This window comes from Meriones unguiculatus, chromosome 20 (genome assembly GCF_030254825.1).
Source record: "Meriones unguiculatus strain TT.TT164.6M chromosome 20, Bangor_MerUng_6.1, whole genome shotgun sequence".
Classification (NCBI taxonomy): Eukaryota; Metazoa; Chordata; class Mammalia; order Rodentia; family Muridae; genus Meriones; species Meriones unguiculatus.
Genome location: NC_083367.1, coordinates 14,284,911 through 14,538,119, shown reverse-complemented (window position 1 = coordinate 14,538,119; position 253,209 = coordinate 14,284,911). Strand labels below are relative to the sequence as shown.

Here is a 253,209-nt window from a genome sequence, read left to right as displayed (position 1 = left end):
CCAGTTTGCTCAGTATGGATGACTTGATAATGTTACTGGCCTCAGTTAACGCCACTTCCCACAGGACTCTCTCAGTCTACCATTACCAAAGCGGTCACTGCAGATGTGAGGGAGCTCAGGCTTGATGCACAGCCAATAACTGCCCGCACTGGATTTCCTCCCCAGCTGCTAAAGTCTCCTAAGCGTGCAGCATTTAGCAAAGTTCCTCCTTGTAGTGGGTAATCGGCACTGCTGAGTTGAAGGCCACTGATAGAATCTGTTCTCCAGCTTTTCTGAGGATCTTTTTATTATAATGTAGGCTTTTAAATCTTTGTTAACATGCAGTAATTTTGTATGCAAACTCAGTAGTATTTCTGTACACACACGGAGGAAGCTCTGATCAAAACCAGCCGTTTACCCACCCTCCCACTCTTGTCAGCTTCTCTTCTGCCTTCAGGAAGTCCCTACATCCACAGGTGAGAGAAAACACTCCAAGGCCTTGTTTTTCTGTATCTGTATCTGTATCAGCACCTAACATGAAAATCTCCAGTTCCCTTTCCATCCATTTCACTGCAAGTAACAAGATGTCATTCTATGGCCAAATAACAGTTTTCTCTATAGATCATATTTTCCTTATCTGTTGTGTGGCATCAAGTCTGATATCTAGGGTAATAGCTGCACAGACTTCTTAGCCTGTGAATTGTGCCACACCAGCTATGGCAGGCAGTTATCTCTTTGGCACAATTTCCCTGCCTTTGGTTGTATGTCCAGAAATGGAATCAATGGATCATCTGGCAGATCCATTTCTAGATTTGTGTGTGCGTTCACATGTGTGGGTACATACACAAATGGCACATTCGTGTTGAGACCAGTTTGACAGTGAATGTCTTCCTTAGGGCCTGTCCTCTTTATTTACTGAGCCTGGATCTTCTGCTGAACCTGGAGCTTGCAAGCTCGGAGAGTCTAGACGGCTTATTCCAGGAGTCCTCCGTCTTGAGCTTCCAAGCAGTGTGATCATGGGGTGCCCGCACGGTGTTTCTTATATGGGTGCTGAGGATCTGAATGGCAGTCCTGCTTGCATAGCAAGCACTTAACCCAGGGCCGTCTCCCAGGCCCCATATGTAGTGTTTTAAGGACCCTCAATAAACTGTTCTGCTAATAGCCCTACTGATTTACTTTCTTAGTCGGCGTTCCAGCACTGTAATAAAACACCTGAGAAATGTCAGCTCACACAAGGAAATACATATGCGGGTCCATGATCATCCAGTCTGTTGCTTCTGAGCCTGTGGTAAGACACAACATCATGTTTGGGAGTGTACAGCTAAACAAAGCTCTGCTGCCAGTAGAAAAACGAACTGCGTGAGGTAAGAAGGAAATGCAGGTAAGATGAGCCTGACACCAACCCAGTTTATTTCAGACATACTTAAGTACAGGACAATTTTGGAAAAACAGTTTTCTGGTAACAATTATTGCAATCCCATGTACACAATTAAAGCTTAAGTCACAACTACATCAAAAGTCTTCTGCAAAGTGCATGAGCCCTCTACCGTAAAGGTGAGTGCTATTGCTTAAATGAGTAGGATCTGGTGTGGTGTCTAATGGAGGTCCACAGGATAGACCTGTGATATCTCCCTAAGGATGGGTTCCATTGATGGAGAAACAAGCTAAAGATAAAGGTCTAGGGAGGGAGAGTCTGGGATAAACATTCTGGGGAAGTCCGGGCCCTACCACTAGCTAAGGTCACCAGGTTATTAACATCCATGCCCAGCCTTCTGGGTGGGAAACAGCTGTACATTTCCTCCATTGGGGAGACAACCCTTTGTGATTAACATTCCTGGCTTCTCCAGTTGCTTATCTGTGAGCACTCGAGCCGTATACAGTTCATCTCCTGGCAGCCAGGATGCAGAGAGGAAGCAGAAGAGGCCAACAGCAAAATAGACCTTCAGCAACATGCTCTCCAGCAACCTGCCTCCTCCAACTAGGTCTCACTTCCTAAACCTTCCACACCTGTCCCAGCTGGCTTTTTGTCAACTTCACATGAGCTACAGTTGTCTGGGAAGAGGGACCACAATTGAGAAAATAGCCCCATCAGATGGCCTGTAGGCACATCTGTGGGGCATTTTCATGATTAATGATTGGTGTGGGAGGGCCCAGCCTGCTGAGGGTGGTGCCACCCTTGGCAGATGATGCTGCAGTGTAAAACAGGCTGAGAAAGCCAAGAGGAGCAAGCCATAAGCAGTGTTCTCTGGTGGCTTCTGCCTTACTTCCTGCCATAGTTCCTGCACTGGCTTCCCCAGAGGGACTAAGATCTGGATATATCAGCCAGGCAAACCCTTTCCTCTCTAAGTTGCTTTTGGTCAAGGTGTTTTATCATAGCAAGAAAAACCTAACTAAGACAAAAAATGGGGACCCAGTTCATGGCATATTGCTGTGACAAACCCAACCATATTTGGGAGAGTACTGTGGAGCTTTGGGTTGGAAAAGCCATTAAGTGTTGAGTTTAATGAGCTGTTATGGAATCTTAGAAGATAATGTTGAGAACAATGAATACAGCATAGGGGTGGCTTATGAAGTTTCAGAGGGAAGCGCAAACTCTACAAGGTCCATTCCAGTGATATTTTGAATTAAAGATCTGTGGGTCTAGTAAGCTGGATTTGAAGAATCAGCCTTGAATGTGGCATTTTTATCACAGCAATAATGTAACTAATTTTAATTTACATATACCCACATACGTCACATACATGTACCCAAGCAGACCTTATTCTGAGCCATACAACAAGTCTCAATACATGTAAAAGGGTTCAATCCATAGAAGTTATGATATCTGATGTCTTACGGTTTTATTGCTGTGAGAGGCACCATGACCAAGGCAACTCCTATAAAGGAAAACATTTAACTGGGGCTGGCTTACAGTTTCAGGGGCTCAGTCCATTATCATTGTGGCAGGAAGCATGGCAGCATGCAGGCAGACATGGTGCTGGAGAGGAGCTGAGAGTTCCACATCTGGATCTGAAGGCAGCAGAAAGAGACTGTGTCCATACTGGGCATAGCCTGAGTATGTATGAGACCTCAAAGCCCGCCTCCACAATGACACACTTCCTCCACCAGGGCCACACCTCCTTATAGTGACCGAGCATTCAAACACATGAGTTTATAGGCACCATTCCTATTCAAACTGCCATATCTGATGACAGAGAAATTCAAGTATAAACCAATTGAATTTCTCAAAAGCCTGGAAATAAGATAGCACTTTTAGAAGGTAAGACATGGGGCTGCAGAGGTGGCGCAGAGTGAAGAGCTCTTGCTCCTTTGCAAAGGACTGCAGTCTGGCTCTCAGCATCCACACAACAGCTCACAATAGCCAGTGCCCTCTTATGGCTTCTATGGGCACCTGTGTGCATGTACACACACACATACACAAACACACATATGAGCAAAAAAAAAATCTTGAAAAAATGAAAGAATTTATAAGTTCTTGTCTTAGAGCAAGGAGAGATAGACTGGAGAAAAGACAGGGAGACATCAGAACATTCTGGAATGATTTTTACTAAGCATGGAGCTCAGTATGCCTGCGATGCTTCCCCACCCTCTAGCTCGTTCTTTATCGATAATAGCTGGCTCCTTCTAGTATTGTCTGCCTGTTCTGACAATGGCTCTCCATCACTTATAGACTATTCCGAATCTTAGCAACATAGTATGGGTTCACCCCTCTAGCCTTGCTTCCCCAGGTCCCGAGCAGACATTTCTTTTATCACTTTATTACACGATTCCTTTACTTGTACATCACCCCAGATATGCTAGGCAACAAGATCTATGCTTTGTGTTTCTGTAGTCTAGTGCCTTGCATGGGTCTAGGCATACGGTACACTTCCAATGAACAGCAGTTGAATGAACATAATAATTGTAATCAACATTTTCTTTTTCTTCTCCAAAAAGAAAACTCTCCTTCAAATTGAGGAAACTCTTTCTTTATGTAATCAGAGACTTCCCCAACCCCAGAAAATCCTCTGCTGAATTTGAGACTACACAAAACCAACCTCTCAAATTTCAAAGATCTTGGGGAGTGATTTTAATCCTTTTGAAATAGTAATCCCCTATCATTTTCTGGTTTGCATTTGTACCTCACTATCTCATCTCTTGCTGAAATGTTCTTTTAAAATTAATTAATGAATTGATAAATTACTAAGCATATTTCATCAAGCCCATTAGAGACAATGGAGGTATTCATCTGTGGAGTGTGGACTTGAAGAAATCTGATCCAGTATTTAGAAAATTGTTCCTGAACTCAGTGTTGGCTCAAACTGGCACCTTCTGGCATTTGCTTGTGGGTGGGGAATGTGGAATGCTTTGAAAGCCGAATGGGTTTGTCAAGTCTTAAAATTCCCTCATGGCTAAAAGAAAACAACATTCATTGTTTAAAAACACCAGTGTTTGTTTTTTCCCCTTTTCTATTCTTTGGAGCCTGAATCTGCGAAAAAACAGCATTTTGCTTCTTGCACCTCTCCTAAGATTTTTCTAGAGACAAAGTGGAGTAGACACCTTCGTGATGTGCTTCTTCAGAATGCCAGAACAAATAGGAGAAAATCATTTTTGACGTTCAAACTGAGAAGTGTTTGTCATGCTCGGCAAATAGAATTGTTGAGTGTAGGAGGTCCTTGAAATGAAACTTTCAAGTTTCTCTGCTTCTGCAGGGAATGCCCTTACCCAAGGTGCTTAAACAATTTGTGATATGTCCTATTCTATCCTGTACCAATAAGACTAGAGTCCACACCATAGGGTTGCTTGAAGATTAAGAGGTATAATGCATGCAGAATGCCTGAAGGCCACTGGTGCAGAGAGTGCATGCACTCTAAAATTGTCAACATCATCATTATCACCGTTAAGCAATTAATATGGAGTTCTTATGCCTGATAATAAAGTCATAGCGATTCTTTCCCCTTGGTTCTACAGGGTACATTCACCCACGGTAGTAAGATTATTCTGCTAGCCTGATCCCATCGCAGCCTCACTGAGTATTTCCTTAGGCAAAAATCATTAGCAGAAAGAGTGAATGTGTGTTGGGTTGTATCCTGAGACCTCCTGTTTCTCAGATACGTCTGCAGAATTCTGTTGTGGGAGTGTCTGCAAATGCAACTGACGGAAGAGTAACGTGAAGTAGGGAGGAAATCCAGTTCAGCACGACTCAGTTGCTAGTGTTGATTTAAACTTCTAGAGTCTGAAATCGGGCCATTTTTTTTACTCATATTTAAAATACAGTACAATTTGGAAAAAGATTTCCCAGTGACAATTAACTCAATCCCATGTGCACAACAAAGCTTAAGGCATGACTATATCAAAACTCTTTTCAAAGTACATGTGACCTCTTCCATGAAGATGGGTTCTATTGATTGACTACATGTGTTATCGTAAGGACCGAAGGGATGACCTAGTGTGATCTCATACAGATAGCAAAGAGGTCGTCCAGGCTATCAGCCACCTCCGGTCCTGCTTATGGAAGCCCCGGGCTGTACGGAAAGCACAGAGGTCACCTAGATTATCAAGTACCTCATGTCCTGCTTGTGGTAGCCTAGGGCAGCCCCTGGCCATACAGATAGCACAAGGATCACCGAAGCTATGAGCCACCACCATTCCTGGACTTCTGTGTAGAAAGCAGGTAATGTAGCTCTTTCTTGAAGAGACAATTCTGCGTGCTTTACATGAATCCTTATCTGTGAGTGCAGGACTTCTGAGCTCCCGACACTCCATCTCTCCTGCCCAGAGCTGGGTTCCCTGTCATTTTTCATTCTGAATAACTTGGCAGTTTTCTTCCTTTCGCTCATCCTTAATTTCACCTCCCCATCTCTCTTGTCCAATCCATAATTTGTTTATTTTTCCACATAAGGCAAGGTGACCTTTTTAACAACTACTACTGCTGATACTGATACTGATACTGTGTGTATTTGTGTGTGTGTATGTGTGTGCAAGAGAGAGAGACAGAGACAAAGAGACAGAATCAGAAGACCATTTTTATGAGTTCGTTGTCTCTATCCACCTTATTGAGACAGGGGAGCCATTTCTTCTTTTTGCTAGGCTGTGGGCTGCATGCTCCAGGTTAGCTCACTCAAGAGATTCCAGATAATATCTGTGTCTCTGCCTCAGTGATTACAGGTGCAATTGCATCTGGCTTTTTTTTTTTTTTTTTTTTTTCTAGTATGGGTTCTGAGTCTTAAATTTAGGCGATCAGTCTTGCAAGGCAAGCACTTTACCCACAGAACCATCCCTCAGGATTTAGGATAATCTTTCTAATAGAAAGCACTGATCCCTTCACTCACTTGGTTTAAGAGAAAAAAAAATCCCCCAGTGACAAACTTTGACCCAGATAAAGCCCACAATCCATGAGCATGTGCCTTTGTGATCTAAGCCAGTGGAACCCTGATAACTATCTGTAGCTTTTCCCCCAGCTCTCTTTGCCCTGTCACTAAACCTGTTCCCATGCTGCTGTTCCTACCTGGAGGATCACCCCCTTCACCGACATTCTAATCTTGCTAAGGTCCGGGGCCAACAACATGGTCAGGCAGGTAAAAATGCTTGCAGCCGAGCCTAACAGCCTGAGTTATACCCCGGGGCTCACAGGATGGAAAGAGAGAAGTGACGCAGGCAAGTCGTGCTGTGTATCCATCCCATCCCTATACAGGAATAACTGTACACTACAAAAGTCAGTTATCAGGTTCAGGTATGTATCCTGCTCTCACAGATATCAGAGTTCAGCCAGCATCCGGGGTTCACAGATGCCTGTAAGGCCAGCTCAAGATGGGTCTGACATTTCTGCTTCATCAGGCAGGGCACTCATGTGCAAACACACACACACAGGGAGAAAGAAAGAGAGAGAGTTAAAAAAACAATAGAAATAAATTGTTTAAGTTTCTATGTAAAAATCAGTTGTTAAGTACTTGTAAGGTAGTTGGATGAGTCATTTCAGGCCTTTGGCTCCAAGGTTTGTGCCTTTGCTTCCTGTCGGCTCTAAGGTGCCAGTTAGCTAGTCTTAGGTAGTCTCAGGTGCTCCATCGGAATGAATCTCCAACTGGGCTTCCTCCTGTGCTCATCTACTGGAGCAGCTTGAGATGCATTTGCACACTTCTGGGAGTGTCAAAATCAAGCCATTGTGATCAGCGTCCTGTAGTGTCTTCTCCCAGCATTGGGGGCAGAGGTTTTCTTGTTCAGTGCTAAGAACCTTTGATCTACATCAACAAGACTTTTTCTCTAATAGACTCGGGATTTTTGTTTGTTTGTTTTGTTTTGTTTTTGTTTGCTTGTTTTTGTTTTTCCTAGACACACAAAAAGGAGTCTAGATCTTCTCTAGGGAGTTAAGAAAAAAAAAATCGTAAAAATAACTTGACCAAATGAATTCATCTGGCAAAAATAACCTCACTACATAAAATAAACTTGGAGGTTTTGCAATAGCAGTTCTGGAGAATGTAAACAACCCCAGGGCGGACATGAGCTGAAACCACTTGCCGAACACCAAAAGTCCCTGGCCCCAGTTCTGCAAAATTAATGAACCCCTTCTAAAAAAAGGAGGGGGAGGTCAATCTCTGGGGAACAGTGAGGGGACAGGCATCAACACCAGGACAGAAAATCTTATTATTACACTCTGAAAATGCTTTGCCAACCTAGTGCAAGGCTGGAGGGGGCTGGAAGTAGGCACGGTAGCATGTGCCTCAGTCCTCAGCCTTCCCTAGGGAAAGCCAGAGTGTGGGCACTCTCAGGGAGACACAGGAAGCCGCTGCAGGTCTCACCATGTGTTCTGTTAACAAGATAATGGTTCCATTGAAACTGTAATAACATGCTTGGCCAGCAGAGCCCACACTGTTATAATAACCGCATGCTCAGGCCTAGTTTTTCAAGCACTGTGACAGGATTATGTTCTTTCTAGTGAAGCCCACACCGTTCTAGTACTTACAGGGATCTTAGGTACTAGAATAATACTTGCTATATATAAGAAGTACAGTCATAATTTCTATTTGTAAAGCTCTCCTTCAAAGTGTTTTCTCATTCTTCAGTGTACTCAGCTCCCTTTAATGTGGGGAGCACTCTGCCAGTTCCATGTTTTAGGACGAACAAATTTGGGGGAGATTGAGAGAAAAAGAAAAGGGACAGTTGTTGAAGTCTCTGAAGGACTGGCAATATTTCATAACTGTTGGAAAGATTGGGGTGAATCTTGGCAGTGTATTTCAGGTGTGAAAAAAATCATAGTCAATTTAACAAAATGTACATGATTCATGTGTTGAATAATGGTCATGTGCCAAGTCTTTTACAGACTTTTTTTTTTTAATTTAACCTTCATAACAGCCTTGTTCTAAGTGTCTATACCGAGGGTACCCAGAACACTGGAGCATAGGTTAAACAGCTACACAGACTTCCAAAAACATTCTATACACTTCCAAAAACACTCATTATGGTAAGTTGAATCAGAATGACCCTTACAGGCTCATATATTTGGATGCTTAGTCATCAGTGAGTGGTACTATTTGAGAAGGCATGGCCTTGTTGGAGTATGTGTGGCCTTGTTGGAGGAAGTGTGTCACAGAGGGTGGACTTTGAGATTTCATAAGTCCAAGTAAGGCCCAGTGTCACTTTCTCTTCCTGCTGTCTGTGGATCAAGATATAGAACTCTCAGCTGCTTTTCCAGCACCACATCTGCCTTCATACCACCATGAAAATAATGAACTAAACCCTTGGAACTGTAAGCAAGCCCCAATTAAATGCCCTCTTTCATAAGAGTTGCCATGGCCATGGTGTTTCTTTCCAGCAATTCAGCAAACTAAGTCATTCAGCTCTTCGTTTCTCAACTTGGAAGTTGGATTGCAGTAGAACTCATCTTGATGTGACTCTGGCCAATGTAACATGAACAGTGCATATCACTTTTAGATGGGGGGGCTCAGAGCGAGTTGGAGAGTGTGAGTACTGCCTCTTTCTTACTGTTCCATGGTAAGCGTCACAGGATAAATCCTGTATAGGAGCTGCTGGAGCAGAGCCTGTTCCCATTCCCACCAAGATACTAAGATGTGCATGCCACAAGGTTTGCACTTTAAAGCCACTGAGTTGGGGAAATAAGTCATAGCTCTGCACAGAAGAGTCAATAAGAGATAAGCTTTAGGGCTAGAGAGTGGCTTGGAGGCTAAGATCATTGGCTGTTCTTCCAAAGGTCCTGAGTGTAATTTCGAGCAACCACATGGTGGCTCATAACCATCTATAATGAGATCTGATGCCCTCTTCTGGCCTACAGGTAGAACACTGTATACTAATAAATAAATGAATGTTTAAAAAGAGAGAGAGAGAATCTCTAGATAGCTTTAGAGACAGGATTATTGTGGGAATTATAGAAATTGAGGCACATGTTTCCAGGGGCTGAGTAATTCAATCTGCTATTTTCAAGCTAGAGATGGAGGAAAGACCATTATGTATTTCAGCCTAATGGCTGCTGATGGATGTGTGTTTGGTAGGAATGGAGATGCAGTCAGTATGAAATCCACAGTACATGCTCCTAAGAACCCAATGCTCCAATGTACAAGGACAGCTGAAGTGGGGCATCCCAGCACCAGAAGAAAGAGCAAACTTCTCCATGGACCCTCTTTATCTCTCCATCATTATGTCCTCACACACATGGATTAGACACTGATTCAAGTGCTCACCTCTTCCTGAAGTATTTTCATAGACACATGCAGAGTTAATGTTTAGCTAGCTACCTGAGTGATACCTAACTCAAGCTTATCACAAAATCAACCATTGTAAGAGGTCATTGTTTCTGTTACAAAAACTGACTAGCAAACAGTCACCCAGATGATTACAAAACATTATTCCATTATATTAAACTGGGTTCTCCAGAAGAACAGAACCAATAGAATCTATGTTATAAAAGGGGAGTTATTGGATTGGATAATAAGGGCTGGGTAATCCAATAATTTCCTAATATCGTGCTAGAGAAGCAGAGAATGCTAGATACTTCAACCATCTGAGTCCACTTCCACTAATGGCCAGGGAACTCCCTGGAGAGTTGCTGGTATTGGACCTTGAAAGGGGAAAGAAACTGGAGTATGATGGCAGCAGACATACACTCTCAGACTCAGAAAGGATCATGCTTGCAATTCACATGCAGCTCACTTCCCCCGACTTCCATCGAGGCCGCCAGCCCCCTGGAAAATGCCATCCACATGAAAAGCACTTTCCTACGTATCAACCCTCCCTAGAAATATCCACACAGGCACATAGAGATGCATTTCACTGGTACCAAGTTCTTTCTTTGTACAGTCAAGTTGACCTCCAAGAGCAGCTATCACAATTGTGCTGGCCATGCCACAAACTACCGTGCTGTGCTTCCTTCTGGGTGGAGAATGATAGCTAACTGTCTTCTTCACGAGGAGCATAGTCCTTATTTGTAGTGACAGGAACGAAGGTTCCTTGAGGGGCTAGCCAAGACTGTTGTGTAACATAAACGAAAAGGATGGGGCATCTTCCACTGAAGGTTCACTCAGGAGAGGAAAAGCAGTCAACACTGCTCTACTTCCTTCCAGCATGCTTAATCCACCCTCAGAGTATTTTCTCAAAGGAAGTTCTGTGAAGGGAGAATTTCTTAGGAGAGTCCCCAGCTTGCAACTGACCTCTCTTCCAGGGCCTGTCCTCTCTGGGCCCGGGCTTGTTTCTTGCTAGGCCCCACATCAACAGCCTTTTCCTCCTGAGTCAGAGCACAGATGCTATTTATTTCCAAGAGGCCTAAGATTGCTGATTTGGTGATCCGCCACCAATCAACCTGAACGGTGATGATTACAGTGCAAGTAGCTTATCTGAGAAGCAATTCTAGGAGCTGGGAGTGAGAGATCAGGCCAACTGGAACATAGAGGGAAAACCCAGGGTTTTGCCTGAATAAATTTGTCTTGAATGAATTTGGTCATCGGCTACTTCATGCAAGTGAAGCTAATTTGCTGTGGTCTTGAAGAAACGTGAAGATCCTTGTTCACTTCCTGACTCTGATTTCCGCTTGGTTGTCCCTGGGGGTGTTAGCCTCCCTCTGTGAGGCAGACACTGTGCTGGCCCCTGCACTGAACAAGCTCCTGCAGCTGTGGAAACAGTCTTGTAACAGTGAGAGGATATCCAATGTGCACTTGAGATCTTGGAAGCCGGCCATTTCATAAACGCGCTGGAATCAGAAATGTGTTCGGAGCTGTGAGCAGAGCACTGGAGATGTTTGCTCCACAAAGCCCGGCTTCCCGACCACTCACAGCATTTTTATAGGGCTGGTGGATGTGAAAAGACACAAAGTCCTGACTACCAGCACCAAAGAACTACAGGGTAGACCTTGAGCAGATTTCCCAAACTCCAAAAAGCAGGTAATGTACCTACGATCCAAGAACACTGGGAAGATTAGACTGTACAAGACAATGCCCAGCACAGGCCTTGGCACATAGGAGATGCTCAGGAAGCATTGGTTTTCTACCCTCTATCAAGGAAGCCTTTCCAACTACAATAGACGTAGAGGGAGATGCCTGGGGGAGGGTTGTCTTTCCATCTCTTAATGGCTCTAAGATTTCTCATACAGGTTAAGTATATTAGAACACTCCCTGTAGCGAGTTACAGGCAGCCTTCTCAAAGTACATTGAAACCCACAGGACGCTTGATGTGTGTTTCTGCTCCCAGGTGCTATTGGATACAGGAACTCCAACAATGTCATCAGTACTTTCTCTTGGTGTCCACTCAGTGGCTCCTCTTACTCTTGTCTTTTCCCGTAGTGGTGGGTGGTTTCCTTTATTTGAGGATGGTGAGAAAGCTCCAGCGTGCATCACTCTCGGTTAGAGAGCTCAATGGGTGAGGTATAAATTCCCAGGAGGGAAGGCCTCTTCAGCCTGTCCCAACTAGATTATGACAGACAGAAAGTGGGGAAGGAGGTCTGAAGTCACTGCAGCTAGCTGGTCTGGGGCAGCATAGTCCTGCCAGGAGAGGATATAGGAGAGGAATATAAAAGGAACTTTTATTTGCTTGCTTCAATTGTTGTCTGGAAGGCTTACTACCTCCTTCTGCTAACCCAAGCCCGGTCCTGGAAGCTTCTAGCCTCTGTACAATCTAACCCATGTACAATCTAGCATGCTTTCAGCCTCTGAGAGTTACTGCTTAAGAAACTCACCCTTGCTTGTTCTTACTGAGGTCTGGGCTGAGTCATTTCCATTCTCTGGCCTGTTCTGTCTTTTTATTCTCTCATTCAACCTGTCTCTGTATATCTGTCCTGGTTTTAAAACTGCCTCCTCTCTCTCTCTCTTTCTCTCTCTCTTTCTCTGTCTCTCTCTCTGCATTGTCCCTTAAGTAGGTTCCCTTTCCTCTCTCTTCTCGTGAGAGTTGGGCACTTCCTATTCCGTCAAATCTTTCTCTGATTCATCACTTTTTCTGCCATTCAACTAACTATCACTTTCAAACATGGGTGTTTTCTTTTAACTTTGCCTTCATTGTTTGGGTTAAAGACATGTACCACCATGCCTGGGCCTAAGCTTTTCTTTGCCTGTTATTTGCTCTATACCAGGCTGACCTTAAACTCAGATCTGCTCGCCTCTGTCTCCTGGATTAAAGGTGTGTCTTTATTCCATCCAGGTCACACAGACCTAGGTCTTTGGATGTGATCTCTTGCCAGAGCAGCCATGTTCTGAATTAAAATTCCTCTACAGTAGGGTTACTAGCAAACATCAATCACTAAGACAACACGAGAGGTAGGACTTAAGTGGGACCCCTGGTCAATAGGAGTGTCTCCTGGCTAGACCACTGTGCTGGTTTTATATCATCTTGATACAAAGCTAGAGTTATTTTGGAAGAAGGAAACTTAACTGAAAAAAATGCCCCCACCAGTTTGGCTTTGTGGCCAAGGCTACAGTACATTTTCTTGACTGATGGTGTGGGAAGGCCCAGCTCTCTATTGACAGTATCACTTCTGAGCTGGTGGCCCTGGGTGCTATAAGAAAGCAGGCTGAGCAAATCATGAGAAGCAAGCCAATAAACAGCACCCCTCCATGGTGTCTGCTTCAGGTCCAGCCTCAGGTTCCCGCCCTGCCTGAGTTCCTGCCCTAACTTCCCCAGTGGTAGAAGGTTACCTGCAAGTGTAATCCAAATAAACTTCCTTCTCCAAGTGGCTGGTGTGTTGGCAGAGCAATAGAAACACTGAGACAGCCCCTGCGGTCATGCCACTCTGGAGAGGCGAGATTCCTTTGCAGCCCCTGCAGCGCCAGCAGAATCACAGATTTCCACCCGGGCGCCGAGCATAGCCTGCTCTGAGCTTCAGAACAGTGCTGTCTGGGAACAATGGAAGGACTCAGCACATTCATTTGGTAGCAAACAAAGCCTGGTTGTGTCACCCTCTTACCGGGTGCCCGAATCAGAGAAGTAACCAGGGCTGTAGGAAAAGAAACCAGAAATGTCACATCAGGGTGGCTCACGCTAGGTGTTTTAGAGCAATAAAAAAGATTTCACATAGACTTTAAAATTAATTATTAAAAAAACATAATCAGAAACTTTCAAAACTTTTAACTGCATTTATTTACTGTGTGCGCACGTGCGTATACTGACACCTACACACGTGCACAAACACAAGCATGCATGCTATGTTACACTTGTGGAGATCAAAGGACAAGTTGCAGGACTTGGTTCTCTTACCAGGAGGCTTCCAGACCATCAGATCTGGTGGCCATTATCTACTGAACATCTCACTGACCCTAATATTCACCTAATTACTTACTTAGGTAAATAAGTAAAAGAAAAAATTATCTATTTTCATCTCCTGAAAAAAGGAAATGAACTTTTATCAATATGATGTATGTACTTTTTTTTTAGGTAGTAGCATTTTTAAATATCAGAACTGGGGTCCTACAGAACATGCTGTCCAATAACATGCTTTCCTCTCTGACGTATGATGTAGAACAGAAAAACACACAAAGCCCCAGCCATCAGCTCACTAGATTTTCATTCATTTTTTGTTTATTTGTTTTTGGTTTTGAGTATTTTGTAGTTTTATTTTAATTATTGTTTGGTGTGTGGTGTGTGTATGTGGTGTGTGGTGTGTGGTGTGTATGTGTGTGTGTGATGTGTGTGGTGTATGGTGTGTGTGCGGTGTATGTGTATGATGTGTGTGTGGTGTGTGTGTATGTGTGTGACGTGTGGTTGGTGCCCACCGAAGCCAGATCCCCCTGGAACGACAGCTACGAGCAGTTGTGAGTTGAGCAGGGAACCTGTGTCAGTGCAAGAACAGCAACTACTCCTAACTGCTGAGGCAGTCCTCCAGCCTCTTGCGGTTTTGTTTGTTTTTTAATCAATTAATCAATCGATGTTTTCATTTTAATGGATTAGTTACTTAATTTTACACAGGGCCTGCCTTAGTTACTTTTAGCCACTGTGCCCAAAATACCTGAGTGCGGAGCGGTTGGTTTGGGCTGAGAAGGCATGGTCACTGTGTAAGAAGAGTGTGCTGGGAAGGCTCTGCAGAGCTCGTGACCCAGCCCTAGGGAGCTCCTCCTGCAAACTAGGCCCCATGTCTTAGAGATTCCACACCTCCCCCAAGGCACCACCACCTGGGGACTAAGTGTTCAAGCACCTGAGCCCAAGGGGACATTGCAGACTCCAGCCATCCCTGAATCTCACCTTATTACATGGGCTGGTCTCCAATTCCTGGGTCAAGTGCTTCTCCTACCACAGGTGTGTGCCCCATTCGTGAGCAGTCACAATTTCTAACAGCTGCTTAGTGTTCCACTGGCAAGCTGCCCCGGGTACATTTAATCAAACCTCTGGTGGCAGATACCAAGTTTTCTGCCAGTTAAGTCTAGTCCGGCAAACATTTATTGGGTGTTTCTTAAGAGAAAGGCATCAAACAAATAACAGAATTTACTAGCTAAGCCAGAACCAGCGTTTTACTAAAGAAATGAGCTAATCCACTTAGATATTATTGCTCAAGAGTTGTTGGGTCAGCTGAATAATCCTGTTAATAGGGCTCAACACAGTTTAGCTAAACTACTTGTGACGTAAGAGGGGAAAGTAAAGGAAGAGAGTATCAGGGTGTTCTTTCAAAAATAAACTAAGGAATGGGGAAATTGAAGGTAGTGTGAAAGAAGGGTGGTTGGCAAACAAACCTCTCAAAGGAAGGAATTTTTAAAGGAAGATTACACCATACTCCCATGTCATTAAGAAGACTGGATGAACTGTTGCCTTGAGGGGAGGGGAGGGAAGGGAGGAGGAAATGGAGTAGGAATTGCGAGGAAGATATGCAGGAGACTGCCATGATTACTGGCTAACAGTGACATAGAAAGCCCACTCACAGACCAAGAAAGGTGCCTGGATTAGAAGCCAGATCTGGGTCCAGTGTCACCAGCAAGCTGTGAGAGCCCTGCTGGTGGCTGCTAGTGTCATAGTGTCCATTTCCTTGAGTGCTTGAGGCTAAAGATCCTTTCCATGCCTCGGACTCTCACACAGCAAGTATGCTTGCCTTTGGGCTTCCGGCACTGATAGTCTGAGCAACAGTGCTGATCAGCTTTAAACAAAAAGCTGAGTGGCATTTGCTGGAAAACAGAATACAGGGAGAGAAAAAAAGAGGGTGGGGTGAAGATGCAAAAAAAAAAAAAAAAAAAAACAGAATTAAAATGTTGGTGAATTACACAGTTGTAAAAAAAAAATCTCATAGGAATAAGAAAGCAAGAGCAGGAAGAGGAAGGAGAGAGAAGGGAGAGGAAAGAGAAAGGGAGAGAGAGAGAAGGTCAGAAATTATCTTTACAGAAATTACTGAGTATTAGGTAGCAAGAACTAGAAAAAAATCAATTGAAACTTTAACAAGAATACTTTCTAGAAGATTTTCTCCCTCAGATGGTATTTGAGAACCATTAATACCCACAGCAAATCTCTCTTGTTACTAGACACAGAACACTATCCACTTAGAAATCCCCGCCCTGTGATTCAACCCAATGGGCTTTCCCCGTGGTGAGGCAGCTTCTTATGAGGAAACTGGTATTGAACAGTGGATCCAACATAATTGGAATCTTGAGAAAATATGGGGCTTAGCAGATGGAACAGCTGGAGGAAAAAGAAGATTAGGATAATGCTAGCCTACTTCCATCTCTTGCCTTCATCATGATGTGAAAGAGAAAAGCTTGTTTATTTTTTTATGCCAGGCCCTCAGAGGATGTTTTAGAGAAGTTCCCAGTTCATCAAAAAACACCTTCCTTTGACAGTGGAGAGGGTTCCTTCCTTCCTTCCTTCCTTCCTTCCTTCCTTCCTATAGGCCGTGGCCCTCAGGAGAGCTAAGGAGAGAGAGAGGCAAGAGTTTTCTGTTTGCTGTCCATGATAGCCTGGGTGACAATGGCTGAGTTGTTGTTGGTGGTGGTGGGCACTGGCCGCAGCAGGACGGCTGTGCTTATCACTGAGAAAGCACATTTGAGACCCTCATTATTTGCCTACGTGGAGGATAAAGAACCATTCTGTTAAGTTAGACGTTTCCACCACACAATAGCTGCTTTTCTTTCTCCCTGTTTTTCTGTATTAATTGCTTCCCAAATCCATTGAGCATACAGTGGTCTGATTGTTCCTTTTGTGAAAGGTGGTAATACCGTACTCTAGAAATGAATTTGGGGGACAAGGCTAGGCTGTCTTTAATTGTGCCTAGTTCTCCTGGAAAGTATCTGGCCTTGGATTTTTATCTAAGTCAATATGCTTCTTTTCAAGTAAATTCCTCTCCATTACTCTAGGCACTGAGGCAGACCACCAGAGTACCACTGAGAAAAGCATCAGGCTTTTATCCTTAGTCACTCGCTAAAGATTCAAATTCCTTAAGAAAGAAAAACAAGGGCCTACTAGGGAGACATGAAGCAGCATGGAATCACCAGCAATGGTCCAGCAAATTCTATGAGCACAAGACAAAGTCTTTTTTCAACGAAATTACTTAAAACGTAGCTTTGGGAAAGTCTCCACGCTGTCCTGTAGGATGGAAGGGGTGTAACTGCCCACGGTGATTCCATCTTTGCAGCTGTCTCTGCTGTGGGTACCACAGCTTTTCCTTGCTCCCAACTCTGACCTCTCTCTGGCTGATGATACTTCTGGGCATGTGATTGGTGTAATTAAGATTTTAGAGAAAATTGCTGCAGGCATCTAGAGTCATCATTCAGTGTTAACAATAGTGCTGGCAGAAAAAAATGCTTTAGGCAATATACAATAGATCCTTTAAAGCCATTTCAAACCATGACAATGATCATACATTCCGTTGGGTCTGAATTGCCATCACTGCAGTGTTCAGGAGGAGCCATGCACACTTACTTCTCTGACCCAGAGTTCATTACCATAAATTCTGTCCTCACAGATGCTCCCATAAACAGAGATTAATCTCTTGAGCTTTGTGATTAGTCAAGGGTCTTGAAAATAGAGTGAAAGAAGACAAGAAGCAAGTGTGGCCTTGTTGTTGAATACGTGCTAGCTGATCACCTAGAACTGTGAACTCTCTTCGCTTGAGCTAAAAATTCTTGGGAAGCCCTGTTGTTTGTTATTTACTACCTGGAACAATTATATTTAGTGTACTCGGAACACGGCCACAGTGGATAACCAAATTCTAAGCTAACATATAGATAATAAACACAGCTACTCAAGCAGTTTGACTGTGGATCCATTCCAGATGAAATAAGCTTGCTCTTTACTTTTACTGTGCTATCTGACTGTTAGAAGGTTGCCATGGTGACACTTTCCCAATTCCTTTTGCTCTTTGAGGGGAAGCGAAACGGAAGTGGTTTGGTAACAGACTCTTTTGAAGTGTTACCAGGCTGTCATTCCTCTCATTATAAAATGTGTAAGTTGGAAATGTGCTGCCTGGGACCAGGCAACTGAAGTTTATTTAACCTGCATCAAAATACTTGAAAATGCTCCCCATTTGTTGTCAGTTGCAAAAAATGGCATCCCAAGAGACAGGGAAGCTTCTGGATTTAGGTCCCCTGGAACATACCCTAGAGGGAGGCACTACAGGCAGAGGTTTGAGAACTGTGCTTCTCAGAGCATCTGGTGGCCTGTCTTGAGCACCTATCAGGTGACACACAGTTGCTGAGCATGTTGTGTGCTTCTCTGTTAAAGCCACACAGATACCTATACTGTTGTTACAGTTTGTAACCTCAGGCCACTGAGCCTCAGCCAGGTTTGACTCTGGGTCTCTGACTGTGGAAGCTGACCCCTCAGTTGCCACCTTGTCTCTCTGGAGTCATTCAGATGAGGTGAGCTGCTCCCTCTCCTTCCCATGGAAGAGCTTACAGCTAAGGTTTATGAGTCCTCGCCCTGTATCAAATTTCTTAGTTATATTCCACAAAAACCTGGAGAGGACTCTCCGAAACAGCCTGGAATCTGGCCAGGTTGTACATTTAGACAAATATGCATTTGTGGCCTCTTCACATGTCAAGACCCGTGGAGCAATTAAGAACATAAGGGTAGGACATAAGGGTAGGGCGTAAGAGTGTTCCAGTCTTAGCAGTTGTGCGAGTTACTTCCTCTGGGAAAGGGAAATGATAGAACGCACGCTTGTTATTCTAACTGGCCTTCTGTTGCTGCAGTAAACACTATGACCACAGTCAACCAGGAGAGGGAAGGGCTTAACTTCTCCTTGCACTCACAGAGCAGTCCATCGCTGAAGGAAGTCCAGGCAGGATCAAGCAGGGCACATAGTAATGAACAGATAGACAAAATTCCCTATTTATATTTCTTCTATCAGAAAAAAGTACATTAGCATTTATGGACACAGTGGTGTCCCACAATTACATAGTGTATATTTATAACCTGTGGCTATATTGTATTACGTAGCAAAGGGGAATTCAGTTGCAGATAAGACTGAGTTTGTGAAACAGCTGACCATCACATGCAGGGAGAAACCTGGCTGGACCGTGTGTTATCATATAATATATATATTTTAAAGATTTATTATGAATGTTTATGTATGTGTCCCTGCACAGGTTAGAAGGGCGTCTGATCTGCTGAAACTGGAGTTATGGGTGATTGTGAGTTGCTGGTAGTGGGTGCTGGGAACCAAATTTGGGTCCTCTGGAAGAGCAATAGGTACTCTGAGTTTTTTGTATTGTTTTGTTGTTTTTGGTTTCTTTGGTTTTTTTGTTTGTTTGTTTTGTTTTGTTTTCCAAGACATGGTTTCTCTGTGTAGCCTTGGCTGTCTTGGATTTGTTTTGTAGACCAGGCTGACCTCAAACTCACAGTCATCTACCTGCCTCTGCCTTCCCGAGGCAGCCTGTTCATATTGTTTTTTAGCTTTATAGTTCTGCGCTTTTTTTCCCCCCACAGAAAACTAATGTGGGGAGTGAACCAAGTCTAGTATTTAGTAGTCTGTGGCAAAACTGAAGCAGAGCATCTGGTAGGGAATACTACCAAGGGAGTAGACGGGGCTGAAAGGGAAGGGCTTCAAGTACTAGAAGAAAAAGGTAGTTTCTGAGCCATGACATGACTGAGCAGTTCAGAAGACTACCCCAGGCTGTGCCGCAGCAAGTGCTACTACCTTGCTGTGGCAGGAGTTTTCCTAGCATTTGGCGGAGCCAAGAAGGGCATCACACATAGCAAGACAGTTTCGATGGAAAGGCTAGTGGGGGTGGGGCATGGAAACTATTAGATTCCACCTAATTTATTTCCATCCCTTCAGATGTATAGTGGACATTATGGAATGCAATAACTACCCAATGAGTATGCATTAACATATTATGTAGACAAATCCACTTCATTTTTTTTCTCAGAAAGTCAACTCATGTTTGAAGATTGCTACCAACAACTAAGAATACTTTTCGTAATTGGTTTACTCTTAATCACCCTGCAAAGTAGGTATGACTTCCAAGCATTTTTTTTTCATGATTTAATCCTACTTTCTAAGGTGTGTCACGCAGCCTAAGGCATTTTACAACAGTAATAAACTCTTAAAGAAGGTTAAGTCCTTTGGCCCTTTCTGAGTGCCTTGGAGAAAGCTTTTGTGGACTTTAGTCAGGGTTTCCACTGCTGTGATAAAAAAAAAAAAAAAAAAATAGCATGACCGAAAGTAGCTTGGGGAGAAAAGGGTTTATGTGGTTTACACATTCTGATCACAGTCCATCTTAGAGGGAAGGCAGGGCAGAAACTCAAGACTGGAACCTGGAGGCCGGAACTGAAGCAGAAACCATGGACGGATGCTGCTCGCCGCTTTACTTCTCGTGGCCTGCTCCGCCTTCTTTCTTACACATCCCAGGACCACCTGCCTAAAATTGGCACCGCCCACAGCGGCCTGGCCCTCCCACACCAATCATTAATCAAGAAGATGCTAGATAGACTTATCAGTAGGGTATCGAATGAAGGTATTTTCTCATTAAAGATTCCCTCTTCCTAGGATGGTCCCAGGCTGTGTCAGATTGACAAAGACCAGGCAGTACAGCACCCTTTCTAGTCTGACATATTTTTAGCCAGCCAAACTGGCCAGTGGATCAAAGCACGTTGTCCCAGGCTCAGGTTAGAGGATCCTAAAGGCAACGCGGCTCCTCCTGCCCCCACGTAGCTGCCTTTCCAGAGAAGACCGCCAGGGGACTCCGCTCTGAGCCGGCGAGCTGCAGTGGCGCCCGGGCGTGCTGCGCGGCGCGCTGGGTGCATGTGGGGGCCGCAGCAGAGCCGCGGCGGCTGCATCTGGAGTCGCGCGTGCCGGCCAGAAAGCCCTCGCGTGGATCTGCAAGCCTCGCTGCTCCGGCCGAGAGAACTCTCTCTTCTCCTCCGGCTCCAGAAGCTGCTGCCCGCGCGGAGGAAGCCAGCAGGGCCCTAGGCGGGAGGTTAAAACCCCACGGTAAGAAAGCCCTTCCGAGCGCGGCGCGGCGCGGCGGCGCGGTCCCGCAGCTTCCCGCTCCGGACTGTCCAGGAGGGCCGAGGTGCGGGCACACTTAGGGCGGGTCAACCGCGCCGACCCCAGGCGCCCTTGCTCGCCGCGAGCTTCCGGGGTCGGAGTCTGGCTTGGACCGGAGCTGGCTCCTAGGCTTCTCCTTGCCTCCCGGTACGCACTTCCCGGGCTGGAACTCGAGGCCAGTTCCCACCCAGGGGTCGGTGGCTTTGATTTGAAATACGCCCCCTTCGGGGTGCAGATCTCGCCCAGAACCATTCTGAATCGCGGGAGGGTGCGCTTGGCCTGAGGCGGCGGGAAGAGAAACTTTTATACAAGTGCATCTGTGCGCCCGGACGCTCCCGGGCTCCTGGACCCCAGAGCAGGCTCGGCTGCGTGGGGCTACGGCTCACCGGCTCGGCTTGTCCCCGGGCTACCGCTGCCTCGTGAAGGGAACGTCTTAAGAAAAAATAAGTCTTGCTCAACTTTTGGACCAACAACTGTCAAACCTCTGGAATCGCAGCCCCTCCCTTTCCTGCACCAGAGAAGGTGAAAAACTAAAACTTTGCCTTCATTTCTTCCTCCTCTCCCACCTCTGGACCCCCCAGGGCTGGGTGGTTAGTGATAAAGAGCGGCCCCGCCTCCAGGAGCGTGGCGGAGGCTCCAGACCGCTCAGGATCCCTCCCAACCCCCCTTCTGACCCCTCTGTAAGTCTTCCCGGCGGGGACCAGGCGAGAGCGCCGATCTCCTTTAACCGGGTGAATGGCCTTTTGTTTCTGCGCGGTTCCACTATTGTTGCGCCTCTCACATCTGGTGGGGCTCCGGCGGAGAGAGAAACCCCTTTCGCCCCTCGCGGGGCCTTCCACGCTGGCCTCTGCGCGGGCTCAGGTCAGGGATCCCCGCCGGGGAAGAAGGGGGATCGGGACTGGGCTAGGCCGCCCCACCCGGGACTTGCGGTTAGAGGGCGGAGGGAAAGTTGTTCCGGCCCCGCCTCCTGGTCTGCTTGTGGCCCAGGGCGCATTTCTCAGATCTTATCCGCAGCGATTCTGAGACGGGTGTCGGGTGTGGATTGAGGGAGTGGAAGCGAAGGAGATCAGGGAGGGCTCCAAAGGACTTCCAGTGGCTAGCCAGACGCGTGTGGATGTCCCACAGCCCGGGCGACGGGCGGGGCATCTCATCTCGACCTAGAGTTCAGGGGATTCTCCAGGGCTGCGGGGCAGGCTGTTGACCACAAGATAACCTGGGAAGGCTGCAGAGCTTGCCTGGAAATAGTGGTGTCGTGACAAGCTGTGAAATGGGCTTCTGACTTCACCTAAGACCCCAAGTTTAAGTCCCAGGGTCCTCCCAGCGATGTAGAAGAAGCAGGCCACGAGTACTCACTGCAGATGGCAGAGGAGGCCAGAGCACTGGTTTTCAGTTGCTTGAGAACAGGTGGTTTGGGGTAGGCCCTGCTTCTCCAGAGGGAGGCGCCCGTTAGACTACAGAGGTCGGGTTTCCCAGAACAAATTAGGCGCTCAGACCTAGAGCAGTTAGCGAGTGTGGGTTATTTATTAAGAAGTCTTGGCAAGAGCAAAGCCGCCTCCCAAAGCCGGCAGGGACCGGAACGTCCAGAGAATTGGCCAGAGGAGGTTTGATCTTGTACTGTTGGGGCTGGTGCTGCCGATGTCTTTTTTCTTTCCTGTAGAATTCCCAATCTTAGTCCTTCTAGGAGATGCAGAAACATTCTTTTCCGCTTCTCGGTTTTGATACCCTCTCCCACCCAGTGGAGGAAGGGAGGCTTATGTTTGGGGCTACCTGTGACCTATGTACCTCTCCTCCACCCTTGCTGGCGTGTTAAGCAAACGGCCTTACTCTCCAGGCTTCATTCAGACATTCTGGGCTCTGAGCAGGTCTGCTTTGCTCTTTACTAACTTAAAGGTACTCTGAGAGACTGTTAACGTAAAAGAGGGTATCTGGAGAAACCCGCGATTTCTACGTGTTGCCGGTGGGGCGTGAAAAGAGTAACAGCAAGTTCTCTGAAGTACTCAACACACTCATGATAGGGGCCGCGGCAAAATCGGATTTCTTTGAAATTTGACAGTAGCAACAAAGTAACAAACAGGACCTGCTGATGAAGAGCTGCTTAGGTTCTGTTTGCTCAGGGAATACCAGAAGGCATCATTAAAACTAAATTCAGGGCTTGGCCCAGCCTGCCAGGAGGGAAACAATCATTATAGAGGAAAGTAAGTGTGTTCAATTTCTTTAATCTTAGAACTAAAAGACTTATCCAAAAAAAAAAAAAAAAAAAACGTAGGAAAAATAGAAAATTTGTAGGTGAAAAGTTAAAAACTATATATGCCACGCTCCGGTGAAGAGCAGTCTTACCCACTTATTTCTTTGAAATCCATCTCTGGAGACATGGTGGGATTGATACACTTTTTAGGCTACTGAAGCCTGCAGTATTGCCCACAATAAGCACATGCCAGTTTGTTCTCTTTCCCGTAATGTGAGAGCCTACACTGTACCCTCTCTCAGTGTTATCGCTGCTTTTCCATTTTGGTCGTGGTAATGGGAGAGGAATATTTTATTGCTACCTTATTTAGCACTTTTATAAAACTTGGAAGTGAGGGAAAACATTTTTATATGATACATTAACATTTCTTTATGTTGTTATGTCTTTTTGGTAGGATTGGTCTCTGATTTTTTTTTTTTCCAATTCTTTCTCCTCTCTCCTCGAAGTTTTGGGGATCGGTTTCAGGGCCCTTTCACTGTTCATCTGCTCGTCCACTGAATTGCATGCCACTTAGCTAGTTCTCTTCCCTTGCACAGAGCAGACACAGGATGGGGAGGGCAGCAGCTCTAACTGACTAAAGTCACTTGCTGGAGGCCAGGCAAAGGTGACAGGGAAACGAATGTGTTTGTCTGCGGCTTTGCAGTTGTATGTCTGTCCAGCCTCCTTCCCCACTGCCCTGATCCTAATCTAAACCGATGTGATTGTGTTTTTACCAAATAGATTATATTAACTCATTTTATTGTCTGATTCTTTTGCCAGTGACCTAAATGCCACAATCCACAACTTGCTTTGTTTTAACGTTTCTTCTAACTTTTTCACTGAACTTTTTCTTTTGCTTGCTGCAGACTTTCTTTGACTACACTGTCTTGAATGGTGTACTCGGAGTGTCTTGACTCTGAAGAGGTTAGCCACATGCTGGTAATAGCCTTAGCATAACATGTCCTGGAGGGCATTTGAACAGTCATAACCTTTATCTAAGTTCTTGCGTGAAGATGGAGGATTCTGAAATATGTAGAGGGGAAAAGGAGGAGAAAATTCACTTAGTTAGGTGGTAAGTCAAAACAGAAGAGTTAAGCAATCTGGATACAAACAGACTTCAAAAAGGTAAGTGATTTAGATACCAGATATTACTAGAATACCCAGTTTACCTAACTGATAGCACATAGCTTTCCAACTGGAAAAGTCGAACACGAATGTAAAATCCTCCCATTATATGACTCCATACATTTACTTTAGGTGCGTACACAAAGGAAACCACCCACTCTGAGAGACTATTACTGATTCCTCTGGCATTTTCTATGCTTTTCCCTAACTCCCACTGCAGATCTCAGGATCCAGTCAATCCATCATATCGTGCCTTATGCATGATAGACAAGTACTACCTATAACTGGGCTACATCCCGCAGCTTTTTCCACCCTTTTAGGTTTAGAAACTAAATAACATGCTCCAGGTGTAGTACATAAGCACATTAGACAGGCTCTCAGGTCTCCAGGGGCTTACTGGCCAGCTGATTCAACATCTATCCAAATTTCACAACAGAGCTTGACTTTTAAAGCAACAACTTTAAACTGCATCATTTCAAAGAATCGAACTGACAAATGATCTTAACATTTTTTTCCCTCTCTAGAAAGGAGGTGGTAAAAAATGAAAAGTTTAGATCAGGCGTGGTGGCACATGCCTGTAATCTCAGCTCTCCAGGAGGCAGAAGTAGGTAGATCTCTGTGAGTTTGAGGCCAGCCTGGTCTTCAAAGTACAGGATGGCCAAAGTTACACAGAGAAACCCTGTCTCAAAAACCCAATAAAGAAATAAAATAAATAAATAAAAGGGAAAAAAAAGGAAAGAAAATGGTCAAAAGACAAGAGAGAAGATGGAAAGGAAACCTCACTCCTTTTAAACACTCTCTAGTACTTCCTAAGAAAATTCCTGGGGTCACCTGGGCACTGATAACGGGGCCAGCATTGCCTCTTCTTAAAGAGATGGGTATGGTTGATATACCAAGGTCGAGCCTTGGAGAGCCCAGACATTACAGGAAGGACACTGAGGATACTGCCACGTCACATACAGCACCACCACGCTTAAGACAAAGGAGGGAACTATAGGAGAGCTGTAATTCTGAAAATATACCTCAGTGCATTTTGAGTAGTTTCTTGAAGTTGTAGAATATCATGAAACATCTCCTCATTTCTGCTCCCACAATCATCCAGGCACAGAAACTGTAGTTCTTCTCCCTCAGGAACTTTTTGATTCTGGTGAAATACTTGTTCAGTTCCAGGTAGACCCTCTGGAGGTCCTTTGGTGAAGTATGTTGCGGCTTCCTGTCCCCCTCTGTGTTCTCTTTCTCTTCATCCATAAAGCAGTCTTGAGCTTGCTGCACTTGCTCAAAAAGTCTCATTCTGATACGTTGCAGGCGTTCCTTTGTCACAGGGGAGATGGAGCCGTTGTGACTGAAAATATTTAGTGCCTCAATAGATAGACGATAGAAGGCCTCCTTCATGTCCCCTTTCACATTCTGGATGTATGACAGAATTTCTTTAGGAAACTCAAAATCCTTGATTTCTTTTAGACATTTCAGGGGAGAGCTGCTGCTGATGCTGCCCAGAAGTTTCACACTTTCCAAGATGGCATTATCCAGATGAACACAGTTCAGAGACTGGATGGGCAAAATGAATAGAGCCACAAGGACCACCAGCCATAAATGCTTCGGGGTCATCGTGGCCTTGGTGCTCAATATTAAAAAAACAAAAACAAAAACAGAAACAAAAAAACAACAACAAATCTACAACATCCAGGATTAGCAGTGATGTTTTCGCTTCTCTTTCATGGTCTTATATACCATCAGCAGGAGGAGTTTTCTCCCGTAGATTTCACAGTCCTTTGCCTGCCTGCAGGCATACTTTTTCTTTTTAAGTGAGTAAGGCATTACTTTAGGTTCCCAGGTGACCCATCCCCGCACTGAGGAAGACTCATCATAATAAAACTGACACACAGGGGTTGGCCGTGTAGCTTAGCTGTAGAATGTTGGTCAAGCACATGCGACGCCCCCAAGTTCAGTTCCCAACACTGGAAAAAAAGTCACTAAACTCATATCAAAGGCATAATGATCCTTCTGGGAAATATACTTTTGAATCTACTCCTATAGTCAAATTTCTGTTTTAATTAAATTAGTCATTAACCAAATGACTGTGATTACCGATGACTAAAGATCACTAGCAATAACATAATTTAGTTTCCCCCAATCTTGACAAATTAAGCTTCTGTATTTAGAATTTTTTCTTTTCTTTTCTTCTCTTTTTATTTTTTCCTTTTTAATTTTTATTTTTTTCTTAATTTTTCTGGATCTCAAAAAAGATGATGAGCCATAGTTGTCAACACAGCTCTAAAAAATGCAGGGTGACGTTGGCTTAGTTTCTGTTGACACTGGAGATGAATCTTCATAGCCACCCCTTCCTTTCATTGTATTCATCTCTGGGTTGCATGTCATATACCTAATCTTAGCAGTCTTCTGGTGGGTTGGATATTGAGAATATTTTTTTCTGCTTCTTTGTTTCTCTGTTGTAGCGTCATGAAGTTTCTTTCTTGTACACTTTGGATACAGATTTAGAGGAGATAGAGTGCTTAAAAACTCTTACTTCATCATCTTTCCTTCTTACTTGTTGGTTCTGGAATCTGTGGAGTATTTCATTTGTTCTGGTTGTTTTTCACCCATAAGGCATCTAGGTAGAAGGTCACCACTTCAGCCAGCTAACTCATATCCAGTCTGCTATGACTACGCTATGATGCCTGTCTGCCATCGGTGCTGTTTGCTGTGTTTGGCCAAATAATCTTTTTTGGATTATGGTCTTATCAAATGGATTCCTGTCTTTAAGAAAGTAAAATAGGATGACTTTAAAAGACTTAGCTTATGTTATTTTTTGTTTAAAACAAGGAAATTAATGGATTTTCAGTGGCATTCTCTTGAAATGGGAAGTAACTAGAGTTCAACAATAGCAGACAGTGACTGAAAATTTGGCCTAAAATTTCTTCTTAAGCATTTGGTTGCAGCAGAAGCTAGTTGTGGATGACTTTCTTGAACTCTTGGTTATTATGGACTGGCTTCTTCAAAACAGGAAATGTTGCTTATATTCTTCTTTATGTAAATTCTAATTTCATAGATAGTTTCTCTGCATGGCTGATTGTTAAAAACAAAATCAGGAAAAGAGTTTTTTTTTATATGAGATTATACATTGATTTCAATCATTTGACTGTCATAGGGGACAAAATGGTGACATTGATCAAAATCATTTATAGTTTGCATATGCATTGTCTTTGACTCAGTAATTCCTTCTCTGAGAGTTTCTTCATCCTCTTGCCCGAAGAATGATGCTGTCATCAAAGACTTGGAAAACAAGGTAATAGACACTTGGTTAGGTAAAAACATCCATAGACAATTTCTGCACAAGCACTAAAAGGTATGTCTGGAAATATATTTGGCCACTTGGCTGACTCTATTTTCTTTTTTAAAAAAACCTTTCTTGGTAGGATGGAGTCTAGTTGCATTCTTGTTAAGTGTGGGTATTTGCATACTTGGACAGAAAAGAACCTTGAGATATATATCCCAAAAGTTTTGAGTCTTATCACTGGATTGGAAAAATTAGTGATTTTTATTCTTTTACTTTTATTTGCCTATTAAGTTTTCTGTGGTCAGCAAGTGTATTCTTACTTAAAAAGCAAATGTTTTTAAGAGAAGGTATAGTTAACAAAGAAAGATGTTGTATATGTGACACAGAATCAATAAACTTAAACCTATCTACTTAAAAAGAAAATGTAAATTCCCCTAAGTCTTGGCTCTAGTTGAGTTGCTGTTAACAACGTAGAATTATATGAAAGCCGAGGGTACTGATCTCATAGCTTTTTATACAGAAACACTTCTATGCATATCTATACACATTGTGATCACACACATACACACAGTGTCCATAAGGGGCAAGCACCCCGAAGGCTGTGCTTTCTTACATAGCTCGTGTAATTTCTACCTAAACCATCTAGGTCAAGCAGTTCCAGGTAGAGCTGCCTATCATTTGGGGCTTTTGCCTGCCTTGCCTTCTTTAATTATACGTTTCGAAGTAAATTTAAAACATGCCTCTCCAAGCACCCCAGTTCACTCTGCTGCTTACTATACTTTGTACCTGTTTTAGACAGTTCAATGACGTGCAGTTGTCTTGCTTCAAAACCTCTCTGTAAGTGTTTGGCACATGTGACTCATGACCCGGGTCCTGCAGAAGGAAGAATACAGTGTTCTACCTGGTGTCAAGAAACTCACAATTACAGACATGGAATTGTGGATGGACCACATTCTCCAGGCGCTGTAAATATTAATGTGGGCTAGTACTGCCAGTATTCGTGACAAAGAAAAAAAAGGTAGTTGGCCTGCATGCTCGCTTCTGTCTGGCCGTTAGGATTGCCTGACTCAGTAAGAAAATCCATAGAATAAGCCTGCAGTGTTTCAGATATGCCTGCACTAAAAGAAAACCCTGTCTCCCGTTGAACTCAGATCCAAATTTATCTTGCTGTCTCTATTTTATCTGGCATCCTCACTGACCATGAAAGCTCCCACTGATCTCTGAGGGAGCTCAAAGAAGACACTCCCTCCAGAAGCCTTTTCTCTCCATCTCCTGAGAGCTTCATGTCACTTCATTTCTTAATGTTGACATCACTATGGACCGACACAAATGTCAGCGCATGCTCCAAAGGGGGCGAGTGTGTACACACATGAGCACGCTCATACGTAGTTGCTAATTGCTCTAATTGGGAACATGACTGTATCATCAGTGACTTGCTCAGGCCATCTGAATGTACCACAGAATTTGGAGACTGAAAAGACTAGTGAGGAAACGTTTTCTTTTTCATATACACATTTGTCACAGCTGTTCACACTGCCATTAGCAGGACCATGCCAACTCTGTGCCCTTGATACCTGCCTTTGTTTCCTAGCGTGCTCTGAGGGAACACAATTAACCAGATGAGCTGTGTGTGCAGTCCTGCGGAGTATAAGGCCAACGCTGATGAGCAAGACACTTTTTTTTTTTGACAAAATGGACATTGGACATTTCATTGGACATTTCAGGGGAGACAGACCAGTTTGGGTTTGCCTGGGTGGCCCGTGGTGTCTGGTGAGATTTATTGCTCTCTCTGAAAGGACAGGTTTCCAGTCTGGTAACGTGTTCACCATCTTTGTTACTCAGTAGCTCAGTGTGGGTCATTCCAGCTGTCCCGTGTTGGCGGTAGTCGAGCCCAAAGGCAGTACGCTTCTGTTAGGTGGGGCCTGGCTGCGCAGCGTGTTTATGCCAGAGCAGCTCGTGGGCTCTGCCAGATCATCCTCCTGCCCCCCTTGCCTGGTTAGCTCCTCACAGGGTCATTGGTCCCTTCCTTGATTGTGGATCCCTTGCACCCAGTGTAAGGGATCGATGACTGTACCAGCCACAATACCGGCACATTGTGACGATTCAGTCCCTTCAGGGAAAGCAAGGCCAGAAAGGGAAGGAAGGTTACCTCTCAGCTTTCCCCAATCCCCTTCCCCATCGTACAGGTAGTTCTCAGGCTGGCAGGTGGCCTTGTTTCCGTCTTTCTCCTGTCTAAGCCCAGGTCCGGGATGGCAGATGCAGCAGCTGGTTTGTGGGTTGCTACCTTTCAAATGTCCTATACAAACCACAGAAACTGAGAGATCTGGATCTCGACAGATGCGGATAGGAGCCCTTGGATTTCTTAAATCCTGAAAACAAGGTTATCAAAACTGTGATGGCTTTGACACTTCACCCTGGAAGTGTGCCTCTGGAACTGTATGCTATCATCTGCATGTAGTGGTTTTAAAATACAGATTGGAAGTTCTTTATGAAGATGAGCCCAGGACAGATAGTTCACCAGGTCTGGCCCATGACTGACCTAGGTACCTTGTATAGCGCCTGGCGCATGGTAAGTGCCCAATATTTGTTGAGTGACTAAATAAAAATAGCAAAGCCATGTTTTGATGATGGGGTGTTAGACATTGGCTTCCTTTTTGTTTAGGGAGGAGGAGGACAAGTTGTTGTTGTGGGTAACTGAGGAATTCACAGAATGATAGACGGCAACTGAAGCGGCCATCACTATTTGTGGCACTTCTTTGAACTGCTCAAGGCTAGTTATGTCATAAACAGTTTTGTAACTTCAGCGATATCTTGGGTTCATGTTTTTGGGTTGATTCATGTCTTCTTCTCCAGACTAGAAATGTGACTTACACAGTTTTGCAATCAGAACACCAGCTGTTTGTTGAACAAAAATAGCTGTGGGATTTCCTATGTTTCTCAAGTCTGCTTGTATATCACCTTGTATGGGCAAAGTGTGAAAGATGCTGACTTCACTGACCAAGGCTTTGTATTAGTGTTTGCAGCAGCTATCATTCATCATATCACTTGAGAGAGGCCCTTTAGACTTACCAACACCAGTTCTCTTCTGCAACCGTTCTAAAGGCTGTGCATTATTACAGCTTCCTGCACAAGAATGATCAGAACGTTAGAAACTGAGCCCTGACCAAAGAAATGTGTGATGGTGGAGTACGTGTGTAAGGAAATAAATGTGCAGCGTTAATGAAGACCATGTTGACCTGGGGGGTGTGAGACTAGCTTCCACCTGCTTCCTTGTTCTCCTGTCTGGGGCATTTTGCCCTGGGGTGGCAGTAAGACTTTCAGAGGATAGTGGTAAACTATGTCACCCACCAGGACCATCTTTATCTCTCTGCAGCGGGTCCCGGTGGACGAGGGTGTCCATCTGGTAGTGGAGGAGAAACGCTGATTGTGGGCTGAGCAATGGGACAGGATGGTTCATTTCTTGGTCCATGGAAGAGGCCCCGTCCTCTCCTAATCACTGTTGGCTTGTTTGTGGTCGTGTTTCTTGTCATTAATGAAGAGCAGGCAGCTTTGTAGAAAAACTCAAGGGAGCTTTCTTTAGATCGGCAGAATGCTGACTCATCCAATGCAAATCATAGACCTTAGCAATGGTGGCAGTGGGAGTAGGGTCTTGGGATAATTTGGTTCCAGCAGGAGGGGAGAAGGGGGTCTTTTCTTGTCTGCTCTCCTGACCTGAGGCAGCACTGAAGCACAGGCTCTTAATCATGGAGTATATAAACCTTGAGGAGAGAGGGGTGAAGTGACTGACTAAAGGTCACTGTGCTATTTAGGGCAAATGGGGCTGGGCCAGGGAGTCCTCACCTGACTTTATCAGCCTAAGTTTCCCATTGTTGTGTGACGATCTCCGTTCCTTCTGTCTCTGCACATGGGGCCTCCCTCATGCTAAAAGAACGGGCGTTGTAGAGACTCCAGGTTATCTCTGTGGCCACCCAAGCTTCTTCAGCTGTCAAAGGGTTTCTCAGTTCTGGGAGGGATTCTTGATAACGGAAGCTGAACTAGGCCTGAGACTCCCAATACTCTCTAATCTTACTTTGAATTGTACGAATTAAAACTTAGTTTCTCAGTCTCCAGGACCTGATGATATCATATTTACAAGAAACAACACAAGTATCAGTTTAGCCCCAAAGTCATGTGCTGGGAGAAGTAGCTTAGAAAGGGTGGCCTGAGAGACGCCAAACTTTCTTCCCTATATGAAATTCATTTATTTGCTCATTTTCTTTTTTCCTTATTGTCTCAAAGTATATCATCGGATACATCAAATTATGCATAAAATTGTTTCATTAAACTTACCTTATACATTGAGCACATAGCGTGCATAAACATTTAAAGAATGAATAAATATATTGTAGTATGTTAACCCGCATATACTTTCCATTTCAGATCATTTTAATAACTAAGCTTTCATTAGACCTGTGTGACTATGAGTACATCTCTAGAACTGTTTGTGCTTTGCAACTAGGGAGCGGTTAGCATTTGCTAGAGGAAACGCTCACTAGTGGCAGCGCTCACAATCTGATAACATGACCAGATAGGTTATCTTGCAGAGTCATCTGTACAGGTGTCAACAGTAATAAAGGCTTCTAGTAAGTTAGCGAACGCTAAGCCCTAGCGTTTTACTGGTTTTCGCTGTTGTTGTTGTTTTTGTTTGTTTTCTGTTTTAGTTGGTGGCAGTACTGGGAACCTAACCCGAGGCCTTGTGCATGCTAGGCACGTACTCAACCACCGCTGAGCTATATATTATATATATATAATAATATATATATAATGCTCTTCATTAATATATATATATATTCCCAGCTCTTTACCTGAGTTTTTAAAAATTCCCGTAGCCATCATACAACTAAGAATCATTGTCCTCAATTTAAAAGGAAGGAAATGGAAGATTTGAAGTGCTGAGCAACTTACCAAGGTAACAGGAGCAGAGATCCACCATAACTATCTTCAGTACTTGTACGGCCACGTAGTCTCTTTAGAGGCCAGGGTTGGAACGAGTTTAAAGTTCACTGTACTTATGCATTAACAGACTCCTGAAAGCATGTGAAGCTGCTTAAAGGAATACATACTGCGAGGGAGAAAGTAATTAAAGGGGGCTGGAGAGAAGGCTCAGCAGTTAAGAGCTCTGTCTGCTCTTCAGAGGACCTGGGTTCAATTCCCAGCACCCACGTAGTGGCTCACAATTGTCTGTTAATCCAGTTCCAGGGGGTCCGGCACCCTCACACAGACACACACGCACACAAAACACCAGTGCACATAATAAAAAAAAAAGTCACTAAGAAAAATAATTAAAAAAATCAAATTTGAGGGAAAATAAGAGGAAGTCAGGGATCTAACCAGGATGTATGAATGCCGTAATGTGCAATGCCATTACTGCAGACAGTTTTAAATGTGTCTCTGGGCTTTCCACCAACACTGAGAAAAGATAATATAATCTGTTAAAATGTTCACAGTATGTCAAATGAAGAGGCGAGCAAGGCTAAGTGTTCAGTAGAAGCCAAACCCCTCCCTGGTGCTGTTTTTCTGGCAGAAATGTTCTCTAAGGGCCTTCCAGAGAGAGCTCTGGAGGCAGCCTAAGCCAAGATCCCCTCCCTTTACCTCCTTACAGGAATGTCACCCCCAAGAACTTTGCTGAGCTGGTTCTTGAAACTGCTCTGGGCAAGCTGCTGTCACTGCCAGCTCCTTGGCAGGCCATGTGTGGAGCTCAGTGGTTTCTCTCCTGTTCAGCTGCAGGAGAGAGTCCAGCAGTTCGCTGGGCTGGGGAAGCATTTCTCTGTCTTCCGAAGCAAGGAAAACTGCGCTCACACGCTGGCATTCTCAGGGGCACTTGATGTGGAGAGACTGCCCTTATGTTTCCAGAGTCTGGTCCAAGCCTGTGTTTCCCATTAGCGGCACCAGCGATTTTGGAGGAAATAATTTGTAGGCACCAGTCTCTACCATTTAGTCAGACCTGGAAAACGGGCTACCCTGTCACAATGACCCGGTAGCCGTTAACAAACAGAGCTGAAAGTCATGCTGGACTTCTATGTCATTCCTGGATTTGATGGGAATACTGCAATACATATTTTCAACTTCCAAGGATGTTCCTATGTGCAACAATCTTTCTTTCTCTCTCCGAGTTTCTTTACAAGTTGGATGATGTAAAGTTCAAAGCCAGGACAGCTTCATGTCTCCAATTACAACAGCTACTTAAATTTTGACACGCATTTTGCAATTACCAGTTTTCTACTTCTGTTGTTAAGAGTAAAACTCAGTGTGAAAGGGACTATATGAATGGCCTCAGACAGTTTTGTATTCCCAGGTGACAAGCCATTTAGTTTGCACCCTTGGGCTCTCCCTGTAAAGCAGGACAGGACAGTAACAGTCATTGCCAAATTGATAATCTAGTTTTTCCTGGATGGTCCCCATTGCTAGGTCATCTAAGTTGAAAATATGTGTTGCTGGCACATTTCATCTGTTCAGCTATCCTTCTTTGAGGGTATGATGTTTGATCAAGGTATTAAAATGGGAAAGGGTGATGGCTGAAGGTTCATAGCATCACAAACAACCAGGATTTCAGACTAAAAATAAAATTACAGGATTTTATACATTTTATGAATAAAACAAGCAGGGCAAGAGGATAACTGGGTAAAGGGATAGGTAATCTCACACTCGAGGAGAAACATGTTCGCCATGTAAAGAGCTGAAAAGAAAGTATTTGGGTCTAAAAGGACAGGAAGCTTAAATGTGGCGGGGCAATAAAGTTGAGGTGTTTAAACACAGGAGAGTAGATGGCAGGAAGGAAGGAAACAGAGCAGGTACCAGAGTGGTTGGTGTTGCACGAGGCACAGCAGGCCAAACACAGTTCATGTTCTACTGTAAGACCAGTGAAACTACATGGAAGGAGTTTTGAGCAGGAGAGCTACGGTATCCTGTGACATGTGGTTTTGAGAAATAATTTGCGGGGCTGTATGAGCAGACATGGAAGTAAGGAGTCCAAACCTAACGATGTTTCACTGGGCCTGATGAGCTCCTACAGATAAAGATAGAAGCAGAGGTGGAGAGAGGAAGACATGAAGCACGTTCTTATTAGTTGCCTCTGATGGATTAGGTCCACGCTAACTTCTGTGATCTTCAAGGAGGGTCTCCTTTGATGATAAATTAGCATGATTGCTTTGTAATAGTCAGAACATAATCTCTCATAGCATTTCATCTTTAGCTGGATGATCTTAAGTTAGGTTTGGTGCCTAACATCTAAGGCAGTACTATAAATAATTTACTTAATTGATCTTAGGCAGGGCTTGGGACTTGGATTTCTCATGTTTCCTTATAGGCTTGAGCTCCTGAGAATATGCCCTTGGAGTAGTTCTTAGGTATAGACAAAATAATAATAATAATAATAGTCATATCCTTGTATATTTTAATATTTAAATAGGATGTTTCATGTGTACTGGACAGCCAATGACAGCATTCTTTAGTCAAATCATATAAATCAAATCTTTGTAACTTTATTTCCAGGAGATGCATTGCCCTCTTCGGACCTCCTCAGACACCAGGCATATATGTCGAGGACAGACATAAATGCAGGCAAACATCCATACAGATTAAGTAAAAGTCTTAAAAGAAAAGAAAATGATCTTTATTTGTTATTAAATATAAGTGAGTATATCTAACAACATAAATTTCCTCCAATTTGATTATGAAGGAAAACCCCAGAAATATTTTTAAATCATCTAACTCAGTCTACACTCCCATGAAACACTGCTGCTCGGGGGTTGGGCTGGGACGGGACCTCCGTTTACTTGAAGTTAAGCTGTGGCTGCTTTCCTTGAATCAGAGATGTCAACTGAAATGAAAATTTCATATTTTTAAGCAAGCTTTCATTGTTCTCCTAAATTTTTGGCATATTGTGTGGATTAACTGTAGCAGAATCTAGTCTATGGGGCCTGAAGAGATGGCTTAGTGGAAAAATTCTTGTTCTTTTTTTTTTTTTTTTAAGATTTATTTATTTTTTTATGTATATGAGTGTTCTATCTGCATTTACATCTGCCAGAAGAAGGAATCAGTTCACATTATAGATGGTTGTGAGCCACCATGTGGTTGCTGGGAATTGAACTCATGACCATTGGAAGAGCAGACAGTGCTCTTAACCACTGAGCCATCTCTCCAGCCCCAAATTCTTGTTCTTACAGAGGACCCCCATTCCGTTCCCAGCACTCACATGATCTACAAAGTGAGTCCTGACAGTCGAGGCTACACAGAGAAACACACATCTCCCCCTGCCCTCCCCAAGAAGGAAAAGTACTACCATTTGCTTTCTTTATACCTTGCTGTGCGTGTGTATGTACGTGTATATAGTATATGTTTGGGCTATAAATGATAAAAACCTACTTTATTTTGTCAATTTAAAAATAATCATGAGATTGCTAACAAGGAAGGAAAGAAAGAAAAAAGAAAGGAAGGAAAGAAGGAAGGAAGGAAGGAAGGAAGGAAGGAAGGAAGGAAGGAAGGAAGGAGGGAGGATGTGGTAGACCTCATGGCCATGTACCTCATGCACAAGGCTTGATGCCCAGCACCACAGTCAGAAAGAGAGGTAAGGGTGGTGTACTGGCTGATTTTATGTCACCTTGACACAAGCTATAGTCATTGGGAGGAGGGGACCTCAACTGAGAAAATGTCCCCCTAAAATTAGGCTGTACAAAAGCCTGTAGAGCATTTTCTGAATTAATGGTCGATGGGGAAGAGCCCAGTCTATTGTGTGTGGTGCCATCCCTGGGCAGATGGTTCTGGGTCTGTAAGAAAGGCTGAGCAAGACATGGGGAAAAAGCCAGTAGGCAGCACCCCTCCATGACCTCTGCATCAGCTCCTGCCCCTAGGTTCCTGCCCTGCCTCAGTTCCTGTCTTGACTTCTTCATGATAAACAGTGCTGTGGACTTCTAAGCAGAATAAACCCTTTCCTCCCCAAGTCAAATTTCATCGTGGTGTTTCATCACAGCCATAGTTACCCTGACTAAGACAGGTGGGCAGGGACTGAGCGTGGCCATCACTAACATTCTTCTTAGCACTCTGGCACTCAGGCACAACACTGCATTATTATAACAGAAAATTCTGCACGATGGATATTTTAATAGTTGAAGAACCACAGCTGACAAGGATTGCATAACTTGGCAAAAGTCACACAAAACTAGTCTGTGTGGTTTTCTGTCAAGCTGTTATTATTTAAGTAAAAAATGTCTTGAATGTGTCATGATGCTTTGTTTTTTCTTAATAAAAAAATTGTCCCCTAATAGCAGGGACACCCCTCGCCTGCCAAAAATAATATTTTTGTAAGCAAGAATTTTATAGGCTTCCTGGCAGAGATCCCCTTCTCTCTCCTTGCAGTGCAGGGCCTTTCTTCAGGGGCGCTCAGGAAGACGCTGGGACCTGTGTGAGAAACCCAGCCTCGTGCAGGTGGGACCTCTATCTCACACATGCTCCAGGGAGTGGTGGGATTCACTTCTGTCCCCTGTGGCCAGTGTAACAGGGGCTGCTGCCCATTGAGAGAGAAGGGCCAGAATCTGTCACATTCTTTGCACTATTCAGGCATCTCATCCTACGGTGGAGCTAAGTTGTGGGCAGGCCCAGAAGCCTCATGTAATTAAAATGAAACCTATGGTTTTTCTCTTTCCGGCTCACCCCCTCTCCCCTCCATCCTTCCCTTCCTGCCTCCCCCTTCCTTCCTCCCTCCCTTCATTTTCATTCTTTCTTTGTATATTGGGTTTCCATAATGCATTTTCATGCGTATCTTGTTTTTGTTGGTGCTCCTCCCCCACTCCCTTCCCTCAAATCCCTGCCTCTCCCTGTTTGTCCCCTTCCTGCTCAAAGTAGCCCCAGCTCCACTTCTGTGTCACACCTGTTCTGTTACTCACCCTCTCTGCTCTCCTCACTTACTGTAAGATCTCCTTTTTCCCCTATTATGGCCTATTCCGTACCCACACAAACACATACACAAGAAAGTTAAACTCTGGAGTCTGCCGTGATAGAAAACATGTGGTCTTTGACTTTCTTGAATCTGGAACACCTTCCTTAATACAATAATTTTTAATTCCACCACTTTCCAGCAAGTGTCATAATTTCATTTTTCTTTACGGCTGAATAAACTTTCGTTGTACGTGTTTTCACTCTCCGCTCAGCTGTTGATGGCCAGTAAGCTGCTTCCATTTCCTACATGTTTGAACAGTGCAGCAGTAAACACAGATGTTTGAGTGTGTCCGCGGTAGAGCTTTGAATTTGTGCCCAAAAGCTAAGTCATATGGTAGTTGTGTTTTCTTCTTAGAGACTGCCTCCCATAATGGATATACAGCTTGCATTCCAGTCTCCCAGTTTCCCAACATTTGTTGTCATTTATTTTCTTTCTCACTTTTATTTTATTTTTAAAAATTGTGTGACTTGTGGAGGGGTCAGCCATTGGAGTCCAAACCCATGGGAATCATGGGCAGTTGTGGCATGCCCCTATTAGTGCTGGGAACTGAACTGAGGTCTTTGGACAGGCAGTGTACACTCTGACCACTGAGCCATCTCTCCAGTCTCCTTGCTATCTTAATGACACCCGCTCTAACTCAGGTAAGGTAGAATGGTAAGAGAGCTTTTCGCTTGCAGTTCCCTCTTAGCTAAGATGTTAAAAAATATTCCGTAACTATTTGTGTTTCTTCTTTTGAGAACTATCTGCTCATTTCACTGACCCTCTTATTGACTTGAAAATTTAGGTGCTTTAATTTTGTGTTTAATTTTGGCAGTTCTTCTAGATAGTAATGTTCCATTTGAAATAAAACAGGCAAAGATTCTTTTTCCTGTTCTGTAGGCTATCTTCTCAGCATGCCAATTGCTTCCTTTGCTATGAAGAAATTTTTTAATTTCATAAAATCTCATTTGTCACTTTTTGAGGTTATTTGCTATGCAACTGAAGTTTTGTTCACAAAGTTCTTACCTATGCCTGAAAGCATTTTCCTCTAGTAGTTTTAGTGTTTATATTAAGGTCTTTGATCCATTTTTAATTTTTTTGTAAGGAGAGAGATATAATTTTATTTTTCTTCTGCATATGGATGTCTAGTTTCACCAGGACCATTTGTCCAAGAGGCAGTTGTTTTTCCAGTGTGTATACTTGACCTGTTTGTCAGAAGTAGCTATTAGGATTATTTCTGGGATTATTTCTGGGTCTTCTGTTCTGTTTGTTGCTCTGCATGTTTTTTTGTACCAGAACTATGCCACTTTTGTCATTATGATTCTTTAGCATAATTTGTTTTGTTTTCCAGACAGGGTTTTCCATTTGTGGCTATGACTGTCCTGGAACTCTGTGCCACCATGGCCTGGCTTCTTCAGTATAATTTGAGGTCAGATATTCTACTGCCTTCAGCAGCACTGTTTCTTGGGTTGTCTTGGTTGTTTGGGGCTGTTTGTTTTTCCACGTCAATCTTATTAGTTTTGTCTGTATAGTTTGTGAAGAGCATCACTGGAATTGTAATAGGGATTGCTTAGAATGTATACATTATTTTTGGTAATGTAGCCATTTTCATGACATTAATTCTACGGATCTAAGAACATAGGAAGTCGTTCTACTTTCTAATGTCTCTTTAAATTCTGATTTCCATTATCTTAATGTTTTCATTGTAAATCCTTTTACCCCTTTGGTTAGGTCTACTCCTATGCTTTTTGTTGTTGGTGATGTTGTTTGTTTGTTTTTTTGCTTGATTTGTTGTTTGTTTTTTGAAGCTACTGTGAATAGGATTTCTTTCTCTCTCTCTCTTTCTTTCTTTCTTTCTCTTCTTCTTCTTCTTCTTCTTCTTCTTCTTCTTCTTCTTCTTCTTCTTCTTCTTCTTCTTCTTCTTCTTCTTCTTCTTCTTCTTCTTCCTCCTCCTCCTCTTCTTCCATTTCTTTCTCAGCATGTTTATTTTTGGTTTACAGAGAAGCCGCTGATTCTTTCCTTGATGTTGATTTTGCATCTTTGCTGAAGGTATTTATTATCTGATCTAAAACAGAAGCTGTTACCAGGGAGTGAGCTGCTCTGACAGGCCTGAGCCTGCTGTATTTTGGAGGAATATGGATGTCTCTGGGATTTTGGACTAGAAAAAATGGTTGGCTGTTGTGAGTGGGCTTAATAGGCTATCACAGCAGGAACTGGGAGCAATGTAGAAACTGGCTCAAGAGTTTTCAGTGGGAAACTTTTAGCAACTGGCCTAGAGACTCTTCTGGCAAGATTTTGGCAAAGAATGTGGCTGACTTTTACCAGTGTCCTAAGAATCTAGCTGAGGCTAAATTATAAAGTAATGAACTAATTTTATTTAGAGTAGATTTCCAGACAGCCTACTATTTTCTGTGTCATGTGGTCATTAGTAATCATTCTTATGAGTTTCTACAATGAAAAAGTGCAAGGGAGGGGCAAAGAGAAATACAAAATGAACAGTTCGAGAAGAAAAGCAGCACCAGGAATTGAATGCTGGAGACAAGGCTTGAGCTGAAAGAGATGAGAAGATTGTTTTTTTTTTTGTTTTGTTTTGTTTTTTTTTTAAGGCCTGATCCAAAATGGAATAAAGGGAATGGTACCCTCAGGGAAAGACCCCATTCAGCTAAGTTTGCTGCTTGTGAAAATGAAAGGCCTGATGTATTTTTCTGCTCCCCAAAAGCACAAAAGAGTAAAGGTTTGGTAGAATCTTCCTCCGAGGTTAAGGAGATCCTCTGAGGCCAGGATAGTGGCTGGGGGTCCCTCCATGGAGTCCTGTGAAAACAGATGCCAAAATATTACAGGTGCCAGAGGCATGGGGTGCCTGCCAAGGAGAGCTGCATAGGGGGGCATAGAACCATCCCAAGAGAAGTAAGTCTGCTGCAGTCACAGAATTAGAGGGGCAGAGCCATTTAAGCCCTCTGACCGCAGACGTGGAGTTGCAGGATTTGGAGTTTGCCCTGCTGGGTTTCATTCTTGTGAAACTGTGTGTGTGTGTGTGTGTGTGTGTGTGTCTGAGACAAGGTCTCATTATGTAGTTTTGGCTGTCCTGGACCTCACTATGTAGACTAGCCTCACCCCGAACTTACAGAGATCTGCTTGTCTCTGCATCACAAGGACTGAGATTAAAGGCATGCACCATTACACCTGACTAAGAAACAGCATTTTTCTTTCCTTCCTTCCTTCTGTCCTTCCTTCCGTCCTTCCTTCTGTCCTTCCTTCCTTCCTTCCTTCCTTCCTTCCTTCCTTCCTTCCTTCCTTCCTTCCTTCCTTCCTTCCTTCCCTTCCTCTCTCCGTCCTCCCTCCTCCCTCCCTCCTTCTTTCCTTCCTTCCTTCCTTCCTTCCTTCCTTCCTTCCTTCCTTCCCTTCCTCTCTCCCTCTTCCCTCCCTCCTTCTTTCCTTCTTCCTTCCTTCCTTCCTTCCTTCCTTCCTTCCTTCCTTCCTTTCTTTCTTCTTTTTTTTGAGACAGGGTTTCTCTGTGTAGCCTTAGCTGTCTTGGACTCGATTTGTAGACCAGGGTGCTGCCAACTCACAGAGATCCACCTGCCTCTATTTCCCTGAGTACTGGGATTACAGACATGTAGCACTGCACCCGGCAAAACCAGTATTTCTTAATATATGAATCTGTTTGTATTTTTAGTGGATGAATAAATGTATCTTACGTGAATAATGAGCAGCAGGAAAACCAGAGTCTAAGTTGATTTGTCACTTGACAACTGTGCTGGCTTTCCCCTCGTCTGGGACGTAGGTGGTGTGACACAGTCTGTGGTGGCGGACCTGTAGCACATGTGCCTCCTTCTTGCCATCACACAGGCACACGTGGTGCTATTCCTGCTAATCTAATCAAGTGAGAGCTTGTTCACGTTACAGGCGGGCATCCTGAATCCCGTGGGACTGGAGCTCATTGCGTTTGCTGGAGTGACGGAAAGATTAGAATTTTAGGAGGCCTGGAGGCTGTTTCAGTGAGATGTCTAGCCTTAATAAGCAGCAATATTGGCCCACTTCTTTTTTCATTTATTTTGGCGTGATTTTCTGTATTGTGTTAAGTTTCTACACGGATGTTGCTTTTCTGCCTACCGGAACGGTCTTAGAGGAAAACATAAGCTTAGTACCATTTTCAGCCTGTCTAGCTGGAATTCCACTGGATTTTGTTTGCATTTATTGGAGGCCTCCAATCCCCATCCTCCTCATGTTTTCTGCATGAGTTAATAATTTAACACACCTTTAATATTGTCATTTATTTTTAGAGAAAGGGCCTTCAAGATGGAAGAATAAACATCTTGATTTTGTTTTATTGTTGTTGTTTTTTGAGACAGGGTTTCTCTGTGTAGCCCTGGCTGTCCTGGACTTGCTTTATAGGCTGGGCTGGCCTCGAACTCATCCAGATCTGAGTGTCTCTGTCTCCCTGAGTGCTGGGATCACAGGTGTGTGCCACCGCACCTGGCTGACGTCTTGATTTCTTACATCTGATGACACAGCCTCTTGAGTCTTTTTAGAGCAACGCTTCTTAAACTTTTCCCACTTGTGACCTTGTTTGACTATGAAATTTTTACACAGCTGTGGATATATAGAAATATAAAGTAGGCATGCAATTGAAATCTTTATATATAGTATTATAGTTATTAAAGACGGAGGCAAATCTGCGCTGATGAGATGGATGTGTTCATTTTTATGTAAAGAATTGAATCTTGGGCAAATATTTGATTCTCTAATATGAAGAACACCTTGAGCTGATGCCAGTTTAAAGAAATTCACAGCACAAAATGGCTGAAGTACATGTAAGGCCATTTCAGAAATTGTTGGCCATTCTATGCTCATCTCAAGCCAGAATTTCTCTAACAAGTTTTTAATGAAACTCAAGTCAGCAACTCAAGTAACATCGTGAAAATCAAATCCAGGAGAATCCAGTCCAGAGATTTACCCCTTAAAACCCTTGCAGGGAGAGGAGTGGGGCAACAGAGTGCAGCCGCGGCTGTCTCCTCCCCTTAAGCCACTGTGCTTCTGTAAAAGCGGGGGTCTCTGTAGCACACCTGATGCCCTGCACTCCCCACCATGTGGTGTTCTGGAGTCCGAGGTGCTGGCGTCCTGCGGCGGGACAGCTTGCCCAGTGCCACGGGGATCCCTCTGTGTACTCAGAGCCAGGCTGCAGTGAAGTCATGAAGCAAGACTGAGTGCCACCAGCATGTCACACTCATTGTGTATTTGATTCAGGGTTAAATTTTGGTCATTGTGTGTTCAGAAACCTTTCATTGTTGCCAGATTTTCCCATTTCCCACCCCTTCACGCTCCCCGATATCCTGCCAGGGATCCTCGGGCAGTCCCTGTGTTTTGATTGCTCAGCACCTGAGCCTCCTGATCCAGTTTCCAGATTGCTAGGATTACAGTCATCTACAACTGACTGGACATGACTTATTTAAAAAATTTTAAAACGTTTTATTGGTTCTTTGTGAATTTCACATCATGCACCCCAATTCCATTCATCTCCCTGTCCCTTGTATTCGCCCTCTGCCCTTGCACCCTCCCCCTCAAAATAAAATAAAATAAGATAGAGTAAAAAACAGAAGCAAGCAAGCAAGCAAACAAACAAAAACCCCATCTTTTCATAGGAGCTGTAACTGTGTCACAGTGTGTCACACAGGACACCCTTTTGTCTACACATCTGTACTTGTGAATGTTCATTGCAGTGAGACATTGGTTTGGTTTGAGGCCTCTGGTTTCTGCTACAGTGTCAATACTGTATCCTCATGAAGACTCATATTGGATATCCTGTTGTTGCCCTGTGTCATGGAGACCCTGTAGCTTTGGACCTGCAGGACTGGCCCCTTCACGTGTTCCAGCAGATCCTAGAAGGGGGAGATGTTGGGTGGGCCAACTCAAGGCCCTGGCTTGGGACCTGGGTGGTAGCAGCATTGGTCAGCCCGTCAGCTCTCTTGTACCCTTGCCACCAGGGCCAGCTCTCCAGCACTGCCCCGGCCAGCTCACCCAGTGCTGCAGCTGGTAAGGGGTAGGGTCAGCTTTCCCTCTCTCTTGCCCTCAGGCTGGCTCACCTCTACCTCTGCCACCAGGGCCAGCTCTACCGTGCTGCCTAGGCCAGGTTTATGACCCACTCCCCCGAGTGCTACAGCCAGTGAGGGGTGGGGCCAGCTCTCCCTCTCAGGGCCAGCGAGCACCTTGCTGCAGACAGCAAGGGGCAAGGGGGCAGGGCATCTCTTCCTCACCCATACCACTGCAGGGTGGCCAGGCTTTTCTGTGTGTGGTGGCCGGCTATGGGCAGGGCCAAGTCAGCACACTGCCTTACGTTGCAGTCCAGACCAGGGACATCTGCATGGCCTTTGGGGGTTACTCAGGCCATAGGAATACACACCCAGACATGGTCCCTGACAATAGCGTGGGCCTGGATGTCCCCATGGCCACAAGGGGCATTGTAGGCTGCTCAGATCAGCATGTACCCACCTTGGCAGCATGGTCCTCAGATATCTCTGGTGTTTTTTTGAGACAGGGTTTCTCTGTGTAGTCTTATCTGTCTTGGACTCGATTTGTAGACCAGGCTGCCGCCAACTCACAGAGATCCACCTGCCTCTGCCTCCCTGAGTGCTGGAATTACAAGCGTGTGCCACCACGCCTAGCAGAAGCATTATTTCTTAATATATGAAGAATTTGTATTTTTAGTGCATGAATAAATGTATCTTATGTGAATAATGAGCAGAAGGAAAACCAGACTCTAAGTTGATTTGTCACTTGACAACTGTGCTGGTTTTCCCCTAGTCTAACACAGAGCCCAGCTGCAGCATGACTGTGGACCCAGACATGGCCTTGGTGGCAGCTGGGACCATGCCTCCTCATATCTGCCTGTTCCTCCTGACAGTTCCACCTTTCTCCACAGTGTATAAACCGCTTGGCATCGCTTTCTCTTCCATCTCTTCACCACGTTCTCCATCTTCCCTGTCTCCATCATGTATGTACCCACAGTGGCACTGCTGCCAGGTGCTTGGGTATCTTCTGCCTGCCCCAGGCTGTTATGGCCTTCAGAATTTTTTTCATTTTTAAAATACTATTTTAATACAGTTTTTCAAAATTAGTTACACTTTATTCACTTTGTATCCCTCCATAAGCCCCTCCCTCCTCCCCTCCCAATCCCACCCTCCCTCCCCTTTCTGCACGCATGCCCCTCCCCAAGTCCACTGATAGGGGAGGTCCTTCTCTCCTTTCTGATCTTAGTCTATCAGATCTCAACATTTTTAATTTGATAAGTATGAGTGCTTTGCCTACATGTTTGTCTGTGTACCATGTGTGTGCCCGGTGCCCTCAGAAGGACATGACTTTTAAAAAACATCTTTCTTTTTTTTTTTATTGTTCGAGGATTTCATTCCATATATTCATGTAGTGTGTGTTGATTAAACCTATTCCTCCACTGCCTCCTCTCCAATTCCTCCCCTTCTTCCTACAACCACTTTGTCCTCCCAACCTCATGTGCTCTTTGTTTTTGTTCAGTTAGTCTGTGTGTGAGAGTGGACCATCCACTGGAGCCTGGGTGTCAGGGGCTGGATCCCTGTCTTAGTTACTTTTCTATTGCTGTGATAACACACCATGGCCAAGGTAACTTATGAAAGAAAGGGTTTGCTTTAGGGCTATATATTCCAGGGGGTGGAGTCCAGGGCCATCATGGCAGGGAGTATGGCAGCAGGAAGGCAGGCATGGAGCTTGAGCAGAAAGTGAGAGTTCACATCCTCATCTTCAGGCAGGAGGCAGAGAATTGTGTGAACTTTTAAAGCCTCAAAGCTGGCAGCTGGTGGCATACGTCCTCCAGCAAGGGCTCGACTCCTAATGTTTTCCCAGCGCTTCTGCCAACTGGAGACCAAATATTCAAGGACAGAAGCCTCTGAGGGCCTTTCTCATTCAAACCACCACAATCCCATAGGGAAACTGACTCTCCACGATCCCTCCCCTGCAACCATAACTACCACTAGCTTCTCAGCTAGGAAAGGGCATGCCTTTTTAACTGACCATCATTCAGAAGATAATTTTTCATCATCTGCTGTGTTCTGGACACTTTCCTGGGTTTCGGACCTAAAACTGTGACTGATAGAGGTGTTTTCCAAGCTTGACCTCACTCTAGATCAGAAAGGACCAAAACCAGCAGTCACTGTCTCCTATGGCAGCTTCTAGTCAAATATCTGCAAAACAAACTATCAGTTTAACCCACTGTATCGGAAGGTATTCTAGAGTTGCTTCTACAAATAAGCAACTGAGACCTGGGAACGCTCCATCAAACACAGGTTTTTCAGCTGAGCTTGGTGGCACACACCTTTAATCATAGAACTGGAGAGGCAGAAGCAGGTGGATTTCTGCTTTCAGGACCAGCTTGATCTACAGGGGGAGTTCTGACTTACCGTGGCTACACAGAGAGACCCAGCCTCAAAACAAAGTAGATTTTTGTACTTGTTCCGGTTGACATAAGATTTGTTCTAGACGAGTTTGCATTTACAGAACAAATGTTTCGGGCAACGTACTTAAGGGATACATAGGATAAGAGATTACAACCTCTGTCCAGAATGTGACAAGTGGCCAGAGAAGGTGATAAAACAAATATTCTGTGAATTCAGGGCTGCTCAGAGACACTGGGAGCCAGAGGGAGTCTACTGGCTGGAAACAAAGCAAAGAGGAGTAAGTGACAGATGAGTAGAAGGTGCCTCAGTGTTCGGGTCCCAGCCCTGCCAGCTATGAGCTGTGTGACCACGGCAAGATGCCTTACCACGTGGAAGCCTCTGATTCATCTCAAGGAGAGGGACAGCAGGTAGCTGGAGACGTGACGGTAAAAGTGTCAGGTGCCGAGTACAGGGATGTGTGGCCCAGTGAATACAGTAAAGTTCAGTAAGTGGCCGTTTGCCTATAAAGCAGCAGTTCTGTGGGTCTGCAGGCAAGCACAAATAAGATGACATAATTACACAGCTTGGAAGAGTGCTTGCCACATGGGATATGGATGCACACAATAAATATTTACTATTGTTATGATGAGAACTCTAGACAGATGAGAGGAGAAATCGAGGGAGGAAACACATCGCCTGCACTGGGCCCTGCAAGTCCCCTGGTCCCTAGGGGCAGATGATGTTTATAAAATATGCAAAACTCAAACTAAGAGCTTTTAAATTAGGTGCGCTGAAGGAAGGGGCCAGGATTATAAGAGAAAGTTAAGTGAGCGGTTTCTGAGTTTCTTTTTGACTCAGATTCTGTTCTTCCAGCGTTTCTAACAATGCTTAAGAACGACCAGATGAACCCCCGATTCCCATTTCAGTAGAGACCCCAGCTGCAGCCTGGACTGCGCCGGCACAGCAATGCCTTCTTCTCTGTTTTGACAATAGCAATCCATTTTCTAAAAGAAGAAAACATTTTTTTGTCAGTTTCACTTGGCAATATGCCCAAGTATTTGAGTTGATGGATAAGTGGTGGTGAAAGCTTATGGATATTTTTAGTGACATATTATTTCCTGTTTGACTTTTTAAATTAGCTTTGGGGAGCCAGATTCAAGGAGAAGGGGGTTGGGTGGGGACGGGACTGCAGTCTTTTCAGGAAATTATCTCCAGGCAGTGCTGAGGTACCGAAGACCAGGACTTCACATACTTTGCTCAGTATGCGGGCTCCTGGTCTGCTGCTCAGGGCTGGTGAGAGAGGCCAGTCTAACAGGGTGATATGGAGCGGTGGGAAACTTAGTGCCATTGACTTTCCAGAGGCCTGAGGTCTGCAGTCTTTCCATAGAGCTGTTTTCATGACACTGTCCAGACTTGGACTGTAACCCAGTGCAGCGTTCCCTGTAAGAAAGCACACTTAGAAAACCCGGAACTCAGTATGTTTGTATGAATTGTGAGTGTCCAAGAGAAAGACGATGAATCCAGCATCCCTGGTACTCTGGAAATGGAATTTTCCAGTGCAGAGTGAAACCAGGGATTGAGATAGCCTTCCTGGAAAAGTCAACCAGAGAACACCAGGGCAAGTCATTCTTTTGCTGCTACCTGTTCTCAGCGAGTACAGAGACAGACAGATATTGGCAAACACTGTGTCTTTCCTGCAGTTAAATTCTGAACATTGTCCAGAGAGCATCAGCTGTCTGTGGAAAGCTGATAGGGTGTGGAGGGCAGAACAGTGCTCCCTCTGCCAAAGGTGTCCATTCTAGCCTGTCAAGCCTGAGTCTATGCAACTTGCATGTCAAAGTGGATTTTGCCTATGTAATCATGTAAAGATCCAGAAGGGGGTGATTACCTGGGTTTATCAAGGTGGGCCCACCGAAATCACTGTGTTTTTGTAAACAGGAGGTCATCAGATAAGAGTCAGCGTTGTGACAGAATCAGAGGTTAGTGTGATGCAAAGGCCACGATGCAAGGATGCTCATAGCCTTTGTTGGCAAGAGGGAGAGCAAATGGATTCTTCTCTCAGCTTCCAAGAGAAGTACAGTCCTATTGTAAGGTCCTGAACTCCAGTGTATAAAGTGTAAAGAAAAGTGTTGTCTAAGCTTATGGAAGTTTGTTATGGAATCAATAAAAAGCAAGCATATGTGGATTTCTACTGGTCCCTGCTGTTCCTGTGGTGGGGGAAAGAACTCACTCCAAGAACCTTCTTTATGTAATTCCACAAAACTCAGGGGTAGCACCAATCCAGTAACAAAGTGCTTTGAAAGAAGTAACAAGATCGGCCGCTGGCTGCGGCGTGCCATACAGTGAGTAGGTTGTACTTCATTCATTTACTAGCCCTGTGGTCACTATATGCACATCAGAGCTGTGGACAATGAGGCCAGCATGGACAAAGACCCAGCAGAACCACTGTGGAATGGGGCAGGTGAACAACCTGGCCATGCTTTCACGTGTTCCCTTGAGTCTAAGCATGGCTGATAAAAATGTTGGAGGTCTCAGTAAACTGCACAAGTTTATAGTCGAACCTTGTTTCTGGTGATCATACTTCAGTTCTAGAGGAACCCTGAGGTTTGTGTGGAGGTTTACAAAGGACAGCACCCAGCAACAAGGCCTAGTAGGTAATGAGAGCCTCGAAATTGGGCAAGGGAGAGACCGAGGGAAGCGCTTGGTGCTCTGAGGCTCATAGAGCCGAGAGGAGTTGTTCAGCGTTAGGGGCCTGGTCTTTACGTCCCTCTGCCAGCTAGCCTCTGTGTGGAGGTGGCCTGTATCCCCACAGTCTTGCCGGCTCCTTCAAGTCATCTTTCTCTCCGCTGAGAGCTTTCAACTTCCAGCTTTCAGCCTCCACTTTGATTTCCATTTATTACAGTTTGTTATATGTAGTTACTGCTCATGCATCTTGACCAAGACCACTTAAAGAAGCAAGAGTTTATTTGGTCTTACAGCACCAAAGGGATCTAGCCCAGCAGGGAGGATGGCAGAGGACAAAGCCAGAAGCAGAGTGCCTGCTTATCTCAAATTCCACCTCCTGTGACATACTTCCTTCAGGAAGGTCAGACCTGCTAAAGCTCTCCAGACCTTGCCACCAACTGGAGCCAAGAGTTCAGATGTCTGAGCCTGTGGGAGCCGGTTGCTTTCCCCTTTTGGTTCTTAGATCCCTATATGCATCTTGTTCTGTACATCTTGTTCTCCCTCAGCTCTTTATCCACAGACAGTGCTTGGCGTTTGACTGCTGCTTCTCTGCCCTGGGGGTCAGCCCTTTTGATGGCTGGTGTGACTGATCAGCTCCCATGTCTGTAGGAAGCGCTTGCACTCAGAAAGAGTCAGGGCCGTCTCTGAGGGTGGTATTGCTAAGAGGAGACTGCAGCAATAATAGGAGACTGCCACAGATTTCTGACAGCTTGTTTTAATAGGTCCACATTGTAACACTTGGGCTAAACAGTAGCTAAGAAGAGATTTGCTTGTGCTGCTGCTGTCCTTAGAAGGCTGTAGATGGTCCTGTCTGTGATTTCATTTAGTTTTAACATACTGGTATTTGGAGAGTTTGGAGGCCTTGTGACAAACCAAGTTAGACCCATCAGTAATGGCAGCCTACAGAGGTTGTATTGAGAAGGATTTTGAAGTCCAAAAAAGCTGCTGTCTGATTGGGAGCTGTTAGGCTGCCCTGGATGTATACCCGGAGAGGGATGGGACGCTGAACTTGAATGTACCCGAGTGCCTGTCACTGGACTAGAATCAACACAGTGGCCTATGACTGACCTCAGGGTCCTTTATTTTTAAAACTATATCCAATGTGTACTTTATTTTTTTAAAGATTTATTTATTTATTATTTATACATCATTCTGCGTGCACACCAGAACTCACTATAGATGGATGGTTATGAGCCATCATGTGGTTGCTGGGAATTGAACTCAGGACCTTTGGAAGGGCGGTCAGTGTTCTTAATCTCTGAGCCATCTCTCCAGCCCCCCCCCATGTGTACTTTCAATATAGTGTGGGAAATACTGGAATTTTTGACTTGTTCAGAAGTAAAACAATGAATGAATGTAGAGTGATGGTTGAATAGTTAGTTGTCTGATTCCTGGACTCTGGGAGAGACTAGAGAATAAACTAAATCTGAAAATATATATGACAAGGGAAGAGATGGAAGGAGAGTGATTTGTGTCTGGGTTTGGACAGTGTTTTAGGACACAGATCTATGGCTACACTAAGATCATTCTAGATCCTAGGAAACTGAACCTGCTGCTACAGGGAGAGAGAAGAGAGGCTTAGAAAGAGAGACAAAAGAGCAAGTGAAGAAAGAGAGAAGAGAACCAAATGTCTGGATTATATAGTAAAGAGGAGGGGGGAGGGAGGGGAAGCCCCATGTCTGGGCTGGAAAGTTCAGGGTAGAGGACAGGGTGTGCCAGCCAGGCCCTGCAACAGGCCAGGTCCTCTCTGATGTGGTCTGAAACCCCACAGTCATAGGTAAGGAAATAGGGTATTCCCCCACAGTCTCACAGATCTGATCGCTATGATGTCACATGAAAGCAGCACTTGCTGGGGCTGCTATGAAGGCATCTTGGTTACATGAGGCTGCGTCATGGGCCTGCAGGGCTTTCTTGTTGAGTCATGAGACTGTCCCTCTGGTTTAATCATGATGTGTCTTTGTTCCTTAGCCTTCTCACACATGAAAGATAAGCCAGTAATAACTGAGCTGCAGAAGTAAACGCATTTGCCTTTTAAGTCCTTGGGTAATATGTTTAAAATATAAGCCCTAGTACATCATTATTATTTCAATAAAAGGAAGAAAACACCTAAAGTGAATGTAAGGAACTTGATTAAGGTAAATTTTTAAAAGATTTATTGATGTGTATCAGCGCTCTGTCTTCCCGTACATCTGCATGGCAGAAGAGGGCAGCAGATCCTGTTATAAATGTTTGTGGGACACCATGTGTTTGCTGGGAACTGAACTCATGACCTCTGGAAGAGCAGCCAGTGCTCTTTTAACATTGAGCCATCTCTCCAGCCCCCTTGATTAAGGTAAACTGACCAGGCAATTTTGAATTAAAATTCATGATCCATTTCTAGTTCTCAGTCTACATATTGAATGATGACTTAGCACACGCGGTGAGTTTGGTGTTCTTTATAAAATCATATACATATATGATTTTATGGAGGAGGAGTCTTCTAGAGGAATGGCTCAGTGCGCAAGAGTGATTGATGGCTTCTTCCATTTGAGGACCTGCATAGGAAGCAAACGATGGCTGCACATACACTGCTCCACTGTATGTTTGGGCTTGCTGGCTGCCAGCCTAGTGAGAGACAATGTCTCAAAGGCATGAGATGGAGAGCGACAGTGTAGGCCTGCCGACATCTCCTGGGACCTCTGCACACACGTGCACACACATCACACACATATACATAGGTGCACACTCACACACAAAATGAAACAGTCCCATGCGAAGGCCTTGCTTCTTTTGAATCCACGGGGCTATTCTGAGATTTTTGTTTCCTCACAGGAGGTGTTGGGTTTTACCTCTTTGTCATCCCGTAACCCAGAGTCACAGCGAAATACGGAGGTATCCTGGAGAAGCTAGATGCAGCCACATTGGAACGTTAGCTGCACACGGCCCCACTTGAGCGTGCTTGTGCTCACACCCCATGGTGCTCACCCACCTGGCAGCTAAGTGCATCTGAGTTCAGATTCCCCATCTGTAGTAGGGCTCAAGGCTTGCTCCTTTGGGCCTAGATAAGAAATTCTGAATTGAAAATAAACACTTTAAGTGTCATCAAATCTAATTAATATGTAAAGACACTAAGATTGTCAGCAAATACTTGGGTTACTCTATCCTTGAATTTTTCATTTACTATAAGTGGATTCTTTTAAGTTTGTTCAAAGGTGAATTTGCAGTTTACCAGGACCAGTCTGCCCCTCCCTAACGCAAGTATCACACAATCCAGCAGCTCCTCTAATTAAAGGTCTCACAGGCACCTAAGATTCCCAGAGCCAATTAAAAAATGCCCACCCTTGTACCTCCCAGTAGATTGGGAAGCTGCTTGGCATTTGCTGTGATTGATATGAAAAGTAGTAACGTATTTTTAAGCACACTTTAGCACTGTTGCTACTCTCTGGGGACCAAGCTTTCAACACAGCAGCCTTTTATCCTCCGCACTTTTGGAGTGTGAGAATACCATGAAGGCTGCTGCTTGCATTGTAGCATTCCTCTGGGCTGGCAATCAAGGCCCTGCGGAGGGGGTGGGCAGCTGCAGCCGGCAGCTGTCTCGTCTGAATAGCATTTGCCTCCTCTGCTATTATCCTGCCCAAGGCGCCCTCCATTCATATTCATGGCTTCAGTGCTGTGGAGCATCCAGGCCAGCTCCCTTTGCACCTTTCACTCCTTGTCTTTCTAGGAGTTTCTTGTTGATTTATAGGGAAGCATTGGACCGATTCAGAAAACTTAGAGCTAGTGAGGAGACACTCTACTGGGAAGAATTTATTTAAATGCAGTAAGTTATAGCCCAATCTGTATAACTTTATATTCACTGTTGTTATTTAATTCCATTAATTTCCCACTAATTAATGATTAATTGGTTCTACTTGTATGGAAACTACTTTCATGCTGACAAGAGAACCCCTTCCCCAGAAAAGCATTTATATTCTAATTAGGGAGCTGTACATATTCAGTGCAAAAAAATGTAAAAATACCGCATTTAAATAACGTACAAAGAAGGAATTTAAAAAACACTCTCATTAGCAGTAAGCAGCAATTGCTATTGAGTCCCAGGGAAATGCATATGTATATATTTTAGGAAGCCAGGAGCATTTTAGGCATACTGTCGGGAGCATGCTATTCCAAAAACACAGACGACAACATAAAAATGAAACAGAATAATGTAGGGTAAGGCATAGCCTTTTCTACATCATCATGTACTTGTTTGTGTGCAATACTAAATCATAAATATTTCCATATCAAAGCATGTCATTGGAAATTTTGTCTACACAGAAATTCACTATTTGGGTATTCTGTGATTTTTGGAAAGTTTGTGTTTTCCAAATTTGTAAAACAAATTTTAGCAAGTTGGATCATAAAGTTCTGCAAATAGGCTTTGTGGAAACACATGGTCTTTCCTGAGAAAAGCTTCTCAGAAGGATTTGTGAGTCAGAAGGGTATTTGAACTTCAAAGTGACCTCCATGGAGCTCCATGACACTGTAAGGCCCCAAACTGGAAGGCTGTGCAAGAGCCTTTCCCAAACCTGCTCTCCTCCAGGTGCTTTCACCACAGGAAGAAGAGCAACCACTTCCCAGTGTTTCTTGGACAACAGGAAAAAGAAAGCAGAGTGTGGCCTGCTAAGGGTATTGGGAGAGTGCAAACAGTGGGGGCCATGCCAACCACCACTTGAATTAGCATTTGTTTTCTCTCCTGTGTTGATGCACGACAGAATGGGTAATTCTGCAAGAAAACAGAAATAACTGCTGGGGAGCATCTATTTGCTATGAGAACCCTTGGGATCAAGAAAATAAGTACTTCATAACAACGGCGTAATGAGGCCACTGGGGTGCTGAAGGCATTAATTAATGAATGATTTTAAAGTTCCCCAGTAGCTTAGCGAGAGAGTTCAGAGTGGATGGATTCCTTTACTCGCAAAGACTGGCCTGGCTTGTTTAAAACACACGTAATTCGCCATCTCCTGTTATGAATGAGATGCACTATCATGTTCTCTGAAGTCATGGTACCTGCTGGGATGAGTCACAGTTACTTTCCAACATTCATCTTGTAAATCTAAATTTTTGCGCATAACTGGAGGGGTTGAGAAGTCCATACCATACTGTTTAGATGTCCCAGTTTTGAAAACAAGAGTTATGGGAAGACGGGCTGTGGACTTGCCGGTAGCTAGACCTTCAAGCTCTTAGCCATGCTCTACAGCTGGATCAGCTATGACAACTGCTATGAAACTCAGCTTTTTCATTGATGATGCATCTGAGATTTTGGGGTATGGTCTGGGGGGTTGAGCTGAGGTCACGGTTATGTAGACTCACTGTGTAGAACAGGCTGGCCTCAGACTCATAGAAACCCACCCGTCTCTGCCTTCTGAATAGTGGGTTCATAGGTGTGCCCCACCATGCCTGCCGTGGTTTTGGTGTTGTCCACAGATCAGCAGGCATTCCTGGTTCCTGTAAACCTCCAAGAAGATTCCTGATTAGAGGGACATGTGATAATCCTTGCTGAGGGTTCCCCTGATTTATTTCAGGTGGGGCTGACTTTATGGGTTTATTATTTAGGGAGTGAGACATAGGGGAAGAAGTCAAAACGCAAACAGGCAGAAACAGATTGGCTAGAGTGAAGAGGCAGGTAACCTGCCCATCTGGCACAAGAGTGCATGGAGCTACTTCAGTAATTGAAAAATATGAAGTGGGAACTGAAAAACACAAAGCGGGAACTCCTTCATATTTTTATGCAAAAGCCAACCACTGTTTTCTGAGGCTTCATTCCTCACTCCTTCATTTATTTATTGACCTGTATCCTTCATGGAGTGTTTTCCCTTAGGGCAGCAGCCCCTTGGCCAGGGAAGAAGGGGCTCCCAGTGCTGTGGACCTCTAGAGTTCTAAGTCAGTGGGGTCGGTGGGTGAATTCTGTGCTGAATCCAACCAATGGATGGAACTGACCAGCCCTGCCTCACACCCCTTCCCGGAGTCACCCATTTAAGACTGTTTCTGCTGCTTTCTGCTGCAGCCTCAGCTCTCAGGCTTGGCCAGAGAGTTCAGAACAGCTCTTAGTTAGAAGTGTAACCTCCTGGGCCTTAGAGCTAGCTGGCTCAGCCTTTAGATCACTTGTTGCTCTTCCAGAGGACTTGGATTCAAGTCCGAGCACCCATATGGTAACTCATAATCGGTTAACTTCAGTTCCAGGGGATCTGATGTCCCCTTCACCCCAGGAATGTGGGTTTGCTTGGTTCCATTGCATTGTTGTTTCCCATGTGCTGTGCACACAGACTCCCTAATTTTGGAGCCACTGTCATGCAGGCTTGCTTTGCAGCGAGTTCCCTTTCATCTGTCAGTTGCACGATGGAAATTCAGTGAATTAAACCCAAACAGCTCTGAAACTGGAGTTAATTACCTTCTGCTCTGATACAAATTGCTAGCTGTTCTCTTCTGGCTGGTGTGATGCCTGGCAGCTGTTGGCTCCTACATGCAGTTCCAGTAAATGGTTGAGTCTATTTGTCTGCTAATTTGTAATGCTAAATGTTAATTGTTTTTCCGAAAATCTTCAGGTACACTTCATTTGGGGCCATTGGAAGGGATTCCCTATTAGGTATTTGGCCTGGACCTGTTTCTTTGCTAGGAAACAAGTTTTGCTCAGGGAATTCTTGATGATCGATTAAAAGAAAAACATTTCTCAGAGATGTGTATGTACAAGTTTACAGTCCTACAGAATCTTATGAAGTCAGGGACCTCCCCTCCCTCTGCTTTCAAATCTCATTTACAAAAGTCTCTTTTCTTCCTTAAAAGGATTTTCAACTTTTCGGTGTCTCAAATTGGAGTTTAAGATGTCCCTTACGGGTGTCAAATAAAGGGCGTTCCTAACATAGGAAATGCCCATGGTCATCTTTAAGGCATTATCTTTCTAATCTAGAATATGGAAAGGAGTGATCAGTACAGGTGTTTGTTCTTTCTTCCACGCTCCACTGTAAAGCAGTTTGTTTGACCATTTGGGAAGAGAAAAATACCCTTATTTAGGCACACCTTCCCGAGCTGTCTTGTAGAACTTCAAGGTTTCCTGTGATTTGTAAAAAAAACATTTTTTTCTCTTTAATAAGCAGCACAATTTGCCTCAATCTCTGTTTCTATAATCTCTGGAACTGGTCCCACACCCTCATCACGAAGGTATTTAATTTGTGTTTTGACATCTATGATAGCCTCACATGAAGCTATAATGTTACTTGTTCCCTGTGGTTATTTTGTCCACACTGAATAATTATCTTATTTTTATAGAGAAGTACTATGTCCTGTATGAGCAAGGATTTTGAAGTGAATCCTGTACTAAGGGCATATGCAGAATTGTTATTCCTATCTTCCTCTCCCTGGTATGTGTCAGTTTCTGAATTTAAAAAAAAAATCATCATATACCATGCTGTTTGGGGCTTTGGCTAAAAAAAATATTTTGGTTGCTTATTTTAATCTTTCTTGAAAGATTTTTTTTAGTGTGTGTGTGTGTGTGTGTGTGTGTGTGTGTGCTCACCACCTGTATACAGTGCCCAAAGAGGCCAGAGGGTGTAAGATTCCCTGGAACTGAGGTTGCAGGATTGTGAGCCCTATGTGGCTGCTGGGAACCAAACCTAGGTGCTCTGTAAAGGCAGCCAGTGTTCTTAACCACCAAGCCATCTCTCCCGCTTACACCCTCCCTTCTCATTTGCTTTTGTAGGCTTACATCTGGCCTCCCTTTGACCTTCCAACTGTGCCCACAACATTTGATGGCATTTATTAAAAATGGTTGGTATTTCACATGTCTGCATGCTATGAGCAATGAAGGCATGTGAATCAGACCTGAAATGTCCTGGTTGGAAACATTGACCTGTAGAATTGTGAAGGCAACTCATGGAAGCTGCCCAGACCTCCTCTGCCACTGCTCAGCCCCTGACAGACTCAGCGTGTGCACGTGTTGTTTCCTCTGACTTTGTGTCCTTCCTTGTCTCCTACCAAATCCCTGCTTCCCTTTAATCACCAATTTCAAATCTCATCTCCCATTTTAAGTATGAGCCTCTCTCTTACACGCTGTTATTTGCTGCCTCCTCTGTGAGCAATCTCATAATTCTGCAGGCAGGAATGATGTTTTCAGTATTTCATTATTGAGGATGTTAGGGTGGGGTGGGAATGTATAAAGATGGTCCCCTGTGTCTCTATCAGGAAGATCTGTACCTTGCTCTTCTTTGCTTTCCCAGGGCCCTAGTGCACTGTAAGTGTTTGTTCACTAAAGGCACTGACCTCAGCTCCCTTAGAGGTAGGAATCTGGTTAATATACAATAAGAGGACTGAGCCAGATGTTGTTAAAACACTGTGTGAAATTTTGTTTGGACAAAGGCCTTGAATAAGAGGACTTGAGTATGTGGTGAGCCCTGCTTGCCTGTGCACACAGAGGGAAAGCATGCTAGTGCAGTGAGAAGCTTGTCTGCCAGGCCACTTTACCCTGGTGGACAGAGAAACATGTTAGTTTGTTCTAATGTGTTTATCAAATGTTAGATTATTCTTTGCCCAGTGTGCTGGATGGGTTTTTATGTCAGCTTGACACACGCCAGAGTCATTTGGGAAGAGAGAACTTCAGTTTAGAAAATGGCCCCCAATAGATCAGCCTGGGGGAAGTCTGGAAGGCATTTTCTTAATGGGTGGTGCCCATTGTGGGTGGTGCCACCTCCTAACCCCCTGCCCTCTAGGCAGGCAGTTCTGGGATGTTTAGGAAAGTAGGCTAAGCAAGCCAGTGAGCAGTACTCCTCCATGGCCTATGCTTTAGTTCCTGCCTTCCGGTTCCTGCCTGCAGTTCTTGCCTGACTTCCTGGGGGATGGCCTACAGTCTATGAGATGAAATAAACCCTTTCCTCCCCACACTGCATTCTGTGTTGTTTGATCACATCATAAAAATTCTAACAAAGACAACACAACTTGTCTTGAATCATCTTTCTTCCTTTGTGGCTATTTTAAGTTGGCCTGCTGAGTTTGATTAGCCATATTAAGGGATCATAAACTTGTTGAAAGGTTTCTAGTAAAGCTTTTATGGTCATCAGAAGATAAATAGACTATGGTGCCTCTTGACACGGAACTAGAAGTGACTAGGAAACCTGGTTAATTCCACTTCTAGATCCACTCATTTATCCATAGGCTCATCCTACGCATGAACAGATGTTTCACCAGAGGTTCTCTGGGTGCCAGGCATTATGCTATGTACCATGCAAGCAGACAACAACAAAGCACAGCCCCTCTGACACAGATCTCACTCTCTTTTAGGAAAAGGGAAGACCGGAAAGCTGGCCTTCATCTTGACAAAAGTTATGACAGGGTGCATAAGTACAGAGGGGGATGCCTCAGCCGTATCCAGGGAGGCAAGAACAGCTTTCCAGAAACTCCTCTAATCTCTGATCTAAAGAATGAGCAATAGAGAGCCATAGGCAGGGTTGGCAGGGTCCAGAGGAGAACAATACACAGGCCAGGAATAAAACACACAAGGGCCTGGAGGCAGAGAAGATGGCCTTAGGGGATGCCGGGAGTCTCTGGCTGAAGAAATGAATGTAAAGAGAAATGACTGGATAGATCAAGAGAGGTCCCTATGGCTATGGCCAGGTGCTTTAACTGTGCTGTGAGGGCTGCAGAGCATCTGGAGGGTGCTGGGCTTTGATCATATTTGTGCTTTAGAGGGACCACTCTGGCTGCTCAGTGTGGAAGATGGATGCGGTCAGTTTTTGAAAGCAGACGTGCGCTGGGTCTTCTTCCGCCCTCTAATACATTTCAGTAAAAGTAATTTTATGATATTTTCTGTCAGGCTCATCAGCCAGAGCTTAAAGGAAGGGGTGTGACCTGGAGAATCCCCTCTACCATCCCATTCTCAGACCCTAACTGTTTACAGCATGAAATGTCCCAGGTACACAGACATAGAAAATCGTATAGGATGAATATGCAGCACTCTGATCTGACAGAGGTAAATACTTTTCCATATATGATTAGGTTAGTCTCTTCTCTCTCATTCTCCCCACCATTCTTTTTTCAGTTTCTTTGTCCAACATTAACATCTACCTTGTAGTTAGTTAGCATTTATCTATTAGGTAGATGATAGGTTTTGTTTTGTTTTGAATTTTAATTTTAATTTTTATATTAATTACAGTTTATTCACTTTGTATCCCAGCTGTAGCCCCCTTTCTCATTCCCTCCCAATCCCACCCTCCCTCCCTCATCTCTTCCCATGCCCCTCTCCAAGTCCACTGATAGGGGAGGTCCTCCTCTCCTTCCATCTGGCCCTAGCCTATCAGGTCTCATCAGGAGTGGCTGCATCGTCCTCCTCTGTGGCCTGGTAAGGCTGCTCCCACCTCTTGGGGGAATTCATGTCAGAGACAGTCCCTGTTCCCCTTACTAGGGATTCCAGTTGAATACTGAGCTGCCATGGGCTTGTTTTGATTTTTTTGAGACAAGTTTTCTCTGTGTAGCCTTGGCTGTCCTGAACTCACTTTGTAGACCGGGCTTGAACTCACAGCAATCCGTCTGCCTCTGTTTCCAGCACGCTAGGATCAAAGGTGTGCACCACCATGCCCAGCTTAGATGATGAAATTTAAGTAGCCCGGGCTAACCTTGAACTCCCAATCCTCCTGCCTCATCCTCTCAAACAGATAGAATTACAAACATGTGCTGCTGTTCTTGGCTTCCATGTACATATATATTTTTTTAGATTTTTTAAACATTTTATGTGTATGAGTGTTTTGCCTACATGTGTGTATGCATATCACATGTGTGCCTGGTGCTAATGGAGGTGAGAAGGGGGTGTTACAGGAGCTGGAGTTACAGGTGGCTGTGAGCCAATATGTTGGTGCTAGGAACTGGGCTTGGGCTTTCTGGAAGAACAGTTAGTTCTTTGTTCTCCTGACTTTTCATCTGCAGTGAAGGTGGCAAGAACATAGTTTGTTCTTCCACAGGTTGTACCTCACAGGATGATACTGAGCCTTAGCTGCTGGCTGAGCAAAACAGGACATAAGTTCTTTCCATTTTGTGGTGTGATGTTTTCCTTTCCAGGGCCTTACCTCAAGCTAGGACGTAGGCTTCAGCGTGTATGTCCCTCCAGCAAGCCACCCCAAGGCCATTCCACTCACCTAGAGGGCCACTCTACGCACAGAGAACCTTCACAGTTGGCCGCTTTTCTCCTAATTAGGAAAGCCCTTGCCTTGCCGCCTCCAGCTTGGGTTGTATTCTATACTGGTGGTACAGCTTCTCTTCCCCATGGAGAAATGAGATTCATGTGAATGAGAGGAAACTCAAGGCAAGCGTGACTTTAGTTCAAGAGGACCGGCAGTAACTCCTACGAGCCCTAAGCCCATTTCGTGCTTTTGACAGTGAGAGCCCCGGATTAGGCACCACTGGGTATGCAGCTGAATCTAAGAGAAAGAAGCCTTTGCTTAGGGGACCTGCCGCCTTCAGAACTGCCTGAGAGTGAGGGAGTGCCACACAGAAAAGGCTTTTCTGTTGGATTTCTATGCATAGCTGAAAAAAAAAGCTTAATGACAGGGGAAGAAAACCACAATGTGAAAGAGGAGAATGGAGAGGAAAAGTAAAATGAGATGCAGTCAACACACCCACTTTTACCTCCCATGGATGCCACATATTATGATGCCACCAGGATATAAGAAAGCTTGCAGACTTCCAGCTTCAGGGCATCATAGGCCAAGTGTGAGGTTGAGATGGCGGATGGGTGGTCCTCAGGATGGTGGCCAGCCTCCATGTTTGTTAGGTCTCCGGATTGATCTGGCTTGCAGACCTCTCTCTACTCAGGCTAGCTGCTACACTAGGCTGCTTCACTTGAACTCTGATCTAGAAGTAAAAATTATTTATCAGCCATAGAAGGACAAAGCCAAGTGGTGGGAAGGCAAAAGCCCTAATATTTTAAAAGAATCAAGAGGCAGAGGAAACTCAGTAGCCTTAGGGTGAGAAAGTTTACAAAGAAACTGGCACCCTTCGGGGTCATTCAGATGCAGACACAAAAGCTTTGATTTCTGAGGGTCAGTGGTTTAACAGCCCTGACATAGCAGCGTTCAGTGGGAAGCCGCTGGACCACAAGTCACAAAACAGGGAAAACAGACCCATTTATTCAGTCCATGACTCAGAGGACAGCACAAAGGACATGCTTGCTTCAGCCCACCCATACCCCCTACATCTCAGGGGCCTGATGTGGGCCCAAGTGAGTTCTGTGCACACAGGGCTCTGTTTTACAGCTGAACCCCATGAGACAGGGAAATCCCTGTCTTCGAAGAGGTCTCACACATCTTCACTTCCATTATCTTTGTTGCCCTGGAATGTGAAAAGTCTCTGGGTAGATGATGCCTCTCTCTTCACTGTGATGATGGGGAAATCTGTGCACTCTCTGATCTGCAGGCACACAGCAGCTCTAGCTCTCCAGGCTATTTGCTGCGCTAATACCGCAGAAAGGATAACCTGGCACAGATTCATAGAAACATCACTGAGAATTGTGGTCCAGCACTAAGAACTCTTTAGCTGCCTCGTCACTTCCTACTCTACACATAGCCAAGCCCCGTTTCTCATCTTTTGGACTAATGAGAAATCCATATGTTCTTTCTTGCATTACATTCTTAAAAGTACTACTGTTAGTCACACTGTCCTGGGTATTTTTCTTCTTTTTGCTTCTAGAAAACTTAACATAGAGCAAGAAATTAGGTAGCCCTCAGAATTCTGAATGCTAGGTAAAGTATTTAAATAAATATGAAATTCTAAAATTTGGGATGTCTTGGGACTAGTTCAGCTATGTCTGACTCCCTCAGTGTCCATGCGGAGTGGGACTGACTCATCACAGCATCCTTTCTGTAGTCTACCTCCATGTGCCATCAATGAAGCCTCAGATTTAAACGAGTCAGAAGTAACCCACTTTATTTCTTAGAGTTAGAACTGCCAGACTGCCTTGTTCCAGATCTCTTTTATAAAGGCTTGATCCATTTAATTAAATGAAACTTTGATGCTTATGAAAGAAAATGTTGGGCTGGAGAGATGGATCAGAGGTTAAGAGCACTGGTTGCTTTTCTAAGGTCCTGAGTTTAATTCCCAGCAACCACATGGTGGCTTGCAACCATTTATAATGGGATCTGGTGCCCTTTTCTGGAGCACAGTGATACATGCTGGCAGAACACTGTATAAATAATAAATTTAAAAAAGAAAAAAGAAAGAAAGACAATGTTGGGCTCTCTTATTTATACACAACCAATAAATGTAAATGCGATTGAAGCTGCCAGCACTTGTGCTTATGTATTCTCTCTCTCCCTCTCCCTTTTTCCCTCCCTCATATAGATATATATATATTTCATTCATATATATGAATATATACACATATATTTCATTTCTATATGTACATATATATGAATAAAATTGGGGCAAAGAGTTCTGAGAATATAATTCAGTGGTACAGCCTTTGCCAAGTGTGCACAATCTCTGGGAACTAAAACAAGGTAGGTCATAAGTTGGTTACGTCACCTTTTAAAGTCCTACCAAATTAAAGTATTGGCCATAGTCATTTGTCACAGGCTTTTTCACCTATCTGAGTTATTTTTAATAGTGGCAATTAAGTCCTTCAGTGCATACATATGATGTGACAAAATACCTCAGGGAAGCAGTTTAAAGGAATAAAGATTTCTCCCCTTTCCCCTTTGGCCTATAGTTTCAATTCAAGGTCACTGACTCTATTATTTCTGGGCTGTGGTCAAAAGGGTGGACAGGGTTGCCTACGCTATGCAAGTCCGGAAGCAAGGAGAGCAAACAAGGCCAGACACAAGATAACCCTTCAAACGCATACCTCTAGCAACCCGTTTCTTCTAGTAAGGTCCCATCTTCTATAGTTGTTACCACCTGCCAAGTTCTTAATATACCTGGATATTACTCCACTTCCTCCATCAGACCTCTAAAGATCCAATCGTGGCTTGCTAGCTTAGCTCCCACCGGCTGGTGACCAAGCCTTCATCATGTGAGTGCTTTGAAAGGATGCTTCATAGCAAAGCTGTAGCACATGGCGGGTATTAAGGACATAAGAAGATGGACATGTGACAGAAGACACTAAAAGTTCTAGACTGTGAGGAACAATGCTGAGATTATAGACTTCTGCATTTGACAGATTTTAGAAGAGTTCAGGGGACCTGTCCCCAGATATTTCACTTTTCAGATGGCCATGGGAAATCACTTCCAGTCTATGTCTTACCGGGCGGGGTGTTTTCCTGAAACCCTGTAGTTAGGAGGCAAAGCTCTCCTTTCAAAGACACACTTTTAGGGGCCTGGACAGCATGTCCTGCTCTTGCTGAGGACCCAAGTTCAATTCCTAGCTCCTCCATCAGATGGCTCACAACTGCCTGGATTCTAGTTCTGGGGGGCCTGACACCTCTGAACTCTACAGGCATCCATCCATACATGCACAGACTGACAAACAGACATAGAAACACAAAACTAAAAGTAACTTAAAAGTTTAAAGACACATTTCTATGACCACCATCTAAACCAGTTTCTGTCTCCTCTGCCAATAGTGCTTTCTCTTGTCACCTTTAGCACATGGCATAATTTGTAACCATAAATCATGTGTGCCTGTGTGTATGTAAGCAACCCCCCCCCCAAAATTAACTATAGACTCCATTAAGAAACGAGTTCTGCCTGTTTTATCTCTCACAACAAACCTATCCTGATCCAATAGGTCACAAATGTTGACTGGACAAGTTCATTGTCGATTTTTGACTCTTCATGTAAAAAAAAAAAAAAAAGTCTTTCTATCAACTCAGTGAGTTTGCGCTTAAGTGCTTTGCATTTTTATAGACAGAGTAGTTACATTATCAGATGGTGTCTTAATGCTTTTTTTCTATCACTGAATCAATATATTCACAATGCCTCCAACTCAATAAACACCAAGTGAGAACAAGGAGAAAAAAAAAATCACAGCAGCTTTGCTCTTCCCATCCCGTAGAGAGTTAGGGTAAGGCAGGAGCTCTGGGGTACAGAGAAGGAGCAGGATCCAGAGGCCAACGCACTGAGCCATGCCACCCGTGGGAAATGAGGAGCCTGGGACTGCTGGAGGCCGAGCTTAGGGCTGTGTGACTGGGGGGGGGGGGCGACGTGGCCCTTGGCTGGGCGAGTAGCTTGGGGGCGTCCCTTTTCATCTGGGAAGGAAGTGGGTAATGGAGACCACAGGGGAAGGGGAAGGTTGGCCAGGGAGTCTCCTAACCTAAGCCCCTCTCCCTTCTCCTGGTACTTGTGAGGGCCAAGCAGTGTAAGCAATGGCAGATGTTTGAAACTAGGAATTGTTGCTGTTGGAGGAGGAAAGGGCAGTGGCCTTGTGGGAGGAGGTGCTTGCGTTTGCTGCATAGGGGCTGTGCTGTGGGCTGATGGTGCTGGAGTCCAATTCTGCTGCTTTTCAGTGGTCTTGGCCAGATTAGGTAACTGTTCTCAGTTTCCTTATGTGAAACCTGGGAATAATAATAATAACAACAACAATACCTCATGGGTATTATGAGGATTACATCAACTAATTTTATGCAGTAAGAGATATGTGCAAATAAATGATTTGCCATGGTCCTTATTGTTCCTGACAATTTATCACCTTGTGAGACTGAATATCTTTGAGACACCAGCTGAAACTGCCCACCTAGCAATAGAAACCACCAGCCCGGGGCTTGGATGAGCGGACTGTCTGAAAACCTGTGGCAGGACTGACTTTCTGGGATGACTCATGTGCTGACAAGGTTAAAAGCTAGCTGTCACATTCCATTTACTAAGGTTTAAAGGTCTCTGTTATTGTATTCCCCAAGGCGAGTCCACATCCAGGGCAGGTACCTCAACCTGACTGTATGCATGGAATTCATTTAGAGAGCCCCTGCCTGGAAATGAGATACCTACAGAAAAAGTCTGAGGACGCCTTGGATACTGAGGTTTCAGGGTGGAGGTGTGGAGAGAGGCAGGAGGAGGAAGGAGAGGAAGAGGAGGAGAGTGAGATAGCACACACTAGCTGGCAGGCAAGTGGGGCAGAGTTGTTGATGTGTTCTGGTATTGGGTCCCCAGAGTAAGCGCAGACCCAGGAGCCTGAAAAGCAACAGGGATGGGAGAAGCAATGTCAAGGGAATGGTCCTGGGATCACTGCCCAGGGAGGCTTCTCCATAGCCCTTAATGTGGGAAGGTGAGGGGGACTCCAAGATTAGATTACGGCATTTGCTTTCCAGGTTCTTTGGGGCTTTTGTTTGTTTGTTGTTTGTTATTGTTGTTGTGACAAGTGAAACTAGAGCTGATGGACTTTCCTGTGCTTTCCACTGGCTGTATCTCACTAGTCATTTGTGCAAACAGAGAAATGCCCACTTCCAATGTCTTTCTGCTTCTACAGTTTTATTTTTATTTCAGAGTAAGTCTTTGTTTTGTGAGACAGTGTTTCTCTGTGTAGCCTTGGCTGTCCTGCACTTGCTTTGTAGACCAGGCTGGCCTTGAACTCACAAAGGTTCAACTGCCTCTGCCTCCCAAGATCTGGGATTGAAGGCCTGTGCCCCCACCAACTGGCCTTAGAGTAGTCTTAAGGAAGCTAACTGGAAGAAACTGGCTAGGAGGCTTGTTGGGTCAATGTTACAATGACTGAACTCTCCTAGCCTTAATGCCCCTTTTCTCCACATTAAATGCAAGTATACATAAAAGACTCATCATCTGATTTCAGCCCACTCCCTAGACAGCCCTGAGAGGTGGTGTCTTTGCAAAAGAAGGTTGCTTAGGAACCTCAGGTAACACTTCTCTCTTGAGGCATCTTCTGCTTCCCACTAGCTCAGGTGGAACTTGACCCTTAGCCTTTGGAGCTCAGCGTGCCTGTACCCTGATCTCCTTTGTTCTCCTCTTGCCCCTAAATGAATCAGGCCCCTCCTTCCACCAGAATTTGGATTGGACTGAAAGCCATGTCCTTTCTTCAGCCCTGTGAGAAATCTAGTGGATTCTCATTGCCTTTCCTCCGATTTGTAACTTTTCTGGAGACTTCCTGGAGGGTGGGGAGCTGAGCATGGGCCCCTCCACTTAGGCTGGCGTTGCTGTACTTTCTCCAGCACCTCCAAACCATAGAGGGGACCAGATCTTTGAGACCTTCTGAAACCCTAGGTCCCCTTCTACCCACGCACATTCCGAACACGTCAGCATCTACTCACACCCCACATTAACTGTAGTTTTTGCCTCCTGCCACGAAAAGCTTGTTTATAATTTGCTTTTTGAAATCTTTTGACTTGTAAGTATCTCATTCAACTTAGGATTGGCTCATATTTCTCAGGAGTTATACACTTGAGAGCTCTTAAAAATAAAATTATCCTATGGATTATTTTCATGTAAAATAACATTTTTGAATAATAGATTTAGCAAAGGGGTGACTATCATACATTTGTAGACATTTACTTCAATCTTGAGTAATTTCCTGGTATTTTTTTCTTGCGCTGTGGAGACCATGGTCTCTTTCAGACCATCAAATCTTAACGTACAACACGGAGAAAAGGTTCAGCTGGAGGTGCCACGGAGCCTGACAGCTAGCGTTCAATGCCTCAGACCCACATGGTGGAAGTAGAAACATGGCTGCTGTAAGGTGCCCTCTGACCTTCACACAAGTGGCCTAGTGTGCACAGCAGCCTGCATGCGCACATGCATATACAAAAAATGAGATTTTTAATGTAATAAGGATGAAGAAAAAGACTTGTGAGGAAGAGCTGCCCCAACGTAGGAAGGTGGAAAGTGGTTGGTTGCTCCCGTCACATTCTTTGTTGTCCCAGTGTGTCTCGTAGACAGGGGGTCATTGTTGTAGGCCTCAGAGTTTGTAGCTGGGTGATACTGGCGATTACTCTTCCCCCGTGGTAGCCTGCTGACTGCCTCCAGCACCATGAACTAGTAGAGGTGAAGCTTCTAGTTGGGTGTAGGGCACCAGCTCCATTTCTCCATGTTGGTGGTGGTTGTTTTTGCTGTTTATTTGTTTTGTCTTGTTTTTTGTTTGTCTGTTTTGGCTTTTCAAGACAGGGTTTCTCTGTGTAGCCCTGGCTGTTCTGGATCTCTGTCTATAGACCAGGCTGTCCTTAAACTTACAGAGATTCCTCTGCCTCTGCCTTCTGAGTGCTGGGATTAAAAGCGTGCCCCACCATGAATTATCCATGTTTAATGGTTTAACTAAGTTGTGTCTTTGGCGATCTGGCTGGACCATAGGTTATGGCTGGACTTAAAGCTCACGAGAGGGAACCCACATCTGAAGTGCCCAAGAACCCGAGACTAGATAGAGCATGGACCCTAAGGAAAACCTATTATTGTTATTATTCTGCTAATGGAACTTAGCAACAAAATGATTCCTAATGACATACTGCTGTACCCACAGATTAGTGCCTTGCTCAGTCCTCATCAGAGAAGCTTCTTCTCGCAATAGATGGTGATGAACACAAAGGCTCGCAACCGGACAGGGTGCAGAGAGTGAGAGACTTAGCACTAGGGGCCTAACAGGGAGGTCTCTATCAACCCCCTCCCTTATGGCTCAGGAATCTGTGGAGAGGAAAAGAAAGCCAGAGGTGCTGGATAGATGACTCCAAGGAAAAGTGTCATCCTGTACAGTAAAACATGGGTACGTGACACATATGTGACATTTTGTATAAGACCTGAACAGATTGAAGTCAGACAAAGGCCCAGTACTGAGAAGGGAAGTGGATACAAAGTCCCACCCTTAATTAAGAAGATATTTGCAATTGATACTTGTTGGGAAAGGGTAAATGTTTTCTGTTTTTGGTGTGTGTGTATGTATGTATATGTGCATGCGTGCGTGTGTGTGAGCATGCTTGTGCCCACTCTCATGCACTGTTTGATTTGGTTTTTAGTTTTTTTGTTTTGTTTGTGTTTTCTGAAAGAGAGATGGGGAGACAGAGAGAACATGCAGTTGGGTAGATGCAGGGAATGATCTGGAAGGAGTTGGAGGAGGGGAAAGAAAAATGATCCAAATGTATGAAAAAAATTACATTTAAAGAACAAAGAATACAGAAAGGTATGATACTGAAATAAAAGAAAAAGTGAGACAGAATGAAGTAAAAAATAGTTAAATGAACAGGTGCATTAACTTTATAAGAGGGCCTTGTATGATTCTAACAATGTGTAGGCCAAAAAGTCATGAGGAGTTAGGATCAGAATTTGAGGCACACATCTGAAGGCCGTGATTCCAAGGAAAAGAGAGGTATCGATCACTTTAGAATTTAGTGAGTGAAAGACAACTGTTGTAACTACTAACCGAGTAACAGTGACCTAACTTTCAGAGAGGCTGTGAAGGAAAGCAGATGGGAAGCTCAAGTACTTATAAGAAAACAGAAGAGGAACTCATCAAGCGTGACGCAAATGTGAGGCGTAAAAGGCCGCCACAGATGTGAACTGAGAAATAGAGGCAATTACAGCAAAGACAGATCAACTCAGTTCTCCAGTGGAAGGTCAGCCCCAAACTGAACAGCAGAGGGGACCATCAGTCATTGGTCAAGGCAGGCCCTCCTACAGTCAAGGCAGCCTCTGCACCTCAAAGGGTCCATGTGCCAGCACTAGCCTCCATCAAGCCTGAGGAAAAGAAAAAAAAAAAATGAGTATCTTCTCCCTGATGTTTGAGCCAGCCCCTGCCCTCTCAGATCTTCTCCTGGGCTAAGAAGCTTCTTTTTTCTTTTCCTCTCTCTTCCTTCACTTCCCCGGCCTTCCCAGCATGGCAGGTACCTTTAACAACATGCCTTTTCTTAGAGCCTAGAAATCCAGGTGTCCAGGAAGGGCCAGAGGAGACTTGGTGTAAGCAGAACTGGCAGAGCAAACCTCCAGACTTTATTTTAGGTTTGGAATGACCACGGGGGCTGTGTGTGTTTTACGTTGGAATTATCCAGCATTTTTCCTACCTGGTAATATTAGGTCTCTTAGCCAAATGATAAGGTTGAGCAGGGTGGAAATTGCAGGGCGAGGCTGCCAGCCTAAGCTTCGGCAGAAGGCATGGCTTCCACTCACAGAGCAAGGTTTGCAGGGCTGGTCTTTCCATTTGACCTTTTCGGTTTTCATCTTGATACTTTACTTGCTTTGCATTTTCTCATGTGTTTATTCTGCTTTATCCCCTTACATCTGTGTACTGAATTGTAACAATTTTTCTATTTTCCTGCGCTCTCTTGTCCCCTACATGTGTGCATGTGTTCTGTGCATGCACACACGTGTGTTTCAAAATATACTATCAAAATCAGATTTTCTGTTTGTGAATTTGAGCTTTGTCTAAAAGCTGACTAATCTGACACCGCCTTGTTCCCTCCTGGGTCTTGCTGCAGTCCTGCAACCTCACTGTTTCACCCACCCCCAGCCCTGTTGCTCTGGACTGAGGACACCAGCACCATTTCCTTGAGCTGATGCCTCTCTTTCCTAACTGCTGACTCGTTGGTGTGGTCGCCTCGGCCCACGAAAGCATCTCAGTTTGGAGCTGTCCTTAGGCTGTAGCACTGAGTTGATCTGTGTTTGTTATCCTTACGGCTATTTTGCAGTTTATGTCTGTGAGGGACTTTTCCATCTCATATTTGCAGCACAATTCCGGAGTCTCTTCTCTCCTGTTTTCTTTATTTCTTTTTAATTTTTATTTATTTATTTATTTTTATTTTATGTGCATTAGCATAGTTGTCAAATCCCTTGGAACTGGAGTTACAGTTGTGAGCTGCCATGTGGGTGCTGAGGATTGAACCCGGGTCTTTAGGAAGAGCGGCTAGTGCTCTTAACCACTGAGCCATCTCTCGAGGCCATCTCCTGTTTTGTTATAGCTTCTTGGGCTGGTCATCAGCTTTCCTTCAGAGCCTCTCTGGAAGTCACGCCACCTATTCCTCTTTTAGGAGTTGCAGTGTGCCCCTTTCACTCGCTAAGCTCTAAAGTGATTGTTACCTTTACCGTCCTTGCACGGCCTTCAAATGTGTGCCTCCAATTCTAATCCTAACTCCTCACGACTTCGGCCTACTTGTCTTTAGAACCCCACACGACCTTTATAAAGTTAATGCACGTATTCACGTAACTACACATTCTGTCTTAATCCTTTTTATATCTCACTATCATAACTTTCCACATTCCTGCGGCTCTTCTTTACACATACTTTTATTATAAAACCTCTGCTTTTGTGCATGTATGTGCACAGGAAGGCAGGTGTGTACGGTAAGACACTTGTGTGGAGGTCAGAGGACAAGTCATAGGAGTCATTTCTTTCCTTTCACCGTGTAGGTCCAAAGAGTTGAGTGCAAACTGTGGGGCGTGGTTGGCAAGCACTTGACCTGTGGAGCCATCTTGCTGGGCCGTCAGGAAGGTTTTTAGATCCCCCAGCTCATGGCTTTTCTCTAACCACTCCCCTCCCCACCCCAGTTCTTGGGATGCAGTTTGTTCGGCTTGCTGTGGACATGGCTCTTCTTCTCTGGCTCGTTCAGGCCTTTGTCTGATTTGTTCAGTAGGGATGGTTTATCTGGAGTGTTGATGAATATGAATAATTACTATTCAGTCATATAATTAGTAAAACTTTATTTATTCATTAATCAGTAACTTCCCCCAGAGACCCACACATTGAGACTACGGTTCTCTCAAAATTTAGCACAGAGGAGAACATAATCATCCCACTATCAACGTTATCTTCCTCCCTACCATGGTCCCAAAATACTTACTAATGTTCTCCGTTTCCTCTATCCACGCTGATCTGGCCATGTGCTCCTTTCCCGTGCAGGTCGGGTTCCTTCAAGCCTCTTCTCCTGTCCTTGTGGTCCCTCGACTCAGCTTTTGAACCCCAAACTCCACCTCCCTTTCTTCTGTCAAATCCCAGACTTCAGCATTTTTTATCAACCAGCTTTAAATTAGGTGGAGCAAGGTTTACACAACAAGGACAGGAATGTCTTCCCTCTGGACAGGGACCAGATCTTGGGGGCCAGTAATTAATATTAAAATACATAGCACCAGGCCAAACCCCAACACCAGGAGAGAGCTTGGTGAACCTTGAGCTATGAAAAAGAAAAGTCTTCCTACTGCGCAATCTGAGTTTGTTTCCGCGAAGGTTTTATGGTGGTACATTGGTTCAGGATTCTTGTACAGTGTAAGCAGTGTAAATCTTGGTGACGTGCTTGTTCAAGGCATTGCCTTGGTGCTTGGTAGAGGAGCTCCTTTGGATGTGCTTTTTATTTAAACATGATACTGTAAGCAACACACAGTACAGACTTGCCTGCAACACACAAAACAGACGTGGGGTACAGTGGTGGTTTTTATAGCTCTATTTCCATGTACATGGAGTATTTCCAGAATTCTGATGTTGTAGTCTTGTCATTCTGGCTTGTCTTCCTCACTTGGGCATTTTAATCTCCTTGTAGGGCTTAAAGTAGCTGTATCCAGATTCAGCCCTGGCTCTTTGGCCTCCTGCTTTGGTTTTGTGTTCACTGTTCCATTGTGGACTATATTAAATAGAGCATTGTGCTTTCTAAGTTTATGAGGTATGTTCTGAAGATGGGGTTATATTTTATATGTTTGAAATTGAGGGGGAACTCAGTCTGACATTTCTTTATAAAATAAACATATTCACAAATTATTAATTAACTACCTAGTATGTTCCTGACTTTGCTGTAATCGTTAGGGTGTAAAAATGGACAACTCAAAGTCTTTGGTCCCCTAAAAAATGATGCAAGAGGAATAATAAGTAAAAAAATGCAATAAAATCAGATGAAGTTATAGAAATGAAACAAGAAGGACCAGGTTGGATGAGAGTATTTTATTTTGGATGGAAAAGTACCATTGGTCAGAGATGAAGCATCATGCTGATATTTGGGATATTAGCTCAGGTTCTCCAAGAAGCAGGCCCCAAGATGGGATTAACAATGCGAGAGAGTTTTTAAAATTACTTTTCTCAATGCTATGACAAAAATACCTGGCTAGAAGCAACTCAAGAGGAGAAGGTTCATTCTGGCTTACAGCTCAAAGGCTCATAGTTCGTCCCGATGTAGCCAGGAAGCACAAAGTACACAGGAAGTGAGGCTGGACTCTACAACCTCCACCTCCTCAAGGATCCAGTTTTCCCAAGCAGAGCCATCAGCTCAGGACCAGGCATTGAAACACTTGAGCCTATGGGGAATTTTTCATGTTAGAGCCTGGGTAAGATCTAAGGCCAGTGCAAAAGGAAAATGTTGATTCCCCATATTAAAAATTATCTTCAAAATTTTACCATGACTCTTAAAAGAGCATGCAACCAAGTGCAAAGTTCTCTGGATTGTGCTGCCTGACTGTGAGAGGAAAGAGGGAAGTAGCTCTTGGGACACCGGGGAATTCATCAGACTGCAATAAGAGGAGGGGGAAGTTGAGTGGGAGCATCCTTGGACTGTGCTACTCAGGGATTTTGGCAAGGCTTTTGGAGCCGAAGCCACCTGTTGGGCTGGTTTTCATCTCCCGGAAGCAGCTTTGCTTTGGTGTCATCGCCATGCTAAGTCATCCACTAGCAGTGGTCCCTGGGAAGCACAGCCCTGATACAAACGCAGAGAAGGATTTCTAAGCACACAGCTGTCCCTGGCAGTTGCAAGTTAGAAGTCCATAAGGCACATTCCTGCGGCAGCCACACTGCAGTGTCCTTTCAGGGAGAGGGAGCGGTGGGTGACTGCAGAGGGTCTTATTATTGGCCGAGTTGTGGTCCCCACCTGAAATTCACGTGTTGACATCCTAACCTGTGGCACTTCTGAATACAACTCTATTTGGAAATAGGAGTGAAGCCCACTGGAGTAGAATGGGCCTCCAATCTCAAATGACAGCTGCCTGACTAAGAAGTGATGTTTGAAGATACGTGTGCTCACAAGAACACCAGGTGAAGATGAGAGTAGGGACTGGGGCGAGGAGCCTTCAAGGCCAGGAACACTGGGGAGTGCCAGCAAACCACACAAGCAAGGAGAGAGGCACAGGCCAGATGTTCCCTGGCCCCACCCGAGAGAGCATGGTCCTGCCAACACATGGATTTCAGATTTCCGTAAATGAGACAACACATTTCCATTTTAAAAGCCAGCTACTTTTCGGTGCCCTGTTATAGCAGCCCTAGCAGACTACCAGAGGCCTAAACTAAGAGCAGCATTTTCGTGCTGTGGAAACATGAAAGAGGGCTGAGAAGATGGAGCAGGTAAAGGAAGAACTGCAGAGGCAAGAGAAGGGTCCGGGGTCAGGTCTGTGTACCTGGTTTCATGGATTAACATACAGACTCTGGCTTTTATTCTGGGTATGATGGGAGAGGGCGTGGCTTGATTTCACCCCATTCTGGAAATAAATCATCGTGGAAAAACAGAAGCAGAAAAGCCCGGCCTGTGGAATCAGTAAAGAAAGGAGAGTGGTGGTCTGCATGAGAGCAGCTCCTGGGTAGGTGGCATGAACTATGAGCTGTGTTGTCACTTAGAAGGCAGACTATAGAATTTATGGAAGGACTGGATAAGCAGTGTGGAAGAAAAGAGTCAGGAATCAATATATGTGTGTGCTTCTACACACACAGATATGCATTAGTACAGAAGAACTAGAATCTTCTTGAGCCTGGAACTAGGTATGGAGCTTGTCTGGCATGCACAGGAATGGAATGTTTTAGAAGTAGTGTGTTGTTTTTTACACCCGTGTGCAGATACACACACAACCAGTGTCCACTGGCTCTGTTCAGTATCACTGCAGATATGCAAACCTCATTTTCTGAGGGCTAGCCAACATTCTGAATGGTTGCACCACTCTGGAACTAGCTCCCTCTGGATCATCAGCAGGATCCCTCGAGGATCACCAGCAGGATGCAGCTCACTGGATTGTTGGTCTAAGGACCTCCATTCCTCACTGCCCATTAACTCTAAGCAGGCACAGGACCCGGGATCAGATTTCCAGCAGTGTGCACCTGTAACACCGGCTCTGGGGAACCAAGACAGGCAGGTCTCAGAAGCCCCAGGCCAGTTGGTCTAGCAGAAATAGTGAGTTCCAAGTCTGTTGAGAGACCCTCTCTCAACAAATAAGGTGGAGAAACAACTGAGGACACCCCATTGTTTTCTGGCTGCCACACACACCTGGATGTATGCACACACACACATTTTAAGATTGCATCTGGATGCCATGGTAGCCCATGTTTGTAACTGGGTACTGGAAACTGGAGGCAAGAAGATCAGAAGTTCAAGGTCATTGGTGGCACACGCCTGTAATGCCAGTACTCGGGAGGCAGTGAGAGGCTGTGAATTCGAGGCCAGCCTGGTCTACAAAGTGAGTCCAGGACAGCTAAGGCTATACAGAGAAACCTTGTCTCCCAAAACCAAAAGCGGGGGGAACTACAAAGCAAGTTTGAGTTGACCCTGAGATCCATGAGACCCTATGTCTTAAGAGAAAGATCTCCTATATATTAGCTTTTCTTTCTTCTTCTTTTTTTTTTTTTTTAAATAAAGAAAAGCTTCATTCCAGGTTTCTAGTTCGTTTTGATTGGATTTTTTTCCCCTGCTATTTCCTCCTCTGAGATGGAGAGATCTTGAAAGAGCCTTTGACAGATTTCATACAATTTTCTTGACTTCCTGGCTTCCTTTTTCTCACCCTTTCAAAATGCCCTAGAGCAGGAAATAGCTGTGTGTCTTATGATACAAAGGTATCAGCCAGTACATGCCATTCCTGTCAACCTGGTACCTAGTCTGGGTTATGATGACCTGGCTATGCCATTATAAAAAAAAAAAACGCATTGTCTTTACTTGTTTTTGGCCTTGGGTTAGATTTATTCTGCCAGCCTGGAGGAGAGGGATTAAAAATCCACGACCTGAACAGAGCATCAGGTGGGCCCGTGACATCAAGGGAAGCACCATTTGGATCATCTCTTGTGTATCCTCAGTGCTCATGAACTTCCAGGAGTAGGTGGAGTGGAAAGTACTGTTTGTTTCCTCAGAAGTCACAAGACTTAATTTTCATAAAAGGACCCTGTTCTGCTTACTCCAAGATGGCTGGCGGAAATACAAATGATGTAAGATTCTGTTATCTTCTTCCCACACAACTTGAGGTAGCTTTATAAAGCTAAACACATCCTAATCCCAGACTTTAGAAAAGGGGGAATTAGCATCCCACATGTCTGCAGATCTTGGTTCAGTCTGCTGTGGCTAAGTACCATAAGCCAGATGACTTATAAACAACAGAAATTTAATTCTCACAGTTCTGAGACGAGGATGTCGTTCATTTTTGGGCAGTTTTAGGGGTAACAGGGCTCTCTGGCATCCCTTTTATAAAGGAATCGGTGGTAGATCCCTTATCATATGATCACTTCCCAGATGCCCTCTCTCCAAATACTACCACATTGAGGGTTAGGATTCTAGTATGTAAAATTACTGTAGCCAATAGATTATCTGCCCCAAATGAGGGCTTGCTTAGTCCACCTTAGAAGCCTCCTAAATGCATGGCAAGCTGCCTTTTATGAGTTGTGGAGTCGGGGGATTTAATGGTTTCTGATCAGGCTGAGGGCCTGTCTTCATGGAGGCATCAACAGTGATCCCTCTGAAAGGGTAATATTAAGTGGAGAAGGAGCTACAGTTAGCCGCACGCTCTGTCTTTACTTTCCACTTTGCAGTCCCGGCATTGCCACCCAAAAGGCCATGTGGCTTTTTGAAAAGGCTGAGTTTAAGGACTTAGGTCTCAAGGTATCTGTTTCATCTCTGCTGGTGACTGCTTAGAAAGCTACTCCTGTTGGCTATGTCAGCACACACCTTTAATCTCACTACTTAGGCAAAGGCAGGTGGATCTCTGTGAGTTCAAGGCTAGCCTAGTCTACATTGCAAGTTCCAGGCCAGCCTAAACTACACATAGTGAAACCTCATTAAAAGAAGAAAGAGAGAGACAGGGAGAAAGACAGGAAAGAGAGAAAGAAAGAAAGAAAGAAAGAAAGAAAGAAAGAAGGAAAGAAGGAAAGAAAAGAGAAGAGAAGAGAAGAGAAGAGAAGAGAAGAGAAGAGAAGAGAAGAGAAGAGAAGAGAAGAGAAGAGAAGAGAAGAAAAGAAAGAAACTCTTCTGGGTGCCCTGAAAACTAGGACCTTGCCCCTTCCCTGTCAGTGCTCTTTAAGCTGTGCCCGAGAACCAAGCTTTCTAAACCCTTCGTGTCCCAGCATGACCTTACCCTCCCCCTCCCCTTTGCCTCTCTCTCAGACTCCAGGGCAGGTTGTCCTTACATTTCATAAGGTTGCACTGCTAAATGAGAAAAACGTGCGCTTTATTCAGACAGCAAGCTGAGTCGTGTGGACTGCATGCCCCAAAGAAGTGAAAAGCCAAGTGCAGAAACCCTTCAAAGCTGAAATAAATCAGGGCTCTTTCGCTGTGCTGCCCTGCTCTGTCAGGGTTTGTTTTTTTTCTGGCACCTGCTCTGGTGTAGGGTCTGTTGGAAGGGATCAAATGGGGAGCCGCTCTTTGTACATTCACTTAGAATCTGAAAATCTGTAGCCTCTGGGGCTGGCTATGTGATTTGAAATACAAATGTTTGCAAGTGGCTTGTATTTTGTTTGGTTCTGTGAAGTCTGCATGTGAGATGTGCTAAAGAGCCTTTTAGATACCTCTTCTTTTTCTAATGCTAGTCTGATAGTCTCCTTCTTTGTGGCATACTGCAGTCGTCAACTCTTGCCTATATTGGGTCACTGAGTTTATTTATTTATTTATTTTATTGACTGAAATTCCTATAGAAATTTCTTGGGCCTTCAGAATTTTTATGGAGGGAAGAGGTGGGAGGGTGGGATCAGGAAGAGAGGAGGGAGGGGACTGCAATAGGGATGTAAAATAAATAAATAAACAAACACAATTTTTAAAAAAGAATTTTTATGGAAATCTATGTCTTTTCAGTTTTTTGTTTTTTGTTTTTTTTTAGAATAAAGTGCCATTTAAGAAAATAGGAGGTCAGGTGTGGTGGCACATAGGTCTAACCCCAGACCGTGGGAGGCAGAGGCAGGCAGGCAGACAGATCACTGTTCAGTTCCAGACCAGCCTGAGCTACATAGCAAGTTCTAGGCCAGGGCTGCATTTTGAACTCTGGAGAGAGAAAGAGAGATGGGGTTAGGGAAGGAGAGAAGAGAAAAGGAGCAAAGGGGAGGGCAAGGGAAGGGAGGAGAAAGAGGAGGGGACAGGAGGGGAGCAGAGGAGAGGGAGTAAGAACTGTTATGTAACCCATGCCTTTCTTAGGGCTTGTGTCTCTCACCTCCTTTCTGAGAACACACAGAGGAGTAAGCTACTGCAGATGCCTTCACTCTCACATATTGGTAAACATAGAATTTAGGTGGAAAAGAAGCCAGTGCATATGGCTTGCTGGACTTGCTTGGACCCAAAATAAAGCAAGTCCTCGCTGCAAGGTTTGGCTGAGCCTGGCGCCTCCAGAGGCTGTTGTTTTCCGTGTCCCTTGAAGCAGACAGAGCTCCCCTTGGCAAAGTTCCTTCAGCCTCTGGAGACTTGTGAGGACTTTTTTTCTCCTCACCCATAGCCTTTATTGTTTTTGTTTGTTTGTTTGTTTTCAGAAGAGTGGTGGCACCCTGACTCATCACTAAAAAGTAGTGTGGGAAAAACAAATGGAACACCCAGAGAATAGAGAAGAAAACCAATAAACAATCCCCCTTGACAACGAAAAGCCTCACACCCGTCTCGATTTTGTGAGGCAGCTGTTTCTATGCCAGTCGGTGCAGAAAACTGTGGGGCACATTCCTCTTCGATTTTGGTCCTATTTTTAACATTCTTTGGCAAGTCTACACATCGTAGTTACGTAAGAAAATCAGAACTAAGATCTCCTGCGTTTTAAAAGCACGCCTTGACCCAGGATGAGTTAATAAAAAGCACAAGTGTCTGCTAAGCACACACTCTCTGGCAGCTTCCCAGCCTGTGCTCCGGCTCCGCTGGTCGGCTGGTTGACTGTGGCAGAAGGGGGGTGCCATCCCGTTAGGCCTAACAGGAGAATGGCTGTTCCTCCTCCCAGTTGGGGAACAAGGTGGCTAGCCCGCCCTCTTCTGCTGTCACTGAGGGTCCCTGGGTGCCTATGCTGCGTCACACCAGCTGCAGATGGTTTCACTTAACCATCGTGACCGAGCAACACTGAAATCCTGGAGTTAGTATAACCGCCCCGAGTGTTATATGAGAAAGAGAAGAGTTAGGTATGAGAGAGCAAAGGAAAGCCTCACATAACATAGGGAGATGGGTAACTTCATTATCTCCGTTTTGAGGAGGAGGAGGAAAGCAAGGATTAATGAGCCAGCAGCTGTGGGAATCAAATCTCTCGGGTGCACAATATAGCATCCAGTCTGTAGGAACTGAGGACCAGCAGAGGCTGAGCTGCCCCCTCCGTGGGTGGTGTAGCTTGATGTACCGGAAGTGGGGAAGCCATGCTCCCTTCTTAATCTGGTGCAGGTTAGTCCTCCTGCTCTCCAAGGACTTTGGCTGTCATTCTTTTTCCTGAAGTTTCAGATCCTCAGATGACATTTCTATGCTACCTGTCCTCCTGAGTATCTGAGTGTTGGCTCAGGCCTGGTGTATCAGACCCCCTGACTCAGAGTTCTTACTTACTAGAAGGATTCCAGTCAGTGCATTCAGAAAAGAGAGGCGAGGACCTAAGATGAATGTACTTCAGGCCTGTACCTCAGGTGATCTCTGTGTTTTTGGTAGTTCTGAGGGTCCAGAGAAGAGACCCAAGGGAATGTGTTTGTTAGTAGAGAACTGGTGAGTAGAACTGGTTAGTAGAGACTGCGGTGAGTCGGGATTACATATTTTCAATTCAGCAGCTGTCCTTTCCACCAGAGTCCTCAGGGAGAAAAGTGAAAGAGTAAGAGGAGAAACAGGAGGCAGGGCTTAGGGAAAAGTACAACTCCAGAGCAGAGTCAAAATTCAAGTTGTAAATATTTACAGGAGCAGAGGTGAAAAAATAGCAATGAGAAGGTGAACAGGAACAATGCCAGAAGGGTCGGGAGAGAAGGGAAGGATGAGGCAGGGTGTGGGCTGAGACTGCGCTGATGGGTAGGAGCTGACGGGTGCCGGTGAGCTCCGATAGCTGGACCTTACAGTGAGGAGTTAGGCATGAGGAGACTGGTTTGAACTGTTTGGTATGGAGAAAAGGCAACACATGCAGTGCTTTGCTGGGCAAAGGCCAGCCGAGAACTGTTGCCTCATGGTGCAGTGAAGACCAGTCATTTGTAGGAGGGGAAACTCCCCAAGCCTTGGAGGCTGGGCTTTGAAGGGCCTTGTGGGTTATCTAAGTGACAAAGTCAAACCTTCTGGTTCTTGAAGATCTGAGCTGGGAGGGGCTGGACTCTCTGTGCTTCTATTCTCCGAGAGGAGAATTTCCATGTTTTTATATCATGGATGTCCTCTATATGACTTCATTTGAATAGGAAAAAAAAAAATCTATGTTGCTTTAAAAGGCTTGAAGATCAGCAGAGGTTAAATTTATGTGTGTGTGTGTGTGTCTCTCTCTTTCTCTCTCTCTCTGTGTGAATCTATCAGTCAGCCAGGGTTTAAGAGGCCCATATGTATAGCAATAACACAGAAGTAGAGGTTACAATCTTGGCCCTAGCACTGTCGTAACTGCTGGCCTTCTAAATTGTCGTTTTTCTGGGTATTAGTGTTTGTTTTTATTTTAGAGGTTAGACTGTATCAAACAAGTTTTCAAGTGTCCTTCATGCTGCAAAATATTGTCAGTAACAATTTTACGGTCGTGCTTGTGGGAGTGGGTGGCAGGATCAGAGCTGGAGGAAAACTAGTATCAGGATTCTGCTTGGTGGCACAGATGCCATGGGGGTAGGACAGGAAGGTAACAGAAGCGATTGTGCTCTATCTCCTTCTCATATTAGGAGAAAAGCGCTCCAAGCTTACTGGTGCACGTCTTTGACTACACTTGTACGCTAAGGGTTTGGTGGTGGTACTGCTGGTGGTGTGTATGTGTGTGTGAGAGAGAGAGATGCATGGATTGAGGCACACATGGGCAAAGAGGTGTGAAGGGCTCTATGACTATCTTGTTCTCACTCTCACCGTGTTTCCTTGAGACGGGGCCTCTTTTTGAACTTGGAGAAGCCCCCCATTGTTTGCTGTCTTGTATGTTTCCACAGGCTAGCTGGTCACTGAGCCCCAGTGTGTTTGCATGGGTTTGCGGAATCCAGACTCAGGCCCTCATACTTGTACAGCAAGTGTTCTTACCAACAGAGCCAACCCCCAGCCCTGGTCCTGTATCTGTCAAGTCTTACAGCTGAGCATTAGCACAGAGGAGATGCCTTCTTACCGAATGTCAAATCACGAAAATACATCTGCTGTTTACAGTGACCTGGCAAACAGCAGAGCCCTGGTGATCTTTGTAAGAGGTGTCTGTTTTCTGAAAGGATTTCTTTTGTAGGTTGTGACTTGCGATTGTGGGACCCACTGTAGTGTGGACGGGAGAAAGAACTGCTTGGTGTTTGGTCAGCGATCATTCAGATGAACAGTCTAACCATGAGGGTCCCTGAGTTCTCTTTGTGCTGTCCTGTGTCACGTGTTTGTTCTGTAGTCACCTAAGGAATGACTGGCCACAGGAAGTGAGGAGCGCAGTAGAGTGAGTGGGTCAGAGAGGTGCAGGCCAGATCTGTGTAGCATGCACCAGCCACCTCTTTCTCTGCCTCCTTCCTACCTTACTGATAACTAGAGCCAAAACAGAGAGAGCATTGGGAAAATTGAGGCCAAGTGACAGAGCAGCTTTACCTGGACGGCTGGAAGGTGTTCCCAGTCCCCGTGGAGACCGCTTCCCTTCTGGTATCAGGTTGCTGAGTGGAGGCCACCTGAAACAGCATGTGCATGTGAGACCTGGAGTTGACTCACAGATGGGATGTTCTGTGTTCTGTGTATCCCCGCCCACTGTGCTAGGGGCCGGGCAGCGTCTGGGATAAGTGCAGTCTGTGACCAGGTCTTCTCTCATCAAAGAAAACTCATGAGAAAACCGTGCTTCCTGATGTGTGGTGAGCTTCCACAGATGAGTGAGTTGTGTCACTCACAGATGAGTGAGTTTTGTCACCAGTCTCCGCTGAAAGTCTCTCCCAACACAGCTAACTTGTGGGGGCAAGCCAGCCTGCGTGGCTCTCTGCTAGCTTTGAGGAAGCTGGTAAGAAAAGCAGATGTCCGATTGTCTTAAACTACAGCAAAAGCAGACCTTCCCAGCTTTATAAAGTAATCTGGGAGATGGAGGGGAGGTGCTGCAGAGATGGCTCATTGATTAAAAACACTGGTTGCTCTTCCAGAGGTCCCGAGTTCGATTCCCAGCAACCACCTGGTGGCTCATAACCATCTATAATGGGATCCAATGCTCTCTTCTGGTGTGCAGATGTCCATACAGACAGAGCACTGATACACATAAAAAAACTAATCAATGGGCCCTAACAACAACTAAAAAGCTCAAATACATCCATTTTCTTTTCTTTTTTCTTTTCTTTTCTTTCCTTTTCTTTTCTCTTTTCTTCAAACAGGGTCTCACTATGTAGCCCAAGCTGACCTTGGACTTCTCAATCACTCAGCCTCAGCCACCTCAGTGCTTGGATTACAGGTGTGCACCAACACACTTGGCCCCAACTTTATTGCTTATGGTAGTGCCACACCTGCAAAGAAGGAGCTTCCACGAGGAGCTGCCTCCTTCAGAGCAGTGGGGGAGGGGGCATCCCTTAAAAGCTTGTCACTGTGGGCGGTGCCAACCCTGGGCCTGTGGTCCTGCCTGCAGAAGGCAAGCAGCTGTGTGAGCCAGAGAAAGCAAGCCAGTGAGCAGCAGCCCTCCATTCCCCACTGCCTGCCTCGGCTTGTCCCTTGGCTGCTTTGGTGATGGACGGTAACTGTAAGCCAAGTAAACCCTTTCTTGGTCATGGTGGCCGTGTTTATCACTACAACAGAATAAAACTGGAGCGAGAAGTCAGTGGAAAGTACAGCCCAGGTCTGTAGCTGACAGGCCTGTAAACTCCAGTCCCAAATGTACCTAGATTTCTCTTTGCAGTGGCAGTGAAAGTGACCTCTTCCATTCAAATGTCCCAGCAATTGGGCAGCAGGAAATAGCACAGTTCCTGAAGGTAGATGCTTCTCAAGAGGAAGAAAGTAAGACTGTGTGAGCTGAGTGTTGTCAGTTTATTGTTCTCATAATTAGCAACTAAGTGATGCCTTCTTTCCCAGAGGCAACGCTAGGACAGGCAGTCTATTGGTGGGCTTAAAGGAAAAGCTTCATAAATGATACCCCCACAACACAGTCCATGGCTTTGTGTATTTGAAGCTGAGATGCTGAAATATGACAGAGGACAAGTCAAAGAACAGAGCAGATGTAGTCAGCCTGAAATGTGGGAATGTGAAGAATCTGGGTCAATAAATGTAACATTGCCGCTTGCCTATCTTTACTTACATTACCTCCTCTGTTCCCGGAACACACTGTGATACGGAATTGATAGCTCATGTAACGAATTCACTCAGAAGGGTGGCCCACAGACCGAGCACGGATGCCAGCGCACATCTTTGCGCCTCTGAGAGTGGGGGTGGTCCTCCCACCCCGGCTTTCCGTGGTTGTCACAGGCTTGGCAGAGGCATGCTGGGCTCAGTTTTCTTTCAAACGTCTTGTCTTGCTTGTTACGGACCTGTTCAGGAGGCTAGAGCAGCTAGCATATTAATTATTTGTCTCCTTTCTTTTTCTCGAAGGCTTATCTGCCCCTACCTGCTGGCATCTAAGAGACTGCAGTGCTGGCCAGTCTGTTCTCTCCTATTTCCAAGGCTGTGACCTTCTTCCTCCAACAGAGGCTCTTTCCTGATAACAGGGAAACTTTGTAGACGGTGTAGGGAGTTGTCCCTGATAAAACAGGAGATTGTTGTGCTCGGGCGATATGTACAGTGTAGGTAACATTAAAGTTCAGGGTGTGCAAAGACTGAACTCTGAAAAGTGTTTTCAAGGATTAGTGGGAGGGCATGAGATGTATGATTTGCCCCGCTGTACCCAAACTCACGAAATCAACCATGTGCGCTACATTTTATTACAGACAGAAAGTACTGAAATGCTCTCTCAATAACAGCATAAATATGCATGTTTTACATTTATGTGCATGCCTGTGTGCCTATGTGAGTTATGTGCAGCAAGGGTACCCCAGTAGGCCAGAGCATGTCAGATTCCTCTCCACCCCCCACCCTCCATCCCCGCACTGGAGTTACAGGTCGTTGTGAGCCACCTAGTTTAGGTGTTAACAGCTGAACCCAAGTCCTCTGTAAGAGCAGTGTGGGCTCTTAACTACTGAGCCACATTCCCAGCCCCATAAATGTGTTTTAAATGTCAGAGGAGAATATTGAGGTTATATTGCTGAGGTTAATATTATTTTCTTTGAGCTGATAATTAAAAGCCCACCCGAATCAAGTGAGAAGGAATCCATCTGATTTCTTTCTTATCCTTTCCAGGTCCCTGTTGCCGCCCTGCCCTCTCCTACCTTGCTCACAGAGCACACCTGCATTGCCCCGAAGCAGCTTCCGTGACTTCTGTCATTCCCAGGTCTTAGGTCTACAGTTGTATCTCCCATTAATAGCAGGTTTTGTGCCTGCCATAGTTAAGTGTCCACAGACAGAAGCTCTTACTGTTCACAGCATCTTGAAGGAGATCCCTCATTCTCTTTAAAGAAGGCAAAAACAGAGGCTTATACAATACATCTTGTCTAGAGATGTAGCCACACTCAGGACCAATAATGTTCAGGACCAGCTTTACCTGGAGCAGCTTTACCTGGACAATCTGTGCATCATAGGATGGTGCATGGGGCTCCACCCAATTCTCCTCCTTCCTTCCTGGACTCCAGTGTGCGTGAGCTTACTCTGGTCTCTTTGTTCTTGAACATTGATCCGTTTTGTTGAACAAAGATAGGTGGCTTGTTGTTAGTGCTGTTTTTTGTTGTTGTTGTTGTTTTGTTTGTTTGTTTGTTTGTTTGTTTGTTTTAAGACACCGTTTCAGTAGGTGGCCCTGGCCAGCCTGGGACTTTCTATGTTGAACCAGTTGCACTCACAGAGATCTGTCTGTCTCTGCCTCCCAAGGGCTGGAACTAAAGGCGTGTTAGTTACTATACCTGGCTTGTACAACAAAGTTTGTATATTATGTCTTCCCGTCCTCTTCAGGACTGATAATAATACCTATGCATTGGGTTGTGACAATTACAATAACCAGTAAGTCCTCAGTCAATGCTGCCTGAGACTGCTACCTTCCATTAATTCGGTAATTCGGTAGAGGAGAATTTTCAGTATCCTAAGATAGGCCCCTGGGTCTCTTTGATTCCTTAAGAACCAGACTTTCTATTAAAATGTGCATCATGATGTGAATCAAATAATGTCAAGATAATAGTAACCACTTTAACAAAGTACCTACTCTGTGCTAAGTCCACTATGAGGAGTGTTAATCCTCTCGTTACAGTGGCTCATCATTGTCATCTATGTGTTAGGCTGTTACTTCTGTGTCAGAATGCATGTGTCCTGTGGACCACAGGTTGGATACCCCTGAACACACCTTGAGGTCTCCCACCAACCTGCAGGAGCTGGGGCCTTGACCACCTTAAAACCCTGCCTGTGAACGCTCTTGGTTCTAACCCTCCCCTGCCCCTCTGAACTGAAAACTGTGCTCCTTTGAAAATGAGAACTGCATTTTCCGATTTCCAGTCTTCAGCCCAGCTTGGCTCCTCTACTCGCCTTCAAAGACCTCTTGCAGTAGTTCCAGATGTCACCCATCAGTCCCGTCAAGCCAGGAATAACTTTCCCAGCCTCTGAGACTCAAATTCAGTTAGAATGGCTAAGGGTAAATATGTCTGTTGACAGTTACAGGAACAGACTTCCTCAAGTATGAACATTTTTGCTTTAAAGTAATACTTCTCCAAGAAATGGTTGTCTTTCCCTGTGTCAAAGACAGAGAGAAATGAAAGTTGACAATGACCTCCATCTCCTTATCTGCGGGAGCTTCTTAGTAGTCATACCACCTACTTTATACCGATAACTTAAAATGTAAAAGTACTTACATAGTTTACCTGCCTTAATTTTTTTTATTTCAGCCATCATTATATTACCTTCATCTTTCATGCCATTCTCATCTACCTTCCTCCTACTTTGCCTAACATGGATATTGTATTTTAAAAACATGCTTCTTGTAAAGCCACAAAATGAGTATTTTTCTGAGAACTGAAAAATATGGAAATAAAATAACAGGTTTTTGTTTTGTTTTGTTTTGTTTTTTACCAACTTGAAACTTTTGTCTTTTCCTCTTTTCTTTAAGATTTCAATAAAATCATCAGGGCCAGAGAGATGGCTCAGCAGTTAAGAGCATTAGCTGCTCTTCCAGAGGTCCTGAGTTTAATTCCCAGCAACCGCATGGCTCACAACCATCAAGACCTGTAGTCCAGTGGGATTTGAGGGCATCTTCTGGTGTGTAGACACATATGCAAAGAACACCCATATACTTAATTAATTATTAAAGAGAAATAAATAAATCTATCAGTACTGGGCTGGTGGAACACAACTTTAATCCCAGCACTTGGGAGGAAGAGGCAGGTGGATCTCTGAGTTCAAGGTCAGCCAGAGCTACATAGTGAGACCCTGTCTCAACAACAACAACAACCACAAAATATAAACATAAAATAAAATCATCAGAATATCTTTTATAAAATCCAGTCGGCCAGATGAGCTTTTGCAGTGATTTTCCTTCACTACTTTTTTTTTTTTTTTCCCCCAGACAGGGTTTATCTGTGCAGCCCTAGCTGTCCTGGACTCACTCTGTAGACCAGGATGGCCTCTAACTCACAGAGATCTGCCTGCCTCTGTCTCACTGAGAGCTGGGATTACAGGCATGCACCATGCCTGGCTCACTACTTATTCTTAAAAGTAGGCTAGGTTGGATCAAGCCTATCTGAGGTTGAGCGAAAGATTTCCCCATCTGCCTCATTGCTGGGAATCCTGATGACCCCATTCTGGCATCCTCAAGGCCTTTATTTAAGATGTTTCTGTGTTTCTTCTGTGAACTGTGATACGTAGTGTGTTCAGCCTATTCTCTTTACTCTCATTCCTGCTCTTTCTGAGCACCAGGTCCTCTTAAGAAGAGTGCTGTTTCTGAGTCTGGGATGGGCTATATCTGAGCTCATCTGCACTGGTCCACTCCTGCAGTGGCTACAGCATCCAGAGCAATAGGTGATGCTTTCACTGTTGAGATGTTCAAACTTTCAATGCTAGAGTAGCTACTGGTGGCCAAATAAGTCAACAGACAAAATGTCAAGGAGTAAGACTGGCCACTGAAGGGCTACGGATGATGGGCAGTGGGGTACCCAGGAGAGGTTTACACAAGGCTGCCCTGCTCTTACTGACCTCATCTGTGTTTAGAAATGCCGGCTTCTGAAGCCATGCATGCGTTTGAAGATTATAGTGTTTCTCTCACCTAATCTAACAAATTGCATGGATGAAGCAGCTCTGAGTGGAGGGCGGCGGGGGGGGGGGGTAGAGGTAGCAAAGCTACTTCTCAGACAGCAATCTCCAATTTGCTGGGGTTGTGTGAAGAATACAGGAGTGCAAGGATGCACAAAGGTTAGGAGAAAGGAGTCAATGAGCACCTCCTTTAAGGAGCCTACAAACTCAGATGACGTCGGTGTGATAGGTACATAGGGCTGGGACATGGCTCAGGAAATAGGATTACTTGCAAGTATAAGGACCCCAGTTCAAATCCCCAGAACCTATTGTGGCAGTTTGAATGAGTGGCCACTATATACTCTTGTTTGGGCCCAGTTTTTAGAACTGTTTAAGAAAGATTAGAGGGTGTGGCCTTGATGGATCAGGAGTGTCACTGAGGGCAGGCTTCAGAGTTTCAAAAGACATCTGCCATTCCCCACCCACCTCTGTCTTGTGGTTGTTGTGTCTTAGGATGTGAGATCTCAGCCACTCTTCCAGTGCCATGCCTGCCTGCCTCCTGCCATAGACCCTCTGAAGCCATAAGCCTCAAATAAATATTTGCTTTTACAAGTTGCCTTGGCTATGGTGCCTTATCACAGAAATAGAGAAACAAATCAAAATACAGGTTTGGTTGTATGGGATCCTTGTAGCTCCAGTGCTTTGAGGCCTTGGAGGCAGGGAACTCCGAGGATTGCTGGTTGATGGCTTCATTCCAGGTTCAGTGAAAAACGCTCTCAAACAAGAAGGACCGTGATAAAGCTGGACATTAGACATCCTGCTCAGGCCTCTAGTTACACAGGCACACACACACACACACACACACACACACACACACACACACACACAGCAACTCTTCAGTATTGACAGTGTAAGGAAAGTTCTGCAGACCATTCCAGCCATAGTGAGAAGATATACTAGTAGGAAGATAACTAAAGATATTTGTTCTTCAGTTCTGAGACTAAAAGTTTTGATAGCACCAAGGAAGGGGGGGGGGTTAGAAAGGAAGGCGAACCTTGTCCCTGAAGGAGATTGGCATGTCACTACAGAGCATCCCTAAGTAACTGGTATAATCAGATTCAGTCACTGGCTTTGAGTATACCAAGGCTGACTGACGTTGAATCCCCAAATTAGAAGCTGCAATTTGGTTTAACCTTTGTGGTTCTGGTTTAGTGCAAAATGTTTTTCATTCATGTCATTTACCCATGTGTCCAACAAATCTTCAGCGAGGTCAGCTCTGCGTCCGTCACCATCCTAGCTTCTCGGAACCCAGCAAAGGCCATGACCGGACTGTACCTCCTCGTGTGTGTGGGGTGTTGGGGGGGTATTTTTCTTGTGGCTTTTCCATAGTGAATCGCCCTGTCCAGCTGTCCTCTGCCACCACGTGCTCCCAGTTGTTGACATTAATCAGTTTTGTTCCTCTTCCTGTCACTGTCAGCCCTCCGCCCCACCAAGATGGCCTCTAAGATGCGGTCACTGCCAGAGAAGCTGCGTTCCTCAGGAGTCACTGAGAGAGTTGTTTCATTTCTTCCTTTATCCCTGGCAAGGACTCTGGTTTTTCAACTAATGAGGCAGAAGACATCAATAGGAAAAGAGGAATAAGAGCTTCCCTTGCCGTTCCCTTGCCAGGGTTGCTTAGTTACCTTGCTAACACTCCTTCGCAGCCCAGCAGAGTTCTCTCTGCGGATTTTCTCTGTGCATTTGTTTTATTGCTAAAGTTGATCTGTTAAGCGGAAAACATGGAGAACACACGGAGCTGCTGTCAGCTTTACGCCGTTTATTTGGATTTCCGTTTTTCTCTTTCCAAAGGCCTTGGTGCCGTTTTCATTCCCAACTCCAGTCACACACTGTAGGAATGAGACCGTGTCCACATCAGTGTGTTGGGCTTTGGGGCATGAAAAGCAAAAGTTCAGACTAACCACAAATGGAACAGCAAATTGTGAAGTCTTCAGAGATCAAGGCCAAATTTTAATTAATTATGCATTCTAATCCTGTGGTTGTTGAATAAATAGGCCTTAGTAAATGTTTTTTTTTGTTTTTTTTTTTTGTTTTTTTTTTAATTAAATGAGCAGTTGGTTTCAACTGTTTTTTGAGAACCAGCATCATAATGGGTGCTGTTCATAACAGAATTTTCTCAGTGTTTCTATCCAGGGCCCAGAGCTTATGACTTGCTCTTTTCTTTCCAGACACTGGACAAAGACAGGGAATAACAACTATGCCATTACTAGCCTGAGAAACTTCTGGTGTGTGGCTGCAAGGCAGTAGCCGTTCCCCGTGTACCATCACACAGTGGTTTCCCTGAGGCCTGGAGGTGCTGTCCAGGGCCATCCAGATCAGAGCTCCCACCCAGCCACCCTACGCCCCACTCCACCCCCAACCCCTACCCTCCTGTCACCACCTAGCACGGGGCAACTCAAGCAGAGCAGCTGAGTTGGAAGCTGTGAGGCTCTTGTCATTCTTCCCCGAGAAACACATTCAACTTCAGACTCTGTTTACTGTTGACAGAAATCACAAGAACAAATTTATGTCTTCATCCCTTTGGTTGTCCAGCCTGTCATCCTCCTACCTAGGGCTTCAAGCGTTTCCTTCTGAGAGGTAGTTAAAGTGCAGATTTAGACAGTGTCTGGGGTAAAGCCGGAGATTCTTCAGGTTTGATGCAGCGAATCACCTGTTTTTGGATCATCAGAGCTGACATCATTTGGAGCTTGTCTGCAGTGCAGACCTGAAGCTGCTACCAGTGTTTAAACCTGACCTCGGGCAGGTGTGTTCACATGTGGTAAGCACCATGCTAGCGTTCTCTGGTTTTTGTAGCAGATTGAGAATTGAACCCAGGACTTTGCACATGCTGGGAAAGTGCCCTGCCACTGAGCTACGTCTCCAGCCTTCTATTTGTTTTGTTTTGTTTGTTTGTTTGTTTGTTTGTTTTTAAACAGGCACTTGCTAAGTGATGCAGGCTGGCTTTTGGTCCTTGGGCTCAGCTTCCCAAATATGTGAGATCAGAACCCTGGCTAGCTACAGCCACTGAGTGGGATGGAAGACTACGCTGTGGGCAGCATCTCAGTTAGACATGGGTTGGAAGGGAAGGCCAGCTGCATCAGCCATGCCTGTCTGCTTTTACCTTAAAACTCTTTCACCAAGCTCTGACACCTGGAAAAATACATAGAAGGATGCCCTCATTTAGCATTCAGAGGATACTAATTCAGAGGATCTTTTTTTGTCCATCCCAATTGCCCCTGTCTCTGTATCTAGGGCACTCACCCTGCAAAAAGGCACTCTCCTCGGAATAACTCTATTATAGACGAAAAGTCACACCAGCAGAGGCATCCCCATGTCTTGACCATGTCAGCACGTGTGATAGTGTGCCTCAGGTGCCAGGAGACCGTCTCTCCTGTCAACACAACCAACACTATCATGTGCCCTGGACTCCCTTTGACCCTTGGGGTGAGGTGCTTAAAGTGTACCTGAGGATGTCCGTGGGACGGTATCAGAGCTGCAGAGGAAAACATCAGGTACATCTCAGGGGCAGAGAAATAGGGGTTCAAATCCCTGCCTGTCAACTTTATGCCTTCTGGGGAATTGTTTAACCTCGCTAGCACTCAGTCTCTTTGTTATGACTTGCGCAGAAGATGCATGGAGAGTGAGCAAGGAGAGTAGAGGCTTTATCCGTTGGATAGAGCAGACTGGAGTTTTATCGCACAGGGCAGACAGAGCGTGCTTAGAGAACACTCTTATCCGGTGACCCGCCTCCCCAGCCCTGAGATGGTGATTTTAAACCTGGTTAATGTTTGGGATAAATGATCTTCAACTCTGGGATCCCGAAATCTGTTACTTAAGTGTCATAGGAATAAGCAGAGGGAAAAAAAAAAGCCCCAAATTCTAGCAAGTTTTGGTTACTTTTTGACATGTTTGTGCCAATCGCTTGAAACTTTAGGGGATTTGATGAGAGGGACGTCAGATAGCTCTGTTGGTGGTGGCCATGAGAGCAGACACACAAGCAGCAGAATCAGAGATGCTCAGGGTCGAGGAACTGGGGAGAGAGGACGGTTCTAAGGACCATGGTTGTTGATGGGACCCCATCATCAGAACGGGGGCAGCCAGTCTTCTTCGCTAAAGGGTGGGAGCCACCTGTCACTCCTGTGCTGCCAAGAGGGACTGCTGCTGACTTAGTGAGGGAAAAGAAGGAAGAAGTCTCACCATTCCTTCTCCCTCATTCCAACTTCCCACTCATGCATTTTGTTTGGGAAATGACCATTTAAAGTTTCAAGGTTCTTCAGGCTCTTATCGGGCAAACTAAGTCTTAAAGGAGTTCGCCTTCCATATCCCCCTCCCCCGCCTTTTCTGTGGCACTGAGGTTGAATCTACATGCTCTCTGAGAAAATGCCCCACAATGGAGCCCCAAGATGGTCTTCATTTGTAAAGAGACTGCACGTGTCCACAGCCTAGAGTTTGCAACTTGTTGCTCTCCATGCAGCTGATAGTTAAGAGTGTCCTGGAGTATGACCTCATGAAAGGTCTCGGGCAGGGCCTTTTCCACATGGATCTTTTTGTGGGAGCGGGGAGAATTTGCTTAATACCTCATGAGAAGATGTTCCCCAGCACTCCAGGGGAAAGCCATTAGGAAAAGGAAGAAGAGAGGGATGGAGTAGCAGGCTATGGCAGAGGCAGGAAGAGGCACCCGCTAGCAGGACCATGGCTTTGCTGAGCCAAGAGCGCAGTCTGTAGAGGGAATCATATCTCAGGAAAAATGAACAGAAACTAATGTTGTTTGAAAATGCCATGATGAAATCTACCACTGTGCCTGCTAATTTAGAAAACTGAAAATGCATCTTTGAGAACACAGTCCAGTCTTAATGTCCTAACCAAACCATGTTCACCTGTAGGGGTGGCAGAACCCCCTCTGGGTGTGAATAAAGCAGTTTAGAGAGCTCATAGTCCAGTCCTCTGCAGCAGATTCTGTGGTGGCTGTTCAAAGGCTGTCCTCAGCTCTGGGCTCACTTGGCTCCTGTTTGGCCTGAGTGGACTTGTTACCACCTCTCTGTCAAGGTCACAGGACAGCCTTCACCTCAGCCTGCTTTTTCTTGGTAGCCTTTGGGGGAATGTGTGTATAAAATGGAACAGGGACAGAGCTCTGGGTAGTGGGCTTCATGAATGAGCAGGAATGAAAAGATGAGTGACATCACAGTTCAGAGCATATGGCCATGTGGAAAGTGCCTTTACAAGGGGTTAGCAAACCAAACTTGGTGCCAGCTGTGCCTCCTGCTTAACAGGATGTTGTTAAGCCAGTAAGTGTATCACCTAGAGATCCAGGAAGAAGGATACTTGCTGTGACTTTACTACACTCTGTGAATCAGTAAATCTTGCCGGAACTCCTCCTCCTCCTCTTCCTCTTCCTCCTCCTCTTCTTCTTCTTCCTCTTCTTCTTCTCTTTCCTCTTCTTCTTCTCCTTCTTCATCTTCTTTTTTGTCTTCTTCTTCTCCTCCTCCTTCTCCTACCTTCTCCTCCTTCCTTTCCTTGAGGCAGGGTTTCTCTGTGTAGCCTTGGCTGTCCTGGACCCACTTTGTAGACCAGAATGGCCTGGACTCACAGACATCTGCCTGCCTTTTCCTCCCAGAGTGCTCGGATTACAGCACACGCCACCAGGCCTGGCTTTTGCCCTGCCTTCTTGTTCCTTCCACACCCCCCTCTTCTCTCAGCTCTATACTCCAGCTTTCTCAACTTCACATACACACTCACATGACCCATACACAGCTTGAGCTGACCACTGTCACCACTTCTTACAGATCCAACAGATACAGACTCCTGGTTGTTTTTAGCCAGCTTGGTGTGGTAGGCACCCAGTCCCATCATTTTCATCTGGGAAGACAGAGACCATGTATGCTTACTCATTTGTCTTTAAGAATCAGTAGTTATGCAATAGGACTGAATCACTTACCTACACCTTAGTACCTTGGAAAACCTCTTTGCTGATAATCTCACAAGAGCCAGCAAAGATGTGACAGCCACCACCAAGAAAAAGAGGGTAGCATCTTTTCTTCCTTAGTCGTTTTCATAATTCACAGTACCAGTTTGTTCCACAGGGCAATAGCTTACCCTCCACATTCATATGCTTAGACCCACAGCCAGTAACGTCAGGTGGAAATTAAACATAAGCCTTTGTTAGTAAATGCAAACTGAGGACTCACATGCTCTTGTTCCTTTTCTGTCTTTAGGAAGGAACATGAGGTTTCCCCCGGAGGTTGTTCAAGAGGACGATGGAAGGAGCCATTTAAAATAGAGTAAAGACTACCAGGCTGCAAGACTGGGGCCTGAGGGCTGGCAGTGGAAAACTCTGTTGGGCTGTGATCTCTCACTGAAAAGTCCCAAGTGCCTTTTTGCTTCCTGCAAAAGGAAGGAAGACAAGAAGGAGACCATGTCTATAGCCCTGAAGCAGGTGTTCAACAAGGACAAGACATTCAGGCCCAAGAGGAAGTTTGAACCGGGCACGCAGAGGTTTGAGCTACATAAACGAGCTCAGGCATCCCTCAACTCAGGCGTGGACCTGAGGGCAGCTGTGCAGTTGCCCAGCGGGGAGGACCAGAACGACTGGGTGGCGGTGCACGTGGTGGACTTCTTCAATCGCATCAACCTCATCTACGGCACCATCTGTGAGTTCTGCACGGAGCGGACCTGCCCTGTGATGTCAGGGGGCCCCAAATATGAGTATCGGTGGCAGGACGACCTCAAGTATAAGAAACCAACTGCACTGCCAGCTCCCCAGTACATGAACCTGCTCATGGATTGGATTGAAGTCCAGATCAACAATGAGGACATATTTCCAACGTGTGTTGGTGAGTGCACGGCAGCCTTCCAAGTCTGATTGTGTGGTTTTTTTTTTTTTTTTACTGTTTTGCCCCATTCCTCCCTGAGCTGAGGAAGTTTTCACAATGTGAGCCTTACACTGACTTCAAATATCAGATAGCACTCATGCCTGTGTTTTCCTAAATTCTATCAGCTATACATCTGAAATGTATATTGTATGTATATACATTTATATACATACATATATATTTAAGAACCCAATTATATTCTATATATATGTATGTATAAATATATATAATATATTATACATATAATATATTATATATGTGTATATATAATTATATATAAATATATATATACATATATATATATGCCAGTTTAAGAACATGATTGAAATAGGGGTCATTTATGGTCTATTTGTGGTTTTGTGGACCCTAGTGGTATACATTCCACCTGCTTGGGAACACTGGAAAGTGTTAGTTAGGATCTTCTTGGCCGTCTTACAGCCAGACTCCAAATCCACTGGACCTGGTAAGATTTTTGATTTTTGGTGAACTGACATACAAGACTGCATTGATTGTGGTTGCTGTTAGTATTAACCTTTCATGATTAGGAATCACCGTATGGGAATCATAGATTATTTGGGGGCACGAGCACACAGGAGTCTATGTCCTGAGGAAACAAGGATCCGGGCATTTGCCTTTCTTCTAATCACAGGATTTGTAGTTGTAGGTTATATTTTTCTGTTAACTGCTAGATGGGCTGGAGCATTTGAAATACAGATATTTCTGCTTGTTTTGTGCTTTCAGCCTTTCCTACCTCTTTGATTTGCTAGCTGTTGGATTCCCGGGTACGAACAGGGTGGAAATGGAACGCCTTGCTTTATATCCGAAGCTGAGTAGGATTGAGAGAGCCCTTGTTTCTGCTGTGCTGTCCCCAGTGCTTAGCACAGTGCCAGAACCTGCGTGGGCACCTCGAAGCATTTGTAAGATGAGAGAATGGTGTGCTGTTGGGATAGCTGAGTTAGGCACACATGTATGTGAGGCATATGATGCGTGCGCATGAGAAACACGCACGGAGTCTGTTGGAATTATTGCCGCTGGCAGGTGCCCTCAGGTCGAGAAGGGATGTGTGGAAGCCATCGGGCTTATACAGGAAGAAAGCACATGAACTGATTGCCGCAGTAAGGTGCGTCTTGAGGTGGTCGGCACATAAGCCAGTTTGTCACCGTACTGATGCCGACTTTGCCTTTTCCGGTCTAGTCCCCTCGTGCCTCTCTCTCCTATCCCCTATGAAAGGAGGTGAGGCATCCGGTATAGCCTAGGAGTTTCCCAGAAACTCCCTTGGGCAGGTGTTCCGCATCTCCAAAAAGTGGGAAACCCTTTACTTTTATCTTCTTGTTTTTATTTTATTTAATCACTTTACACCCTGAAACCAGCTCTCCCCCTCTCCTCCCAGTCCCACCTTCATGACCCCTCTTCACCCATTTCCCCTCTCTCCTTCTTCTCAGAGAAGTGGGGCCCTATGGGGTACCAACCCATCCTGGCACCTCCCGTCACAGCAGGACTAAGTGCATCCTCTCCCACTGGGGCCTGACAAGGCAGCCCAGCTAGGGAAAAGGGATCCAGTGGCAGGCCACAGAGTCAGAGATAGCCCTGCTACAATTATTAAGAGACTCATATGATGACCAAGCTGCACATCTACTACATATGTGTAGGGGGTCTAGGTCCAGCCAGTGCATGCTCTTTGGTTGGTGGTAAAGTCTCTGTGTGCCCCTGTGGGCCCAGGTTTGCTTACTCTGTGGGTCTTCTTGTTGTCTCCCTGACCCCTCTGGTTCACTCCTTTCACTTACATTTCACTCTTAAGAGTCTGCTTGTGCTGGTCGAAATTTTCTTTTTGAGAAGTCTTATAAGCAGCTAATCATGTACAGAACATATAATAGCAGTCATGATATGGCATCACCATTCTGGTGCTGCCTCCTGGATGCTTTGAACTCTGGGCACTCCTGCCTGCTGGCAGTTACAGCTGCCATGTTGAGCTGCTGGCCAAATATCCCAGTACAGCACCCTTGCGTTACTGGAGAGGAAGGCAACTCCTGGATATCTGGTTTGGGAACACAGCATCATGGGTAATTTTAGACTTTGTTCTGGGCAGTAGCAGATGCCTCCATGTTTGCCATGGAAAAGAATTTTCCTTTCGTTTCATCATTCTGTACACAAACTGCGTTCTCTGTTTCTTTGCTCCACAGCACTGATGTTTTAGGGCATCTTAGTGGGATTCCTCCTGAGAAAAAATACGTTTAAGAAATTCTAAGGAAGCTGATTTTTTTTTTTTTTTAGTGCAGGTTTAATTGTATGTCAATATGTATTTTACAAATTTCCAACAAGAGTACTTTAAAATGTTTTTTTAAACATGTGTTTATTTTGTGTGTCTGTATATGTATAGGTATACATTCCAGGGTGTATGTGTGTGTGGAGATCAAACGATTTGCACAGTCTGGTTCTCTCCTTCAGCCTATATGTCCTGGGATAGAAACAGGTTATCCAGCTTATGGGAAAGTAGCTTTACCTGTAGGCCCCAAGAAACCACTTTTCAGTCTCTGTGTTTCCAAGTTTGATGTAGCACTTCCTTTTGTTAACCAATACAATCCATTAGCATTTACCATGCTGTTTGTTTAGACAGCGTCTCTCTAAGTAGCTCTGGCTGTTTGGCACTTGTTAGTAGGCCAGGCTGGCCTCCAACTCACAGAGGTCTACCTGCTCTATTCCTGAGTGTTGGATTTAAATACTAGAGCCACCACATTCAGTTAGCACTTTTAATTTTAAGGAAATACTAACCTACATAGATTAAAGTTGTCAAAATCACCTGGGCCTTCTATTCAAAATGCAGACTCCCTGATCTTAAATGAGGGCTTAGAGTTCAGCGGAGGAATGTTTGCTTAGCACGTCCTGGGTTTGGTCCTCTATGCTTGCCAAAAAATAATAATAAAAAGGAGAAAGGATTTCTTAGATGAGACTTGAGACCCTGTAACTTAATAACAGACAACAAAAAGTATACCTATTACATTGTATAATCGTTCTTTAGAACTTCTTCCATTTTTAGCTGAAATTTTGTATCCTTGGGACAAAATCTCTCACTAGTCCCTGGTAACTTCCATTCTACTCTAGTCTTAGCTTTTTTTAAGTTCCACATATGAGATAATATGATATCTGCCTTTGTGTGCCCAACTCAATTCATATATGATTCATACATTTCATATGCATTGTTGCAAATGATGGGGGCGGGGGAGAGACAAGTTTCCATGTGTAGGCCAGGTTGGCTTGGAACTCATTATAAAGGCCAAGTCAGTCCCACTTCATCCTTCCAAGTGATGAGATCATCGATGTCTGACGCCACAGTTAGCTAAGATGGTCTTTTAAGACTTGTTTTTATTTATGTGTATGTGTGTGAGCCTGCATGACTCACATGTGTGCAGGAGTCTGCAGAGCCCAGAAGAAGATGTCAGACTCCCTGGAGCTGGAGTTACGGGTGTTTGTGAGCTGCCACGTAGATGCTTGCTAACAAAATCCGAGTCTTCTGCAAGAGCAGTAAGTGCTCTTAACCACTGAGCCATCTCTCCAGCCCCAATTTTCTTCTTTTTAAAGACTAAAAAAAATATTCCATTGTATACAAATGCCACATTTTCCTTATTCAGCCATCTATTTGGATATTGATTGACTGAAATATAAATATAATATCTATCCTATTTTTTCATATGCCTGTTGGTCATTTGCATCTCTTCTATTGAGAAATGCCCACTCTGTTGGGTAGTTTTGTCAAGTTGACACAAACTAGAGTCACCTGAGAGAAAAGTACATCCACTGAGAAACTGCCTCCATTAGATCAGCTGTTGACAAGCCTGTAGGGCGTCTTCATGTGAGAGGGAAGGGCCCAGCCCATTTCAGGTGGGGCCACCCCTGGGCTGGTGGTCCTGGGTTTCATAAGAAAACAGACTAATAAGCAAGCCAGTAAGCATCACCTCTTCATGGCCTCTGCATTCGCTCCGGGCTCCAGGTTCCTCTTCAGTTTAAGCTCCTGTCCTGACTTCTTTCCGTGATGAGCAGTAATGTGGTAGTGTAAGCCAAGAAACCCTTTTCTCCCCAAGGTGCTTTGGTCCTGGTGGCGCATCACAGCAATAGTAACTCTAACTAGGGCAGATGTTGGTACAAGGATAGTGGGGTTTGTTTAGACGCTGTCTAAACAAACAGCATGGTGAATGCTAGTCAGGTAACAGACCTGACTATCTTGTTTGGGGGAGAATTGTGGAAGGATTTTGGAACCTCGGGCTAGAAAAGCCATTGAGTGTTGAGCTCAGTGAGCTGTTCTGTAGGAGCCTGGAAGGTAAGAATGTTGAGAGCAATGCAGATGTGAAGGCCTGGCTTGTGAAGTTTCAAAGGGAAGCAAAGATGATAGTGTGTGAAAGATATGTAGTGTTTGGTCAGTAAGAGTTGAAGAATCAGCTGTGATTAACAAGAGTCCTGAACCACTAAAGTAAAACCTTCATTTTGCCGGGACAATGGATGCTTCCCTGTTGGGGATTGAAGCATCAGCTCCAAATAAGAAGATACCAGTATCAGTGAGGTAAAGTTTTCTGGGAAGTGTGTCCTCAGGGTCAACGCACAACTGTGCTTCACAGGTGGCCAGGGTTGTCCCTTTTGCTGGCTCTAACACCAAACTTGGCAGTAGAGGAGTCACTGAGGTGGTGCTGGTTTTGAAGGCATGAAGGGGCCCTGGAGAGCAGCTGAGGCTTGGCACTGAGTGGCAGGGCTGGAGTCCCGGAAGAGACCTCAGGAGAGGCTACTGGTGAATGTGCAGCCCAGCTGCAGCAGAAGAGTACAGTGCTTTTAGAGACTCTAGTGCCAGAGGACAACCACAGACCAGGTGTGAATTAGAGCCTGGAGAATCTGTATGCATTGCAGAGGTCAGGGCCCTTTGGAGGAGCTCAGAAGAATGTGAGTGGATCCAAGACGTTGGACACTGAGTTATTTACACAGTTGGAGTTTGGTTTTGCTTTGTTCAGATTGTGACTGTGCCCTGATTCTCCCCTCTTGAAGTAAGGAAGTATTTAGTTTTTCATTTTACAGGAACCCACAGTTTGACAGACTTTAAACTTGTAAAGAGATTTTGGAGTTTTATAGGCATTGGGTTTTAAAAGAGTATGGATGTTTTAAAGTTAAAGACTGTAGGACTTTTAAAGCTTGGAATATTTTATATTGTGATGTTCGTATTAATGTGTGATTGGGAGGGGTGATCTAGAAAAGAAAGGTTGTTTGTATGTCAAATTGACAATTATGCCAGATAGCTTTATAGAGTCATCAGAAAGCAGGGAGCCTCAATTGAGAACATGCCACCATAAGGTTTGGCTGTAAGGCATTTTCTTGCTGATCAGTAGGAGAGGGCTCAGCCCACTGTGTGTGATGCTGGCTTCTATGAGAAAGCAGGTTGAGCAAGCCATAGGAGCAAGCCAGTAAGCAGCACCCCTCCATGGCCTCTGCATCAGCTCCTACCTCCAGGTTCCTGCCCTGCCTTCCTTCAGTGGCAGAGTACAGTGTGGAAGTATAAACCAAACACTTTTCCTTCCTTAACTTTCTTAAGGTCATGGTGTTTTGTCCATTGTTTGAGTTGCCTTTTTACCAATGAATTGCTTAAATTCCTTATGAAACTTTAGTTTTAAAAGTCTTTTTATTGTAACCATTCACAATGATTTTTCTTCCTGAGAAACAATCTACTTCTCACTACAGTATAGTTACCCACACTCTCCTCCCCCAGTGATTTTTGTTTCCTTTGAGGTCTTCCTTTCTTTGAGCATGTTTCCATTCACTGTGGTATAACCTCACTAAAGCTACAGAATGTGCCCTAGTTGAGCATCTCAGTAGTAAGAGTAATAAGGGAGTTCTAAGGCCTCACGATGTGGGATGGATTAGTAACTAGACAGTCATCTTTATAAAGTTTTCTCTTGTGTATGTCTGCATGTGTGATTGTGTGTGTGTGTGTGTGTGTGTGCACATGTTGCAAGACAACTTGCCATGTCACTCCCCAGCTGCTGTTCACCTTTGTTTAATGCAGGATCCCTCTTGACCTGGAATTCAGCAGGTAAGCCAGGCTGGGTAGACCAATGAGCTCCAAGTACTCACCCATCTCCACCTCCCCAGCACTGGGATTATAAGTATGTGCCACCAATCAGTTCTGTTTGTTTGTTTGGTTTGGTTTTGCTTTATTTTTATGTGTATTCTTGAGATCAAAATCAGTCCCCACGCTTGTAAGGAAAGGTTTTTCTAGCTTGGCTTCATTTGGTCTAGCTTTTCTAACATGTCATGTTAGAAGTCAATGAAAAGCTCCAACATCCACCATCACTGTGAAAGTGTTCACCAGCATTCTGCTTATCTGGGGTTCATTCTCTGGTGTTATTGGTGCTTTTTTTTTTTTTTTTTTAGAAGATCCTACTTTAGGAAAACTTTCTCCAGTGCACTACGCTTTTAACCTTCATCCTTCCCTTGTGTCCATCGTGCTTTCTTCCTTCCCCTTTTGATCTCTGTGCTGTCCTGGGTCATTCTCAGAGAAATGATCAAAATGTGTCAGGATAAAATAAAAGAAGAACTTTAGGCAAACACCAGATCCTAGGAGGATGAGAAACAGGGAAATCTGCTTAGAATTAGAACCTGGGCCTGTGTCAATGTGCCTGCCTGGGAACTGAGTGGGGTTCAGACTTAACCTCCTCCCCACTGTGATCCAAGGAAATAGAACTGGGAAGTCCTGACAGATGTGAAGGCTTCACCCTTAGTTAGGTAGTAAAGGACATAAACAGCTGTTGATCTCCACCGCTGAGACGTGGCAGAAAGCAAGCCTTTCATCTGTTGCTAGATTCCAGTTTAAGCAGGAGACTGTGCTGTGCCAGAAGTCAGGCTTTTTTCAGATGGGTGAACACAAACAGATGTGGCCCCTCGTAAGCCACAGTCCCCTCCTCTCTCCCTTGAACTCTTCTCTGGCCTCCTCTGGTAGAAACCCAGCCAATGTCTCTGTTGAACAGCAGTAACTGCAGAAGCAAAGACTACCTCCCCTTTGATTCTACCTTTTTTAAAAATTTAAAAAGTACAAGCAAAACAGAAAACAGAAAGCCACAGACTTAAAAAAAAAAAAAAAACAAAAAAAACCCAACTATTGTCTAATTACAAAAATGTCTTCTCTGTTCTGGTTCCGACTTCCCTGCTTTTCTGTTATATAACAGTATTGAACAATGTAGATCTGGTCCTCAAAAAATAGAGAGAAGACTTGAAGACTTAGAACCCTTCTGACTCATGTGCTTTGAAACAGTCTTTGTAAAAGAGGAAAAAGAGTATGTAAGACACAATTATATGCTCTCACCTACATCTACGGTTACAGAATAAATGGGAGTCAGCAAGGAAGATTCGTGAAAGTTAGGGAAAAAGCAAAGTCATGTCTGCAGAGCCTGCTAAGTGCTTGCACCGCCACTGCTAATCTTACTTAGTTCTCGCAACAGCTCAATGGAGTGACCATTGTGTTTTAGCAGCTAGGAGCCTAAGGCTTTGTCTGGACTGCACAGCCAATACATAATTTAGGAGTCAATGTGAGCAATAGTGGCCAAGAGTCTATATACACTTTTCTCTACAATATCACTCAGAAAATGTATCACTAGTTCAATAGCTCTTAGGAGGATTTGGATGAAGAAAATGTCATGTCTATTTTTTTTTTTTTTAATTTAAAAATGATTAGCTTTGTTTGACTTTTGTACCTTTGGGGAAAAAAATCAGTACTGAAATGTCTGGAACATACATTCAGGTTCTGCAGGTGCCCTCTGCTCAATCCTGAGACTGGACACAGACCAACTCATCCTCTGGTCCACAATGGGCTGTGACTGCCAAATGGTCATTTACCATTTGTTCATCCATTCAGTGAGTGTTTAGTGTGTGTGTGCTTGTGACCAGGTCCTGTTTCAGTTACCCAGAGAGCGAAGCAGGCAGAGTCCCTACCCTTGATCCATTTACATGATGTCTAGTTATTTAAATTATTCTGCATATTTTATTAAGTGCATTGTGGAAATAGTCGTATCCCTTTGAGCGCCCTTTTCATGAGGCTAAAGCGTATTAGACGAGTATTCTACCAATGGGCTGCATTCCCCACCTCCATATTTTTTTTAAAAAAAGCCTCACTATGTAGGTCAGGCTAGTGTTGAACTTATTTCAAAGCTCAGGCTGGCCTGAAACTCATGATCTTATGAGTGCCTTCAGTGAGTGCTGAGATCAGAGGCGGCTACCACCAAGCTACCACCATGGTCAGGTTCAGTTTCTACATCTGATTTCATCATCTCCCAAACTACTAAAACATACGTACGTACGTACATACATATATAGAAACATTCCCATATAGAAACATTCACGGGAAAGAGCATCTCAGACTCAGAATTTGAGAAGTTAAATTTATGATTAACATTAAATTTTCAACCTTTTGTTTTCTGCTTCTGCATTGTGTGTCTCACTTGTATCTTCAAGGTTAGATGCATGAAACCAGCAGGCTATGCATGGACATGATGTTTCTGCAGAATGGAGAGGGCACTGCTTGAGCTTATTCAGCTAGCGCCGCTGCTTCCAAGCTGCTGTGTGGTGTCATTTCTGAATTACCAATTCTCTGTTTGTAAACCAAGGTTATAAGTCTGACGACATGAGGCTGTTTAGGATCAAATGAGGCAGTATATGTATGTATGTGTGTGTGTGGGGGGGGGGTCACATTAGAATCTGGGGCATAAAAGATCCTGAAGATGTGAAGGTACTCGTCGGCTCTCCTCCCCTCTTTTCTTTTCCTCCGATCTTTCATCCTCTAATCTTCTCTCCCTTTCCTCCTCTCTCCCATCCCTACACCCCAACCATCAACCATATTCATGGAAATTACTAGACAATTTGTAAAAATATCTTCAGGGTAATAATACAGGTTTATAGGCTCAGCAAGATTTACGGATACTGTTGGTCTTTGTTCTCTGACTTCAGGGCATCTCTTAAAGGCTTTGGAAAACTATAGGTGTCAGAGCGACTCCCACTTCAGGGAAGAGCACCTAAATCGTTAGAGAAGCTACCACTAGCCAGGGTCTCCCACCTGATTTCCAAAAAACACGAGCATGAACTCTGCACATGTTCAATGTCATATTAGTTGACGTCAGCAGGAGAGCTCAGGTTAGGTAGACAAGCAGGGACAGAGCCCAGTGGTTTCACCCAGGACAGTGCACTCTTCAAAGCCGGTGCTAAGCAAGGCAGCTTGGTCCGCATCTCTGAAGGAGGGATAAGTGCTGTCAAAGCACCTCTGTGGATGTTGGCTTTGTTTCTGCCAACAGCAAAATCCCCCTCTCCCTCAAAGAGCCTCGCCAATGCGCAAGCGCGTCCGGAGCTTTGGCAACATGACTTACCTTTGGGAGCTGGTAAACTGTTTGACTTTCTAAGAACTTACTATTTGAGGGGGTGTGACATGAAAGGAGCTGTTTTCTGAATATGTGTTGTGACTGTTGTACACCATTGTTAATGTGGAAAACTACATAAGGTCTAGAGTATGACTGCCATTTCTCACGTGACTCGAAAGCATTAAGTTACAGTATTTCATAAAAGCACCTTCGAACCCTGTGGTCCGGAGGTAGCCCAACTATGTAGTGTCCCTTCCTGAGAATCCACAACATTCTTGGCTTACTCAGGACTGTTGTGAGTTCTTCTTTGGATGTCCAGAGCCAGAATCACCAGTCACTGGGAGAGACTTGAAGACAGCCGAGCCGATGTGTCTGACATAGATTATACTGAGCACTTTAACAGAGAAATTTTAAGATCCTGTTCCCTTAAAAAAAAAAAAAAATGTCTCCTGTGGATTCTGTTGCCACCCAAGTTTGTTCAGTTGTTTGCAGAGACAGCTGAATCCACTGTGCTACAACTGGCCACCAGCCATTAGAGAACTGATGGTCTGTTATGGAGAGTTACAAGTCTCTTCCTCCATATGGAGAACCCAATACGGCAACTTGGTGGCTGAGTTAATGAGGACAGTGTTAAATAACCCCCTCCTTCCCTCCCGCTCAACAGATCCCAAGAGATACCTCAGAAAAGGGCCCCTGGTGCGCCAAGAGGCTGAAAGGAAGAGGCATAGAGAGAGGAGGGAGCCCTGGAAGCCTGGAGATGCCCTGCAAACCGAGGCTAATTATTGGAGTGCCTAGCTCTCTCCATTACCTGTGCTATGTAATTTTAATGGGTGTGTCTCAGGTGACACACTGTCACAGCTCAGCACCAGCTGGGAAGGGAAACGGGATATGTGCGGCTTAGAGGACGCCAGATCTTTAAAACTCAGGCCGTCACTGAGTGGGTGTGTACACATCTGTTGCTTCGCCCCATTGTTTATTAGCTGGTTAGAGCCGCGGCATGAATGAAGCTGTGTTGTGGGGAAGCTGTGTTGTGGGGAAGCTGCGTTGTGGGGCCAGTGGTCTATGGAGGGGCAGCCTGAAGTTTGAAGGAGCAGCTCAGCAGGGCCCTAACTCCAGAGGCCTCATCAGCAGTGTTCCGAACCCTGGCCTTTACATACTACACAGAGACTTAGATGAGGCTGTTATTATGAAAGAAGTCTAATTGTTAACCTGTGGCAAGCGGTTCACAGCTTTGTGTTCAGAACACCTGTGTATATGCAGGGACCTATGATCTTTGAGGGCCTCTGCAGGTTAGGCTTTGCCAGCGCCTTAGCTTTAAGAACTCGTGTTAATTTCCCAGTCTAAGTGATCTCTGATAAAACATGATCGGGTTTTCCTTAAGTCTTCTAATAAAATGATGCTGCAGGAAGATGATCTAGTTTGAGACTGAGCCGTCTGAATCTTAGTTAGCAACCTTTACTAGCCAAATGTTAAGTCTCTCTGAGGCTGCTTCCTTGTTTACAAAATACTCATAAAAGTACCTACTTCACAGAGTTGTTGGGGGTATTCAGTCACAGGCTGCCTGTTAAACAGCTGGCCCAAAGTTGGGACACAGAAAAGATGCCCTTGAAAGTTAGTTTCCTGGATACCACACAGTCTCAGTGATCAAATAGACTCATGGGGTGAACTGGGGTGACAGAGCATAGGGTGAGAGTGTTCTGAGACTCCTCAGGTCTCTCATGCTTTTGGCCACACAGGTGGTCATCCATCTTTTGCTCTGTTCTAAGAAACCAGTAGAAGGTAAACATTTATGAGACTGGATGACTCTACTTGGCTTCCATAGCTTGAAGCAGGACTGTCTATAACTGAACTGCACAAGGCATTTCACAGCTGTCCTTCCCCCATTCTTGTTCCAGGAGGCAGCAGCCAACACAACACAACACATAAAACAGCCCAAAAATGAAAGAATTATTCCCATGAAATTGGTAATAAAACTGTGAGGACCTGGCACCTATCTTGTGATGTGGCTAATATTTTGTGTGGCACAGTGTATCTGTGGAGGTTAGAGGTCAACTGGTCTGCCTACTTCCACCATGTGGGTTTCTGGGATCAAACTCAGTGGCCAGGCTTGGTAGCATTTACTACCTGAGCCATCTTCATTTCTAAGTTTAATATTGAAAGAAAAGTCGCTCAGGCATTCTTCCAGTACATGAATTCCTTTTAGTAATATGTTTATTTGACCCTCAGTTCATGCATTTAGAAATAAGAACGTGTATCTTCAACTAGAGACAAACTGAAGTTGTTAATTCTGAAGAAACACAGGCATTTCTCACCATCCAGCCCAGGTAACCAGCAGTGGATAACAGTGAGGAATTATGGGAGAAGTGCCTGCCACAGTCAGTTACTTTTGTTTCCCATTTCCTGTGTCCTGTAGATCTTCTAGGCAGCAGCTGGTTCTCCCTGGCTTCTGGTCTCACTGAAGTGATAGAACCTTGAAAGACATAGGAAGAGAGACCCATGCACCATGATTCTGGAGGGTGACTTCCTCCCGTATCACCTCAATTGCCAAGCTCACCCAGCCACCAGGAGATGAGGGAGGAACTAGGAACCATGGTTAGTTACCCAGTGTTTACCTGTTATGGCCTTCAGATGCACCACTCATTACTGGCTTTCTCAATGGAAACAAAGAAAGGCCTACCCTAAGGGCAGCTGCCTTTGCATGTCTCTGGGGAGAAATACGAACAAATATTTCACCAACAGATACCAGCTCCCTAGGAAACCAGCTGCAGGCTGGAACTGTCAAAGTACAGGGTGTGCTGGCGTTGCTTTTGTTTTTCAGACATGATGTACAGGTTAGGGGCTGGCCGTTCATCCCAGCATCTCTGTTCCTCGTGTGTTCTGAGACATCGGCTTCTCTGAGCCTGGCTTTTCGTCTGGGGAGGCAGCAATATGGTCTCTATAACGTTTTAAGACAGGGTGCACATTAAACCTTTAGTGTGAGAGAGTTAAATGTTGAATAAATTTTACCTTCATTTCCTTCTCCGAGTGACATTAAACCATAAGACTCCTGATTTACTGTAGTTTATGCTGCTTAATTATTAAGGAAAATTTTGCCTAAATTTTTCTTTTCTGTCATAATTACAGTAATCTGAGAGGGGAAAAACCTTTCACATCCATTAAGATGACACTTAATCAAGGCCAGTATCAGATGAATGTAGTAGAATCCATTTTTAAGTAAGGCAGGAATTTCAAAATTTAAAATAGAGTAATAATTACATTAATTTGAATTTACTCCCAGTCTGGGTTCATTGGTGTGCTAAGCCTTTCATTATTATTTTTTTTTTCTTTCTAATCCTCCAAGCAGCCCTGGTTAACTATTATTCTTGGCCCCATTTCAAATGAAGAAACATAAATAAGTTTCCTTCCAAAGTTGCCTTTGTAGTAATTGGTTGACCCAGGCTTAAAATCCAGACTTGCCCAACTGCAATGCTTCTGGTTATACTGCAGTCAATGACATTATAGAGTTGCCCCCGAAAAAAAAAAAGTGGCTTAGAAACAAGTGGGATCAAAGCAATGTCTGTTTCCTCCTGCCTTCTGAAAACGATAAAGATGAAGGGGAAGGCATTTCTCTTCTAGCTGGGAATTTTAGGTCCATTTTCCCGTGTATATCTTTAAACTTGTGGAAATACCTTCATGATTACCTTGAAGACATTCATCTTCCCTCGATGAAGAGGTTGGAGAAATCACATGACTCTAGGGTGATTTATGCTTTCTTTCCTCTCACTACCCCCAAAGATGAGAACAGTAAAAAGCAGACGTTTTCATTCACTAGAAATTAGACCCAGGCTTACGAGGGGTGTGAGGCATCATGGAGGCTTTGTTCTCTTAGAGTGCTGTTATGTGCCTTTCTGACCTGAGACTGGGGCAAATTCTACCACTGACTAGCAATATCTAGAAACACATACAGTTCCTGCTTTTAAAGGACGATCATTGACAACTCAGGAAAAAACCCAAGTATATATATATTGATTGGTACCCACAAAGTCCAGCCTACTGCTATGGCATGAACAGGAAGTATATACTAACGCCAAACTGAAAGGTCATTTTCTTATCAAAAACCCAGATGGTAAGTCTTGAAATCTTAGTGCCCAGTCCTTGAGGCAACTGAGGAAATATATATTAGAATAGATTATCCAGAGAATGGACAGTGGGGATGGAGGGCACATGGCTGGGCTACCTTGACCTACTTAGTAAGAGGTCAAAAGTTTACAAGACAAATGCAGCTGGGTCAGACTGTTGATCTCACCCTAATAAATTCTGCTACAGCCGATTATGGCACATCTTTAAAGCTTGAGAAGGTTCAGTGTGAGAGGAGCAAAAGAAGGGAGTACTTGGAATCAAGAACTTACAAGCCACAAGAGAAGACTGGCCAAATGATGGGGTACTCATGTGGACTCTGGTCTCAGGCTGATTTGTATGTGGCCATTTTTAGGGCAGGTTTCCTCACTGCTGAGCTTGTATCAAATACTCTTCAGCTGTAAGGCGCAGTGGAAAGAAGGGACGTAGGGTGGGCCCTGGTGCCTGCCAGTTACACCATCTAGCACAGGAGTCCTCAGCAGGATTCCAGGACCAGCAGCGTCAGCTTTGCCTCTGAACTTGTGAGAAATGCAAGCTATGCCCCACCCTAGATTTCTCAAATCAGAAAAGTTTGGAGGTAATCCGGAAGTCTGTGTTGTGAAGGTTTCCAGGTAATTGTGAGTCAGGGTTGAGTCTGAGACCCACTTCTGTGGGACAAGTTAATTCTCCCTGAGCCTCAGTTTCAGATATGTCTGATAATGACAGTAATATCTGTCCAGCCATAGGGGTGCTAGTTTTCTGTTTGAAGTGAATTACAGGCAGGGAAATTCCCTGTTTAGTCAGGGTTCTTTAGAGAAACTAATTTATAGAATTAATCTCTCTCTTTCTCTCTCTGTTTCTCTGTCTCCTCCCTCTCTCTCGTTAGTGCTTCATACTAGCAATCTAAGCCAATTAAAAAGCACTGCTCTTGAACATACATTGCATGGTGCTTGCTCAGCAGTACTGATAGCTTTTCACCTCCATAATCATGCTGTCACCCTACCACAGTCTTTTTCAGACCACCAAAAGAAAGAAAGATGCTAATTACCCTCCGAAAAAGTAGGACTTTTATAATTTCCTTTATAACATGTCCACACTAACCTAATGAGCCATGAAGTCCAGAGTAGGCACCAATTACTGGTACTTGATGTCCATGTTGGAAGCATATTAAAATTTAAATGGCTTTACTGGGATGTAATTATTGTACTACACATTAGCAAGTACTTTAGAGACCACCACTGTTATTCATCTTGCAAATTTTATGCAGTAAGTATTTACATTCAGGTTAGCTTTCTGTCTGGGTCAGTGAGGTTAAAACACTCCCATCATGAAGCAAGACATATTCTTGTAGAATGTCAAACACCAAGCCAAGATCAGGGCAACCCTGTACAGTAGTTATTATGGGAAGAAAGAAAAGAAAAGAAAAGGACTTAGCAAGTACAGCATTTTCCTTAAGGGGTTACCTGTGACCTTGCCCTTCCAATCAGCACAGGTAATTGAATTCAGTGTTAACCAGGCTCTATGAACAGCAGACACCATCAGCATTAGACAAACATGGCTGCAATGCTTTATACGGCAGATGGGCAGATAGGAATTTCCCTCTGAACAGACCTTTCTTAATGGGATGTACATACAGTACATCTTCTGTGGACTAAATGTGCTGATTTTATTGTTAGAGGCCTATCCTACACATAGGTTGCCAAGACGATTATGTCACATCTATATGATCCCTTGACCGTATATTATGGGTTATATGTTGACAGTGTTCACTTATTTTTTTCCCCAACAGTTTTACAAAAATAGATTTTTGCCTATTTTCCAACTGAGAGCAGCACTGAGGTTCAGGAGATTATAAAAGTCTAAAGCAGATTTTTCAGACTCCTCTTGGGATTTTTGTTGTCATTTGGTAGGTTGGTTGGATTTTGTTTCATCACTTTTATTTTTGAGACAGAGTCTCACCATGTACCCCAGACTGGATGTGCGTGAACTTGCTACATAGTGCAGGCTGGCCTTGTATATCATCTCCCTGTCAGCCTCATGAATGTTGGAATTCCAGGCATGGGTCACAATGCCCAACTCTCTTACTGTTTTTCCAGTCTCAAAGGAACATCCAGGATATGAATATTCTTGATTCATACTTGCATGATTTTGTATAACACTTGAACATTAATATATACAAGGACTATGTTGGGGGGGACTTCAGCATAAGCAGTGTAAGAGGAAAGAATAATTTGAAAAGTAGATGGTTATCACACTGAACATAAGGCCCTTGAACAAGAAACTTTGCATGGTTAAGGTAAGAAATTTCTTGTCATGACTTTGCATTCTTGCTTTTCTTTAATACATGGGATTTTCTGTGTGTGGGGGGGGTGGGTAGGTGGGGGGGGGTGGGTGTGAGGTGAGACAGGGTTTCTCCATGTAACAGAGTCATGGAAGTCCTGGACTTGCTTTGTAGACCAAGCTGGAATACATGGATTTCTACTCAGGATCTGATGAGAGTAGGAGGCCTCTGCAATGGGTATAACCTCCCACTAATAAGGCTGGACAAGTGGTTCAGTAGCTGTGTATGTGCTAAGGTTGATTGTGTGTGGAGTATTGTCTTTTAAAGATAAAAAAAAAAAATCTTACTGGCTAGGAAGAAAGGGAGGAAAATAACCTTAGAAATAATGAGGATGTTCCAACTAGCTACAAATTGTGCTGGTGGCCTCACAGTTAACTTTTGAGAGAACTGGTAAAATTCAAATCCTCTGACTTTTAGTATCAGCCTGATGTCTGGAATCTCAGTCTGCCTTCATTTAGACTATTCAGTCTGTCAACCTTGTCTTTTCTTGTTGTTGTTCCTGTTCTTTTTATTGTTATTATAATTAATTTATTCTCTCACATATCACATCCCGACCTCAGTTTCCCCTCCTTCCTCCCTCCATCCTACCCTCATCCACTCCACTTCCTTTCCCTTAGAAAGAGGCAGGTCTTCCAGGGATATCAACTGAATACAATATAAAGAGATGCAAAGCAACTAGGCACAAAGGCTCCTCTCAAGGCTGGATGGGGCAACCCAATACAAGGCAAGGGCTCCCCAAGGCAGGCAAGAGTCAGGGACGGCCCTGCCCCCACTGGTAGGAGTCCCACAAGAAGATCACGCCACACAACCATAACACATATGCAGGAGAGCCTCCGTCAGGCCCATGCTAAGAACACAGGCATATCCACCATTCCTAGGGTGTGGTACTGGGATCCAACCTGGAGTTTCCTACACGTTAGGCAACTCGCTACCAATTCAGTCAGATCTCCAGGCCTGGCTGCTGCTGCTTACTTCCAGTGCCAACCTCAGCCAACTTGTTCTTCCTTGGAGAACACTTCTTTTACTGTCTAGACTAATGTGACAGAGCAGCCAAATTTCCTTTTTTGTTTTTTGTTTTTAATTTGGTTTGGGGGGGAAAATGAGACTCTGTGTAGCTCTGGTTAGCTAGTCTGGAATTTACTATGTAGCCTAGGCTGGCCTCGGATTCTTGAAAATCCTCCCATTTCAGCCACCTGAGTACTGGAATTACAGTCATGAGCCATAGCACTACAGCTTCTTTTTTTCCTGTATTTTCTGTTGCTAGAGAATGAACTTGGTGTCTTGCACATGAACTCAGTGTCTTGCATATGAGAGCAATCATTCTCCTGCTGAGCTACACTTATAGCTCCTAATTTTTCTTAATATTTTTCACAATGAAATTATTTGTCTTGAATATTGTTTAATTTATTACAACAGACAAGATAAGCAGTAACTCTTTAGTAAAATTCAAACAATAAAATTAAATTTATCAGGGGCTGAGGAGAAAGCTCAGTTGTTATAGTGCTTGCCATGCAAGCATGTGGACCCAAGATCCCAAGAATTCACATGTAAAAGCCGGGGATGAGCCTATAATCCAGTACTTAGAGGTTAGGACAGGGGGTCCCCTGGGTTTGCTGGTCAGCTAAGCCAGCTAAACTGGTGAATCCTAGGTTCCGTGAGATACTTTCTGTCAAAAAATAAGGAAGGGGCTGGAAAAGCTGCTCAGTGGTGAAGAGCACTGGCTGCTTTTCCAAGAGGACTTGGGTTTGATTCCCAGCACCAACATGGCTATCTACAGTAGTCTGTAACTCCAGTCCCAGGGGACTGGAACTCTCCTCTGGCTTCCAGGGGTACTGCACACACAAGGTACAGATACACTCACAATCGTACTTGTGTGTGTGCGCACACACACACACACACAAATACTGGAGAGGGACCCCTCAGACGTGATGTTTAAGGTAAAACAGGAGGACAAGTGGTATTCACAATGGTAGAGGGGTTGGAGAGCAGGGCTGGGCACATCAAGAGAGCCACTTGGCAAAGGCCCTGAAGTGAGAAAAGTGTAGCATCTTTGAAACACAAGGCAATTGTGAAAACCGCATGAAAGAGACAGAAATGGTATAAAGAGTCCAGAGAGGTGGCAGGGCCTTGGTGTCCATGCAGGACTGGCTATACTCACAGGAGCCAGGGGTATGGCGAGAGAAGACTTGGTATTGAATGGATTGTTCTCTCCACAGACTGGGAGAAGGAGGGACGTGGACACCAAGACAGGAGAGATAAAAACAAACATTTTATAGTTTTTAATGAGAACTCCCTGTAAGAAAAGCCAGATTAACAAGAGCAAATCAAACTAAGTTTGTTATCGAGTGTGCCTCATACTACACAAGGGAGAAATGGATAAATTCTCCCAGAAAAGAAATCCTTCAGATTTTAGTGCTGTCACGTGCTAATACAAAGATTAAAAACTCTAGGAGCAAAAACAAACAGACCAACAAAAAACTGCAAAAGCCATGAAGAGCAAGACAAGTGGGAACAAGGATTCTTTCTACAAGTCTCAACGCAAGCTGTGTCAGCTTCGACTTCCTGGTGTAGAGAGACTTCCTCATAAGTCAGTCATTGTGGCAGATGTCATTTTTCTCTTACAGAGAGTAACTCTGGGGTGTTGTTCCAATATCTGCAGTCTTTTTCCAAACAGCCATCTCCAAAAGGCATATATGGGTAGGTATTCTGGACTCTTCCAGTCATGGTTTGGAATGGTGTCTGAGTCCTAATGCTAAGTCCATTGCAGTGCTCCATATAAGATGGAGAAGAAAGCTGGTCTCCAGTGTGGAAAGACTCATGTGGATGGAATGAGGCAGGATGAGGAGGCTAAGTTAGGGATGGAGGATGGATGGGTGGATGGATAGACAGATGGATGGATGGATGGATGGATGGTTGGATGGATGGATGATGAATATTCGGATCACAGAAGGAATGGAGGTAACTCCTGGTTTTCCAGCTTGAGCAGCTGCTTTCTTATCTAATTGCTGAGAATTTGGAAGGAGGGTTTGTTTGTTTTTTTTGGGGGGGGCAGTAGGCAGAGTAACTAGTTGTGGTGAGTTGAGTTGGAGGTACTTCTGAGGCATCCAAGAAGGAAGGTTGACACACAAGGCTGGCACTCAACACAGGTCTTGCCTGGTGTTCAGTGTCAATCACAAGAATGGCTGAGATCACTGAAGAAATTCAGTGAATAAAAAGAGTGTGTACATCACAGAAAACCACAATGGCTTTCAATGCAGAGATCAATGGATTGTGGGAAGCCCAGAGTCAGTAGATCCATCCCAGCTTTTATGGCTCAGGAAACACTGTAGGAGAGGGGAAGGAAAGACTGTAGAGCCAGAATGCCCAGGAGTCTGCTGTGAAACAGTCTCTTCTTAGAAATAGCTGTACAAACAAGACTAGAATAATGGCAACACTAGTAGACTACATGGAAAGAAGAAATTTTTATGGGGTTACACCCCTAGGTAGAGAACCAGAGGCAACTAATGACTGCTGGGAGAAGGAGACTTGGCCTCCTGTAGGGATGAGCCCCCTTATTGGTTGTCCAATGCAGAATGGCCATCCCTGAAGCCATATATACTAAATAGGCTCAGCAAATTATATGTGTGTGCATGACATATATATGTATTATATACATATTATTATATACATACATATTATTATATGTAACAATAATAAAAATAAGCTATCAATTTTGGATGTGAGGCATGGACATGGTAAGAGGGAGGGGAGCTGGGAAGGGTTGGAAGGAGAATAGGGAGGGGGAAAGGGATATAATTCTATTTAGTTAAAATACATTTTTAAAAAGAGAGGGTCTGGAACAGAGCTCTCAGGGACTACACATTTAACGGTGGAGTAGAGAAAGGGGAGTCATAGGTAAGGGGTCTGGATTGAGTTGAAGACGTAGTAAGAAACCAAAAAAAGAGTGGTGTCATAAGAGCCAAAGGAAGAGGATGCTGAAGACTCTACCGTGTGAAATAAGGTAGTGATAGACCAGTCCAGACAGTAGGACAAAACACTGAAAAGGGCACAAAACTGTGTGTGGAGGGGGAGGGGGAGAAGGAGGGAGAGGGAGCATTTTTTTCTCTCAGAGATAGTCTGGTCCAACACAGTCTAGCCAGGGTATCTCACTCTACTTCCGGAGCAGGAAAGTCAGTTTGCAGAAAAAGGTAACAAGGGGCTATGAGCCATCTTCAAAGAAGGCAAACTTTGACCCTGAGCTTTGGCTTTTGCATGGTTTCCCCCAGTCCTGGAGTTGTAGTCCTGCTCTTGTGTATTTCTAACATCTATATTAGTTTGTTTGTTCATGTAGCTTTCTCTATCCTTCAGTGGGAGGAGCCTGCTGTCAGTGGGGAGCTGTGGCCTGCTGAAAAATGTCTGCTTGACCTCCTCAGACAGCACAAAGGCCAGCCTGGCAGTGATTGGGTAGCTTAGCAGGTTTACTGCCACCGCCTGCGACCCTGAAGCCATAAATTACAACGCCCATGTCCCTTCAATGTGCACAGAAAGGCTTCCTTCTCATCGATAAATCACAGCAGCTCTAAAGGTCTTGACGATTCAGTGTTATCTCGCTTAGCTGTTTGCTTCTGGGAATTTTTTATGGCTTGATTGGCTTGAAGGGTTGGGATAGAGCTCTGTTCCAGACCCTCTCTTTTTAAAAATGTGTTTTAACTGTAGGCTCACATGTGCCATGAAGGATGGAGGGAAATGAGCCTCATTTAAGGTAGAGGTAGAGCTGTGGGACTAGCCTATCACAGAGAGGCTTGTCTCTGATTTATTTATATTTTAACTTTTTTCACGTCTTTGTGTGTGTGCGTGTAGTATATGCTCAGTGAATAAAAGTGGAGCCCAGAGGAGGGTGCCCTGCTCCCTCACTCTCTTTTATTGCCTCCCACCGAACCTGGAGTTAGGCTGCCAGCAAGCAAGCTCTGGCCATCCCCCTGCCTCCGGTCTTCTCGCCCTCACCCTGGCACTGAGGTTGTAGACACTTTTTGCCTGGCCTGACTCTCTACATGAGTGCTGGAGATTAACACGCAAGCACTCTGTTCTGCTGTGTCCCCTGGCCCTCGCATCCCTGATGTCTGTGGAGCTCTTCGCCACACTCTGTGCCTCTTCACTTTTGACTATGGCTCATTTTAAAATCATCCTTCAGCTTAAGATAATGAAGGCCGTAGCTATGGCTCAGATGTGACATAGGTAGAAAATGTGTTTGGAGCTAGAAGAGAGAGATGGGGACAAACGATTTCTGACTGAAAATTTGGGAAAATGACTGAAAAATGAGCATTTAATTTAAAATATTTTAAAAGGAAAACGCTAATTTTTCTAAAGGAAAGATAATATTCTTAAAGAGTAAAAAAAACATTTTTTCCCTTCTGAAAAAAAAAAAAAAAGAGTAAAAAAAAAAAATTTCTAAATCTGTTCTCTGGCGTCTTTCTCTGTGTCCCACATGGATTGAGAAAGTAATGTAATTGGGAAGTAATTCTTGTTTTTAGTAGAGTTGGGAAAATAGCTTGGTTTTCCTATTCCTGTTTTACTTCATTCTTGGAGTCATAAGTTCCCCCCCCCCACACACACACACTTTTACACCTTTTGTGAAAACTCAAAAGAGCACTGGATCTCCTCCAGGGAGACTGGATAACTGTGTCTTGAATCTTGCATGAATCTTCTTTTCCCAAACTGTGTTTTGGAGGGAAAGGGAAGAGAGTAGAACTGTAGAATCTACACAGTTCTGGCATTCTACCGCAGGCAAAGACTGTCGGGGACAGCACTTACTGAGCATGAGGCATGAGCGGAACCCTGGCTGAGACTCAGGTTAGATTCAACAGGCATACTGGTTGTTACCTTGCAGTAACACAGGAGGAAGCCCTGATCCTCATGAGCACTGCACTCTCAAAACGGGGCAAGCTTGGGCAAGCAAGGTAGTTCAGTGGTTGCTGACTGACCATGAGTTCAATCTCTAGGATCTATACAGGAGAAGAAAAGAAGCAACCCTTGACAGTTATCCTCTTCCTTCTACACACTCGTGCACACACACAACAAACAAGTAAATAAACTACTTAATCAAGAGTTTTACCGTTATGGCAATACGGATTAGAGTTTTAATTTTATAGGTTATTCTCATATGTCATAGGACGGTAACTCTTCAAAGGAGTTGTAACTGTTTCTACTATACAGAAAAGAAAGAAACTCAGTGAGAGAGAGGGTGGGAGGGGAAGAGGAAAACAAGGAGAAGAAAGGGAGTGAAAAGAGGATAGCAGAGGAAGTGAAGGGAGGAAGAGGCAGGGCAGGTTATATAATTATAAGAAAGTGCTTACCTTGTTTTGTTTTGTTTTGTTTTGTTTTGTTTTTTGAGAAAGGGTTTCTCTGTTTAGCCTTGGTTGTCCTGGACTTGCTTTGTAGACCAGGCTGGCCTCGAATTCACAGAGATCCACCCACCCCGCCTCTCAAAGTGCTGGGATTACAAGCGTGTGCCACCCTGTGAGAGAGCCTGTCTTTTAATGACCAGAAGTGAAACCTTGGATTGCTAATGCTTTGACCTTGTTAATTATAGGTTGCCTTCTACTCTTTAATTAATTTCTCTCTTTGTTCCACTCCTGCCTTAGTTCTCTGACAGTAGTGGTTGGTTGTCCGAGCTGTTTGCTTTTCTGCGGCACACTCCTAATGGATAGTAAACTATTCCCTTTGTTCCCAAGCTTTGTTTTCCCCACCCTCCAAAGTGCATTTGGCAGGATCCGACCTGGCACTGCACTGTGATGCCCACACTGTAGTCTCATCTGCTGTGAGTGTGCTGCAGCAGCCTGGTGCTCTGGCAAGCTGGGGGGGGGGGGCAGCGAACAAGCCTGCTAGCTCTCGGTGCATGGGATTGTGTCTGTCTCTCATGTTGACTGGTTGTATACAGCTTTTAATGGGAAAAGCACGACTTCACTGACCTTTCCTGAATGAATAAATTTAGTTACGTCTGGTTGGTGTCATTTAGGAAAGAATGTTCTCTTCTCCCTCTGGGGCCATCTCTAGAGCTTTGCATTTCAGAATCCCTAGATTCCCAGCTTCACACCTCCCCAGGAAGCAGACCCCATGACTTTAAAAGCAGACGATGGCAGGGTGAGGAGGGGCATTCCCCACCTGTTTTGCTCAGTGAGACAGATTTATAGATAGCCTGGACTTCTCTCTAGTAGTTAGCTCTTGTTGCTGCAACTTGGGGGTCAGGCTGGCCTTCCCAAGGGAGGCCTTGATTTTCTAGAAGGTACTTAGGCTCTCCTCTTGATGGGCTGGATCCCCTCTTACACCTGTGAAACCCAAAAGGATTCATCTGTCCGATTTTCTTTCTCACTGTCCTTTCAACTTCGGCGGTCACGCCTGGTGCAGACTGGGAAGGAGGTTGGGAGTGTGGTTTAACACCAAAATAAGCCCACATGTCATGTCTCTAGTTCAGTGAGACAAGTAATGCTTGTTTAACCTTTTTGATTCTTTGTATGTGAGTCATGGATTTGTTTGTGTATTTTTAAATTTTAGGGTGAACTAGAATCACTACCCTGGAGAATAGATAGAGAATGGACTCCCAAGGGGAGGAGAGAGAGAGAGACATTCTTTTTAAATAAAAAGTGTCTCTCTTTAAAGAAAAAATAAAGGTAGAATTTTTCCTAGTCCAAGAAGACAATTTTTCTACCACCTTTCAAAATCTGAGCCCTTCCTGACTGGAGAAGCCTTTTTAAGGAATGGCTAAATTAGCCCCAGCCAAATTGTCGGGGCTTAAGAGGATCTGGTGAAAGCTGAGCCATTACTGGGAAGTTCTTTCTTTACTGGCAGTCTAAGGGAGTTTAGCAAACACCAACAGAACTTGCCTGATTAATGGCATGGAGGAAAGAGTTCAGAAGGTTAGCGTTGCCATAGTAAGAACCAGGAGCTAGCCCTCGTTCACAGAAAATACTTGACAACCACAACAATACTCTGCAGGCGACAAAAGTGGCTCAGCAAGCTTTCGTGTTTCACAATGACCACTCTGGAATTTTCCATCTCCTTTGACTCCCACCTGGACATAGTCTGCCTTGGCTTCAACCACAACTCTTCAGTAATTTTTTCACCTCCCTCGATCCTAACTCTCCAGTGCCAAGCCCAGATTCTTGTTGCTACTAATGAAGTGCCACAGCAAACCAAGAAAATGAATGTTGGTTTAGTTTCTAAGAACTGACTCTGTTTAATGATTTTTAGGATGGAGTTTAGCAGCTCCCCAGTGTGAACTGCTCTGTGATTAGAATATTTAGGACAGTCTGCCTTCATTCTGATGCCCCCCTGTACTGTCAGATTTCAGCTGACGTCTGCTGTGAGATCATCTTCCTCCACAGACCTATTTCTATGCAAGGCTAGTGGGGTGGCTTTTATTAATATTTTGACTGTCTTAATTTAATTGGACTTTTCAAGTAATTTGTCTTGAGTTGTCTTGAGAGTTGTAAACCACACCAAGTGTTGAGGTTTTATCTACTTTGGTGTGGTGGTGGTGGAGTGTGTGTCTGTGTGTGTGGAGAGAGAGACTATGAATGCGTGTGAATACAGCATATGTGTTTTATTCACACATGTGTCTGCGGGTATATGTATCTGTGCAAAGGCCGGAGGGGCACATGATGTGCTGTTACTGACTTTATTATTCCCTTGACACGTGGTCTGTCACTGAACTTGGAGCTAAGCAAGCAGCCAGCAAGCCTCATGATCCACAGTGCTGGGGTTACGGACACCTGCGTGCCCATAACAGCCTTCTCACATGGGTGCGGGGATCCAAACTTAGGTCCTCGTGCCTGTGTACTAGACACGCTAGCCCACTGAGCAAGCTCTCCACCTTTGGCTTTGAGACAGGATCTCAGTCTTTGAGACAGGATCTCACCGTGTAGCTCAGTCTGGCTTGAAACTCCTTGTGGAGCCAATGGTAGTGTGGATTCCACAATCCTCCTCCCTCAGCTTCCTGAGGACCAGGATTACAGTCAAGCATTGCCAAGCCTGCCTGCCATTTCTGGGCCTTTCCCTGTATGTCATGGCATCTGTAACAGATTTAATGCTGGTGTCTTTGCCTCCTGAAGACCGTGGCGGCCCTATACAGCTTCATCACTTTGAATTCCTGATACATGTGTGAATTAAGAACGAAAACCAGAATATGAACAGAATACGGTCCATTCCTTCATGTAATACACTTGAATTTAACTATACTGCTCTACTCCATAAAGGGACAGGGCCCGCCCCGACATTCCTAAGACTTGTTGCTGTTTCCCAGTGCAGCAAAGCTTCCAGGGCTAGCTTGGTGTCAGAGTGCAAAGCAGCCCACACAGTTCTTTATCTGCCCTCACTACCACCGTCCTAGCTTGCACCATTGCCTGAGTTTACTGTATTGAGCTAATGGAGGAGGGGGTGGGCACAGGATCCTTGGACATTACTGAGAACCCTGGTACCTGCTACCCAGCTGCAGCCATTGCCTCTAATAACTTGTCATCCTCCCTGGCCATAAATCATCATAAAATGCTTCCTTCAGTTCAGGTTTAAATGGAAATAATTTCCTTTGTTTATCTTTTGCCTCTGCTACCATCCCTGCCTCCCACAGATTAATCCTTCAGTTCTGACCAACTCCTTTGGCTCTCAGCTGGTTTTCCGGGGCCAACCTTAAGGTGCCTGTGTGGCCATGCCCCCCTCTGCCTACCTGCCCGTGCACTTTCCTACCTACTTTCTGCTTCAAGTGTGTCTGCACTGGGATCAGCTGGAAGACTGTTAAAAATGTGAAGTCAAGCCCCCACATCAGATTATTTACAATACTTCTTTAGAGCCCCATGCACATTAAACGTTAAGAAGTGATGACTTGCTAGAGCAGCAGTTTCTTAAAGACAAGGACTTTGGTTTGTCCTTCTTGGTTTGTGGTAGCTCCTCAGTAAATACTGCATGTATAAATGAGACTGTAATCATATAAACAAATATTCACTCGGCAGTGGCTGTATCAGAAGAGGAATTGTACCTACTGTCATCTACATGGCAGTAAACTGGGCCAAACCACAGAGGAAAATATGGTGGAAAACATTTAGTGGACCTAGACCTACCGGGCTGGGCTCTGGCCAGGTCCAAGGATGTAACAACCGGTATTAACAGACAATGTGGAGCCACGTGGGCTGAGCTGGAATGCCTGATGAGAGCAGGACCTGTATCCAGGGCAGCAAAGACCGAACCAAAAGAGCAAGGGAGTGGGTGTGTCAGCCTCTGTGAGACTTTCTCCCTGAATGGTTAGGAATAAATTGGGACAGGTAGATTGTCATCCCAAAGATGGCTATTTCCTACCTGTAACGGTTTCCTTCCTGACAAGTTCTAGAACTACCTAAGAGACAAGCTGCTGGGCACATCTGTGAGGGTGTTGTTTTGAGACACTGCTTCTGGGAAGAATGGGAACAAATGTCTACTCCTCTCAGGTAGGGAGTCCAGCTGGGTGGACCAAGGAGTTTTCTTTGGCTTACTTATAGGAATATGGGTGAGGAGTTACTTACAGAACCAGAAATGACTCAAATAGCTGCATTGCCAAAGTCCACTACAGCGTGGTTGACAGCTCACCAAAGCCGGAGACTTGGAGCACACTGCCCAGGCTGTGGGCAGCTCAAGAAGTCAGAGTTGCCTTTCCAGGTGGCTCAGTTGGTCTGAGCGTCTTTCACACAGCTTGGCTTCTTAGTTGCTTCTGGCAGTTCTGCCAGTTTCTGCTTTTTTCAGGTTGAGAATGTTTAAGATTTTTCACTGCTTATGTACTATTGGGAAAAGGGGGGGGGATTAGAAAATCTGGTCAGTTTCAGGGACTTCCTGAAGTAGTTTTCAGTTGTTACTTTCTGTCTTAACTAGTTTTCAAGGTCTAACAAGATTCCCTGCAGGACAGAGTGTTTCATTCTCCTCTTAGAATATATTATTGTTTCATCTGTGTGAAAATAAGCATTCGAATGTCCTGCTTTTAAACCTCCTTTCTGTATTCTGTATCTTAAACTCCAAGATGGGAGATTTTAACTTAAGAAGGAAAATGCTCTACAACAGGTGTTTTCAGAAAAGTTTAAGTGAAGAGGGGAGACCCACCTTAAAATATAGCTTCATTCTACAAGCTGGAGTCTTGTACTGGATTTAAAAAATGAGGTGGGGGAACTGAGCCCCAGCGTTCACAGCAGCCTGACTGGGGGTGCAATGCGACTGCCAGCCTTGCCATCTGTTGCCTCTGCCTGATGGACTGGACTCTTGAACTGTGAGCCAAGACAGCCTTCCTTCCTGAAGATGCTTCTGTCCAGTATTTTGTTGCAGCAGTGATGAGAGTGGCTAACACACTTCCCATTCCTGAGATACAAACCCAGACTAGATCAAAGACAAGGTGAAAAAGTAGTTGAACCATTATTATTCTGTACATCCCTCGAATTCATTTGACCTGCGGACAGGTAGAGAAGAGTCAAAACAATGAATTACATCCATGGCTCTAGTTTGTTAGGAAATCTGGCTTTTATACACTTATTTGTCAAAAGAAGAGACAACTTGGAGTGACCTTAAGGCACTGTTAGAGTAACTAAGCTATGAAGTGGCTAGCTATAAAAAGAGCCTGCTTGTCTGTGCAGACATCTCTCTTCAGACTGGTCACCATGAAGGAATGTTTGACACTACTCACAGGGGACTTGTGTGCAGTGCCTCTATGCTGACACTTCCTTTTCCCTCAGCTTTAGCCAGATGCCCCTTGGAGATGATTGCATACTGGGGTCATATCAGGTACTGAACATTTTCCTCCTATTGAATTTTAGCTGTCTTCTGCCTGAGATACTGGACTCCTGGTAGAAGGAGCACACGGAACTAGCACCATCTTGAGATAGCCTGGAAGGGCCCTAACCTCTTCTGAGCAGTAGTGAGAGGTCCAGCCCTGGGGCTTCCTGCACTCCCTGCCCTGGAATGCTGTGTTCTGCCCTCAGGGAAGCCTGTTGCCTCACTCTGTCTTTGCTCCTGGCAAACTTAGTCCAGTGTCCTCTTGCAAATTCCATCTTGCCTGCACAAGCATGGGGCTGTAGTAAAAGTAAGCAAAAATCAAGTGCCCTGGTTATTCCATTACCCTTCCAACCTTTCTTTTAATGACTTCACCTTATGTACACACACACACACACGCACACACATACGCACGCACGCACGCACACACAGAGGTTTTTTTTTTTTTTTTTTTGGTTAGAGATAAATATTAGTAGAAGAATGCTAGGAAGCAAAAAGGCAAGGAAGGAAAAGGAGTCCCAGTCAACCTGGACAGCCTCCCATTCCCTTGTGAGACAGAGGAGATGGCTGTGTATGTTCTCAGCTCAGCAGCTGGGTCTAGACTCTGGAGAGGCAGCATTAGCTGCCTGGATGTGAACTGGATGCCATGACAAGCCATGGCAGTGAGTGACTTTATATTCTCAAACTGGTTTCAGAAGTCCCCAACAGCAGCTTGCTCACCTGCCCCAACCTCTGTGTGAATAAGCTTTGCTAACCTATGTGGTATCTCAATGGATGTCGGCTTGAAAAACTGTATTCTACCCTGAAACAACTCTGCATCTTAAAGTACATACCTACTTACCCTGCTAATGCCAAGCAAGAATGTAAACAGAACAACCAAATGTATAGATTTCTTTCCTTCCTATGTGGTACTTGTTGACACTGAGAAAAATGAGTAATACTCAGGGTAGGTAGCTTTACACTGAATTTAAACGGTTTCCAACTGTGGGCTGTAGTATCAACCTAGATTGAAATCCTAGTTCTGCCACTGGCCTTAATGAGTCTCTGTGTTTCCACAGAAACATGAAGATGTCCCTGTGAGTTACTAGAAGGATGAGGTGAGACCCAATATTGAAAGGCTGAGTGCCCTGCTTTGCCGTGGTAAACAGGGTGTAAATATTGCTACCCACTGGAATCCAAGCTCCTTGCCTTCCTCCTTTTCTTGGATGAACTGAGCTATGCTGTCTAATGTTTAATGGACACTCAGTTTACAGCTACCCTTTCTTCTTACCTAATGTGGTGATTTGAATGAAAATGGACCCCATAGGTTCCTAGGGAGTGGTATTATTTGAAAGGATTAGAACTTGTGTAAAAGTAGGTGTGTCCTTGTTGGAGGAAGTGTATCACTGGAAGGTGAGTTTTGAAGTTTCAGAAGCTCAAGTTAGGTTCGGTGGCTCTTGCTGTCTTCCTGCTGTTTGCTGACCCCGGGATAGAGCTCTCTGCTCCTTCTCCAGCCCGTGTCCGCCTTCGTGTTGCCATGCTTCCAGCCGAGGCAATAATGGACTGTAAGCCAGCCCCAGTTAAATCCTTTCCTTTATAAAAGTTGCTGTGCTCATGGTAATTCTTCATAGCAACAGAAACCCTAACTGAAACTTACGATTTCCCAGGCGAATGTTTTGGGCAATGTTTTGGGCTTCGGTGATTTGGTTGATGAACAGATGACAAAATATGTGGAAGAAATACATTTGGAAAGACCTTAAGGAAGAAGCACTGGGAAAAGAGAAGTGAACTGAGGAGAGGGCAATAAAGTCACAGGCTTTCTTTTGGGGTGGGGAAAAGGTTGCAACACAGTTTCGCTATATAGCCCTGCCTGTCCCAGAACTTACTTTGTGCACTAGGCTGGCCTTGAACTTGAACTACCTCTGCCTTTTGCATTTGGATTAAAGGCGTGTTACCACCACAGGCAGCCAACTTTCTGATGAACTCACGGGGCCCTGTCTTCCATTCCACCTTAACCCCTTTCCAGATTTATGAAGTCTACTCTATTAGACTTTGGGTTATAAATTTGGCTGTACAGTCTACTGTTAACTCTTTTGAAGTGAAGAAAAGGTCTGAAAAATCACAAGTTTCTTTACCTGGCACAAGGCTAATCTACTGTCTGTGTTCAGCAGAGTATAATACACTTATGTTTCCCTACAAGGGCACTAATGTATTTGGTCCCAGTTCTGAACAACACTGAGTACTGAAACTAAGCCTGCCTCCATGGCTTTGAGGTGGGACATTTCTGTCACAATGACTAACTTAAGCAAACCAGTGTGGTCAACAATCATCATATCAATAATCGAAGGCATATTTCAAAACCCCTAGGAAAAAAAATGCAGCCGATTTTAGAAGGGTCTAGAGGTAGCCTTTGGGGACCTAGGATCCACATTCTAGAGCTCTAGTTTATCTTAGTCAGCTTTCTGTGATTGTAACAAAACACCCAGGATGAAGAGCTTATAAAAAGATCATTCTGGCTCACAGCATTGAGGTTCTACTTTCTGAGCTACCAGATCCATGGCTTTTGAGTGTGTGATAGAACAACACATCTTGATAAGAACAAATTACAGCAAAACTCCTTACAACCATGAGCCAAGGAACAAAAGCACACAAAGGAAAGGGGCTCAGATCCCTAGGTACCATTTCATGGCCGTGCCTTCAGAGACCCGAGGACTTCTTTCTAGGCCTCTTATCTCCTAATGGTTCTACCGTCTCCCACTAAGACCACCCTGGAGACTAAGCTTTTAACACATGGGGGGTAATGGAGATCTGACAGGCAAGTGGTAGGGTTAACAGGAAGATGTTGATCAGCAGGTGGACTTTCTGGTCTTGAATATTATTGATTTTCTGACCACTTCAAATTGCACCAGAAGGCATCTTTTGTGGTATTTCTTTGTTGTGGTCTCCAGAGCATCACAGTGGACGTACACATGGTTTGTGACCTTGTCCCCATGGTTCCTTCACTGCAGTCAGCATAGTAGAAATCACTGAGAGTTGATCATCCTCCACACTTTTGGGTTTTGATCTTTTTTTTTTTAATGTGAGGAATAGAAAACAACAAAAAGCAGTTGATTTGAACTGAATCTCTCCCTGTGGACCTGTTCTATCCTCCTACAGTTTGAGCTCAACCACATCCATCCTCTACCACGTCCTGGATTTATTCATTTCTGACTGTTGGTATGTTCGAGATAAACCTCTAAATCAACACACTCTTTTCACTTCTAGGTGTGTTGTCTTTTGGTCTTAGTATGTAAGTAACCACAGAAATATTTCATTCCCTCATTTTTTTTCTTCACTAATCTAGTACTTAACACATAAGCCACAGGGACGTCTGGAGGCTAACCCAACTGTCAGGAAGCTGGAAACTTGTACTTTTGAGATGCCCTGCCTGACTCTGTGTTAGAGTTCCATCATATGCTGTTTCACCTTGAGACAGTCACGCGACCTCTCTGTGCCTTCAGTCCTTCACCTCAGACTGCACATACTACCATAGCCTCTACATAACTGTAATGAGTGCTAAATGCACTAAAATCCACAAAACACCTAGAAAGCACTTGGCTTATAGTATTCTAGCTAGATGTTTGATATATTCATCTGGTATATTCATCTGAGCTCAGACTCAGTATCTTACCTACTCCATTAAAGAAGTTCTTTTTAAATGTTTTGTCTGCCGTGGGAAGGCAGCGTGTTGCATGCGAGATGAGTGCTGTGACGGAGCTCTAAAGCGAAAGGCAGAGTTAAATAATCATAAATCCAGTCTCATTGTCTTTTCTCTTTCAATTCTCCACCTTAAGCACCCCATGCATTTCCCAAAAATCAGGGACAAAAAGGAAAGGGTGACTTGGAACAGTGGTCCTATCATTAGTTGCTTGCTTGGGGAAAGAAGTAACTTAAATCTTGGGTAAGTTTTAAAAGAAAAAGGAGCAATCCATAGTTCTTACAGTGTGTGTGTTGGGGGGGGCTCAAAGCTGTTTATGGAACAGATGAAATTAGCATATTCGCTTGCAATGATTAATCATAACAGATGACTCAAAACACTTAGCAGTGTCTTCTTTCCTCCTGATGAGCATAGCTATGATGTCAGCAGAACAGGGTTTTCCCTTAATCTGTAGATAAAGACACCGATCCAGACCCTGAGCCACCAGGAAGTCTGGTTCCAGACACAAATAACCCTGGTGCTGTTTGTTGGATGGGCCAGTTTGTGAGGCTCCTGACTCTCACATACCCAGTGTTCTCGTTCTGGTTCTCTGCATAGAATGCACACCAAACCTCAGAGGTGTAGGAATTTCACATTTCATGCACTTTGTTATGGGGGTGATTTGCCTAGTATCCAACATCTTTCTAAATAACATTAACTAACCCTTATTTTCTAAACTTACAGATATAGAGAGGCACTTTTAAAACAATTTTAAAAGGCAATGGTGGTGCAAACCTCCAGCACTCAGGAGGCAGAGGCAGACAGATCTCTGAATTTGAGGCCAGCCTGGTCTACAAAGTGAGTTACAAGACAGCCAGGGCTACATAGAAACCCTGTCTAGAAAAAACAAAAAGAAAAAAGAAAAACAAATTAGATTCAAGACAAAGAAAACTGGTTTCCGGGATTGATCATTTAAGGTTTTAATTGCATTACATTGCTTTGGGGATAATTATTTTTGTAACTGGAATAGTGATCGATGCATGTCAACCATACTTTTCAGAGTACCTCATTAATATTATCAGAATTCATCATTAATATCCATTCCTGTCACAAAGATTGTCATACAAGAAAAGCACAAATGGCATAGCACCCTGGAAATACTTGGCAAGATACAAAAGTATATATTTAAAGTGCCTGAAAACAGATAAAAATCCATCCTTAGCGGCACTGTCTCCGTAGCACACTTTGCATAGTGCGTCTCTTCTAATCAAGTCACTGCATCAACAGAATTTGAGAAGTGGCACCAAGTTAGGCGTTGGACACATTGTGCCCTTCCAAAAATGCCTATGTTGCAAAAGTTTCCTCAGAAAGTAAGGCATGGGGCTGAACTGAGCATATTGAATGCACTTTATGCGTGAAAGATGGGTGGCTGGTTTATTTGGATGTAGAGGAGACGAAATGGATCAGCGCAGGAAGAAAGAGGGAAGAGTACAGATGTAGACACTGTTCAGGTGGCTCGGTAGTTGAGAGCGCTTACTGTTCTTCCAGAGGATCTGAGCTCCGTTCCTAACACCCGTATCAGGCAGCTCACAACTGCGGCTAACTCCAGTTCTGGTGCCCTGGCTGCACTCACGTGATACTCGTTCACACCAACCCAAAACTAAAAACATTTGAAGGTCCCTTAGAAATTATCCATTTTTATATGAATGGTTATTTTGCCTGCATTTACATCTGAGCACTACATGTGTGTAGTGTCGTTGGAGGCCAGAAGAGAGTGTTGGATTTCCCTGGAACTAGACTTAGATATCTGTGAGCTATTCTGGGTACCGGGAATTGAACCAGGGTCCTCTGCAAGAACAGCCAGTACTATCACTTTGGCCCAAAATCTTTTTTTTTTTTTTTAAAGAAGGAAGGGAGGAGCAAGAGAGATGGTCCGGAGGTTAAGAGCATGTAGCTGTTTTCCAGAGGATCCGGGTTTGGTGCCCAGCAGGTGGCTGTCACAGTGACCTGTAATCACAGCTCCAAAGATGCTGTGGTACCTCTGGCCTCACATGCACATACTCCACACAAATAATTTTTAAAAGACTAATAAATAAATCTTAAAAAAAAAAAAAAAGAGGAAAGCAACAGAATCACTGCTATTTGCAAGCTGGATTGGATATTTGTTCTTCACTGCTTTTCATTTGTAGCTTATTAATATATTCATTAATTTACTTCTCAACTGTTGACAGAGCCCCTGCCAGGTTCCTGAACTTTCTAGGAACAGCAAAACTAATAGAGATTACATCCTTCTCTCTTTGTGTTTACAGCTGAGTCGGGGGCTGGAGGAAAAGGTCATAATCAAAGGTAGAAGTAGATGGGGATTCGAGGCAAAGGCCTGACGTCGGGGGGGGGGGGGGGGGGGCGGGCAGCGTTAGCTGCGCTGAAACACCTGCAGAGAAACAGCTCCAGAGAAGTGCCCGGAAGAGTCCTGAGAAGCACCTGAAAGTCGTTAATACCCTGGGAACCACCCACCCACCTCCCAGGGCAGAGGTAGTTTAGCTTTTCCCTCCGGTGGCCACCAAGTGGGAAGATGTCTGAGGAACTTCAAGGAAGCCCAGCATCTGCAGTTCAGAAGTGGGGAAGGCTGGAGGAAGTCGCGTCTCGAAAGGCCTAGGGAAAAGCTTTCAGGTTTTATTTTGAAGTTGAGTAGGGAACTTGAGTAGGAAGGCCGAGCAGATTTTCTGCTGAAAGTTGAAGTCATTTCTACATCTCTCAGTGGCACAGGGCTGTAATCCTAGCACTTGGGGAGGCAGAGGCATGTGGATCCCTGTGGGTTCGAGGCCAGCCTGGTCTACAAAGCAAATCCAGGCCAGCCACGGCTACACAGAGAAACCTTGTCAAAACAAAAAAAGAAGAAAGAAAGAAAGAAAGAAGCGAGGGAGGGAGGGAGGGAGAGGAAGGAAGGAAGGAAGGAAGGAAGGAAGGAAGGAAGGAAGGCCAGCCACGGCTACATAGAGAAACCTTGTCAAAACAAAAAAAGAAGAAAGAAAGAAAGAAAGAAAGAAAGAAAGAAAGAAAGAAAGAAAGAAAGAAAGAAAGAAAGAAAGGGAAGAAGGAAGGAAGGAAAGAAGCAAGGAAGGTAGGGAGAGAGAGAAAGAAAGAAGCAAGGAAGGGAGGGAGAGAGAGGAAGGAAGGAAGGAAGGAAGGAAGGAAGGAAGGAAGGAAGGAAGGAAGAAGCATGTCTTGATAAAGGGCTCATGCTTAGGTTTCCATCCTTGCTGGCCTCTGGGTCAGGGATGGGTTGCTGACCTTCCATTTTTCTCACCTCCAAGGTTGTCATCAGGATACTGTGAGAGCACACTCAGATGGGAAAAGCCCCACTAGGCGCTCAACCTGGACTCATTTGTCATCTACCTCCCCTGTGCTTCCTTCTTCCCTGGACTCCAGCAGGAGAACCTTACATAGTTTTTTTTTTAGCATCATTCTAGTGAAGAGAATCACTTATTTCTGGAGCCTCGGGAGTAGGCAGCTCTGAGCAACTTCAATCAGATCACTCAAAATAACTGTTCCACTTAGAGCAGGCTGTCATTTCATTCCAGCCATTTATGTTTAAAACTTCATCCTATGTCTCCTTAACAACGCCTTAAGGGATACTGGTGCCTAAAGTCTTAATAAAAGTCTCTTCCCTCCCACCCCCTCCTGCTTTCAATCCACCCAGAACAGAAGGGCACAGCGTGGTGTGCACCCTCCTTGAGGCTTTCACTCTGTCGTTGTCCAACACGATTGTGGTGGTGGCTGTCATTTGTTTTATAGAAGAGAAAAATGACTTCAGAAGTTTCTCAGAATCCTTCACGGTATGTCTAATTTGTTAATAATATAGTTTGTAGGCAGGCTGCTTTTAGCTTTATTAGATTCTCCAGAGTGTGGCCTCCCTGCCACACCCAGAAACTGAGCAGGAGGCATTTTAAACTTGTAGGGAAAAATCCAAAAGCACGAGGATGAGACTAGATGCTCCCGAGGTCACTGTGTTACTGCTGGTTTGCCAGAGTTGCCTATATTCAAATCCAACAGAGGCCTTTGCTAGGCCGTGTGCTGCATAGTTGTGCTATCCGATCCCCAAGAAGAAATCTGTGGGGCCTTCAGGATCATGAAAGGAAGCCGGAAGTGAAATGGTTCGTTAATTGTACACACGTAGTTCACTGAATCCTAATCATTTAGAATTCAGGGCTCCCTGTATATGCCCATGCAGGATTGTCTTGTGTACGTGTATATCATCTGTGCATGTGTGTGCAGGTGTGAGCATATGTGTGGAGTTGTCCCGGTCTAGCACTGCCCTCTGAGACAGGCTCTCTCGATGAACCCGGAGCTACACAGACAAGCAGCAAGCCCCAACAGTCCTCCCATACCCACATACCCCAGCTGGCGTACAGGTGTGAGTATGGCTACAGCTGGCTATTTGCATGAGTGCTGGGGGATCCAAACTCAGATCGTCATGTTTGCACATGAGTGTTCTTACTCACGGCGACATCTCCCCAGCCTGGGTTTGTGAGGTAGTCTTTCTAGGTAGCGCAGACTGGCCATGACTGGGAATCCGCCCACCCCTGCCTCCTGCGTGCTGGGATGGACTGTCTGTGTGAGCATTTAGCTGTAGAGTGTTTTTATCAGCTGGATTATCATCTTCACCCCAAATTTAGTTTGGGGCCCGTAAGGGCCTGTGAGAAGTATTGCCAGTTATAACACCAACAAGATTTAAATGCTTCTCCCTTTAGGGTTATCTATGGCTCATCCAGGGGCGGCAGCAAAAAATAAAACAATTTTCTGTTACTGCATGAATTAGCTAAATTCTTAATGCCCCAAACTCTGTATTAAAAATGTATGAGTTCATCTGGCAATTTAGAACAAAACATGATGAAATTGTGTTTTACGAAGGAAGGTGGCTCTTCATTGAGTAGACGGATTTAGCTGGTTATTCCCAAAACATGCAAGTTTTCAGATCTAAAACCTTTTCCATTTGGAATTGAGAATTGATCTTTTTCATACAGTTAATGGTATTCTTCTGGCATGTTGGAGACACTTACTGTGATGTTTGAGCTGCTATAAAATGCAGTGTTTTTCTTGTGTTTTTTTTTAAAAATAAGTCTATCCAAAATTAATCACGTTCATTTTTCTTTCATGAACAAAAGACTGTTTCAGAGATGAATAATAGGAGCAAAAGCTCAGAGACTGCAGAACCAGCTCCTAATTTTTAAAAATTGTATTTTAGAACCTGTGGTAACTTTAGAAAATTGGCGTTTATTAATTCATAAATTCTCATGATTTCTCCAGAAGGGAACAAGCCTCTTTGCTAGCGCCCACTAGAGGAAAACCTGGCATTACGTGTTTAGAAATTGCAACAAAGAAACAGTCCCCAACCTTCCCCTCATTCTAGTCTCTTTTAAACCCACAGTTGAAACAGCCAAACTCTCACAGCGGACTTTGTCCTTTTTTTGGATAAGCATTTTGAAGACCTGAATGGCAGATAAGCAGCTGCTTGGAAGACCTCTGACCTCTGACCGCCTCTCCAAATATTTGTGTTGCTGATTTAAATAGAGAGGCAGCACTTTGAAAGACAGCGTGTGTAACTGGCTCCTTATCACCAAATCTGGGGCATGGGGCATATAGCTTCAAGAGGAGGAGCCAAGAAATTTGCCTTTGGTGCAAGACTCTGACATCTTGAACCAAATCCTCCTGTTACTTTGGCTGAGGTGAGATGTGGGTCTTCGCTGGGAGTCCCCGACTCCTCCTGCTGACCAGCCCTGGGTGTGTGGGTGTCCACACCCCACCCACCACGCACCCCGGTTCCCAGCTACCTTTTGGCTTTAGACAGTTGTTTCTGCTCTGATCACTGAGAAATGCATGCAGTTTCTCTACTTGTTGCCAAGCATGATGGTTTTTCAGTCCTACCCCTGGGTCTTCTGAAGCCACTTAGTGGTACTTGTCAAAGTTGGCATCTGCTGACAAGAGTAGACAAGGCACTCAGCTTGGAAAAAGGCAAGGCTTTTCTTCAGGAAACAGCAGTGAGAAAGATCACACGTATTTCTCCTCTAGAGCTGGCCCAGCCTGAAGAGCTAGGCACAGTATGAGGATATTATGCAAGACTTTGTTGTTCCTAAACTCAGCAAAAGCTCAGCTCTAGCCAACACTGAGTTCAGTCTTTAAAATACATCTCAGACTCTTGCATTTGGCTTCTGTTCATTGAGACATCTCAGAGCAACCAAAGCTGTTTGGAGCTATCTTAAAATAACCTCAGGAACTGGCTAAAGCTCGGATTTATTACAAGCCAACCCCCTCCCTAGTTATGCCAGGCTTACTTCTGCAAAAGGGCTTTCCAGACACAGCTCTGAGACCTTCTGCCTGGTTCCTGGGTGGAAACCTGGAGACGACTTTGATATCTCTTAAACCACTCCACTTTCCGTCTGCCTTCAAATCCTGTTGCTCGTGCTTGCTAACCACCAGGAGCTAGACTCCTCCCTTCACTTCCATGCCATTGCTGAAATCATCTGTTGGAATACTGTGGACCTTTACACAACTGCTTTCAAGGTCGCTCATGCCTTCTCTAATCTGCTCTCTCTTCAAAACAAACCAGTAAGCCGTTAAACCAGATCCAGCAGTGTAACGAAACTAGTTTCTTCACTGAACCGACCCAAATGCAATTTCATTCTTACTGTCCTACTATCCTTTAGTTGACTTACTCTTTTTGTACTTAACATTCTGAAGGCCTTTCTAATTACCCTGGGGAAACAGCGTCCCTTGAAGGCACACAGAGTCCCAACTGAGCAGGAAAGGGTCCAGCTCTAGAAATGGATGACATTCCAAAGAGCCCTCACCCAATCCCCGCTCCTGGCTCCCTACTTCTCTCCTGGGCCAGGATTTACCTTTGAGCACCTTGCCTCTAGGGAAGTTCTCTGCTCCTCCTCCAGGATTTCCTTCTACCACCTCTGGCTGCCACTTGGGCCATTGCGTGGGTTGCAGTGTAGAAGTAGAGATGACAGAGGCTAGAAATGCTGTCTCGTGGTTGGATGGCTTTGTCTGGTTCTGAAGATGCTTAACTCATTTTTAAGCTACTGTTTCATTTTTATTAACTGTTTAAGCTTGCATGCAAAATAATGGATTTAAAGACCTTTTTCAACATTGAACTTTGCTTTTTACACTGAACTCCCCGCTCTGAAGAGTGAAGCTCCCTCACCTTGGCCATGCTTCGATCAGCTGTCCCCCTCGAGGGGCGATTGTGCAGAGGTTGTGCAAAAGGGCATGTCCTGTCTTTGAATGGGTTGTGAGAAGTCTAGCTGTAGGCTGGAGTGACAGGGTGTGATCAGGAACAGGATTTCTGTTTAAGGCAGGATAGGTTTCTGCCTTCTGTTCTTCTCCACCTGAGGTGATTGGACATAGGACCTCAGCAACGACAGTCCGCATTCTTTCCTGAGAGAGAGCTAAAGGTCTTTGCTTCATGTTTGATGAGAAGCTATAAATCTAGCTGTCTTGCTTTAAGTTTCAAAACAAGCAAGGGACGCTGGAAGGGAAGAAGAAAGAAAAACAGAAGGAAGACAATTCAAAAGACAAAAGGGCTAGTGAGGTGGCTCAGTGGTTAAGAGCACTGGCTGCTTGCTCTTCCAGAGGTCCTGAGTTCAATTCCCAGCAACCACATGGTGGCTCACAACCATCTAAAAAGGGATCTGATGCCCTCTTCTGGCATGCAGGTATACATGCAGACAGAACACTCATACAGCAAAAGACAAAGAAAAAGGGTAAGTTGCATAAGTACAGAAGCCAAAAGGAAATTGGCTTCTGGTGTGGCGTTTCCTGACATGACGTGTAAGGGGAATGGTAGGAATGGGTCACTGTGTGACTGCTGCCTCTTGAAATCTGGGAAAACCAGCAGTCATAACGGGATTCCTGCACCCATTGTGAGAAGCCAGCCAGGAAGTTTTAAGATGATAGCTCTGTTGCCAACAGGTAAGGAGAGAGATCTGCCCAAGAAGCCTGTCTCTGCCTGTAGCCTGTACACTGGGTGGTTATGCTGTCCTGCCTTTGCAATTATTTTCTTGTGTTTTTGAGATGGGATCTCTCTATATGTATCCCTGGCTCACAATGAAACTCACTATGTAGATCAGACTGGCCTTGAAATCACAGAGAGACACCTGCCTCTGCAGTTTCCTGTGTGGTGGTATTAAAGGCATGTGCCGCCACACCTAGCTCCCGTTTGTTGTCTGTCTGTCTGTCTGTCTGTCTATTTATCTATCTATCTCTATATCTATTTTTTATTCACTCTATATCCTGGTTGTGGCCCCATCCCTCCTTGACTCCCAGTCCCACCTTCCTTCCCAATGCCAAAGCATCCTCCTCAGCTCATCAAGTCACATCAGGACTGATCAGGTCCTCTTCACCTGTGGCCCAACGAGGCAGTCCCATCAGTGGGAAGTGATCAAAAAGCTGGCAAGAGAGTCCCTGTCAGATGCAGTGCCCGCCAGACAGGACTGGCTTTTTTAGAAAACTAATCATTGTACTCCATATTATCTTACCACACACTGTGTGAATTGTATTGTTCAGTTTGTTGAGACAGCGTAAAATGCCACTAGGAATAAATGATCTGGAAATTATGGGCATTTCCCCTTTCTTATTCAATTAACAGATTCTTTGTAGAGAAGTTTTAAGTCTTTAGAAAAGGAAGTGAGTAGTGAAGAGTTTTCCTATGCCTCTCCCACACATCATTTCCTGTTAGAAATGTGTTGCCCTGGCGTGCTATGTGTGTTACAATTACTGGAGAAAACTTGACTTGTCATGTTTACTAGTAGTGTCTGTGGTTTACAATAGAACTCATTCTTCTTGTTGTGTGGGTCTGAATTTGGGAGCATGTAAATGGCTTGTATCTACCAGCACAGCATTAGACAAAAATAATTTTACTTCTCAAAACACACACACAATTCTATTCATCTCCTTTTTTTTTACTGTTTGTATTTTTTATTGTTTCTGTGATGAGCAAGAGCCCTCCCATTGGTACACTCTATATTCCTTCCAATGTTTGAAAACCTCTGCCAAATCCTTAGGAAAAGCAACAAGGAAACACAGACGATTTGGAAGTCTAAAAATAGCTTCTATGTGTCTTCTGCTGTTGCTGTCTTTCACCTCCAGACTCCCTCCCCTGTGTGCAGCTTCACACTGGCTTCTGATTGGCATGCTGTAATCCCCAGGGGTTGGTACAGATCCAAAAGCATCTAATGGAGGATGCTGATTTTCATGAGATTTCTTCTTCTCAGGAATTTTTAATCTTCTGTGGGACTTAGACAAAGAGTGATAGAGTTGACTACATCTCCCGTCTCAGGCTCAGCTCTAGATTACAGACTGAGAGAGCAGTGTGCTTTTTCTCTAATAGGCACACTGAGCAGGAAAGAGGCCACCAGTTCCCAGAAACCCCTGCCTACAAGTTCAAGGTTGATCCATGCCTTAATCAATAATCATAGCAAACCCTATATTAAGCATAATATCCATATAAAAAGAATCCAGCCATGCACAGTGGTAAACGCCTACAATCCTAGCACATGGGGAGGCAGAGGCAGGTGGATCTCTATGAGTTCGTGGTCAGCCTGGTCTACGGAGTGAGTGCAGAACAGCCAAGGCTACAGAGAGAAACACTGTCTCAAAACCAAAAAGAAGAAGAGGAGGAGGAAGAGGAAAAAAAGAAGAGGTAGAAGAGGTAGAAGAAGAAAAAGAAAAAGAAGAATTCCATGCATTTAGCACAAGAGGATCATTTCCTAACACATTTTCTTCAATTGTGTTTCTACCTGGCTTTTCTTTGTCATTCATAGTGCTAATTCACACAATATCTATATGTTACAGTCAGAGTCACCCTAATATTTTTGCAGACTATTGTAAAATATGGAGTATTAGTTGAGCTGACCATAAAGAATTTTTTTGTTTCCATATTTCCCAAATTTTCTACAGGGAACATTATTACTTTTATAATAAGAAAAGGCAACTTTTTAAAACTCAAGTATAAATAAATAAACAAACAAACAAATAAATAAGCAAGCGAGCCTGGTGCGGTGGTGCACACCTGTGATCTCAGCACTTAAGGAGGCAGACAGGCGGATCTCTGTGAGTTTGAGGCCAGCCTGATTTTCAAAGCGAGTCCAGGACAGCCAAGGCGACAAAGAGAAATCCTGTCTCAAAAAAACAAAAAATAAACAAACAACTAAAAAAAAAAATAGTGTTCTGTCTGGTGATGATTTCTGGGAGATAACACTTGGTCTGAGACCTGCTAGACATCCTCCTTTACCTTTGTAAGTCCATGTGAGCATCAGAGAGATGCAAAGCCCTGGTCAAATTGTTGACCTGGAGTCATCACTTCCCTGTGTTAACTCTAAGAAGATAGGAAGCATACATCCATCTCAAAAGTAACTGCAAATGTGTGTGTGTATGTATGTCTCTGTGTGAGTATTGGTGTGTATGTGTATCTGTGTATGAATGTGTGTGAGAGTGTCCGTAAGCATGCATATGCTTAAGCCAGAGGTGAACACAAGATTCTTGGATTGCTCTCCACATTAGTTTTTGAGACAGAGCATCCCACTTGAACCTGAAGTTACCCATTAGGTTAGTCTGGCTGACCGGAGTCTCGGGGATCTCCCTGTCACTGCAGCAATGGGATTAGAGGCTCTGAACAAAACTTGACTCATCGTGGTAGCTAGTGTCTGTGGTTTCCAATAGTGTTCATTCTTCATGCTGTATGAGTTGGAGTTTTGAAGAATGTATATGGTCATGTATCTGCCAGTACTGCTTTATACAAAAATCATTTCAGTTCCTTAAAACACATACACGCACGTGCATACACACACACTTCTTCTGTTCATGTTCATCTCCTTATTATTTGTTTACTTTTTTTTGTGGGTGCAATGAACTTTATTGATGTTATTTAATAGAGTAGGGTTCCCTGGGACCCTCCTGCTATTCTGGGGGTCTGGGATGGAAACTGTGAGGGAGATGCGCAGTGTCAGGGGCTGAGTTGGGACAAGGACTCCTCAGCAGCTGAGGGCCTCTCTCTTGCTCTCATGTCCCTGCTGGGGTGGGTGGTTCAGTGCTTCTTACTTCTTGGAGCCCCGCAGGCCATGAGGTCCACCAGCCTGTTGCTGTAGCTGAATTCATTGTCATAACAGGAAATGAGCTCTGCAAAGTTGTCATTGAGGGCAATGCCAGCCCTAACATCAAGGGTGGAAGAGTGGGAGTCACTGTTGAAGTCACAGAAGACAACCTGGTCCTCAGCATGCCCTTTAGTGGATCAGATGCCTGCTTCACCACCTTCTTGATGTCATCATACTTGGCAGCTTTCTCCAATTGGCATGTCAGACCCATGACAGACACGTTGGGGTAGGAACACAGAAGGCCATGCCAGTGAGCTTCCCATTCAGCTCTGGAGTGACCTTGCCCACGGCCTTGGCAGCACCAGTGGATGTAGGGATGATGGTCTAGGCAGCCCCACACCCATCATGCCACAGCTTTCCAGAGGGGCCATCCACAGTCTTCTAGCAGTGAGGTGTGGACTATGGTCATGAGTCCTTCTACAATGCCAAAGTTGTCACGGGTACTTGAGTAATTCCACATGTAGGCAATTGTGGGTAAATCTGTGTTGAATATTTGATATGCAAATATGTTTTCATGTTCCCCCCTTGCAATTATTTGAGTTTATACCTAAAGGTGGAATTACTGGAACATACAATTCTTTTGTATTTGGGGTTTTTTTTTTTTTTTTTTTGATGAGCTGCCAAGATATTTTTCATATGTTACACCTTTATACATACCATGAATATTTTTGCCCGAAGTCATTATCTATTTCTTTATTTAGCTATCCTAATAAGTATGAACTGGTAAACTTTTTTCTCTTTATCTTTGCGAGGCATGTCCGTGTGTGTGCATGTGTGGGTGTGCATGTGTTGAAAATATGGGCATGCACTTGCCATAGTACATGAAGGTTGGCGGGAAGCCTCAGGTACTGGGCCTCGCTTTTCCTGCTGCAGTCTGCAGGGATTCTCCCGTCTCCACTATCCATCTGGCTTTACATGGGTTCAAGAAACCTGCATATTTGCATAATGCGTGTGCTTTATCTGTTGAGCCATCTTCTCGGCCCCCAGATTTTCAAACAGTGAAGCATTTCTTTCTGTGTGGTCGTGGCCATCTCTGATCTGAGCAGTGCAGTGTGATGTTTGTGGAAACAGCTCTGAGATCAAGCAGCTTTGGGTTTAAGCCCCAGTGGGGAGTCAGCTCTATGTGGGAACACATTTTACGCTATGCTCTTCATGAATGTTTCCTGACTGACTATAGTAAAGAGTTAGAGTCTGTTGAGTGCATGAACAGAGCACTCCCTGCCTATGTAAGCTGACTTGAGTTGTAAGTTGACCTCAGTTTAGCATAGAAAGAACAGATGTGCTGTCTGCCAGGCTCCTATGAGGATTCCATGTGCAATACCACGCAGAGTTACATGTGGCTACGTAGGTCTGCGGCATGGCAGAGAGTTCTGTGAGACAGTCAGCATACTGGTTCAGGAGTCTGGGGGAGGGGAGTCATGCTAAGCTAGGGCTTCGTAGCAGGAAGGAAGGGGAAATGCTAGAAAAACCCATTAAGCCAAGAGCATCCTGGAGCCAGTGAGCTCTCTGGCAGCAGTTCTGCAGGAAGTGCAGAGTGGGGAGTCAGGAAACCTGTTCTCAGCCTGGAAGTCGCCCCAGCCAGCTGGCTCCTAACCAGAGTAGGCACGGTCAGGTACTGAATGAAGGAACCATTAGTGAGTGACTGGTGCCTGATGGTGGGCCTATGAGTACAGCTACCTCCTTCTTGGTGGGAAAAATAGCTTCATATAACCTTAAATGTAATGCTCTGGGTATGAAACAAAGATAACTTCAAGAAGGCGAGGTTCTGGTGTCCCTTCTGCTCGGGTAGTGACAGGAAATCCATCTATCCAGGTATAGAAATGTAGATTCTGGGCTATTCAGTTCCAACCAAGACTAAGTCCTGATTTGATCTACTGTGTATCTAGGGGCTGATGTTGGATGGTCTGGAAAACATTTCTTTGAGAAGGCAGATAGTTCTTTTACACCCAGTCTCTCTGCCTCATCAACTTGGCAGAACATGCGGTGTCATTTCAGAAACCATATAGGTGTTATTCCACAGCCTGGGTCATCTGTATTGTATTGTATTTTCTGTGACATTTTCATGGGACAGACACAAGTCCAGAAGACTGTCCTCCCCACTCACTGTGTTCTTTCAGAAGTACCATGTTTGCTGTGAACTCTCGGAGTTGTCCCATGTACCAGAATCAGTGTCCAACAACTTCTAGAGATGAAAATGGCTGTAAGTCCTCAGTGAGGGTACCAAAGAGGGAAAGGGGGCCAGGGCTGGGACTCAGGTCCTAAATTCCAGACAGGAAATAGTTATCAAGGAATGTAGTGTATAAGTTTCAGGGTTATACCCCAGATGGGAAGGTGGGGAGGAAGAAGTAACAAGGCTGGGCGGAAACAATGTTGATCCATAAACAGACACTGGAAGGATCCCAAGTGCTGCCAGAAATGCCAACATTTCAATGCCAACAAGATGGCCTCTTTTTGAGGTCCTGAGAACTCTGGTTTCATGCTTTGAAGATAGGGGAAACCTATCATGTTCCTTGGAGCAGGTGGAGGTCTGTGTGGATGGAAGGACTGACCCAGTGAGCACTCAAGACTTGTTTTCTCCCCAGACCCTTACTTCTCCAAGAAAAGTGGGAAGAAGATGAGAACTTCAAGTCCTCAAACTCTCTATGCCTGAGTCTTTTGCTGCCACTACAGGCTACTAGACTTCCATTAACCAGCAAGCATAGAAGGTTCAGAGTATGCCAAGTACCTTGTTTCCTTTTCCTTTGATGGAAGACTCAGACCCTTTGTAACCGAGCAATTGTAACCCCATAATTATAATCCTGCGGTAATGCTTCTGTAAACAGTAGCTTGAGTTGAAAAGAACAGCTCCAGTGCAATGAGAAATCACAAAAACCCTCTGTCGGTCCGATTCCCTGATGCTCAGATGGCAAAGTCTTTCCCTGCCCTGTTAGACACCACAGTGGTTAAGCATTGAGCAGGTAACGTCACTGGCTGAGTGTGGGCTTCAGTAAAGTAAATGCTTCTTTCTCAAATGAATTGCTTTTTCACCTTGTTCTTTTCCTCATGGGTTGTCAGAACTAGACAGAACGTGCCCATCCTTTAAATCAGACTTTATTCTAAAACAGAGCCCAGTCATTACTTGAAATGTCAAAGTTTCATACAGAAAGGCTAAATCTTCCCTTTTCACTGTAATTCTGTCATTATTTTTCTGTCTTCTTGCTTAATCCATGTTCCTGAGCCTCTTAGTTCACTGGTAGCCTTACATAGGCTCTTTTAATTATTTTTATTTTTAGGACCATTCTCCCTCCTTGAATGCTTGGTGCGAGACTCAGGGAGTCAGCCTCGAAAGTCCTCAGGACAAAGCATGATAAATAAGTACCACAGCCACACACAGCACCTTAGGAGAGTCCTCCTTTTCAAAGGCTCTTGCACGGTTGCAGCTGTTGGCTGTTCCTGGGCAGACTGTAGTGAGCAGGTGCTTGGATCTCCACACTACAACCTGTTACTGTTCTGGCTGTCACATGTCTTTCAATTTCCTGGAGGGTCCATGGGACTGAAGGAATTCTTGCTTTCACCTAATGCCAAACAGCCTTCTAGAACGCTCATTGAAGGCCAGCCGTTGGTGGCGATAGACAAAAAACAGGCTCAAAACTAGGTGGTGGCAGCACACACCTTTAATTCCAGCATCCAGGAGGTAGAGGCAGATGGCTCTCTGAGTTTGAGGTCAGACTGGTCTACAGAGCAAATTCCAGGCCAGCCAGGACTACACAGAGAAATCCTGTCTTGAAAAAAGCAAAAACAAACAAATAGAAGTTTTCATTGACTTGGTAATTTCTTTGGACTTCCTTTAAATGGGCTGAAAAATTCAATTACTTATCCATTCCTCTAAGACATTAATTATCTGATAACATATACCAGATAATGAGGTAAAGGACTATATTGTCAGCAATGATCCCCAGATGTGTCTCCATCATCACCACCACCACCATCACCACCAGTTTTCTCATAGTACAATGTTCATTCATTCATTCATTCATTCAGCAAGTATAGTAAAACACCTACTATCTGTGGGAAGTGAAACAAGCAGAGTCTGTGCTGTCAAAGAGCTCACTCTTTATTCGGAAAAGCACATAAAAATATGGCAATAATAAAAATGATGATTTAGCTGATAGGGGAAGGAGGTATACTATTAGTTTGACCTACCAAAATATCAACAACCTCCTGTGATTCAACCTGGTAGTTCCTGTTTATTGAGAACCCCCATATCCCAGACTCAGGGATATATGCTTTATAAGTTCACCAATAATGTTCTCAAGAACCCCGCAGAGTTCTACCATTTCCACTCTGTAGATGAGGAAGCTGGCACAGAATTTGGGGGCGCTTTTGCTGGTCATGTGTATAAGGCGGCAGACGCCATTCTCTTCACGGTCCAGCAGCACCTGCACCTTGTGAACCAGGCTGTTGGAAGGGAGCAGGCGAAGCCGGAAGAGCGCAGTGCCCACCTGTCCTGTGATGTCACTGGTGAAGTCTGCCTCCCAGCAGTATTGCATTGCTCATATTTCAAAGTCTGCTGTCACATAGGCACTAGGTTGTACGCTCACCCCGTTGGCTTACCCATATGCTTGCCTTCGTGTCCCTCGCTTTGAAGTTCCTTTAATGGTTTTAATTTCCCATTACTGTATAAAGGGGATTTAATTCTTGGCATCCGGATGTGCTGTGTTTGGCCCTTGTATGCTAGCAGGGTGGAAAGCTGGGAGAGCTGCCAGGGGTGAGGGGTGAGGGAAACTTGTGCGTGGCAGGCTTCCCCACTAGGGAGAAGGGGCATACTCTTATTAGAGAGACTTGGACCATTCACCGGCAGTGGTTCCTGCCAGATCCTCTGCTTGTCTGTGCTCACAGGCCTACCTAACAGGACATTGGTCCCCAAGACCCCACCCAACTGACCTGAGGCAGGTCCACCAGTAGGCTGGCTTGTGCCATGTGACTTACGTGCTACCCAACAAAAGAGCCGGGTCCTCTTTTGGAAGTGGAAGTGATTGAGTCCAGGCTGAGATTGCCATTTGGGGGCCTGCCTCCATGTCCTATGAAAAGGGACTGTAGCCCCAAAGCATGAGAAAGAAAAGATGATCTCCAGAGACCGGGATAGACCTCATAAGTGAGGTCACATGGCCTGTGGGAAGAAAAGGGCACTCGGTTCCCACCTGTCAGCTACCACTGCCTCATCCAGGTTGCCATGCTTTGTTGCAGAAAATGCCACCGTGACTTATCCAGCATGCACAGGTCTCTACACAGGTTTCCAAGCAGGTGGTGAATTTGCAACAATAAGCAAAAGGAAGCAGGTGAGAGGAGTACCTGTAGAGAGTAATGCCACACTTCCTGGAGCACTGCGACCATTGTCTCTCCACCCTACCTGGCCGTATCTTTCACCCACCGTGACAGCCATTCTCAGCGTAGGCTCATGCCACAGATAGCCTGATGACGTGGGTACCACATCTGCTGCTGGGAAGGCAGGTAAACACATGAGTCACCCTGAAATCTGGGAGTGACAAAGTCAGGAGGTATGATTTCATTCCAGGACGGGACAAATTTGATATGCTTAGGATATGGAGACAGAGAAGATCTGTTGGTAGTTGGGTAAGGAAGCCTGGGGCATGGGAAATGGATAAGATCGAATCTATAAATGTGGGAGAGTTTATCCTGTCCTTCTGATTGGCAGGTGGCTTTAAAAAGGCACACAAGGTGGTTTCCAAAATTAGTATTTCCAATGGGTTCTCAAGGTCACGTCAGTTGGAGGTACAGTTGTCAAATCCAATACTCTGGAACAGCCCTTCAGTGATTTGCCTCCCAGCTAAGTTCCCAGGAGTGTAACTTGTATCCCCAGTCCTTTCTCTGCCCTAACAGGAAAGCTAAGTGGGAGGGAGCTGGGTAACGCATTGTGCCGAGCTGCAATGACTTGGCTGCATTTCCACCTGCTACTCTGTGCTGCGTGGCCTGCTCTCTTGTCTCGCTCAGCATGACGCGCACAGCCAGTCTCATTGAATAGCTTATTAGCAGATGAGGTGTGCCTTCTCCCTAGGATTAATTCAGAGTCCTGCTGGGAATTGAGATAAAGCGCCTGCCTCTTTGGCTGAAGGGTCTTTTGGGAGTTCTATAAATTGGCATCTTGGGTTTATGAAGAAAAGATGAGGGAGGATGAAATTTTTGCAAATTATCATAACTGATCTCCTTTGGACTTTCAGTTTCAGCTTTCCTTGCAGTTTTCCTCCCACAGTTAAGATTAAATTATTTGACCTCTATTGAAGAATTTTAAATATTTTAAAGAGTCGGTTTCGTCCCCTAAATTTGGATAGAACTCTAAGAAACTATTTCCCAAGGGTGCATTTGTGGACATGTGTGTGTTTTCACATGCACACACACACACACACACACACACACACACCAAGCCAAACAACAAACAAAAGCAGTTGACTCTCAGCAATATCATGTTGTTCTCTTTACAAAGAGCTAAGGATGGGGTCCATGAGGTGAACATCGGAGACTTTCTGCATGCTTTGAACCCACCACTACGTTCCCAAGTATCTTAACTGAGGTCACTCACACATAACTTTGAAAAGGCACGACAGTGGTTAATGGTCGTTCATTCTGTATTCGGGGCGTTACATATTTACCAAGTGGCTCTCTTCTTCCTCTGACCAGCTGTTCTCTGTTCTCCCACTGCCGAGGCGATATAAGCAGCTTCCTCCCTCCGCAACTCCTCTTAACCTTTTCTTCTTTTTTTAAAGTCTGCATCTTCACTGTGTAGCCCTGGCTGGCCTGGAATTTGGTATCTAGAGCAGGCTAGCCTCCAACTGAGTGAGAATCAACCTGAGCATCGTGTAAAGGTTCGCTCTCAGGAAGAGTGCCCTGAGCACCTAATGGATGAATACGACAAACCACCCTGAGCGCTGACAATTGTCTGCCCCACGTGTGCCCTGGCTGTGGTGAAGAGGCCCAGTCTACAGGGTGCTTGCAAGCTGATTTGATAAGCTTCCAAGTATGTTGGGAGGACACAGTGTTATGTGCATCTATTCGTAGAATTATGAAATATCTAATCACAGTGTGATCCGTAGAGGCGGTTTATCATGAGAGTCTTTGGGGGTTCTGGAAGCTACGACAGGAAAGTCCTTTATGGAAGAAGTGCCGTGTCACCCTGCAGATTCCACTGATTGGAGCAGAGAGAGGAGGTAACCACTCGGTGGTTCTGAAAAGTGAAATCAGTCAAGGCACTACTGGTTCGTTCCTTTTAACGTGTGTGCTTTGCACGGTGACCGCAGCAGCTATTGAGCTATTGCGTCACATCCACTTGTATAGTCTTCTGAAGTGTGTATTAACTCTAGCCCAAGAGTTGACAGAAGAAAGCGAAATCCTTAAGTTAGGAGGGAATTGCTAACAGGACAGTCTTGGCCCCTCCTGTCCGCTTCCATGAGCCTCAGCCTACCGTGACTGAGAACGAATGGAGCAGAAAGGGTCTCAGCTCTGCAAGGGAGATAGTGTCAGACATTTTCCCAGAATTTTCTGCCTCCTTCGTGAATTGCTTCCCTCTCTAAGTTTCTTTTACTTTGGAGAATCTTTAGACCCTTTATTAAGAGACTGTTTTGTAGAAATCACTGTCCTTTTCTGCTCCATAGAGAAAATCTGCTTATTTATGAGCTCCTTATGAAGGTGACGGTGGTGCCTTACCGAGGGTCAGGAGAGTCTAACCTGACCCTTACTGGCAGTTCAGCCTCACACGATCCTTCAAGACTTTTCTCCTTTTTCCTCACTCTAAGAGAGTATGATACGGGTGGTAGCTGCTTCCTGTGCATTCATGCATTACAGCTGTGGTGGCCGGGTCTTCAGGGCTTAGGGAGCTCACACGAACGTGCCGCTCAGAAAAAAGTTAGGCTACCTTGAGTTTAACTGAATTTCATGGAGACACTGTGCTGCTTAGAAGGACAGCTGAACCTAGCAAAAAGAGAGTTGATGTCCTCATTCAGAATGGAACGAAGTCAACCATGTTTGGTGGAGAGGGGGGCTGGGTTTGCTAGAAAGTGGCCAGTGAGTTAGACAGAAGCCTCCCATGAAACAGAGCTCAAACATGACTAGAGGAAGTTAAAAGAAGATTCCTGTCAGCTAGGAGCCTGGGGGAGCCAGAAGCAGTGATTGCCCTCCTGAAGAGGAAGAATGTGCATCAGTTAAAGAGTGATTTTAAGTGTGAAAACCAGAGTCTGTTCAGGTGAGTGGGAATAAAATGGATGAGCTTACTGGAACTCCCGTGACACAAGGAATAAAAACTAGGGAGAGGGGAAGAGAGGTGTGCTGAATACCAAAAAATATACAAGGAATAAATGTTTCCTGAACAAATGATAGAATTGGCTCCTCCCATAACATAACCGTTTGAAGTATGAGAACACATAGTTTACCATTTTGGAGAAAGAAAAAAAAAATCAGGAAAATGAAATAAATTCAACTAAATTTATTACTGTCCCCTTGGGGCTCCAGTAACGTTGTCCTCTGGATCTGAAATGCTCTGCCTGTCCTCAGGCACTCAGACCAACAGCACAAAGGCTGTGAACACCTGACTGCTGAAAGTGCCTGTCTCCCTTAGACCTTCCTGTATCCCTTCTCAGCATTGGAAGATGCAGTCAGAAAAACAACAGAAGGGACCCAGAGGGAGGAAGCTGGCAGAGCTGAACAGATCCTAAACTTTTCTTTATTTCTCTTTTTGTGACTGAGGATTGAACCCAGGGCTGGGCATGCTGGGTACAGACTCTGCCACTGAGCTCTATTCCCAGCTTCAGGCCTAGGCTCTTTTATTCCTCTACTATCTTATTCACAGATAGGGGAGGTGAAAGAAAAGAGGAATGCAAAATGGAAGGCGCAGCTCTGCCCTGTGGCATCTCCAGTTATTGACCAAATCCCAGCACATGCTGAGTCACATTTACTCCCTACTGAAGCCTGAAATAAATTTCAAAAGATGACCACGCACCTTGTGCCCCAAGACAGTATAGAACCTGCCCCACTCTGTCTGGAACAGTGACCTCTTTTTTAAATTAGTTATTGATCAACAAGTAAAAATGATTTATTTTGAGTCATACATGGGATGCTTAAATCTACCTAAAATATATGTCACCTTCATACTTACTATTTTTGTAGCAAGATTATTGAAACCGCTGTAGTAAATAAAATGAGTGTTGGACTATATAATGTTTGTTATTACCTGTATAATTATTGTGGTGGTATTATTTGACCCGCTATCACAAATAATAAGACACAGACACCTGTTAGATTTTATAATTGCCTTATTACCTTGCACCAGGTAGATATTTCTACCTATTGAGATATTTCTATCACAATAACCTCACCATCTGCCCCCAGCCCCCATTCAATGTCATCTGCCTTAATCATCCTCATCTGGACTATCTTTCATCCATAGTCCCGAGATACTTGCTTGTACTCTTCACCTGGGCCTTTTCACAACATTATTGGAGTCCTTCCTCCCAGCCCATATAGCTTCTTCTCCACACCAATCCATTGTGGCATCCTCCTTCCTCCTCTCTTCCCATCTGTTTCCCATGATTCTCTTGAACCCAAAGCCCCAGAACCTTAGCCGTGCCTACCTCATTTTGCCCTGCCCAGGTATAGGCTTTTAATCAACCAACCAGGTATAATGTCTTAGGCAGGTTTATCCAGCAAGGCTAGGTGTATCCATGGAGTAACCTGATCTTGAGGACCAGCAACCAGCATCAAACTTGCCCCCAACAAAACTCTGTTAGGAATTTCAAGTGTACTGTCCATGATCATTGGCCACCCGCTGTGCAGCAGGTCTGTGGAATTTATTCCTCTTGTCTAACTGAAGCTTTGCATCCTTTGCTATCATGTCCCCACTCAGGGGTCCTTCCATTTCTGAAGACCTTGCAATTCTCAGATGACTTCATTACCCCCAAAACAAACCACGGACTTAAGTCTCAAAATTTATCCTAATACAGGATTTTTTAAAAAAATGGTGTATATCTTTTGTTCTGAGCTCTCTGGACAGCAGTGGATGGAAATCTCAATGATTATCAGTATTTCCAACCCAGAGGAACCAGTGGCTCACAATCTCCTGTTCTGAGATGTCCAGATGTTAAAGTATGACTCCTGACACAAGAAATAAACAGTGAGCATGTCACCATATGCCAGCTTTAACATAATGTGACTGTCTTCTCCTTTCTGTGGTTTTCTACTTTTAAAAATTAAACAGTGGAGCTGCAGAGATGAGTCCTCAGCAATTAAGAGCCCTGGTTCCTTTTCCAGAGGACCCAGGTTCAACTCCCAACACCCTCGTGGTGGCTCACAACTGTTGGTAACTCGAGTCCCAGTGGACCCAACATCCTCTTCTGGCATCCTCGGGCACTGGAATCACATGGTGCACAGACATACATGCAGCAAACACCCATACACACGTAAAACAAAACAAAAAAAAATTAAACTGTGTATTTACCTTTATAACATAGAAGGTTGTATGCTAATAAGAATGCCTGATACAGTGTGGTTGATCTGCAATTAATCACTTATGTCACACATACTCTTGCTTGTACAGGAGTCTGTTGTAAGCCGTGAGGTATAAGTAGATATAACTGCTATTAATAGTTGCCTTCCAACCACTTGTAAATAAGCAAGACAAACACAGCTCTCGGCATCACTAGATTCAGCCAATCATGGAGGGAATGTGGTTAGATCAATGTAGTTTCACCTGTGTGAACATGCACAGGCATTTCCCCTAAACAACACAGCTATTTACATAACTTTTGCATTATATTAGGTATTAAATGTGATATAGTGGTGACTTGTAGCGCACGGAAGATGTTTATGGGATACAGGCACAGCTGATGCCATTCCATGAGATGCTTGAACAGCATCAGCCTTTGGGATCTGCACAGGTCTGGAAGATAGTCCCTAGAATACTGAAGGATGACCTAGGATGTCCTGCTTTCCCTGCCCACTGTCCTCATTGCCACACTGAGGTGTTCAGAGCTTTTCTTCATGACTTCTCTGGATTGGGTTCATTCAATGGCTGCCCTGGGGTGAATCTGTCAGCCCTTACAGCCCATTTGCGATCACTACTCTGTGTTTTGAAATCCTAGCTCTCTGCTTTTGTTTTCTTTTCTTTTAAAAAGTCATTGAAGTCCGGAGTGTTGGCAGTGACCTTTGGAAATGTTTTTACAGCTCACGGAGACTTCCTGACATGTTTTATTAGCTCTTGGTGGTAACTAATGAAGTGAGCTTAACAAAGCCGCTTCCAGGAGAACCACTTCTTGTGAAGGAGGCCTGATGACAGGCTACGGGGCTACTGCTCTCTGACTAGTTCAGCCGGCAGGCTGAAGAGGGAGGGCATCCCTTCAGTGAATACCACAACCAGTGCATCTGAGAGCATGGTGTAGGGTAGGGATGCCATTTCTAGAGGGATCAGTGAACCAAGTATTCAGGAAGCTTTCATTTTCTCCCCTCACAGAAGTAAATGATGAACCTGGATTAGCCAACTGCAGTTCACACGGAAGGAAAGTAGCAATCACAGCCCACTCGAACAGCTGGAGTCTTAATCAAGCTTTTCCTTCTACTTCCCCACCCACCCACCCCCGGTGCAGAGCGGCCAAGCATAGTGGTATAGAGTTCAGACTATGGATTTCCAGAGACTTTCCAGTTCTGCCTGTGCGTCCACAGGCTTGGCGACCTTGAGCAGATGTCTGCCCAAGACTTGGTATCCCCTTGTGGAAAGTGGGGTGTTGATAGTACTGTTGTTGGGAAGGCTAATCTGTGACAGTTTAAAACAGTCCCTGAAAGCAAAACACTTAATGCAAACAAAACATCATTTCACCAGACTCCTTGGACAGCCGTGCAGGGGTCTGTTTTCGGGGTGCTATTTATCTGCATGTCTCCCGCGGCCCAGCTACTTTGCACAGTTTCTTGGAGCATGGTTAACACTGGTTCATGAGACAAGGTGTGACTCCAGTGTTCTCCCTCCTGCCCTTCATACAGCAAACACATTACTCCCCTCTGGTCTAGCCTGTGTTGACTTTGAGCAAGTTCAGCTACACATACCAAAAGATCAGAGAGACCTGAGCAGTGGAAACAGGTATGCCAAGTACTCACTTGAACCCTGCACATGTTGTGATAAACTAAGCGGGACTTCTATTCCAAACACAGGTTCACAGAGACCAAGACCCTCTCTAATGAGACAAATGCCCTCGGAATCTTAAGAGAGGAGGTACAATAAAACACTGGAGGCGACCAGCTCAGTGGCCTCTGGTCCTTCTTAAGCAACTCTATCTTTCAGTCCAATAAGGCTCTTGGTAGACCGTAGATCCACACAAAAGTAATCCAGAGGAAGCATTCTCATCCCCTCCATGAAGCCACTCAACACTACAGTGGTGATGACCATCCTCTTTTTCTAGGGAAAAAATATGAAGACAAATCAATTATAAAAAAGAGATGCCCAACTTGCTCAGGCAGCAAGAGACAGAGCTTAGAAGAGACTGTAAGTCTTTTTAAAGTGTTGACTTCTTCCATCATCCCCTCAGAGCTTGTCATGGTTCCTGCTGGGTGTATTCCTCGTTTTTCTTTTAAATTGGCCATTTTGGCAAAGTTGACAATTTGATAACACTTCATGGAAGGGCAGGCACTCTTCTGCCGCTGGCCTGGGGGTGGAATTCTCCAGGACTCTCCAATAAAATGCATCTGATCTGATAATCAGGGACTTCCCTGTGAGAAATCCTCTGTTCTTCCCATAGGGCATGGCGTCAGGCCAAGCTGGATTGTATAGATTGCGTAAGGTTTCTGCATCCATTTTGCATTGAGATGTTGGAGCAGAACCAACTGATTTGTGCTAAGCACACCTGCCCAAGTCAACTCAAGTAGGAGTCATCTTGGAGATTTCCCTTCCATTTGGAGCTAGGCAGTCCCTCAGTTGGCAACGTGCTTTTTATGCAAACTTGAAATCTGAGTCTCCATAGCCATCATCCACTTAAAAGGTGGGGCATGGCGGCACACGCCTGTAACCTCAGTCCTGGAACGGAATGAGACAAGACAGCTAGAGCAACCATGTCAGTGACAGACATCTCAAAACACTATGCTGGAAGGTGACTGAAGAAATTCTTAATGATGACCTTTGGCCTCCATATACATGCACACATACAAGCATATACAAAGCACACACACACTTCCCGTACATTTTAAGTTTACTGTGTCTGTGGAGATCTTACTTGCAGAAGCCAGAGGACAGCTTGCAGGGCTGAGCCCTCTCCTCCCAGCTTGTGGGTCCTGGGGCTAGAACTGGGTTGTCTGACTTGGTGGCAAGCGCCTTCACACCATGAGCCATCCCACTGGCCTCTAAATCACTTTCATGCTTCACTGAGCATTTTCCTCCCAGCTGAATCACCAGCCCCCCGGGGAAGTCCCAGTCATCGGCTAGACATCTCTTGGTTGCCATGGAGGTGAACGTGTGCCTGCATATTCCACCTCATACGGACATTCTGTGTCAACACACCTCAGAGTGATTGCTCCTTTAAAAAATAATTTAATGATTTTTTTTTTAATGTGCATTAGTATTTTGATTGCATGTATGTCTGTGCGAAAGTATCAGATCCCCTGGAACTGGAGTTACAGACAGCTGTGAGCTGCCATGTGGGGTGCTGGGAATTGAACCCAGGTCCTCTGGAAGAGCAACCAGTGCTTTTAACCTCTGAGCCATCTCTCCAGCCCCTGGTTGCTACTTTTTAATCCTAAAGAGGATATTTAGTATAAGCACTTCCATTAAATTAGATTAGTAACTATGTCTGTACCTTCCAAATCTTTTCTCTCACCACTTTTTTTCAGGGCAGAGCGGTCTTCCAAAGTTAGTGCCACTTACTTCAGAAATGGATTCTTGACCTAGAAAATATGCACTGGTTTATCCAGGACATTACTTGAAAGCTTGCTGCATTCCCTGCAGACGCTTTAAGCCCTGCCTACCATGCCGTATTTGCTTATGCAAATAAGCTGCTGAGAACCAATGCCCTGCCAACAACATTCACAAAGAACCTCATTGAGCATGTAAAGGTGGCTCTGGGGAGATAGCTCAATTGGTAAAGTGCTCACTCTGCCAGCAAGAGGACCTGAGTTCAGTTCCTAGAATCCATGAAGGAAAATCCAGGCATGTCACACACTGGTCATCCCAGGGCTAGGAAGGCAGAGGCCAGAGAAGCTCTGACTCTGCCAGGCCTCATCAGTGAGTTCTGGGCCACCAAGAGCCCTTGTCTCAAAACAAGCTGGCTGTATCCTGGGAAACACCTACAGTCGACCTCTGCTTCTATGTGTGTGTGTGTACATGAGTATATGCTCATGAATATGATCAAACGGGCAAGTGTTTGTGCGTACACACACACGCACACACGAGAGAGGGAGGGAGTGAGGAAGAGAAGGAAGGAGAGAGAATCACTAAAAGACAGATAGCAGCATCACTTCTGTTTTGTTTCAGTTCGTTGTTTTTGATTATTTGTTTGAGACAGGGTCTCACTCTATAGATCAGCCTAACCTCAGACTCAAAGAGATCCACCCACCTCTGGCTCCACTGGAATAGACAGCCACCCAGCAACATCCCAAACTTCTGAATAAAATATTTTCAGCCAACCGTCATCCTGTAAATATATACAGTTTACTGAAGCTCTTTCCAGTGAAGACCAGTGTTTTGAGACAAGCGTGTGTATGCCTGTGCTTCACCATGTTTCCACCTGACTAAATTTAAAAGCATGGGAAGTTGGGGACCCTCTGACTTACCCATCTGCCTGTGACAACAAGTCCCATAGGCAGGGTGGCTTAATAACACGGTTTGTTTTTCACTGTTCCGGAGACTAGAACACCACGATCAGATACCAAAGTCAATCTTACAAGCTGCAGGTTGCCTTCTGCCTGTATGTTCTCGTGGTGAGAGCAAGGTGGGTGTTCTCCTCGTAAAGGGCCATTATTCCGTTCACGAGGGCTCCCCCTTCATGAGCCAATGACTGCTCTCAAAAGTTCCCCCAACCTACCAAAATCCTAGGGGTTACACTTTCAAGACAGTAATTCAGCGGACACATACTCACACCATAATATCTGCTGACAGCTGACCGTGAGTGACATACACTATTCTATGTCTAACTGCTGGTTTATAGTCTAGATTCCCTCACCAACAACTCTTGTGTGGGAAGGAATGGTTGGGAAGCATTAGCAGTGTCTGTCAAAGAACTAAAATTAGCAATCAGAATTTGAAATCCTTATTACTACCCCTTCCATTTCTATTCCAACTCACTTATTTGCTGTTATTCTCTCTGTTCTTTTCTTTCTTTTTTTCTGTTCTCTTCTCCTTTCTTCTCTTTTCAGTGCCTGAAAACTGAAGCTGTCTCCAAACTTAAGGGAGAGAGCCTGTGTAGATTTGGAGTCAGAGCACAAACCCTGCATTTTCTCTTTCTGTTCTTTATTGATAACTAGTCTATGGCAAGCATTGTGGTAGCATTGTATGTACATTATGGAACCAACGTTAACCAGTTAACATTGTATGTACATTATGGAACCAACGTTAACCTGTTAACATTGTATGTACATTAGGGAACCAATGTTAGCCTGTTAACCCCTACAGGCAGCTTGAGAGTTCTCAGAATAACAAGTAAGCTAGAAAACAAACATAGCAGCCATCTCATGCTGGGGAGTTAGGAGAAAAGCATCTGGTTATAAGCACTGAGAAGTGGAGGAGATAGAACACTTTACTCCCAGGAGTAGTCACAGCTATCACAGCCTTCGAAGACCTGACAGGGGATCATGGATCATACCAAGAACTAGAAAGAAGTCTGTTTGCCTGGGGAGTAATGAGCAGGAACAATAAGGATAGCACATGAGCATAGAGGGAAGACAGAGGGGAGGCCCAGCAAGCTTTGGTTCTCAAGCTCCAGCTTGTGTCAGCAACACTGAAGTTGGAGCTGACTGCTGTCCCACCAGAGCCTCGGATCCAGAAAGTGCCAGGTCCTCAGACTGCTTTGGGTGCCATCTTTTAGAACCCTAACACAAGGCTTTGGAGGGCATGGTAAGGGATTTGAAGTTCATTTGAAACAACAGCGGGGTGGGGGGACACTGGGTCACATGCATAGTAGAGAGCAAGGGAAAGAAATCAGATGGTTCAGGGCCTGGTATGGATGTATGCTTCAGTGGGTGAATTAAAAACACTGTTGGCAGCTGAGATTTATATGGGTGTTTGAGGTCTATGGCAGGTCTTCAGTCTGCTAAGAACATACTGTAATAAAACCCTCTACTCCAGAAGTAGCATCCTGCACAAACCATTTCAGAAGTAGGTGAGGTGCTTTTGGAAGCCAGATTAGCCCCTAAAGTGAGATTTCCTATGGGCACATGGTTCGTGTGGGGCCATGGTGGTGTCTTTGTTTTTTTGTTTTGAGATTATGTATGTCTTAGTTAAGGTTTTCTACTACGATAGTAAAAACACCATGACTGAGAGCAGCTCTGGGAGGGAAGGTTTATTTCAGCTTAATCCTTGGATCTTAACCACCTTAGTCATCTTCCAGGGAATCAAGGCAGGAACCTGTTGGCAGGAACATGAGCAGTAGGCGTGGAGGAGTGCTGCTTACTGCCTTGCTCCTCATGGCTTGCTCAGCCTGACTTCTTAAGCACCCAGGACCACCAGCTCAGGAGTGTCATCACCTCCTGTGTGTGGAGTGGGCTCTCCTTCATCAATCATCAATAAAGAAAATGTACCACAAGCATCTTCACAGGCTGATCTCCTGAGCTTGAGGTTCCCTTTTCAAAATGACTCTAGCGTGTATCAAGCTGACATAAAACTAGCCAGCAGAATTTGTTTGCTTCTGTTTGTTTGTTCATTTATTTATTTTACATGTATGTATATCTGTGTCTATATGTATATGGGTTCCTGCAGAGGCCAGTAGAAGGTGTCAGAGCTGAAGTAATAGGTGGCCATGAGCTGCTAGGCACAGATCTCTTGATCCTCCGAAAGAATAGTATATGCTTTTAATCACTGAGCCATCTCCCAGACCCCCATGATGGGCTTTAATCAAAGACTAACACAAGATTTTGTGGCAGGAGGGGTGCAGTCCTGTGCATTGTGGGTTGTTTAGAGTCGTCTGTAGCTCTACTTCCCAGATGCTATGACATCTCCTTTCCTGGCTATGTCCAGACTTTACAAACATTCCCTGGGGGCATCACCTGCAGCTGAGCTGCACATACTGCAGAGGCCCAATAGCATGGTGGCCCTAGACTCCCATCCTCATTTATTGCTGTCGTTTGGCCTCTCAGAGTGGACTTCCAAGGAGGATTTCAAGCCACTGAAAACGTTAATCCAGGTCAGCAGTGAACCCCATAACAACCTTGCTTCTGGTGGCAACATCTCTGCGTTGAAATGTTTCCATTAACATTGCTGATGTCAGAATTTGAACGAATCCTGCAGAAGGAAGATGATAACAGGAGAATCTGGTGAGAGGTCATGGTAACAGTAAGAGTTGAAGCACTGTGTGTGTGTGTGTGTGTGTGTGTGTGTGTGTGTACTTATATGCATGTATGTGCAGTTATGAATGTGATATGCGCTCACATGAAACCATGTGAGTGTCTCAAAATAGGAACTCTTTTAGTCCTCACTGTGACATTGGAACTGCCACCATCACATTCTGCAGGTGGGATTGCTGAGGTACAGTGAGTTAAGTGGCAGAAATACTTCAGGTCCAGGCTCCTAACTCTCCCGTGTTTCCAGGGGACGGGTAGACATCTGGTGAGAGGGAGTATGGGGTGGGGCCATGACAGCCTACCAAAATGCATCCTTAAACATCCTTAAGGATTTCTAATATCCTTCAAAACAAAATTCCTCCAGTGGAATTTTCCCATAGCATGCTGGGTGTGGTGGCACACACCTTTACCTAGCACTTGGAAGATGGACGTAAGAGGATCACAAGTTCCAGGTTTAGCCTCAACTGCATAGTGAGTTTGAAACCACCCTGGCTACATAAGAACTAGGGGAAGAAGGAGCAAGAGAAGAAAGAAAAAGAAGAAAGAAGAGGAGGAGGAAGAAGAAGAAGAAGAAAAGAAGAAGGTGCCATAGAATTTTACAAATAGTGGTACCCATTGATAAAAAATACTTCAAATGAAGGATTATTCTTTTTTTCTCATTCACTTTTCTTTCATTGTGTTTAATGGTGGCATCCGAGTTCAGTTTTCCATTAAGTGACAGTGATTCATTTTCCCAGGCTTATAATTGTGTTTTTGATACCAAGAAGCAACTGTGTCACATTTTGCTGCCACTTCCAGGCTGTGGAGAAAGAAGCCAGCACAGGCATCTGTCCTGCTGTGGCTGCTGCAGGCAGCTGGAAAACTGCAGGTGTGTTAAATTTACTGGGCTGCATAGGGATGAGGGTGGCCCCCCGGCCCGTGACTCCCCAGGAGTGAGATTGTAGAGGAGTGTGCTCAGACAAGGCTTGGAACAATCGTTGTGAGACTTTGTTTGCTCCCTTGGCCCCTGGAAAAGATAAGCTGGTGTCTCCCTTCAAAACGTTATTCCTGTAGGTAATAAAGTATCCGTGGAATTCAGGCTGACTGAGCCTTCAGGGCCATCACGAAGGTGATGACAGCCAGTTCAGGGCTGCATGTGACCCTGGTGTGCTCTGTGCAGATTTTGAAATTCCTCTGAAAAGAGCTACCATGTGGTGAATCTCTCCGAGGGTAGAACGTTCTGGCATTTATACATTATAGCATCTGAAAAGAGGTAAATTCTTCACGCTGCTTTTGAGAAGGACGGAAGCGCTGTGGGTGAAGTCCCTCTTTCTCTGTTTCAGCTCCCAGTTTGACATCCAGACCTGCAGCCCACATGGGGAACTGTTGTTATCAAACGTTCCCTCTGCCCTCCTTGAATTGCTCTTCTCTAACGTGTCGAGAAGAATGGCAAGATTACCAAAAATAGCTAAATGAATCTGGTACTTATCACAGCAACACTACTGAAAAGGACGGAAAATGACTTAAAAAGTGTGCCAGGTAGTTGCCATAACAAAGTGACTTAAGAAGTGACTGGATGTCACTTAAGAAGTGACTGGATGCACACCTCTCCTTTCCCTTCTGAACTTCGCCTGGTCGAAACAGGGAGTGTCACCACTTTGCAGTTGAAGATACATAAATGAAAAGAGCACCTGCCCAGTGTCACAAGTGATGTGGTGATAGGCAAGCACTCCAGCCTTGTATTCGTTCTTGAATGCCACCATGCTGTGACCATATGCACGCGTGAGGAAAGGCAGCAGCGTGGATGAGGCATGAGCTTCCTGCACATGTTTGGGAAGGCTTGCAGATGGCCGCAGCTCACCGTATTCAAACCTCCCCAGACTGTGTCTGAGAACCTTCTTCCTTTGCCATTCGAAGGCCACAGGGTATCCTTCTCTGAGATGTTTGGTGGGTAGAACCCCGGCCCTGGCCCCCCGCTGAGAGTGTTAGGCTTTTATCCCAGCAGCTGCAAGTAGGTGCTTGAGGAAGTGCCAGGCCTGGCCAGCTCTTGTGCTCTCTCAAAGGGGTGCAGACAGTAATTACCTCTGAGCGTGTTTCCTGTGCCAGAACCCATTAGGACAATCAATAGTGGCATCTGTCTTTGCATGCTTAATAAGAGCCCTGTTCCTGGGCCTGTCCTGAAGAAAATGCCTTCAGAAATGCCCAAGGGCTTTGCAGACAGCAATAAATGAAGTGCCCTAGCAGCACTCCACACAAGCTAACACAGAGGCCTGGGCTGCTGTAGTCAAGGAGAGGTAGCTTGAGAGAGCAGGTGGACAGGTAAGGGACCCCACACTTTCAACACGTCACCACCCCCCACCCCTTAATGAGACCCCTTAAGCACTGTTGTCAAACCTGCAGAAAACAGTTTTAAAACCACTGACAAATCCTTGCTCACCTTCTTTGTTTGATTGTGACTGTAGTTCATGGTGGCTAGCGCTGGGCCTGACCCCTCAGCTGCCATGCTGGAGAGCCATCACTCACTACAGTTTGACATTTTTCAAGTTGACATTATCCTGACAACTTGGGTAAAGCAAGGTCCAGGGAACTCTCTGTCTTGTCTCTTCTTAGCTCAGGTAGGAGGAGCCAAGAAGCTGTCAGTCTAAGTCAGCATAAAGGAACCCATAACATGCATTGATTTATTAGGTGTTTTTTGCCTGCCTTAAGCTATGGGAGTGGAGGGGAGATGAGGCAGGGCTTGGCCCACATCTCCTGAAAACTGTCTATCCTTCTTCGCTTCTGGAAGAAGCAGCGAATCAGGGCTCTAGGAATGACTAACTAAAGCACACTCTGTATTGTGAGGCACCCGGGGCGTTAGTCAGAGAAGTGGAGAAAGAACTGGCCTAAAACCTGAGGCCAGTGTCGTTTTACTTTTGTTGTTTCTTACTCATCGTATTTAAAGCAACCCAGGGACAATCCAGGAATTGACCTGGTCCTCAGCAGCAGCGACAATAACAAGCAATAGCATGTGCAGAGCCAGAGGGACTCAGAAAGCTGCCATCGTGTGCAAGAGGCTCCACAGCTACAACAAGGCTGACAGAATTATAAGCACAAGGCTTGGTGTGTGTACGTGTGCCTGTGTGTGTTTACGTGTGTGTGCACATGTGCATGTGTTTGTACACGTGTGTACATACACATGTGTATACAGGGTGACTGGGTATGCATGCATGTGGAGGACAGAGGTCCAGTCTGGTGTCTTCCTCAATCACACTCCATGTTTGTTTTGCTTTGTTTTCTGAGAAAGGGTCTCTGATAACCTGGCACTTAGGAATCTGGCTCAATGTCCTTGCCTGTCTTCACTTTCCTAGCACTCGGATCTCACACACACACACACACACACACACACACACACACACACACGTTTTGGGGTTTTTGTTGTTGTTTGTTTGTTTGTTTGTTTTTAATGTGGTTTTTGGAGATTGAGCTCAAGTCCTCCTGCTTGTGTAAGAAACACTTACTAACTGAGCTATCTCCCTCAGGCCCAAGAACGCGGAGCTCTTTGACTCCAAGGCTTCAGATTATGGAAATACAAAACCTGCCCTCACAGCTGAATATTATCTTTCAGAGCCGTGAACATTCAGGGCCAGGACTTGGCAGTCAAGCCTGTTTAATACTGTTATAAATCAGGCATGGATGTGAGGGACCCAGGTCTACCCAGACCTCCTCCATCCACCTCTGGCAAGTCTCAGAAAGCACTTGGCAGAATTTCAGGTTCTCAGTGAGCCCTTGTCAGATCCCGGCATGAGCAGGAAATGCAGACAGCTTCTCATATTGACAGAGCTAGAGGTTAGCCCGAGGATTTTAGACCCAGAGAGGACCCTAGTCCTAGGGAAGATGGTTAGTAATCCTTGGGTGGGCGTGGGCTGTGTGGTAATATTGGGAGGCCGAAGCTTTCCACATAAGTTCTAGGGTCATAAAATGATAGGTCCTTTTGTAGCCTAGACAGGTCTATTCATAGACCAAGAGGTTGCAAAGTTAACCTTGTCAACTACAGCATTGATTGTTGACAGAGGGGAGAAAAAAAGAGGATACCCCCCCTCCGCCTCCCACTGCTTCAGCAGCATCCTGGTGCTATAATAGAGGGTTCAAAGCACATTGATCCCAGCCACAGCTCTGGTCTGGCAGCTGAAGACCCAGAAGGTAACTGAGTTTGGTGAATGCTCACCAGACTACTAGCCTAGAAGACCTAGCAACTGGGCTTTCTCCCTTAACATCTAGTGGTGAGCAGGTGATTCTAGCTATGTCTTACTCGTAGGCTAAATTTAACTCTGTCAGACTGTGCAAAAAAATGAAGGTGGCTTTTGTAACTAGTTTATCTCTTCCGGGCTTTGTCAATTGAGGGTGGGAGGAAAAATAGAGTGGGGGGAGGAGGAGGAGAGGGGGGAGAGGAATAGGAGGAGAAAGGGGGAAGGGGAAATCCAGAAGGATTGCAGTTTTCCAACCACTTTCCTCTACTTCCTTAACAGCCTTAGTGTTTTGGGCATTTGACCCAGAAGTCCCCTTTGACTTCACGATAAAGAAATCTCATCTCTTTGTTTGTGCTCGGCTCGCCCACATGCAACCTTGAGACTGGCCCCAGTTGAGGAAGCAAGGACATATTTGATTGAAAAGGGCTGTGCACTAAAGTGTCACTCCTACTGAGGCCTCTTACCGACACAGTGGGTAAGAATTTGAACACAAAAACGAAAGGTACGGGGATTGACCTTGCTTCCCCCACCACACTCAAAAGGCCTGGTGGGTTCTATTGAATCAGCACATTGGGAGTTTAGCTGGAGTTAATGTTTTAGCCATTATGTCAATACACTTAAGGACATTTTGTTTAAATATTGAATGACAGAATAAAACTAATTTTAACAAGGAAGTTTGGTTTTTAAATGAAGGAACAACATTAAGAATTACCGTGGCGCTGCCGGGCACAGTGGCGTATGCCTGTAAGCCCAGCACTCAGGGAGGCAGAAACAGGCAAATCTCTGTGAGTTCGAGGCCAGCCTGGTCTACAAAGCAAGTCTAGGACAGCCAAGGCTACACAAAAAAACAACCCTGTGCACTTTGGACTCTGCTGAAAAGTTTAAATTGTGTGTACATGTACATAGAAAACACACACACATGCACACACACCCCAGAAAACAAAACAAAATAAAACATCAAAAACCAACAAAGAAATGCTTTGGGAGTTCTCACACTCTTCCAGTTGTTCCAGGCCCAAGGGGAGAATGACTGTGGCAGTTTCTACTCACAGTGTGTCCTGGGTATGGTACGTCTGGGCAGCCTGTACTGGCGCTGTCTTACTGTAGAGTTGGTAGGAAAGACCTACAGACAGGCAGTTGGCCCCTCAGCCTCGCACCTTTGGTACTTGGGGTATAACCTCGGACAGGGAAACTTGCCTCCTCTCTTGTTTTGTCCTCTGTGAAATGGAAGCCCTAATAGTGCCTTCCCAGAGCAGGGTCCTTGTGAGGAATTTGTAATTTGCTGGTTCTCATTCACAGTCAGTACTGAGTAGATACTGTTTTCACCAACAGGACAATGTAGAGCCATAGCGTTCTGGAGTTGAAAGAGACCCAAACATTTCCTAATGACATACTTTAAGGTGCTTAAAAAAAAAAAGTTGTGAATCCCAACCTGCATCTAAGACCCAGTGGCTCCAAGGTGTGGAATTCTAGCCTGTTCCAGTCTTCCTCCGACACCTTCTGGCCCGGGGAGAACATGCTCACCCAAGGAAACCCGTCCCATTTGGACACCTGCAGCAACACAAAGTCTATCTTTGTGTTGGCCAAAGAAGAGACAAGTGGTCAGCCGTAGGAGGCAGAGTAGCTCAGTGTACCTCAGAAAATACCTCGCACTATTTTGTTCTGTTTATTTCCATTCAATTCTCACAACCACCCACTGAAGCAGATACTGTTAATATCTGTGTCCTGCATAGGACAGCTGAGCCTGAATGGTTTTCCCAGGGTCATAGCACCAGTGAACAACAGATGAGGGATTTGAACTCAAATCCATGTGACAGCAGACTGTATGACTCACCAGCCAACCTTCTTGCTTGATTGTACAGGCTGTCTCTTTGGGCCACACGGGAGCAAGGCACATTCTACACATGCGCGTTGTTCACTGTAGGGTAGAGACATGTTAAAACACAAGTCTGCAGAATGTCTGATGCAATGCTGCTAGGTCAGGCCTGAGAACCCTCAGTTCCGACATGTCCTTAGATCTTGTTAGTGTTGCTGGCCTGGGAGCCATGCTTGAAAAATCAGTGCTCTGGGCTAGTGTTTCTGAACCAGGCTGCACACCAGACGGGGGCTTCAGCCTCCGCTGCCATAGTGTGGCCACTGTCATTCAGTCTAGGCTGCTCTTTCGTTTCCTTGATGGTTTGAATGCACAGTTAGCATTGAGACCTGCTGACCGACCGAAGGAAATTCTGTGAGCAGCCTCAGTTTCCCAAGCCCTTCTCATTCTCACTATTTCATCTGAATGTGAACACCAGCGGGGACTTCAGTGTTAGGAAGGGAGTATCAGCGAAGATAAAGCAAAGATTCTAATATTGTCTGTAAAACAAACAGATCTATCTACCATGAAGCACAGTGCAAAATGTGCCTGAGTTGTTTTATAAATTGTAGATTTTGTGCAACCTTTTGAGCCTCCTGGAGGAAAATTGTCAGGAGACATAAAGAAGTACAAGGGTCATCTAACCAGTCTGTCTAAGTAATTGTTAAAGCTGAGCGGTGGGTTTGCATTGACTTATCTTTCAAAGAATATTTAATGCTCATAATACAGTGAATGTTAAATATAGAAAGATACAAACTAAATATATGAGTTTAATCCTCTTGAAAAACTGCACACGTAGGTGTGTATACACATGCATACTACAAAGAGATCAAGAGGAAAATAGCTGCTTCCTGCTGGGATTATGGGTAGTAAGGAAATTTATGCTTGATATCATTTTCTAATGTTTTAATAATATTATTGTTGTATTTAGAATAAAGAAATAATTCTGGTGAAGCACGGTGGCACATGCCATTAATCCCAGCACTTGTGAGGGTTATATAGTCTAAAACTGATAATAATAATATATAATAATAATAATAATGATAATAAATTTATCTTATTAATTATTTATTATTATTTAGGCAGTTACCTGCTTTTATGAGTATGTATTCTGCAAAAACATATCTGTAAGGCAAATTATAGATTTGTAAGTTGAGAAATTTCTCAGAGAACAAGAAACATTTTAAAATTACTAATTATGGTCTCAAAGGATGGATGCTTTGCCTTCGGACTCAGAAGTGTGGGAAACCCAGCAGGTAGTATAGAGCAAGGGGACTTTGACTTTGGTGAGGAGACAGTAGGATGTGTGGGGTGGGGTGGCTAGCAGTGTTTCTGAGACATCACAGAACATCATTGTCGTTGATAGATCATTTACCAGGTGCACCATTGTTAGCAGAGAGCCAGATGCCCCGAGCAGATGGGCAGGTGGTGAGAAAGTTTAGCCTGTGTAACTGGAGGATGACCTATACAGACGAAAGGGAAGGCTTAAGCAGCGATTCCTGTGCCGAAAAGCACCAAGCCCGTTTACTTCTTCGGCCTTACGAGCATGCCCAGGGTCTTCAGAGTTCCTCCAGAAATCAGGCAAATGGCAGATACAGCGTGAGAAAAATGGGACCGTCCCCTAAAACCTAAGTGGCGCTTCAAAAAAGTGAAAGCATAAAGTACATGGCGGCACTGTGCCTGGGGTAATGATTTTCCAGCACGGTCAATAAACGTTTTCTATGCAGCCAAGCCTTGCCTGGCTGAATAAAAGAAAACAGAAAGGGTATTGATCCGGGTTCAGAAATAGTGAGCTTGATGGACTAGCCTAAAGGAGCAGGTGGGAAGCCAGTGGGCACTGTCCTGGCATGGCCTCGAATAGAGACCCTCCTTACCTGAGTGTCTCCAGAAAGGGCCCGCCACCTGCCACCATCGATTTGCAGCCATGGGCACTGTTCCCTTTAAAGACTTCAGGCTACAGCCTCGTAGCTCAGTGCTGGACCGCTTGCCTGCCATGTGCCACACCCTGGGCTGAACACCTTAGAACCATAAGAAAAAGAAAATCGAGAGATGATGGCTCAGCAGTTAGGAGGGCTTCCCGTTCTTCCAAAGGGCCTGAGTTTAGTTCACTTACACAGGGCACCTAACAGCAGCCTGTCATCACTCTAGATCCAGCACTCGTGTGTGTGTGTGTGTGTGTGTGTGTGTGTGTGGAGAGAGAGGGGGAGAAGCACGTGCACTCGGTGTTGGAGGGTGTATTACTTTCAGAGGACCTAATTTGAAGCTCAGCATTCACATCACATGGCTTACATCCGCCTGCCACTCCAGATCCAGATCCAGTGCCCTCTCTGGCCTTTACTGACACCCGTTCACATGTGCACATACCCACAAAGTCATACACAAGATTTTTAAACAAAAACATTATATAAGTAAAAGAGAGGGAAAAAAAGCCAAGGTGGCAGAATGAATGCATGAAATGAACAGGGCTGCTCAGATGGACACAGCATCTCTGTGTGTAGCGACAGGCCTGGATACGCTGCCGTCGTGTGGCTGAGTCAGTTCCCAGTTGTTCCTGGTCTTCTGAAGGCAGCCAGCATTCTTGACCTTTCTATTGAGGCTCTCTTTTCCTTTAGCGTTGGAAACAACATTATGTGGTCTGATGTGAGCACACCTGCTGGCTAACCTTGGCCGGCTGACTTCAACATCTTACCTCTGTGTTCTTTTAGTATTCCATCCGAAGGAGCAAGTGTTTTGGCCACCTGCCTCCTCTTGTATCTCCTCACATCCCTGTTCCACCAAATTCCAAAAGATAACTTTCCAGAACTCTGAGACTTTCCTCAAAGTCACATGTCGTGGGGACACTTAAAATTGGCATAACAAAGTATTTCAATTGCGATTTTTAAGAACGATTGACAGATACTTAAATTTTTTCTTTGTTTTGTTTGTTTGTTTGTTTTGTTCTTTGAGACAGGGTTTCTCTGTGTAGCCTTGGCTGGCCTGGATTCACTTTGTAGACCAGGCTGGCCTCAAACTCGCAGCAATCCATCTGCCTCTACTTCCCTGAGTGCTGAGAGCACAGGTGTGTGTCACCATGCCCAGCTGACAGATACTTTATTGATGAAATAAATTCTAACGTGTTGCTTTAGGTTTTGAGAGGTAGAGGGTGAACAATGGGCGCACATCTGGAGTGGGTGTTGTGGAAGGGGCCAGCTCTGGATTGAACTTCCAGTTCAGTTCAGTACCAGGGTCTCTGAGCAGGTGACATAATCTCTCTGTTCAAAACATTATGAAGTCGGAGACAAGCTAACTTACTGCTCCACTCAGAAGGGGCCTGTTCTTAGTTTTAATATTCTGCTGTTATCAACTTGAAACCCTGGGTCAGTGGTTCTCGACCTATCTAATGCTGTGACCCTTTCATACAGTTCCTCATGTGTGCTAACCCCAACCATAACATCATTTCATTGCTGCCTCACAACTATAATTTTGCTGCTGTGATGAATCATACTATAACATATCTGATATGTAAAATATCTAATATGTGGCCTCACAGGTTGAGAACCACTGTTCTGGGTAATTATTGAATAAAAGGCTTGCCAAATTGGTTCCTGATTATATACATATACATATAACAATTCAGAACTGTGGAAAGTGCCAGTGTCTCCGGGCAGGTACACACATACATCCCATACATCTTGTACTGGGTTTTCCGTATTGTAGCATCTTCCATGAATTCATCTCACGGTTCTCACAGCTGAAGACCCAATTCTCTCTGTTTTTCGACTTGTCCCTGACACCCCTTTCCTGCTCCTGGATTCTATCCAGTTACCCATTACATTTCTCATCCCGTCTCCTTAGACTCCTTTGATGTGTGTGTGTGCGTGTCAAAGGAGAACCACCAGGAGTTGGCTCTCTCTCCATCATGGGTCTGGGAATCAAGCTCAGGTTGGCAGGTGCCCTCAGTGCCCTCAGCCACTGAGCTGTCTCTCTATTCATCCATGTGTTTTTATTGAGCACCACCTTTCTCTCTGGTGCTTTGAAGTATCCTGGGTCACCTTTTATATCCTATCCCATTCTGTTTCTCCATGGAGTCTGGGCATGCATATGCTGTATACATACATGTAGGCAAATACTTATATGTATAAGCAAAAGTATTTGTCTTTACTAAACAAAAAAGCCCCCAAACCAAAACTCTGGTATGTGGCAAGAAATCTAACTAAGCCCCGGAGTTGGAAGCAAACTGGAGAATCTTAGCTCCAAATGGCTTCAGTGTAGCCTGCCAACTGTATGCTCTCAAGATAGAGCTAGAGCTAGAAAGGTACATGTGTGAAAGCATCGTAAGAGCCTTGGTTTTTACCTTGGAGGCAGGAAGCTAGTTGTCCTGGAGTTTTATACAGACTTGGTTAGACTTGCACCATAGGTTTCCCACTCTCCAGGAGGAGAAGAGGAGAGCCGCAGTAATAAAATAAGGGAGCTGCACGCTCCTTGTAGGCAGTGTTACAGGAAGTGGGATCGGTGGCCTGAGCTGCAGGAGAAGCCTGTGGCTAAAGAGTGGTAGAGATGAGAAACAGCCCAGACAAGATGTGAAGCTAATGACCTTCAACAGAATGGAAGAGAGACTCTAGGAATGGATAAAGGGTGTTTTTATTTGTTAGGATACTCAAAATATCACATCCAAGAAAAGGGGTTTTGATCCTTTTTGAGTACTGGGATTATACACATAAACTACCACTCCTGGCCTGCTTGCCTGCCTTCCTCCCTCCCCTCCTTCCTTCCCTTTTCCTTCCTTTCTTCCTTCCTTCCTTCCTTCCTTCTAATTGCTTTTACTGTCCACCCATAAGGAATACTGTACTGTAAATTCCTTGGTTCTTCTTTGGTCTGCTTCCACTTCTGTGTCTGTACTATGACATCTGAGAAATGAGGCGGCCTATCCTGGAATGTGGGTGAGAGGCAGCCTGTGGTAGCCGGGTAGCGGTGTTGGAGAAGCAGAAGAACGCCAAGCACGTGTAGTGTATCTACAGTTGCTGCTTTGTGAGGCTGAAACAGTACTTTCTATGCCTGGAAAATGGCATGTCTGTGCGCATTAATAATCTGTTTAGAACATATAATCACATGTTAGTCTTTTCCTTTCTTTTGCTCCAACCACCGGGAGAGGCTCAGAGGGCAACACAAAGGGACTGGGGAACGGAGGAGGAAGGGAGGTGAAGAGGAGAGGGGTAGCCAGTTTATTTCTAACCATTTGCAGCTGTCAGCTTGTTTGGGGACGTTTTTCTTTTTCGGCAGAGGAACAAAGTCCTGCTACACGCAGTTGTTTTCTTTGGCATAGTGAACAGACACTTTCTTGAGGCGCATATCAGGATAATACAAAACATCTGCTGAAAGAAAGCTGTTCTCTGCAGCTGACTGTGCCTCGGCAGCGAAGGACAGCAAGGGAGAAGAAGGGGCTTCTGCAGATTGGAGCACAGCTTTCAGGAGGCAGGGCGATGCGGCTGGGTAGGAAGAGCAAGAGAGTAAACAAACAGGAGGGGATGTATACTTCTAAGAAAACATCTGTGTCTGTTTTCTCCCTTTGTGAGCCAACTGCATTCTGTCTTGCAAGAATTCTGGAAATAGAATGTTCTCAGCCCTGTTTGCCAGAGTCTGTTTTCTTTTCTCACGTGTGTGGGATATTGTTTTGATTCATGAGCTATTGAGAATGAGTGATTTTTATGACTTAGAGGGATTTTCACATGCACACTCCTATTTCTGGACTTGGAAGACAAAGAGGGCAGCACAAATGCCCTCAAATCTGCACGATGGTTAAAGGAGAAAGGTGGGTGTTCCCAGTTGTTTTTGATTGGCACATGGTCGGAGCCCCTGAAGGATCTTTTGTCATGTCAATCTCCTTGGACAGTTCTTGTGGTGTCTGCCCCCACTACCACCTTTCCGTTTTCTTCCAAATCAGGTTTTCAGAGTATTTGTCTTCTGAGGAAAGGGCAGTGTCTCTTGTCTTGCTTTGTCTCCCTTGACATGTCTCAGCTGTGACAAAGAAAAGCTGTCATTATAACAGGAGGAATAGCCAACCCTGTCCACCATGCCTTCTGTCTGTCTGCCTGCACGGAACTTTAGCATCACCCGTCCTCAGCTAAGGATGCTGGCTGAGCCTCCTGGGAGTCATCATAGCAACCTGTCTCAGGGTGGGCAGCACGGAGCTTCCACAGCTGGAATCTGAGGCAGGTATGATCCACGCCACTGCCAGATGTTTAACCAGTGCCCTTAGCCCTGGCACTTAGGTTTGGAGAAATAAAAGCCAAACTACCCTTTTCCACCTTCATCTGCTAAACAAGTTGGTTTTGATGATCCTGCCAATTGGATGGAGTAAAAGGAGCCATGAGAACTCTGTAAAGCTTCCCAGCAGGGTGGGAAGAGACAAGTCTGTAGAATTTGCAGACTTGAATCCAGACCCTTACAGGCCCTAGAAGCTCTGTAAGCCCTGAGTTTGTCCCTTTCTGCACTTAGATGTCAGTGTCAGCTGCTGACAGAAGAGCTCCGCCCTAGCCAAGATAATCTAAACAGGTATTTGGTAACCTTCCTGCCAAGGCTCTATGCCGAAGTGCGGAGTCATCTGTAAGGCGGGGCTGACAGAGCGCCTGTCCATATGGGCAGGGCCTAATCACAAAGCTGGATTCTTAGTAGCTAACCAGAGCCCAGGTTTCAGGTCGGCACTGATCACAGACCAGAGTCTCATCGCCAAGCGTTGGCCTTTCTCACCTGGAAAAGAATGGACAGCTCGGAGCTCAGAAAGCACTCTTTAGGGCTAGTCCAGCTTGGGAGCCTTTGTTAGCCTTCTTCTGTCTTCTCTGGAGCTCTCTTGCTCTCTCTCCCTCTCTTCCTCCCTCCTTCCCTTTCTTGTCTATATAACAAGATAAGAGGAATCACACAAGCCACACAGACAAGTTGTTTTTCTCAAGACGTGTCTGAAAAGGAAATATACATGGGCATTTGAGGGCCTACTGGAAGGGAGAAAAAAAGGAAAGAAAAACAAGGGGTTAAAGCTCAGAAATTACTGGAATTTTTATTTAATTTTCTTTGGGAGAAAGGAGATTTACTAAGTCAGAGATGAAAGGCAGATCCGCACAGTTCTATTCTGTGCTAGGTTTAGCTCTCACTGAATGTGGCCTGGAAATCAGAACGCTGTGGTTAGACAATTCATAAACTCAGTAGGGCTTCTGTCAGATGCTGGCTCTTGACAGAGTACCAAGACCTCTGGAGCAGCAGCCAGGGCTGAGAGCTGTCTCCTCAGCACCCTGCCCGCAGGCTCAGGTCACCCTTACCCTAGTTCCCTGGCTGCCCTCCTTCCCAGCCAGGCACAAATCTCTGCCAGAACCTCTTGAGTGAGTGCCTGGCATTCTGACCCCTGTACAGGCACGTTCGGATCTGAGCGCATCTTAGTCCTACTTTGTGTTCCCCGATTCTGTTTCAGTACTGACCCAAATGTGAATACCAAGCCACACCACATGACCCAAGGGCATCGAAGCCCTGGGTTTTCTGTCTCTTATTCATTGTAGATCAATCGCTCATCTAAATACATTTTCTTCTTGGAATCTTACAATTTCCCAGCTTTAATCTGAGAACCACAGGATGGGAGACAGTCTGGGTAGGATAGAGTAAAGGCATACTGTTGAGACTCAGTTATCAACTGTAAATCAGTTAAAACTGCTGGTCAAAAGGGTTTCTACTTCAGTTCTCATCTGCCCGTCCAGTTGTTGTCTTGCATTTGTGTGACCTATTATAAAACTAGGCATTGATTAACTGCAAACAGCTAAGACATGCAGTGAGCAGCAGGGAGCACTGTGGTTACTGCAGTGAGCAGCAGGGAGCACTGTGGTTACTGCTGTGGTTACTGCAGTGAGCAGCAGGGAGGGCTGTGGTTACTGCTGTGGTTACTGCAGTGTGAAGCAGTGAATCGCTGGTTAATACTGGAGTGCAGAACTCTCTGATGGAGTGCAGTGACTGAAGCTTATCTTTAACAACGTGGAAACCTAACTGAAAGAACAACAGATTTATTGATGAAGGAAAAGGAGTTTCAGAGTCTTTCCTCCTACCCTGCAGGCTAAATAAACCTGTTCTTCATTACAGAGTTCTCCTCCCTTCTAATAGCAGCAGGCAGCATCCCATGTCGAGAAGATACGAGGACTGTCAAAAGCTCTCGCTTCTGCTGGGGGCTTTCCCTCTCTCCCAGGCATGTGCTGGCTTCCCACATTACTGAAACAAGACTACCGTCCTTCCTCAATCAGTTTTGATTGATGATGTGTTCCCTTCCTCACTTGTCTCAGATACTTTTTGAAAGTAGAACTAAAGTATGAATGGTTGCCTCTGTTCAGAGAACTAACCTCAGTGCAAGGCATACACTAAAACACTTATGGGAAATATGTGAGGCATGCTGTAATGCAGCGGTTAGCTCGGTTCTTCCAAGTTAAGCACCATCTATGTTGGTACCATAATGGCCTTCCTGAAAATAAACATGCAATAAGAATTCAGTCTCAGGTACATCACAAAGTGCAAACAGTTTGTTACACGGAAACGTTTCACAATATAGTGCTTGCTGTCTACAAGACAGCAATGGAAATTTCCATATGCATTTGCATTTAATCCTCCAACTGTGTCTTAAATGGAAGATAGTATTAACATATCCTTGTGTTTCCGGATGAGGTGGCTGAAGTTTAAAGCAGGTAGGCCATTTGTATATGGCAATCATGTTGTTAGTGGCAATACAGAAATGACACCTGGAAGTTCTGCTGACAACTATAGGCAGTAAGAGTGGGTACATAAGGAAAGGGGCTTCCAGAGTCTCACAGACTTTTTGCCACATGTATTCTTAGATCTTCACTATGCTTAGACATATTGTAAGCCTATGAAAACAGCACTTTTAGCAAATATAATTAACTTCATAAGCTTCTTTTCTGCTAAGAATCTCCTAGGATTGGTGGTTTCAGAAATATATCTGGAGAAATCCTAAAACACAGGGACCATGTGTCTTATATATACAAGAGATGTCTAAGACTCAAAAGGAGTAGGTTGGCCTGGTCCTAATGAAGGAATAGTGAGGCCCTTGCAGACCATGTGGACTATTCTCTGTCAAACCCAGCCACACTCAGTCCCCTTGTATGTAGGCTGACATCGTTGCTAGATGGCATCCATTTGATAATCTGGTAACCTTTCATTCTTCCTGCTGCTGGAATGAAAATAAAGAAAAAGAAAAGAAGAGAGAGAGAGAGAGAGAGAGAGAGAGAGAGAGAGAGAGAGAGAGAGAAAGGAAAGAAGAAAAGAAAGACAGGAAGAAAGATAGGAAGAAAGAAAGGGTAAAAATCTGGCCTGACTTTGCAGCCAAAACTAAAAGATTCTGAGCCTGGGTCCTACCTGCTGGACCTAGATTAGCATCTTTGAGGATGGTGTAGAACTAGACTTTACCTCCTCTGAAGCTAGCATGTGGAGGATGGGGACTGAGCTGTAAGAATAACAGAATGTGACAGCTAGAATCCACCATGTCCCCTGACAGCTGATGATGACCTTCCTCCAGACTAGATCCAGAGGTATGAAAGGTGAAGATGCTGGAGAGAGTCCCCTCCTCAGAAGAGACAGAACGAGCTGCTGGAGGGCTGCAGACTGCCCTACCTCCGCATTGCAGGGCTTCGGCATGCTGGATGCACTTAGCTTTAGAATCAGACGAGTGAGGTCTAAATCCTTCTTCTGTTTGTCAACTCGTTATGTGGATAGCTACGTACTTACAGTTATTTATTCATCTTTGAAATAAAAACAGTTCGGTAAGGGCCACTCCACAAATTCAGTCAGCTGGTCCACGTAAAGCCTTGTCTCTGAAATACGGTAAGTGCTCAGCTCTCACCCTTCATCCCAGCTCGGCTCTCACCCTTCATCCCAGGTCTGCGGGCCTGGGCACGAAAAGTGCTTTTCTCCCCATTGGCAGCTGAGTACCAGGTAGCTGACCTCTTCCTGGGGATGCATCTGATCTTGTGGACTTGTTTCTTTCTGCCCGTCTCTCTCCATCACCCTCCACTTGCTTGTTTTTGCCCCTGTGCCATTGAAGAGTAAATTTCAGTTGAGTGGTGGCTCTAACCCAGGCCCAAAGGTGAGTCAAACCGCAAAGGTACACTGGTACTGTAGGTTATAGAATTTGGCTTATTTATTTGAAATCCCGGCTCGTAACTGCTGTGTAAAACTCTGAAGCCCATGCTTCAGAGCTTCTGTGTTCCTCATCTGTGAAATGGGAATAACAAGACTACTTCACAGCCGAGCTGTAAGATTCAGCCTTCTGCAGCTCACCTCACTTGTCTTAGAGGGAGTTCAGGCAAGATGTGTAGGACTCTCAGGCTTCTTGGAGGAGAGTCTGGGCCCTCCCTCAACATTCAGTGGTGGTTCATTGGCTCTTTTACCAGAGAAAGCCCAAAAGAACTTTAGTGGCTGCCCCCACTGTGTCTTCCCGCTGTTTTCCCTCACCCCTAGATCCCAGCACCCGTTCCCCATCGTTCAGCCATCACTGTGCTGCACTCTGGGTTTGTTCACTGTGTTGGCTTTAACTCTTAAGAAAAGCTGGTGTTCATGCAAGGCCCTGGAGAGGCAAATCCCATCACAGCCGACTTGCAGACATATTCCATCTCTCCTCTTCTGCCCTGGAGGGGAAAGGATACCAGGAGGTTCCCCTGACAGAACAGCTCACAGCAGATAACTGCCCCAGGTCCCTGCAGAGCTAGGAGCCGCAAGCTTCTGAGGACCTGGCACACGCCCACGACCACTACTGTCCAGTGCGGTGAAAGACGGTGCTTACACACGTCTTTTCTGGATAAGGAAGTTTTCCTCTTCACAGTGGCCACATGTTTCTGACTAAACAGTGCAGAGAGATGGTACCAGCCCTGAGTGTGAGCTCCTGCTGCATTCTAGGCACCATAAGAGGATCTAACACGTTGTCATACCCTCCCCACCCTGCAGAGAAAGCCTTGCGCTGACCCCTCCTTTCCAGGTGAGAGACCAAACGTTAAATAACTGGTCCTGGTCATACAGCTGGGACAGGGGCAGAGCAGGAATTCAAGCAAAGTCTGTTTAACTTTGAAATCCATTACAGCTGGCTTCCTATTAAAGCCGGGTAAGTATGGAGAGTTTAAGTAGCTTTTCAGAGGCAGAGAGGGGCCATGGGCTTGCCATTCTGCTGCTTGATGCTTGGACCCAGCTGGGAATTGTGACCATCAGACAGGAAATCCAGGTGACTCTCCCAGCCGCCTGCCCTTTCCCAGTCATGAAAACACACCCCCTCAACACCTACCTGTCTCAAAGAGATGGAACAAAATGAGTGGGGCGAATGGAGTCTAATTTGCCCACCTTGGAGACAACACTGTGGGAAATGCTTTCAATCAAAATTTGCAAGTGGGTAGCTTTGTGGGCTAAGTCTAATGTAGAGAGGTGTTTTGTTTTAGCAGCAGGAATTTTTCAAAACTTCAAATTAATTGTTAACCTTTCTTTTTCTTTTGGGGGTTTTGTTTTGTTTCAAGACAGATTTACTCTGTGTAGTCCTGGCTGTCCAGGACTCGCATTGTAGACCAGGCTGGCCTGGAACTCACAGCGATCTGCCTGCCTCGGCCGTCCTGAAGCTGGGATTAAAGGAGTACGCCTTAACTGTTAACCCCTTTCAAGGCAGCAGGTTTACACAATTCTCCAGATATCTGAAGTTACCTGGAGAAATCCAAAATTGTGCTGACCCTGAGCCTCCATGGCCCGCTGCCCACTGGTGGCTGGTGCCTTGGACCCGGAAGTGGGACGGTGTTTTTTCGTGTGTGAGAAGGAGTACCAGGTCCCCACCCCCACCGCAGCATCCTCCTGCCGTTTATTCTTAGAAGAGGAAAAGACCCTTCTCAGTGGCTTCATACTGTTCTTTTTGCTCCTCCAGGTGTTCCCTTCCCAAAGAACTTCCTTCAGATCTGCAAGAAGATCCTTTGCCGCCTTTTCCGGGTCTTCGTCCACGTCTACATCCACCACTTTGACCGCGTCATCGTGATGGGTGCAGAGGCTCACGTCAACACCTGCTACAAGCACTTTTACTACTTCGTCACGGAGATGAACCTCATAGACCGGAAGGAGCTGGAGCCCTTGGTAAGCGGCTCGGCGGTGTCTCCGGACACTGCGGGCGCCTCGGAAAGCGCCCTCTAGCCGTCGGGAGGGAACTGCAGCAACGGTGCAGTGCAGTGGTCAGCGAAGGGCCAGGGTGCGGCCAAATGTCCACCGCCACCAGATCAGGGTCTTAGTTGCTCTCAGGAGGTGACATGACATGGTGACATGATTCCTCTGTGATGGTTTGGGCTAGGGAAGCTCGACTCTGAGGTCATTTACTCAGTTTCTTAGAGACACTTCTGATCTATCACCATTAGTCCGTGATGGTGAGAAACATTTATCCCCGTAGTCAACAGACGCGCTCTTAGCACTCATTGTAAGTCGGCTGCTAGGCACACAAAGTCAAGTGAAGCTTCCTCTGGCGCAGAGAGAAGCCCTAAGGAAGAGCTTGGTGTCTTGGGCACTGTGCTCTTTATACCGAATCCCCTGGGGTGAAGCCATTGTGAGTGTAGCAGAGTCCAGAACGCTTGAGAATAAGCCCTACCTTTCTATACAGGGCAATGGCGTCTGCTTTCTCTCTGTTGTTTTAAAAAGAGATTATTTATCTTTATTTTATGCGTGTGTGTGTGTGTGTTGCCTGCACATATGTTTGTGTACCATCTGCATGTGGAGGCCAGAAGAGGGTCTCAAATGCCCTAGGACTGGAGTTACAGATGCTTGTAAGCTGCCATGCAGGGCTGGGCATGGAACCGGAGTCCTCCAAAAATAAAAGCAGGTGCTCTTAGCCACTGTGCTCCCCCTCCATCCCCTGCGTCTATTTGCTTTATAAGTCCCTGTTGGCTTTAGTATGTGCTTGAGAAGCCAAGGACCCACAAGACGGTTCTAACAGGTTCCCCTTAATGTGGGTGCTTGCCTTGCAGCTGTCCCCAGTGCCGCTGAGTACCTGTCTGCCCGTTCGGCACACTGCTTTCTATTAAAATCAGCCTTTTTCTCTGGAAAGAGTTAAAGTGTAGTTTTTCGAAATAGAATTGACAAAGTAAGTTTCATCCCAAGTCTTTTTGAATAGTTACCAAAATACAGAGGCAGGGTGTCTTCTCTGCTCTCACCTGTCTTTCTTTGACTGCACGTTTGAAATCATGTTTTGTTATTATTCGGGGACCTGAGGTCAACAGCTCACATGACTACCACTGACAAAATACTGTGTCCTATTCACATATCCCCACAACAAGAGCTGAGCCCAGCTGTGTGGAGAAACAACCGATTGGGGAGGAACTAGAGGGGGCAGAGAAATGGGCATTGGGTGGACTCACTTAGGGACTCAGCAGGCTTGAGGCACTCAGGCTGCTCTAGCCATCCCTTACCTTATCCCACGGTCTTTGTCTGACAGCCTAATGGGGAAGGTGGTTGGCCGTGGGCTCTGGACTGCCTGGCTTATATTGGCTGTGTACAAACACAGTTTGCCATATCAAGTATTAACTCGCTGCCTTGGGGTGGGGGTTGGGGACATTTTGCTCCCAGGGTCAGCAAGTTCCCGGCTGTTAAGGAAGCAAAATGAATAAATATAAATAAAAGATGTATTAGCTACACAGATACTGTGCCGTATCATTAAACGAGATGTTGTTGAATCTTATGTTACCTTTAGGAGTTTAATTCATGGTCTACAATTGCACCCTGGAATACACAGCAGTTTCCTTTGCACACAGGTGAAAAGTCTCTCACGTCACTGGGTAAAGAACAGGTGCTCTTCTTCATTTTCTTCCACACTGGGTTCCTAGAAAGCTGCTGGGGGCTGCCACCAAGTTATCGCTGAGCCTCAGTACAGACTCCTGTGGAAAGCAACTAAAAGTCATAAACGGTGGGTTTGTTGCTGCTCAGCGTAAAGACTGCTGAGCGTAAATAACCATGGCAAGAGAAAAAGGCTGTACAAAAAACTCCAGAGTTAAACCCTGGACACAGCTGATAAAGCTAATCTCAGAAAATGTCAAGGACAGTAGAAAGAGAGGGGCCTTGCTGCGAAGAGATAGGAAAGACTGCTGCTGGGCCTTGGGGTTCAGTTCCTATGGGGAGCCACATCCACGTAGACGGGACCAGGGTCCCCAGAGGCCACCAAAAGAGCTCCACCAGACACACTTTCAGTTTTGCATAAACAAGATGGATAGGGCTGCCTGTCAAGTTCTTCTTTGTGCACAGAAGCATGAGGGCTATTGTAGGGTAAAGCTGGGGCAAACCAGCAAGGAGAGAAAGCCTTGCTTCGCTATCAAAAACCTCTCAGTTGTGCTGTTAGTGTGCTGAAGGAGTTGGAGCACCTGGTAGTACCAGGAGCTGCCTTGCAGTCCTGGCCTCTCAGCCAGGCCCTGAACAAGCCAGTATTCTACAATGAACTTCTGTAGGGGCTGGGGGAGGAGGGAGACATGATTATCCTAACCAGGGATTGTTAACACTGGAAATGACAGGAGAAGCATTGGGCTCCCCACCCCAAGGTTTGTGCTTCTTTAACTCGTACTTAAATTGTTTTCTTCACACATTTACATTTTATTAAGAATGGTGACAGGAAAATTAATCGTAATAAGTAGTAGTAGGAACAAGTAGTCATTGTAACAAGTAGTTTTAAAATAATTACGTGAAATTATGTGTTTGCTTGTTTACACAGACTCAAACCTGTACATCACAGGATTAGATAATGTGAAGGTTTCTGAGTTTAATGGTTACATGATGACCAAGTATGGCGACACATGCCTATAATCCCAACGCTCTGGGAGGCAAACTCAGGAGGATTGGTGCAATTCTGAGTCTAGCCTGATCTACCTGGACAGTTCCAGGCCAGTCAGAGCTTCACAGAGAGAGCCAGAGAGCCCTGTCTCAAGAACAGGGGTTGGCGAGATGAACAGTTGAACAGCTCCTCAGTGCACTGCCCGCTCTTCCAGAGGCCCACACCTTGATTCTCAGCGCCTTCCTGGCAGCTCACAGCTGTCTGTAACTCCAGTTCCAGGAAATTCAACAACCTCTTCTGGCTTTTGTCAGCACTAGATATGCACATGGTGCGCAGACTTATCTGCAGGGAAAACCTCCATACACATAGGATAAGGCACTTTTAAAAACCCACAGCAGTTACATGGTGCCAGGCTCAGATGCTTGGTGTGTCCAGAGTCGCTACACTGTTACACTTGTGGATTGGCACTGATGACATTGTGTCAATGTTGCTAGAATATCTAACTCTCCGCCTAATGTTGCAACGTACGCATTGCAATCAGAGCTAGCATCACAAACGAATACATCTAAGTTTGTAAAGTATTTTCTTACTTTGGGCCATCTCCTTGGCCCACAATGGATGTATTTTTACTTTGTATATTCCAGCTGAATATTCCACTGCTCAAAGCAAATTGTTCAGCTATCACCTAAGAAAGATAAGTTTAAAGGAAACTTACAACACAGTCTAGAAAATATGCAATAATAGATATGTTACTTTGTCCCTAGAGGATGAATTTGCCTTCAGATTCTGGTCTTGGGTTCTTCATTGTGTCATGTGACTGGAGGCCAAAGGGCAGAGATTGTTCAGCTAGTTTCCTCTGAAACAGCAGCCTGCCCCTCGCCATGGGTGGGGCATTCCTGGAGTCCTGCTTGGAATTCTACCGTGTGGAGTGTGGAGCCTCACCTGGCCCCCTCCGTGCCTCTGCTGTGTCCAGCCGCAGTCTTCTGTGTGCAGGCTCATCTGGTTGCGCTGGAGTAGTGCCGACTGAGCATTTGGCGGGTGGGTTATCAGGAGGCTCCCACCAGGGTAGGCTGTATCACACACAGCCAGCATAAGACTCAACCCCAGGGTTCAAACCCCAGAACTTCACTTACTGAGTGGCAACCATGAAAAGATACATCATTTTTCAAACCACCACTTTCCTCATCCTGTGGAGTAAAACATAATGGAATTGCAAAAATTAAATAGATTAGGTGCATAGTATGTACTTAAGAAGTGTTAGCTAATAAGTCCGCTAATGAATTTACAGGGGTTAGCACTCAGTAAATGACCCTACTTTCTCCTTCCCTGGCTCTCAGGGCCTTTCATCCACCTCATGATTCCTTGGGTAGCCTCAGAGCAAACGTAGTTATTTTTGTATTTGTACCTGTCTATCCCTCAGGGCCGTAAGTTCTGTAAGGGCTGGAAGTAAATAAGATGTATGCCAATTGTCCATGGTGCTTGGTACATGATAAATACTTGAATTTTCTTTTTTTTAATTGGGAAGAATAATTTAAGGATGATGTACACTGTTCAAAAGGATTATATATAGCCAACCATTCCTCCTTGGCATCACCCTTATCTCAGCCGATGTCACAGAATACAGCTTTATCCTGACTGCTTTATGATAGAGATTAAAAGGAAATTAAGATGCATACCAGTGAAGGGATGTGTTTAAACATTACACCTGACAGTGTAACACAGAGCTACAATGCCTCTGCCCCAGATTACAGACTGATTCACCCAGGAAATATTGAACCCTGTGGTACCGCCTCAGGGTCCTACTGCAGCAGACACAAGGTAACCAGCCCTGTCCATCTTAGAGCCTGTGTTGGGGGGTGGGAAGGGCTTAGTCTCCAGGGAATTTGGACAATTGTTCATCCTGTCTGGCCTCTGGGTAGGAAATCAATTTGGAATTCAGACACTGTCAGGAGGTCACCCTGGGCAGCCGAGTGAAGGCCAACAGGACTGTCAGCCTGCAGAGCTTGCCTTAAAGCCCCAGTGAGCCCCAATACTCACCTCTGAAGCCCAACCTGCAGCCTGGAAACCCAGAGAGACACATGCACATCATTCTGCTTGCTCTCCAGCGGGTAGAGAGAGGCAGGCAGGATGGCAAAGTAATCCATGTTTTCATGTGAGTGCAACCACTGAAGATGACCAAATTCAAGCAGCTTTGCAGCTGGGGGAAAGAAAGCCCAAGTGATGCTGGTAATCGGGAAATGGAGCAGGCCCTCATCGAATAAGCAAGTTGCTGTTGGCCCTGGCAGCCTGGGAGTCAGCTGCCGGATTTGATCTAATCAGAATTATGGTTAGCAGGCGCAAACAGCAAGTGCCGCGTTTGATGGCCTTTTGCTAAATACAAAAGCAAACTCAAAGAGGGCTGTTAGCGCTGCACTAGCTGTGAATGAAGAGCTGGTGGGGCTCCTTTAAGAAAGAGGCTGGTGGGAGGAGGGAACTAGTTCACCCTAAAGTGCCTGCTGACCCCTGAGTGGCCTGACCCCAGGCCTTCCCAGTCTCTCCCCAGGGCTCCGTTTCCTTATCTCTAGCAGTAAAGACGCATCCTGGAGGTGCAGCCTATACATGAGCCCGATCCTGGCTACATGAATTACAGTTGTTGAAAGTAGAACATAGTTCCAATCTGTCTCTATCTGCGACTCCACTGTGTAGAGTCTTGCTAAGACACAAATTCTGATTCGGTGGGTCTGACAGGATGGGAGCCGGGCTGGAGAGGGCCCATGTGGAAGTCACAGGACAGCTTGGTGGAAATTGGTTTTCTCCCTCCATGACATGGGGTCCAGAGATCAAACTCAGCATGTCAGCTTGGTGGCAAGCACCTTTACCTGCTGAGCCATCTCGCTGGCCCCTCTACGAAGCGCTTAACATATACTATTTCATCCTGTCATCCTTGTCGCTGGTCCTCAACAAGGAGAACATATGATCCACATCCCTCACCATCTCTCATTGCTAATGTTTTGTTGCCCCAAAGTACCCCTCTCAGTCCGTCCCTAGTAGGTAGGCGTCTGCTGCCTCATGTTCATGGTTCTCTGCACCAAAACTATCACATTAACATGGGAGCTTTGAAAACCAATGTGAGGACCAGGGTTGGAGAGTACGTTGTCTCGTGGAAGCCTAACCTTTAGTCATTTGGGCACAAGCATGGACTGACCTTGCATCCCCCTAGGAGGTGGCCAAGCCAGGCCTGCCCTTTTCTGGGAGAAGCCCGAGGGAGTCCAGTGGCCTGGCCTGCCACACAAGATCAGGTCAGCACTATGAAAAGAAGCAGAGCCTTTTGCATGAGCCAAGCTTCTCCCTGAATAGCTAGCAGTGAAGAGCCATTGTGGGGCTCTTGAAAGGATCTTTTCTTTCCGAGCATCATCTGGATAGAAGCCTCGAGACAGCCGCTTGTCAGGCGGGCTCTGTGACTTTCAGCCAAGTGGCTCGGCCTTGGGCACCGCCACTGGAGAAGAAAGGGCTGCAGCCTGAGATCTGGCCTGCATAATCACATCTCATGTTACCACATTACTTGTCTGACCCTGGATGAGGCTTGTAATGCATCTGGGTCTCAGTTTCCCCATTTTCTAAGGACATCAGCTCTAGAGTTGCCCAGGCTTGATGGACCGAGACTCTGATCTTCGGCATTGTAAATCACCAGGCTTGTCATCTTTTGTCCAATATGACCTTCCATCTTTGTTTAGGGGTCCTCCTGGCTGGAGGCCAGTCGGAGCAGCAGAGAGATGGACTCGGCTCATAGAAAAGCTTAGTCTGTGTTCATTCATGAGACTCACTCTGCTAATTCAGGTGATCCACGTGTGTATGTGTGCATGAATTCATGCAGAACAGGGACTGTGTGTGTGTGTGTGTGTGTGTGTGTGTGTGTATACATCAGCTGGTGCCTGTTCACAGCAACCCAAATGCCAAGAGAAGAGCCAGAGTCCTGCCAGGGATCCTTTTAGGAGCTTTCGGCGGACTTATGCAAGTGTGCTTTTGAAAAATAGCAAGGTGTTGCCTTCAGCTCACCGCACTGTGGGACATCAGGCACGCATCTTTAACCTGATTATTCTTCCCTATTGCTGGCCAGCGAGTGTTAGGTTCTGTTTGTAGGATGGCAGGTGGCTGGTTTCTTTTGGGAGGTGGGCACTGTCACATTATTTTGTTTTTAATCGAGTCAAGAATGAGATGTGAGTCTGATTCAATTCACGCCCTGAATTATTTTCTTAGAGGTAAGATGATGTGAGCTGAAGAGTTGTCAGCATGTAATATTCAGTAATAAAAGCAAGATTTGAAACTGTATTCCAGAATCACTAAAAATCATATGACCATAAAGGAAGAGGAAATACATCAAAAAGTACCAACAGCGATCCTCTCGCTATTTGTTCTGAAAGATTTGAGTTTGGTTTTGAAGGAGAATTTTGTTTTTGAGACAGGTTCTTACTTTGTAGCCCAGGCTGGCCTCGAACTCATGGTCTTCCTGCCCCGCCCTGTCATGTACTTAAACAATTAGTGTAGCCCACCAGCTGAAAAACTGTGGTCTTCTTTTAATGGAGTTACTGAAAATGCTACTTTTTTTATGCATAACTCCTTGGGTTTTTCAGGCTTTCTATCACAAACATGAATCATTTATGTAATCAGAAAAAAAAATCAAGCTTTATGCCATAAAAGGCCTTACCACCAAAGACTGAAGCTCACACAGCCTCTGTGCTGGGACCAAGAACAGAGTTGGCCTCTCTCCTAGCTGGCCACTAACATTAATTAAAATTACATGAAAATAAAAGGTTCAGGTTCCTCCACTTGCTCTGAAAAGACCTCTGTTGTTGTTTCCAACTTCAAGTTTTAAAGAGAACAAAAGGGATTTGTTGAAAACGATTCATCTAAATCATCGAATGACCCCTACAAATGTAACTTATCAAATTTAAACCTAAGTGTATGTACAATAACTATAAAAAACTTTGCTGAAATTATTCTTTATTGCTGTTAAACTTTATCTCTCTTCACTAAGATATTAACAAAACACAAAGCCAGACGTAACTAACCGTGCTGTCCCTACCCCAGTGACAACCTGGTTTTTATCATTTTCCGTTTCCTACCTGCAGGGGCCATTGCCAGCCTGATTCACAGTATACCACATCTCTGAGTGGCCCATCCTTTAGATGGACGATGATACTCCAGTCACAACAGATTCTAAGTACTTAACCTTTCAGCTTAAAATATAAAAGTCTTTTTAAACACTAATACATTCCTGTAGCTGTTCTCATTTTAGCTTGTGATTTCATCTGCTTCTCAGCTGCTGGTGGTCTTCCAGCTCTGTTGACCCACCCAGTCCATGATGGCAAGTGTGTCAAGTTGACCAGGACAAGCTAGAAGCTCGTGGCTTTAAAGACAGTGTTCTTTAATCCATTGCTTAAGATGCCATCAGGAACACAGCAGGCACCAGCCACTGGTGACTTTAGGTAAAGCCAGAGGAAAGATTAAAAATAGATCCTTAATCGAAACACCTAGAGCACAAGGGCTCAGAGGTCACGTGTGACTGGTGGTTCTTGCCATGTCACGGCAATGAAAGAGGCTCTCAGGCATCACTGACTCTGAGCTTCTGTCCTCGGGACTAACCTCCTAACACTGTGAATACCCTCTCCCTACACAGTGGCTCTCTGATGTGCCCAAAACTGTCCCGATGCTGCCCCAGTGAGTGTCTTTCCATTTAGTTCCTCAGGCTCCTAATACAGTCTATTTGTTTTTGCTAAGCCGCTTCTCTCCTCGTTTGTAGATAAAACTCAAAACTATGTGCTCAGCACTTCTCCTTGGGCTTTCCATCAGATCTTCCATGTCAGGGAAGCACAAATATTAGCACAAAATATTAGGAGTCCATTAGTTTCTGGAATATCAAATAATTTTTCCTTTTTTTTTTTTTTTGTTACTGTGTTCTTTGGTGCTGGGAATTGCCGCAGATGTCAGTCACTGCAGGGATTAATTCATCATCTTCAACGTTTATATGAAAATGGGATAGGCAGTGTGGCTTGACGCCCATACACAAGCCTGCCAAGCGCTGGCTGCCTTGTGTGATCCAGACTAGCTCGAATTTCCCAGCCAGATAAGATGAGATTCTTTGGCTCAAAAAGTGTCAAGTGAGTATCAGCTTTGGACTTGAATGAAGAAAGATTTTACTTGTGGAAATACAGCGTGGGATCTTCACTCATCACTCCTCCACCCACTGCACCAAAACCACGGAGAAAACACTACAGATTGTCTCTAACATAGGGACTTCCGGGGGGCTACTTGTGCAATCTGAGGACCTCTTCCCACGAAGTGATGGCACACGTAAAGGCCAGATATACAGTTAACCATCACATCGACTGGGAATTGGGACTAGCTGACATTAACCTGCCTCATTAGTAAGAATGGATTCCTAGTCTACAGTGACTGCGTGTAACTGGAAAATAAATAAAGATGTGCAGTTAGATTTGGATGAAGAAAGAGATGTGCAATCACTCTAAAGGGGATTTCCCGGAGTCCTCTGAATGGGCCTCAGACTTTCACCTGTGGGTTGTTATACAGGCAAGTACCTAGTCGCCCACGCCCTCCCAAGTCCTGTTCATCCTTCGGGTCTTGGTTTAATTGTCACTTCCCTGAGGGTGACTGTTCTTCCCTTTAATAGAGCAACCAAGACAGACGCCACCCTGGGTTCGTGTTGGAGATGAGAAAGCGGCCTTTGCACCCTTTGCTACTTCTCAGCAGTGAGTTATTAAACCCAGCTCACGTCTAAGCTCCAGCACTTGAAGAGAGGAATATGGGGATGTTCTCTTAAACAGTCATAGATGTTAAAAACGTTTAAGCCGGTGATGTCTGCCTTTGACTCCTACCTTTCCTCCCCTTTCCTCATTAAGCACGTTTCTTCAGAAGTCCTCTGGCTCGCTGAGAACTCCCATTACCTCACGATGGTCTCAGCACACTGCCTTTGTGGAAAAAAGCCCCTGTCTCGCTTCCCATTCAGTGCGCAGTAACCTGCCTTGCACTGCAGAGTGCTGCTCGTCTTTCTGAAGCAGGGTCCTGCAGGCCTGCGTACTGACTGGGATGCGCACGAGGCAATGGATGTTAAGAAAAGCCGCTGCTAACTCATGCTTATCAGTAGATCTTTAAAAACATTGTGCCAAGCAAAAGAAACCCGACACCAAAAGTACATGCAGTTTGAGTCTATTTACATCAGACTCCAGAACAGCCTAATGCAGGCTGATCAGTGGTTGGCTGGGGCCACCGCTGGGGCCAGGGGATTGCCTGCAAAGACATAACAGAATGTTGGAGAATGATGGATATGTTTTAATTGTGTCATGGTTACATGTTTATAGGAAGCAAACATCTGTCAAAACTCATCAAACTGTTCATTTAAATAGAAGCATTTTACTGTGCCTGGATCAATTTTATTTTAAGAATATACTTGGTAAATGCATCCAACATATTTTTTAAGACTTCAGTCTTCATAAGGACAATGTTTTGACAGGCCTCTGCTCAGAGATTTTGACTCCCTTGCCTCCTGGGTGGTTAACAAGACTAACAGAAGAGTAAAAAGTTATCTCTAAGGGACAATTAGAATACCTTTTTTTTTTTTTTTTATAATAACAAAAATGGTTCATGTGTTAGACAAACACAAGAGGAACCCTCTGGTAATGAAGTTTCTAGTGCTGTTTAGTTTCAGGCTCTTACATATGTGCATATTTAGAGCTAAAAACAGACACGAAGGAAAGGTCCTATAGCCACTGGCAGGAAAGGCCTCTGGGCAGTTTCTGAAGCTGCTCAACTCTGGCCAAAGTTCTCATCACCTCAGCTGTCTTCCCAGCCCCACTGCATGCCATACGTGAGAATTATATCCCCAAGACCTGGCTCCTAAGTTCTCCCCTACCACAGCTGTACAGCCCCCACCCCACCCCACCCCCGTGCCTCTGGCAATAGTTGTGAGTAGCTGTAAACCTCGCTACTGCCCATCACCTGGGAATACCTCTGACATGTTAGGTCACAATCTCTAAGGGCTCAGACAAAGCAGAGCTCTCTCAGTGGCTCTCACGGAGTGTCAAGGGTGAGCACCAGGGAGCCTGAGTGTGGTGGTTCACAAACATTTCCTGTGTCAGAGCATCTGAGGAGCTTATGAAGGATAGGTGTGTGTGGCCCACTATTAAAAATTCCAGTGCAAAGGCCAGATATGCAGCTCACAGTGCTGCCTTCCTGGGTGGTTTTGGTTTTTGAGGCAGGATCTCACGCAGCCTATGTAGTTGGCCTTAGACATCTTGTGTAGCTGAGGGTTATTTTAGGTCTGAGTGCGGAGGAGGACAGTGTGCGCGCCTGTGTGCAGGTACACTTGTATGTGGGATTAAGCAGCTTCCTCTATCGCTTTCCCTAACCTGGAGCTTACCAGTTTGTCTAGACCGGCCAGCCGGTCACTGCCTGTTAGTGTGCAGTTACAATAACTGCCCCCGACCCGTCTCCTGGCTCCTCACTGCCCGCCCAGCTTATATTATGCTTATATATCAAGCACCCTACCGGGAACAACCCTGAACTTACGATCCTCCTGCCTCCACCTCCTAAGTGCTGGGATTTCAGTCCTGTGCTAATCATGCCCGAGTTACTCCATGCTGGGCACTGAGCCCAGGGGCTCATGCATGCCACACAAGCACTCTACCAACTGATCCACAGTGCTAGTCACGATTCCACATTTTCAGCAGCCCCTAGGTGCTTGCAATGCAGGCAATCCCCGCACCTCACTACGAAAGTAATAGTAATAGCAGCTATTTTCCAAATTGAGTAGAATTGAGGTCAACAAGCTCACCGAGCCTGAAGATAGCCCCTTCACTTCGTAGAAGAGGATATCTGGTCCCACTTCTCTTCTTTCAAGCTCAGATGTACTTTTCTTTTCTCTATCTTTTCCCTCAGAATCACCACCACACCCAATACCTTGTCTAGGCCCCCTGGTGTTTGGCCCCTTCTGCCCACAGAAGGGGACAATGGCACATCCTCAGGCTCTGAAGCTTCTGGGACCTCCCTCACTTGTGCTAGACACCCACTCCCTCATACACGCCTAGGAAGTAATGGAGCCCTCAGGGCTAGGCTTGAACCTTCTCACTGTGTCTACATAGGAATGGTCCTGCCTTATCTTCTGGCGAGATAATAGGACAGCAGAGAATACACAAGAGCTGAAAGATAGGTTGAAAGGCTGTGGATTGCCATCTTTAGACTTGTTACAACCATTGTCATCACTAACTCACAATAACTGTAGTTACCTGAACTGGGCCCACACAAGACCAGCCCTATTAACAATCAGTCAAGGAAGGGCTCACCGGGCCTACCCTTAACCTCTGAACCATTAACTACTGATAGATTCTGGAGAGGGGGAATCACTGTCTTCCACTGTGTACTTATGGCTGAGCCCACCAGGCTACAACAGATAGCTCCAAAGCCATGGTCAAACGGATGGCCCCCGCTACCCTCAGTGGGTCACAAACAAAGACATGAACATAAGAGAGAGATTTGGGAGGAGGTGGTAAAAGTGGTTTTATGTGTTGTATACATGTCTGAAACTATATAATTAAAATATTTTTAAATGTCTTAGTTAATTTTCTGTTGCTGTGATGAAAACGCCATGACCAAAGCAATTTATAAATAAAAAGATTTAATCAGGCTTCCGGTTTTAGAGAGCTAGCGTTAGGTGGATTGAAGAAACAGCTAAGAGCTCACATATTAATCTACAACCATGAGGCAAAGAGAGAGGCATGAGAAATGGGTCTTTTTAAACCTCAAAGCCCAGTCCCATCACATATCTCCTCCAACGAGGCCACACCTCCTAATGCTTCCCAAATAGTTCCACCGACTGGGGACCAAGTACTGAAGCACAGACACCTGTAGGTACTATTCTCATTCAAGCTGCCATGTCAGACATAGTCAGGATGAGCCAAACAATGGTCCTTGGGTCACCAATTCTTGTGACTACACTGTGTGAAGCCTGAGTCCAGTGTTGGGCCCCTCCTTCTCTTCTGTTAGAGCTGACACATCTCTGTATGGACTCTGTGTAGAGTCATGTAAGGAGAAATGGTTCCCGTTTCTGAAAGTTTATAAATCAATAGATTGGGGAGAGGAGCTCTAGCTTCCCTCTGGCTCCAGCTCCACAGTGACACAGCTAGTTACTGCCTTTCAGTGTACTCTGCTTCCATTGCAACACCCGCTAGAGCTTCATCGTGGACACAGAGGCCCTTTGTTTCCAAACCAAAGGAAACCGAGACTGCATCGGTTTATGTGAATGCTTCAGAATTTTAGATAAGAAACTCATTAAAGGAGTCGTCCTAATTTTAAATTTTAAACTGAATCTTCTTCTAGGAATGACAGTTTGCTTAGGAGCCATCCGTTTGCACACTTGCTGGGGTTGACACGTTCTGTCCTGTTAAACTTGGCAATGTGTACCTGGCACGTGTGCTTTATGAGGTTTATCTTGAAAATCCATAAGTTCTGAGACTACCATGTGTGTGTGTGTGTGTGTGTGTGTGTGTGTGTGTGTGTGTGTGTGTAAGGTCCATGGTGACTGGGTACACAGGCTTTAGATGAACTAGCCCAGCAATGGCTATTTGATTGAGTTGCGTCTACTGCAAACCATGCTGTTTCATACTGGCTCTCCATGCTGGTCTGCAGTGACTGCATTGCTGCCGACAGCGGAGGACAAGGAGCATGCTGTTCCCTTGTCCCCAGCTTCACTTAAGCCCAGCGTTGTCGCTGATTGGCATGTAGAGCGTTGACCCCATCACTGCCAGGCTCCGCCATAAGCAGCTGCCGTTGCTGCAGATATTCCAAACAGGAGAGCCTCAGGAGCCGCGCTCCGCCCTGCCCCGAGGAGGCAACTCAAAGCACATGCTGTGGGAGTTTCTCTTCCTAGCTTTTGGAAAACATTAGCATATGGAATTAGAGAAAGCTGTCTAGTCATATCCACACTTGAATTTTACGGCATCTATTGCAGAGGAAAACTTTCCATGTCTGCTTGGGTCCCCTTTCCATTTCAGGCCTGGGTTTCTGTTGTGGTTTTGACTTTTAGTACATACTCTTTCCCTCCGGGTTGCAGCAGCCTTTGCCTGAGCACAGTGAGGACTTTTAATAGATGCTCAGGACTGCAGGTATCCTCTTCCGGTATCACAGATGTGAGCTATTGGAGTTATAACAGGTTCTCAGACATAATTATTTTGGTTTCCTTTGAGGCTGCAGAAGTCCTTGGTGTTCTGCCTTCTAAGTGTCAGAATTCTTTAAAACATTTCTGAGACTGAAAGCAATAGAGAGGATTGAATTGGTGGAGCATGGGTATTTTCTTGAAAATATGCATATACACAAACATACATATACATATTACCACACACTCACATACACAAACACACATTCACACACACAAACACACAAGCTTATCTTTAACAACAAAGCTTCATATCTTTAAAAGCTCCTTCTCTGGGGATTTTTCTTGTTTTGTTTTGTGTAAAAAGCTTTTTTTAACAGACATGGTGATGCACACCTGTAATCCCAGAACTCAGGGAGGCAGAGGCAGGCAGATTTCTGTAAGTTCGAGGCCAGCCTGGTCTACAGAGTGAGTTCTAGGACGGCCAGGGATACACAGAGAAACCCTGTCACAAAAAAAAAAAAAAAACCTTTAGAATTGAGTTTTTTCAAATGACTCTCTACTGTAATTGTTTTATGGTAAAATGTGCATTAGATGTTTGGCTCCCTCACTACTCTAAAGTGTAGAGTTCAGTGGAATCAATTAAACCCATTGTTTGCTCAGACTCACTGTTAAGTACCCTTCATCTCCACACCCGTTTCTTTGTGTGTTTGTGTGTGCATGTGTGCTATGGATATAGTCATCTGGGTGTGTGCACATGTGTATGAGGGCATGTGTGTGTGCATGTGGAAGGTAGACATTAGTATTGGTGTCTTCCTTATCTCTTCATTTTGCTTTTGTAATTACTTCATGCAGATAAGTATTTTGCCGATATGTATGTGCACCAACCTGTGTCTGGTGCCTGCAGAGGCTAGAAGAGGGCATCACACCACCCAGCACTGGGGTGGAAGATGGTTGTGAACCGCCAGGCAGATGCTGAGGATTGAACCCAGTTCCTCTGGAAGAGCAGCCAGTGTTCTCAACCCTGAGCCACTGTCTCCAGCCCCAGCCTCGGTCCCACCACTAACCCTGAACAGCAGGTTCTCGTTGCTTCTGCTGGGCTGCCTGGCCCAGGGAGCTGCGTGGATTATCCCCTATCTGTCCCCATCCCTTCCAAATCTGGGCTCACCAAAGTGCCCTTGCCAACTCAGATTTTCACATGGGTGCTGGAGATCCGAACTCACGTCTTTGTGCTTCCGCAGTGGGGACTTTACCGACTGAACCATCTCCCCAGCCCCCCAGGACCTAAGCTAGTGCACGCTCAATCCTAGCACTTGGGAGACAGAGGCCTAAGATCAAACAGTCAAGGTCAGCCTGACCTATATAGAAAGACCCCGTCTTAAAACACGAAAACAAAAGACCAGTGATTTGTATCTTTATTGCTGTTGGGGGAGAGGAGAAATGTGCAGGGGTGAGGAGGAGTGTCTTTCCTTTCTCTCTTGGACTGAAGCTTTTAGTGCTGCCAGCTTCCTCTCTTTTTTAGGGAGTCAAACAAGGTGACCTCATTACCACACACTGCCCCTTGTCACCAGCAAATCTAAGCTTCTAGGCCCTGTAATGTCACAAAAATCAAAAAAGAACAAAGCCACAAGTAAAAATTGCTTAACACTTTAAAGCACATTTCCTTCATGAACACTTGGTTTCACTTTCGTAGTTCATTAATTCTGAGTCTGAGAATGGGGCCTTTCCCATACTCTGCAAAACATGGGTGCCTACATACCACAAACATGTGGCTAAGTCATCCCGTTCCTGCTTCAGGTGTGTGTTCCGACAGGGTAACTTCACTGGTCTCTGCAGCCAGAGAACTATTTGGATGTCCATTGCCAGGCTAATTTTGAAAAGGCAAGTTGAGTACCTACTTACAACTGTGTGGACTTTGGAACCACACAGTCTCCCCGGGGATGCTGACGGGGTCTGGGAGTTTGGGCAGTGAGCAACTTCCGGGGTGTTCTGCTCGCTGAAATGCTACGGCTCTCGGGCTGTTGGTCCCACGGGCCGTGTGGTCGCTGCCACCACTTCACGCTGCTGTTGTGGTGTGGATGCAGGCGCACACCGCACGCAATGCCTGAGTGTGGCGGGTTCCCATGAAACCTGGTTCGTGAACGTTAAAACTTGAGTTTCGGGGGCTGGGGAGATGGCTCAGCAGCTGACAGTTCCTGCTGCTCTCTGAGAGGATTTGAGTTCAGCTCCAGTAGACATAGGGCATCTCCTAACTCCTGTTCCAGGGCCTCCATGGACACACACTGTATGCATTTACATGAATGTAGACAAATACCTATACACACAAAACATAAATCTTTCAAAACTTTGACTTTTATATAATAGTCACGTGAAAAATTGTTTAATTTTTTTTTCACTATTTAAAAAAATAAACTCCATTATTAGATTATAGGCCAAATGAAAGCAGGCCACACGCTGTTCTTTTGGTTTTTGTTTGTTTGTTTGTTTGCCCCATTATAGAGGGAAAACAGGTTTCCAGCAACTCTCCACAATATCTCAATGATCTGGGTTTAACTTCTTGCTCTGCCAAGTGTTAACCATGTAACTTCAGACATGTCACTGACCTCTCCGAGCTCAGCAGCCACCCACAGAGAAGAGAGTCGGTGCCCAAACAGGCTAAATGATGCCTGGCTCCAAAGGCTCCAGGGCTGAGTGTTCCGTGGTTAAAGCACTTGCCGTTCAAGTGGGAAGACCACGGTTCAGATCCTGTACCCACATAAAGCAGGGGTGAACATGGCCGCCAGCTGTAATCCCAGCACACGGGAGGCGAAGGTAGAAACGGGATCCACAGAGCAGGCTGGCTATCCACTCTAGCCAAAACCACAGGCTCTGGATCAGCTTCAGTATACACTGTGGAGAATGAGGAAACCTCAGGCATGCACACACATGCAAAATATGCATGCATACATGTTTTTGCATAAACATACACAAAAGGCCCCCAAAATAAACCAAAAGATGCAGTTCTGTGGGAGCTTAAAATGTCACAATTGCTGCTGGTTAAACCAGCACACAGGGAGTCCCTGATGGGCGGTGATTCGACTTGGAATTTTCGTGACTTCATGGTAAAAACCATACTTTTTGGTCTTCTTCTGGGCTGGTAATATGATATTCTCTTTTGAGGCCACCCTCAGCTTTTCACAAGTGTGTGTGTGTGTGTGTGTGTGCGTGCGCGTAACAGTGCACAGATCACTTCCACTGTAATACTCTGTGTTGCTAACCCAGGTGTTCAGTAGGTCAGGTGTGTGAAGTGTATTTTCACCCAGATTAGGATGGGTTTAGTGGAGATACTCCCATTGCAAATTGAACAGTGTCTGAAGGCCTTATTCTGTTAAATGAAAGTTGTCTGTTTGGGGCTCTTTGTTCCTAACAAAGGGATGGGCCTGCTAAGAAACTGCAAATCACAAGCTCACCAAGGAAGAAACCCCTCCTCCTCCCTTCACCAGGCACACAATGCAGGACTTTCTAAGTGATGAGCAGGAACAAGGTAGAAATCGGTTTCACCCCTCAAGGAGTAGGGGCATCTTGAACATCTGCAATAGCCCATCCAGCTGTGCTGGATGCAGGGGGTGGGAGGAGAAATCTAGATAATCCTGACCTAATCTAGATAACTTGTCACAGGCAGTGTCCAGAGGCTTGTTTGATTCTAAGACCTGTTTTGATGGTGTAGCAGCCGTCGCCCTGGGACGCACACTCCCCTCCCAGGAGGCACACAGCCATGTGCTCACCACTCTGTGGTTCAAAAGTCCGCAGCTCGCTCTTCCTGTGAATCAGTGTAAACTGAGGGCTGTGTTTACATTAAGTGACTTCTTTTGAATGTTTGCCGGGCTTGGGGAAAGAAAAGCAGTTCAGTTCTTGTATCAGCTATGAGTAACTCCTCTCGGTGGGTGGCGGGAATGTGTTTATCTCTCCATACTTATGAGGGCCTGCACGTATGTATCCGTGCTCCTACCCACCCGTGCAGAGAGGAAACACCCTCTGTCTCAGTAATGTGGGCAGCGAGGAGCAGAATTAATCAAGTAAATATTGTTCTTTCTGGTCAGGGAGCCCTGGCCTGCTACATTGCTATTTTTACTGTGCTTGGCTCATTCGCCACCCACGTCTCTAAAAGGCACCAGACAGGACATTTTTAATCCTTCTGCGCTGGCTGGATCTCATCTATACTCGTGAGGGGTTTCGGTCTTTTGTTTTGTTTTGTTTAATTTTTATAGTCAGACTGTTCTCCTGCCTTAACAGTCTCAGACTGTGCGTTGCTTCTGGGGGAGGTGTCAGCCCTGGCTTTGGGGCTCCTGGGAGTGATCCCACCCTGTGGCTAGTGCAGATGTGGTGTGGCCACTGAAAGTGTGTGCTGACTGGTAATACGGAAGGCATGATGCCGGGGGACATAGGCAATGGACCCCATAGAAGACAGACCTAGAGGTCGCAGACTTCCTGTCCTGGTGACTGTAGGTGACTGCCAAGATGCTGGCCCTCAGTTCCCTCTGCAGAGTGAGGAGACCACACAGCGTGACATCACTGCAGATGCTCTACAGTGCAGACAGTGTCTGGCATGCAGGGGAAGACAAGTGTGCCTGGTGAGGACACAGATGCTTGCTGGCTTGCTGTGTCGTATCATCAGCCTCATCTTTCTTACACTGCTTTGGTCATCATCCATCTGTCTGCCAAGGGATATCTGTATAGATGTATATATGGAGAGTGACTGGTGTCAGCTTGCTCCTAGAGTCCCCCAGGACCCCCACTCCACCCCCACCTCACCCCACCCCCACCTTCACCCCACCCCCACTTCCAAGTTCTTGCTAAATGGGTACAGCTGCGTTATAAGAAATAGTCACATGCGAAATATTTAGGTCCCATAATCTGGCATTACCTGCTGGTTAGTTTTACCACAACTGAACAAGCTTCCTGCCAGAAAGCCTGCCTGCTTGGGGGCTAGAATGAAGACCTCAGAGCTCAAAGGAGGGAAGGACATAAAGAGTCACCCTGGTGGCTCTCAGAGTCTCTGAAACAGCCAGGCATGCCTCACCCTGTACAGTGAATGAGGAAGTCCCATCTGGTGAGTGGGAAGAGTGTGGCTTCTGGAATTGCTGTGGGTATTTGTCCAAGGCCCGATGTTATTTCCCCTGGTCACGCAGCTATTTGGATTCTAGAAAGTGAGAAGAGAAACCCTCAGCACAGGAAAGGAAAGCAAACCTCATCTGGACAGCTGTGGTCCCACCAAGCCCTGGCTGGGAGCTGACTTCACTCCTCATCTTTAGCATCAAGCTTTTCAGAACGGAGCTGGCTAGGGAACTGCTGAGGAGATTCTGCATTTTGCTCGCCTACTTTACTTAACTTCTTTTCTTCTTCCTTTTTCTGGAGATGTTACATAGCCAGCAGCCTGACCTGGCTCTCCCTTGACACCGTCCTCCTCACCTGAGGGAGAATCAATCCAGGTCACATAGTTAGCAACCAGCCTCTGAGAGCCCTTCTTGCTCACCGTGGGGTCCTCTTTCCTTTCTTGGGAGTTGCTCTGCCTCCCATCTATGTGGCTTAGAAGCTTTGAAGACACTTAAGCAGGGCATGGAAGGATGGAGTATTCTGGCTATTCCAGTGCTGAAGGAACAAATGCAGAAACCAGGCCTGTGCCGGGCTGCTATGATGGAAGGGATGTAGACCCTGAGGTCCTTCAGGTTTCCTAGTACATCACAGGAAAGAGACAGAGGATGTGGGCACCACTCTTACATCTCCTGGAGCCTTAACAGTGTGTGCCTTGTCGATGCTGCTGGAGAAACCAGCAAGAGCTGAGGAGAGATCCATGCTCTTTACTCGTGGGGGCACACTGGAATGGAGCAAGGACTCCTGAGTCTTCTGAGCGAAAAGAAAGGCTGTTCTGATTTTATAGCACTCAAAGCCACATCTGCCTGTTCTCTGCGGTGCTTTAGCACCAGTGTCCCCATTGTCATCTGTCATATAGTCAGGTGCACCCTTAGCTCTGTTTGCAGTCAGGAATGATCTCCCACTGCCTCATGTGGATGAGCTAGGCACTGTTTCCAGCCCCAGATCTTCTCACACTGCTGACACATCTGCACCCATTTGCACCTGCCTTCCATTCAGCTCTCTCTGCCCCTTCTCTTCCTTCATTGTTGTTGGTTTTGTTGGGGTTTTTTTTGTTGTTGTTTCCTAAGATTATTTATTTATTTATTTTATGTATGAGTAATCTATCTGCATGTACACATGCATGCCAGAAGAGGACATCAGATTCCAGTCTAGATGGTTGTGAGCCACCATGTGGCTGCTGGGAATTGACTCAGGATCTCTGGAAGAGCAGCCTCATCCACTTAATCCATTCAGCCATCTCTCCAGCACCCCCCGCCAGCTGTTTTTATTGTTGATATTTCCTCCTCCCTCATCCTCCTCACAGTTAGCAGAATGTTGCAGAATTAAAAGAAAGTGTGGGTTTAAGATTATGTTGTGTCCGTGGAGCATTTGGAACACCTCTGAAGTCATAATCTTCATCTCCCCCTTGTGGAATAATGGACACAGCATGGGGTTTGCTTGCTTACTTTTTGAATCAACTCAATCTGGACTGAAAGCCACTCAGAAGCTGTGTGAACTTGGGCAAGTGGCTTCAGTTCAGAGTCATTCTAATCTAGGTTAAGTTTTGGATGAGGTAAATGGTTCAAGAACACACTGAGACTGGCTACTGAGGACTACAGAGTCTATTAGAAGAGTTATTATAACTGTGGACAGGCAGGCAGAGTGGCAACTGCATGGCAGGGCCTCCAAAGAAAGTTGAGGCCCCACACCAGAGATGGAAAGCAGAGTGGGGGCAGGGGTCACTAGAGAAAATCAGAGGAGGCAGCCAGAGCCCTTTCTTACACTTCTTGGGGTGGTGGTTCACAGCAGGGGCCTGCAGCCAGGATCAGTGGTTTCGAGACAGGAGACAGGGAAGGGTGACAGGATGGGGGTACTCCTTTCATGTAAACTCATTTTCAGGGTGAGACTTCTGCTAACTTGGCACTCATGACATCCAGACAATTTCGAGACCAATGAAATGATGACGATGGTAGTGGTGGTGGTGGTGGTGGTGATATTTAAATCATAGAACTCATAGAAATGTGAGATGGATGTCCAAATATCTCACAGTACTGTCAAACAGGCCACTTTCAGTTTTATTTATTTATTTTTTTCAATGCAGTTTATTCAGGAACCTTGAACCTGACCCTGGGGAAAGCCAGCCCACAGCTTAAATCGCCTCTGGGTAGCCAACCCCAGCACTTTCAGTTTTAAAAGCTAAAATCAGAAAACATGTAGCTTTTGCCTGATCGTGTGACTTATGTAAAGCTTAGGCTGTTTTCTCCACCCCCACTCTCCCTATAAAAACCTGGCAAAAGCTGTTGAAGCTTTGTTTCTAAAATTAAGTGTGACTTCTATTGGGTGTTTTGTTGTTTCCCCTTTCATTGCTTTTTAAGTTACTAGAGCTTTTTTTTTTAAAGCAAGAAATAATATGAGTATTAAAAGTATCAAAAAATTCAGAGACTATGCCAAGAACAAAAATATCAGAAATTGAAAACAAGCATAATTTCATTTACCAGCTATAAACTCATATTAGACATAAATTGTATTTAACTGCCTCAAACCATATATACTGTGTAAGACTTGAGAAAAAAATATCCTTCATCACACAACAGTATACACTAAGGTGTAGTTCAGATTGAGGCTAATCATGTAATGAATTTCTGATGCTAGCAGAAAGCCAGGCAATGGGGACCCAGAATGCAGCGAATAATGCTTTCAGGGGGCCATGTAAACTGTGAGAATCTGCCAGGCATAGAGGAACGGAGCACATTTACTGGGTAGAGCAAACAGCCTGTGAGAAACCCCAAGGCATTGTGGAGACCTGGGGGAGCTGGTTGGCCTGGCCTGGCAATTTGTCTGGTGAAAAGCAGCCTTTCGCTGAAGCTGCTGAGACCCGCCTTGACCAGCTTCCTCTGCACTGCCAAAGAATGTGGAAGTTGGTTGTTGGCTGTGGAGAATGAGGCTGCTGGGAGTGACAGATCAAAGCCTGGCTTTATTTCTACCACAAGAGTACATTTAAGATATATGTTAATGTTCTAAATGAGCATTATTACAAAATTGTTAGTAGATTCCCCCTTACATCTCCCAGCTTCCTTGCCGCTCCAGCTCCTCACTTGTAACCTCTCTCCCCATCGCCATTCCTGTGTGGCCTTTTGCCCACCCATAACCCTCCTGATCAACTACCCACCCTTGGTGTGTCCTTTCCAGCCTTTTAGACTTTGTGTGTATACACATACACACACACACACACACACACACACACACACACACTTGTATACTACAGGCTAAGATCTGCCTATAAGAAGAAAGGTAGCTTTTGCCTTTCTGACATCTTGCATAATTGCTTCCCAGATCCATCCATTTTCCTACAAATTTCATAACGCCATTTTTCTTTAGAGTCGAATAAAATTCCATTGTGTATATGATGTGCCCCTTCATCTGTTAAGGGCCATCTAGGCTGGTTCTGTTTCCATCTAGGCTGTTGTGAATAGAGCAGCAATGGGCACAGGTGTACATGAATCTCTGGTAAAATATGTGTTTATGCCTACAGTCGTTTAAAAAAAAAACTACAACTGTTACAGGTTTTTGTTTGTTTGTTTGTTTGTTTGTTTTTGTTTTTTCATAAACAAGCCAAGGACAGTTTCTGGTCAGAGACGTCTCAGAAAGCTCTCGCCTGCAGAAACCACCCTAAACATGAGTCCAGTTTGGCCTTAGACATAGGTGGTCTTTTTTTTTTTTAAGCTTTTAGGAACTTTATTTTCCTTCCACCTTTTTCCCCTTTGCTCGGGTGCCTCAGTGGTGGCTCCAACCCACTCGGTGGCTGGTGCTGTGGGAGCTGCTGACCAGTCCAGCTGGCTGGGCACTCCAGTCTTAAAGGAGCCCTGCAGGGAAAATACTGAGCTGGCGCCCCTGGAGGAAGGAATGAAGGAATGTCTTAGGCCCTGCTAGATTAGCCTAGGAGGAGGGCTCTTCAAGGAAAGCCGTGTTTATGCTTTATTTCTTTAAACGGTTTGATGGCACCACCACGTGGAAATGTAGTAGAATACAGCTTTGGAACCTACACTTTTTTTTAACTCTCTCATAGGTCACTCCCTATCGCAATGTTCCCTCCCTCCTCCCCTCCCAGTACCACCCCCACCTCCTCTCTCCCCTGGGTCCACTCCTCTCCCCTGGGTCCAGGCCTCCCAAGAATGTCCACCACACATGGCACGGTCAAATTGCAATAAGACGAGGTGCATCCTCTCATTAAGGCTGGACAAGGCAACCCAGTAGGGGGAAAAGGGGAGCCTGTGCTTTTGAAAATCAGGTGTGAGGATATGGCACGCATGGGGTCAGAGACAACTTGAGAGAGTTGGCTCTCTCCTACCAGCGTGAGTCTAGGACTCCCATTTTCAGGTGTGGTAGCAATTGTTTACCTGCTGAGCCATCTTCCTGGCCCTGGCCTATGTATTTTCAAAGGGTAGATCCCAGGACAATGTCCTTCCTTTAAACCATGCTTCCCCGTAGGAATGTGAGCGGCATCTCAGAAACAGCTTTTCTTCTTCCTGTTGGGGCACACACTGAAGAAAGCTCCAGGACAGACTCTTCACAAGGGCCTTGGATCTCGTCACCCTTCCTTCACTTTCATCCTCTGTATTTTTAGCATCCATACTGTAGGAAACTTAATCATCTTGACGATTTTTCTATTGCAACTACTAATTCAAATTGAGATCAGTCTAGCTGAAGAAAAAGTACCTCTAGCATTTCGAAAATTCAGAAATGACCTGCCACCATCTACAATTAGTATATGAGTCAATTAATTTCCAAGTTATCACGCAAATGCATATTTATTTCTGGCTCAGGGGCTTTCAGCTAAAGCCCTGTGCTGTGTGGAAGGCCTGGCCTTCACGTTGGCATGGGCCGGGTGGCTCTGGTAAGTCGCCCTCCTCTCTCAGACTCTTGTGTGCACATGCGTCTGGAGGCTTCAGGGTTGCAGGGTGCACCTGCAGAGCCACAGGTGTGAGCAGAACCCTCAGCCTTTTAGGGCCCGTCCCTGCTTAGGCTGCAGTTCCCACACGACGACCCAGGCTCCCCAAAGCACAGAGCGCCTCGTGGGCTCTTATCAAAAGCGCTTTCCTTCCTTTCTCGGAGCACTGACCCACTGCAAATAGCGCTAGCTATAAAACTGAAGTCATGTCTACCCTGGGAATCACTCTCTTCCTCTTAAATATACAATCTGTTGTCAAACTTTAACTCAAAATACAAGAGCCTTTGGTCTTGTTTTTTTGTTTCCTTGTTTGTTTATACCCCAGGCTAGCCTCAAACTCACAGTCCTGCCTCGGCTCCAGTATGGTAACACCAGACCCCTGAGCCGATCTACTTCTCTGCTGCAAGTGGTCTATCTCCTCTGCCTCTAAACTGCAGATCACGTCAGGGTGGGTATTCCTATGTGGGTATTCCTATGTCTCCTGCCCGCCAGGAGACACTGAGGTCATGCTTGTGCTTCTGACCACAGCTCTATACGGCGGGATCAAAGACGGCGATGATCACGTATTGAGTCCCTGCGTGTGTTAATGCATTTATTCTTCCCTTGATCTGCTCACTAGCACACCATATTTTGCGAGTGAAGAGACTGAGGACCCGTTCATTACTTGATTAAGCAAATACTCATTTTACCTGGGTTATCAGGCACTGGGGATGCAAGGGCAAACAGCAGGAGGCCTGCTCTCTTGGAGTCTGTGGGGTCTTGCCCTGGACCATCCAAGGGGCAGAAATGAAGCGATAGGCTGGTCCACCAGTGAAGAAGGATGCTATATGACTGGGAAAGGGTAGGGTGGAGGAGAGGAACTGTCCTGTGTTGGAGTTAGCGCAGATGTCTCCTGAAACAAACCTGTCACCTAAGACATGCTGAGCTTAGAATTCACGTGGGGGCAGCAGGGGCCACAAGTGAGACTGCAGTGCGTGATGTCTGTGCAAACCTGGTTTCCATACACTCCGTGGCTTTGCTGGAAAATACTTGCAGCGATACTTCAGCCCACCACGTCCCTTCTTCCCAGAAGACTGTGGGTGCTGGAGAACATCAGCGCCATCTCCTGGTATGTGGTTCAAGCAGTAAGCACTAGGAAGTGATCGTGAGGAGTTCAGGATATGAATTCGTGTGCTGACCACAGTGCAGTGTGAAATTGCCCGTGTTTAATAAGGAAAGCTTTTGGTCTTGTGTACGTAGATTACACACTGTGCTATTTCTCTAACCCTCACGGTCTGTATGGTTTTTAAACAGCGTTCTGGGTACCAGGGCACTCCCACACTAAATCCTTCAACTCAGATGTTTGCTGTGTGGCTGCCTGGGATGATTCCGGTCGGCATTCAGGAGACAGAGCGGCTGTGGTCAGTTCTGCAAGTGGAACTCAGACACATCTTACTCATCTAATTCAAAGTTCTTAGTCTTCCTTCCTCAAATGATAATGTTCAAGGCTCTTTTCCAGCCTTCAGCCCACACTGTTCTCAGAGATCAAAGAAAGAACTCCCTTGCATCAGTACTGTGGGAAATAAAATAGTGGGAATACAAAGACAAAAGCTCCTGGGGTGATGGTCAGTCTAGTGGGAACACCTCTTTCAACCACCCCACGTGTCTTAACCCTTCCCAAATAGTGCCACCAACTGGGACAAAGTATTTGGGCATACTAGCCTATGGGAGTCGTTACCATTGAAACTACCACTCAGAGCCAGCATACTCTATACAAAAGTCAGGGTGTGCAAAGGCGAAAGGCGTGGTCACCTCCAAAGACGGAGATGAAGGCTTCCAGTCAAATGGATGCCATCATGTCTGAACTGGAAATGGCGTTAGCCAGGTAAAGAGGGTAGAGATGGGATGGGGTATGAAGAGGCCAGTCTGTGCAGGGTCTCAAAGGAAGACAAAGGATGGCACATTTGGGATCCACAATTTCCAAAAAAAAAAAAACAGGAAAGTAACGTGCAAAGATAGTGTGCAGGCCAGAGTGTGGTGTTTCCTCTTCCTTGCTTTTCTTGACTTGTGCACAGTTACATTCATTTCCCTGACCTCAGTGTCACCTCACGGGCAGGAAGCGGCCTGGGAATACCCACCCTGACATGATCTGCCGTTTAGAGGTGGAGGAGATTGACCACTCGCAGCACAGAAGTAGATCGGCTCAGAGCTCTGGTGTTACCGTCTTCCATTTGACTAAGTTCTCAATCAAAGACGGGAAAATGAAAGACGCTTCTATTCTAGAAATAGTAACCCAAACCTATTATCATACCAGTTGGCAACTGATTCTTGGCTGCCCTTGGACAGACAACTGGAAGGGGTGGGGGTGAACATTGAAGGCCATTCTCCATCCAGAGGGGAGGGCTGTTATTCAATTCCAAGGGCTCCGTGGCTCCAGATCTTGCTCCTCTCCCCTGCCCCCAGAGAAATCAAGTAGTTTAGATTCTTGGCAAAAAAGTAAAATATTTTAAACATTTTAATTCTCTTGAATTAAAAATGAGAGGAAAGGGGAAGGAAAGGAGAGAGAGAAAGGGAGGAAGAGAGAGAGAGAACACTCAAGAGCCAATGACTAAATGAAAGAATGTGTTCTCATGGTCCAGCCTTGCAACTTTGGTTTAAAAGTTCCAGGTAAATGCACCTGGAATATATCTCCATCATTGATCTGCTTACTGTCCCCTAACAGCCGTTCTCTCCTTGCTTTCCAGAAAGAGATGACAACCAGGATGTGTCACTAACACCCCACCTCATCTTCCAGAAGAGAGGAACCCTGTTTCTCCCAAGAGTCCCCACGGGACAGGAAGTGGTCCTCCCTGGCTGACATGATCCCTACTTCCAGGAGCAGGAACGCCGAAGCCCCGCCAGGACTTCTGAAAGACATCTCCTACCCATTCCATGTGCTCTTACCCTTTAAGTGCTGCTAGCCAGAGCCTGTGGGCCATGCAGACCACAGCACGAAGGACCAGCCTTAACCCCTTCGGCTGAGGACAGTGCAGGAGAGGCCACTGCCCTTCGCCCGTGGCACACTTCTGCCTGGGAGCTGCCCCCTAGGCTGTACTGGAATTCAGGTTTTAAGACTGAGAGGCTTGTTGCGGTGGTTCTTGTTAGGCTTTTGACTCACTTCTCTGTCACTTATTTGTCTAAGTACCAAGCAAATTTGGAGAACGTTTAGGCGGTACATTTTCCTATGCCGTCTCTCCACAATTTCCCTAAGCCATTGAGCCCTGGCTTTGGGGCTTAGGGGACTGGTAGCTAGGAAAGGCCTGCAGTTCTGGAACCATCTACCATTTCCCTTGTAGGTGGCTTCACCAGGGGCCAGTTAATGGCTACATGATGTATGCCCCAGGCAGGCATTCACAGGCTAACAACGGGAAGAATCTGGTTGCCCTAGTCAGAAGGTATTCTTCATAGCCACAGCCATTTCTAGACTCTTCCATTAGAGATAAGCTTTCCCATTTCCCAGAAGAGAAAGATAAAGTTAAAAATGACCTCTAGGATCCTTGAGCCAGATTAGTGCAGTGTTTGCTAAGGGGTAGTGAGTCCTAGCTGTCCCTACACAGTGTAATACTAGGGTCTCAGTGACAAGAGAAAAATACAGTTGTTATTTGGTACATGTAGATTAACTACTCAACTTGTGGCCTTTCCAACTTGACCCCAGAGATTCTTCTCCTCCCCATTTTCCTTTTCTCTCCTCCCCATTTTCCCTCCCTATTCTCCTTATTCTCACTCCATTTCTTCCTCATTCTCTCCTTATTTCTCCCCAGTCATCCCACCAGACGATGACACAGAGTTAATTTCTGTTGAGTGCTACGGTCACCAAGGTCTTCCTGTTATCCATTCAAGTTTATCCCTTCCAGCAGTCAGAATAACCATTCTGTGCTCTCTCTTGCCTTTAGGTTTAGTAAATGAAATGTTGCCTTCTCTGATTCATTGACAAAACTGTGGTTCTAACAGCTTGACTAAGAAGTACCCTACTTCCCATGATATTGATTTCAGTGAAGTGTCAGTTGGTGAAGGGAAGTAGATATGAATGTGTTCTTGTAGTTAAAGTAATAACAAAGGATGACTAAGTTAATCTGATGTTACTTAGTATACATAATATGTTAAAGCCATCTGTGGCCACCACAAAGGCCTAGAAAGCATGACATCTTTGTCTAAATGATGAAAAGGCCGACTGTATGGACTGAGTGACATTGTGCACGATGGAACTGTGCAGAACAACCCTTCCTTCCTGTCTCGTGGATGTCTTGTGAAGCCATCGTTACCACTTTGATGGTACTGGCTTGCTCCAACCTACAGCAACTTTGTTTCTTTTCTCCCTAAGTAATGTTTAGAGGCCAAGATAAGCAATGCTTTTTTGGTTTGGGTTTGGGTTTTTTGTTTGTTTGTTTGTTTTGGGGGGGTGTTTGGTTTTGGTTTTTGTCAGTATCACTTTGGGCTAAAAGTATTATCTAAGGGCCCAGATATAATAACACACCACATGGGATGCAGGATAGTGGCCCTGAGAAATGGCAGGTCATTCCACAAGGCCTTGGGGAGTGTGTGTAGCTATGTGCCTTTAACAACTGAAGGACTTACTCCCCTTTGTGCCTATATTTTAGTAATGCTTAGTCCCAGGAGAAGCCCGACTTTGAAGATATTTGTCATTTCTTTCTAAAGTTATTTCCTACCAATTATTTGTGTATATGAAATTTCCATTTAGCTTAAGACATCCAATTATTTTTAATTCTTGGAACAATCTTCTCTGGCTTGTATTGCTAATTGCACTAATCAGCTCTTAAGGTCTAGCCAGCTGCTCTGCTTTTTTAAAGTACAGGGTGTTCATCTTTCTACAGAACTTTGTTTAGCAAATTCTGAAGAAAAAAATCCTCACGAGTTGCTTTTAAGCCTTCGGCCTGACCCTATCTTCCATACATCTGTATTGTGAATGGGATATCCTTGCAACCTCTAGGACAGCTCCAGGCCTGTTTCTGTCTCCTAACCTTATTCTTTCTCCTTTTCTGCATTTATTTTAATTTTGGGAAAATTCAAAGTTGAAAGATTATAAATGTTCTTGAGTGTACCAAGCATTAGCATATCACCTCATTTTCTTTCTCACTATAAATGCAGTCATTACAGAACCATCAAAAACAAAAAACAAATTCCGGTCATCATAAAGTTTTAAAATATTTTATCATTCATACCCCTCCTCATCTTCAATGTCATCAACTACAGAGCCAGAACATTAATGCTGTGCATGTTTGATAGACAACCCATGGTTCAAATTCTGCCTCAAAAAATTCCTTGTAGTTGATTTTTCTTAAAAAAAAATCTAGATATAATCAAAAACTACACTTTGCATTTAATTGCCATTATTTTCATTTCCATTAATGGATTATCACCCTCCCTCCTACCCCCGCTGCATACATGCGCGCTCGCGTGTGTGTGTGTGTGTGTGTGTGTGTGTGTGTGTGTGTGTGTATTTGTGTGGGCTGTCTTTTATGACTGGATTTACTAAACAAATGCAAGCTGGTTTTAATATGGCAGTGTGCCCACATTCCGAAGGAATACTTTCTGCTTATTTCCTCATAGTGAGAGTTAGGTTAAACATGTCAAGGTTAAGAGTGTTCACAGTGTTGATGTATCGTCCTTGCAACATGAGAGAAAATGTTAATGTCTGATTGAAGATTAATCAGTGGGTTCAAGGGTTATCTGCCTCTGAGCCAATCAAGTTCCATAATTCATTGTTAAGCTCTGAAATTCAATACACACACCATGTCTATAATATGAAGTTCAATGTGTATACTTCACATCTTAATGTTATCAGAGACCATGATTCCTGATATTAAATCCTTTGCTGTGGATGGTACAGCAGTGTGACAAGCGTGAGACCTTTCCACTTAAGATGAAAAGGAAGCAGGAATATTTCATTTGCAAAGAATACAGAAGAATGTTGGCTTATGAATGTGTATGATCCTACAGCCAGAGGTGAAGTGTGTGTGTGTGTGTGTGTGTGTGTGTGTGTGTGTGCATTGTTTCTCTTTCCCTTAGTGACTTCCCATTCAGCCCATGGTTTACTCATTGAGCTCAGCTCATATATTATGAGACACCACTCTTACATCGCCCTTGGCATGCTGAAACTCACTATGTAGACAAGGCTGGCTGTGAACTCATTTGCCTCTGCTTCCTGAGTGTTGAGATTAAAGGCGCCCACCACCATATTCAACTGCCCATGTATTCTAATAGAGGGTGACTACTAATTATTTTTGAAAACATATTAACTTTCACAGTTTGTCGTCTCTCTCCAAAAGAGGTAATTGGGAATGGAGGTTTGTTTGTTTGTTTGTTTTTGTTTTAGATTTTTATGAACTTGGGCACAGTCTAAGAGGCCATACATTTTTATATCAACCATATTAATAAGATATTTCCAATCTGTCCTCTGGGGTTAAGATCTGAACTTGGGATACACTGTGGAAACATTAATCCTTCCACTTCTGTTCCCCAAGACAGCCCACAAGCCCCTCATCCAGGCCCCCTTACCTCTAGGCTTCTTTTGGGTCCAGCCAATGGAAATAATGGAAAGTATAGATTAAATTACTGATCTAGATTATTTTTCTGCTTCTTAGGCTGTTGAACATCTCTTCCCTGAATGTTCTATTTCTTTTCTTGGAACTAGGGTGAATGGAAGGAACCTCAGAGCTTCCTGATTTATTCTTCCTATCATACAATCATTCCAGCAACATTCCAGGTAGAACACGTTCTGCTTTTACAGATGGTCAGGCACAGAACTACAGAATCCTCTGTAGAACCAACTGAAACTTGACAGCCTTTGAAACCTTCCTTCCAACCCAAGCCAAATAGTCCTTTTGAGCTCCAGCCTTTGTCTCATGCCCTCTACCTAGAAAGGTCCAGAGACTAGTCAGTGGTAGCAAATGGTTAATAACAGCTTTACTCGCACACTAGTGAAAAACATGAAGACTTCCTTCAGAAGTCTCCCAATGGAGGCACCCCCTCAGAAGTTTGCCATTAAGCATTTCTATGGTTGAGCTATAAACTCAAAAGCTCTCCCTGTGTCTGTGTCACAGACATTACACACTGTGAACTGATAAATTATATCTTCTCCAGACCCTTCCTTTTTTTTTAATAGTCCTGGCTATAAGAAATCTTTGGATGTTTTTATTTCAGTTGACTCTATGGAAATCTTTAAGTTATCTTAACCGTTCTAAGTTTCCTTTCTTCCTACGTGTAACATCTTTCATCATAACACAACTGTTCGGGTTTGGTTTAAATTTTCCTTAGCTGAAAAAAATTAAGGAATTCAGTTTCTGCCAGTCCACCATTTACCCAGCCCATTGTCACTGACGGAAGCATGTCACTTCCAATAGTCCCTTAGCCTAAAGGATACCATGCTAAGAAAAAGAAACAGCGTGTCTTCAAGAAATGCCAGAGGCATCATTTGGATAGTATTGTCATTCTAGCTCTGATATTTTGGCTTTAAAGAAACTAGTGATTCCTGTCTAAAATTAGCCAAACAAAGTATATTTTAGAGGTAATGATTTTTTTCCTGGTTTTTAAAATGTTTATTAAAAAAAAAAAACTCCTTTATAGCAATCTATTTTCCTCTGGGCAGGTATTAAATATGGGTAAAATATTTTCAATGATATATAAAGATTTGTGTAACAAAGGGTGATTCATTTTCTAATGAAGCAAGCTGTTTACTAGCTTCTAGTGATCTGCCTTCAAACTTTTCCTGTCTCTTTTTTAAGTACATCTGAAAAATGTTAACTATTTTTGTTCCACTTGTGATTCAGTTAAGTTTGTCAGAAAGTAGACTAACATAATTAAATCAATTAAAAGAGCTAGATAAATCTAAAGAATATTTATGAAATAAATTTCTGTGTGAGCTTAAGAATTCGAATGTCATGAATAAAAGCTAAATAACCATCTTCTAGTCTGTCTTCTTTACACACCTAATTTAAAAGATAGTATGGCACCTTGCGGTGTTCCAGATGGTGTCAGTACAAGGAAACTGGCTAATTTTACAAAAGCTGCAAATTTGTTTGAAAGCACACATGAACACATTCACGTTTTAACTGGTCCTTCAGGTCACTTGCAGCTCAGGGGTCTCTGGGCCCTCATTCTGAAGTACATGTTGTCTTCAGCAACAGGAATGTAATGTCACGGGGGGGGGGGACAGCCTAGTGCTATAGCAATAGGCCGTATATTTTGGAAGTTTCTTGGACAGCCCTCGCCAACAACTCAAGAGGGCTTGCCAGGCCCAGTATCAGGTTTTGTCAGGTAGTCTTTGGCTCTTGAAGGGAACACCGTCTGCCTAGATGAGAAAACCTTAAACTCTATATGTGCCTTCATTCAAAGAACTGTGTGTACTGTCAAAGTAAACACATATTTAATAATAATATGGTTCCTTGCTGCTTTTTCAAACATTTTTTTTTGCCTTCCTCCTTCTTCTTCATTTACTTCCCTTCCACTCACTGCCTTTTTCCCCAGATAAGATCACTGCTATTCCCCTTCTTTATTACACCTCAACTCCATCATCCAGCAGTGGCCCTGTTTTACTTTACTAGTTTCTCGTCCTATAGAACTTATTCAAGACCAACTTGAGATAGACAAGACCTTATCAATAAAGAAAAAAAGAAAGGAAGGTGTAAGAAATGGATTGTTGCGGTCCATTTTTGATGTGATGGGTTCTTAAGTTGCACCTGCCTGTCTCAGGACTCTGAGATTTAGAAAGGTCTATGTGACTGAGCCCAGGAAAAGGGGGATGGCAACCTTAAGTGCTAAATTACTCAATGGGTGGGGCTTTGTGTCCTAGGCCAACAAGATATGAGGAGTTAGGGGAGGATGCAACTTCTGGCCTGTAGGAGAAGAGAACAGAAACTTCCCCCAGTCGTAGGATTTTAAATTTACTGTCTGGCTCTAGATCAGTACCCCACAGGTCATTTTTTACTTTTTCTCTATACCAGTGACCCTTTCCCTGGAATTATATAACAAAACCTGCTTCATTTTTACTGTCTTGTGAGTTTGTTATTACCTTATTTCCAACAGAAGAAAGAATAAAGGAAGGAAGAAAAGATGAAGACATGTCTCTTGGGACATTTATAATGATTTCTGTGGTGGCTTAAAAGAAAATAGTCCCCATCAGCTCACAGGGGGGGTGGCATTCTTAGGAAGTGTGGCCTTGTTGGAGTAGGTGTGGTCTTGGAGGAAGCATCAGTAGAGGAAGGTTTAGAGGTCTTAGAAGTTCAAGCCAGACCTAGTGGGCCTAATGACTCTTCCTGCTGCCTTTGGATCAAGATGTAGAACTCTCAACTCCTTCTTCAGCACCATGTCGGCCTGCATGCCGCCATGAGGATAAGACTAAACCTTAAGCCTCTGGGCTGTAACCCAGCTCCAGTTAAATGCTTTCCTTTGTAAGAGTTTCTGTGGACACAGTGTCTCTTCACAGCAATAGAAAACATAACTAAGACAGTTCCCATAGTTCATCTGGAAGAGCAAAAGAGAAGAGACAATGAGAATTTTAAAAATTTATGAAGAATAGATTCCAGAATCAGCTAGGTGTTCTTCATTCTCCCTCATGTCCTCCAATTCCAGTGCCCCCAGTCTTATCCCCAACTTCACAGCAGACCATCTGCTGTGACCTCTCCTTCCTCTCTGCCCCACACCCAGGGGACTGGCAGATAGTCTCCTTCAGCATCCCTCCCCTTTGTCTCAGCTGACAACACCAGAAAGCACTCCCTGGAAACCTGCCCCACCCATGCTCACCATGGAATCCGGTAGGCATCTTCCCTCTCCCTCCTGTCCTCCAATTCTAACCGCACCAAGCCTTACCCCTACCTTTTTGTAGACCACCTGCTGCAGCCTCTCCTTCCTCTCTACCACCATTCCCAGGGGACTACCCTCAGCATCTTGTTATACCCAGATTTTCGCCTTCCTGTGGACCCTTTTCACCAACACCAGCCTTATTAGCTCATCCATATTCGTTCTGCAGTTTCCAAGACCTAGAAACACTTTCTATCTGGAACCTCCAATGACCACGCCCAGCAAGGGCTCAGCATCATTCCCTACCAGGCAACCCACAGCCACCACACTCTCTTAAGATCCAGAGAACAACAGAAGCCAAGAACAGAAAACCCACTCAACAAAGACAAGATCAGGTACCAACACCTACAATCACCATCATCTTAAATGCAGATGCCAACACACCAGTGTTAAAACAAAATCAATGACAGCAGGACTATATGCTGCCACCAGGGCCCAGGAACCCTACTGGTAGGCCCTGAGAAACACAACAGAGCTGAAGCATAGCACAAGAACTCCAAATAGCTATTAGGAATATATTCAAGGACCTTAAAGAGGCTATGAGGGAATCCAATAATATATAAAAACAGAAGCAATGGAATGAAATGAAGAAGACTGTTTAAGACAAGACGTGAAACTGGGAATAGAATCACTAAAAAATAAAACCAAAACTGATAAAATCAGAAATAGAAAATTTAGGAACTTGAACAGGAACTCAGAAACAAGTCTAACAAGTGAACAGAATATAAGGGATGAAAAGGAGCATCTCAGGCACTAAAGACAAGATAAAAGAAACAGATACTTATTCAAAGAAAATGCTAAATCTAAAAAAACAATCCAAGCACAAAACACTCAGAAAAATCTGGGAAACTATGAAAATACCAAGTCTATGAATAATAGGAATAAAAGAACAAGAAACCATAGTAAAATTTTCAACAAAATCATAGAAGCAAATTTCTTTAGCCAGGTGGTGGTAGCACACACCTTTAGTCCCACCACTTGGAAGGCAGAGGCAGGAGGATCTCTGTGAGTTTAAAGCCAGTCTGGTCTGCAGTGTGACAGTCAAGGCTACACAGAGAAACCCTGTCTCAAAAAAAGAAAAAAAGAAAAATTTCCTTAACCTAAATAAGGAGGTGTTATCAAGGTACAAGAACCATACAGATCACCCAATATACTAGACCAGAAAAGAAATTCTCCATGACACATAACAATCAAAACACTAAGTGAACAGAACAAAGAATATTAATAGCTACATGAGAAAAGGACCAAATAACATATAATGGCTGACCCACTAAAATAACACTTAGCTTCTCAATAAAGACTCTAAAAGCCAGAAAGTCCTGGACAGATGTGCTATAAAATATGAGAAGACTAAAAATACCAGCCAGTTCAGACCAGCCAGTTCTGCAAAACTTTCAATCACAATAGATGAAGAAAGGAAAACATTCCATGATAAAACTAAATTTAAGCAGTCTCTGTCTACAAATCGAGCACTACAGAAGACACTAGAAGAAAAAGTCAAACTGAAGAGTTTAGCCACCATCAAGAAAACACAAGGAATAAATAATCTCAGCCCAGTAAATCAAAGTGGGGAGGGGTGCCTACACCTCAATAAAATAATGGGAACCAGCAAATACTAGTCATTGATAAGTCTCAATATCAATAGTCTCAATTACCGAATAAATAGATACAGACTAAAAGATTGGATAAGAACAAAAGATACATTCTTCTGCTGCATCCAAGAAACACACCTGAACAGTAAGGATAAACACCACCTCAAACTAAAAAGATGTAAAAAGTATTCCGAGTAAAAGGACTGAAGAGCAAGCTGGTGTCGCCATTTTAATATTTTACAAAACAACCCTCAAACAAAAAACTAGTCAAGAGAGATAAGGAAAGACACACTATCCTCAGCAAAGGAAACCTCCACCAAGAAGATATTGCAACCCTAAACACTTATGCACCAAACACAAGGGCACCCAAATTCAGAAAAGAAATGCTACTGCAACTAAAATCACATACTGACCCTCCAACAGTCATAGTGGGTGGCTTCAGTACCCCATTCTTGCCAATAGACAGGTCGTGCAGACAAAAACTAGGCAGAAATGCTGCAGCTGACTGACATAAAAAACCAATTGACCTAACAGCTATTTATGGTGTACTTCACCTGTCTTTGTCACTGTTCTGTTGCTGTGAAGAGACACCATGATCATGGCACCTCTGACAGAAGAAAGCATTTAATTAGGGCTTGCTTTCAGTTTCAGAGGTTTAGTTCATTATCATCGTTGCAGGAAGCATGGGTGGAGATGCTGCTGCAGAAATAGCTGAGAGCTACATCCTGATCCATAGGCAAAATGTAGGGGGAGTTGCTTTGTATCAAAACCCACCCTCAGTGACACTCTTTCTCCAACAAGGCCACACCACCAAATCCTTCTAATCCTTTCAAACAGTTCTACTCCCTGGTAATTAAGCATTCAAATACATAAACTACTGGGAAGCATCCTTGTCTAAACTACCACAACACCCAAACACAAAAGAATATACCTTTTTCTCAACACCTTATGGAACTTTCTCCAAAATTGACCATATACTTAGACATAAATCAAGCCTCAACAGATACAAGAAAATTTAAATAACACCCCATGTTCTATCTGAAAACCAGAAATTAAAGCTAAATATCAACAGTAACAGAAACAACTGAAAGCTTACAGACTCATGGAAATTTAAAAAAAAAAAAATCACTACTATATTTAAAAAAAGTCAAGAAATAAATTACAAGAGAAATTAAAGACTTCTTAGAATTGAATGAGAATAAATATACAATACCCAAACTTATGGTACACAATGAAGGCAGTTCTAGGAGGCAAATTCATAGCACTAACTGCCTGCATTAAAGAAAAAAACAAAAAACCCTAGCTACCTCACATTAGTGAATAGTGGGGCACCTGAAAACACTAGAACAAAAAGAGGTAATAACACTCAAAAGGAGTAGATGACAAGAAATCATCAAACTTGGGGCTGAAATCAATGAAAAAAAAAAAAAAAACAAGAAGAAGCAAATAACAACCCCCTCCAAAAAAAATACAAATAGTTGATGAAACAACTAGTTGGTTCATTGAGAAAATCAATAAGATTGACAAGTAAAAGGCAGAAGGAGAAGATCCAACTTAACAAAATTAAGGACCAGGAGAGGGTCATAACAATAGACATAGAGGAAATCCAGAGAATTATCTTGATGTGCTTTAAAACCTGAACTCTAACAAACTAGAAACTCCAAAGGAATTGGATTCTTTCCTAGTATGTACCACCTAACAATGTTAAATCAAGATCAGACATGCAGCTTAAGCAGACCTATAAGCCCTACGTAAATACAAGCACTAATTAAGTCTCCCAACCAAAACCAGCCCAAGATGAGATGGTTTCAGGGCAGAAATCAACCAGACTTTTAAAGACTTAATGTCAATACTTGTCAAATTATCCCACAAAATAGAAACAGGGGAAACTTTGTACAATTCTTTTTACAAAGCCACAGTTTTCCTGATACCTAAACCACATAAAGACCCAACAAAGAAAGAGCTGTACAGACCAATTTCCCTTTTTATAACAGAGATGCAAAATTTCCCAATCAAATATTTGCAAACAAAATAAAAACTTTTTTTTAAATCTGCCATTATCAAGTAGGCTTCATCTCAGAGATTCAAGAATAGTTCAACATATGTAAATTGATAGATGTAATCCACAATATAAAAATGCTAAAAAGAACAAACATCTTATGATCCTCTCATAAGATGCAGAAAAGGCCCAACACCCTTTTCTGATAAAAGTCCTGGAGTATCTTCAACAGATGGCCTTACTGGACACATGCATGGAAGAGTGCCGATAGAGTGTACTTATTACCGTGCACAAAGGACCTCAACATAAGGCTAGATACACTGAACCTGGCAGAAGAGAAAGAGGAGGACTTTTCAAATCACTTGGGCACAGAAAAGGACTTTTTTTTTTTTCTTTTTTTTTTTTTTTTTTTTTTTTTTAGTTTATCAAGACAGGGTTTTTCTGTGTGGCTCTGGCTGTCTTGGAACTCACTTTGTAGGCCAGGTTGACCTCAAACTCAGATTCTGCCTCCCGAATGCTGGGATTAAGAGCATATGTGCTACTGCCACCCAGCAGAAAGAACTTTTTGAACAGAACACTGACAGCACAGGACTAAGAACAACAATTAATAAATGAGAGTTCATGAAACTGAAAAGCTTCTGTATGGCACAAGACACCATCATTGGGACAAAGAAAACAGTCACAGAATGGGAAAACCTTTTTACAAACCACAAATCCAAAGAGGGCTAGCGTTCAAAATATAAAGAACTAAAAACAAAAACAAACAAAAAAACCCTGAACATCAAGAAAACAAATAACCCAATTTAAAAACGGGGTACATGTCTAAACAGATTTTTGTTTTGTTTTGTTTTTCAAAACAAAGTTTCTCTGTGGAACAGAGCTCTGGCTTTCCTGGACTCTCTTTGTAGACCAGGCTAACCTCAAACTCACAGAGATCCACTTGCTTCTGCCTCCTGAATGCTGGGATTACAGGCGTGTGCCACCACACCCAGCTAACCAGAATTCTTAAAAAAAAAGGGGGGGGGACACAAATGGCTCATGAACACTTAAAGAAATGTTCACCATCCTCAGTTATTGGGGAACTGTAAATCAAAACTACTTTGAGATTCCATCTTATAGCAGTCAGAATGGCCAAGATCAATAATAAAACAATAACAAAGGACAGCTCACGATGATGAGAATGCAGGGTAAGGGACACACTCACCGTTGCTAGGAGTACAAACTTGCACAGCCACTACAGAAATCAGTGTGGAAGTTCCTCAGAAGCTGGGAATCAATTATTACCTCAAGATCCAAATGTACCCAAAGGCACAGACTCTACTACAGAGACGTTTGCTCAGCCATGTTCATTGGTGCTCTACCCCTCACAGACAGAACTTAGAAACATGCTAGGTGTCCACTGATGAATGAATGTAGAAAATGTGGTGCATTTATGCAGATATTACTCAGCTGCTAAAACATCCCGTGAAACTGTGAAATTTGCAAGTAAATGGATGAAGCTAGAAAAAGACCCAGCCCCCCAAGACAAATCAGTATTATTCTCTCATATTTGTATGTTAGATGATAACCACAGTTTTTTATAACTGCGGAGATTATGCACAGATATAGGACTGAGGGGGACGATGGGTCTCCGTAGGCACAAGAAATAGATAGATGTATACACACAAGCATAAACACACAGATGAACATATAAAATACAAACATACAAAAAACACAGACACACACACAAATATAGACATGTAAATACATATAAACATGTACACATATAAACATACACATTTGCACACACATAAACATTAAAATATGCATACAGGAATATATGTATGTACTTGTGTAAGTATTCACACGCACATACATGCGAATATACTTAAATATCCAAAAACTAACAAATATATAAAAATATACAAGTACACAGACATAAATATACATAGATATACACATGTACTCATAAAATACACATGTACACACATGAATATTCACATGAACACATACACTAACATATACATGTACACACATAAATATGTGCATGTACACACATGTGTAACAAACATGTAGATACACATAATTATTCACATTTACACCTACATAAATACATGCATGTACACACAGGGAAATATACATATGCACACATTTACACACAAAAATATATATCTACGTGCACACATGCATGCACCTAAATATACATATGTCCACACGCATCCTCACATTAACATTCACATGTAGACATAGATACATAAAAATGTGCACAAACATACATACACATATACATACAAGGAAACATACATACACATAAATATGCACATGTTCACACACACAAAGATACACACACACGGAACATACACACAATATTAAACACACACATGTACACACGCAACATACTTATGTATGCACATAAATAAACACATGCAAAAATAAATTATGCAAAGGTACGCATTAGTCCCAGCACTGCCGAGGCAGAGGCAGGCGGCGCTCTAAGCTGGAGGCCAGCCTGGTGTACGGGGGTTCGAGGCCAGCCAGGGCTGCGGAGACACCGTGGTTTTGCTTCCTTTTTCACTGGCACTTTATTATCCGTTCGGAGCACACAGACCAAGCGCGGGATGGAACGGGCGTCTGAGGGGCCGCGCGCTCACTTTGGGTTCCCCGTTAGTTTGGCTAGCTTCTCCTGATGCCGCTCGATTTGGTTCTTCAGACGCTCAATCTCCGTCTTGTAGTGGACAATCTCCTCCTCGTGGTGCTTCCTCAGGGCAGCCAGCTGTATTTTCGTCATCTCGCGGACGTACCGGTCCTCTTCAGCCTTCTCCCTCCTCCCGAAGGCCCCGCCGGCTTCGCGGATGGAGCCCGCGCCCGATTCCACGCTTTCGAGCACGTCTGAACGGAAGCCTCGGCCTCGCAGGACCCTCACTCCCCAGGCACAGAGCCGAGCCCGAGCAGCCAACCCCGGGCCTGCCATGGTTTCCTGCTGCTCCGTGGGCCACGAAACCCTGTCCTGAAAAACCAAACCGAACCACAGACACATGTTTAATTACACGTGTACACATGTAAGATTAATGTATAGTTGTACACACATAAATACATGCATTCACACATTAGCATATGCATGTACATACATATAGACATGTACAGAAAAATGACTACATTCATGGACACACATAAATACTCATGTACACATGTACACACGTACATGTTCAAACACGTACAGAAATATATGCAGGAACATGGATGCACACAAGTAAACACAAACACACGTGTACATTGTATACACGTTAATTTACATATATTCAAATGTACATAAGTGAACACATACACACACGTTGGCGTTATTAACATTTATCATTGATGTATCTTTTAGTTAAACAGTGGTTATTCCTAAACCAGCTGTATACCCAAATCACCACACAGAGACTGAGATTTCTTTAATTAACCTCGAGGACAAGGCTGGGCAATAGTTACTCCATCCTAAACCTCCAAGCCCACATAGTTTCCTACCCTCCAGATTTCCCACTTTACACATGCTTTTAGTCATATCTTAGGTCCCGTTCATCCCTCCTCACGGTTCCGAGTCCTCTCCTGCAGATTCTCTCCTCTTCCCTCCTGCTTCCTCTCTCTCCCCTCCCGACCCTATCCACTCCATTGCACAGTATTGGGGCTGTTGTTTAATTGACAATATAGAGAACAAATGGTGGCATGTTTACATAAACTTGAGACAGGTGATGCTTAGAATAAGCATCACATTGCAATGTCCGGATTGAAACCAGATAGTGGGGGAGAGAAATCAGCATTTGAATGAACAAGGGTAAATTATATACATTCCAAAAGAACACTATACCAACATTTCCCCCTTTAAGTCTAATAAAAGGCTCATTTTCTTTCAATACAACAATAATTATAAAATTATGAAAACTATTAGGTAAAATTTACATGTGCAATGGCCAGTCCATGGGAATTTGGCAACTTAGAAGAAAGTATTTGATTATCTATCCTATCTTGACAAGCTTAGAGTTCTATACCTAAATTAACTTTTATCCTTATTGGTATTACCTATATGAAAACATTTTCTTAAATTCCAAACAACTTAAGCTTAATTGTGGAATTATAACTATGTGGTCTTCAACCCCACCAGAGAAGGAATAAAATTAGTTACTAGAGTAAATAGGAAGTGCATGTTAGCAGCTTCCAAAAAAAAATTTTGACAGGGACAGTTTGTTGCCTGAACAGTCCCCCAAAACTCTCTATAATGTTGGAGCATCGTCTTCAGCCTTCTGGCTCAGAATATTTGACAGACATAAATGTGAAGCAGGAACTATTTAGGACTTGCTCACCCTGTCTTGGCAGAGTTCAGCAGTCGACTTGTCCTGCACTTAAACTTGCCCATTTTTGGCAGAATTTGTCTGTCGTGAAATGAGGGTATTTTCTTTACCCAAGTGGCTCATTTGCCACATTTGAAGTCATCTTTATATGGAGGTTCTTCGATGCTTATCATCCTCTTTGAGGTAGGCAGGGTGCTGCCAGGAGATGACCTTTCTCATTGTCAAAGAATCTTTAAAGTAGTAAAGACATTTTAAAATGCCATATTCTGTAGGTCTCTGAAGTTTTTGAAGACTACCTATCTTTATGTAATGAGTCTGCGACAAAATCATATCTATCTGTTAAACCTTGAATGTATACTCCTGTGATAAATTAGACTAATGTCTGACATGACTATGAGATGATTAACTAGCATTACCTAATATCCTAAACAGTTTTAATAACAGTTTAAAAGTATTGGAAGTAACCTTGAATTTGTATCAATATACTAAAACTTATACCAATGTATCAAAAATATTTTTTTTTGCATATACAAAATTCTATACCAGAGTTAAAATTAACCTTATTTGAGAATAACAAATAAAACCCTAAATTGAGTAGACTCAATAATCTACCTTTTGTCTTATTATTCTTTCTTTTCAATCCCCTTTCTCCTTATCTAAGAAAGAAAGAGAAAGAAAAAGGAAAATAGAGAAATTTTCTATTTATAACTATTTCCCAGTGACAGTAAACATTCATAGCCACAGAAAACAACCAAAAATCTACCCAACCCCCCTTAAGGAAAATTGGACGTCATTCTCATGGATTTCTTCTGGCTGACATTTTGAACATGCAGAACACTTGTTAGGGAGCCCAAAGAAAATTGAGGGAAAAATGGTTAATTAAGCAAGCAATAACATTTGTAGTCCAGTCTTTGAATGTTGAGAAATTTCAGGCTTAATAGAAGTCTTTTTTAGAACAGCTTAAAATGCTGGACCAATTGAGATTAGAAGCTTTCTACAAAGCTCTCTTGGGAGCGGGCTTTGATGAGAATCAGCAACTGAAGCAGTTGAGGCAGGAACAAGCAGAATGCTGGAACATGCAAGATGCTGGAATAGATGTGTCAATGTCTCAGCGTGCTAGAAGGAGGATTCTGTCAGGTTTGATCCAGCATCTTTCAGTGTCTGCTCCTTTTGTTCTGCAAACATAATTTCTCACAAGCATTATACAGTTCTAAAATTATAAATGTATGAGATGTTCAGGATGGAACTAAACTGTAAACCAATTTTATCTATGCCAATTAAAAGAATGCCATAATAAATTTTGAGGATATTATAGCCAAGGATTTATTGGCCATGTATTGTTGGATTCTGGCTGGAAATATATTTTGTTTCAGTCAGTTTTAGAGTTGTTCCTATGTGAAGGGATTATCAATTTATGTTACCTGTTCTGTTTGGTCTTCTTGATTTCTCTCTTCTTGTGTTGTGGCCTACAGGTGGTCTTCCTCTGTCATATCTGATTTTTATTAGTTTTGAAGGAACCCATAATTTCTCTTCTACTGAATGAATATACACAAAACCTCTTCCCCAGCATAAGACATTCCCTGCTCTCCATTGTGAAGTTAGGGTATCTTTGAAATATATAGGCTGAAATAATTTGGCAGTTTTTTTTATAACCCACTGTCTCTCTGCAGCCGTTGTTTGTTGTTCATTAACATTTAAAAAATTTAAGGTCGTCTCCCCTATCAGTGGACTTGGAAAGGGGTATGGAGAAGATGAGGGAGGGAGGGGTTGGGAGGGAATCAGGGAGCGAGATATGGCTGGGAAACAAAGTTAATAAACTGTAACTAATATTAAAAAATAAAAAGATAGATGTACAATAAATATCTTGCAAGTTGATATCTATATCAATTCTATAAAATCATTATTTCAGAAAAAATAATGGTTGTTTGAGCTATGATTAGCAGAAAATAAAAGTATTGAAAGAATATAGTTCACTCTGAATTGCTATGTTCTTGCTACTATGATATCAACTTATTTCAAAGAAAATATTCATGTTCTGTAGTAAATTTTATTATAAGTGTCAATGTTTTCTTAAAACTGTTAATTTTAATAAATTGTTATTTTTTGTTTTTCAAAAAAGAAAGAAATTTAAGGTCAATAGCATTATGTAATCTATCTCTGGGGGTCTTTGATACCCCTCTCTGTTACGCATGTTCCTAAAGTACAATTGGATCTTTCAATGACGCTTGACCAGTAGGATTGTGAGGTATACCTGTGACATGCTTCATCTTATAATATGTAAAAAATCCTTCCATTTTATTAGAGACATATGCTGTAGCATTATCAACCTTAATTTGTTTAAAATACCCATAACTGCCATCACACATCTAATAAATATGTAATAACTGAATCAGCCTTTTCAGAGCTTAAGGCTGTTGCCCGTTGAAACCCTGAATATGTGTCTATAGTATGGTGCACATATTTCAGTTTACCAAACTCTGTAAAATAAAAGATGTCCAGTTGCCAAATTTCATTTCTTTGGTTACCTTTAGGGTTACTTCCTGCAGGTAGTGGAGTTTGGCTATATAAAGAACAAGTGGGACATTTTTTCACAGTTTCTTTGGCTTGTTGCCAAGTGATAGAAAACTCTCTTTTAATACCTTTGCTGTTAACATGGTGTTTTTTTATGAAATTCTGAGGCCTCTAACATGCTTCCTATAAATAGCTGATCAATTTCATCATTGCCTTGTTCTAGAGGGCCTGGTAGACCCGTGTGAGATGTGACATGTGTTATATACAATGGATTATTTATATTTCTGATTACTTGTTGTAACTGAAGGAACAGTAAAGTTAAGTCCGAATTATCCTGAATTAGATCAGCAGTTTCTATATGCAGAACTCTTTCTGCATGTTGACAGTCAGTGACTATATTAAGAGATTCTTGAAAATCTGATAGCACCAAAAGGATTGCATGTCATTCTGATTTTTTAACTGAATCATTAGGACTATCCACCACTTTACTCACATTTTCTAACTTATAACCTGCCCTTTTTGATTTATTGGCATTCGTATAAAATGTGGGCGCTCCAGAAATTGGAGTTCCTTTTATTATACGAGGGAAAATCCAATTGGTTCTTTTTATAAACTGAAGTTGCTTGCTTTTGGGGTATCTGTTGTTTTCTCCCAAAAGCTCACAGCAAGCTCTTTGCCAATATTCGCTGTCTGTGCATAATGATACAACCTCAGCATTGGTAAAGGGCACCACAATTTCAGCTGGATCTATCTATTCCAGCCAATTGACTAAATCTCATTTTTCCTTTTAGGATCAATTCAGAAACCTTTTCTATATAGGTTATTAGTTTTTTATTTTGTTTGTGTGCCAAAAATATACATTCTAAGACATAGTCCTCCCTCTGCATAAGAAATCCTGTAGGATAATGAGTGGAAAGCAAGATAACCAAAATACAGGCTGTCTTTGGATCAATATGGTCTATATATGCATCTTGTAATTTCCTTTCTACCAGAGCCAATTCCTTTTCAGTTTCAGTTGATAAAGTTCTTGGACTATTGAAGTCCTTATCACCCTGTAAGGTTTGAAATCAGTTACTTAGCTCTTGAGTTGCTAACCCAATGGTAGGCTGTAGCCAGGTAATATCTCCCAGCAATTTTTGAAAATCATTAAGACTTCTTAACTGGTTTCTTCTAATTTGTACTTTTTGTGGCCAAATTTTCTGTAGACCTATTTTGTATCCTAGGTAATTAATATAATATCCTCTTTGTATTTTTTCGGGAGCAATCTGTAATCCCCAACAAGGCAAAGTTCTATTTATTTCATCAAAATTTTTTTTCTAATGTTTTCGTATCTGAATCAGCTAATAAGATATCATCCATAGAGTGGTAAATTATGGATTGAAACTGCTTACGAATTACCTCCACCGGTTGTTGTACAAAATATTGGCACAAAGCAGGACTGGTTAACATCTCCTGCGGTAAGACCCTCCAGTGATATCTCTTTATTGAACAGCTTCTATTCACAGTGGGCACTGAGAAAGCAAACCTTTCCCTATCATGTTCATGTAAAGGAATTGTGAAAAAGCAGTCCTTTAAATCAATCACTATAATAGGCCATTCCTTAGGTAACAAGGAAGGCGATGGAATTCTGGATTGTAATGATCCCATTGGCTGAATAATTTTGTTAATTGCTCTGAAATCTGATAACATCCTCCATTTGCCAGATTTCTTTTTGATGACAAATACAGGAGAATTCCAAGGGCTGTTGGATTCCTTTGTACGCTGAGCCTCCATTTGTTCCAGGACTAGCTGTTTCAGCACCAGTAATTTTCTTTACTCATAGACTATTGTTCAATCCAAATAGGTTGTTTAGCCAACCACCTTAGTGGTAAGGCTCTGGAGGTTTTATTAGCAGTGGCTTCCCAACTTGAAGTTGAAAAGATGGCCTCTGCTGTATTTTATTTATAGATAGCCTGGATGGTCTGTAACTGTTTTTGATGAGATTTTTTAAATAATTTTAGCTTCTTTATCAGGAGTATTGCCTGGTTTTTGGCTTGCCTCTGAAATGGGGGGGGGGATGTTAATCTAGGTTTTCCATTGTTGTAATAAATCTCTTCTCCATAAGTTTATGGCTATCTCAGCCACATATGGCCTTAATTTTCCTATCTGACCTACTGGTCCTGTACATTTAAGCCGCCTGACACTTTGTTTTACTTTAGATAAAGTTCCAACTCCTTGGAATTGGATATCCATCTCTTGAAGTGGCCAATTTGGGGGCCAGATGTTAGGAGTGATAATTGTGACATCAACCCCAGTATCCACCATGTCTTCAATTTCAATATTATTTAAAATTATCTTTAACTTTGGCCTTTGATAATTTATAGAGGTTTGCCAATATATTTGTTTTTTAGTCCCTTCCTGGTTTTTTTATTATCTATAGAACTTGCTCTGGCCTCGCTGTCTAATTTGTTAACGTTTATTCCCAGAGCAGTGGTGTTTAACTTTCTTGTGGAGGAGTATCCCTGTCCTGTTCTGGGGCCTGCGAGAGACCCCTGTGGGCATTTTTTGATAAAGGATTACCCCGTTTATTTGTGACTGCTCTACATTCACTAGGCCAGTGTCAACCATTGCCACATCTTCTGCATATTCTAGGAAGCCTAGGCTCTCCTTTTGAATTATTTTGGTTTTCCTTGTACTCCCTTTTTAGCAACCTTGCCCATCACAATTAAGACATTTCCCAAGGTCTTTAGGGGTAGCTTCTCCTATCAAGGTCACATTGGGTGAGTGAGGCCTGATGTCAATCGTATTTCTAATCCATTCGTCAATTGGTGCAGATCTTGCTCTTACTGGCCTTACGCCTCTTTGCATTCAGTATTAGCATTTTCAAAAGCTAAAGATTCTATCAGTGCTTTTCTAGCTGGTGGATCTGACATACTTCTATCCACAACTGAGGTCAATCTTTGCAAAAGGTCAGTGCATGTTTCACTTGGACCTCGTATGACCTGAGAGAATGGCTCAAGCCTTTTTCCTGATTCCTCAACCTTGTCCCAGGCATTTAAGGCTGCTAGGCGACGTAATGCGAAGGTTTCTTCATTATATACAGCTTGTATCTCTGTGTCAGCATATTGGCCATCACCAAGCAGCTGTTCCTTAGAAACACCAACACCTCTGGTTCTATTTTTGTGCGCTATCCCTCTAGCGTCTTCTCTCCACCATGATAACCACTGTAAATATGCACCAGGTTATAATATTGCCTTTGCCATATCCTCCCAGTCCTTTGGGATTACTCTACTTCTGATTGACCAGGAAGTCAGCATTTGTTTTACAAATGGTGAATGCATTCCAAAATTAGTGACACTTTCCTTAAATTTCCTCAGATTTTCACAGGGCGCCATTCAGCTTCATTGATAACCCTGTGGATGGTCATCATCTGCTGGTCTCTGCTGTATACTGACTGGATAAGCTAATGTTTTTTTTTGTTTTTTTTTTTCTAACCACCTTTAGTTGGCTTTCTTTATTTTTATCTTTTGCCTCTGCCTGAGTATTTTCTTTACTTAGTATTCTAAACTCTTCTCTTAAAGTCTGTATCCATATTTCACACCTATCTCTCTGTTGTTTGTTTTGTTCAATAATCTTTTGAATCTCTTGTTTTATGCTTCGCTTGCAACTTTTTTTTCTTTATAATGTTCTAGTTGTTCTTTGTGCTGTTCCAGTATCTTTTCTGAAACCTCTGCCCTATCTTCCTGTTTGTTTATTCTGTTCTGTAAGTTTTTGTATCTCTTCTTTGATGTCCTATTTCCAACCTTTATTTTTTTCTTTATATTGTTTTACTTGTTCTTTGTTGTTCTAGTATCTTTGCTAAAGCCTTTGCCTTTGAGAAGACATAAAAGGCTAATCCAATGATTAAAGTTAAATTGAGAACTCTGAATGTAACCATCGTCATAATTTCTAAAATTCCCTTTATTTCTGTCTTAAAGCCTTAGAAGAGATATCAGCCAAGCTCCAAGAAGTCTGTTTTACTGTTTCTCCCACCCTGTTAGACTGTAGTGGCAGCTAGTTTTGTTATCTTAAGTCTTAGGTCTGCCCACAGGCGGCTGTCTTTTGCTCCTAAGCCTGTTTAAGAGTCTCTCTTAAAGAGACAGTAATTTACCTGAGTTTTTAGGTTTTAAGTTTGGATTGTATCACTGAGAGCTTACTATCCCCACCAAATTATGATAAAGTATGGTTTAAAGGGTGTGGATGTTTAGATTAGTTGGGTGCCATTTGTTGGCATTATTAATATTGATTATTGATATATAGTTTAGGTAATCAGCAGTTATTCCTGAACCAGCTGTATATCCAAATCACCACACAAAAACTACGATTTATTTAATTAACCTAGAGCACAATGCTGGGCAATAGTTACTCCATCCCAAACCTCCAAGCCCACATAGTTTCCTACCATTCACATTGCACCCGTTATACTTGCTTTTAGTCATATCTTAGGTGCGGTTCATCCCTCCTCAAGGTTCCAAGTCCTCTCCTGCAGATTCTCTTCTCTTCCCTCCTGCTTTCTCTCTCCACCCCCTTCCCCTGACCAGGATGCCCCACCCTATCCACTCCATTGCACAGCTGGGGCTGTTGTTTAATTGACAATATAGAGAACAAATGGTGGCATGTTTACATAAACTTGAGACAGGTGATGCTTAGAAAAAACATCACAGTGCAATGTCTAGATTGAAACCAGATAGTGGGGAAGAGAAATCAGCATTTGAATGAACAAAGGTAAAATATATACATTCCAGAAGAACATTATACCAACATACACATAAGTATACAAATGCATACATGAATATACACATGTATCTACATAAATATATAAAAATCTATACAGCTAACCATGCACATGTATAGGTATAGTTATACATAAAAATACAATATTGCTGAAGTCAATGCCTACACAACTCATTGACAATGAAAAATTCAAGTTGGTGCCTACCTAAAGCCTTCACCCCTACATGATGAATGTTCATGTTACTAGAAGTTACTCTGCATGGTACTAAAGGAGAAAGGTAAACACCAACCGAGCTACAAACCCTCTGATCTACAATAGTGACCTGCCTGCAAGACGAGCTAACGCAATGCTGGCACATCGCTTTTGGGAGTAACCAACCAATATCCAATTGAATTTAAGGTCTGCTCCATGAGATGGAACCCATCTCCAACACTGCTCAGCTGGCCAACAACCTGAGACTGGATAGGCCGGGGACCTAGGGGTAAGCCAAATACTACTATCTCCTCAAGAAGGTAGCAATAAACTCCTAATGACATCCCACTGTACTCATGGATCAGTGCCTTGCCCAGCCGTCATCAGGGGACTCTGCAGAAGAGGAGGCAGGAAGATTGTAAGAGTCACCAAGGAAACAAGACCTTCAGAACAGGCAGGACCGATGTATCTATGAACTCCCAAAGCTCAGGACCTGGACAGGTTTGTGGCCAGATGGGGTCCTGTTGCTGAGAGAGGAAGAGGATACAAGCCACCACCACTAACCCAGAAACTATCTCCAATTGGTAACTGCCAACAAATGAAAAACTAATTTTTTTCCAAAAGTCTCTGTGAATATAGAAAATACTCTTAAAGCCAGGCCCCATACCTAGCAGTAGGTAGTTTGAAAATAGTCAATGGCATTTTTGGAGGTTCTTTGACTCATAATGCTACGTAAGGACTTTTTTTTTTTTTTAACTTTATAGGTCTTTTTCTTGCATAGTATGGTCTTTGGGCTTGTGTTTTATGGAATTTATGTGTGTGATTTTATATCTATAATTGTTTTAAGCTTTTTCTTTGGCTATTTGTTGTTTTTTTCTGTCCTTGTCTGTTTTTATTTTATCTTACCTTCTTTTATTATTATTTTTAGATGCATTTTTGTATTCTTACAATAGAGTAGGGAAGGGTGTAGATTTAAGCAGGGGTTGAAGGGTGGAAGATTTAGGATGAATTGGGAGAAAGGTACTATAATTAAAATATATTGTATGAAAAAACTATTTGCAATATATTTTAAAAAATAAAGATTTAAAACAAAAAAAAAACCTGTACATAATCACTTGTGTGTAATCTAAAAGTTGATCTCTTAGAAATTTAGAGTAGATTAATAGTTTTTGGGTACTGGAAAGGCTGGGGAAAGAGAAGGCTGATATTCTATAACTATGTTATTCTCAGGTAGGAAAATTTAATTGGCAGTTGATATTGATAATATATAATATACTCTGTAAAAAGAGTAGAAGAAATTTGATTTTTTTTTGTCACAGAGAAATGATAATCTGAGAAAATAAATGGTTACCCTAATTTGAACATTACACAATGGATCAAAACATCAAGATACACTCTATGAATATGTATACCTTTCACAGTCTAATATAATACATTTAACAAAGTTTCTCAACCTAATGGATAGATCTACAGCAACTGAAAGTGCCAGAGGAGCAGTCATTCTGCTGAGATCGTGTCTTCCATATATGACAGGAAAGCTGCGTCCATGAAATCTCAACAGTATACCCATACTTGAGTATAAGCTTTGCCAGGATCCTTGCTAGTCTTGGAACATCCGGGCTACCACTGATGTCACTCCACAGTCTCTGCCCTTATATCACTAGTAAAATAGCCACTTCTTCGTGTTAAGATGGGTTCAACCTTTCTGGTGTAGTGTGTGTGGCCTAGGTCACACTTGAGGTCAACTTGTTGTCCTTGATCTGTGGCTGTCCAAAAAAGACCTGGGCATAGAGTATTCCTGGGCATGACCCACACACCTCTGATCCTAAGATATGCCCATGTTATTTGATATTCAAATATGACCCATGCTACATGAAGTCTGTGATGTAGTCTTAACTACTCTGACTTCATATTGTTGCCTGACTTGCATGAAAGGTGGGTGACCCCCAAAACATCTTGAAGGTAATATGTGAAGTTTCATCAGAGCGCCAACCTTGAGTTAGTGCAGTGAGTCTATCCTTGATGAAGGATTTGGTGTTGGCTAACTCACACTTGAGATGAACTTGTCCTAAATTTTGTGAACTGCGGATAGAATGTGGCCAATCATGACTAGAGAGTGCCACCCTCAGGCCCTGCATTCCAAAGTCATCCCAGATTGTGGGCATACTTGTGGCCCAGACACCATGACGGACATGTTTTGGTCCTGTGTTCTCTGAACAGAGGATGTGGCCTGGGTTGGGTGAGGAGAGGGTGTGGCCCTGCATCTTTGTAGTCAAGGAGCCGCCAGCTTACGCATCTACTACTTGATGGACAGCCACCAAGTTAAGAAACCTTGTAAATGATTTCCATGATTTTTGTTAAATGGAGTCTAGTTTGGGAAAAATGCCTCCTGAAGTCAAGTTAAGTCCAGGTATGGTTGAGCTATTCTTCGTATGTCTACATATGTCCATTTTGTTTGGTCATTAATGTGAAACATTGGCTCTGTCAAGGCCATCGTGTGGGCCTATCACCCTTGTAGAGAGTATTGTCCTGGGATATATGAAGAAAGAGTACAGACTCTTGAAATTAAGTTGGCCCTGGGGTTTTTGCCAGTCAGGGAGCTTCCAGAGAGCCACTGATGTCACATTATAACCTTTTCCCTCAGGTGACTCATCAGACAAGCACCCTTGGAGTTAGTGATGGTCCAGTATTCCTAGAGATGTGGCCTAAGCCATAGCTGAGGTGAACTTTTATACTCAATTGCTGGGGATCCAGATAAGAGCTGGGCACAGATAGTTTCTGGGTGTGGCCCACACACCCTTGATTCCAAGTTGTGCTCATGTTATTTGATGTGTATGTGTAGCCCAAACTACACCAAAGCCATGCTGTTATCCTGACACACCTGGCATGGCAATGCTGGAAGAATGAAGGGAGGAGACTACAGACCCTTGCTTTTAAGGAAGTAAATATTCCTCATCAAATTTCCAATTCTTGTTTGCATAGTGGTCTCAGCCTTGTTAGAGTGTTTGGTGGTGGCTAACTCACACTTGGAGTAAACTTGTCCAAACTGACCAAGGACCTGGGCATGGACAATTACTGGGTGAGGCCTACACATCCCTCATGCCTGAGGTTTCCAGATTATTTGATGGTCACGTCTGGCCTGGATCCCATGAAAGCCAAGGTGATGTCCTGGTCCCACAGTGGTGAGGATATGTCCTTGGTTGGAAAAAAGAGAGTATTGCCCACCCATCCTTATAATTTAAATGATCTCAGGTTACTTGGCAGTCAAGGATCTGTGAGATTAGCATTGGTGGGAGTTTGTGGCCTGTGATCTGATATGGATTATCATTACAGAAATGGTTATGGGTGAGCTAAAGAGTCTTGGTACACTGTATGCCTGGGTCACAGGTGAGGATTTGGTTTGTCCAACAAAATAAATGGAAGATAATGTCTCCTGTCAGAAAAGATCATGGTCATGGGTATGTCCATTTCCTTTGGTCATTAAGATGAAGTCTGGTCCCTTTAAGGCCTGGCTCATTTATGCTGAGATTGTTTCCTGGGTTGGAAGAAGGATGCAGACCACACAACATTGATGCAAAAGGCCCTAGCTACTGTGAGGTCAAGGAACTGCCAGGTTTCTTTGAGAACTGTTCATGGCCTTACATATGTGTTAATAATAAAGTCACTAACAAAATTTCCTTCTTGGAGGATGGAATGAGTTAATTAAAACAAGAACAATTCTGGGTTAGTTCAAGATTCTTAGTATACAGGTTGGGGTCTGAGTTACACTTGAGACTTGTCACCCTTCCTCATCCCCCCCCCCCAAAAAAAAAAAGAAAGGAAGAGAAAAAAATCAAAGATTAAGGCTTCTCTTGGGCCACCACAGCATTCAGGAAACATCCTTTCTGTTACAGCGCATCCATATTCATTGGTAACTTAGGTGCGAACTTGGCTCCTAACGGTGAGTGAGATTTCCAGGCTATCATGTCATGAGGATGTTCTCTGGGGTGAAGGAAGTGTGCGATCCACACATTTGGAACGCAAATGTGTCAGCTTAGATCAGTCCCAGTACAAAAACTCATGCGAGTCAAAGTTTTCAATAACATGCTGGCATGTGTCTCCTTGGGGGCCTTGTTTGATTGGAAAAGTATCCAATGAAATCAAGGACTGGGAACAGAGGTTCTCAGGTACATTCTAACCAGCACTCACACTGAGTGCCCTGTCCTGAGGAAGGGAGCCCTTGCTTCCCTCAGGACCAAAGGGCTTTTCGGCCCCTCTTCTGGGGACAGTGCATCTTGTACTGGACGAAGAGAGAGGGTCCTGCCCACACATCCACAATGTTAAGAGTTCCCAAGTTTTCTTCTCAGGAGGTTGCAGGGCTCTACTAATTGTTTTCTGGTCACCTACATTTCTTGTGTAAGTTCACCTGAGCTCCTTTCATGCAGGACTTGGGCCTTGGCTGCCTGCAGGTCAGTGTTTGGCCTTCCCATCTGAGGATGGACCAAGCTCCATTTAGGGTACCTCTTAAGACCTGGCTTCATAGGGTCGGCATTTAGTCTGGCCCATTTCTCTCATTGAATTGCAGGGAGCCTTTGATTTTAGGATTTGAGGACTGTCTTCAGCAAGGTCAGTGGTTGGCCCAATAACGTTTCCATTTTCCATTTTGCCTGGTCTCTTCTATATAAGTTGTATACGGGCTCTGACTTCCTCAGAGAATTTTCCCAGACCCCACTTTTCTCGTTGGTTTGGTCCAGCCTTATTAATGGTAAAGGTTACCCACAAGCATTTAACTCTTTTGCTTAAGCCCAGGCCTCTGCCCTTGGAGGATGGGTGAGCATGTCTCTTCTCAGTTTTCGCCCTTTGTCAGTAAGAGGGTTAGGCTCAGCTTCCTCCTTTTCTTGCTTTGGCTGGGGATCCTTTGTTTCCTGTTTCTCTTCCTAATTCCGGCACAAACTTGTTGAGGGTCAGGTTTTGGACCAGGCCTCTTTTGGCCTGGGTACACTTTTATTCTCAGTTTCTGCTGGACCTCTTTGGCTGAGTGTAAAGCCAGTGGTTACTGAAATTTTGGCGTTGTTCCCAGGCTTCCTCAGGTTCACACTTCTCATCTTGACCTCTTTAGGTTCTTGGTTATAATCCTGCTCTACTTTCTCTTTATGCTGTTCACATTTTTTCCCCCAAAGTTCATGTTTGGCCTGTATCCAGGGTGTGTGTGTGTGTGCATGTGCGAATGTGTGTGTGTGTGTGCGAGTGTGTGTGTGTGTACATTGTTAACTACCTGCACCTCTAGAACTGAAGCTGTGGACCCTTCTGAGTCTAGGTTTGCCCGGAGCTACTTTGTCATTAGCCTTGATCTTTGCTCAGCCGTTTTGAGAAAAAGATCGGCAGACAGATATGGGTAGGGAGCAATCCTATTGTCCTCCACTGGCATCTCAAACACATCAGAAGAGTATTGACTGGTCCCCAGGGAAACGTGAGCAGACACCACCACATACAGCGCGCAATCCAGGTGACATGCATTGCAATTTACACAAGTGTCCCAACGGGTGCCCTGCAGCTCCTCCTCCCTTCTGCGCTCTGACCCCACAAAGGAGTCTCACCGGTGGTGAGCAGGAAGAGCAGAGCCGGATCCTCCACTTGAGCTGTCGCTGAAGCACACGCAGGCTTCGTGACTCTTCACGGGGCCTCTGTCCACATTCGGGGACACTCTCCTCACCGTGTGTGACACACGTGGCTCTCCAACGCAAGGGAACTCCTCTGGCCCCCTCACTGTGTGTGTCACATGTGGCTCTCCAACGCAAGGGAGCTCCGCTGGCCCTAGCAGCTCCTCTCAACACCATCACCCATCTGGTACTTTGAAAAACCCCAAACTCTGAGTTACGCCTTAGTGACCCCTTTCAAGTAAGCTGCCTGCAAGAACACGCCCCGGCATGAGACCAGGTCCTTCCACAAAGAATTTTGCACTGACTCACCTGTCAGAGAGCCCTCCTCAGCTTGATCTGATTTTGAATCACATTGCACTAACATGGACTGTGCTGCCAGCAGGTCAAGGGCCAACATGTAACCATGATGCCATTGTGTGAGGTCACAGAGGCCGGGCCTCAGTCTGCTCAAGGAAGCACAAAGGCTGTCAAAGCACCTACCTACACAGGTGTCTTTTGGACTCTTGCTTACAGGAAGTGTCTGCAGGCTTCAGTTCTGGTCTTTTCTTGGGAACAGCTCACATCGGGACATCCTCCCTCATCCCTCTTCTGACAGTGAGCTTTCCCGGGGAAGAGGAAGGCCGGCGGGGATGAGCTCAAGAGTACCAAGGTCAAAGCTCAGTCTATCATTTCTGCTGCTCAGGTTGGCAGCAGGACTCTCTTGTCATGAGACTTGCATGCACCATCTGCAGCACCTGGGGTTTTAGGTACAGAGCTGAGTGAAAAATCTGGCCTGTAGCCGGTCCCCTCCCCATCAGTGAACACAACTGAAGTGGCATTGCCCAGGCCCCAGAAGGCTTCCCCTAGCCCGTACTGCCATGCCGCTGATGCCTCCTGATCTCACTCACTGCCAAGCAGCGCAGCAGCAGAATCCTGCTTCCTTTGGGAAAGCAGAGTCAGGGTGCAGGCGTGTGCATGTGCATACATGTGTGTACAAGTATGTATTTCCATTTGCACACGTTATCTATGTGTGTGCACATGTGAATATTTATGTTTGTATATGTGTGTATACATGTTTATACTTATGTATGTGTGAATGTGTATATATTTATATGTTTACATGTATGTATTTTTCTGCATTTATGTGTGTAATATGTATACTTGATGTGTATGTGCATTTGTGTGCATGTTCATGTGTATACATGTGTTTTGTGTGCACATGTAGTTATTTACATGTATGTACATGAGTGCATTTATTTGTAAATTGTGTACAGGTATAATACGTGTATATTTATGCATGTACATGTTTAATTTGTGTCTTTACATGTATATACATGTATGTATACTTATGTGTGTGCATGCATATGTTTATGTCTGTGTCTATGCGTATATCTTTGTTTGAATGTGTACATTTGTGTATTTGTCTTTAGACATGTGCATGTGTGTATGGGTTTTTGTGTGCATTTGTAAAGTTGTACATTTATGTGTGCCGGTGTATATCTAGAGTTGAATGTATGTGTTTCTGTTTTTCCCTACACGTGTTCACACGTGTGTGTATCTTTGTATATCTGGTTTTGTGTGTAGATATGTACTTTATGTGTATACATTTGTGTGGCTACATGTATACATGTGTACATTTGTACATGTGTGTTCATATGTATGATAATGTCATAGATAGACATTTTGTCTGCATATACATTAGTGTGTACATATAATTGTATGCACATGTGAATATTCATCTGGATATACATGTGTATGTTTGTGTGTGCATGTTTATATCTTTGTATGTGTATATATTTATGTGTGTACATGTATATGTTTATGTGCGTGTGTGTGTGTCCACATACATCTGTATATAGTTATATTTGTACATGTGTATGGTTAGTGGTACAGATTAGTGCATTTATGTAGATACATGTGTAAATTCATGTGTACTTGTGTGGGAATGTGTGTATTTATGCATGTACACCTTGATAATGTAAATTAATGTGTGTACATGTGTGTAGTTACGTTTGTGAGTGTGTGCACACCTGTGTATAGGAGTGAACCTGCATATATTTGTCTATCTGTACACGTTTCAAAGGGTGTATATTTATGTTTGCATTTATTTGCAGATGTGTGCATATATGTAACAGATGTACAGCTTGGTCCTCATGTGTGGCCTCTGCAGTAGGAAACAGGGCTGTCTCTGACTTTGTTGCCTGCCCCTGGACCCCTTTTCCCTGGCTGGACAGCCTTGATAGAAAAAGATGCACCCAGTCCCTACTTGATAAGGGAGGTCTCCCCTTCTCTGAGAAGAAAGGGAAGGGGCATGGGGGTAAGGGAGGGGAGGAGAAGGGACTAGGAGGAGAGGAGGGAGGGGAAGTTCCAACCAGGATATAAAGTAAGTAAATAATTGACGAAAAAAGCCATCTCACATTTATTCAAGTTTCCTGTCTTTGTTGTGTGCTGTATCAGTATCCTATTAATTTTTTTAAATATCCAGAGTTTAAAAAGCCCATATATTTTCTCGTAATTCGTGGGGTCATAGTTCCAAAATGGGCTTTACAGGCTTATATCCGGTGCTGGCATAGCCGGTTCCTTCTGGAACATGCAGGGACCCTGGTTGACCTTGCAGTCAAGGTTGCCGGCAGTCCCCAGGCTTAGCTCCACATTATGTCATCTTCTCTTTTTCTTTGTTTGTTCTGTTTGCTTGTATGTTTGTTTGTTTTAGAGGCAGGACTTCTCTGTGTGGCCTCGGCTGTCCTGGACCAGGCTGGCCTCAAATGCACAGAGATCCACCCGCCTCTGCCTCTAAGTGCTGAGACTTCAGGCATGTACCACGGCCGGCTCTTTCTCGTCTTCTGTCCTCATTTCACTTTCTCATTCTTGGACTGTTTCACCTTTGTCTATAATGGCTTTTATTATTACATTAGGGTCTACCAAGATTACCCAGAATAAGGTTTCATTCCAAGATTCTTCATCCCACCAGCAAAAGAGGCGTGTTGTAAGAAGTTAGTGCAGGGGCTGGAAGGAGCCGTCAGTGTTCAGAGCACTTGCTGTCCTTGGAGAAGGCCCAGGCTTGCTTTCCAGCGCCCATACAGCAGCTCACAGTAGTCTGGGATTCCCATCTTCCCATCTTCCCAGTTCTGAAGTGTTAGGGCTACAGGTGTTTACCACTGAGCTTAATCTTGTTAAATTTACTTATAAAATGATAAGCAGCCTAATTGCTTTAGAAGACAGAGTGAATGAGAGATGAAGTGGAGGTTACAAGTCAAGATAATTTGGGTAAATCCTAAATTCACAATACATTGGCTTTAATGTCTTTAAGTTATTTTTTTGCATAAGATGAATACAATACCTACATTCCTGCAACCTCCTTAACCCTCTCAGCAATATGCTGTAAGAATGTTTTAGTGTCGCAGTCAGAAGAGAGGAATTAGAAATGGCACAGTTTAGGGAGATGAAAATGACAGCGACCTTGAGCTGATCACTACCTAATGTATGCATGAACCATAAGGTATACTTGATGCACACATACAAGCATATCCACCAGAAATGAATTATTTTAAAATGAAGAAAGACATTTCTTCTCCATTGTTTTGTGCTGTTGTGTCTGCATGTATATGAACTAGGGAACAGGTGTCTGAAGAGGCCAGAGGAGTTGGATTCCATGGAGATATGGCTATAGGCACTTGTGAGCCATCCGACATGGGTGCTAGGAATCAAACTCTGTTCTTCTGCAGAAGGAACATATGCTCTTAACTGCTGAGCCATCTCTTCAGCCTGAAAGATATTTCAATTATGAGGCTACATTAATAGACATACAGAAAAAGAATTTGGATGGCTTCAAAAACACGACTTCAAGGTCAACTGATAACTTGAAAGGTTAACAAACTGTTAAAACACTCCCTATGGAATGGCCCAACTTGAGATTCACCCCATGGGGGAGAGCCAACCCCTGACACTATTAATGATCCTCTGTTATGCTTGTGCTATGCCTAGATCACGAGACCTCCCCCCAAGAGACCACCAGGAACACGAGTCCGATGCAAACACAAGAGAGTTATTTTACTACAAGCTTGAGCTGAGTTGCAATCCTTCCCAACACAGCAGGTTGGGAGAGCGACCCTGAGGCCTGGGAAGATAGGGTTTTTAAAAGGAAAAACCGCAAGCAGGGACTTCTAAGCCTTGGCATTACATGATTAGGCAAGGGGCAAAAGAATGCAATGCACTGAAAACAAATTGGTTGATCATATCTGGTCAAACCACAGAGAAAAACAGTTATTCCAAAAGGGGTATCTTGACCCGGGAGCAATTCATGTTTTTCTTGACCATCCCCATCATTATCAGTTAGCCTCAGTTGCTGTGTCTAGCTGCAAGCTGCTGAGGACATTTTGCGGCTTTTCCTGGAACTCAAGGGTGGGGGACTAAGTCACTCTAAGGACAATCAACTTAAGATGGAGTCTGAGAAACAAAATGGAGTTAGCCCTGTTACTTTTAATCTCTCCACTTGCAGAGAGGAGTCTAGCATGACTATCCTCTCAGAGGTTCCACCCAACAGCAGATTGAAACAGATGCAGAGATCCACAGCCAAACATTAGTCGGGGCTCCAGAGTCTTGTGGAAGAATTAGGAGAAGGACAGAGGACCCCAGAGGGGACAAGAACGCCACAAGAATACAGACAAACTCAACTAACCGAGGTGTCTGGGGGCTCACAGAGACTGAACCACCAAACAAAAAGTATGCATGTAACTGATTGGCACCTCGGTCTTCATGAGGGTTACTAGCAATTAGAGCAAGGGCTGTCTCTGACAAGGACTCTGTTGTCTGCTTTTGGATCAGTTTCCCCTAGGTGGCTGCCTTGTTGGGCCTCAGGGAAGAAAATGCGCTCAGTCCTGATGTGACCTGATATCCTAGGTGGGTTGGGGAGGGGGCTTCTCTTTTCTAAGAAGAAGGGGAGGGGGAAAGAGGAAAGAAGGTGGGAGGGTGGGACTTGGAGGAGAGGAGAAAGTGGGCCTCGATAAGAATGTGAAGTAAATAAGTGAATAAATTTTTAAAATAAAATAAATATTCCCTATGATGTGAAATATTCACGTAAAATTATCTTTACCTCTGTGCTTTTAAAATGTTTATTTCCTAGAAACCCAGTTATCTTACAACTTCCTTTAATTGTAAGTTGCAAATGAATCTAATGTTTGAGCTCGTACATGAATCCTATTTTCTGATTTCAGCTCCAGTGAATGTTACCCTCCAGAAGTATTCGTGGAAAGAATTGGAAGCATATGTTGGGAACCCCTAAACTCCTCTGCTTCAGATAAGAACACATGCTTCTAGCTAAACTTTGGGCAGAGTGCAGGGAATCTTGTGAAAGAAGGGGGAGATAGACCTGGAGGAGACAGGAGCTCCACAAGAAGAGCAACAGAACCAAAAACTCTAGGCACAGGGGTCTTTTCTGAGACTGATACTCCAACCAAGGACCATTCATGGAGATAACCTAGAACCCCTGCACAAATGTAGCCCATGGCAGTTCATTCTCCAAGTGGGTACCCTAGTAAGGGGAACAGGAGCTCTCTCTCACATGAAATCAGTGGCTGGCTCTTTGATCACCTCCCCCTGAGGGGGGGTGCAGCCTTACCAGGCCACAGAGGAAGACAATGCAGCCAGTCCTGATGAAACCTGATAGGCTAGGGTCAGATGGAAGGGGAGGAGGACCTCCTCTGTCAGTGGACTGGGGGAAGGGCATGGGAGGAGAAGAGGGAAAGAGGGAAGTATTGGGAAGGGATGAGGGAGGGGACTACAGCTGGGATACAAAGTGAATAATTTGTAATAAATTTTAAAAGTAAATTTAAAAAGTAGGAAAACAAAAACCAAAAGAACACATGCTTCTTGTTTCAGAGATGCTGTAACACAAGATATACCACCCTGGAAAAAAGTGTTGAGCTGCCAGCACCAGCAAGGAATGAAGTACAACTTGAAATCACAATAAATCCACATGTGTGTATGCAGTATGTCAGCGTGTGACACAGATTTGTTGGACTCAGTGACAGTTTTTAGGATAGTGAGGGGAGTTGGCTGAGTGTCACAGTGTGCAGGGGTGTGGGGCACGAGAACAGCAGTCTACCTGGGAGGACTCAGCAAGGGCTAGGATAAGAGTTCACGGCTCTGTAGGAAACTCCATCCGTCATTTATGCAATCAGCTTTATTCTTGAACAAAAGGATTGAACCGCTCCAAACGTTCATGACTCCCAGCCACACACCTGTTTTAAGAACTCTTTTCAACTGACTTTGACCTCATGCCTTCAGGCACCAGAAACTCGCTTTTGACAGCACTGGAATCATGCAGGTGATGTAGTTTTTAAATTTTACTTTTACGAGAATGGGTGTTTTGCCTGCGGGTTTGTGTGTACACCTCTAGTGCTTCCTCCGAGACAACACCAGGGAAGGGAGGCAGAGGCCCTAACTGGTGTCGCAGATGTGCTGAGTCAGGAGCAGCAATGGTCTGAACCGCTGAGACGTCACTCCAACCCCAATGATGAAATCTTCACAACCGGAGTTAAAAACATGTTTAAACAGATATAAGATAGGATTATTTAGCCTCAATTCTCCCTAAGCCATAACCCTAACCTCCAACCCTAACTCTCACCCCTGACACTAACCCATAATCCTAACTCTAAATCTCTATAAAGTTAGCTCTAATCCCAACACTAACTCTTTACCCCTAACCACACCCCATAGGTAACTCCATGAAGAATCCTCTTCATTCTTTCTCTGTTAAACCCTAAACCCTAATCTCTAACCCTAATCCTAACATTCACCCCTAACCCTAGCCTTCTAATACCAAGTTTAAACCAAATCTCAATGCTATTGCCTAACCCTTAACAACCTAACCCTAGGATATTGTTAAGCACGCAAGGTGAACCAGTTAGGATGTAGTAAATGTTTAGATTACTCAAATGCTTTCAGGTTAATAACTATCAGGCATAAAGCCAGCTAAAATACCTGATGCCAGTTTATCTCCAAATACTTTTCCTTTTTGAAAACCTTGTTTCCTGGGTGTGTGTGTGTGTGTGTGTGTGTGTGTGTGTGTGCGTGCATTTCCTGAATAGTAGCCTGTCTACGCTAGCTAGGGAATATACCCTTTGGGTCAGTTTTCTGTACTGCTTTTGGATCAGCCTCTCTACGTTTACCATGAGACCCTCTTCTCACACTGAGTCTTGGGCTTGTCCTGCAGGTTTTTGCAGATGTGAGAACGCTTGATATAGTGGTGAGCAGCTCCCATCTGCACTTGCTAGGCCATCCAGTAAAGCTCTTCCTACGCCAGGACAGAATAAATTGTGCTTTCCCACAAGACCACTGCAGGTCATGTGGTATTCCCTGTAACACTTCCACACTTTGGGGTGCGTGGGGGTGGGGAGCAAGCGTTTCTTGTCTTCGGAGTCATTATCATCAGTGCTCATATAATCCCTAAGGCAAATGGCTGGTAAGGTCACAGGAGAAACAGCTGAAAAACGAATTTGAGGTGTGTCAGGAAACAAGGCCAAATAATAATAAATCAAACAATTTCACATACAACAAAACCCAAGACAAACAAAACAGAAACAAAAATACCTTCAAAGTGCCAAAAGCAAAGAAATACTGAAAACAAGCAAAACAAATAAAAAACCATTTTAGAGATCTGAAAGCAAGCAAGCACACACAAAAACAACACCAAATGTCTAGACCAAAATGCTTTCAAAGCCAATAGTTCAAATACATTAAACAAAATACTTTGAAAGCAGATAAAAAAAATTATTTATTTAGGTAGGATCTTTGTTAACCAGTTCAGAATAAACAAATGGAGGTCTGAGTCCCAAAAAGAATTCACCAGCACTCCATCTAAGGAAACAACATCAGATGGTCAAAACTTGGTGGGTCCATTCCTGGTTTCTATTCTGGTGATCCTGCCAGTGAAAAAGTGGATAGTTTTGTAAATCCCATGTTACAGCACCATGATTGTCAACACAAAAACCACAGCTCTCATTGTAAATAGCACCCAAACCTTAGCACAACTTACTCCATGATGGAAGTACCATTCAGGCTGTGGAATTCAACACACCACCTGCCAAAACTAAAACAGAGACCTAGTTCATCAAAGTCCATAGCCCTGGGAAAGTCTCTAAATGTACTAACCTTGTTTTTTGGCTTCTGTAGTTCTGCTTCTCGCTAACCGTTCTTGTTAACTGGAAGCATGTCAATTCAGAAGCCCACCCTGAGAAAGGTTGGGGCAATGCTGAGATCCCAAACACCCAGCATAGTTGCCTGCTGATAAAGACTTTTGATTGCTTAGGCCCATGTCTGAGAGGCCTTCTCCAGTGGATACCCCACAACACTTATCTGAAAAGAGAATAAGAGACAGTTTGTTCTGGAGCCATTTTGCATGGCTGCAGCTGAGGAACATGAATTACATGTTCCCAAACGCACTTATCTAAAAGAGGGGCTCCTTATTTTTCTTTGGTAGACACTGAACTAATAACCAGAAACCTACTTCGTAGTTGTTGTAGACAATGAACATGAGATGGCACAAGTTCCCTTCAACACAAGAAAGAAGACAATGAAGCACAGCAAGGTCTGTTGTTTCCATAGTCAATCCGTTTTTCTCTTCCTTTTTTCCTTCCTTCCTTCCTTTCCTTCCTTCCTTCCTTTCCTTCCCCTCACTTCTTTCTTCTTCCCTCTTCTTCTTCCCCTTTTTCTTCTTCTTCTTTCTTTCTAAATTTTCTCTATACTATTACTTTCTCTAATTTTTAAGCAAGCCCTAAAAGAATGACGTCTGTCTCAATAAAAAAATATATATATTGTAATGGCAATATTTTTGTTTGGTTGGTTGGTTGGTTTGGTTTGGTTTTCAAGACAAGATTTCTCTGTATAGTCCTGGCTGTCCTGGAACTTGCTCTGTAAACCAGGCTGGCCTCAAACTCAAGAGATAACCTTCCTCTGCCTCTCAAGTAAGGGAATTAAAGGCATGTACCACCGTCACCCAGCTATAACGACAAATTTTAAACACCGCACTAGCTGCTTGATATGTAGGAAAATGTTGTTACTCTGCTATGATGGGCTTATTTTTACTCTGGAAGAAGCTATTCTGTTGGGCTTTTTAAAAAACTGTTTTATTTGCATTTGAAAAAAAAAAACCTGATGGAAGTAAGTAAGTACAGTAATAATTTCTACAAAAAGTACGTACAATACACATTTTTGTTTGCATGCTTTAATATCAACTGTCACATATTGGCCCAAACCACCTCTATGAGAAAAGACAGCGCAATGAGAAGGACATTAAGAAAACTAGCTGTAAACAGGTACAAAAAGAGGTTTTGTGGTTAACATGGAAGAGCCTTTCATGGACAAGCTGGTCAGCACTGGGCACTCTTTCATAGTTATATCAAACATCTGGGAAGATACAAACTTTGAGGACACTGGTACATGGAAAGTGCAACACTCAAGCTCAAAATACCCTAGGCTTGGGAGACACCCGACACCCCCACCCCCGGGCAAGCTGTAGGCACCTGAGGCTTTCTCCAGGAGGCCAGCTCAGTGGACACAAGCATGGCCTGCAGCCATGGAACCTTCCAGCCCGTCACATCGCTCTTGCCAGGAGCCGGGAGGCCACAGCACAGGAGCCATGCCATTGACTGGGGCCTTCTTTCTTGGGCTGCTTCATCTTGTCCAAGAATTGATGAGAATTCACACATACATACAACTGCTGCACACACACAAAAACAGCCACGCTGACGTGTGGCCTGAGCTGGCTGGACTGGACCTCACTGCCTGAGGAAGCTCTAGAGAGATTTCACATCATGTGAGGACCTCCCTCAATGCAGGGAACATCCCGTGAGGGTCTCCAGAAGACTTTAGTGAGGAGGGAAGGTTTGTGTACACGGTCTACACACAAAAACTCAACATGGATGTAGCTGAGGGCTGTGGAATCCTCCAGGGCCCTCACGCTGCACTCTGCCTCTGAGGTGAGTCAGTATGCTTGCCTTCAGCACGAATTCAAGGGGAGAAACAGCTTCCATTTTCATAATTTTTTCCTAACAGAACAATATCAATGATAGGCCCATTTTCATATATGCTTATGAGTATCCCCAATAATGTAAGAAACCAGAGGACTCTGTAAGGCAGCGATGTCGCAGGGCAGGACAGGCAGTAGCAAAGGGACTCACATATGGGTGGGTTTCCCCAGAAGTCTTGGGAGCGTTGCAGTACCAACGCTGATGTCTGAAGACTAGAAGAATGGTGGCGAAGTTTCACTTTAAATTCATCAGGGAAACCCTGGACAAAGACTTGCTTCCTCAGTCCTGCCCGGAGTCAACCTCCCTGCCTACCACAGACAGCAGCGCCAGAGCATGAGGTCCAGCTACTCTGAAACCTAGAGAAAAGTCTCAAATCTCTTCTAAGCCGTGATCAAACCCCAGAAAGCAGCGAGAGAACAGCAGAGCAGGCTGAGGAAGCTTTGATCCAAGGTTCTGTGACCATGGAGAGCAAAGGGGTGGTCCCCCACAGGGCTTCAGGCTGACTGGGAGAGAACCTGCAAGACACAGCAGACCCAGAAGCCAACAGCTCTGTAGATACGCTTCTGGGGGTCACGGGACAAAGTAAGGAGAAAGAAAACAATTTGCTTCCTCAAGGTCAAATCAGACTTCTTAAAAGCTAAGCAAAGCCCCCTGGGTCTCCTGGACAGGAAATCTGAAGTCTGTGGAATAAGATGCATTTATTTAGCTGAGCCATGGGGGCTGCTAAGGAGACCAGCATAAACATGGTAGCACTGCTTAGGGAAGTGGGCCAAGGGAAGATGGGAAGGGGACCAAGTGTGACCCGGGTCTTTCCATTCCAGAACCGTGGCATTTCCGTGGACTCCAGGGAGAAAGCGTGGCACTCAACCCCAGCTGCTGTTATACCGCACGCCCAGCCACCCTCCTCCTCTCTCTTGATTGAAATTCAAAGAACGGCTTCATGTCCTCTGCTAACAACTGTGCCTCCACCAGCACATTATCTTCAGATAGTCTTAGACTCCGTCTTCCAGTCATTGTACTCACAAATGAGCTCCGCCGGACGGCTCCTGCTGCTAAGGGTGTCTGTTAAACAGCCCCTTCTGGAGGTTGCCTGGTCACTCTTGGCCTCTGTCAGAACAGGACAGCTGACTCTCCCTACACTCACGGGCCAGTTCACGGCCGATAGGTGGCAGCATCCTCCTTTACAAACTGCTTAGCTCGGCGCCCCTGAAGTCTGCGACTTGGTTTTGGCGTTCTTGTTCTTTTTTGGTTTTTTGAGATAGGGTTTCTCTGTGTCACCTTGGCTGTCCTAGATGCACTTTGTAGACCAGGCTGGCTTTGAACTCACAGGGATCCTCCTGCTTCTGCCTCCCTGAGTGCCAGGATTACAGGCGTGTGCCAACACACCTGGCCAGTGTTCTTGTTCTTAAACATTGTGTGGAGGTCAGATTCAGAGTTAGAGCCGGCAAGGGGCTCATCACTCTACCCAGCTCTCACTTCCTTGCCAGCATTCCTTCCATATTTTGGAGCATGCTTTTTTATAGGGTGTTTTCTTGGTGACCTCCATTTTCAGGGTTTCGTACAAGCCTGGCACACCAGATCATGGAAACCCCACTCTCGGGGGGGGGGGGAAGGGGAATGAAGGGGGCCGGGGAATGGCACTGAGGTGGCTGCCATGGAACCAATCCTCACAGACCACACGCTGAATGGCCTCAACCAGAACCTCATCTCAGGATCAGGATGACATCTCTTACAAATGCAGCATAATCCAAAATTGTCATTGTACTTATTGCAAGAATTTACCTTCAATTTGTCAGGAAATATTTTGCATTCCAATCTTTCCCCCCTTCAAGACAGGGTTTCTCTGTATAGCCCTTGGCTATTCTGGCACTCACTCTGGAGACCAGGCTGGCCTTGATCTCAAAGGTCCACCTGCCTCTGCCTTCCAAGTACTGGGATTAAAGGCATGCACCACCACTACCTGGTTGCATTTCAAAAATTTTTAAAAATTCATGTATGTATGTATGACACATACAATATTCTATCTGCATGTGTGTCTTCACACCAGGAGAGGGCACCAGATCTCATTATAGATAGTTATGAGCCACCATGTGGTTGCTGGGAATTGAACTCAGGATCAGAACAGCCAGTGCTCTTAACCTCTGAGCCATCTCTCCAGCCTCTGATAGATATATTCTGCGGTGGGTATGGCCTTTTGTTTTTAAAGAAATTTCAAGTTTGTGCCTTAAATTTTCAGGTTGTTTTAGGAACAGAGCTTTGAAGTAGCTTTGATTTCATGGCTAATATTATGAATATCCTACTGTCCTCAGAGTAAGGATCACAGTAGATCAAAAGCTCAGGAGATATGACTGAGACTCCCAGCGGTGCTCTGAAGCTCTTCATTTTATTTGCTTGCTTGCTAGCTTTTGTGGTGTGGAGGGTTGCACTCAGGTTTCTGCACGTGCTAGGCAACAGCTCCTCCACGGAGCCTTGGTCTCTCAAGTGTTTTGTGAGAATGGAGTGAAAGTTCTTGGAACTCCCTCACAGTGAGCGCTCACTGACTAGCCTAATCTTGTCGTTTATATACGCACACCCAGGACTGTTTGAATATGTGATATAAAAATCTGGTCTTCTGCCGGGCATGGTGGCGCACATCTGTGATTCCAGCACTCAGGGAGGCAGAGGCAAGCGGATCTCTGAGTTCAAGGCCAGCCTGGTCTACACAGTGAGTCCAGTACAGCCAAGGCTACACATAGAAATCCTGTCTCAAAAGACAAAAAAAAAAAGAAAAAGTGTGGTTTTCTGGAACTTTAATGACAATTTCTATTTTTTGCTGAGGACAGTGTTCCCTGACTACCAGAGACTAATTTCATTTGGGGGAGGCATAAATCAAGTAGAAATTTCAGGCTTAGAGAGATTTTGCCTTTCCCAATTCCTAGAAAAGTATACTTTACTTTTTGTTTATTGATTTTGTTTCTTCACTATCAAAAACATTTCAACTGAAGTATCTACAATATATGTATATTTGATTATAATTTATATACATGTGTTATCTTAATATATCTGTATTTTGATGGAACGGATTAAAATACAGATGTAGGAGGGACATGAAAACAAGTAAAGCTAGCATTCTCATGCCTTTTTCTCCCGCCCCAGTGAACTACCTGATGAATAGCCCGCTGGCTGGCAGGACATACAGCCTGCTTCCAGAAGGCTAGATGACCGCCAGCCTGTCCAGGGTCAGGTCAGCAGGTGCACTGGGTCCTGGTTCAACCCTTTAGATTTATCAACCCCTTTGATACAGCTCGTCAAAAGTGAATAGCTTTACTTGGAAAGAAGGTGAGAGTCTGTGATTGATGATTTAAAAGGCTTTATTTCTCATGGAACCAACCTATGTGAGCACTCTAAATACTAACAAGAAGAGACTGCTGATTATACTAGCGTACAAGGGAATGGACAGCAAAGGAGGCGGCTGTGTAACTGGGTCGTGGCAGGTCTGGTAAGGAGGAGGGGCAGCGTCACACAACGCCCTCCCTCAGATCAGCAGTCATCAGCACAGCCCTTTGCACCAAAGTTAAGACTTGTGATAGTAACAGGTGCTGCAGTGGCACTCTGTGTGGTTCTCCACTCGGGCGTTTCCCATCACTGTGGCCTGCAGGGGAGGAGAAACGGGCAGGTAGCCAGACAGACAGAGCTGCTAAGTGTCAGATGAAATGGTAGCTGGCATAGTTAAATAAATGCTTGGTGTCTTTACATTTTCACTTTCAGGAGATACATTGACTCTAGCAGTGAGTCAATGTATCTCCTGAAAGTGAAAATATAAAGACATTGTTCTTTGTTCAACCTGCTTTTGTTTAGCTCTGTCTTCTCTCTCTCTCTCTCTCTCTCTCTCTCTCTCTCTCTATCTATCTCGTTTCTCCAGGCAGTGTTTTTCTGAGTAGCCTTGGCTGTCCTGGACTCACTTTGTGGATCCACCTGCCTCTTCCTTCCTGAGTGATGGGATTACAGACATGTGCCACTGTGCCTCTCTCTCTCTCTCTCTCTCTCTCTCTCTCTCTCAATTTTTAAATTTTTTTGTTTCAGTATTTCTTAGGCAAACACTCAGCCATTGACCCATATTCTCTACCCCCTCCCCAAAAACAGCCCCATTTACTTGATACCCCACCCCCACCATCAGTCCACACCTCTTAAGAACCAAACCTCAGAGGCTCTTAGTGCTCCCAGGGTTATTTGGGATTTTGTTTTGTTTGTACTTTTGTTCTTTTGAGACATGCTCATATTATACTAACCCAGATAACCTAGAAATCACAGTGAAGACCAGGTGGCCCTTTTCTTTCCCACTTATTTATTGGGGGGGGGGGGTTAGAAGACAATTTGAAGGAATCTTTTTGTTTTTCCTTCTGTCATTTGGACCTGGGCGTCCAACTCAGACCATTACCCGCTGATCCTTCTCACCAGCTCCAGCCATGTAGGCTTAGGGCGTGTAGGATCTTCCCGCCTCCGCCTCCTGAATGACGCGATGACAGGGACGGACCACTACACCCAGGCGCTCTGTATTTTTTTAGACTATTCTAATTGCACATGTTTATGGAGTACAGTTTGATCATTTGATACTCACTTACTGAGTATTATGATCAACTCAGGCAGGAAGTGTTTTCAGTCCTCTAACACACGGCATCATTTCTTTGTGCTGTCAACTCTTAAACCCTTCCCTTCTAGTTCTCTGCAATCTGTGTAAGGAATTGCGGCACGCTGTCCGCGCCTAGCCGCACTGCAGAGCTTGAGAGCGTGCTTCGCCTCTGGTTGGCTTTGTTACCACTCTCTGACCTCCCTTTTTGCACCTCCGGCTGGCTTCTCTGCTTCCGTGCCATCCACATTTTTCATTTAGCTTATTCTTCTAATTAAAGAGAACAAATGCAGGGGTTGCCAATACAAAGGAGCAAATACAGGTCACTAGACGACTTGGACATTAAACCCCATGAGTAGAAACTGCCTCTGGCTGGACTGTGAGGAAGCGCTCACCTTGGTGAACGATTTGGCCACACAGCACGTGGCCTCCGAGGTGATATTCTTTGGAACCAGCATTGTCTTCTTGGACCTTGCTGGAGTGGGGTATGCCCTGGAGAAGCAGCACCCCATGCACTGGTAGATGGGGGCACCCAGCTTGGAGAAGTACTTATTTTCCTTTAGTTTACACTCTGGGCAACCTAGCCAGCAAAAGGGAGAAGGTGAAGGACTCAGACAAACCGGCAATTTTCTGAGTATTCCATGACAAATGCTTGCTGCATTAGCAATAAAAAGAAGAAATATTTTTGTCCACATATCAATCTTCATATATACTATCTTTATAATTATTGCAGCTATATTCACGGAGAAACCATTTTTGTATATCTGCATAGGTAGCTTATTACGGTGGTTTCTCATCCTCCAAGAACAGGCTAATTGCATGCTTAGAGAGAACACAAACACTTGACAGATATAAATGCCATCTGAATATAAATTCATCTGAAAAGAAAAAATTTCCAGAGGCAAGTCTGCTATTGTTTTCCTCATAGAAACTCCAAATATTGACAGGAAAAAAAAAAAAACATAAAAATTAAGAAAGCTTCCTGAGTACAGAGAGCTTGCTAATACAAAAGGCATCTGTGCTTAGAATTTCAGATTCAGATATAACCATTTAGCAAGAGAAAAAAAAACATAACAAATAATGGTTCACAATTTCAAAGCCGGTGGCTATGTCAGCTACCATAGGTAATGAGTCAAACAATAGAGGAAAACAAATTTAATGCACAAAACTGATTTTTGCTTCCCTCCCCCCGCTTGTTAACTGATATAAAAATTAATATGCAAAAGAAACATTAAAATGTTCTGAAATGGGGTTAGAGTGATGGCTCAGTGGTTAAGAGCACCGTCTGCTCTTCCAAAGGACCCGAGTTCAATTCCTAGCATCCACACGGCAGCTCACAACTGTTTATACCTCCCAATTCTAAGGGATCTGACACCTTCACACTAATGCACATAAAATTAAATAAATTATTAGAAAAAATGTTCTGAAATCTGGAAGAAATGTAAGAAACAACTGAGCTGAGGAAGGATGTTTTTCCTCCTTTAAAACTCAGATATGGAATAATAAAAAATGCACTTCACATGAACATGTCAGGATGCTATTAAAATAAATGTGGAGCATAACTTTTTCACTGTATATTTTCTGAACCTAACTTAATCTTGTATTCACAGTCTATGGGTGCCTAGGTATGTACCCAGAAGTGAATTTTTATCACATGTGAAAGGTGGTAAAAATTACCTAACGATTATTGATATGTATCTGGAGATTCATGTTGTTCTTTTTATTGCAAGCCCAAGTTTATTCACATACCCTGAATAATGAAGTCTCCATCCGGAAGAGAATGAAGAATATGCAAGAACATGGACAATACGACCAGAATGACAGCTGCATATCTTCTGTCGTAATCCATAGCTCTCCTGCAAACCACACATGAAAAAAAAAAAAAAAACAAAAACAACAACAACATAAAAATAGCAGTCTAATAGTATCCTCCTCATCAGAACACAAACCAGTGGTTTTAGGGTGATTGTTCTTTTAGCTGTTGGTGCTGGCTTTGGGAGTACTAAGTCACTGCTCCACCACGGAGCTGTTTCCCCAGCACCATCAACCAGTAAGGTTGACATGATTGCTCATAAGTTATTGTCTCGCTCCTCTACTTTCAGCTCCCAACTTACCCTAAACACACATAAACCATGTAAATAAAAGCACCCAATCCCTTTCGGAAAGAGGTAGGGCACTGTATCTTCCCATTTCTGACATAAGCAATTAGCACATAATTATCTCTCTCCCTCTCTCCCTCCTCCCCTTCTCCCTTCCCTCTTTCCCACCTCAAGCAGTGAATTCTCAGCAATTGTTCTGTCTCCCCAGTCTAATTAATGGAAAACTTAGGTGCGATGAATATGTAAATTAAAACAACAATCACCAGAACGCTTATAATTAAAGAAATGCCAAATGTTAGTCTGAATACATGAAATTTTATAACAGAGACATCACCAGTGGGAATGTGAAGAGTACAGGCTAGAGGTGGGCGGCGGCGCCTTTAATCCCAGCACTGTCCAGTCTCAGGCAAGCAGATCTCTAAGTTCAAAGCCGCCTGCCTACAGAGTGAGTCCCAGAACAGCCAGGGCTGCACAGAGAAACTCTGTCTCAAAAAACAAAAACAAAACCCCACAAAACAGGACAAAAAAAAACCTTTTTCATCTATTTATTTATTTGTGTGCATGCATCCTTGTGTGTGTGAGTGGGTGAGTGTGTGTGTGTGTGTGTGTGTGCGTGTGTGTGTGTGTTTGTGTTAGCATAGGACATGCAACAGTGCCTAAGTGAAGGTCAGAGGATAATTTGTCTGAGTTGGTTCTCCTCTGCTACGCATGTCCTTTGACTCAGATCCAGATCACCAGACTTGACAGCAAGCGTCTGTGTCTGCTGAGGCACCTTACCAGCCTCCCAAAACTTTCTAAGACAGTTTCAAAGCCAAGGACACAAGCACCACTATTGCTCCTCGGAGACAGAGTATCTTGTTGGGTTGGTCTTTGCTGCGGGTTTGTTGGTATTACATCTGGATAGGGCTGTTAATGGCTCCTCTCTGTTGGCAGGATACATGGCTCCTTCTGAAACTACGAGAGCTAGTCCTCAGCGCAAAGACTTCCACATCGGACCCAGATTGAGTTCTCCAGATCTATTCTGAAATGTGTGGTGGCTTTAGCAATAGAAGATAAAACCCTATTGCTCTTATCTTCTTTTTCTAGAAAGCTCTAAGGAAAACAGCAGTAGCCCAAGCTGTTTGGGGTGTACTGAACTCCCCTGACCAGCCACTCAAGTTTTTTCATTATGGATTCTTGGGTTTTTGTTAGTCCATGATTTAAGCAAGAACATTGTCACCCCAACTGGCATAACATTTATGTGTATATAAATACATATAAATATAAATATATGTAGACAAATGGATAGACAGACATATATAAACTATGCAATTTTAAGTAGTCATAAAATTATAACTTCTATAGCTTTTCCAAACATTCTTACTGCTATTTATCCCTCATCACTTCCTCTGTGTTGCCATACCTCCTTCCTCCCCATCCATTTTCCCCCATTTCCCCTTCATAGCTACCGTGTCCTATTGTTTCCCTTTTTCGTGCTCCTGCCCTCCCCTATGTCCCACCGAGGTTCCTTTTTATTCTCCTGGTGTTGCAATTACTCCAGGTTATATACTTTTATCTAAAGACTCAGAGCTAGCATCATCAACTACGAGAAAACACATGTCTATTGTCTTGCTGGGTCCGTGTTGTCTCATTCAATAAAATATTTTCTAGTTCCATCTTTTTACCTACAATTTTCGTAATTTCATTTTCTTTAAAACTGGACAGGATTCCATTACATAGATGCACCATGTTTCCATTATCCATTCATCAGCTAAAGGGCTTTTAGGTGGTTTCTGTTTCTTAACTATTTTGAATAAAGTGGCAATGAAAATGGCTGAACAGCTAGGCTTGGTGGCGCAGGCCTGTAAACCCAGCACTCAGGGAGGCAGAGGCAGGCAGATCTCTCTGAGTTTGAGGCCAGCCCGGTCTATAACACAAGTCCAGGACAGCCAAGGCTACCCAGAGATACCTACACAGAAAATAGAGGGTCTGGTATCACAAATATTTAATTCCAGCTCTTCGGGAGACTAAAGGAGAAGGGTCTGAACTTAAAGGCTACCAAAGATAACTTAGTGAACTTCCGTCCCAAAATGAAAAGTAAAGGCCGCTACAGATACAGCTCAGAGGTAGGGTGCAGAAGCTCTCTATGGGTGCACTTTGTAATAATACAAGAATCTCTCCTAAAGAGATGACATTTGTGCATTCCATCATTTTAAGCTGATGTAATGCCACCTTTCGAATGAAGATGAATCATTTTCATTTAAAGTGGAGGGCTAGGGCTCTAACGCTGTGATAAACATTGCCCTAACACGCAGGAGGTCCCGGGTTCGGTCTCCAGCACTCAGCTGCCTGGGAGAGGGCTTACAGAGGACAGCAGCAGAGCCGGAAGCTCTAGAGGCTGGGACTGTAGTTCATGCTTGCCTAAACATTTGCGGGTTCTGAGTTCAACCCCTGTGCTGGTGTACTAACCCATAAAGATGCATTTAGTTTGCAAGATGTTCATTGACGGGAGAAAGGGGACTGTGGATTGTTCAGGTCCCCATTGGAGATGGAATACAGACACAGGACCGTGGGAAGCTCAGAAGCCAACTAGCCTGGCGTAGATAGCAGTGAGCAGCAAGAGGACCTGTCTCAAGCAACGTAGAAGGCAGGGACTCACACTCAAGGTTGTCCTCTGACCTTCACACTCACAGTTTTGCACAAGTGTGCTCACACCCAAATAAACACACAATTAATAAAAATCTAAAAACCAGAATTGAAATGGCAATGAAACTCACTTAAACCTTTCATAAGTGATGTCTACTTTTGAAGTTTTAGCCACAGACTGCTACATAGTACATGAAATCTACAGTTGGGAGAATGCCCAGGACCAGTTTGAGTATGAGCTGGAAGCCCTGGACGAGTACACCGTGATGGAGCCCATCCGACCAGGACACGACACAGCGCGTCGGATCGCAGTGGGCAATTGCCTGCACAAGAAGGACGCATTGGCGGGTGCCGCCTGCCTCTTCACCCCGTTGGCACGGCCCCTGGATTCCTCCCACTACACCTCCCTGCCTGCCGGCGTGCTGAGCCTGGCCTGCTGGACCCTCCATCGACGGCAGCTGGACCCTGATGCCTACGAACTGTCTGTCCGCCTGCCTCTGCACACGCTCACCTCCTCCGCACCGGTGGTGCCGGTTCGGAAGGGCGACCTGCGCGGAAGGAGACCGCACAACGCAAAAGCGCTGGCTGCCCTGGTGCGCTGTGTCAAGATCTATGAGCTCCACGCGGTGTGACTGCGGGAGAAGGACGCGCGCAGCGGAACGGCAGCACCCAGCACCGGCAGGGCTACAGCAGCTCTGCGTTTTCCCCGGGTGGCAGCAGCCCCTGGAAAGTGTTTGCTTTAATGTTGTTGTTGTTGTTTAAGCAAGAACAACAGATCATGGGTACGCCGGGGGTTTATTCAGCTCCTTACACTAAAAGGTCTTTTTCCACAGCCCGGGAGTGTGGAAGTCTGACTGGGCAGCAGAATAAGGTTGGGAGCCACTGCTACTTTCTGAGGGACGTGAACTTGCTGTGGAGGTGTCTTAAGTATATCGTTTGACGACACCATTAAAGTTACAAGAATTAAAAAAAAAAAAAAAAAGTAGTTCAAGGACAGCCAGATGGCTCAGTGAGTAAGGGTACTTGTGGCTAAATCTTGACATCCATCCCTAAAACCCCCACAAAGGTGGAAAGAGAAAATTGACTTCCTAAATTGTCCTCTGGCTTCGGCATGTGCCCCTTGTCATGTTCATGCCCAATACACACACACACACACACACACACACAAGCACACATATACACACTCACTCATCATCAACATCATCATCAACATCATCATCACAACAATATTGAATGACAAATATTTTGAATAATTGAATTAGTATTAAACCAAGGAGTTTGGCCATCTGTAATTTCAGCACTCAGGAGGCCGACGTGTAACCTGAGCTATAGAGTGAGATCCTGCTCAGAAAGGAAAAAGAAAATAATTTTTAATTTACATTGCTTTATTTTTGAGGGCTGGAGTGTGAGTATAGCACCCAGTGTGAGTATGGAGGTTAGAGGGCAGTCTCTGGAGTCAGTTCTCTCTACCCTTGGATCAAGCTCAGGTTGTCAGGCTTGGTGGTGAGCACCGTTATCGGCTGAGCCATCTTCCTGGCCCCGCGGTAAGTCTTAGTTTGTTTTGTCTTGGTCCTTGTTTTTGAGACAAGGTCTCCCTATGTAGCCTGGGCTGACCTGACCCCAGATTCACAGCTGCACTTCTGCCCTTGTGGCCAAGTGCTCCGCCACACCCACTTTGTCTCAAGCAAGTATCTTAAAAGGTTTTGTTTCGCGGGCATGTGCACCTCCTTGTCTCTGTGTGCGCGCCATACATGCAGATGGCCTCAAGGTCCAGAAGAGGGCGCCAGATTCCCTAGAAAGAGCCATGCAGGGTGGGCGCCAGAGCAGTAAGCGCTCTTCAAAGCTGAGGCCAGCCCCTCAGGTCGTTATTTAAGAGCAAGCTTCAGAAATGTGGAGGATTTCTCTTCTACCTGTAATCCCAGTACATGAGGGGTAGAGAAAAGATGATCAGGGGTTCAAGACTGTCTTTGACTGTGTAACAAGTCCCAGGGCAGCCTGTACAATATTAACTAACCTGTGTCCAAAACACACATTTCTCCTTTAATGTAAAATATCTTGAAACAAGAAGTCCTATCGAAGCACAATAGCTCCTTTGCATGCCACGTCACTCTCACTGTGTATTGGGTCTGTTTCACTAGTACCCAAACTCAGAAAGTACCCAATACTGAGAAAGAACAAAAGTGCTCTTTTTATTTTCCATTTTCAGTTTACCAACCAATCACTGGTTCAACTAAGTGTAGCGTGAAATTAACTGCAACCACTCCTCAAATAAATAGCAAAGCACCAGATGCTCAAGAACCTTCTATAATGTGGCATATTTGTATACAACCTACACACCTCCTCGCTTGTGCTTTAAATTATCTCCAGACCAATGTTAACGTTTAAAAGAATGCAAGTATTATGTAAACACCTGCTATGCTTTCTTGCTCAAGAAATAATTGAATTGAGAAATTTTAATTTTCATTTGAGGTTGGTAGGATCTGAGAATGTGCAGTGCTCACACAATATGCCAATTACAAGATATCTGGAAAAAAGTTTTCCAAAAGCTCATTAGAACTACTCACGGGGGCTCGGGAAGTGATATTATAACAAGGTCAGCAGCAGTGACTTGCAAATGCTACCAACTATTATTGTATAGAACTTTATGAAAAAGAAAATGAAAACAATGCTCAAGTTAAAGCTACTAGAGCACTTATTCAAAATATATTAGAATGTACGGTCAGTGCAAGTGATCTGTTTTGTTGATAGCTAACTTGAAAATTCAGCTATGCAGCATCTGAAACTGTCGATAAAATAGTATCAGCCGCATAGACAGTGTCTACCTACCTTCTGTCTCGTCTCCAGAAGACATTCAAAGTGAATGCCCTTCAAATGACATGCAGTGGTTCTTGTGTAAATAGGTTAGATTTTGACAAGCATTCAGCCTCTCTGCGGGAGATACTTGTTTTCTGGCTTCTGCTAGATAACATCTTAATTAGCTTATGAGCGCATACTACAGTTTTACAGGCCTCCTCCCAACTCAATCATTAGCACTCTAAAGAAAACTAACGAATGCCTAATTGTTTTCTTACCAAAATTTATGCAGAAACATCCTTCCTGTGGTCTCAAATATTTTACTCCTTAATTAATATCCCCCCAATAAGTCCCTCCTATTACCTTCCTCTGGACTTTTCGAGGGACGAGTTCTAGGTAGTTGATGGCAGCTCCGAAGAGGAATTTTAACTTTGTCTCCCGATCATTCAGTAACTGCAGTTAGTAAAGTCTCTTCCTGTCTTTTTATACGAGCAGAGTAATTCAAATTGCAGGTTCCCACCTGCACCTAAGCCCAGGGATCAACAGTAAATTCTACCCGATGGTTGGATGGTACTTTATAAAATTACCATGACATCAATTTGATCTTATCATGTTGCAGTCCTCAGATCGTTTTTGTTTTCAGCCATCTTCAGGTAGTGGTGACCTCAAGGACAGCTTATGGGCCTTGAGAGCATTTGGTCATTTCCTACATAATTTTGTTGAGACTTACACAAAACATCCTGAAAGTTGACACTTTTAAAACAAACAGGACTCTAAGGGTAGCACATCTAATTAGCTAAGTGCCTGATATTTTCATAAAGCAGGAGAAAAGCGTTTTCAGGGTTACATGATTCCAACAGGAAATAGAAAAATAAAACGATTACTTCAATTTTTTAAATTAACAGGCATCTGGATTTAATAAAGATATATGGAAAGGTATGAGGTGATCCTGAGGACTGGCTTAGTACTCAGTACACATGGCAGGGGCAGAATGTGTGTGCGTGCACAGAGAAACCCTGTCTCAAAAAACAAAATAAAAAAAATTGTTTCTGCTAATAGATTTTGTTTGGTTGGTTTTCAGCGATTGGGGATTCAACCTAAGGCTGTGTTCATGCTAGCACAACATATTTATTATTATTATTATTATTAATCATTTTATGGATAAAACAGAGTCTCTGAAATACTTTGAAGACATTTGTAGAACCTGAAATTTAAATGAAATTTGGTCTCTCTAGAGAATCTAAAACTTTTATAATAAGTATGGCAGACTGCTGTCAAATACAAACTGCATTGAATTTAATTCAATGGATATGTATTGACTACTAAGTACATTGTCACTTGCCAAATGAAATTACAGAAAGAAGACTGGACATCAAATACAGTTTCTTACAGACTGGTGGGTGAGGCTCCACTGTAGCTGGGAGATTGTCACAAAAGACAGCTGACTGGCTCCAAGTAAAAACACAGCATGTAACCCATCAAAGCTACCCTACTTTGAAGAGTTGCTATTCAAAGGAGAAGGAACCCAAGAGGAAATAGAAGAAGTAAGTCAGATTTCCTCTGACTGCAGAAAACTGTACCCACATTTTCCCAGAGCGGCCCTGGCCATAACAGAGATTCAACAGGGTGAGAATTGGAGGAGAGGTGTAGAAAGTAAGATAACCGTTTGTAAAGACATGACAGGACTATGATCTTAGAACACTGGCAGCAGAGGTGGGAGGCTTGAAGCCACCATTTTCTACCTGGAGAGTTTCAGGCCAACCACCACTACATAGTAAGATTGTATTTCAAGAAGCAAAATGAAACAACAAAAGGAATTCTAAGGGCTGGGGAGACAGCTCAGTAGCTAAGAGCACAGGTTACTCTTTCTGGATTAGATTCCAGCACCCACATTGTGTTTACAGCTACTTGTAAGTTCAGTCCCAAAGGACTTAGTGTCCTCTTCTAGCCATTGCAGGCTCTACACACACCGTTTATGGACATACATGCAGGAAAAACACATGTAATATAAAAGAAATAAAATTAAAAGTATGATGGAGTCCTCATATGAATAGATGAGCTGGGGTGCCTGAGCAGGGGAGAGGGGATGCAGGAGGGAGGGTGGGATAGGAAGGAGAAAAAGGAGGAGTCTATGACTGAGATGTAAATAGAATTAATTAATTAAAAAGCTTAAAAATAGAAAGCAATGTTGATTGTGGAGAGCTGCTCCTTAAACTGCATTTTTATGTTTTCATTTAGCCTTTACCTTGACAAAGAAAGGAGGAAGTTTCACCGAATTCCTTAAAAGCTTGTCTGTGTGACCTTGGACCATAACTGCTTTAGGGAATTAGTTTTAGAATGGACTTTAACTGCTAAAGGGAGATAGTTTTTGAAATGTAAGTAGGGAGTTTCCACAAGCCTTTTCTTTTTTAATTGATTCGACTTGTCTTTGCTTTACCTATAAAAAATGAACCCTGGAATAAACCCACTCTGCTTCAGTCATACTGACAGCCCTCTCCAGCCATCCCGTGTGTAGTGTGATTTGTTTTAATTATTTTAAATCCTCACTCCCCACTCAGGGACTGTTCGACTTTGCCTGGGGGGGGGGGGTTCCGGCAGCTGATACACTTAAAAAAAAAAAAACACAAAAAACAGCTACCCTATTGAAAGCAATCTATATATTTAAAAAAAAAAATTATGATCGAGGATGCTTGTTGGGAATGATCAGTTCAGTTACAGCAGGAACTTTTATTCTCTTGTTTCAGTTGTTCTCTGGGAGGCTCACTGACCCTGTCTGCTAACCTAGGCCTAGTCTTGGAAGCTTCTAGCCTCCATACAATCTAATCTAGGCCTAGAATGTTTTCAGCCTCAGACACTTTGCTTTTTTTTTTTTAAGTTCAGTTATTTTCTTTATCTTTTTTCCTAGCATTTTAATTATTTTTTAGTATTTATTCACTTTGTATTCCAGCTGTAGCCCCCTCCTTAATCGCTTCCAATCCTGCCCTTCCTCTTTTCCTCCCCTGCCTCTCTCCTGGTCCACTGATAGGGGAGGTCCTCCCCCCTTCCACCTGACCCTAGCTTATCAGGTCTCATCAGGACTGACTACTTTGTCTTCCTCTGTGGCCTGGTAAGGCTGCTCTCGTCTCAGGGGGAGGTGATCAAAAAGCAGGCCACTGAGTTCATGTCAGAGACAGCCCCTTACTAGGGTACCCACTTGGACACTGAGCTGCCATGGGCTATATCTGTGCAGGGGTTCTAGGTTATCTCCATGCATGGTCCTTGGTTGGAGAATCAGTCTCAGAAAAGACCCCTATGCCCAGATTTTTTGTTTCTGCTGCTCTCCTTATGGAGCTCCTGTCCCCTCCAGGTCTTTCTATCTCCCCCTTCTTTCATAAGATTCCCTGCACTCTCCTCAAAGGTTGGCTATGAGTCTCAGCATCTGCTTTGATACACTGCTGAGTAGAGTCTTTCAGAGGATCTCTGTGGTATGTTCCTGTCCTGTTGCCTGTTTTCTCCATCTTTCAATGTCTATCCTGTTTGCCTTTCTGAATGAGGATTGAGCATCTTACCCAGGGTCCTCCTTCTTGCTTAGCTTCTTTAGGTGTATAGATTTTAGTATTTTTATCCTATATTATAGATCTGATATCCACGTATAAGTGAGTATATACCGTGTGTGTCTTTCTGTTTCTGGAATACCTCACTCAGGATGATCTTTTCTAGATCCCACCATTTGCATGCAAATCTCATGATTTCCTTGTTTCATTTTGTTTTGTTTTTGTTTTTTGTTTTTTTTTTTTTTTTTTGAAAGGTCTTTATTTAGTTTCAGGCCCGATTTCTTTTTAAATTAAATTAAATTAATTTATTTATTTATTACAATTTATTCACTTTGTATCCCCGATGAAGCCCATTCCCTTGGCACCTCCCAGTCCCAACCACCCTCCCTTTTCTCCCCCTATGCCCATTCCCTAGTCCCCTGATTGGGAAGGTCCTCCTCTCCTTCTATCTGACCCTAGCTTATCAGGTCTTATCAAGGCTGGCTGCATCATCTTCCTCTGTGGCCTGGCAAGGCTGCACACCCCAGGGGAGGAGGTAATCAAAGAGCCTGCCACTGAGTTCATGAGAGACAGACCCTGTACCCCTTACTAGGGAATGTACTTGAGCAGCCAATGGGCTTCCTTTGAACAGGGGGTCTAGGTTTTCTCCATGCAAGGTCCTTAGTTGGAGTACTGGTCTCTACAGGCTCCCCCACCCCCACCCCGGGCCCAGGTTTTTTGGCTCTGTTGCTCTCCTTGTGGGGTTCCTGTTCCCTCCAGGTCTTTCTATCTCCCTCTTCTTCCATAAGGATTCTGGCACTGTGCCCAAAATTTGGCTATGAGTTTCAGTATTTCCTTCCAATACCTTGATGGGTAGAGTCTTTCAGAGGTCTTTTGTGGATGGTTCCTGTCCTATTCCTTGTATTCTCCTACAAGGATGTCTATCCTGTTTGCCCTTCTGAATGAGGATTAAGCATCTTCCCTACAGTCCTCCTTGTTGTTTAGCTTCTTTGGGACTATAGATTTTAGTAGGTTTATCCTATATTATAGATCTAATATCCACTTATAAGTGAGTACATGCCATATGTGTCTTTCTGCTTCTGGGATACCTCACTCAGGATGATATTTTCTAGTTCCCATCAGTTGCCTGCAAATTTCATGATTTCCTTGTTTTTAATTCCATTGTGCAAATGTACCACAATTTCTGTATCCATTCCTCTGTTGAGGGACATCTAGGTTGTTTCCAGATTCTGGCTATTATGAATAAGGCTGCTATGAACATGGTTGAGCAAATGTCCTTGCTGTATAGTTGAGCATATTTTGGATATATGTCTAGGAGTGGTATAGCTGGATCTTGAGGTAGCAGTATTCCTAGTTGTCTGACAAAGCAGCAGATTGATTTCCAAAGTGGTTGTACAAGTTTGCACTCCCAACAGCAATGGAGGAGGGTTCCCCTTTCTCCACATCCTCTCCAGCCTGTGTTGCCACTTGAGTTCTTGATCTTAGCCATTCTGATGGGTGTAAGATGAGATCTCAGGGTGGTTTTTATTTTGCATCTCCCTGATAGTTAAGGAGATTGAGCGTTTCTTTGCCATTCGGTATTCCTCTATTGAGAATTCTGTTTAGCTCTGTACCCCATTTTTTGGATTACTTGATTTGTTGCTGTTTAATTTCTTGAGTTCTTTATATAGTCTGGATATTAGCCCTCTGTTAGATATAGGGTTGGTTAAGATCCTTTCCAAGTCTGTAGGCTAGTGTTTTGTTTTGATGACTATGTCTTTTGCTTTACAGAAGCTTTTTAGTTTCATGAGGTCCCGTTTATTGATCATTGCTCTTAGAGCCTGTGTTGTTGGTGTTCTGTTCAGGAAGTTGTCTCCTGTGCCAATGAGTTCAAGGCTCTTCCCCACTTTTTCTTCCAACAGGTTTAGTGTGTCTGGTTTTATGTTGAAGTCTGTGATCCACTTGGACTTTACTTT

At 44.4% G+C, this 253,209-nt stretch overlaps 5 protein-coding genes across 9 annotated transcripts; 2 read left to right on the top strand and 3 right to left on the bottom strand.

Moving 5' to 3' along the window:
* Positions 1 to 20,656: 20,656 nt before the first annotated feature.
* Mob3b (MOB kinase activator 3B) lies at positions 20,657 to 202,704 on the top strand. 5 transcript variants are annotated; one of them, XM_060373400.1, is made up of 4 exons: positions 20,657 to 20,794; positions 92,183 to 92,800; positions 170,691 to 170,893; positions 197,492 to 202,704. In XM_060373400.1, the coding sequence occupies exons 2-4, from the start codon at positions 92,383 to 92,385 to the stop codon at positions 197,495 to 197,497; spliced, it is 627 nt and encodes a 208-aa protein (XP_060229383.1). In that variant the 5' UTR covers positions 20,657 to 20,794; positions 92,183 to 92,382; the 3' UTR covers positions 197,498 to 202,704. The 5 variants fall into 5 exon arrangements, with proteins under 5 accessions (XP_060229383.1, XP_060229380.1, XP_021498357.1 ...); XM_060373397.1 differs by having other exon boundaries at positions 197,488 to 202,704; XM_021642682.2 differs by lacking the exon at positions 20,657 to 20,794 and adding an exon at positions 21,247 to 21,373 and having other exon boundaries at positions 197,488 to 202,704.
* Positions 25,224 to 25,901, bottom strand: Ifnk (interferon kappa). The gene has a single exon (XM_021642683.2). It carries the CDS (start codon positions 25,806 to 25,808, stop codon positions 25,224 to 25,226), a length of 585 nt encoding a protein of 194 aa, XP_021498358.1. The 5' UTR covers positions 25,809 to 25,901.
* Positions 202,705 to 210,815: 8,111 nt separating the features above from the next.
* On the bottom strand, positions 210,816 to 211,139 carry LOC110551842 (ATPase inhibitor, mitochondrial-like). The gene has a single exon (XM_060373665.1). It carries the CDS (start codon positions 211,137 to 211,139, stop codon positions 210,816 to 210,818), a length of 324 nt encoding a protein of 107 aa, XP_060229648.1.
* A 27,798-nt stretch (positions 211,140 to 238,937) lies between these two features.
* Cga (glycoprotein hormones, alpha polypeptide) lies at positions 238,938 to 248,205 on the bottom strand. The gene is made up of 4 exons (XM_021642692.2): positions 248,085 to 248,205; positions 241,954 to 242,060; positions 240,600 to 240,784; positions 238,938 to 239,229 (listed from the first exon to the last, which is right to left on the bottom strand). The coding sequence occupies exons 2-4, from the start codon at positions 242,051 to 242,053 to the stop codon at positions 239,152 to 239,154; spliced, it is 363 nt and encodes a 120-aa protein (XP_021498367.1). The 5' UTR covers positions 242,054 to 242,060; positions 248,085 to 248,205; the 3' UTR covers positions 238,938 to 239,151.
* Positions 245,078 to 245,560, top strand: LOC110551840 (transmembrane protein 11, mitochondrial-like). Its single transcript, XM_021642675.1, has one exon. The coding sequence runs from the start codon at positions 245,078 to 245,080 to the stop codon at positions 245,558 to 245,560; it is 483 nt and encodes a 160-aa protein (XP_021498350.1).
* Positions 248,206 to 253,209: the final 5,004 nt, after the last annotated feature.

What these genes read in the sequence shown, in the direction of transcription:
- Ifnk (XM_021642683.2), bottom strand. Translation starts at nt 25,808, where the DNA reads ATGACCCCGAAGCATTTATGGCTGGTGGTCCTTGTGGCTCTATTCATT.
- Mob3b (XM_060373397.1), top strand. Translation starts at nt 92,383, where the DNA reads ATGTCTATAGCCCTGAAGCAGGTGTTCAACAAGGACAAGACATTCAGG. An exon ending in CATATTTCCAACGTGTGTTG is followed by an intron (nt 92,801 to 170,690) that starts GTGAGTGCACGG and finishes TTGCTCCTCCAG; the next exon opens with GTGTTCCCTTCCCAAAGAAC. An exon ending in GGAAGGAGCTGGAGCCCTTG is followed by an intron (nt 170,894 to 197,487) that starts GTAAGCGGCTCG and finishes CTTGCTTTCCAG; the next exon opens with AAAGAGATGACAACCAGGAT.
- LOC110551842 (XM_060373665.1), bottom strand. Translation starts at nt 211,139, where the DNA reads ATGGCAGGCCCGGGGTTGGCTGCTCGGGCTCGGCTCTGTGCCTGGGGA.
- Cga (XM_021642692.2), bottom strand. Translation starts at nt 242,053, where the DNA reads ATGGATTACGACAGAAGATATGCAGCTGTCATTCTGGTCGTATTGTCC. An exon ending in TGGAGACTTCATTATTCAGG is followed by an intron (nt 240,785 to 241,953) that starts GTATGTGAATAA and finishes TTTGCTGGCTAG; the next exon opens with GTTGCCCAGAGTGTAAACTA. An exon ending in TGGCCAAATCGTTCACCAAG is followed by an intron (nt 239,230 to 240,599) that starts GTGAGCGCTTCC and finishes CCTCCCCTGCAG; the next exon opens with GCCACAGTGATGGGAAACGC.
- LOC110551840 (XM_021642675.1), top strand. Translation starts at nt 245,078, where the DNA reads ATGTCTACTTTTGAAGTTTTAGCCACAGACTGCTACATAGTACATGAA.